Source organism: Colius striatus, chromosome 18, assembly GCF_028858725.1.
Source record: "Colius striatus isolate bColStr4 chromosome 18, bColStr4.1.hap1, whole genome shotgun sequence".
NCBI classification, from domain to species: domain Eukaryota; kingdom Metazoa; phylum Chordata; class Aves; order Coliiformes; family Coliidae; genus Colius; species Colius striatus.
In genome coordinates, this window is record NC_084776.1 from 3098926 (window position 1) to 3387283 (window position 288358).

At 38.5% G+C, this 288358-nt stretch overlaps 4 protein-coding genes across 5 annotated transcripts in view; 2 read left to right on the forward strand and 2 right to left on the reverse strand.

Annotated features, from left to right (window-relative positions):
• Nucleotides 1-15823: 15823 nt before the first annotated feature.
• CEP112 (centrosomal protein 112) lies at nt 15824-172971 on the reverse strand. 2 transcript variants are annotated; one of them, XM_062010710.1, is made up of 27 exons: nt 172841-172971; nt 171785-171905; nt 170729-170919; nt 169828-169994; nt 164102-164198; nt 161599-161673; nt 153397-153444; nt 153180-153257; nt 141041-141127; nt 139057-139156; nt 137780-137898; nt 135641-135784; nt 133006-133160; nt 132541-132670; nt 131526-131618; nt 130668-130727; nt 128440-128519; nt 116031-116166; nt 112741-112848; nt 101102-101284; nt 75497-75727; nt 59647-59709; nt 55671-55820; nt 33655-33744; nt 19730-19831; nt 17491-17555; nt 15824-16184 (listed from the first exon to the last, which is right to left on the reverse strand). In XM_062010710.1, exons 2-27 carry the CDS (start codon nt 171882-171884, stop codon nt 16181-16183), a joined length of 2856 nt encoding a protein of 951 aa, XP_061866694.1. In that variant the 5' UTR covers nt 171885-171905; nt 172841-172971; the 3' UTR covers nt 15824-16180. The 2 variants fall into 2 exon arrangements, with proteins under 2 accessions (XP_061866694.1, XP_061866695.1); XM_062010711.1 differs by lacking the exon at nt 112741-112848.
• On the reverse strand, nt 172837-184190 carry APOH (apolipoprotein H). Its single transcript, XM_062011168.1, has 9 exons — nt 184127-184190; nt 182854-183030; nt 182162-182258; nt 180705-180781; nt 179932-180120; nt 179180-179359; nt 178493-178690; nt 177569-177647; nt 172837-173239 (listed from the first exon to the last, which is right to left on the reverse strand). Exons 1-9 carry the CDS (start codon nt 184188-184190, stop codon nt 172837-172839), a joined length of 1464 nt encoding a protein of 487 aa, XP_061867152.1.
• A 5866-nt stretch (nt 184191-190056) lies between these two features.
• Nucleotides 190057-197558, forward strand: LOC133627216 (uncharacterized). Its single transcript, XM_062011170.1, has 2 exons — nt 190057-190152; nt 197139-197558. Exons 1-2 carry the CDS (start codon nt 190057-190059, stop codon nt 197556-197558), a joined length of 516 nt encoding a protein of 171 aa, XP_061867154.1.
• Nucleotides 197472-288358, forward strand: part of PRKCA (protein kinase C alpha) — a 141982-nt gene continuing 51095 nt past the window's right edge. The window contains exons 1-5 of the mRNA XM_062010577.1: nt 197472-197785; nt 201280-201311; nt 253033-253115; nt 286932-287043; nt 287776-287904. Coding sequence (XP_061866561.1) covers nt 197613-197785; nt 201280-201311; nt 253033-253115; nt 286932-287043; nt 287776-287904 — 529 coding nt within the window. The 5' untranslated portion in view covers nt 197472-197612. The remainder of the gene's footprint in view (nt 197786-201279; nt 201312-253032; nt 253116-286931; nt 287044-287775; nt 287905-288358) is intronic.

Sequence of the window (288358 nt, forward strand, 5' to 3'; positions counted from 1 at the left end):
ATGAAAGAAAGAAAAAAGGAGCCCCAGCAATTTCCAAATCACCACTAAAAATAAAGCAGAAGCACTAATTCAGGGTGGGGCTGGGCGTGGGGAGAGCATGGAGAGGTGAAGCCCTCATCAAAGGCACAGGACGAGTAATGAGGCACTGAGATACGATTAAAGTATTGGCTTAATCACAGCTTTGATGTCAGCCACGGCATCTTACCCTGCCAAGCCTCAGCAGGGATGGGGATGGGTCCCCTGCACCAGGGTCCTGCTCTTCTCCTCGGCCCTCCAGCAATCAACCCCAACCCAAAGCAAGTGGTACCCGCGCCAAGTGTTGGCACCAGATGTCTGGAAGGACACGGGCGATTCCTTCCCAGCAAGGGATCCTTTGCCTGGGAGCAGCAGGATCTCTGCCACCTGCACCTCACTGGTCCCCAGAAGGTCCTCAAGCCACCCCCACCCCAAGTTCCCAAACCCCTCCATAAAACCACCGTGAGACACAGGATGTGTCGTCCTTTCGTGGGGTCTCAGAGCATTAACCTGGATGCTATCTTGGTCTTGCCTGCTCGCTGCCAGCCAGGATGCTGGTGACATCCTTTGTCACAGCCCATGAGGCTGGACTCGACCTTAAAGGTCTTTTCCAGCTGAAATGACTCTGTGACTCTATGACTGCAGCACACAACCCAGCACTTTCCCCGTGGAGAAGTGTCCAGCCTCCACTTTCACTCCATCAAGGGAATACTGGGCTAATAGTCCTGGCCAAGCTTTTATTATTATTATTATTATTTTAATCTGAGGTGCCTAAAGTGAGGTGTTGAAATGCAGGTTGAGCACGCTGAGCTTGGCAGGGGACCAAGTCCTGGGTTTCTGAAGTCCTGAGCACAACCTCCAGCGCCGTGGAGCAAGAGCTGCGTGTGCTCAGCATCTCCGAAGAGAGAAATCGCCCGGCTGCGCTTTGATGCGGTGCCAAGGGCTGGATCTGCGTGTCTAATTTAAGGTGCTTGGGTTGGAAAATGTTGACAATTATTGTTACTCTGAAATTAAATCAGTGCTTAATTATCAAAATTGATGGTAACTTAGAGTGGCACTTTCCAAAAGAGCCTGAGGGAGTCAGAAGGAGGTTTTTCAAAGGAGGTTTAATGTCTCAGGGCCATGTCTGCCTCCTCGTACCTGCACTTTCTTACTGCCTGCTCCTGCTTCTGTACCTTTCTAAAGCCACCTGAGTGGTGCTGAGGACTCTACTGAGAGGGTACAAGGTGGGTCTGCAACGATGACGCCTCCAGCCTTCCAAAGGCACTTAGCTAATTCACAGTGAAGAATCAATTGGCTTTGGGTGCCTAATTCTCCTATAATCCTTCAGATAATCCCAGCTTCAGGCTTTCAGATACTGATAAACAAACAAAAAAACCCCCACAAGAAATCTTTGCAAATAGAATAGAATAGAAAAAAACCCCACCCATATATTTCATATAACTTTCAGATACTCTGAACTAAATATGAAATAGGTTGAGGACAATAGCAATAAAATATTGCTCAAGAGAGAGAGTAAAGGCATGGAGACCGTGAAGCCTGAGGCTGAGAACACTGTTTCGTAATTAAGGTAGCCTCCAGACAACGATTGTCATACAGAGGCATTGCTCAAGGACCCAGCCATTATTGCTTTCATTATAATTTTTTCAGGAGAGGATCTTTTTTCTGGCTTGGCTCCACTTTCATTCAAAGCTCCCACTGGCCCCCGGTTACTAACAAGAAAGCGTTGATTGAGAAACGCTAATGACAGCCTCCGTGGGATGCAAAGGAGCGGGCGGGCTCGTGGCACCACACGTCCAGATCAGGAGGTCTGCTGAGAAAGGGGACACCAGCCAGGGACATCAAATGCCTGGGATGAGGAAAACCCTGAGAGAGGTGGAGAGAGGGGCCTCACAGAGTGAGGGAAGGCTGCCGACACACCCCGGAGTGGGTGGTCATTTGCTGGTTAAATGGGGTCCTGCTGGTCTTTGTGCATTCAACCATTTGAAAAAGAGCTGGCAGGAAGGGTTTTCCAAAGAAAACTGAGCTGACTTCTTAAAAACCATCCTGATAAATCCTACATTGCAACCAAATAGCTTCTTTTTTCCCCCATTTGCATTACAACATGGGAGCTGTAGTTTCTATGTCTCGTGCTCTACACCATCCCATAGACTGCATCTCCCACGGAAGGCTGGGCATCAGGCTTGGGCAAGGAGAGTGTGAGGCAGTAGAGGAGGACACAAGGCAGGGGAATGGCAGACACCCCACACAATGACACCCACTACAGATCCCTGCTGCCTGCCACAATTTACACGTTCTGGGTTGGAGCTGAAACCAGCCCTGGAGTTCCAGCTCTGCAATATTGGGGGGGAAAAGTAGTGAATTAGAAACTCCTGTTTTGATTTCCTATCAAAATCCAAATCAGGCTAAACATTTCAGATGGTCATCATTCCCCTTCTGGTCCTGAGTGAATCCATTGGGATCACAGCATCAACTCCCATCACCTGATGTTACACTGAGCATGACCATGCCTGTCTGCTCTTAACTGCTGACCTATCTTAATCATCCCAGTAATTAATAAGCTGAGGCAAAGTCATGTTCCAACATGGTCTAATTTTCAGCTGAAAACAAGAGCCAAGGAGGATTAGAAACAAATGGGAACACCCTGAAATGGCTTCCTCATACACTGAGCCACTGTGGGTCATTGCTTCCCTACCCCCAGAGCCCTCCATGCATGAACCCAAGAGGACCAGGAGTTCTCCCATCCCACCTAATCCCTGCCTAAGCAGAAATCCTGAATTGTGGTGGTGAGGCCAGGGCTGAGCTGCTCTGATGTTTGGCCAATTATCAGCACCTGGATACTCGGGCAAGAGGGAGGTAATGTAAGAAGAGAGAAACACTTTCAAGTTCTTTTTACTTCTGTAATAATGCTTCTGCTAGACAGTCTGCCTGGGGATGGCTAGGGCACAGCTCAGCTCTGGGGGAGCCTCCTCAGCCCCTGGAAATCCCAGCTGGCTGTGAGGGGAGAGCATGGGCTCATCCCATGGAGGGCAGAGCCCCATCCCATGGAGGGAAAGCTTGGGCCTCATCCTGTAGGACAGGGATGGCTGCAGAAACTCACCCTCTTGCACTAGGATTATGATTAGTCTTGTTCTTTTCCAGCTCATTATATCACAGAGTGAGATACTTTGGAGAAGATGGCTTTGCTCTGAAGCACTCCAGTCACTCTGCAAAGCACTGAAGATGTCTGAGCACACACAGCAGCACTGCTCTGCTCCCTGCAGATAAACACACAGGGGCATTTTCCTCCCAAGGGGCTGACCTGGGCAAAGGCTGCATGGTGCCCACACCCCTGAGAGCTGCTGTTGTGCTCACAGGTGGACAAGTTCCCTCTCAGGTCTTGCCCCAGGAAAACCTTAAAGGGAGAGGAACAGCTTCCTTAGTCTTTGAGAGAGAAGAAAAAGTGTTGCCACCAAAACAACACCCCTTCAGAGGAACGGTACCTGGAGCTGTAGCACATCTCACCATCCCAGCCTCATCACACCTCCACAAAGGGGGAAGCTCAGCATAGCAGCAATTTCCCACAGCCAGACAGGAGTTACAGGCTAATGAAGATCAATCAGCTTCTTTTAAGGCTTCAATTAATTTTCTCCCCCACCCAAGATAAACGGTCCTCTCCTAGGTCTCATCTCCCTCCCACTCCTCCTCCAGCACCTTCTACTACATAAGATCATCCCTTTTTCTTCCTCCATCAGATCTAAGGGAGATGGTAGATAAGAGAGAGCAATTCCCCTCCCCATGTTTTACCCATTTCTCTACTGTTTTGCCCCAAAAGCCCCCTGGGACACTGTGTCCTGTGTGTACTGGGGCAGCCTGGTCCTATTGCACCTTCTCCTTTCTCTGATATGTCACCCACCCACCAGTGCTTACACCTAATCTCCCATCTCAGGTGTCCTTTGCCTTTGAAAGAGCAGGAGGTCATCCCAGGCTGCTGCAAAACATCCTCCTGTCCCAGAGGGGAGCAGGGGCTGGGTGAAACCGCGCTGGGTCCTGCCGAAAGGGCAGGAGAGGGGGGAGGAGAAGAGCAGCCGCCCTTCCCCAGGCCGCAGCGAGCTTTTGTGACTCCAAAGGGTTGGCAAATCCCCGGATAAAAGGGGAAAATATGTTCATAATAAATAACACTGAAGTAACACGTTGCGAAATATCGACTCCCTCGGAAAGGCGGCTGTTTGCTTTCAGTGGAGCTGCTATCTGATCCTCTGCCAAACGGCGCCGGGCGCCTGCGAGAGACACTTCTCTGTGGCTGCTGAGACAAAACCAGAGCGCCCTAAAAATGCAACGGGCAGGGGGTGTGCAGGGGAGATGGGCACAGAGGCTCAGGGCTCTCCAGCAGCCCTGAGCCCCGCTGATGCTTCTGCAGAGCGCAGGCATGGTGCAGTTGGAACTTGAATGCAATTAATCGTGTGTCAGTGTAGAGACTGGGGGAAGGAGAATAGAGGAGGGGGGGAAAAAAGAGAAAGAGGTGTTGATAAAATACTTGTTAGAAAGAAAATTGGATTAGTGGTGCCATTCTGGCCATGAAGTTCTTTGAGCTTGAGAAAAGAAAATAATAATCTTGTTCCTTTTTTCCCCTCTCTCCACAGCCCACAGAAGGCCTCACAGCCAAAACATCAGTCCTTCTAATCTTATTTTCTTTTTTTCTGGCGTGTATTTTATTAACCCCTTTTCTCATTTAACTGCTATGAATAGCTCAGTGGGTAACATCCTTCTTAGAAAGTGAAAACCTCCTTGGAGATGCGGAGCAAGAGGAGAAATGCAGACAAACTTCCAGCTCCCCGCACTCAGAAGAAAAGCCTTCTCTGTAATCCTGTCTGGTGAATCCCAACACTGTACCCCAAGGTAGCTGCGAGCTCCAGGTCCCCTCTTTGGAGCAGGGACAATTGGGGAATTTATCTGCCGACACACCAGGAGGTTGTTCCCGCCTCTATAAGCTCTGTGGACACGGAGCAGAGATTAGGAAAGAAATAAATGCCCATGCTTCTCGTTGGGAAAGTGTATCTATGTACCCAGCACTGTCAGATGGAGTTGGGCACTCTGAATTACCTTTCTTTTACAGTTTCCCTCGCCAGCTATTGGCCATGTAAACTGAAATCCCTGTGCCAGGCTGGGGGGTGCTTAGGGCCAGGCTCTGTGCTGCTGCTGGCACAGGGGCTTTGAGGGGTTTTATCTCTTACCAGCTCAAAGTGACACCCTGGCTTGTCCTCCTACACTCATGGAAAGATTCTGTGCCTCGAGTAAGATGTTGTCAAACTTGGAAAACTCAGGGGCTGCTCTTCCCTCTGTGCAGCAGTGATATATGGCCAAAAGGGAAAAAAAAAATCAACCCACAATTGAAACATCAAATCCAATGGAGACAGTCCTGCCTCACGCTGCTGTAAGTGAGAGCAGAGATTTGGCCTCACCATAAAGAAATCACCAGCTCCAGCGAGCTTGTCTGCCACCTCCTTCTCTGCAAGCAGCAAACCTTCCTGGGAGAGGAGTGGGAGCAGGATCCAGCCCCATGTGAGATTGTGTGTTATTTTCCTTGACAGCTGTGGTGCATAGTGGTAAGTGCATGTTTAATTCATTCACAATTTATGGTGTAATGAGAACAATGAATGTGTCTGAGGGAATAATTGCTTCACGGCAGGGATGCTGGAGAGTTCAAGTTGGTTGGCACCTGGACTTTGAATCGGGGCTGGCGGGGATTGGCTCCGCTGGCCCCACAATAGCCTCCATAACAAAGCTGCTGGGGATGGGGAGGGGGTTCAAAGTCACCCCACGCCGCCTGGGAGAGCTGCAACAGCCTCTGGCTGGGACAGCAGCGGCCGGATCCGAGCCCCATTTACCAGGCACCCGGCGAGGGCTGCAGCTGGTAGCTGGTTTCTCTCAACCTGCATTTACAAGTGAATTTTGCTGTGCTGCAAAGCCATGCCCCTCGAAAACCTACGCTTCCTCCCATCCTCCTCTCCTTCTCAGACCTCTTCACCACTTGGTTCTGGCTGCATCTACCAAGAACCTTCTTTTGTTGGGGGTATGAAGAGGGGGTTGACCCTTTCCAGTGTCCTCAGCAACCACATGGAGTTTTGGAGACCTCAGAGGTCATGAGCATCCATATGGAGGGCCCAGCATCTCTGTGCGTCTCCCAGCTGTCCCCACGGCAGCTGCGCTTGCAGCCCCTGAACAAAGCTCATTAGGGGGCTCCTTAGGACCCTTGGGGGTTGTTCTGCTTTGCCCTGTCCTAGAGAAGCCCTGAATCAAAACACCTCAAGAAGGCTGCAGCCAGAAGAAGGCATCAGGCTTGGCTCCATGTACGAACAGCTAATCATTCATCAGGCTGGGAGCAGGTAGATGCGTTATCTCTCGCAGGCTCTTTCCTGCAGCGTCTGAGCGAGGCCAGATCTAGAGTTGACAACAAAGAGACGCCGACAAGGTGTTGCTCAAGGCTTGGCCCATGTGGTGCAAGATCGGCAGCGGCCCTCTCCACAGCTCCTGCCTCTTGGCACCCAGCAGAAACGCACATCTGAGTTCTCAAACAGACGTGTCAAAGCACGAGCAACAACTCTCCCATGCCACAAAGCAACCCCAAGGAGATACTCTATCAAGAATGGAGCTCTTGGACCCAGCATCACACATCTGAGGGAAACAGGCTTGTCAAGTGCTGTGAAACTCTCAGAGGGAAGGTACCATATAACCACAGAGGCTGTTGTAAATGATTCCACCGTTACACTGGGGAACTGCACCATCAGCGCTTGAGCTTTTCCATACATGGACTGCACGGGATGGAGCTGTGTCCCTGTTCCCCTTCTCCAGATGGGAAAGCCATGTGCTGGGGATGGGCTTGCTTTGGACATCTTTCAGAGATGCTGAGAACCCTGTTCCACATTAACCCTCATGCAGAGCTCTATGAAATGTTTTGAACATGTATGCAACACTTGGTAGTAAACAGAGTCTGTTTTTAGCTGGGACAACATCTGGGTATGAGCAGATGTGGGCCAGGCTGATGAGCAAACCCCTGCAAGGGCTTCCCTTTAGGGACTGATGGCATTTTTTATGAGGGCTTAAATGGTTTGGGTGCATAAATTCAAAGCTGTCACTTGAGCTCAGAACCTAACTCAGATTAAAAAGGTAAAGATTTCAGGCCCCTGTGTCCCCTCGAAAACATCCCACACCTGCCTACACGGTGGAAACAGCCACAGGCAGGAGCAGAAGACGGGAGTTTAGGTGCAGACAGAAACATGGATTTGTAGTCCTGACAGAGAACCGTGTTTTATCCCATCTAGTCTGAGGTTAAACACAATGTTCTGTCAAGCCACATACGGAGGAGAACGTGGTTTGGCAGCGGCGCCGTGCGTAACCACGGCTCAAGGCGGCCTACCTCGGCGGGGCCGCCGTGGCTGCCGCCTGCCCTTTCATCTGAGGCCTGGGAGGATGGAGGGAGCACTGTCCTTGTAAATACATCAGCCCCCACGGCCTCCCTGTGCTGCTCTGTCTTGTCACTGCTTTCTCTGGAGCTGCAGAGGCTCACTGTAAACGCTGATGTCTCTCTGCCTGGGGAGGAAAAATAAGTGCTTAAAGGCAGACTCTGGCAGGATGAGGTCACCTCTCCATGGGCAAGAAAAGGTTAAACCCAAAGGTGACTGCAGTCGTAAAATGTGAATTTGGATGAGGTTTGACACCATCTCCCCCTGCTCCTTCCCTTCCTGAAGCTTGGCTATGGCCTGAGCTCCCCAGAAGTTCCATCCCTGGAGGAAGATCAATAAATGCAGCCCAGATGACAGGTTGTGAGACAAATAAAACCATCCATAATTGCACATGGTTAATTACTGAGGGTGTTTGGGTTTCTTGGAGAATGTTAGGTTGTGAAGAGTCTCAATCAAAGAGCCCCCAGGGCATTCAAATCAAGGCAAGCATCAAAACCCACAGCTGTTTTGAAAACACAGCTTCAAATGCGTGCTGTGGAGAGGAAGGGTTTTAACCCCCTGCCCAGTAAATAATGCACCCTGGAAGGGCTCCTGGCTACAAAGAGGCTGCACATGAGGGCAAAGGCTGTGACCTCGGGGGTACAAACATCTGCAGGAGCCTCCAGTGACTCCCAGGACTTGAGAGGGGGTGATTCCAGCCAGGCTTGAACCACAGCCCTCACCCAAACGCTGCAAGTTGCCATCATGCCACAGGCAAGTGAGGGAGATGTTTCCTCTACTGTATTTTCTCTGTCATTCTCCCAAGCCTGGGATCTTTTGTGCCCATGCAGTGCAGCTCTGAGGCTGCCCTTGTGTGTGATGCATTTTACAGAATTGCTTTTCACCAGCTTGGCAACAATTAGAAGAATCCTAATGCTAAGTTGCAACTTCAGGAGACACTTTTGTCAAAAAAAAATATGCCTGGTATTTGCAACCTCTGAAAACATTTTTAGCTAGACCAAGCTAATGTATGATATGTAATTATAATGATGGAACAGTGTTGCAGACAAGTGAAGTGTGAAAAGAGGGTGTAAAAACGGCGGAAAGTAAAAGAAATAACTAAAAGCAATCACAAGCTAAAATTAGAAGGCAATTAACATACAGGAAATTCAGGGGAGAAATTACAAATGAAGCCAAAGGATGTGGCAAAGTCTTTAACTGGCAGACCTGACAGGGTTTTTCAAGAAAACATTACAATCAAAGATGATTTGCATGATGTTTGTCCACTATTAGATCAAAACAATAGACTAAGGATGGAAAGTCAAGAGTGTTCTGTATTTGGGCAGAAAGAGACAGATAAGCTACCCAGAGTGGAGATGAAACCTTCCTATTGCAAATGATAACCTAAGAATATATTACACATCTTACAGTAGAATGTGACCAAAGACTTTTCCACAAGCTGCTGTGGCAGCTTGGCAGGCCAGTGCCACGCTCTGCCAAATATCCTGCTTGGAGGGGAAGATCTGGAGGGCACAGGAGGCAGCTCTGTTGGGTCAATATTTAAAGACATGTGGGACTTTCCACATTATTATTGACCTAAGCCCCGAGTTTAACTCCAAATGGGATAAAAGACTCATGCTCAATAAAAAAGACTTAAAAGAACACAATGTAATCAACACCAGCCTATTTAATAATGTCCTATTGAATCAACCTGGTGTTATTTTTCATGACTGAAAGTAGGAAATTCCAACCCATTGTAAGACTGAGGGAACTTGCTCTGCTCTGCTTAAAAGGGTTTAATCAGAAGGGATGTGATCATAGTCAGTGAGTGTAGAAGAGGACTTCAGTAATATTTGGGTGGTTATTCTTTGTCTAACAGAGATCTTCTGTTTCAGCCAAACCCACTGGATTTGAAACAGTGAATTAATTTGGGGAAGTTTTAGGAATGATGTCCCTAGGCCATTCCTCAGTCCTTTTGGTCTTTAGATCTCTAAATAGAAGTTTCTAAGCACCCCTGCAGCTATTTCACAGCTTAGCACTCAATGAGGATGTGTAGAGTGACTTGGAAATGACTGTCACGTGAAAAAATAAAGAGGAATAAAGGTCTGTAGATCCAGAGAGAGCTGCAAATCTCAATCAGGAACCTTCTGGGAATTAAAAAATATGATTTCAGTTTAAGCTTGGCATTGCTCACCCTCTTCCTCAGGATGACAACCTGTCTGAAAGCCAGCATCTTCTGCAACAGCAACACTCTGAGGCCAAGGACCTCCAGTCCCTCCTCCACCAAGCGCTTCCCATCCTATAGTGTAACAGAATCACTCTCAAAACCCCACGTGCATATTGCAGAGGCTCAAGCCCAGCAAAGCTCTCCTCTTTCTCTGCAAAGGAACCTCTGTAAAGAGAGAAGAGAGGCGAGGGGATGAGTTGGGGAGAGCTCACTCGCGCTGCCTGCGAGGGCAATCCCACAAAGCCCCCGTCCCCTGGGGCTCACACGCATCTCGGGATGCTCAGGCCCATCTGTCGAGGTGGCATCACGCCAAGGCACGAGCAGGCTGGATCCTGCATGGGGCTCAGCACTGCAGGCCAGTGCAGGACTGCTTGTCACAATGGCTTGGGCTCACTCCTGAGAACAAAGCTCTTACATCTATCCTAAAATACGGTTTAGCATTGGCTGGAGAGAAAGGATCAACCCTCATCAGAAACATGAGAAAGAAAATAGTCTACAGCTCGTATTAGATCCATCAGAAAAGTTAAATAACTTGATTGCACCAACAAATCACAAAGTACCACTGATGCACAAACCAAATGGGAAGCTGCTTCTACCAGTATGAAACCCTGACGGACTGCAGGGTGAGATGCATGATGTTTGCATGAGCCCTTCTACAGTCACACAACAGCAAAGCTGGGGCTGCTGGCACACAGGGCTGTGCATGCAGCTTGCAGGGCACTGAAGGATTTTTTTGGCAGGAATAAAGTAGAGATACATACAGTGCTACTGTTTGGAGAAGGACTGCCTCAGCTTTGAGGAAGACATTTGGGAGCATAAACCAGCTCGAGTATAATCTGCACTAAAGGCAGAAGCCAACCATCAAACCCAGACCTAAATCTGAAGCCCCCAGAAGATCCCTGCTCATCCAAGCATGGGGATAGCCCTGAGCTTAAGTGCAGGCTTAAGATTAAGTGTTTGCACAAGTCCTTTATTGAGTTAGGGCTAAAGGTTCAGGTGGGAAGTGCCCCGCTGGGAACTGGATGGTTTGTCCTGTGACTTTTTGTCCATGATTTGCAAGTGCTCCAGCCCTGCTGCTGTTGGGGTGGCAGCTGGGCCCTGCTGCTGTAACCAGAGCCTGTCTGCAGGTGCCTGGTTATTTTTTTTTTACTATGCCAAGTATTTATATTCCAAACTGCATCACAGCCACAGTTTATGGCACCCATAGAGCTGGCAGGAAGAGCCATGTCAAAGGTCTGAAGAAAGGCACTGAAGCGTCCCAGGGCCACCATCTGCACTGGGAGCAAACCTCGGACTGTGGGGATGGTGCTGGCAGCAGATGCTCCCTCTGGTCAGCTGCTCTGTGTGTGCTGCTGCAGGAGATCCAGGTGTTTGCTGTCCTCTTGTTTAAACTTCTCCTGCCTTTACAGCAAACCTACAGGGCTTGGTCCAGAGCCAGCTGCAGCCTCCTAAAAGTTTCTCTTTGAGTTTACAGGATTTGCATTAGGTCCAGTTTCATGGTTGTAAAACCAGGAAAGGTTTAAACATGAGGACAGCAAATATTGTGACAAATACTGTGACAAAACTGGGTCCATCAATGGTCACTGCCAGTGCTGTGGTGCATCTGCACTTTCCTGGAGGCACAGCTGAGTGGGGAAAGAATAACATGGGCTTTGTGGGCTGGAGGTGTTCTCAGGCTGCTGGTGAGGTCAAATGGAAATGCTAAACAAAACATTCAAGATATCTTTTATGGTCTGTGAGCATCAATTACATATGCAGGTGAGTTACCACATTGAGGTTTCATCCAACTGAGCTTTACAAACATGAGTTCAACACCTCTTCCGAGGCTGTGAGCACCTTCTGTTAGTGGGCTACACAACACACCCTGCCTCAGCGATGGTGTGCAGCACAACCAGGAGCAGCTCCTGTCTCCCAGTGCCAATTCCCCATCCCTTCACTGCCCCGCTGTGCTCTCCTCCAGGGGGAACCAGGGATGAGCAACACTTCATCCAGTACAGCCCAGGGAAGATGAGGGAGAGGGCAGGAAGAGTTGATTAAAATCAGTGTTTTCATTCTGAGCTCTCATTATAGATTCAAATCTATACTGAAATTAGTCAGCCACTGACCTCATCCAACAACAATGAACAAACAAAAAGATGACAAGCAAGTGTCGATAAGTCTCAGAAGATGTAACATCATTCCTGAGCACAATTAAACACAGCCTTACAAACATCCAGGCTCTGGCTGTTCATGAAATCCATATGGAGCCATTAGCCTTCTTTGGTCTGGTTTTCCACCACCCTTAGATGCAGAATGAGACCCTGACCATAAGAAAACTTGCTGAAATTTAGGTGGGCTCTGAATTTAAAGAGAAAGTGCCACTTCTGAGCAATTCCTTTCTAAAAAAGCTTGCCCTGGAAGAAGAGTCATCAACACTGAATCCACAAGCCACCACAGACAAACTAAACTCCCTGGATTGACCAGCCACATCTCCAGCGTCGAGTTAAACATCTCAGACTGTGCCACAACTAACGGTGGGGTTCAGCAGGAAGGAAACCAGCTGGTCACCAACTGCATCAGCATCGCGTGTTACGGGTAGCTGTTACCTCCTGAGTGGTACAGATTGACAACTAAATCTCTGTTTCCACTAAGCTACATGTTTATGGAAAATGTGAAACAAAACAGGCTGTTAGGACCCACTCTGCAGACAGAATTGCTATAGAGAGATGCTCAAAGGAGGTCCCACTCTAAATCCTCCCTGTGTGAAGGGAAGCTGTGTGACCAGCTTCCCAAGGCTTCTCTGAAAATATCAGACATATCTGGGTTAAAAAGAAAACTCAAGTTTCCTGTTGCTAGCGACAGCATTTGGAGAACCCTCAGGAAAGAAAATGTCTCTTGTCCCAAGGAAGCCTTCAAGCAAGCAAAGCATTTAACAGCCAGCAGCCAAAGGCCACGTTGATGGGATAAAAGCTACATCAGCAGGGCGAGGATCTGGGACTGCAAAGCAAGGACACGACACAAGGTCTTCCCTCTTTCTTGTCACCATCTTTGTCAGCGAAGGAGAGATCAAGTTGTGGTAGCAAAAGGTAAATAAATCATATTTTGTCCAGGGGCTTGACTTATTTACATTATCACAGATGTCAGATAACATGAGAGAGCTGCTCAGCTCTGTTACAGCAGGCACAGCACACCCGCTCTCACCACATCTTTTTGCAGGATTGGGTCCTGATTCAGTTCTTTCAATGCTTTTTTCTCACAAAAGATGATTTCTAATTTAGGGAGGAAAAGTTTTATTTAATTATCTTCTCTTTTTTGGTTTGAATTGACCAACTGCACATCTTCCACTGGCTTTATCAAAGTGGCCACCAGTACCAGAGCATATCTAATTTTAAGTGGGCTTTAGTTGGCAGACTTAAAAACTGATCATGCATTTTAGCTTCAGTAACTTGCAATTTCTGCACTCTTTGATAGTGCACTTTAAAGAACAAGTCTTCTTTAATGACAAAGGCTTAAAAGAAATGACCTTTCTGAACAAAATATCAAAGCTTAGAATAGTTCCTTGGAAAAAAAAAGAAGTCTGAATTAAAATGACCTTGTGTTCTGGAACTTTTTCATACCATATCTGACGTCTTACTTTTCCTTTGTACCCTCAGAACGAGACCGAGTATCATTCAGCAGTGTGTGGTGCCTCTGGTACATCTTGTGATTTGGGGAGGACTTGCAGTGCACTAAGATAATTAAAACAAAATGAATGGGATCCCATAGCCACTGTCTATCGAGGCTGCTTGTTAAAATCAAAGCTGTTCGTGCTTTGCAGAAAATTCAGTAGAACTCTGTGAGATATTCTAGGGATTGCAAATATTTTGTTCTAACCACAGTCAATCTGCAGAAAAATCATTTCTCAGTTTGAAACCACAGTGGGTAGAGATTTGGGCAAGTAACAAGAGTATCTGCTGTCACCAGTACAATTAAAGCACTGTTGCAGAAGAAAGCAGAGGACTGGAAGAAGGAGGGAGGTTGTATCCCTTTTCTTCCAAGTGCAGCAGAAATGAACGTATTTGTTACGTGTAACACAAGAACTGAGAGTGGCACTGAAATACAGTGTCACCTTGATAAGGGTCACCTCCTTTGACACTGGTGAAATATGTTATGATGCCTTTTGTCTTGAAGGGTTTTATACAGAGTGAAGCACTCTTCTCTCACAGAGCAACATCAGTAAAATGAATGGAGCATAAATAAAGCTGTGACCACACTCCAGCTGGTTTCACCAGGGCTTGTTTATGGACAATGAAGCCAACTATTGGCAGCTGGCAATTCCTTACCTAGCAGGTGGAAAGAGAGGTAGAGAGCAAGTAATATGGATAAAAACATCTCTAATCCTGCAGTTTGGACTGTGGCTCTAACTTGTTACAAAAATGATCAAAGAAACATTAACAAACAACTACAAAAGCACTCCAGCCAACCTTGAATTTGATTTCTTGTCAGGTTTATAAGCACCTTCAACATGGTCCTCACGGTGTATTTGATGTTAGAGAGAGTTTCCCAGAGTTTCAAAACTCCCTGATTGACCAAGATCTTTTCTCAAGCCACTTTTTGATCATCAATGACCTCACCAACCCAATTCCATAGAAAATAAGGAAATTCAGGTCTGAATTCAACAACCTAGAACAGGGTCCATGTGTTTCTTTAGGGATGTACCCTCCTTAATGCTTTCAAAAGCAATATAACACCCAGATATCATGCAGGCAGAATCAAAAATGCCTTGTTTCCTCCACACATGGGAAGTGAGATCTCACTGTGCCAGGGCAATGTCCAACAGGTGAATCCCAGCCTGCAGCTGTGTCAGCGCTTGGTGCTTCTCCTGGAGAGCCCAGCCATCGCTGCCATGCACCTCTCTCAGGAAATACATTTCATTTTACTACCCACAATTAACTAAATGCATCCTAACAAACTCCTCCTCCTAAAACTCACTGTTGCCCCAGGTAAGGCTTTGTGGCACCTGCCACAAAGGGCTCCTCCTCGCTTATCAGAGCCATGACAACCCTTATCTGTAATTAGAAGAATCACTTGTTGATTCAAGGAAGGTGGAAAACCTGCCCAGGCCCAGACCAGACTGACAATCAGCAAAGCACCCAACAAAGTTGGAGCTTGTGTTTGGCAAGGAGCTCCCTGCCAGTGCTGCCAGGAGGTGGGGGTGGCTGGAGCCCAGGCTGCCAAAGCCTCTCCTCATTGATCTCCATGCCAGGTGGAGATAAGAGTGCAGCTGGTGAGCTGGGACTCGGCAGGACAGCCTTGTCCAGCCCTGGGCACTCAAGCAGTCAAGTCTCTCCAAATTCTGGCTAGATTGTGGCCTGTTGAGTGCTGTTGCCACTGGGGCAAGGGAGGAGAAGTGGCCATCCCTGTCAGCAGTGACACAGAGGGTCTCACTGCTGTTGGTAGTGCCACAGCTGGACTTGCAAGACAGGAGCTCGTGTAGTGCCACAGCTGGACTTGCAAGACAGGAGCTCGTGTCCCTGTCTCAAGCACTCAGACCATTAACTGTGCCTTCATATGAATGCTGCTGGTAGGATGGTGTCTAGGAAAAATAAAAGCTATTCTTGTATTCAGCAGATCTAAATCTACAGATTACAAATGTACCAAGAGATAAGGAAACCTTCCTCTGCCTGGGAGGCACAGTCTGCTACAAGGATGAATCCCTGTCCAGGTCCTTCAGCTTTCCACTGCTGCTCAAACCTCATCCCTGCAAACCCTTGGGAAGCTGCTCAGATTTACCAGGATGATCCAAGAGAGCCTGCACGTGCCTGTGCAGAGCCAAGGCGACATCTCTCACAACTCTTTCAGTAACATCCAAGACTGTGTTATCAGTAAATGACAAAGGACCTTCCCCTGACCAGAATACACAACCCCAACAACAGATACAACTGGCAGCGGTGGCTGCATGTGTCATCACGCTGTTTTCATTCTCATCCCAAGATTTTTCCTTCAAACACAGCATGAAAACATTTCCCCAGTTAACAAAGCCATACAAAACTCTCATGTGCACTTTGGATACTAATGTGAGTGAGATGCCCAAACAGGACAATAATGGCAAAACAAAATAGTCCAAAATAATAGTATTTTAATATTATGTAAACACATGGACACAAAACAATGTCAAAACATGTTAAAATATCTTGCACAATAATAACAGAAAAGGGGATTTTCTTCATGTATAAAAGTGAAAAGAATGGTGGAAGTGATAACAAAAATATTAGTAGAGGAAGCTCTACTGGCTCAGTAAGCAAGCTCAGCATGGAGTCAAACACACAGTGTATTGAAAGCATAAGTCTGAAATGAGATCATGATAAATGATAATGGAAGGAAGGTACAACTAAAAACATGCTGGCACGAGCAATGGATGTGTTTTCCTGAACTTCACACAATTTATGTGCTAATAAAACAGCCACTGATCTCTGCATTTCAATTGACAAGAGCCAAATCTTCAAACCTATTCAAAGCAGTCCATTTGGCAATCGAAGAAATCCCACAGCTCCAGCAGCTACCTGAAAAGGAAGAGATTCTCATGAGTTATAGCTTCTGATTCTCACCCTGAGAACATTAGTGGCTGAAGCCAGGGCTGGGTCTGGTGGGCAGCAGGCCTGGGCTGGGTGATGAGGAGCACGCAGGGGAGTGTGCCAAAGCAGCAAAAAGCAGCATTTCAGTGAGTGAGGATCAGGTAAATGCTGACACAAAATTCAGCATGAATGTAGTCTTGGAAAAAAAGCCCAAGATTTGGGCAGGAAGATGATTTCCCTGAACACAAGTAGCACACAAATTTCTCCAAGTCTATGAGCCAACGCTGTGGTAACCCCGCAGGAGAGGAGCAGCTCCGTGCCACACTGGCTCTGTCCTTGCCCTCCCTCCTCACCAGGACATGGCTGGAGCTCCTTCCACCCCCAGCCTTTTGGTTCTCTGTGGCCTGGCTTGACCTAATGGTAGGTGATTAATCATCTTTTTAAACAGCTGAGAAAAAGCTTGAGACAAAATGCAGCCCTTGGTAACGCTACTGCTGCTGTTGGAGTCTGGAGACTGCATCACAGCTTTGCATTAATCTAACAAAGTTACCTCTGCTGGACCTATTACCAAGAATCTAAACATTTTCAGTTTCCAATTAGCTTTAGCTCATCCTCATTAACAAATAGTTTAGGGTTAATACTTGCAGACAACTTTCACACTGCCACAACTTACAAACGTTTAAACACCTCACAAGTTTTTGACACCATTTTTACAAGCACACACTCTTGTTGGCAGAAACCCTCCTGTGAGATATGAAACCATCACCAAGGTCTACAAACAGAAAACCAAAAAGATGGGGTGGCTTTCCTAGGAAGTTTCCTTTTACTCACCTCTCCACGTGAATCACTTACTCTAAAGGCACAGCAAGGCTTTTTATTGCTGCAGCACTTGCCATAATTTATATTGGAGGGTGTAAACGTCTGAAAAAAAAAGAGCCCAGGCTGATGAAGATCCGGTGCTTTGAAGATGGGATCTGTAATATTACGAGTTGCATCATTGTTTTGTATCTTAAAAGGAGGTGGCATCAGTGCAGAGCTGCAGCTGTGTGCTGAGCCACTGTCTCATCACGAACGTGGAGGCAAAGCCCAGACTTGTAACGCACCTGCGAGTTCTCTAATCTTGCTCTAATAGTACTGACTAAGCACTGGGAAAGTTCTCAGATGCTTGTTTACTGAAAATAAGGATCTTTTAAAACTGCAACCAGATTTGAGTGTTTTAATTAAGCTGTAAAACTTCAATAAGTGGGATCCACAGGTGTGAAATGGTACAAATTGATCAAAGATAGTGGCGTACCTTCTGGCGTGGCTGGCGTTCAGCTCTTCCTGGAGGACACAGACTGTCTTCTGCAGAATATTCACCTGTAAAATATATCCCACATGAGAATGGTGTCCGAAATTCTAATGAATTCATTTGAACCCCTTTTATAAAAGGTGTTTTTCTGCTCTGTCTTGCCCAAATAAAAGGCAGTAACGTTTCGGCTGCATGCTGGAATTAATACCTGATAGAAGATTGCCAGCATGGCCTTCCTGGCCCTGCTCCAGCTGCACACTATCTACTCCTTTAGGAGTAGAGTCAAACCAGTTTTTAAACTCAGCTGGTGGTACCATATGGGTTATGGGAGGGTTTGAGAGCAGCAGCCTTACTCTCAGCTCACATATGACGCCTGTGCTCTCATCCCTGCCCTTTCGCCCTTATGAGGAAGGTACTTGCCTGCTCTTCAAGTGTATGAAAATTGATGTTTATTAATACACTGCAGCCCCTTTCAGATGGCTCACCAAGAACAGACAATGGGGCAGCTTTCTTTACAACAAAACTTTGCCCAAGCCTCAAGTACTTTCTTTGTTGTTGTTGTTGTTTATTTTTATCACCGCTCAGTGCTTTTACCCAGCCTATCCTCTTCATCTTCCTCCAACAATAAATAATCCTGACAGGTGCAGAGATTTCACTGCCCTTCTTGTCTGATGTTTTCAAACAGGAATTTCAACAATTTTCAAAGACCAGGACACCTGTGCTTCAGAGAGAGCCCTCCTTCCCGAGCGGGCTGCGACGACAGCGTACCGCTGCAAACACAGCCAGCAGCTATGTATTTCTGGGATAGCACACAGGTTTTAATGTGTGTAGTTACTTTTACTCTTTTGAAATGCTGCTGCTGCTCACAGAAGCCCTGCAGGTGAATATCAGATTCTACTTGTGTTTTTTTTCCTTAACTCATTAAAAGGTGTGGTGTTCCTGTATTAGCTCCAGAGTAACGCTACCAGACACTGCTGATAGCCAACCACACTTTAAAAATAGCTTTTTACTATCAACTGGAAATAGATTTCCCCAGTAGACCCTTAACTCTTTGTTTCCTACAATTATTTAAATGAGAAAGAGCATCAATTCCATTAGGGATCCCTTGATACATAAGGAAAGTGTTTACACAGTGTTGTTACCACTAGCACACAGGAATATGACGGTTTCCCCTACGAAAATTTCCTACTTTTACTAAAGGTGCCCAGGGAAAACGTCTCATGCAGAGCAAAAAATGCTACAGAATAACCCCTATGCATTTGGGAAAAACCTCAAATAGATTAAATTACCAAGCATCTCCACAGAGAGACATTGCATAAGAAAGAGAAATGGAGAGTTTGTAGATCTATAATTGCTTGGAAAAGGATCCAGAAAATTGGTATAAGGTGTGTGCTGGTATCAAGCCTAAACTTGTATGCCATGTCCTCAGGGCTTTCGCTCTTCCCAGAGCTCATGGGCAGCTCTGAGTCACCAGTACTGCTCCATCTTTCTGTCCTTACTTCCCTTCAGCCCAGAACAGTACCCAGTCCTTCCCAACACGTTTAAATGCACAGTCCTGCGCTGGGTTGTATGTGAGCACTGACAGTGTTTTCTTTCACTATTCCACATCTGTGATCACCTCTCTTTGCAGTTATTTATCCTTCCTCGTGTGAGTTCAGGCAGTGATGACATTTTGTTTTCTTCCATCAACTCATATACTGAGTAGGAAAGCATCAAATGACTTTTGTGGGTACCACGTACAAGAAACACACCCAACTAATTAGTAGCTCCATATTTACAATGCCATTTTGATATTTCTATTAGCCAATTTAATAGCCTATTTAATATAAATAGAGTGGATTCTGCATTCTAGATGAGCTACTGTTTTGCAATATTAAGGACTAAGCCTTACAAAAGTCTATTACAACCTCTTTGTATAGGGAAAGAAATATTTCCTTTGCTTCACTATATAGGCTGGAAAGAAAACAAAGTTCTTTCTAATTCTCTCCTGCACCCTTTACATGCAACCTTTAAATGATTCCTTTAGGAGAAACAGGGTAAGGAAGATAAGAAATAACTGTGTGCTACATCTGAAAGGTTGAAAAAATCCACCTAATACTGAATTTAGCATAATTTCTCCTTTTAACCACTAACTGAAGCAAAATCTGAGATCAAATGATACAATATGGTAGTCATAATTTCTTGTCTAGAAAATGTGGTTTTTATGCAGTCCAAAAAGCTGGAGCTGAATAAAAAGAATTACCTGAGATTTTAAAGATATAATGGTGTCTTCAAGTTCCTGTCTCAGAGATGCTGGCATCAGACCTTTGAGCGTGGTCTCGTATTCTTGTCGTATTTGGGTCATCTGTAACAGAACAAAAAGCAATTTATATATAGATGGCTACTCTTGGAAGCTGGAAGGTAACTTTTTTGCTTCTTTTGCTCAAATTGGAGCCCAAGTAAATGAAGAATTGTGATGTCAAAGAAAAAAGTAAGGAGGGAAGAAAGATCAGTAAAGACCTGCAAAGAGCAAAAGAGGTAAAAAAGAGGAAGAAAGGAAAAAGAAAACATAAGAGTAAAGAATGTATGGAGAAGAGGAAGAGAATAATGAAAAGGAAGCAGTAAGGCATTTGTTGAGACAGTCTGAAGAAGCAATAATCACTCCTACGTCCATCTCAATAGAGCACTCAGACAGACATACACTTTGCAAACTGACAGAGTTTTCTTTTTGCCTTTGGTGGGGTCTGAACCAGGTCAGTAGAGTGATATTTGCCCCTCACTCCCTTAGACAAGGGGGTTTATTGTTGTCTAAGACTTTTTAACAAAAATTCTCAACTTCCAGGTGCTTTTAAGGACTTTTTATTTTATTCACCGTGCAACTATTCCTCACTGTACTTCGTGTCTTCCTCAGCTTCATTAAGGCTACTTCTAAGAAATATGTGTGAGCACCTTAGACATGTTACAAGATCACATGCTCACACCAACATGATGGCACCTAAAGGAGGACATTTTAGTCCATAAACTTATCCAACAGATGCTGAGTAAACAGGACAGTTACAAAGCAGTTATAGGAAAGCAGATTCCTTCAGTGCAGATGTATTTGCCAAACCTTAACCTAGGAAGAGTGTGGGGAGTCTGGTTCAGCTCTGTCCACAGCACTGCTCGCACACTGGGCTGAATCAGGGCCTCACATCTGTACTTAGCTCCCAATAGGATTAACTGCTTAATTCAAATTAAGCAAGTACTTAGGTGTTTGTCTGGATTAGCAGCTGAATATGTAAATAAAGGATAAAAGGGATTGGATATCAGATTAACTTATAAAATATCTTGGAACTTTCAAATTGAATCTCTTTCCCCCCCCCAATGATTTACCCACCAACACCATTTTGTGCTAATTTTTGTTTTGGTTACCAAATTGCTTAAATCTACCATTGCAACCACGAACCAAAACCTCAGCCTTACATCTGAAGAAGCCACAGGTTCCAACTTCCAGCTCGGGAGGAGCGTGCACGCGCTCCTACACGTGAGAACCAAACACAAAGTTCACTGCAAGATGTGCCAGTTACCACCTCACAGGAAAGAAAAACAACCCCACTGTCGTGCCAAAATTTGCATTATGCATCACACAATTATCAATACAAAAGGAATAAAGCAATCTGATGAAACTTGAGGAAAATTCCGCCTATGAGTCACTGCGACACAGGGAGAAATCTCCAGATCTCTATGCAAACAGGCAATTAAAGGCTTTCCTTGGGAACTGCAAGGGGTGCCACCGTGCAAAGCTCAAGGGGAAAAAAATGGTGAGACAGGAAACCTTGTTTGAACTCTGTTTGTACATAAGCCAGTGATCAAAATGTATGTTTCTGAAAGTTAGTTGCTTCGATAAATTCATGCTGCTATTTCTATGAGGGCTTACAAAGCCATGCATAGGTGCCTTGCCAGGATAAATATTTTCTGAGCCAACAGCTCGTTTGGGCGGGGACCTTGATAGAGCAGAAACTTGTATTTCAGTTAATTCAGCCTGTTACGTTTGTTCTTGGTGAGAAGGGAGGAGAAATGGGCAGCTAAAACAGAAAAAGAAAAAGCTTTTATTTCCTACATTTTGAATACTAAGGATATTTTCTGTGATAAGAGGATCTGGATGATCACCTTGCCAATATGTTGGGGTGATCCAAGCAGCACAGAAACTCCATTGCAGGGGCCTGACTCACACTCAAGCTCTGCGTTTACACGCAATGCAGATGTCAGGAGCTGAGCCTGGACTCTGATATGACCCACTACACCGTGATCCAGCCATGCCTACAGAGCAGCCAGGACTCACACCAGCTTCCTCAGATACCAGGCATGCAGCAAGAACTCCTTCTTACAATTTTTCCTAGAGGAAAGTCAAGAAAATTTAAGTAGATGCAATTTTAATAGAGTGAAATAACAACGTTCTAATTGTGCAACAGCCTCCTTTCAGCCAGGTCACTGGTTTGAATAGTTTAATCTGCAAGTGTCCTCTAAACACACGTTTTCACAATGCTCTTAATGTTTGCTATTAAGTCTGCAAAGCTGCAAGGGGATAGGTCCCTTTGGACAAAGGTGTTTCTTGGAAAGCTGAGAAGAAACACATAGTGTGCTTTAAAGTATGAATGTGTATTACTGGGTCAGCTGAAAAAGGAGACAGAAAATGAGAAACAAGCCCTGGTAGATGAAGTATAGCTTGGAGCTGAATTCTTACTCTTATTTCAGAGAGAAGACACACATTTTTTTGGGGTAGTTTTGTTCTTTGCGACACAACTTCAATTTCTTTGTTTGCTAAGACAAAATATGTTACTTTCAACTGAGCTCACTAATAATTGCATCACAGTGAGATGAAAATAAGATCCCAGCTGTTTCCTGTCATATTATGATAAACAACGTGCTGATATTTTTGGCTGAAGTTACTATCAAGGTTTATTGACCCAAGAGATTAAAATAGTGCATGGCATAAATCTAAATCACTTCTTATAACTGAAAAACAACATATAGTGGGCTAATCGAGACTAATTTTAATGGAGGAAGGTTTTTATTTCTTAACACTTATTTTTGACCAATGAAAGCTACGTCTGCAGGGTTGGGGGGTGGTTTTTTTGGTGCCTTAAAGGCTTTTTTGTTCTTTTATAGCCTCAAGCTGCCTCCCTAGGATCCACAAATACTGTGTCTCCTCTTGCACTCTTGAGAGATGTTTAAAATTGCAATTCTTCAGTCCTCAGGAGGGCTTTAGTCTGCTGGATGGGGATAGCTCTATTTCATTCACTGTTGTGTTCATTTTTCTTCAGTCCTGAGAAAGCTGGTTTTTTTGAAAATTCATTTTGGTGAGTTGATTTAATCCACGAACCCCCAGGAAGGTTTTTATAGCTTTTAATATTAAGCTGCCACACTGGTCTTTGTTTATTCAGGTTGGTGGCTAACATATGAGGTTTAAAGTTTTACCATCAATCATCTCTGGTGTCAGTGGAAACAACTGAAAGCTGAAGTTGACACCCATAGCTCATGGCTGCTTAGGCACACGATAAATTAGAGACAAAAAAGAAGAGACAAATATTCACTCAGTTATACGAAGTGATGCCAAAAGCAGGGAAGTTATAATGTCACAGACTACAATGAGATCTTGTCATAGATGGGCATTGACCATCCTCAAAAGGGACAAAAGTTGGTTTTGATGCCAAGAAGAGAAATATCCAAAACTGAGCTTTCTAAACCAAGTGGTTGAGCCTGTCCCAATGCTTTTCAGTATCTTGAGTTTCACTTTTACTACTTCAAGCAGTCTTCAAATGGCACAATTCTGTTTGGCAGCTGCTTGATTTTTCCCAAAAGCTTCAGAGGGATGTTTGTGAGGCTGGGTTAGAAGCAGATGAGAACACAGGACTGACCAGGAACACGTCCCATTGGCACCTAGCTGCACTGCAGTCACTTTCCTTCCTTTCTGAAAGAAGCAACTCAAGTATACCCAGAATTACAGCATCTTCCAGATGCCTAGATGCATTTTAGCCTATGAGCTAAGAACAGCCTGCAAAGCAGAGGATATTCAGACTGTATGCTTTGCTACACAGCCACAACCGTGCCATATCTTATTCAGGTTCCCAATAGCCAGCCCTCCCCTCCGTAATTCCGAGCTGTCTGTGATGCTGAGTTTATCACCCAGAACACACTGGCCCTGGTGCAAAATCATTAGAAAAAAATAAATTAAAAACTCCCAAACAAACACAATCTTCTCCAGATCTCCCAGCTGTAAATTACTTTATTTGAACCAGAGGAGCATAAGAGAAAAGCAAAAGAAACTCTGAAGTAGACTTCATTTGCCAAAGCAAATGAAGGGCCCACAGAAGAGTTGTTCCTTTCAAAAAATAAATCTTGTCTTGAAGGGCATGAAGTTAACATATTGTTTATGTGAGATAAGAATCAAAAGGCAGTTCACTAAGGTGTGGGGTTTTTTTAGCATCTTAATTTCTGCCTGTTGATGGTGTTTGTGAAGGATAACAATTCCACGTGTGCCAGGAAATACCAGGATAGTGACCAAAAGGCATAATTAGGCTCATCTAATTATTAGCAATGTCTCTCCATGTTTCAGGGGGAGTAAGATGAGAAATGTAATTCCCTGTCTCTCTCCAATCCTTTCCTGCATTATTTAAACAATGGTATGTTGTAACACCGTTTCAAAGAGAAAGGTCGTGCATCTTTTCTGCAAACACATCTCTGAAAGAAGATGTGAAAGACCTGCTGTAATAAATCTGAAGACAGGTTAGAGGACTGAAAAGGTAAAAAGAACTCCTTCAGCCTTAAGCAAATTATTTAATCTTAGACTAAGATCTCATCCTTCTAACTGAGATAGTAATAATAACAATAATGCACAGGTCAACTTCGTTCAGATGGTGTGAGGACTGCTGAAGTAATGTTCTGAAAGCACTGTGAAAAGGGCAAATAAAGGACAAATTATTAAGTTGTCATCCCAATTAAAAGAACCCAATTAACAAAAAAACCCCACCCAAAACCCAAAGAACAACCCAAATGATGTCAAAGTAATGATTAATCACTGCTTGTTTGTGTTTTTCCTAATTGCAGTGACTTCCCCTTTGCTTCTCAGCACTCCTAAACTCTAAGTGAGCATAGCTCTACTCCCAGGAAACTGCTCCGAGCCTGGATGGGCCCCTTCCTCCTTCAGATGGCCTGGGGGGTGCTGGGCAATGTCTACAACCAACCCAGTCTACCAACATCTTCCCATTTCAGGTCTCTCAAGTTGCTGTTGTAAGAGAATATTTCATTGGAGCTTGAAATGTTCTGAAGTGTTGTTCCCTAATGAAGAGTCAAACGAAGTATCTGGTTTTTTTCAATGAAGAACAGGGGTTGGAACGTTTGTTTTTTCACAATATGAGCAAATATGAATAGCTGCTGCTTTTCAATCCACATCCACTCTTATTTCAGGCAGTGGGAATTTCTGTACTTACCATGCAACGCACGTTGAAACGTGGTTCTTCCAGATTGAGAGGAACAGAATGCAATGTGATACAAATGTTCTCCAGCAAAGTAACGAATGCTATAAATTGCATGGATTTGGCTCAGTTGAAAACAGTAACCAAGCAAGATCAGCTGAGCAAGTTATTTTGTCAAGTGTACACCGTGTTGTTCTCCACTGAGAAAATACTGCTGGAGAGCTTCCTCTGTTCTGACAGTTTCAATAAAACATAAATTGGTGGCATAGCCGTCCTCCTTGTTTTTCTGTCTTTAGCTAGTAAACCGTCTGAGCATCCAGAACATTTTTGCCTTGTTGTTTTACTAACCCGTGGGGAGCTCCAGTTATGCCGAGCTGCTTGCTGCACGCTGAGCTTTCTGCTCGAACTTGGGCTTTTTCCCAACCTGCATCCAAGAGGCCTTATTACTTCAGTGACTTGTATTTCAATATCTTTCTTTTCTTAACCAAGATCTCCCACCTGGAAAATCCTCTGTTTGTAGTTAAGCAATCTGAGTCTATATAATTCATAGCTGCAAAAGAAGGGAAGGCAGGCAAAGCTTTTCACAAAAAAACACCAGTGGGCTGCATATGGCAAGAGCAGCATTCTTGGGATTACACGAGTTGGAGAGGAATAAAAGCTTTCACTGTCAACACCACAGAACAACCAGGAATGTTGTGGCTAAAAATCTGGCGCTGTTCTCTCAGCCTCCCCCTCTCCAGGGCTCTGCTATTGTTCTATCTGGGATTTGGAGGATCCCCGACTTCTTTCCTCTCTGTCCAAATGACTCATCGCAGATGCCATCTTTGTCCTCAAGCACTATTTCCCTCAGCTCTTGTCAATGCCATCCTTTCATTGTCTGGAGAGGTTGTTCTTGTGCCAGGAGGATCCTCCCCTCTGTGGCCTTGGAGATGCAGCTCACACTCCCTGACCTTGAGGGACAGAACCTAAACGAGCCCAGCCACTAAGCAGCATTGTGGGCCAAAGCTGAAAACACATGGTGTTCATTTCGGGCTCTGTTGATTCCTAATGCACTATCAAGATAATTAAGTCTGAAATAAAGCTTATAAGCATCTTTGACACCAGCACTGGAATGCATTTATGTATTTCAGTTTTACATCCTAGCATGTGTTACCTTCTGTATAATCCTTTCCATCCTGGGGTGGTTCTGCACGTCAAAGTTTCAGTGTGTGACAGGCAGAGGTGCTGAGTGCTCACCAATGACAGGGAGAGCTGATGAGGATCAGCAACGTGCAGGATCAGGCTCAATATTTCCACACTGACTGTGTGAACAAGTCAATCTTTGTAGATAATAATCAGAAACTCCTTTTACTACCACCATTTCACCTCTTAATAGCCTCAAGTTGCACCAGAGGATGTTTAGATTGGAGCTGAGGCAGAACTGTTTCCCTGAGAGGGGTGTCAGCCCCTGTGCGAGGCTGCCCAGGGAGCTGGGGGAGTGCCCAACCCTGGAGGGATCCCAAAGCCGTGGGGCTGAGGTGCTGAGGGCCAGGGGTTAGTGGTTGGACTCAATGATAGTAAAGGTCTTTTCCAACCAAAATGATTCTATGATTTTATGATTATTTCAAGGAAAAAAAAGTCTAACCAGCATCTCAACTGGAAAACAAGCTGCCAGGTTTACAAAGCAACACAGCTGGTATGAGTCTGCCCAGCTCTTGGTGTGGGTGAGGATGGGAAGTGTGGGAGGCAGCAGGGTTGAGCTTCCCGGATGGGCTGCTGATGGATGGCATTTGGTGCTGACTGAATTGCAAACAAAATCATACTTTAGAATTTCAATGGTATTAAGGAAAAGCACAAATCTAACCTTTCTCAGTCCTTTCTAGCTCCATCCAAGCACCTCATGGCCCAGGGAAAATGGATAGGACAATTCACTAACTGAGCCTGCGTTACTGAGAGCCTGCACTGGAGGTGAGGTGCCTCTGCTCCTGTGTCATCCAACTGCCTCCTCTGTGCATTCCCACTTCTTCTGGTTTGGGGTTTTTTTTTTGGTATTAAATACCAGCATCATTGTCCCTTGTAGTCCAGCCTTAAACACTTCAAGAAGAACTGAATTCCCTTAATTGATAATATGCAAGCAAACCAGATGCTCTGAAGTTACCTACTGCTTTCTTAAAGGAAAGATCTCTTTCTCACCAGTATTAAGACAAAGAGCTAGAAAGCTGATGTTTTAAAATACCCCCTAATTCCTGCATGCCAACATATGCTTCTATTCTTTTTTGGTAAAAATTCTCTTTTTCCTTTTAACTATTTGTTCTGTAGATTGTGTTGTACTGTCTTTCTCCAGCTGGCCATTTCATTCCAATAATTCATTCTGTTCTATAAAGTAGGTATATATTTGTGTATTTTCCAGTTGTGTCTGATTACCAAAGCTAACATTTGATCATTGACTTCCACACATCCATCATCATCATCTACCTCTTTTCCCTTTGACAGTTGCACAGTTGGTGAGAGTCTTCTCTCCCGCAGTTCCTGCCATATGGAGCTCCTGGGAACTTTCAACTCCATTGATTTCCAGCTCCTTTCAAATCCCACCTGCAAATCTGTTTCTTTCTGTGCTTGAATCTCTCAGCTCCTATCTCCTGCTAATCTGAAACTTCATGCTATACAGTATAAGTTACTACATTCTGTCTAATTTTGCACTGCTTTTATAGTAAGCTGTTAAAGAAAATGCTATGAAATATGTCAAAAGCAAAGTTATGATTCATTCTAACAGACTCAGCCTTAATTAAAAATTGGGAGGTGCTTTTGTATCAGAGTGATTAATGAATATATCAGTGGAACTGTTTGTATGTCAAAGTGGTAGAATTGGACTACAAATAATGTCAGTAGTCATTTTACGGTACCTTTGTCAACACTGACACACACAAACATCCATGAAAGGTCCCTTATAGAGACATAATCAGAATAAGTGTGATTCTTGCCCAACAATCTCTACTGGGAAGTCTGAAAAGAGAACAACATACTGAGAAATGGGTGTCTGGATCTGTGCACACCAAACTGCCTGAGCAGTGTGCTCTCACATCAGGTTCCTCACTGTTTGCATGTGGCTCACATCATCCTTTCAACAAAAAAGTTTTTAACTTGAGATCAGTTCACCATAAAGTTAGAATAGCTGGAATCTCTTGTGCTGGGTACAGATATCAAACCAGCAGATTTTCAGGTGCTAGCCTGAGGGAGTATGTCCCTCTGTCTGTCTCCTAAATTTTCACAACATATATACATATATGAAATGCTTCATGGGGGGAAAACTGCTGAAGTACACGGTGCTCTCCGTCACCCAGTGCCTGTAGAGCAATGGATGGACAAAAGGATCCTCCTCAGCCATGCAGAACTGCAGAAAAAACAAGCACTCTTCAAATACAGCCTCTCCAGTCTGTGCTGGTTGCATACAGAAACTGCAGGAACTATTTTAATGTGACAATCTTTGGTGTCACTGTTCTCGAAAGTCACAGGGGAAACTTCTCTTGAATTCTCACTCTCTTCCTCATTGTACTGGCCCAGGCTGCCCAGGGAGGGTGTGGAGGCTCCTTCTCGGGAGGTTCCCAAACCCACTTGGACACGTTCCTGTGTCCCCTGATCGAGGGGAACCTGCTTTAGCAGGGGCTGGGGCTGGATGAGCTCTGCAGGGCCCTTCCCACCCCCAGCACTCTGTGATTCTGTCCCAGGGGCTGCTGAAGCCTGGTGCCAGCGCTGCCTGCCCAAGGGGTTAATTGCCAGCTCTGCCAGCAGTGACAGTGCAAGGGCTGCTCCCTGCCAATAACTTTGGTGCTTAACATCATGCAAATGTAGACAAAGCTTCCAGTTTCTGTGGGACCAGAGATGGGTCTCTGGGGGAAGATTTTGGAAGCGTTTCAGTGATGTGGGTTGATGCAACCAGAGCAAATGGCAGAATTTCATCAATACCTCCTGTGCCTGCTGACTGCTTGTTTCTCTGCAAAACAAAGGCTGCCTAAATCCTCCTCACCTGCAGCTGCCCACAAAGCAAGAATCTGAGTTTCAAATACCTATCCTGGAACTTTCTAGCCTGATTTTAGATAACTCTAGCACGTCCAGAGAAAAATAACCCTTTGAGAAAGTCTGGAAATTCAAGGCAGGGGCCTCAGAAGCACTGCCTGCCTTTCACAATTATCCTGGGCACCTGAGCTAAAAACCCTGCAACAGGAGAGAGGCTGAGTTTGGAGCAACTTTCCCACAGTGGTTCACTCTAGTGGAAACTCCACTGCATCCAAGGGATTTTTCCAGAGCATATATAGCAGGGCAGGATAATGGAAGTCAGAGCAAAGGTTTTCTGTGAATTCATCTGATTGCATTTAAAATCTGTGATATCTCTAAAAAAGAGTCTGAAAAGAAATACAGACCAGAAGCCCTAAAACTACAGGGCTACCAGTCATTGCTGTATCAAGAACTATTTGGGACCATGCCCTGGACAAAGGCATATGTTGCTCATCTTTGTCTTAGTGATTCTTTACTCACAGCTCCACAAATCTGCAGGCAGTAGCACTATTCCCATCAAGGCGAAGGTGTGGCAAATGTTTGAAGTTCTCTGTGCTACACAGCAACTAAAATTTCAGAATGATGCATCACAGCCTTCATCTGAGAACAAATATATTTAGTTGGCATGGAAACAGTAAGTTAGGCTGGATGTGGTAAATATCCAGCAGTCATAAAAAATTGAGCAAGTCAGAATAATAAACATTAAAAATGAAAACTCACTGAATGCTTTTGAATTGTAGCTCTTTTACAATTATCACTCCTGTTTTCATTTGAACATGAGTAAAATCCACTTAACAAACTAAGCTGTTCCATTTTACTCCAAATACTTCTACATCATCCTTATTCAGATAACTCCTTTCTCCCTTTCTTATAATCTATTTCAGACAAAAAAAGAAACTCAAAGGTTGGAAATCTACATTCATTCTCCTTCATTTCCTCAGTAATGGTCATGGATTGAGTGTAATTGATTTTCTGTCTTCAGAGAATCTCTCTCCTTTAAGTCTCTATTTGTGACTTGACAGCTTGGGGGAGTATTCCTATGGTTTGAGTATCTACAGTGTTGCTACTTCAGTCGCTTGCAAACATGAGGAAATTTTTTTCCTCTCCATTATCCCCGATTAGAAACTTTATGTCATAATCAAAGCACCCTTGTAGTTAAAAATAACAGACCAAGGAATGAGATAAATCAATAAATAAGTGAAATGGTTTCTTTTCTGAAAAACTATTCTTGCCTGTGGTTCTCAAAAGAGAAGTTCTTGGAGCTCTTTTGTGTACTGAGTCGAGGTGATTACCCTCACAAAAAGGAATCTGAAATAAAATGAGGTGTTCTAAAGAAATCTAGGTAATAAAGAAAAAAGATCACAACCATTAATTTTTATACAGGCCCTAATTCAGCAAAATTTGTTGCACATCTCTGAAGTCTCAGATTCACTGAGGCACATGCTCAAGCTCTCAGTGATGTGTGTCATTTTTAATTACACCTTCACAGGATGTGAAGTCTGCTGTATGAACAGTTCAGGTTTCTGAACTATGACTGACAACTGCACAAAGCCATATGACTCACAAAAGACAAAACATTTTTAGTAGAGTGAAAGATCTATCAGAAACCTTGTCTTACATTAGATCTCGTCACGTACCTGAGACAACCAAGTGATATACAAGAGTACACGACAGAGGAACATAACCTAAATGGGATTAGTTGACAGGAAGAGTTCTCAGAGTTACACACTTCTGGGATTTGAGAAACTTCAGCACTGCTTTGCAAGGAGAAGGTTTGGACACACCCAAATTTTCTAGGATACACTACAGACTGCTTTAACTAGCTTGGGACTATATATCAAACCCCTTAAGTGTAAGAAACAATATATTAAGTGTGAGTTACACTTTGTTCACTTCTAGTTTGCCACCTTTCATGAATATAATTACATGTGCCTCAAGAAAGTGGACAATTAATTATTGAAACGTCTAGCATTTTGACATGAAGAAAGATGCCACAGTTCTGAGACCTGAATCTAGAAGTGTAGCACTACTGAACACATGGACCACTGTCCCAGAAAGCCATGCCATGCAGAGATGGGACAAGCTTTATGGAAAAGGCAGAATTATTTAGGTCAGTCAGACTGGGAGAGGTTCCCAGGCACTTTTGACAAACATATGTTCCTTTGGACTGGAACTCATCACTCAGATCATGTTGCCATACTGCACCAGTGATGAAACACCACAGATAGAGTGTGATTGCATCTACTCACGCTGCAAAGTGGTTTGAAAAAGTAAACAGGAGTAAACACAAGTTCATACAAGAACATGAAGTACTGGAATGAAAAAGCTCCATAAAAACAACAGCTCATCTTCAACTGCAGCACCACGCTTGCTTCTAGACAGCTCAGGGCTTGCCATTAGAATCCTTCTAACATATTCCCCCCCCCCTTTATTTATAGGATAGTTTGTCTCTCTGGATAATGATAATAAAGAAAGGTTAACTCTCTGCAATCACCAGAGGGTTATTGTAGCAAAGAGTCAAGCTTTGTGCATCTGTCAGTCACTTTTAGAGACTGAAGAGTTATAAGGACATTGCACTGAAAGAGAGACAAACATGGAGCACTAAGATACCACCCAACAAGCCATAACGAGAAACAGCTTTTTATTTTTAATTAAAAGCACAACAAAATGTTTTTTCATGTCTCATTCATTTGTTTGTTGTTGTTATAGAATCAAAACACAAGGCTTTTCCTTTTAATGAAAACCAGAAGTTGTTTAACCCTCTCTCCTCCTTATTTATAGACATGTAAAAAAGCTCAGAAATGCGGCCTTTGTAATAGTGCCAGCACAATTTTTGATGTTTTATGCAATTCCAGTTCAGATAATATTTGGTAAAAGCAGAAAACATGTTCTAAGTTACTGCTTTAAATATTTCATCTCCCTGATCGGCTGATGAGTTGTTAGCTACTGTTAATACTGGATGAACGTGTTTACAGGTAGTCTGGCAAAGGCATAATAACTGGAAATGTGTCAGAGCTGTCATTTTTGCATTTTTCTTCTGGAGAGACAAGCATAACTAATAGATTAACCAGTTACACAGAAGACACACTAACAAGTTTCAAACTGTTTTTCAGCAAAACAGACCAAAGCCCCCTAAACAAAAACATGTTCAGTGGCTCCAGTTCCTTCAGAAAGCCCCAGCGGATGGATGGCAGAGACAAGAGGGTTGACAAACTCAGATATGAGTGTCACCAGAAGTCTGCTAACATATTATCTACCACCTTGCAGGGAAAGCTCTAAGTTGGATGCAGCTGTGTCATTTAAAGAGCATCTCTGTTCCATTTATATTGGGGAATGGGACACTATCAGTTGAGCTAGTCCATTAATTCAGTGTGGACAGGATAGTCCTGTGGGTTGGTTGGGATGAGGAACACATGTTAAGAGAAAAACTTGAAGGCAGAAAGGAGGGACCAACCACCTTGTGAATCTGCAAGGTTTAGCCTTCTACCTCTGTATTTCCCAAGTCTGTTTGTTTGTTTGTTTGTTTATTCTTTTGGATCCTCTCTCAAATTAGGTCAGAAAAAAGCAAAATGGCAATAGCAAAGATTAAAGAAAAATGAGATTTGGAAAAGGACTCTCGTAGTGTGCAGACCAGCACTGTTCCCTGGGAGGGACAACCATGCACCAGATAGCTAATTCTCCCTCTTCTTTTCCAGAAGACTCTTTGAAGTCAAAATGCAATGCTTGCAGGCCAGCTCACTCATTACACCAAATTCCTCCGGTGCTGCAAGAATTGCAGCTAAGGGTGAACCTGGCCCCACATCTGGGTTTGGAAGGCAGAGGGGGAAGAGAGCAGAACAACTAATCACCATCTCTCCTGAGAGGAAATAGATGACTGTAAACACCAAGGGCAAATGAGAGTTCCCATGTGCAAATAGGATGACAACAACTGGGGAAAAAAGATTGGAAATGAATGCTGATGACTCTTCTACAACTACCCCAAGTTACTGTTCCTGCAAGAACTTACTTAGAAATGCTTTATAATGGATAGATGTTGCAGATTCTGTTTACTCAGCACCAAATGAAGTTCTCAAATGCTGCAGAAACTGTTTCTTATTGGAAATCTGTGCGTTTGTGTGTGATTCAGATACCCAGCACCTGTGTATTTTCCTGAATACTTCAATTTAATCTGTTTTGAATGCAAATCATTGACTTTCCATTTCAATACCAGCCTGTAAACTACACCCAGCAGTTTGCTTGAAGCACATTAAATCTCTGATTTCACTGAAAATGTCCAGAATAATGTAGCATTATTAATCACATGGAACTGTTTACAGACAACATGCTGAGACAATGAACACACAGGATCAGCAACAAAGATTATTTTTAGCTCAGTTATTGTCCAATTATAATTATCTTCCTACAAGCCATTCAACAACAGGTTAGAATAGTTTCAGAAACCTTTACTAAACCAGTATAGTCAGTTCCAAATAAATGCATCATTTAACAGCCAGAAGAGCTGAAATATCATCTTCAAATAGAAGAGATAAGTGTTTGCCTGTAAGGTTCAGACACTTTAATTCTATTTCACTACCAAAAAAATCCCCAGAAAAGAAAGCTAGCTGAAAATTTTGCAGGAAAATATGTGCTTTTGCTTTGAAGCAAGGTATTATTTTTAAACACTGAACCTCCTTGCCCAAGGGAAGAGGACACCAAGCAGTACCTGCTCATGAGTCTCCAGCTCCCTGCGTTGCAGCTTCTTCTCTGCAGCTCGTGCCTGAATGCGATAACTTTCCACTTCATCTTGTAAGGCCTGAAACAACAGCAATGGATGCAAAACACAGGTGAGAAATGCAGGATGGCATTAAGACTTAAGAAAACAGTGTGGTATCAGTGAAGCTCTTGAGCTACAGTTGCTTACAGCTGCTGAGACGTGAGACCCAGCTTGGCCGTCCTTACTGAACAAAGTTATTCTGCCCAGACAGGACCACTGATTGAACAGGAGTAGTTAAATCTTTGTAGTTCTATGTTATTACAGGCTACAAGTAGTCATAGTACAAATGTAATAAACCTCCTCAAAGACTGAAAGGGAAATGTTGCAATCTCAACAGTCTCAGATGCAAACGTCTCAGAGTTTTGTTATCCTCTTATTTGTACAACCTGTACTTCCTAAGAACAATTTTGCAGTAAACCAAAAACTTTTCCTCTAAGCCAGAAGAATAATCCTCTCTCTGGAAAACCATGTCTGGAATTTGCAGTGAAAATGTATTCCACATCACTGAAACGGGATGCTCGCCGAGATGAGGGGCTCCCTTCCTGTCCCGTAGCAAAGCCTAGCATCTGATCTACAAATGAAGTATAAATGGCAATAAATAAAAGGAACACTATGATCATGTCACTTTACCACAACTATCCAGTCTTCATTCAGTTCAGAAATAATCACTTCTAAGCCAAGCTCATAAAATGCATTGACAAATTCGTTTTGTCATTATTGCTCTTCTTATAGATTTATTTTCACTAGAGCAGTCCCTCAGAGCCTTGATCTTTTTTGTTATATGCTTCACAAAAGAACAGCCATGTCCCAAGGAACTGATAGCCTAGGTTAGAAATAACAGATACACACCAAACAAACAATACAACGTTGCAAAGGTTTTTGTTTAACGTTTCCTAGTCATTGTTGGATGTTTGAATACACACTGAACATTTACTTACACATTTACTAAAAGCTTAGTTATGTTGTCAGCTTGAATAAAGGCATTGTTAACTGCAAGTGCTGACTTGAAGCAAAGTGCACAATGTGGATGTGAGACTGACATCAACACAGAGGCGGCTGCAGCAGGAGAAAGGGAATATTTGGAGTTATCTTTTGTATGCCAGGAAATCAGGGCACTGCCACCCATCAGCTGAAAAGCTTGCTGCAGAGACAGGTCTGGACCTGGGAAGAGACTCACACTGGAGATAGGCTATAAATGACACCAAAGGTGCCTTCAGTGCTGCTTTTTAAAAAGCTGAGCTGCACAGAGGCCATCTGCAGAGTGCCCCGGAGAGACCAACGAGTCCATGGACTGGTATTGCTCTGTGCAGAACACATCACATGGTCAACATTTGCCTCCTCCAAGGAGAACACTTGTACATAAACCAGGATCATTCAAAATACTTGCAGTGCAAAGATTTAACAGAAAAACAACCCTTGCTCTTTTCCACAGAACTGAAATACTGTACTCTCAAATCATTTACAGGATAAAATTGCTATTGAGATAAGATAAGAGGACTACTTATGATAGATTTTGCACGTTGTTTTGAAGTGATGCCAGGCATTAACTTTAAAGTCTTACAGCTATAAGACTATTATGTGGTCGGATGCCAAAAAATTTAACCAGACCCAAGCATGAACTTCAAATCTGCCCAGGGACTTTTAAACTATCACTGCTTCTGAGAAATGTTGCAATTCAGGCCTTGAATACATAACTTCAATACTCAACAAGACTTGCAGTACCAGGAATTCACATTAATATAATGAAACATATGTGTGAGTGGTAGGCTTTTTGTTTTCTCTCTGTACCTCTAATTTTGTGATGTAAAACGCAACCATACTTTGATTTAAAAACTAAAATGATCAGATCATGCAATGCAGAAATGTGACAAGGAGCAGGACCCTTCCATGTATCAGAAAGATCACCAAAACCTCAACTAATTTGATAAAAACCCTGCCATAACTCCAAAGAGTCCAGACATAATCAGCACAAGATGACTCTCAGGAACATTCACACGTTCTGGACAACCTACAGAGTATGATCTGTCTTCCCCTGCTATTTCCACAGGATCATCTTAATACAGTCCACATAGCTTGGCATGGTGAAAAATTAGGAGTGAAGAAATCTCACTACACATCAGTTGTCTCACCCAGATTCCCTCCTTGTGCTCAAGATCAAGTTTCACTCTCTTAAACATCTATCAAGTGATAGTGTGTATATACACAAATGTATTTGTACATATATGTACAGATCTGTCTCAGAGAACAGATTTATGTCACACTCTATCACACAAAATCTGCAAGTGCTAAATATAAAACAGGTCAAATTGTTCCTGGTAAAGACAGCAACCACACGGTGGTAAAGAAGTGGTGCACTGCTGTTTCCACCCTTCTCCATTTTTGCTTTTCTTATTTACAACAGACAAATATACTTTGCAGAGCACAACATGAGAAGTTGCTTTAAACCTGAGGGTTTAAAGTGCATCTTAAACTAATTTAACTTGGGAAATTCAGATGCCACACAGTCTTTGTTAGGTCCACTTGCTCTAGGTGGTGTTTGCCAGCGTGAAGTGCATGCCTTTTGATTCATTATCAGAGCAGACAAAGTCTTAAATAAATACAATTTAGAAATAAGGTCTTTTTTTCCCCTACAGCATATAAGTGTAGCAAACTATCAAGTCTTAAAATTATCCAGTCAGCAACTGTCCAAACCTGAATACACTGTCTGAGTTTACAGGTTTTTCCAATCACATCACGACTGGCTATTGGTACATTTTGTACTGGGGTGACAGAGAAATGGAGTAACTCCTCTGATCAGCCATAAGCACCTCTAACTCAGTCTTTTTTGGTGAATCTGGCCCAACTGGTGTGTTGCAAAGTAGCTCTCCTCCTGGTGACTCTGTAGAATCTAGTTTTGTGGATAAAAGATGTTCCATGAGTAATTAATGTTCATTTGGGTGCATCAGCTTTCCTATCAGCACAAGGACAAAAAAGTAAAACCAAAAGACCAGTAATTGATCAAAGCCACGCCAAAAAAAAAGTAACATCAAAAATCTCCTGGTTGCTGTGGATTCCTGCATATGATTAGCTCTGAAAATAGTAATTAGAAGTAAGCAAGTTTGCTGCCCATGATCTTAATTTCGTAGGAAGAATCATGATGTATGTCATGAATAATGCACCCTTTTGAAGATCACACTGAAAATTCTCTCTATTGTCAAAAAGCTTCCTATGCAGTGGCCAGAGCCTGAATGCTGATGGCTGTCTCTGGAGCTACCAATACTCTCAAATCTTTTTCTAGATCTGACAGAGAAGCTTCTGTCACACAGAATACTCTTAAAACCAGCAGACAACTTACCCCAGGTATACCATAGAACATCTCTTTTGTGAAATGAAACAATGGCTTTTGTTTTGTTTAGAAATGCAGTTTACATTCTACAGCTTCAAAGTGTCAGATTCTGCCCAAAGAGTAATGGAGTTGAGGTTTAATAACTGCCGAGACAAACAAAAAGGATCTAAAAAACAACAAAAACCACCCCAACAGGCCAATTTTTAGGTGTCAGTGGCTTTTTTTTTTTTCCCCTGAAGAGAAAACAAAGCCTAAGTTATGTAGTTAATTTTTTCCAGGTACAGAATTCATCCTCTTCCCTCAGTTTTGTGAAGCTGACTTACATCACTCCATAAAGACAGTATTTCACTTTTTCCCCCCCCAGTTAAACCGCCTTTCAAATGCCATGTAAACATGTTTGCTGTTGAAAGTCTACACCACACCTGACCTTGGAAGTGCTTTGTGTTGGCCTGAGAACAAAGAAATGAAATGTTTTGCTTTCCAGTCCAGATATCCTACACTTTGAAAAGCACTTAAAAATGTAAATGAGATAATAAGCTCTACTGCAACAATGTGGGTGAATTACAGCTGTATAAAAGGAACAGTCATTTGATTTATTCCTAAAAATGGAAAGGATCCTAAAATAAAATCATATTGTAAATGTTTTGGCCACATACAACATAGAGAGATAGGAGAAGGATGGAAGTAATGGCTTTGAGAATCCACCACTGAAACTCTATGGTTGGATTTTGGGACCTGATGTGAAGCTGGTGGATGAATCCATCACTGTTGCTGTGATGCATGCAACTGGCTGACATGAAAGGAGAAAGGATCAACTGAACTTCTTTTCTGGGCAGGCACTTTCTTTTCCCCTATTGTTTTATTGTGGCTTGATTTTCACCAGCAAAACGTTCTGATGAAGTTTATTTCAAACCCAACTCTGCTCACGGTAACCTGGAACACTTTGGAGACGACAGATTAGCACGCGTGGAGTTGCTGCAGCGTTCGGCCTGTGCAGCAAACAGAGATGCTGGGATGATGCACAAGACTGGAAGAATTCAGCCCAACCTCTGGGTGCCAGATAGAGGTTGCAAAAGAGAGTGCTTTTCTGCAAGAACCCAACTTGTAAAGCAGATAGTTTTGACAAGGAGCCATAGAGAGACAAAAAGGTATGATGCCAGCAGTACGAAATCCCTTCTCAAGGCAGGAATAAATTCTTGGCATTAGTTACAGGGCTTAATCTTAATCAACTAAAAACTGGTAAGAGAAAGAGTTCTAAGAGTCAGAAGAACAAGTATGAAATGAGAATATATGAAGGATTTAGTCTTTAATATATGAAAACTGATTTGATTATCCTTTAACCACAGGATCTTTTAAAAAAGAAGTGTTGGGTTCCCTGAAAAAAACCCCAGTTCTGGAAGAATTACATGAACAGAAATCATTATTCCTTTTAATTACTTGGTATTGATTATTACTGTTAAGACATTGTATCTGCAAAGGTGTGATGTTTTGCTTCTTCAATCTGAAATAATTTCCTACTTTTGGTGTGTTCCTGAGAGGAGAGACAGGACGGGATTCCTGCTCCAACCACATCAGTGGCAAGTCTGGGATCACAAAGATTTCTCTCTCTGCTACAAAGAGCTGAATAAATAAGTGACACTTACAAGGAAAGGAAAATCTTCTAAAAAATGTTAAATACCAATGTGCTTTCACTTTGAAACAAGAAGTGTCAGCAGGAAAGTCCCTGCTCATCCCAATCAGATTATGCCAGATAGTGGCAGAGTCTCTATTTTTGATACATCTGTCATCCTTATTGGCTGTGCCAGTGACTCTGCACACATGGATGTGCCTCTGTACCATGAGAAGACCTCGATAGTCATGACCACTGCAGAGTAATGCTACAACTAAAGGTTGTAATGGTTGGCACATTTCATCTTCAAAGAACTTTTCAAACGTTACTGAATTAATATAATTAGTTAATGAAAGATGCAGTAATAAAAGCTACCATAATTGCCTACTGTAGTTTTAATTATCTCCTTACTTTTGCCCACAGAAGAAGGCTTCCACTTTACATCCTCAAAACATGTGCCAACAATAATTCTAAACACAGGCTCCTCTTTAAGTGCCTTCTAAATTCAAATTACATCCATTGATGTGTTTTCTCTCCCCGTTCATGAGAAGCAAACCTAGCTCTGGAACTCTGAAGAGAATCCATGTGAATGTTAACACAAATTAAAGCAAATTTTGTTACAGAAATACAATGCTTTAAAATTTTTTCATGGAAAAGATCTGGAGTAGCTTTATCTCTGCAGGACGTTGCAAGGTGGTCAGATTTGCAACTGTTATTACAGGAAAGCAGGCCAGGCATCCTATCACAATTAATTACAGAATCATAGAATGCAATCACTCTTTTATCCCTAAAGTATATTACAGAGATAAGTGAATTTGTCTGGCTTTATTAGCACTATAGATAAATAGGGAAACTATACCTATGAAGATCACTGATGTAATGCAGAGCAAGTTACTTTTTAAAAGTGGAATACTAATGTTTGAGTCAAGTTGTTGCACCCTCGATGCTTTTTGGGTTTTCACAGAGTTTTTGTCCGCTGACACTACTCCAACCCTCAGATCCCGCTTGTTCTCTGTACTGCATTCCAGCCCACAACTGTTTGAAAACCTCTGTACTTAAGTTTTCTCTTGTTTTTGGTGTAAAGCAAAGGAAATCTTATGGTTTTAACCCAATACATATGTTTTGTCGTTCACATATGGCAAAATTCCTTTCTGGTGGGAACTTTTTCGCTGTTGTTGCAACACACTATATATCCAAGAAGTTCCCTTTGATGTTGAACTATTGCTCCACTACTCATTATGCTACCGATTCAATATGAAAGGCAAAATTTCTGTGGTTTTTGTTAAAACAATAGCTTTGTTTCTGCAAACAAAGTTTTCCACAACCTGTATGCAGGGGCCAACGTTACTGCAACAGAAAAGAAAATCTATTATTTTATACTGAAAGGAGTCACAGTGTTTAATAACACAAGTTGTAGTTCCACCCTATAGGTAACATTACAATTACTATTATGACCATACAGAAAATTTATGCTTTATTGCTCCTCAGGAATAGAAATTAAAACACCTCAAGCAATATTTTACATCTCTCCAACACTTTCCAATGCTGACCTCCTCGTCTTTTATCATCTGTACAAGTTCATTACCTGGGTGACATCGCTAAGAACTGGGTATGGGTGGGGGAAAGGCGAAGCCCTGTGAAGATAAATCTCCATGGTGTCCTATGATGCAACGACAGAACAGCAAATCTGGGAGTCTTCTGAGATTCTTCATGCCTAATATGTAATTTTAACCACTAAACACCCCTTCAGGAAGAGTGAGCATGAATTACAACATGGAATCAAAATGCAGCTGGTAATACCTTTTTAAATGTGTCCCTAAAGGACTTGGTTGCTCATTTTCTGCCATCATTATGGGGAAAAAAAGGTTTCTTTGGTCAGGAATCAGATGAAAGGGGTAATTTCCAAAGGCACAGAATTCATCAGCTCCCACTTGGAGTAATGTGAGCTCCCAAACACTGGGCACATTTGGAAGTCTGTCCCATTTTACTGATATTTCAAAATGGGAGTGGAGAGCTTGCAAAACCACTCAAGCTGTGGGCTGTGCACATTCATACAAGTCCAGCAGCTCCTTTTTGCACCAGTCTATACTGCTTCTGAGATTTGCCAGTAGGAGATGCCGTGGGGAAGTACAATATCTTCCCTTGAGGGACTGTGGGAATAAAGAAAGGGGTTCAGGAAGGAAGTGAATAATTTGACTTTAGGAACAAAATCAGGTCTCTCTAGTAGTAGTGAAAAAAATGTTTAAGTAGGTCACTTAACATAAAAGAAACATACATGCAAACATTTTTCCAGTGTGGTAAGCTCTAAGGCTACACTATTTTCATTTTTCACAATCCATGGGCAAGAGACTGATTGGCAATATATTATACACTCTGCCTCCTGAGTGGATCATCAACATTAGTTCCTGAGCAGCCCCTTAACACTTGGATTTCATCAGGATTGGTGTCATTCATAGATCCCCTGTTAGGATTGGCAGCATGCATATATTTTCGTGCTTTGTTCCTACAAGATATTGGTGTGTTTTAAGCACTTTCTGTAAGTATCTAGTTGAGCTGACCAGAGATTTAGGATCATTTTTCTGCAAAGTCTTTAGCCATATATCCCTAAAATAGTAGCGCCAGCAGAACTCTTTGTAGGCTTCAAATGAGGCAATGCTGGAGCATTTTGCCATGGCACTGTAAACTCCATTCTTTTGAAACGCAAAGGCTGTCATAAGGCAGAGCCAGTCCTGCAAAGATAAAAATTCAAAGAAAACAGCAGTAAAAATTGCAAAGTTAGGCATTTTTGTCAGGGGGAGCCAAGAAAGGAATTGTTATCGCTTTTAGTGGCTCAGGTGATAGAAGAGGGGAAGGGAGGCAAGGTTCAAAGAGCAGTAATAAACTTGCTTTCATCTGCTCTTCTCAAGGAGCCACAAAACCCAACAAGCAGTTGCCATGTGTAAGCATTGCTTTGTCTGTTACCAGGACATGTTAGGCTGCTGTGACTGAGTCACTTGGAGAGCTTGTCAGCTCAGAAGATTTACTGTAATATTTACCTGAAGTATTTTGTTAGGATGCTTTAAAAGTGACTTTTCCTTTTTCACAGCCTCCACAAGTTTCATGGTCAAGAGCAGGGACAGGGGTTGCCAAAAGGAGAAAACTGCTGAACTTTTTCCCTCTTTCACTCTCAGAGGTGTAGACAGAAACACCAACGGTTCACATACACCAGATAAAAGGGATCTTTTAAACCCAAAGATACCATGACATCTTAAGCACACACTTATGAAGGAAAAGTTCAAAACTTCCATTTTAAACCACTTATGAGAGGATTTACCAAGATTCTGCCTAATGTTCAGCTGACGCATTGTCAAAAACACTTATCACGAACCTTTTGAAGTTTCTTAGCTCCCCCTTAGTTATTAAAACTTGAACTGCAGAGTTTGTTATCAGCCTCAGAGCACACACAAAATACATCAGGTATTTTTCAAGTCAACCTTGCAGTCTGATTTTGAGACTATTATACAAAATAAAGCGTTTGCAATCAGGTTAATGTCTGACAGGTAATGCTGAACAGGCGTCACCGCGGGGCCTGATTGAGCCACGAGACTATCTTCATCTCCTAATTTGCTTTTTATTAAACACTTTGCAATCAAAGGGAATGGCAAGGAGTCTGCCATTCTTAGGGTAGGCTTCCTGTGAAAACCTGATGTCGGCTTCAACATTTTCAGACAACTTCTTGAAGTTTTGATGCTATGTCGTCAGAATGTCTAAAACATCGTGTCAGTGGATACACTGTGCTAGGGAAATAACTGCTGTTGTGAACACCAATTAACTAGTAAAACATCTGGTTTTGCTGCTTGCTGTATTTTTACCAACAGCTCTGCAAAAACAAACACCAGGGGTTCAGAATCAGAATTTCCTGCAATGATTTAGAGAATGCCTGACTCATGATAAAGCTTATTTATCAATCATTTGCTGAACGAGGCAATCTTCTCGCTGCCAGAGGTTTCATTCCCAACAAAGTTTATCACCAAACTGTCATTTTAAGTAGGTGTTTGGAAACTTTACACCTGGAGATGGACCAGAGGTTCCAGTAGACCCCTGGTTCTCTACAAGTGTGTCCTTAAAATGCATTCCTCATCGCAGATGCATGAAAAGCTGGAAATACAAACATTTCTAATAGGCTTCTTATTTTGTTCTGCTCTTTTGAAAACTACATATGAAAGGCTTTAGATAGCTCTAATCAAAAGGTTAAAATACTCCCAAAAGCTACACCAAGCCCAGAAACTGTATAGTGGGGAAGGTTTTACCCCAGACTGTCATGAGTGCTAAGGTACAAGGACTCAAAAAGTAACCACACGGAATCCAGAGAACTAAAAACCATCAAAGACTATTAAATACAGACAGTAACTCCCTTCACTGTTTCTTGCTAGAAGATGACTAAGTATATTGAGAAAATGTCCCTAAAACTTCAGCCTGTTCTTCCACTCCTTCCTGGGCATCTGCTATCAGATACCATGTCCCAGAAGATGGAGACAGACAGACTCCAGTTTGACTCGGCACAACCATCTTTCATCTCCTTAAGCCAAAACAATCTTTGCAGTTTATCTTCTACAGGACTTTCAGGCTTTTGAATGACAAGTTTTGAATCTCAGTATCTATGGTACACTTCATCATCCAAAATGCCCTGAACAAAAGAAACAACTCAATTGGTGTCTTCTGTTTTCAGAGATGTTTGATGAAAATGTTTCTGCCCAGGTAGAAAATGCTACCAGAGCTGGACTGGCTGAGGGACGCTTGATCAATGCAAAGCAAACGACTGCCAAACCTGTTTGGCACATCTAAAAGGAAGGCAGCCTCTTTTAATTTTCTCTATTTTTTTAATATGTAAGTAGTTCCAAATATTCTTATATGGATGACATTTTTTAAATGCAAAAGCATTAAAAATAAGAGAAAACAGATCAAGTTCTAAAGCGCCACCGGTTTCTCATTTGTGCAGCTCCAAACTAACGTCTCTCATTAGACCTGCGCAGCACAAAGAGCAGAGCTTTCCAGCTACTTTATGCACTCAAACACTTTTCATTATCACAAATGAGACATAAACTGCAGGAAAAACAATCTGCTGTGCAGTGTGAAAGAAATAAGAATGCCAGTATTGTTAAGGTTGCATAAATCTTGATCTAGTTTCAGGATCGGATCAGGAAGCACAAATAAACTTGTCCTCTGCAGAGGCAGGTTTTGCAAACAACAAGTTAGAGAAGGAGAAGGGACATCAGCCTTCTCACATACACCACGAAGGCTGGATTATTAGAGACAGGTGCTAGCAAATGAGTCCATAGCAATGCCAAACTTGACTTGCAAATGCACATTTCCATACAACACAGGAAGGAGGGGAGACCTGGTAAGGGAAAGTAGAAAGGGAAAAACAGCAAGTAAGCACTTAAGGCAAGTATGAATGTTAACAGTGATGACAAAGACCTCACTGTATTCTTTGCCCATCAATCACTTCACATTTTCCTGTGTCCTCCTTGCTTTTCAAACTCACACAAATATAAGTAGAAGTGATGTGTTATTCTCAGAGGAGGAAGAAAATACATCAGGTACAAGTTGCTCCTTGGAGCTTAGAGCACAGCTGTGGTCAGAGGTGTTTCCAGGTCTGCAGACAATTAAAATCCACTGATATGAAACAAATAGTTGCATAGTCTTCAGTAATTGCTGTTTTACCTTGCCAAATTACAACTGCAAAACTATGAGTGATAGTAACATTAGGAACAAAATATAAGGAACTTAAATATTGCTGTATCAAGGAAAGCAATGGGGTTTTTTTTCTGAAGCCAGAGAGAATCAACACACATCTTACATTTCTCCTCCAAGCTGCCTGCAGAGTTCTGCCTGGGTCCAATTATGCAGGTGTTCCTGCAGGTATCTAATGTCTGGTAACCTGCATTTTGATTTATACAGTTTTATTCTGCCACTCCCAAGCTTCTCAATAAGCAAACAAAGTGACTTTGCATGTTTAGTTTTCTCTTGTTTGTACTTTCACCCTCTGTTACATAACAAATGTGGAAGAGAGCTGCAGGACAGAGAGTGCCTGGGGCTCCTGGCATGGGTGCAACACAACCAACACTCGCCTGTGGGCATCATCCCTCCCTGAATAAGCACATCCTCTTCCCTTGGCTCCTCCAGGTCAGATCCTGGTGGAAGGGTGGGTGCAGGGTGGGAAGGGAGCCATGCTGACAACAAGAACTGAAAGGCTGAGCTGAACCATGGTATCACGCATGGGTACCTACGGCAGCCCCCAAGCAGTCACGTAGAAAATACAAAGGAAGATACTGCAGCATTTCAGGATTAAACATCTTTTCAACAGCTCTAGTGCAGAGATCTAGCACAACCCTCTACTGAAATGAAAATGTTGCACTCCTGGACAGGGACTCTTAGGATTAGCACTGCTTCTCGTTTGGCAAGAACACAAATGCTGTGCTTTCCTAAACCACAGCATATCTGCATGAAGCTTTGATGCTGACATGTCTATACTAATTATTTCCCAGGAAAAGGCACTGTTTTCTATTCTCCTGATCTGGCTCTAGAAGAAGATACACTCACTCACTTTTGCTTCACAAATTATCTGACTTGTTTTCAGGACAGGATTCAATGATGCTCTCCTTCCTCCCCACACCTGAAAGATTATTCCTCTGTGATGGTCTAAACAGTGAGAGAGCAAACCCCAGTGCAAAACTGAGCTGAGCTTTTACAGCAGATCTCAAAAAGGGACGCAAACAGTGCATTGCATGTTTTGTCTTCTGAGGCCAACACAGATTTGAAACACATGATCTCATGCCATGCTGGGCCAGGAAAATGGCATATTCAGGGCACAGGTTTCCAGCATAAAAATACTCGTGAGGTGATTTGAAATGATTCTATTCAACTGCCAACAGCCCTGGCAGAAAAATAAACAAGTTCTGGAGATGAGCTGCTGCTGGAGGCAAAGCAGGAACCATTAAAAGAGCTGCCCTGACCTGTGAGGAACTGGCCTTTTTGCTTTGAACTTGAGCAGATCTTAATGAATTCTTCATAATTGGCAATGTGAGGTTTTCACTGAGGATGTATTTCTCCTGAGATGCCAAATGCAGGAGACATTCAACACTAGAAATACAAACTTTGGATCTCTTGGTTGGCTGGACAAGCTGGTGAAGGCAGCTCCAGCAGGTATCTTCACCAGCACTGCAGATAACTGTTGTATCAGGGACAGAGTCACACATAATTATGAACACACTGACTTAATTGAAGTTTTTTACTTCAGTGGTGTGAAGGCTTCAACTAAAAATAAGCAGAGACAGTTTTAGTAACAGAAGGAGTTAAAAGTGGTTGTGTCAGAGGAACAAGGTTTTTGTTGTGCTTGACTAATCTCTGCTTTACTGCTCTTCCAGTCCTCTGTTCTCTGGCAGTTTTGAAGGAGACGTTGCCAAGAAGCTCATTTAGAGTTCTAAATTTTATCCTGTGTGCAACACTTGTTTCAGTTTCCTGAGAACAGATTTCACAGCAGACCCCTGAACTAAAAAAACAGGTGAACTCTTTCTGGTCCATAAAATAGTCTCCCCACTGGAGGACCTCAGGCTTTCTTGAGGCCAAAGATACAAAACCTATTGATGCCTGCACAGAATAGCTTAAGAAAAATCTTCAGTCTTGAGATTCCCAGTCTTCCCTACAAGCTTCAGCCTCAAGTTCCCAGCCTTCTTCATATCTGTTTTCAAAGGTCAACAAATAAAATATTGTCTATATAAAATCCTGTTCATCAATGAAAAGAATCAACACAGTGTAGATGGTTCATGAATCGGCAACAATAAATCATTCCTAGGGAAGGGATGCCAAACTCCAAGGCAAGATGGAGTATGCACATTAAGTGCAGAATCCACATACAAAAGGCTGGAAAAATAGTGTATCTTCTCAATAAAACTAGCCTATTTTTTTCACCTTCTCATCCCACATGTACTGTATGAACACACACAGCTTCCTTGGACTGGGTGGCAACAAGGTGTGCTGAGCCTTACTGAAAAGGTTTACAATACGACTTTTAATGGGAAAAGGAACAATGTACGACATACAGGAACAGAATCTTTTCTGTTTCTGGACTCTAGTGTTATTTTGGCTGCCAATAGCACACAAAATTTCCACTGAAGGGCAAGTCAAACCAATTTCCCTTAGGATGGAAGCATCCGAAAACTTAGCGAGGTTGTTACATTAGTGCCTACGCATTCTTTAAGCAGATGAACTGCTTCACTTTGAATCTATGTCAAACCACAAGAACTGGATGATAATAACATTCAATTAAAATGATCTCGCTCTCCTAGGAAAAAAAACCTTGGCTAGCAGATACATCTCACATTTTCTAGCTGAGCAACAACAGAGTGATTGATGCGAGAAGGAAACAGGATCGGTTTATATCAAGCATAGGAAGGCTCAGGTTTGGTGACAGTATTTGTAGCTTTAACCTCTTACACAAGTTTGTGAGATGAAAAAGCCACTTCAGCTGAGCAGGAAGCTGCAAGAAAGGCAGAGCTAGAATTCACAAATACACAACTTGTGCTAATTAGACAGATGTTTTGAAAAACCCAAACTTTACACTCGATGCGTTTTTGTATCTTTTGATGTTGTACTTGGTGCTGCTTCACACCACTCAGGGCTTGCTGAGAAAAGCAGAAGCTGCTCCCCTGCTAGGCTGTCTGGGTGAGTTTGCCATCTGATCTACTGAATACACAGATAAAAGTCGCCGCATACTTTTTCCCCTTTTCAAGTACGGTACTGTAACTTGGAAAGTTCCTTTATTCTCAACTTCACTGATGCAAGAAAGTGGCAGAAATATGGCAGCTTTGGCTGCTTTCCTTTAGTATCTCTTTGTAACTAATCTTTTTAATGCTAAGGGAACAATAGGTGTTTTCATTTTGCGTGGAAAAAACCTCTCTAGTTACAGAAAATAAAGGCAATGCCTTCCAAAAACTGCAAGAGTGCTACTGACCACTTGATTCTACACTGCTACCCTGCCTTTAAATACTGGTAAATAGCTACTCTGTACAGGTATCAGATTCACCAGGTTTCTCTTATTACACTTGAGAAAAGCCCAACTCTTATGAAAACGGTAAGTTTAACAAAGATATTTCTATTTCACTGTGATCTGCCATTCAAAAGTGTCAGCCAGTCATCTTTTAAAAAACACTCTGCTATTTGATCTGCTCCAGTTTCAGTTACACGTAAATCTGGAGAGCCAGCAGAAAATTCTAAATGGAATCTGAAGATTTCTAAAGTCAACACTCATTTTGGCAAGAGCATTTTAATGCATAAAGCTGAAATCCTCAGTGACTCTCTCCTGCTGATATCCCTGGAGCAGCCAGCACCGTGACTGGTGTAAAACCAAAAGCAACCTGTATCAGGACATACAGCTTTGTAAAATAAGATGTTTACACAAATGTTTCACAAATAACTGGGAATTGTATAGTGATGCTGGAATCAGCCAGTGCAATCTGGTGCTATTTCAGCTCACTCCTGGGATGAGTCACACCATAACAAAGATATCTAGAGGGAAATAGAGGTTGGTAAGTAGATGATATCCACATCCCCAAATCTCTATCTGCCAAACCCTGCAACTTGTATTACTGTGCCAGGCTTTAAAAATCTTTACTACAGAGTAATAAATGTTTGTGGACTATGGAAGGTTTGCTTTGAAGATGTCATTTTCTCCAGTAATCTTTTGTTGGTTGAATATATAGTTCACACATATTGTGTTTCCACCTACACGGCTGGAGAAGCCCTGCAGTCAAGGCTGTTCCAGGAGCAGGGAAGGAGGCTGCGTTCCAGGAACTCACTGGAACTGGAACAAAGAACAGCCCTTGGAAAGTCTACACAGTTCTATGCAGACTGTTTTACAGCTGCCCTGGGTTTGAAGGACATTAGACACTTGTTTTTATCTTTATCTTTTTTTTCCCCCCCTCAACTCTCCTGTAAAGTCCCAGACTTTTGAGCACAGGCTCTTCCTCCCAGGCAGTCTGCCTCCTAACTTCTGGGTATCTCCCCAGATCTGTCTTTCTAAGCACCAATTTCTCCTCCACATAAAAGTCTCTGTGCTCTTTGGAGAATAAACCCTCTTTGAAATGCAACAGCAATCTGTAACTGTCACAGGAGCCTTAAAAAAGCTAATTTTCATTTTCTTATATTATAAACATTGTCTGCTCCTCTTTATTAGCTGTGTAGGCTCATGTCAGCACTACTTAATGCTTAGTAATAAGAGTGTTTTCTCTGTACCTGTCCAATTGCCTAGGACCCTACTCAGGATTATTACTCAGGTCTTGTCAGTTAAAAGCAGTAAATTTTATGGCTTGTTTTGAATTCCTTTCTGTCATTTTCCAGTGCAAAATGAGTGTAGTCCACTTCATCAAAGGAACTGATAGCTTAGCCATAGAGGACTTCATACTTTGTTCTGCCTTTATAGAATATTTACTTACATAATTTGGAGACTGGTAGAGGTAAGATGGCATCCCTTCTAGGGCTAAAAAAGAATAGAAAGGACTTCATGCAGCAAAGTGCCTTCTGGAGGGAAGGCAAAACACTGGGGACAACAGTGATAATGTAGGAAAAAGTAAAAACACAAACTTCTAAACCTGCTGGATAAGTCTGGAGTGCAGTTCAGAGGACTAGTTCTAGTCTTTTACAAAACTTGTAAGAATGATTTTGCTGTTGGCCATGGTAAGTTCTTCAATGTGTTGAGACATGAAAAGTCAAGAAAAATGCCAGAGTGCAAAGCTTGCTGCAGGAAAAAAAGATGACTCAATTCTTTGTCTCACAAAGCATGTCAAAGATATTCTAAAGTACTTACAGATGCTCAGCCACTTGGATTGCCTGATTGGCCAAACATCTGAAACCCTGTAATTTTGAAGAGGAGGTACTCTGCTTCAGACAATGAAATAATTTCTGTGGCAACAGAAAAAGAGATAAGATTGGGAAAAGGAGAGAGCACTTTTAAAAACTAGAATTTCAGTTGTGATCAATAACCATCTGTAACACAAAAATCAGTCTGGTTTTGTTATCATTTACAACGAATGTATCAACACAGCCTTTCAAAGATAAGAATGTAATGCAATCAAGAGACAGCATGAGCAACAGTTGAAAAGCTTGAGGCTACACCCTCGTTTCTCTAACAGACAGAATTAGAGTGAAACTAATATTCATATAAACAAACACTGGAAAACAGGTGCCTCAGTTTGGAGCTCATGTAAAAGAGAAAGCGAAACCTGCAGATTTCATTTACTTATCCTTTTGGAAGACAGGACTTCCTTTGTTGATCAAACAGAACATAGGAAATTACCAGCAAGATAATGTTTTTTGCCTGGTAAATGTTAATGCTTGCTTTACAGTGCTGAGGTATAAATGTTGGTGCCCTGTAATTCCCCACTAATAAAAAGACACCACAGAGTTATTAGTGTTATTATAGACTACAGTCAGCAACAAAGAAACAGAGATCCATGAAGAATGACTCTGTATATTAACATAAGATGGTCCTTTATAACTCCATGTTTCACCACACCAAATGGTTTATCATGGTCATGTTTAGCCACAAAAGCAATTGGATGGATTAGAGATCCCTCTGGAGAACTTTGGGACATACTTATCTCTGAAGATCTTCAATGACTGACAGAATTTGGCATGTCTGTGGCCATCAAACCACCACAATCAGCAATGCATGTTCTGACCAGATGCCTTATAAGACATGAGCCAGTGACAGCTTCAACACTAACTTCCTTTTAAGAGGCATTGTTAGCCAAAAAACCCTGACACTCAGTCAAGTTAAAATAAAAAACACAATACTTTTCAAAAAGCTTATAAATAATGTGAGTCCCACTGACAAAAGTTTATTACACAGCAATTCAACAGGAGTCTAGATTACAACAGCTAATCTTACTGCATCAGTGGATGCTGGAGAAGAGAGCAAGTCAAGACCCACCTAACAAAAAGTCCTTGAAATACTGTAGGTCTTTCACTACAAGTTTTTAGTTTACACTAAGCTTTCAGGTTGGTTTTTTTCCTGCAATTAATGTCCTCAGTGCTGTCAGTTACACATGGCTGAGCTCTCTCAAAAGGGTCTGACAAGACTACAAGTGTACTGTTGGATGTGGCTGTAACACTGGGTGATCTCCCTGCTAGATCACTCCAACCACATAGTCCTGGATGGTTTTTGTACTGTTTGGATCCTGAATCTGTCCTTGCAGATAGATTTGATGCACCAACTGACACACGAATCCAAAGCTTAGGAGTCTGAAGTTAGTTTCCATCTTTGACACAAACCTTACACAAAATCAAGACTACCAGTCTCTCATTTGTAAGACAAGAACACAAATGCTTCTTCTCTATACTGTAGATCAGGTCAATTTAGGCTGTATGCTCTCTGATGACTTAATAAGCACTAATAAGGATATCTGAAACACTGAGAGCCAGCTTTGCTTGGGACCTTCAAATCAACAAGTCAGAATTATTTATTTCATCCTAAACCCAACATTGGCTATTGCAGAGTTCAGTGGTGTACTCCAGTAAGGCAGGACACTTCTACAGGACCATGGTCACTCAGCTCATGTTCCCATAGCTCTCACATGCTTTGTCTTTTTATCATTTTGTATCGCAAGTGGAATTTGCTAATAAACATGTTTTATAATGAAATGGAACTACAGGCAAAATTAGCTTCATGGAAGTTTTATGAACTACAACAGAGTAAGTATTTTGTTATAGTTACATTAAGCCATTTCACTGTGATGATAAAACCCTCAATTCAATCTTTCCTGAGAGGAACTTATCTTTTTGCTCCAAGACACGACAGCATCTAACAAATATATGATGATGTTGTGCATTTAAAACCAGAAGTTTTCTCCTTTGTTCTGCTACAGTTATAAAACACACTTTTGATTTTTTTCCCCTCTCAACATTTTTAAACATAACAAAGAAAAACAACTGTTTCAAAGTTTTTCAAACAAATGGGAACATTATTATATGACATTCTTTCCTAGAAATCTTTTAAGTCTCATTTATTAACAGAATTAATCTGATCACAAGCTGGCTGACACACAAAGTGTTGAAATATGTCATCTTCAAACCATGTTTTGCTAATGAAATTTTGGTGTTAATTCAGGGGATAGAACAGAATCCTAGAATCTGTAACATGAGCCAAATGACAAATGTGGTTCCTCTGGCAAAAAAGCATCATTTTCTCCCTTTCTGTTGTGGGTTTGTCGCTGCATGCTCTCCATCATCCATCTCTTTCCAGAATCTACTTTTTGATGTGGAGCCTCTACTTGGCCATCAACTTCTACAATAAAGTGCTCTGAACATGTTTTGCAGCTCCAGTCCCAGGAACTGTTTTGTACTTTCAGTCCCAGAACAAAAAAGGATTTCATTAAAAAAAAACTCTTAAGGCTGGGATTTCATAAATAACCTCAAGGTATCTCTACAAGGCAACTGACTTTATGCTAGAGCCAAGTCCAGACAGTAACCACTGCCAAAAGCAGCCCAAAAGTTAGGTAAGGGCTCTGGCCACTTGGCTGTATTGAGCTCCAGGTTCTCCAGGCTAGATTGCTATCAGGATGCAAGAAAGCTAGTTTAAATTTAGTCTTAATAAGCTTATGTTACACTTCAGTGACCAACATAGCTCCTGCATAGACCACCTCAGTAGTTCAGCACCCAAACCCCTACTGGAGGTGCCTTCTGAAACCCAAGTCTAAAGCACCACAAATGGGTTAACAGACTTGGCAATTTAAGCAGCTTTTTCCAAGCATCTGCAGGGCATTAATATAATTGGGCTCTCAACTTATTCTGCAGTCTGAACCAATGGTTCCTGATCACTGAAGTGTAAGCACATCACAGGAGAGGCACAGCACAGAGACCAGGTGAGCTTTGCTGGATTTGCCTCATGACAGGACAATTGCACTGTCCTTGTTCTCTGCTCCAAAGAATTCAAACCCTGGCAAGTTCAAAGCAAAGATATCTCCAACCCACTGAAGGGTGAGCTGTGCTTTTGGGATCGCTCTCTGTGCCAACACTGTCATAATCCCAACAGGTTCAAACTCAACAGCAGCAAAACGGCAGCGACAGGAAACGCTCAGTTGTTCAACACCTTGTCAGGTCACTGCTTCTCAGGTCTTTGCTATTAAACATTGCAACACAATGGCATCTAAATTGGTTGCCTTATAAGCCACAAGAAAGGAATGTGACCAGTCAAAATGTTATCCTGATTTTATGACTCTGACACCACAAAGTCTGACTTTGGGCCAGAAAAAGCACAGTATAACACCGAATGCCAAGGACTTTAAGCTTTTGTCTCAAATTGACCCAAACTGGAGCCACCTGAAGCCAAAAAAAGGGTTGCTCAGATGAGGGTTTTAGGTTGTCAGACGAAGCAAAATGCTCTTAAAAGCTTCATTTATTCTTTTTCACTAAGGTTTAGGACACCATTTTAAAAAATAAATCAAGATTAATGAGACAGATACAATTGTGAAATAATAACAACTCAGAAACCTTTCACTAGCAAAGAGAGTCAGGAATTTGAATTAACATCCAAATCATGTATTATGGCATCCACATCTGGATATCACTTTACTGAATAAATCCAAAATTTCTCTGAGAGCCAGTTGGTTTCTGTAAAAATGTATTTCTCCCTTTGAAAGGAAATAATAATTGGAAGGTCTTACAGGAAGTCACCCAATACCATATAAAGGAAATTACAATCTGTTCCTCAGTGTTGGTTTAAACCAATGTTATATTTAGCCAGTAGCCATTTTTTAATGATAACATTTTTAATAGCTTATACTATATTAAGTCTGCTCAAATGCTTATGCTATATTAAGAATGGCTTTGTTTTTGCAATGTTTCTTTAATCATCTTTCAAGGTCTTCAGCTTGCCCTAGGTTGGATGATGTTCCCCATCTCCAGGACATCTAGGATTCTATTTTCAAGAACATCTTTTGGGTTTTTTTTTTGCTCCAGGCCAATAAAGAGCAAAATAGTTCTGCATATGCTTGTCCAGAAGTATGTGTGGTTCCTAAAAGCACTAAGTGACCGAACATTAAAAACATCCCTTTGTTTCCAGAAACACACACAGCAGTTCACCTTCCTAAGAATTTTCTGTTTGAGTATCTGACTTTCAGTAACTTTACATTAAATCAGTAGTTTCAAAGGAAGACTTTTTAAAAAGTAGAATATTAATAATACTAAACAAAGTTCAAGCACTCCAAGTGTAACAACTTCTGCAATTTCTTCCCTAAGTTGATCAAGTCCTATAAAACATACTCAGAGCATCAGTGATAAAATCTCTGGGACACTGCTGAGGAAACCTGTGCAGTTTTTATGTGTTTCATTACATTGTGAGATAATAACATGAAAATTAAGCTCAGAGTAGCTGAGCACAGATTTACATGGAGAAGGATTTCCTACAACCTATAATCATGAGTGTTCAAAAACTCTTGTTACTGACAGCTGAACTGCTCCCACTGAATGTAACTTAATTCAAGGGAATCTAGAAATTCAACAGCAGCATTTGTCCCAGGTGCTAAGAAAAACAGCTGGTAAATGCTCTAAAACATGATTTTCAAATATATAACTCAAGAAAGTACCATACATGGTAGCTTGACTTACAGCATATTTCTCACTCTATGGAAGACCCTTCCACTGTTACAGGGTTTCTGTATACTCAGATGGCCATTGGAAGGAGAAGTATAAATAGTACATTTCCCAAATGGCATAAACCCACTTGTACCCCAAACTAATGGGATTTAACGATGTACTTACAGAGCTTAGTGATAATAAAAACCACCTCTGGTGATTGAATTTGGATATCAGATTATAGCCAACATTTTTATGGTTTATTCTTTTGACAGAAGAGGCTAAAGAGTGATCACAAAGAAAATTGTGTTCCTCAACAAACATGTAAAATGGCAGACATAGAAAATCATTAAGCAATTTATGAAAGAAAGGAAAAAGAATCCTCTGTAGAAGATGAGAAAGTAACATCAGCCTGATTTCATTACACAAATCATTCAAACATTAGAAGAAAACATTAACTGTACCATAACAGAACAACAGATAGTTGCAACATGTGAAAACACCCAAGGTTTCTTTTCAGAAATGTTAGAAGAACTGTCAGAGTTCAAGTTTTCATTAATTTCTCGATTCAACAATGGGATTCTTTGTTTAGTGAACGTCTTTACAAAGTAAAAAAGGATTTTCCTTCTCCTATGCTACATTTCATGAAGTGTTTTCATTGTCAACCCCAGCAGATTACATAGTTTCAATAAATGTCCATTGCTCTTTAGTACTCTGAAAGGAAAATTAAAAAGAAAATAAAATTCTGCTTGCTTCTCAGGTGGGATCCTCTGCAGCTGCTTTGAATCAAGGTGTCAAAGCAGCAAGGGACACAGTCGGAACAGTCAGAACCTGCAGACTCTTAAAGTCTCTTTGAAAAAAGAGACAGAATGCAACTCTGATGCAAAATAGGGAGAAATGCAATGAAAAACAAAACCCACAAATAACAAACACTTTATTCCATTTGTATTTGGCAGAGACTTGGGTTTTCACTGGAACTTAAGAACGTTCCATCAATGCAGCCTTAAATAAGAAAGGTGGAAACCAAGCTACAACCTGTGCCACACCACTGGCTCTCAGGTGGTGCAGCTCAGCTCTCCTGTTTCTTACCTTTATTTCCAAGTACCAAAAGCATTGTATTAAGGGGTTGAAAGTATGTGAAAATACCTGAATCAACATTAAAAGAAAGAGAAGAGGAAAGTTTCAAGTATTTGATTGAAGTGGATGGATTAAACACGCCAAACCCAAACGTTTTATGCAGGCAGATGATCAGCTAGAGGAAAGAGAGCCTGAGTCATCAACTACATCAAAGTCAAGGTCCAGTGAATGGAATGAGCGAGCGCTGTGTGAACAGGAACGATACCTGCATTCATCTGCCCACTGCAGAACTTTTAATTACACTCCAACAGCCAGTAGCATCAGTGCCTAAAATCCCCAGATTACCTTGATTGCTCTGTCATTATCTGTAATCAGCTGCTGCTTCTTATCTTCAAATTTCTGTACCACTTCCTGGAGCTGCTGCTCTGCGGCAAGCTGCTGCCGGCTGTTCTCCTCTGTCAGAGAGGAAATGGTTGTCTTAAGTTCAGCTATGATCTAAAAAGAAAACAGCATGTTAAATCTCTCCTCAGTAGAAGGCATGTATTTTGCATGTTTTTATGCTGGGTAAAAGCATGGTGTTGGCCAACTCTGCTGTGCAAGCAAAATAGTTTGAATTAACATATTACACACCAGCGAGCATGAAATTCCATGCAGAGGAAAAGAATATAGTAAAGGCTGCAAATGGCAAAAATTGCTGAACACAAAATATTTGGAAGAGTTTTCCACTATGACATTCCAAAATATTTACTCATGAGAACAAAGCACATCTGTGATCTTCACAATAGAGCGTGTTCCAAGTCTTCCACTGCACTGAACCAGTGCTGCAGATTTACAGAGGGATGGTGGTGTTTGTTTTCTAGAAGGATAATTTATAGCTTGATACTGCAGAGAAGAAAAAAAACCCTCAAATTTACATACTGCATTGAAATTTAAACTTGAGAGTAAAATTTCTGAGCTGCTGAAAGGAGCATAGGCTACTTAGCAATACAGTAGGGACTTGATTCAACATCCAGAACCCTTAAACTAGACCTCTGTGATTCATTCATGATTTGTTGAAATGTACTTGTTTCACCTTTTATATCACTGGGGAAAATCATAACTAAACCTGCTCCTTCGGGCATATTTACAGAATTTTATGCTGACATACAAGTCATCACCCAACAAAGCACCTAAACATATGGGAGAGCCACTGCCATTAATGCATATATTCAAGCTCAAGGTTAAGCTGCTGTAGCAGCATATTATAGACTACTTCTAAAAACACTTCAACACACAGGCAGCTTAGGGAGAGACTACCAGAGTGCTCATACTTGTGTGATGGACTTGCAAGTCCTCTTCATTGGTAAAGAAACATTTAACTATCCTAAGGCCACAGTTATTTAAGGAAAAAGAGAAGGAAAGGGAGGTGTTTAGAACTGCTGATAGGACAGGACTAACAGAACAAGGAATAGTCTATAAATGAAGGCATTAGAATCACTGGGGAAAGGGAAAAGGACTGATTAAAACTCTCCTGTAAATTTGTTTTACTCTCCAGTGAGTAACAAGGATTATGAATAGGACCTACATGGATATTTCTGTATTTCTGTTCCAAAAACTAACATGTATTCAAAAATATCCCATCCAAAAAAGAAGCTGATTTGCTCTTAATGAGATCAATGGGTCAAATTTCAGAGGTTATTTGGATAGGTGTAACTCTTTAAGGAGATTTGAGCAGTATCACTGGTTTTGCAACTTAGATCATCATTCCCATGACACAATTTGCACAAATTTGGCTTTGCATATGCTATGAGAAAGCAGGAGAAAGTGAGGGATCATGGAAGTTATTAAGATAACAACTTGAAGCCATGCAAGCCTATACCTTGCGTGTGTTCCATTTTGTCCCTTTTTAAAAAAAGAAAACAAAACAACAAACCCTTTAATATAACACAGAAGTGAGATTTAAAGCTTTTACTGGGTTAAGACCCTGGACTAGCACGGGAGTCCTGAAATGCATACAAGGAAGTTTCAGCATGAATTGATGGAGAAAGATCTGCTTTGTGCAGTACTTTTCAGAGAAAGAAAAAATAAAATCTGTTTACTTTGTATAAACTTCAGAGGAAATTTCTTGAAATATCTTCTCTGTGTGGGTGTTAAAAGTGAATGTTCCAAGAGGCCACAGAGAGTAAGATTAGACAGATGTTGTCAGCAACATGACCACAAGAAAAGTTGCAATTGACCTATTATTAATACTGAGCTACAAAAACTCCTGTGTTCAAGTAACTTCAGGGATTTGATTCAAACCCACAGAAGTAAAGAAATTCAGACATCAGGGTTAAACTCCTTTATTGTGCCAAATGGCCCTGCCATATGATGTATGTGTTGTGTCTGCCACCGAAAGCGCCGAGGAATGCCAGTCCTGGCCATTGGGTCCATCTCTCCCCAATAAAGAGAGCAGTGTATTAGCTACAGCAATGCTGAGCCTGAAAAAAAAACCCCAACACATCTCAGAAATGTTCCATTTTGTGACTATTCTTCAGGCCAAGAAATTTCCATCTGACAAAATTTATGATGACATTTAGGTTAAACAGTTATTACTGTGTACTGCACTACCTAGGTGTTCCCACTGTAACAATTAGAGCAATTTCCCTCACCCCTTGTTTAAAAATTCAGAAATGCTTAAATTATTCCATCTGCCTTTAACAAATGAACCATTATTGTATTGACAGTAAACTATGTCTGGCATAGAGAGGCTGATTTTTGATTACACTCTCTAGGCACGACAATGGCATAAAAATGACAATGAAGAAAGGTAAAATAGAGTTAGCAATGAAAGAGATCTTCTTCCTTAAGGTCTGGCATGCATAAAATGCAACTTTTTGAGTTTTAGCGATTTTCTGCTATTCAGCTTCAGATGGCAAGATACAAAAGCCAGAGGGTTTTTTTGCTGTTGTTTCCTTCTTTCTTTACAAACAAAGCTCTCAACATTGCTCTCAAAAAAAGGCATTGAGGAGAGCATTCTCTTTGTTTTATCATAGAATTGTGGGATTGGTGAGCATTGAAGAGACCAGCTTAAAGCAGAGTCACCCAGAGCTGGTTGCTCAGGATCATGTCAAGTCAGGTTTTGAGTATCTCTAACAATGGAGAACCCTCAACCTCTCTGTGCAAATAAATGTGCACAAAATACATCTGTTTTTGAAATATGGCGTAAAAAACCATTTAACAGTGATTCTGACAAATGAAGTCTCAAAAACATGGTGTGAGAAAATGTGACAGTCCAATGAAATTTCAGTGAAATAGTTAAAGTCAAAATTTTGGACAGGTTTTACAGATATTGAGACTCAAATGTAGCTGAAGTCAGGAGCTTTAAAATACATTGGTGTGCTTGTAATAAAGTCTGCCATTCCTTTTCATTGTTTCACTGATCACCTCTGCCTAGTCTGGAGGCTTCTTAACCATTCTTTATAGAGTCTTTATTGATTTTAAAGGACTATTTAAAAGACTATTATTGCTATAGCTGAAAACACACTTAGGGAAGCAAAAGGCAGACACTCAGCTGTGGTTGGGAGGAATGAGAAGAATGACACCTCCACATAAATCCTCGTGGCTATTTTCTTATTATTAAAAGCTCAACTTCTGGTTGCATCTCCATCATTTTTCACACTTCAGTACTACCTGTCAATCAAATTGAAAGCTGAAATATTTAAAAGTCATCCTGTCTTATCATTTTTAAGCATATATGTAAATTCAACACACGTCTTCATCTTCTGTGTTCAAAAGGCTACTCTGAAGAACAAAAACTCAAGTCAAAGCCAGTTTGCTTTCAGGACACTGACATTCTTCAAAGTGTTGTTTTTGGCAGAAACATTGAACTGGCTAGAAGCAATGACACACATCAAGAGGGCCCAGTTGGGACTGCTGTCCTGCCATCAGCTGTGCAGGCAAACACCACCTCGTGACATGAAATTCAAGTCCTGGTTGTACAACTGCTCCCGATTTTACAAGATGTGCTAGTTGATGGGGCACATCACCTTTCCTTCCCACTGACTGAGGGAGGATTTGGTCTTCTTGGGTCCTCAGGAGGTGAAAAAGTAGATGAAAAAGATGAAATTTAGAACTCACCCCCCCCCCCCCCCCCCAATTCATGTCTTCAAGTCAGCTTAACGTTGGGTTTTTTGCAAGGTTAAAATCTGCAAGACAGACACCAGATGTTTGATTTGGGAAACAGTTATGGGCTTCTCTTGATCATGAAGACCTACACTTCAAGAGCAAAAGCAATTACACTTTTCATCAAGTTTCCAAATCAAACAGATTCATGTGAGGTTCCTGTCTCCTCGTTACCTACCTGTGAGGATTTAGCCAGCTTCTGACTGCACTCCTTCTCAGTCTGCTTCAGCCGGCTGTTTGCCTGAAACACACATACACACACACACACAAAAGGCAGCCAGATTAGCTCAGATGAACGTGTACAGACACTTTGCCACCGACCCCTCTGCTTGGCACCTCATCCACATGCCTATCGCTGAGCGGCCGGGACCTGCGCCAACTCCAACGCCCTTTCGTGGCAGCCAAAAAACTGCAAGGGCTTGCCTTTGATCTCAGGCCAACTATTCATCACTTAAAAGAGGGGAGAAATTGTACCTCTGCTGCCAATTATTAGAAAAACATAAAGACTTCTGTGGAATAAGAAAAAAAAAGTGAGTGAGTATGTGTGGCAGGGGAAGGAGAAAACACACACACATGAGTTTATCAGTGTGACTTCATTTCTGAAGGGAGGGAAAAGGCAAGGAGAAAGTCCCAGGGACAGGCTGCCTGGGTATGACACGACATGGAAGGCACAACTTCATGTCTCAGCATGGTGTCTGCAGTTGCTTTTTGTCCCATTGCATGGTCCTTCTTATTGAAAGGTGGTAATGACACTGAAAATTGACCCAAAAGGCAGTTGAATCAACCAGGAGCTCTTGAACACATGGCTCTGTCCTTCTAGTCTGCTGTTTTCCCAACTCAGAGATGAAGAATAAACTAACTGAAAACACGGCTGCTTTGTCATTTGGAATTCAATAAGCAAATATTTCTATAGTTGCAGGGAGAAATAGCTCTTAAGTTTTTCTTCTTCAAATCATTTCATTTCAGAATTAATTTGATACTAAGATGAATTTACAAATGAATTTCTTTTGCATTTCAGGACACAATTCTGACCTGTGTTTTTCTTGCAAAGTGCCACGGTATCATATTGATACCAGCCTCAAATGGCTGTCCTCAGATGAACTGCTGAGCACTCTCATGTTCTTGGCTCTAAAATTTGAGGACAGGTGTCTAAGAACAATATTTTCTTCGGGGGACAGAATATTACGAAACTGAGTTCTGAAGGAAATTTAAGATGATTAAGTTTTCAAAATCTATCTGACCTCGTGTTCAAATCTTTGATCTGTCGTCCTGAGCTTTACAGCACAGCATCCAGCACACAAACACACGCTCCTTCCGCTGCCTGTGTGCCAGCGCCTGTTTCGGGGGACCACAGAAGCCACGGGGGCCCCAGGAAGCCTCTGAACCTTGCTTTGGATCCAGCTGCTAGACCAAAACTCCATTTCTGCAAACACCAGGGATTTCGTTCAAGCAAATAGTCTTATTGATTTTACTGGACTATAAACTTAGCAGCTTAAAGTTGCAGGGAGTGTTTGAGAATCACCACCAAGCACAGCTGGGCTCAAATCATCCTGTACAATCCAGGCAGTTATGTATGGTGCAGCTTAATATAAGTATATTACAGTCAGTTTAAAATAATCTGAAAGTTTACATGATACTGCAATTTAAGATCTTGAATCCCTTCAAATTCCAAGATTATGAAACATATGGAGGCCTTTATTTCATGTCTGTTGGTACTAAAAAAAATCTACTGAAAAAGTTACTCAAAGCCAATATCAAATTTGTGCCTGATTTTTGACCATATGTTTTGGTCGTTTTTTGTTGCAAACAGAGATAATGGCACTACATATTGGTTTAAGACAGCCTATACAAAAACAATCTGAGGTAACAGAGAAATGAAATTCCATTTCTTCCACATTTATCATTTATAATGTGCCAGGTGTATTGTGGGGCTGCATAAATAAAAAGGGAGCAGTCACACAGAAGCAGTTATGCCAGAAGCTCTGTGCATGCTACCCTTCTCTGTGTACTCATGTTAACACTCTTTCCACTGTACTGTCACCTCATTTCAGCTACTGTTTTGCCAGCACTGCATAAAGTGACTGAAACTGCCAGTTTATCTTTTGGGAGAAAAGGAAAAAATGAATTACAGTAATAGTAGAAATTAGTGCTACTCCCAGAAAGGGAGAGACACTAGGCAGCAAGGCACTGCAAAGATCACATTACAGCTGCTCTCACTCAACTTGCCTGAGGTAAAAATCTTCATCTTTCATAGAAGCAGCTTTATAACCTCCTGAACCCATCGAAGACATCTCAATAAATAATTTAAAAAACACTCATAACTTCCATAAACAAATTAGACCTTGTTTGTTCACACCGAGTAGAACCAGGATGACCTCCAATAGCCATGACAGAAGTGATCCAAAGGAATGATATGCTGAATTTCAGTGTTTTATTCATGACTGAAGGCAAAGAAAGTCTATCCTACCAGTTTATTTACAGGCAATTACCACATGTTATTTTACAACAGCTTTAACAAATTCCAATTAGCAAAATATTTATAAGTTGTGTCTCAGTCATCAACAAACCACAAATTCTTGCGTTTCCTTGCAGCCCCAAACATCCTTATTTGAGGGGTCTGATGTTCAGAAGTACTGAGCTACCAAAACTTCCACCGGAGATGGCAAAAGCACATATAGATGGGCTCTAGCTGTCTAACATTGACTGTCTCAACCCTGTGGCACTAAAAACCTACTGACTTCAGCTCTTCTCTCTAGATCCACAACACCACACAGTCTTGCATCACCAAGGACTGCACAGGTGGCATCAGTGATGCTCTACAGAAGGAAGTTTCCACAAGTTATAGCACAGCACTGAGCTGCAAGGATCTAATGATGGTGATGCACTTGAACACTCTCTTCCATCTTCCTATCCTGCAGAAATGGGAAATTGTTGCTTTTTTAAAACCTATGACTAAACTAATTTAATACCTTTTTGACTATAGGCTGTTGCTCTGCAGACTGGAGAGGTACAAACCTACTCCCCTGGGGCACACAGAGCACTGTTACACACACAAAAAAAGCACCTTTTTACTCTCTTATTTTAAAAGGAATGACTTACAGTAAAGTAAATACACATAGCTGTGTACAGTGAACACCACAGAGGATTTCTATTACATTTCTCTTGACAAACTAGACAGTTAAAAATGGCATAGTGTACACAAGCAGCAGTTTCCTGGGCTCCTTCTTTTGTAACAGGCTCCACAGCTCGTCTATTGTATAAAGCATAGGCTGCCTCTATTTTATTTTAAGGGCATTCCCTTGCTTTCAGGTTACATGCTATTTCAGAAACATAATGAATAAGAATCCAACTGGAAGGTGAACATTTGGAGGGTCAGCCAGTATTCATTAAAGTCTAACTCTTTTTATAGCAATGGGCAGCACTGAAAATATAGCTAATGGTCTTAAACTAGTTTTCTGTGTGTGAGAGGTAGCTGTTGAAATTCACACTCTGTAAAAACTTGTCAGAAATCTCAATTGTAATATCTATTTTCATTATAAAAAGGTTTAAATTGGATAAGCCATAGAGGAATTCCACTGATTCAAAAATTAACTTCTGCTTAGTTTCACATAGTTAATACGTATTTTAGCTGAAATTATCTGATTAGGACAATTTCACATGCAGTTATTTTATATTACAGAGGGAGGACTCCTGCATTAAAAAGATTATGTCCTTGTTACAGCTAATTGGTTTTAAAAAACAACTGTAATTCGACAACAAGCCTTAAAGCATCATATTGTGGTTGCTGAGCAAAACTGCTTCAACCAAGCAAAAACTGCTTCAACGACTCCAACCAAATGTTTCACATAAGAATTAAAAATGACATTAGCACTACGGTATCTGAATTAATGGGTGCTGCTCCAACACCGTCTGACTGTCCTCTTTTCTTTCCATGAAGCAGAACCACAGTACTAAGAATAAGAGAGCAAAGGATCTGTGATGGGATTACACCTAAAAGCAAACCCTGTCCTAGCCTAATTACAAAGTTTTTATGTCATTTGTAAGGTATAAGATGTATCTAGTGGAAACAGTGGTTCAAGCTGTGCTATGAGGTTAGGAGACAGATGGACAACTTCATCCTCCATCAACATCCATGGAAGCATTTAGGACATCTTGAATGTTTACCAAAAATACAGCTGTTAAGAGTTTTCTGGAACAGTACAAATTTGTGCACAGGGACATGGTTTAGTGGGGTTTGGCAGCGTTAATATTCATCGTTGGACTCGATGACCTTAAAGGTCTTTTCTACCCTAAATGATTCTGTGATTCTGTATTTTCCAACTTTGGAATGGTGATTTTGAGATGGATAGTTAGATTTCAATGGTGCTACAAAAATAATACAAAAACTAACGCCTGCAACCCAAATGTGGGGAGATCTGTAGGAGTTAAGGACACACAGTGAAATCCTATTCATCTGTATAAGAGTTACATTGTTCTGACTGATTTAGCAGTGTTTTAATTCAATTTCAGTCTTCCCTGAACATGAAAAAACACCCCCCTCAACATGACTCTCCAATTCTCATATGCACCCACAGAAAAGCAAGTTTAAGGAATCTGGTTATGGTACTAGCTATGGAATAATCACTTTTGAAAATGCTTGCAACTTACTAAATGATGGCCATACATAAGCTGATCCTCCATAATTAGTTAGATAAAAGTGTAAGGGGAAAAAAAAAAAGAGAGAAGGAAAAAAATATCAAAGGGTGGGGGAAGGAGAAGAAAGAAAACTTGCTCCAGGGAAGAAGCAACTGTTCTCTGATGTACAGCAAAGAATTTAACATCAAAGAACCAATGTAAATGGGGCCCATTTACCTTAAAAAACAACACACCACTCCACATTCTGGAATATTTCTATTTAACTTTGACAGCATTATGCTTTGTAGCAAAATTCAAGATTGTGTAATTTGACAGATGTCAAAAGAAAATGACCTGCAGAATGGGTAACTGTAGCAATTTTGGTTATTATGTTAGAACACTCTGTACAGCATCTGTTTAAACTTCAGAGATTAGCAGATCACCTTTTAAGTTCATCTGATTGCACAGAAAAATTTCACTTTGACCTCAAAGCCTGAAACATGTATTTTCCTTATGTGCCTCTGATACTGACAGTGGGTGACTTCCTATGCCAGTGCCCTTGCTCTTGCTACTGCTCTCCTCATCAACCAGAATAAACCAAATGGCAAGTTGAATCTCTGTGTAACTGGAAATAGCATCCCAGCTCAAATACATAATTTGTGCCACATAAAGGGCCATTAAAATTAGTTCCATATCCAAAACAATGTTAACAGAACAATTAATCAAGTGCCAAACGACTTCAAGGGTTTTGACTGATAGAAACCCCAACCTGTCATACTCACAAATCCTATTAATATTCTATTTTACAGTTCAGTTTTGCAGGTCTATACTTTGTTTTTTAAACATAGATCTTTAGGAGGAACAAAAAAGCCCTCTCATTCATGTGCTAAGTAATTTTCATTGGGGAAAAACCACCAAGAATGAATAGAAATGAATTTGGCACTACCTGTTATGGAGAATTGCCTTTCTGTAGTGTATTGCAATCCTGTGCTTAATGGAGGCCTGCTGAGAAGCTGCTTGTGCAATTTGTGCCTCAGGAATTTCCAGTCCTTTCATTTAAACCAACAGTGTATCTCTAATCATTCTGAAATCATGTAGAGGAATTAAATGCAGACATTGAACTCTTCCAAAACTTCTCCTACGAGACTGCAACTGCAAGGTGTCTGACGCTGAAGTGGTACCATCCTTACCCTACTACACAAACACTAGCTTCATCTCAATGGATTTGCTGAACATACAAACATTTCCCAGCACCACTAATACTGATTTCTATTCAATATTGCAGTGAGTCAGGCACTTCATTTAAAACCAACTGCACGGTTTGACTTAAGGTACAAGCCTTGTATACAAGGTTTTCAAAACAGATGAATAGTCTAGGTTTGCCAAGTGAAATTGTTCAATACCTTAATCACTCATTATACAAGACAGTATTGATGCATGCACCAGACATTTAATGCACAGATAGTGAATTATAGTTCAATTTGAAGATGTACTGTGACATTCTGCTGAAACAGTTTGGAGATGGGTGGCTTTTACATTATGGCACAATTCCTTCTTTTGCTCATCACTCACATAAGATGAACTCTGCAAATCTAGTGAAGATGTTGAGACTGCAACACTCTCCACGTTAAAGTACTGAAGCCTGGTTTTCCAGCCATTACATGCCTAAACCTGGTACAGCACAAATACATTCCTGGATTATGACTTTTAATATTTCCTGGTTTTCTTCTGTTCTGTCCAAGTAAATTCTGATGGTGATTTAAAGTGGCGGCAGTTTCTTTTTCAGACCCTTAACAAATAAAACATGCACCCAAAGGGAATTATTTGAGCTTTTACAAGCTGCCTGTATTCATCAGAAATACTGAGCACCTCTGCTACACAGGCACCTCACTTGCTCATGTGCACACTGTCTCTCTCTCCCACTCTAGTATAAAGATGTTTACAGAGTAGGTCATATCACTCAAGCCCAGATGTTTTTGCTACCCAAACAACTGACAGCCAGCAAAACCACCAAGGGCTAGGCTGCTAAACATCTTTGAAGATGCAAGTCAAAGCTAAACCTTCCTCCACAAGTAGAAGGCAGCGGTACTAAGGTGTGACACTGATCCATGACTTCACTCAAAAACTGCTTAATATAAGCTTTATAATACATAACTCTCTCAGAAATTGGAGGTTTCTGAGGCCCACACACTTGATGTGATATATCAGATAAGTTTACAAGCTTGGTTTTGCCAAGGAGAGACCACCATAAGGCTCCTGAAAGAACTGTTAAGGGGTAAGAATGTGATTTTTGTTTGTTAGATTCTCCATCGCTGTTTTAAGTTGAATTTTATGTCAGGAAAAAAGCAGATAATGATTAAAAGAAGATAATGATTAGAAAAAAATATCCTACTTATGTATCATTTTAACATAAAATCTATTTTATTAAATAGAAGGAAATCAGGAAACAAAAGGACAGACTTGGTGTTAGTTAACTCAGTTTCAGAGAGTTACATCATTAGGTGAGAGCCCAAGAAAAGTTAAGCTTCTACAGTTGGAAAGACAAACACTGAACATACAACAAATCCCCTAACAAATCTATAATCTGAAGCAATCAGTGCTCCTTAGCAAGATTGTGTTGGATTACATTTTGTAGTTTTAAAGGTAACAAAGCTTCCCTAAAAGAATGCCAACTTCGTGGAGCCAGGAAGCATTTGTGTACCGATGACTAACTCTGTGCCAGTCCAGCAAAGTCTCAATTAAACAGAGAATGGAATATATTGCTCAATCATGAAAGCAATTAAAACCATAAATAAGACATTGCAAGACTCCTAACATTCCCAATGCTTTAATTATTTATCCCTTCTCCGTCCTGCAGCTGTAGGTCAGAATTAACTCCTCTGAACTAAATACAAGCGAACTCTTTTGGGGATTTGTACCTTATTCATTTTTAAGAAAACACTCAAATTCATTTCCGATTCACACAAGAACTGCAACAGTTTCACCTAAATCAGATTTTCTACAAGTTAAACACCCCTCCTACACTCAGATGTGATTGTGAAACTACTTTGATCTGTGTTCCCAAATTTATTGCTCTGTGTAATCCATGACAAAATGTAATGTGATTTACTGTATCTCTATACCACAGCCCAGCAGCTGACAGAACTTCATAATTTAGCATATGAAAAAAAACCTTCTGGCACCAAAATATACAAATCATAATTGAGGCACTTTAGTATCACATTACAATGAAGCACATGCAGAGTGATCATAAGAACTTCAAAACAATTAGAATTCTTTCTCACCCATTTCATGAAGGTGGGTTTTACTCCATGACATGTTCTGCAGCTGTAAGCAAGTCATTTTGGAACACTTTTGTTTCTTCACATTAAAGACTCTGAAGGACTAACAACATTGTTTTACCCCTTTCTCTATTTCCCAAACATTCCTTCTCCTCCAAAGAGAAGAAATCATTTTAAAAAAGCCACCTGCAGCTTTTCTCTATTATAAAGAAAGAGCAAATAAGTGTAAACAGTGTCTTTAAATTGTGCCAGAATTTAAAGACACAATAGTGATGTTTTGTGTTAGTTTGGCCTTAATAACTGAGCATTTTTTATTCTAAATAAAACTATAGCAACAAATTCAGTTGTCTAAATGCTGAGCTAAGCAGGGATGTGATGGCACATTCCATGGGGCAGCTTTTTGCATTTGCTGACTGTTGGGTTTGCAGGACTTGAGAAAGTCTTTATGTAGGCAATGCACTAACCCAGAAGCTTTCATGAAAAGCAAGAGTGTGGACCTCATGACATGGGATGCAGGAGAAATTTCCTCTTTGCACTTACCAGTTCCAGGTAACAAATACCAGTTATTGTAGTTTGCATAAACAAAACCATGAGCCAGTGAAATCAGCAGTGATAACTGCAGCTACTGGGATCCAGCAACAGGATCTGTCCTCTCATCCCTGGGTAAGCATGAAGTAAGAAGGACTCTAAGAATGAATTGACCAATCTCAGATCACAATCAGCTGCCACACTGGAGAACAGTCAGTGTTCTTCCTAATGTTATCATCTACCCTGGGATGTAAAGATCAGTAAAATTGGTAAATTAGAGAAAACTGTATCTCCATGCAATCAGCCTTCTGCAAGGCACATAGTGCTGTGAAAAAAAAGGAGAGACTGAGGTAATGATTCAATTGTGCCTTAAAAACACTCAAGTTAAAAAAACAAGCAAGTTGTATCACAAGATAAAATTGGTGTGCTGCAGTTTGTTTGGATAGTGAAGAAAGGCTCAGGAAACTATTGAAAAAAATAATTATAACAGTCACTCTGCCACCAGAAAAGCCTCCTGCACTCTGTAAGCAGGAAAGTTGAGATTGAAACATCAGTTGTACTAAAAACATCAGGTATGTCCTCCAGAGTCCAGCTCATGGACCATCCAGGGTGCTGTCCTTTCCAGAGGCTGCTCACAGCAACTGTATAAACCTTTGTATTCCCCCAGCTCCCATCACTGTCATGTCAGGGGAGTTAGAAGTTAAATCTCTGCTTACCCCCATTAGTGACTGCTTACAAACATGCTGCTCATAAACCTGCTTCATCCTTTTTTGAACCTGCTGATATCTGCCTTCTATATCTCCATGGAAGGCAATTGGAGCAGCTCGCTCTCAGATGTTTAGAGAAGAACCTGCTTTCACTAGTTTTAAATCAATCTCCTCTCTGTTTCCAGCAACTACAGCCAAGTTTTTGGAGAGTAAATAACAACTCAGCATTCACCTTATCCACCACCTTCATGATTTTATGAACATATACTAAGGGCTACGAGCTGGAAGTTACAGAATAGAGAAAAAGCAGAGTGTACCCTGGTGCAGAACTAGAAGTAGTGTTTGGGCACAGACTTGAAAAATAAATAGGAAAGAGAGAAGATTAAAAAAGCCACCTGTGAATATGTCTTAGATAGCTTAGAGTAATACTGGTTGGTTAAAAGAAAACAACTCCCCCAAAAAACAAACCAAACTTCTCAGGCAACTAACTGACTATAACTGATGTGACAGGGAATGAACAAAGTGCACTGAAAGACAGGCCATATGAGAGAGCTCTAATTTTAACAGCCCTTGCCCTGTTGAAAGTTAGCTTTCTGTTTCCCCATTCAGCATTTAGTTCAATTTTGCTGATTCTTGTCTTGTTCTCGTTTCATAACGGTATTGCATCAGTCATTTTAATTTTTAACCCTATGGTGTTGTGAATGCAAATAACACAGTGCTCAATCCCCTCTGCAAACATTAACAAAAAGTAAGCCTGATGTTGATAGGTGCTCAGGGTTTTCCCCAGTGACAGTTATATCAACTACTCTTGGTTACCTCTGGAATCAGATTTATAAATCCAGTTGATGGGCACAGATAGAATCACAGAACGGTAGGGATTGGAAGGGACCTTTAGAGATCTTGCCTGTTGCTTTCTGGTTTGTTTTTATGAGTTGTTTTTGGGTTTGTCTTTAAAGAAGGTGGAAGCTGAGTAATTCTGTGAGCAACTGAGACTATTTCTTTGAAATATGTCCAGTAAGGCGAGTGCCATAAATTCCATGTAGTCTCATTTAAGTGAAATATCCCTGAGATTATTGTACCACATTTTTCTTCGTGTTTGGCTGTGTTGATTGAGGTCTCCTCCAAATGGCTCCTCTAAAGGATGATGCAATCCCTTGTGTCCACATTCCTGGTCCACTATCATCTTTTTCTTTAGAGGAATAAGAAGAAGCAGTACAAAAGAGCACAGACTGCAGAGGAAATTGGTCTCTCTCTGCATTTGTTAGAAAAATTGATTGTGAGACTTGCTGTAGTTACTGTAAAGAAATGAAATAGTATGTACTTCTTGTGCTAACATACACTATCTTTCCTATACAAATGTTTTCTCTTTTTTAAACAGATTTATTTTTTCTTGATATTCTAGGCTATTGGCAGATTTTCTCCAACAAAGCCAAAGTACTGTGATCATTTTTATTAATATGAGTTGGTGAATCACTAACAATGTGTCAGAAATGTTCAAGAATCAAATCTAAGATATGTACACAGACTTGATAACACAAAACCAACCAAAATATTACTCCTCTGGAACAGAGAGATAATATCAAAGACAACAGTTCTTGGATTATAATGAAAAAAGTAGGAGACTTGGGAAATATCCAACTCCTCTTGGTAAGAATTGGAGGCTCTTTCGAGTATTCATAGCTAAGGCCTAATGAAAAGAATCTATGTCATAGATTTAAACAAATTCTTAAAGATTTTACTCTGAAAAATGGTACATACACAGCAACTGAATGCATTCAGCAAGGAAAACAACATACAAGGTTCCTTCCAATCCCTAAGATTCTGTGATTAGATAGCAATTCAATGATATCATTATACTCGGGAAGAATACGTGTCCAGATTTTATGGTTGACCTACTTGCCCTCATGTAAATAAGCAGGGTATCCCTGAAGGAGTGTGAAAATAGTTCCCCTGGATGCTCACATAAATGAATCTAGCTATGCTATGGCTATTAGTGTTCAAGTTAATGAAGTGAAAGGTGCCACTCAGATCAAAGACTGTTATCCTATGAAGTTTAAGCTGGAACCTACAGAATTGCTGCAGATGTCATTGCCAGAAGATCTTAGATAGAGAGATGGAACCTTTTTTTGGTGGTTTGGTGAAATATGGAGTTGGCAGAACACAAGCCAGAGAGACAGTATACAACAATGTAAACTAATGGAAAGCATGCAATGCTTCTTTAAGAGCAGAAGTAATTGCTTAGGGGAAACTCAATACTTTTAATAGTTTCTCTTGGAGTATCTCTTTAATCTCTGAAGATGTCACATTCTTCTCTTCATCTTCTATTTCTTTGCCAGTGCTGAACAATATGATATCATCTATATGAGTACTGACAATAGTGCCAGAACAGATATTGTGAATTTAAGACATTCCTACACATGCAGTATGAAGGTATACCCAGTGAGCATGTCCAACTGGGCTGCATCCTAGGGCTGTACTTCCTAGTTAATTAATCCAGCATCACAAAGCATGATGCTAAATGGAGAACAGAAACACTCTCTGAGGCATCTGATCAGTACAGTATCTGCAAAGTAGATATGTATGTAAGAAGACACTCAAAAATTAAGCATCCTATTATAGGACACTGCCTGCAGATTTTTTAAAGAAGGCCTAATTGCAAGAACATTGTATTAAACCACAACTATTATCTAGAATAGTTATTCTTAATTAGAGAAATGGTCACTTCAGACAGTGACATTAACTTTGAATTCCCCAGGCCTTTCATTCCTATGTGGAATTCCCACCAGGCACAGGTGAAGTGATAGTAACTAGTAGAGACTAGAAAACATTGTAAATGTCAAATTGTATTTAAAACAACAGAAACCTCAGAGTACAAGTAACTGCTACATCATTAAAGTCTTCAAGCATGATTTGCACAGCTCTGGTCAGGTTGCATGCCATCTCTCCAGAGTGAATCATTTCACTACTGGACTGAAATCAGAAGAATTGCTGTCCAGAAACTTAAGAGTTTGACTTTTTTTTGACTACAGCTTCATCTTGTAATCAAATATCATGTGTGTTCAGTACAGTCAATATACAAAAATGTAAATTACTTCTCCACAAGAAAAGCAGTACTGAAAGAGAATTAGATGTTCCTGGAACCTGTATAAAGATTTCACAGGATGAGTCAAAATATCTATTTAAATATAGAAGTCAATAAAAAGCTCAATGTTGAAAATTATTTAGAGGGAAAAAACCCCATCACACAGGCTTCTTCTCTCACTCCAGTTTACTCATGTGCACTGCTCAAAGAGAACTTTTTTTATGAGCTATTTTCAGTGTTCCAAGGTTGCTTCCTTTGAGCATTGTTAGCATGTCTACTGATCTGCTTGGGTCATGCTTTCTGAATGCTCATTTTCTGTGCCAAGAAAACACCACAGATGAACGTTACAAACAGTTGTGTTAGCCAAGCTTCACATCTGCACACACTTAGAAATGCAGTTTGTCTCTTGCTTTTAGGAATTTCTGGCAAACTTGAAAATGCTCATAAGCTTTGTACAGTCCGTTACACCTGGCTGATGAGTGTTCATGCCGGAAGGGCTGCTGATGCAACCTATAGCACACCTGTCTCCCTACTGAAATTAGCCTAATTACAGTACTTTCTGTTCTCTAATATGTTTATTTCTTAAGGAGTTTGTTTCACTTAATCATAATGAGGTATGGCTTCAAATAACAAATAATAAAATTACCATTACATCAGAAAATCACTTGATATAATGTAATGGAAGCAAATTAAATCTATGCTTTAAAAGGAAATCAAGATCACTATGATTGAATACAAGTGTTCCTCTGAAATGTTATTTAAGGTTCTTAAACTAAAAGTGAAGAAATAAATCACATCTATTCTGAAGTCATTGTAAAGTTAGAAGCAGATACCAGATACTATGGAAGTAGTGAAGTCCTAAGAACATAGTACTGTTCCAAATTCTCCATGGATTTTTGTTTGATTTATGTCCAGCATGGCTTATCTGACCTTAAGGACATTAAAATTTGTTATCCTTGTCTGATAAGGTGGTTCTGAGTTCCAGCATAGCTACCAGGTTACATCTTAAAAGGTGAGCACCAAGGTGATTATGTGTGAGCAGGCTGTGGCACTTATCTAATAAAAAGCAAGGCTGAAGATGAATGGCTGCACTGCCCCAGCAAAACCAGCTACCTCTGTGTTGCATCAGCCCAGTACGTGCTGAACTGCTGCTGCATCACCTCAGCTCTGTTTCTATGTACCAGGCTGATGATAAGAACCTTGCTTATAGAAGTCTTCTGACTCCCATTCAGGCAAAGCCCTCGTCACCTTCTCCAGCGCTCCTGCAGTTCAGGGTGCAGAACTCAACACAGAGAAGTCTCAGACTTGTCCACAACAGTCCATTCTACTTGTAACATCCATGGCTAGGCCAGCTATAGCTCACTTTCTTACAAAGTGGTGTTTATGTTGTAATCACTAACAAAATGAATCAAAATATTATAATAAGCAATGTGCTATCTTTAATGACTTTTAAGCACTAGAAAAGTAAAGACCTCAGTAAATTGTGTCCCTAAATATTGAAAAACTGTCCACAAATACCAACAAATATTTAAATCTCCAGTGCACTTGGAATGAAAACTGTTTCTTGATCTCTGTCCCTAACTCTCCTTCCCATCCCCTCTGCAGCAGGACAATATCAGATTAATCCTGTATCTCCTTTTACCCATTTTCACTTCAATTTCACTTAGGTGTTAGCCATTGCTTTTGCATTCCATCATGTTCACGTGAACAACCTTCCACACAGAAATCAGTATCACTCACAAAACAGACCACAGAGGAATGAGATCCTTCATTTGGGAATGGACTGACCTTCAGAAAATCTGGACAGTCAGATGTTCCAAGACTAAACAGTGAAATCCATCATTTCTTTGGATTTTTAAGCAACCTTGACAGAATTGGCAGAGAAAAGTAAATTTAGACGACAAATTTACTGCCATATTGTCCTAAATGTCAAGGTAACAAGATCTGCTAGAAAAAATAAAACCCCAAACTTTAAAAAACAAGTTTCAAGACTCATGCTGCAATTAAGATGCTTTTTTTTCCCCTTCTTGGATAAAATCTCTTTCATAAAAATTCTGTGAACTTTAATAGGATCAAGATTTGAACTAAGTTAGCTGAAACTTTTGAGCTTTTGAGCTTTAAATGGAGTTTGCTCTCTAAACTACTTTAACTTTTGGACACTGTGGCCAATTTCCACAGCTCTACATTTGGAAGACAGAAATGAAGCAGAATGGTAAGTGAAGATTTGAAGGTAATGAAAAGTATTTTCACATGTCTGTTAAAGAACTTCCAAAAAAGAGACTTTTTTCCCTCCACTCCTATCTTTTACTCAACGTGTGCTTTTCTGATTAGAGATGAAAAAGGGAAGTAGGTTAAATAAAAAATACCCTATTCAATAGCAGTTAATATAGCTTAAAATTAGCAATTTCTTTTGAAAAATAGAAAAAAAAAATCCAACAAATTAAAAACCCCCAGATTTCTGACAGAGGTGACAATTCAAGACTATTAAAGATACTGCCCTACGAAGGATTATTTGTAACTTTAATTTGAGGATATAAAGAAGTTAACTTTTCTTTTGCTATACTACACATGTAAAAAAAGATCAAAGAAAGAAAAGAATTGAGATTCAAATTCCATTTTTAAGCAAAAATGACAATGTCTTCCTGAGTTAAAATTAATCCTTTAATGATGAATTTCAAAGGTTTAAATACTTTCTGTGACCTTGGCTTTAAATAATTATGTCAAGCGGAGCTTTCCTTACATTCAGAAAAGATTCTGAATTGTTGATCACAGCCATTTTAACGGCTTCAGGCTGGCTGATTTCCAACATAATCCTCCAAATGCTGTTTAAAATTACAGACCAAGAACCTGACGCAGGTAAATGAAATGTCACTTTCACAAAGGCTGTTCAAACAGCATATGCAGATTGTTAATTTGTGCCACTGTACAACACTTGGCAAAGAAATGGATGATTTATTACATTAACACATATAAAAGATGCTTCAACAACTATCTGCTTACATATACACAATGGCTACCATCAATGCTAAGTAGGGTTTTTTTCTAGTTTAGCTTTTGAAATAAAACTCACATGTTTCATCTCATATCGCCCCTAATGCAGTGAAATACCTGAACTCAAGACACCGATACAAGGAGATGCTCAGCGAGCACTGATGCACAGCCAGTGACCCCACTGAACAGAATGGGAAGGGAAGCCTTGATGTATCTGAAACATTAATTTCTATTGTTAAGCCTTTCACAGAGCCCTTGCTCACCCGAGGCACACAGGCAAAAGTAGACCAGCCATTGTTAGCAATGAGACCCAATTTCTTTGCAGTTTTAGCCTGAACTTTTTCCTCCTTCAGAACTTTCCCTCTTTTTAAGGGAGAAAAAGCTTGGTTAGACAGAACCACCCTTTCTACTCTATCCATTCCAGCAAAGGAAAAGTGATTAGCCTAGTCCTTGGCTGGCTTTGCCTTTGAAATCATGTGGATTTTTCAGGTCGTGCCAGCTCACGAGCACCGCACAGTCGTCCCTGTTCCGCACTCACCACAGCTGGAAGGTGCTGCCCCAGCACTGCTCCCAGGGAAGAGAGCTGCAGCAGCGACCACTGCTGCTGTGTGTGCAAACACAAGTCTTTCATTATTGAACCACAAAACTTTCCATCCTTGTGCCGTGATTGTGGCATCCGATGTCAGATCTACAGCACACGTCTGTGTTTTCAACGCAAGCGACCCTTCAACGTTTATCCTCAGTTAAACTTTGCTTATCTGACTTTCAGGGTGATTGCCTCCCTTTTGCCATGCCACAAGAAGCAGGCCTAAATGAACCTCTTACCTTGTCCAATGCCTTCTCTGTTTCTGTCACATGAATCTTTTTCAGGTCTAACACCACTTTTTCTGCCTCCACTTTCAGCTTATTCACTGTTGTCTCATGGTCTCGAGCCGCCCTCTGCTTCTCCTCTTCCCACTGACAGCTCATCTCCAGCAGCTGCTGCTTCCACCGAGCATTCACCTGAAGAAGCTCTTCTCTCAGCCTGTGGATTTGGTTCTCCATCTCACAGATAACCTGAAACAAAGAACAAAGTGAAAAATAAACCACAAAACAAAACCCACTTGGTTTTCGGAGACAGGCTGTTAGCCGAGGTAGGAAGCAGACTCAAAGGATTCTCTATCCCTTTTCTTGGCCTCTGTTACTGCTCTTCCTCCTCACTCATACAGATGAATACGGCTTCCCTCTGCCCAAAACACAGATGGAGAAAGATTTATCTTTTGGACAAGGTGGCCCCATAGGTGAAGGAGATTAGTTTGTGGCAGATAATCTCTATGTATAATGCCCGTGCCTTCTGTTTTTGTTTTTCCTGAATAGTCACCTGCCTTCTAATGAGATACCAATGTATCTATCAGCAATCATTTATCAATCACTCCTACAGATTATAGACTGTATTCCATTATAATGTGCTCAACACTGTATAAAAGAACATTGCCCTAATCTGGATGAGGGAACTAGAGCACACTGAGAGAAGATGACAGAGGACAACACAGGGAACACTTAAGAATCTGCAAATACAGTATAGCTGAGACACATGACCTACAAATACAAGAGACACTTCAGAATCCACAACTCTCTTTTATGTCATCACAGATGATCCTGAAGTCCTCAGGAGCCAAATACATTGTGTGAGGCAGCAGTGGCATCGGCAGCTGGAGCAGAGGAGTAGCAGGGAGCCAGCTCACCACCTGCTTCATGGGGGAACTTGGAAGGATTAAGAATGAAAGTTATATGCAGTGAAGCTTCATTGCTCCTGAAGTACATAGAATACTCAGTGCTACTTTACAGCAGTAATATACATTTATTCCTTTAGATTTACACTTGCATATACCTTTTATTAGTTACTTTCCTAACTGCATTTCTTCTGCAGCTTCTTGCATGAAGTATAGGAGCATCACATCTGGGACATAAACCTGTTGTCCTTACAGCTAATGTTAATGTTTGACCTTGCAAGCACAGTCATGTTCTCATGAGTAAGTGTGATTCTGAAAATGAGCATTTTCATTAAAAAGCTCATCATTTCCCTCTTCCTCCTCCCTCCTTCACAAGGAACTTTGCCATTCCCTGGAATTCTTTGACAGAGGATGTGACAATATTGAGATGAGAAACGGATGTTCTACCAGACAGATGTAGGTGACTCAGCTCAAGCTTATTAAAGGTTTCACAAGAAAATCTGATGAAAATTACTGATCCCATTGCCTGGAAACACCAGTTACTGATTCTGAACTGATCTCTCTTTCCAACTACTGTTTTTCTTCTTTAGGCATTTTTAATATACTGCCTGCATTCAGCTAAACCATCTATTTGCAGTGTCTGAAAACCACATTACTACAAATCTTTGAAAAAGAAACATTCATTTCTGACCAAAGTTGGGAAATTAATGACTATCAGATATATTGCCCTGTACATTAATATCCCAAGACAGATTGTTATAAATACTGTGATCTGAGAAAGAAAAATTGAAGCTTGAAAGCTTGCCTGTCTTTTTCTAACTATTTGAACTATATGGTATATTAAAAGACATGTCACCTCCCCTCAAACCTTCAGTTGTGTCCTTCAACTATCACAGTTGTAACATGTATTAAACAATATTAACCATCTCAGAAAGTTATCACGGGACTGACTTCTGCTTCCATGCTGTTTTAATTACTCATTGGCATTATTCCCCACCATGTCTAAGGTAGAATGCTGTGTGTGTGTGCATAGAGATGGAATGAGCACATCATTTGTATACAGAAGTATAACACAGGCCACATATTTTGGTTATATCAGCATTATCTCAAACATATGTTTCATATAGTGTAATCTGCACTAGATCCTTTCCTTCCTTTCCTGATCTTTTCCTCTACACATGGTTAATTTTTTATTAAATCTGTATACAGACTAAAGATGTCACATGCATTTTAGCATATAAGTGTAATCTACCATATACTTTTATAATCATTTTGGAAAATCATTTCACCTCAAGATCATGAAAAAAATGACAGCCTAACTGGCTTCTATTTAACCAAAGAAATGCTCCATTGATGAAGATAATAGCTACAGTTTCTAGAGGATGATACAGTCGGAGTTCAAAATTGACATAGGTAGCATTTGGGTTCTTCAATAGCTGTACCAATTCAGGCCTTGACTGGAATAGCAACAGTTATCTTTTCATCCCAGAGAGCTCTTTTTGAGAGCTCATTCCACTTCCACTACCATGTTGGGTTTTTTTCCTTCCTTCTCTTTTAAAACAAAAAACTTCCTTTCCCCTCTGGCCCTGTATCAGTGAAACCAAGACACTGCATTGCTCAGAAGTGTCCCAAAAAGGCTGAGAAAATATTTAGGATAAGGAGCCAAGGCTAAGTTCTTATAATACAGGGAAAAAATCATTTATAAATTATATTTGGGGTGAAATAGAGACTGAGTGAATTCCTGACCCAACTGTTGTGTCTGTTTTACTTGGTTTTATATTCAATAATTCTTATTCAAAGCTGCTAGACAATCAAATAGCACAAGACAGTGCTTTCTACTGACAGAGAAAAAGCAACAGCCTTCAGATTCAAAACTGGAGAGCCAAAAGACAGTGGGCTAAATGTTATAGCTAGAGTAACAGTAATTAATATGCAAAGGAGCATTAATGTTAGACCTAATAGATGGCAAAATCAGATTTGGTTCTATTAGGAAAGAAGAAAAGCATCTGAAGACAGGGTGATGGCAGCGAAACTAATATGATTAAAGGAGTCCTTTTGGAGCAACTTCACTGCTAGTAAGATGATGTTAAGAGACATCTAATCTCTGCAAAGTGACTGGAAAAAGCTTATATTGGGGATCACAGACAAAGTTCTTGTCAATTACTTTAAAATCAGTCTAGTTCTCACAGCCAGATTATTTTTTGTCATAAACAAAGTCACCAGCAGAAGCAGCTTACAACCGACCAACTTGCTGCATAAGACAACTTTAGGTGACATGGATATCTTCAAGCTGCTAAAGGGAATGAATCCCAAACTTTCCCTCACTAAGGTTCTGCTATTCCACATGCCAGGTTTAATAAGCTATTATTAGACTTAAATGTAGGCAAATTAGTACTACTGGGAAAAAAAAACAAAGCAGCAAATGACATAATTATCAGTTGTGAAAAGTCCATGAAACATAAAACTTGAGAGCAACTGTCATTTCTTAACGATTCTGTGGAAAAGACAAAAGATGTAATTACAAAATCTCACTTCTCATGCTCAAGATCTGAAGGCAGTTTCTTTGTAAAACTGAATCCTCTCTCTCAGTATTGATTTCCTAATTTTTTGTTTCCTGTCTGCTCAAATTTATGTTTGTGAACCAAATTGTTTGCTAATTGAGTACAAGAGCCCCTGTGAGAAATACACACCTTAGCAAATTATTCTGGTGCTAAACATAAGAAATAAAGATTTTAATGTATATAATAGGTCCAAAATTGTATTGGTACTTGCTGCCTTTATTTTGCTTGCATAGGTATGAGTAAATAAAATAAGAGAGATCTGTATCTCTTTTAGCAAGAATGCGGACGTTCATAGCAATTCCACAGCATGGCTAACCCAGAGCAGCACACCCCAAACAAGTAAGCACTTTGTAGAAGTGACTGCTAATCCCCATACAGGAAAACAAACAGAAGGAAAACACAAGCTTACAGAGAATCCCAAATGGAACCAAAATACAAACACACAAGCTATGTGACAGCATAGGGATCTCATATGAATCCACACGGCATACTTAAATGTATGTGTATGCACGTATGACAATCCCATAGCTGAAGAAACTGCTAGCTATGATGGTGATTGCTATTTCTGTTTCAAAGGAATAACTTAGAATTCTAACTAAGAATATCTGTGCAGAAATAGTGTCATAAAAAGGGTGGGTCATAAGCCCACAGCAATTTGCCTGTGGGGAAAAAAATAGACTTGAAAGAAAAAAACAGAAGGTTGCTCACTCACTTTGGCCTGTTTAAAATGTCAATAAATGTACTGCATGTTATTTGGAAGGAAAACATGTGCTCCTAATTTTCAAAAGTAAATTGCATAAGAAAATATAAAGTTGGCAAAAAGATTAAATTAAAATCTGTTGCTGATGTCTGAAACTGCTGCAGTTTCAAGCAACAGAGATGAGAAATGGACCGAATGACTACAGCCTCATAAAAAAATATTCCCTTCTTTTTCAGGAGCTCTTACTTCAACCTCATGAAGCATTTGCTTGGAACACTTTGTAAGGTAGAGGCTGGAGGATGACTACATCTTTTATACTCACAGAGATGGAATACACGGACTTCACTGTCTCCCTTTGAATGTATTACACACCAAACCACATCCACCCCATCATCATATTCAGCTGCAAACAGTGTTGAGGGCATTTTAAAGTCACAAAAACAAGGCAATGCAGAGTTTAAAATCCACTCTTAATTTATCTTCTGAGGCTCAGATCTAGAGCCATTTAGATGTTGCTTCAGCAGTTTTTACAGTAAGTGACTAACACCTCCCAGAAGTTGCAATAACCCTTCATCGCTCTTCACTGCTGAGTGTGCTCAGGCTGCTGAAATACTGCATCACTTTTTAAGTCTACTGCACTTCAAGTGGATCATGACAACTCTTCAACCCGAGTTTCTAAAGTTTTCTGCATTGAGCTAACTTGGCTTCAGCTGCAGATGACTGTAGAGGTCTCAGTTTGCTGTGTTTCATTTTGCTTGCATTTAACATTTTAAAACTGTCAATAAAATCCCCTCAAAACCTCTGAGATGTTCCATGTACTGAGCTCAGACAGGAACTGTTAGGTAAGATGATCACAACTACTCTTTCTAGGATAATAACCTAAAATTTGATGATGAAGAATTGACAGGAAAATGAGAGACAGTGGAAACACTCAGTGATTCAGTGGTGACAATGACTACCTCATGACCAGTGCAACAACCCAGAAGAGGTGGATGAAATATCTCATCCCATTCACACTGCAATTGGTTACATACTTACTGTGAAATATCTTAGAAGGGATTATCTGTTGAAAGTGGGAATCTGAACTGGTTCAGCTTTCTTATTAACAAACAAAGCTTTATGAAGTGCTGAGAAACAGATAATATAAAGTTTCTTTACCATCACAAAAATAAGTAATGGATCTAACATAAAATAATGCTAAAAAAGTAAACAAATATTGTTTGTTTGCAACTCTGAGAAAAAGGTGCAGCTGTAAGAACTTCAATGCTGTGTACTGTTGATTCATGCTTAAAACAAAAGCAGTTTCTACTAATGAGTCTTACTGCTATGGTTTTGGCACATCCCACAATCAGTCTCACCCTGATCTCATTCTGGATTTAGGGAACTATCTCCATGATTTTTACTCATAAAAGATAAAAGAGCTGGGCAATCAAGTGCAGTACCAAGGGCTCAACACAGTCCTAATGGCTCTCTGATCTGTTTGTCCACAAAACATCCTACTGAGTTGGACTCACTGGTTCCAGTCAATCTGATTTTCTCCATGCCAGATGAATTTCACTTGGCCAGTTCAGCCAGCTGGCAGCTACATTTGTGGCTTCTTTGTAATGTGACAATGACACATAAGGTATATAGCAGTGCTGAAAGAGGAATCCTTTTGTTTAAGGTATAATAATCTAAACCTGAAGAGATGATATATCTAGATAGATACTTTAAAACATCTTTCAATCAGTAAGACTCATTAAAACTTAGTAACTCAAGTTTTTAATGTCACCTTCTAAATAAAGCTTTGTCATTAACCCAACTATGTCCCTTTTAACCAACTATATCGGAAGTATTTTCTACACCATAGCAATTTCCATTAAAATAAGTTAATTTATTATCCATTTTTTCTCATGACTGGTAGAATCAGGAATTTGTCAATATTACAAATCCTTAAGGTCACACTCATTATCACGTGGGTAATGATGTGGCAGAGCACAAATTAGCAGCAAAAGGTAATAAACAGCTATTTAGCTTTCACAGCACAATCTATTACACTGTCAAGTTTAAATGCCTTTTGGGTAAGAACACATAGACCCATAAATATGGTAATTAAGAAAGCAGATAAATGAAATGGTGTGAAATGAAGTGAAAATGGACAATAGTTCAATGACCAACACTTTGGTCTTGCCTCTTAAGAGCACTGATCAAATCTTCCAGAAAACACAGGACTGTGCAAGCTCTTCCAAAGGAGCTCTGTTAGTATCACCCTAATTCTAAGTAGCCCTGATCATCAAGCTGTATAACATCAAGTTTAGCTATTCTTTTGTAGGAAAACTGTAACACAAGCCCAAAGTTGCACTCACTAACCACAAAGAGTGGCAGTTCTCTAGACTCAAACAGATGAATGTTTAGCATCAAAAGAACTTCTGTAGCAGCAGTGCAGGTGGTAAACACAGCACTAACAGCAAAATCTTTTCTGCTCACCAGCGTAAAAATCTCAGTCCCCATTTTATAGGGCAAAGGTATATCAACTTCATCTCAACAAGTTCCCAGCTTTTCTCACCTTTGCAAATGTACCTCTGACATCTCTCTTGAAAATATCCCCTAGACCTTGTAAAGTGAGGCGTTGAGTTGCTAACTTACATATTTATTCTATTAAACAGCATTAAGCTGCTTTTAAATGTCAAACTCCTTGGTAAGATTCTTTACTTGGACTGTTTCAACAATATGCATGCTTTGAAAAATACCTCTAACATCTATGAATCAAATAAAAGTATATTCCTACTAATCTTGCTTATTTTGTGTCTACTAGGATGCTAACTAGGGGTGGGGGATGGTTTAACATCACCCTTCCCTCAGTTAATATAGTCCCAAGATGAGTTCAGCACCTTTTAAGACTCCATTGTATTTCCTAATAATGTATTTTCAGTGTCTTGTCTACTCTTGTTCTTCTGCTTGAGCATTTTCCTGGAACACAATGGAAGTGTTGGCTCATGAAGAACAATAAAGAGAAGTCACCTTCTTCTTAACCCCATTTTCAATAAAGTTAATGAAAAAAAGAGTCCATCCATGTCATTCATTCACTCTTAGGCAACGTTTCCATGGCTCATCTAAATCCCAAACTATTCACTAACTTTGCCATATTATTTCTGAAGGCTGAAAAAAAGAATATACAAGACATAAGTATCAAAATGCCAGTAGGAAAAGATACACTGAAAATACCAGCACCCTTCGAGTTTCCACATCTATGACTACATGGGAGAAAGGAGCAGCAAGTTCTCATGATCTGCTGTGACATGGTGTTAGACAAAACACAAATTTTGGTCTTTCCAAAGAGAATGTACTGATCTAGACTTTTATAAAAGCCAGTTAGGTGCTTAAATCCCAGTTAATGTAAATGGCACTTCAGCTACAAACTACTGGGCTTTAAAAAAAGAAAGGGGGAGGAGGGGGGCAGGAACCTGACAGCCATTTGAACAGCTCCACAAAGACCTTAAAATAAATGGAGCTTATTTTGATTTCTTAATTTACATAAGTCCATTTGATTCCAATTTAGTTAACAGCAGCTAGAAAGCAGAACTTCATATAGGTTGGTTATTGTCACTGACTTCCTAATGAAATGATTTTTAGCCACATGGGAGAACCTCAAGCCAACACTTGTAACTACACATTGCAGTGCACTGGTGAGTGAAAGGATTAGCTCCCAAGTTCAAATTGACATAACTATATATATAATTTTTCCATTTAACAGTTCCCAGAGCTGGATGAGACTTGGTCCTCCTGCCTGGAAGACAGATACAGAACAGTTTTACCTGGTTTACGGTATTTTCTTTGAAATAGATTAGTGAGTCAAAACTTGAAACATCCAGTTTTCTTTCTCCTCTCTTTTACCTGATGAAAGAAATGTTTACATTTATATTTCTCTTTGTACTGTCAAAGTGATTTGAATAAGACTGCTGAAAGATCTACCTGGAAAGGACTAGTTGGAGGACTCACTTCTTTCTACCTTTCCACTATGAAATGTAATGGAGAGGCTCAGTGGGCACTCAGTAATTGTCACAACTGCATTTACATAACTTAAATATTGAGATGCCAAGAAAATAATCAGTCAAATACCTGCCTAGAGCAGTCATCTCTTACACTTGTGACAGAAGAATATCAGTGAAGCACAGAGTAGCCAAAACCCAAATATCTAATTCCGTGTTTGGTGCATCATACAAACCATAACAACCTATCCCTAGATGATGACTGATGGAAATTACATGAAATGTGTGTTTAGTCTTCCCTGTATTCTTTTGACAAAAAGTATAAAGTTTATTTTCTGTATATCAGGATGTAAAAGGAAAATACTCCTTTTGGATGAATGTAAAGACATATTCACTGCTGGAATAACACTGGAGTAAAGTTTGTTCTCAAAGTGAAGAAGTGTTACTGATATTTAAGGAAGGATAAAACTTTGTTGCAATGGAATACAGAAATAGAGTCTGAAGATCTCTGCAGTGGACTGGGAAGTAGTACCTGTCAATCAGAGTATTTCTGTGCTCAGCATCCCTTAAGTCAAAGCTTTTAGAAAACATTTGCATTTAAATTTTCCACATATTAAATTTAAATGCATTAGCATTTCCTGAACAACATGTAATTCTGATTTAAATGCACACATGATGTATTACAGATTTAAGGATTACTACAGACATTCATCTCTATGAGGCAGCAAAATTAAACATATTATAATTCCTGATTTGTGCCCAAATGAGGTGCAGGCTGTATTGTCTATGAGAAATGTCTTTGCACTGTCGAGTAATGACAAGACTTTCTTTTAAAGTAAAAAGGCCAAAACAATCCCATTCCCTCAAAAAACTCTCTTGGATGAACATTTGTTTAAATTACTGCTCAAAACACACACATCTTTTGAGTATTCCAGAAATGTTACCCTGTGCATCTCGTAAGGGGTTTATGGCGAGTGTACCAGAAATGGCATTGGCTACAGAACATGACAGGACAAACATAAGCTGCAGACACAAAGCCTAAGTAATAAGCTTTTCATGCATAAGATGGCTCTCATCTTCAACTTCTCAAGTTAATATTTGTAGAAATACAAACTCTGGACACTTAGCTCCTGCTCAGATCATCTGCCTTAACTATCTCCTCAACAGGCTGTTGAGGAACTTGAGGAAGGCGAGAAGTTTATGCTGCTGTCCAAGTTCTGCCCTGACTCTTCATCAAGGTGAAAAAGATACACTTTTCAAAACTCCACCATAATCACAGGAAGCCAACTGAGGAACCCTAACACCATTATTCTCTGGGTTGATGACTTAAATGCACTAGCCTGTGTGTACTATTCTGCTCTATTAAAGAACCTAATACACCAGGAAACCCTCTCATTACTGATGTCATGCTGCTATATTGAAGATGACAGTCTTTAACCAAGCATGAAGTCCTCATTCTTGGTCTCATGAATGGCAATATGTGTGGGCAGAAATCCTGAAATCCAGTACCTTCAGAAATAAAAAGAAGTCACAGGTTTAGAAGCTGATTATTTCTTTAAAATCTAACTATTAAAAAACCACCCTAGTTTCTGCAAGGCAGTAACAACAGATGCAGTAATTCTGTTAATCAATGAGTTGTTGTAATCTCTTATCTGTATGTTAGCTGCTTACACAAATGAGATGCAGAATTACACACACATGAAGCTTTTGACTTTCTCCTTTGTGAAATCAACTTGAATTGGAAGAAGCATACTCCATCTTCAGTGTCAATTCTTATATCAAACATTCTTGAGTCACCCCCATCTGAGGATGATATTCCTAGAGATGAAAGTCTTTACTCTGACCTAGGTGTTAGGTTGGAGTCAAAGGCATCTGCTGATGGTACCTGGTCTGTACTTTGTGCACATTTCTAGTCTCCCTGGCTGCACCTTCATCCTCAAGTGCTGGTTGCACTATTCCCATCATCTTGACAGTGGCTCCTCCGAGTTCAGAGACCTTTTAGAAGCACCATTCTCAACAGCTACCAGTTCAGAAAGACAAGATCAATCACAGGATGATCTGTACAAAATAAATGAAAACTGTGTGCATAACATTTCTTTTCTTGGAATCGAGAGTATTTTTGGCTCACTATCTTCCTCTGGCACCTTTACATTGATCTCTATCCTTTTCATCCTTCTCAGTTTGTCCTTGAATTCAGTTGATACCACTTTGCTTTCTGAATGACAAATAGGCCACTGCATCCTGGGGCAGGAGTTTCTTCAGGTTTATTTATGCAATCATTTTGAATCTACTGCACTTTGAATAAATATTAATATATAGTTTAAATGTAAAATCTAAATAAATAATAAACATGCAAATTCTATGAAATACCAGTAAAATAACCCATTAAATGTATTCATTTATACATGTCCATGTTTATATTTACTACCCACTCCCCCTCCTCCTTCCTTCTCCTCCCCATTTTACCCCACTAAAAAAACATCAGGTAACCTCCATTTTGCATTAGCAACAATGTGCTACTCCTAAGTGAAATACTTTGGCAGGGAACAACAGTTGTGAGAAGGGCTTGAAGGAGAAACTGTTGACTGGAGGCAGAGCACCAAACAGCAGTGTCCTTTCTATACAACAGTGAAGCACAGTCTTTTAAGAGGACATCATCTGCAGACTTTTGAAATCTACTGCTTTTATCTTTCTGGAAAGCATCACTGTTCGGAAGGGCACAATCTTATTATGTAAAAGTAAGAAATCGTGAGTCTGTGTCACATTTCTACTAACATAAAGCTTAAAAATCAGGGAACTAACAGAAAGGTTTTTTTCTCAAATACCACAAGGTGGTATTTCTGACAAATGGCATCCAATGCATTTGTTGAGACAGAGGTTTCAGTTTTCTCCATGTGCATGCCTAATCACCACATTAATGAAGGCTTTTGCTATAAAGGAATAGCAAGGCTGTCTCTGCTAAATCTCCTTGAAACTCACAGCACAGAAAACCAAACATTGCCTTCCATATCAATGCCTGCATTAGAAGCCATTACTGACTAATGCTGCTGTTTTCTTTCAGCCTATGATGCAAAAAGATGCCAAGGAAATGTTATCACAAGGGTTTGTTTGCACAGCTTTAGAAATGATAGTAATCTACTAAGTATCCGACACAATACTCAGGTAAAGCAGGTAAGAATTAATTGGTACCTTCCCCCCTGCTCCCCCCCGAATTTCAGATGCTGAAACTGTTTTTCCCTTTATTGAACCAGCTCGGCCTAGACTGGCTTGTCCCGCAGTGACATGTATATTGAATACAAATCAGACAGCGTAGCTTTAAATCTGTGTTGCAGCTCTCATTTCCAATTCGAGAACTGTACTATAATCATAAGCTTCTGGTGGATGAAAGGAAATCAGCTCTCTGAATATTAGCTAATGCCACATTTGCAAGTCCTGAAGAGATCTGTGCTGTTTAAAAAAAAAATAGATCATTTCTCGTGAACCTATATATATGAATCGCTTTGTACTGCTCGACTGATAGAAGCGATGCCTGTGCTGGGATTAAACCCTTTTCATCATAAAACCTCATCTGGTTCGGAGTCCAAGTCCATCAAACCTTTTCCCTTTAAAGTCCCGCCTTTGATTCTACATCAATTTATTCAAACCGCAGCTGGGTGGCTGAAAACGAAAGGACAGCATCATTTAAACCAACCATGTTCCTAACTTGAAAGAAGGGCTATAATTAAAAAAATGGGCATAAAAGAATGGAAATGGGATAATATTTTTTAATGGTAGTTCAAAGGCCGACAGATGTCAGAGCCTTTGAAGATGTCAGTACACTGAGCAAGAAGTTGCCATTAAATAGTTTGCCTGAGAGGTGAAGCAGCTTTTTAATGACTGAAAAAGCCCTTGCAGACACATCCTTGTGTTTTTAATTTGTCAGAGTTTCTGCAGTATTTTCTGATTAATGACACATGATTATAACTGCATAGCATACATATTTTTATACTTTGTTAAATGAATACTTTATTCCACATTCCTCCAGCGCCAGATAAGAACAGGAAAGCTTTACTATGGAGTCCAAAACTATTCAGATTGCTCAAATATTTATGGTAATTTGAGGGGATTGGCTAGATACAGAGCTACTATGTGTTGCTACCTTTTGTTCTTTAATGGTGCTATTACTACTACCATCACAATGTGCATGCATTAAGCTAGCATGTGACCCAGTAATGTATTGTACCCTTCTTGTGCCCTAAACAATCGGAGCTTTCATAATTCACTGATGAACAAAGTCATCAAATCAAAATAACATTTAGAAAAAAAAATCCTCAGCTGATCCTAAACAATACAAACAATGGCTGCCAATGTATTGTACATGGAAAATAACTTTTCACAGACAAAAAAACATTGCTAGGAAACATCAAGTTCAGAAGAAAACCAGCAGTATTTATAAATGCAGATAAAGTCCCCATCTTGGGCTGAGAAGATGCTCCTGCAATATCCTTCACGTCTCTGTTAACATATGCAAATTGTTTCTATTTTCACCACAAATGGAAAATGCAGTAGCCTAAATCCCAGGGACTATTTCTTTTGCTCCCAGGAGTAAGCTCTCAGATCACTACAACAGTCTTTTGTAAAAGTATGTCTGCCAAGTTGAGCAGGCAGATCATGGGGAAGCATCCCAGCCCTGGGGAGGGACAGGAAAAGCCAGTACTGCATGCACTGTGTTGTATCACACCTTAGAGAAGTCATTCATATAAAAACACAGTCATTGCAAGGGAATTTGATTAATGTACATTTTGCTCTTTCAACCTACATTCAGCTTGTTACCTGGATCATAAACAGAAATATGATGAACACAGATAAAACTTAATGTACCGAGAGACTGGAGGTACCTCAGCAGAGCTTTCTGAAATCAGTTGCTGGTTCCTCTAGAACATTCACATGATTTCCTAAGTATGAATATTTGCCTTCTTGCAATCTGTATTCATCAGGAACCTCTTTGTAATAACCATGCTGCCTACCACCACCATGAACCTCCTCAAGGGGAAGAAGATAACTGTCGGATACTTGCTGCTGCTCTGAAATCATTTGCATCTCCAACTGGAGGTGAAGGAAGCTGTTAGCAACAGATGTGCTGCTGTGTGTTCAAAACACAGTATAGTTATCCAGCTGCAAAAGCAAGCATTGGAAATCTTGAAGTGTCTACGGCTGCAGTGAGAACAAATGTAATTCTGAAATGTAATTCTGAAATGTAATTCTCCCAAAGGTATTTCTTGAACAAAAACAGTCCTGCTAGGGAAAAAAATATGACTATGGTAGGATTCCACTAAAAAGAACATATAGAAATGGACTACTTTTAGTAAAAACAACTGTAAATCCAATTTACAACTAATCAGCAGCATTCCTCCTCAGGTTATTCTAAAGTTACCTTGAAAGACAGTTTGTTTAAAAAGCAAAACAAAACCTAATCTACCATGCATCACTAGAATACTTGACTTTGTCTTGAATCTCATAATCCTCAATCTATAAGTGTTAAATTAAACACTTTTGCTGCTTTTCCTAGAAAACAAATGATATACACGAGCTGCTGGGAAGCTGCTCAGCAGGATGGGGTGGAAGTGGCCACAGGGAACACCTGCTTCAGCCAGGGTGTCAGCTATAGAAATGAGATGAAGACCTTGCCGTCTCTGCCAGCCACATCTCAGGAGCTTGGCAGATCTTGGGTGATGTGGTGCTCTCAGTAGGAGTGTTGCAACAGCAGCACACTCTGGATGCAATCAACCAAGGGAAATGAGCTCTAGTCATCTGCTGCTCTCCAAACACCATTGCTGTTGTCACTGTGAGGATACAGGGTATTTTCTGTTCATTTTCAGTTATTATTTAGCACTATAGTAATAAACAAGAAAATAAAACTACAAACTTTAAACAGTTATAATTTAGTGGAAATAAAACTTCAGAGAACAAAGAAAAAACACTTCTCTAAGCTGTGGGACTTTGTACTGAATTTCTAATTCATTTCACAAACTGAAGGAACATTACCCACAAAAGATGTATCAGACTTACAAATAAACATTACAAAATTCTTCTAAACATGAGCTCTCAGACACCTGACTACATAATGGTTTGTTACAGCAGTCCCTGTAAGCATGCAAAGCTGAGCCATTCGGATTCTATCCATTAGAGGGCAATAACTCATACACACACAAACTCGTACATATGTACATACAAACACACACTCTCTCACACACCTTCAACTGACTTTAGGTGGAAAACTAGTATTTTGTTTCTAATATTACCAATGGTATATTGACAGCTTGGATCCTGATCCATTCTCTCCCCTTCCACTCTCCCAACAACAGTATCCAACAGATAAAAAGTTATGATAACAAATTATTCCTCAAACTTGTTTTCCTACAAGGAAATCAGTACAATATATAGTTTTGGAAGGCTTGCAGATAGCTGTTATTAAAGTTAGTTTGGATAGAACAACTGGCATTTATGTAAGCATGTAAATCATTATGAGGGTTCCAAAACTTCAAACACATAAGAATTGTTCTTCACGTGCTCATCTCCCACCTACAGTCACTTTTCTATTCAATCACCTCAGAAAGCTTCGATAACAGCAGCAACTGCAGACATAGCAAGTACCCAACACACTGTAGATGTCTCAATAGTACAGGCAAATCTTGGAAAAGAATTTTTACTATGTCATTAGCAGAGCCACTTGAGGGAAGCAGCTCATGCGCTGTGTCTTCTGCTTTCTTGCTCCAGCCATGTCAACCTACTGATAAACCTCATTGCTTACCATGGGTCATAGAATAACAGGTCCTCAACCTTCCACATGCTGAACCCATTTCTAATATCCTACAAGCACACTTACACTATGAGTTTACTGGGACAGGAATTCTCTGTTGTTATACATCTTCGCTAACACAACATAGACTCAGACTCCTGAGAGGATTCCAACAATACAAATAATTACTATCAAGCTCTGAACTACTGCTTGCTACAGGATTGCTGGTGTTTAGTGTAACACACAGGCAGCTGAGCTGTATCAGTCACATAACGACCTATGAGCATCCAGACCACATTGATTTGTGTGTGTTTGGTTTTTTAAAAACATTATATTACTTTGTAATGGTCAATCTGTATTTCATTAGAAACAGTAATTCCAGTAATGATTTTAACTGTTACTTTTTTCCACCAATGGTTGAATAAATAGTTTATTATATTACAGGTTTAACAGAACTCAACTTCCTAGGGTCCAAGATGAAGATGCAGAACACCACACTGGTGTGTGTGCTACCCCAGAAAGCACACACATGCCCTCAACAGGGGCAGGCACCTCAAACTCAGAAATCCCTGATAATAACAAATGCAGCAGAATATGCAGCTACTTTCAAATATTCCAGCACCCTCTGTGTTTGCAGTGGCTGCCTTTCCAGTATCACTTTCCTCACTATTTCTCCTTTCTAAATTCATTTTACAGATGCCAATACAGCAGAAAGCACAGACTACAAAAGAACTCAAGGTGTCAGAGACAACTTTAGAAGAATCGTATCACCTCTGCAAAAGATGAAGTTCACTCTTGGTGGGATTTTCAGATGTTTCAAGTAAAAACACTGTGTCAGGTTTCCTTTCTTTTTTTTTTCCCCCAAACTACATCAATGTTTGTTTTTATGAACTCCAAACAACTACTTTAAAAACTGAAAATGGAATATTCACAATCAGGACAATATTTTATGGGTCAAAAATGAAGTTTTCTTATTTGCAGCATATGTATGAATATAAATTACTATAAGGTATGTAATTGCAGTTTGAAATATATTGCTTTCTCCATTAAACAGAAATACACAGTATCCTTGACATCGATTTCTGTCATTTTGTCATGATAAACACTCAGGTATTAAGTACCTTCCACATCATGCACCCAGGCATGATTCCAATTAGTGCTGAATAGAAGACAAAATGTCAGCCTAATAAGCTTCAATTTGCAAAGTCTTTGAACATTCAGTGATATCATCACTTTGCCAATCATTTCTTGTACTTCGCCTTCTCTTTTTCCACATCACCTTCCCTGTCAAAAGAAAGTCTTTCAAACCTACAGAAATGGAAGACATGAACGTCAGTCATTGGTCTGACTGAGCTGAAAGATCCAGAAGTGACTCCTCAATATATCAACAGAGAACTACGATGTGCACGATATTATCTCAAAGCTAATTTGCTGCCAACATGTGGAGTAACTGGGGAGAAAAAAAGTCTACTTTAAAGTCATACTGTGAAAAATCAACACTAAAGACCTTACATCATTCCCAGAGTCTGTGCCACTCTTCCGAAAAGAAGAAACAGTATTTGTTACAGTAAGGTGACAATCATTTCCTCAAAGGTGACTGGGCCAAAGAACAGCTCTGCTGTGTGACTTCACAGTGAAAACAGTCACTGTATTTTAAAGTAATGTATTTTCTTTCTAATTTGTTTCTTCCACAAATAAATAAATAATAAATAAATAAATAACTGTTTCTAAGAAGGAAAGACAAATTGCAAAAAACACATAAACAGTTCTGTAAGCCTGAACATACAAGACTAGCAGATGCCTAAAGCCTATGGCTGAGGACACATGTTGCTTTCTCTAACTGGAATTTCCCCAAATGCAGAACTGAAAATGCCTGCTCTTACCTGGATGTGAGAGAAAAAGAGAAACACAAAATGGCAGAAAAGCCAAGGAGATAATGAATCACGATGGAATACGTGGAGCAACACTCCATGAGTCCTCCAAGGCTCTGCCAGTACAGCTGGTCCTGCCCAAGGAACAAACACAGAGTCCCAGTTCTGAAAAGGAGAGTCAGGAAACAGTCTCTTCTGAGGTGACTTTTTCCCCCCACCCCCCCAATAGCTCCTGTGTCTTTCTCTGGCAAAACAGAGAATTTACCACTTTTCTTCTTGACTAAAGCAATATAGAGAGCAATAAGCAGAGCAGGGGCAGAGCACCCAGGACAGTGCAGCATGCCATAAGTATCTCAGCTGCAATTTGTTACTGGTTTTCCACTTGAAGGTCTCTCTAGAACACTTTAATGTGGGAGCGTGCAGAGCTTTATGGATGGTCTCATATTTCTCAACTGACATATCTTCAACCAAAGTATGTCAACTACAGGAGAGGGCAAGACTTTTCACTGGCTTACTGATTTCTTCTTCCCCCATCATAAACCACATAAAAGAAAAATACAAATAATCAGCTCTCCAAAATTACTATTTATTACCTCATCATGAAACCGTCTACTGGACCCTGCAGTGGTATTGAGTAATATCATTACTTAAACCATAAAGAGGTTGTACTTATTACTCAAAATCAAGAAAATTAGCATCCATACAGACCTTATTGTTCTAAGACCAGTAAAGCTGCCAAAACAAGTGGTGTTAACATTCCAAACTACAGATTGTCATAATTTCTCGTCTAGTGTTTCATTCTTTCATTTGGTATTTATAATACCTTTGAATTGAGGAACTGAATGGACCATAAAATCTCCCCTAGCAGATAAATCATTTAACAGCTAGACTACTGTTTGAAACTTGATTTATGGTGGCAGTGAGTGAATGGAATTAACAACTGCTGATGGATGGAAGAGAGATTGATTTTGGATAATCTTTCACTAGAAAAAGGATAAGAGGAAACATGCAACCAGCTACAAATGGCATCTCTCAAAGTTCAAATGGGGCTGATACAGCTTAACATCACCCATGACCTGGAGGAGAGGACACAATGAACCCTGTACAACACAGTGGCCAGCATCTCTCGGGAGGAGGTAGTCAGTATGTTAAAAGAGCAGAGTTGCCTTTCACAGGGACCTCAAACTCTGCAAGCCAGAGGAATGGGCTACTAGGACCTTCAGGAAGTTCACTAAAATAGGTTTATTCATCCTGGAGAACAGAAGACTAAAGAGAAATCTAATTGCTGTCTTTAACTGAGTTTAAGGAGTTGTAGAGAAGACAGAGGCAGACAAAAGGACAACAAGCCACAGATGTAAATTGTAAGAACAAATACTCCAAATGGATATAAAGGGAAAGAAATTTCACAAGGGATTAGTAAAGCACTGGAGCAGGTTGCTCAGGGAGGTTGTGAAATCTCCATCATTGCAGATTTTCAAAACTCAGCTGGACTTGACCTTGAGCAACATGATGTAATTTTGAAGTCAGACTTGCTTTGAGCAGGAGGTTGGACACGATGACCTCCAGAGGTCCTTCCAATCCAAATGATTCTGTGATGATGGAAAAAAAACCCTTCAGTATGAATCCTGATCGCCCATTAGAGGATGTCCCTTCAGCCATTCAGTGGAATGTCTGAAGTAGATAACACTGCTGTTTTCCAAATTGCTGTACTCGTTCTATGGACTAAGTCAACTTCTTTCTCTTTAGCAACTCCTTCAAGCAATGGTAAGACTAAAACCCAATTTTTAAAAGATTAAAAAAAAGCAATAATGAATGCTCTGAGTAAGCATCCTCTTCTCTGTACAGCAGACATTTACCAAACAAATTTAGTTGTCATATTTGGAGCAATGTAGTATCATAAAAAATACATACAAAAAGAGAACATTCAGACTCTTACATTTCGTAGCAACATCAATAAGCAACTTTAGAGTCTGGCTTTGCCATACATTGACCTTCACATACAACACTCATGCTTCTTTTATTTCAAAATCAAGAGCTTATACAGTAAGTTGAGCAGTTCTGCAGAATAACACAGTATTTTTGCCTCTCTACTTAGAAATTGTTACACCAACTGAAATGCTGCATACTATCACCAGTTTTGTGTTTACTAATGTATTCCTTTATATGACTTTCCTTTTGAAAATCATTTCACACTATGCATAGCTTATTGTCTATTAGAGTTATTCATTCATCATAATCCTCACATCCGATCCCCATATGCAATGCCACACCTAGTGTATGTGTTATAAACTCCCATAAAGATTCTTTACCCTGCTGATGAGCAAGATTGATCTCATTTTTTTCCCCTCAAAATTATTTTGTATTTCTTAGCATCTATGCAGGAAATAACCTTTTCCTAAACAAGGAGTACTGGCATAAAATAAAATTACTGCTACGTGACAGAAACCCTTTTTCTACACAAGGGAAATACCCCACATCTTTTCAGCTGTCAATATTTTATTTTAATACAAAAAAATAACATAAAATGTTGATTACAATGCAGTAATAACTAGCATATATGTTCAATTTCATATTATACACACAGAAAGTCCATTTTGTTGAACAGAACTCCATCTCAGAATCAGCGTTCACACTATGTGATGAGCTAGTTTCTATAGCAACTGCTTTCTCTTTTACATACACTGTAGACAGCACAAAATGTCAGTTCTTTCCTAAGCTAATTCAACATTTTTAATGGGCAAATGATAATTTATGCACCACTAGGTATGGCTTCCAAAAATGTCCTTAGTAAATATTTCAAATGCTGAATAACTTGCAGTATAAAAGGACACAGTAGCAAGTCATGTCTCATCTCCTGCACTGAATTCCTCCCCATTCAATTTCAGTCATATTATAAAAAGTGAGAGTCAAGTTAAAATGTGGAAGGGATGATCACCCACTACAGCATGAGAACACTTTGATGGTTCCATTAAGTGAGGAAGCAGCAGATGTTTATAGCTTGTTGAGCCTTTTGAAAGGCATCTCAAACAGAAGCAGCAGCTCAGAAGCAGGGACCAGAAGCAGAGTTCTTGATGCAAAATGAACGTGGCAAAGTGGTTTTATCTGAGCAGGGAATAGGAAGGTGCACATGAAGCACAGGAACCCTAAGCCTGAACCCTAAGCTTCAGTTTCAGAGCACAAACTCATTTTTTACTTGAATCTCAAAGATTACAACTTTGCTGCAGCCCAAACTCTTCCCACAGCTCATCTGCACTTACTCAAGTTCAGCTGAAGCTAGCTGTGCTGATACCAGAGCCCAAAATGGGACAATGAGTATTTCCCCAGGAAACTGGTGCATTTGGGCATTTCACTTGAACTCTCAACTTCACAGCTATGCTATTAGTTCAGAGCCCAGTTTGAACACTTCCATAGGACCTATCATCAGATCCTTGATTTTAGCAGATATCCCCCATCCATCCCGACCCTGAGTCAGCAGACTATGAGTAACAACCAAGGGAAAGCACTCAAGTGCTACAACAAATATTTGCTACTTTCCATCAATGGTCATGTCCTGGGTCGACTGGTGGTAAATTAAACATGCTGCAATATAGCCAAAAGCTTTTGTTTAGGAAAGGCTAAAAGGGAACGTCTGTCTCAGCCCAACAGCTACTCTTCAAGTAAAATATAACAAACAAATATTTAGATTGCAAATCCATGATTTAGATTGTCTGCAGAGAAAGCCTGCACAGCAAACAATGCATTTCTTCTCATGCCAAAACATCTTCTATTAAGAAAAGTCAAAGAAGAAATGAGTCATAGAATTTATTTACTCAACATTGTATACAGAAGTGACTTCAGTAGCACCATCAACATCTGAAGGTTTCACAGGCTGCATCTATCTGCACTATCCAGACAGAACCAAGCAAACTCCTTCCACTGATCCTAGAAGAATAATCCTGTGGAAACTGGTGTTTGGAGATATTGGAACAATTATATGAAGTAGAAGAGTTGATCAGTGATTTATCTGTGGTAACAATAGGTTCTTTCAGATCAAAGTCTAAGAAAGTCTCCTATTGTGAAACAAATGCTCCTGCATAAAGTTACTGCTACAGTAATATTTATACATAGACAGAAACTGCATGTTTGGGGTATTTATTGTTAAACAAGTTTATTATGTTTTTATATTCTCTTGTCAATAGATGATAAAGCCATCCAGACAAAAACGAATTGGCAGAGCACCACTTCAGAGTGACTACATATACGAAGGGAAGATAAATCTCTTGTGTTCCCCCAATTTGTTGACACAGTAATTATCAATGGAGAACCATAAACATATCCCAAGGACTTGCAGGAACAAAAATAATGATCACTGTTGGAATGAAAATAACTATCATTACCGGGTTGGGGTTTTTTTATTGTTAACTCAACACGCTCAAACAGCTCAGAATCAAGTCAGGCAAAACCAGGTGCAAAGCAGCAGTTGCAGAAAGATTGCTGTTTGCAAGTGTAAAGATGCACATTTTCAAAGAGGAGAAGCCATAAAAGAAGTGAAAATACATCCTGTACAACGTGCACCACGGAAGAAACTGCTGATTTCTGAGAGGGTAAAGCAAACTAGGATGGTAAAAGCCAGAGGGATTATGGAAAGTGTAAAAAAAACGAGAGAGGAAAAAGGAAATGAAGACTGGCCATGGGAAAATACCTTATTAACTCTTCTCATCACCTCCAGCCTGCTCTTTTTACCTAGCAACCACTGTTCTCGATATCAGTGCTCAAATGACTTCAGAACTACTCAAGGCTTTCCTTTCCCAAACAATAACGGCTTATCCTAAGCCACTCCTAAACACCAGACATGATCTATTAAAGCAGCTTCATTTCTGAGAGCATAAACATTAAATGTTGAAATTAAATATTGTGACATCAGTGCCAAACACTGGCAAAACGTGCCTCAGCGTTTGAGCTACTCCTGACCCAATTACCTATGGATGAAAACGGTGGACTTGCCAATTAATCTCATAACAGATTCTGGAAAGAGAATTCAGTTTCTTTAAGAAAACTTTTCTCCTCTCACTTTAGTGCAAAGTAAAGTATTTGAAGTTACAGGGGTACATTTTTTTTTCTTCTTCTTGCCTGAAGGTCAATGGTCAAAGAACAAACACGCAAATGATCCAACTCTACAGCAGCTGGAACATGAAAATCTTTGAGCTGGTTGAGGGCACGTGTCAGATGCTGGGGAGAGAGTGACATTCACAGGATAAAAGGAAAGGATAAGGGCACAACTGGCACCAGAGCCCATCGGGCATCAGCTATTAAAATTCCTAACCTTGTTATCTTACTTTGCAGAAGCAAACTGGGTGTATTTTTCTCTATAATCAGAAGGCTTGCTTCAGAAAGTCGTCAATTCAGTAGGCAAGGCTGTTTTTCTTAAAACAAAAGGAAGATCTCCATCATCCAAGGAGTTCTCTAGTTTGTGAGCTAATTATTTAAAAGATAATTTAGAGGTGAGGAATGAACAATCAACCCAATTGTCACCTAACAATGCTCCTAAAGAAAATCCTGCTTATATATAAAAAAATATCTAAATCAAATAGAAGTAGTGATTCAAAACTACTCTCTAAAAAATAAAATCCCACATTACTAGCTACTATTTAAATAATAGCAATACTAAGGCAGTTCATAGAAAACATATAGGGTTCAAAAGACTACAAGAACACAGCATGGTATAAAAGCCTTTGTACTGCTCTGACTTTTATTGACCTACGTGTCAATTTACTCCTCCCCAAGCATTATAACCCTAGGTGAAAAAATCAAAGCAAGCTTCCTAGACATGGCTAAAACCAAGAGCTAAAGTAGAATACAATTGTTATCCAGAAATTCATCTGCAATATAAAAGGTGATCCACTTAAATCAAGTTCCTTTCCTGAATAGATATTAAACTTATATTTCCAAGAAGCAGTAACATTATTTAAGCCTGAATTAAAATTTGGCAATGTACTGAAATCTTTGTTTTTACACTTTAGTTCTGACTAAAGCGTTAATAAATGTATTCTTATTTGAATAAAATCCAGCCATTTTGTATACTTTCACGGTAGCTGAAGACCAAGGTGCGAAACTAGAGACCTTGGATAGGCAATAAACAATAAAATAAATTAATCTTTTCAGTAACAACACCCAGTCACAGCTGTCTTCAGTAATAAAGTAAGAACTACGTACTTCAAATCATTTTCCATATCAAAAGAGTAGCGAATGTTTAAAGAGGAGTAATAGTGAATACCTTTAATAACGGTGCTTTCACATCATTCACCAAACACTGCACAGATAGGTCCTTCAAATCAAGCTACTTGTATATGATTAACAGTAATTCTTATTTAAATTTCGTTGAGATACCCAGTGAAGCTGCTTTTCATCTAGCAAAGCAAAATGGCCTCTTCTCCTGTTTCATCGCACCTTCGCTGGGATATAAAGCAGCCGGGAAAAAATGGCTGCTATCAAACACAGCTCCAATTTAACAGGTTTTTAAAAAGCTCTGTCTACATAAACTCATTAAATCACCAGGATATCTTCATTAAGAGACTGTCAATCGTTTCATCGAACCCGTAAGATTGTTTCTGTGTGACTTTGGCTGTTAGTTCCGTTAGATGTCCAAAACACCTTTCAGCAAACACATGCAAAGATGGGAAAACGTCATAAAGATATGTACCGTAATTCTGTAACAAACATCAGCGTTGTCTGTTGAGCTCACTGCCAAGACAGAAGTGAATTCTCATACAAAGACCAAAGGAAGGAATGAAGAGCAATTTGGTTTTTAAAATGGAAAAAAACCAGAGGTCCTGGAAAGCCGATGGATTCTCACCAGAATTTCAATAAACAGCTCTTCTAGTCAAAGGCAACGGCATTTTCTTCCCTGATTTACATGTAATTCTCATGGTAGCAATGTTCAAATGACTGTACAGGGATATTCAAAGCACAAACAAAAGCCCTGTAAAAAGGCCAAAGTTTCTGCTATTCAGACTGTTACTATTCTCCAAATAGTTGTGATAATTTCCTGCTTTCTATCTGTAGTAGTATTATATATCCCATTGCAAACATAAAGCACAACCAAAGTTTGGGCTCCAATCTTTGCCAGAAATAACTTAAAACAGAATGAAGCAGAGACATACTTACAAGACACCTCCTAGATCCTCTGAATTTGCTTAAGACAGTCCCTGTACCTTTGTGTCCAGCTACAGAGCGATACAAAATTGTACTGAACACTGGCGTGTGGATAGAATAATCCTATAGGAATTTAAACCTGTTATTTAACCTGAGTGCTACAGCCCTGCACACAAACACAACATCAGGAATGCAGGTGAGAGGATGACACAACTTTGAAAAGGCACTCACAAATAGCTCTATAGTTAACATGCATCTATCTTGGGCCAAAGGAAAACATACAAAGAGAAAGCCAATCCCTTTAACAAGTTGAGCCTCTGCTCACTCTTACAACAAAGTGGAGAATAAAGGGCAAGGACTGATTTTTCAAAAGGCACCTGGATATCTTCTTCCTGAGCGGTCTCAAAAAAAGTGTCTCTCGTTTTCCTTGGAAAACCATAATGGTGGAAACGGAGAAATGCAATACATCCCTCATCCTCCCTCAACAAGCCGTTTGCTTTCCAACAGACACACTTAAGCCAGGTTTTGATAGAGTCCGAGTCGCCCAAAGGTGAAAAAAAATGAACAAAAATGGTAAAATAAATCTTGCATTTCACTTAGCTACATGACAGTTGCCAGTAAAAGACACAGCCCGCTAGTCTACAGGGAAGTAAAGTAAAAATGCCTCCATGTCAGGGTCTTGCATCTCATAGGGAAGGCGGTGGTGCGCGGAAAACGTACGTCGTTAACGATGCCTTACCAAAATATCCACTTTTGGGCTAAAATAATCCATGCATGATAAGGAATTCTAACGCCAATTAACAAAGATTATTCTCTGAATACTCTTTAAACTACAAAATCACCCTAATTTTTTAAAATATTACCATTACAGGCCTTTTTAATATAGGCTCTTAGGAAAATACACCATGCTGTCCTTACAAAACATATTGAAAAAGTGCAATAAGATGGTTTTTTGAACTGAAAACTCATAAAGATCATTTTCCATGCTGACAGCGTGCATTTCATCCAGAAGTTTGAAGAGTCAAATGCTACCCCAGCTGGGGGTTATTCTGCCAAATGGCTTCCAACAGTGACCACAGAGATGGAGGATGGGAGGGGTGCGTGTGTGTGTAGGAAAATAAACGTGATGGTAAGCAACCCCAAAGCCACATCATCTTATCAAATATCCGACATACATAGCCAAACACACAAAGCAAATCTAGAATACAAAACTGAAACAAAAAGACATGAGGAAAATGAAATAAAGCCATTTGTGAGTTACCTGCAGAGATTTTAAACAAACAAACAAAAAAAGAATACGAATGAAGCAGATATAATTCATATGGATTTGCCCAGGAAGGAGAAAAGGAGGGGTGAGTGTGAGGGCTTGGAGGGGGGAGAAGAACAGATACCTTTTTTTTCTTAAACAAATCCATCATGAAAGAAAATGAGACAAGATTATAAATAGGCCGAGTTATAGCGCACCATGGGATTTTTAATCTGGCTACCTGTGGTTTTTGCAGTTAAAGCCCCTATTCAGCAGTGGGAAGGGAGGGGGGAAAGCGGGAAAAAAACAGAGAAAAAGAAAAAAGAAAAACGAAATCAGGTTTATGTGGCAGTTTCGCAAATGCTCCCACAGCGTGCATCACCAACAATGCTGCCAAACAGGAAACACTCACTATCAGCATTTGCTAATAAGCGTACGCCTTTCAAACGGTATTGATCATTACCTGGCCATCTCGTTTCCTGCATTCTTGAGTTTGACTCTCGTGCTCTGCCATGGCAGCGCGAAGCTGTTTCTCCCGTTTCTCCATTTCCCGTCCATGGTCTCGGACCAGACAGTCCTTCTCTGCGTTGTGCTGCTGGAATAGGTGCGTCTTCTCCTGTTCATGCTCCAGCTTCAGCTCCACTATCTGATTGGACAGTGAGGAGTACAGTTCATCAATAGAACATCCTTGTCGTCATGACAACTCGTCTACAGCTTAATTTCCCCCTTAATTTCATCAAGTTGGCAATTTTATTTTTACGTCACTATTACCTCACCTTTTAAAAAGCCACCGTTAGCGTGACAGAATTCCTCCAGGCAATTCCAACAATGGACACAACCCAGCAAATCCAGCGCATCCTTTGCCCATTTTGTTGGGACAAATGTCGGAGCGTACAATACAAAGGAAAAAAAACAACAAGAAGGCATTGTCGCATTCTGTGTCCGGTCCCCCCCGGACCCTGCTGCTGCTCATCAGCAGGGCTGAGGATCCTAAATGGTTAATAGGCAGCCAGCTCTCCCCTTCGCTTAAATATACACACGCAACCCCCCCACCCCGGCAATTCAATCTTTGTAAAGATTTCTTTATGATTTCCAAAGCGAAAGCTCGTCCTTCACTATTCCTCAACGCTGGTGTATATACAGTTGGTTTGGGGGGTTTTCTTTTCCTTTTTTTTTTTTCTTAAATAAGGAAAAAAAAGAAAGAAAATTATAAAAAACAAAGCCCTATTATCCCGTTGTCAGCTACGCTATCCCAACATAAACAGATGTATGTGTTCCAGAAGGGCACCTGCTGTGCCGCAAGCTTGCACCACGATTTCATAAGAAGCCCTCTATTCTCAGGATCCTTTCCCAGTCCCCACCACACTGGATGCTGTGACCTTGGCCAGTCTTAGCCTCTCCCCGCTAGACTGAATGGCAGCCCGAGACCAAGGGCCTGGTTGCCGCAGCTTTGATACTAATCCTCCCCGCCTGCGCACAATGGCACCCTACCTGGCCTGCACACTGGAGCAGCCCGCCTGCCTTTGAAGCAGGTGATGAATAGGGACGGCAGGAAGCCGCTTCCCCACTGAACTCCGGGCCACACAGCTGCTAAGAACAGTCACTTGGATTTTTCTTCAGTTTTGGTGGATTTCGGAGAGGGGAGGCAGGGGGGAAGAAGAAGAAGAAGAAGAAAAAATAATGGGAAAAAAAATGCTCTTATCATGAATATGGTGGGGTATTTTCAGCGTGAGAAGGAAGGGGAAAAAAAAAGGCAACGGGAGGAGCCAGCTGTGTGTGCGCCGAGAGCGCCCCGGCACCTTATCTTAAAGCTGTAGCATTCAATTCTGGAGGAATATGAGCTGTTTGCGTGGCTTTGGGGTTTAACATTCGAAACAAAGTTGTTTTTTCTTTTTTGAAAAAGTGGACTTTCTTCAGCTATGGAACAGCCTCTTCTGGGATCAAAAGGAAAATGCGTCATCCCTGCTAGGAGCAGGAGCATCCTTCCGAAAATGGAGCAAGTAGAGCAGATGCAATATTCTATGGTTTAATAGATCTACATTATTTAATAACACTAAAGAGTTCATCAACAGATGCCTGAAGTCTCTGACGGAGTTAACCCCCCAGGAGGCATACATTATCTGCACTGGGTCTGGGTCCTTAGTCAAAGTTCTTTAAGTCAGGTTTTTGCCCAAGGTTTGAGTATAAAACTGGCTTCTCTTCAGATGCTAGCAGCATCAATGTCCCTAAATGAAAGAATTGTTGCTCCCTAAAATAACTGTCAAGGTTTTACCTCAGTTATTGGCAAAAACGTTCACCAGTTTCTCATAAATCAGATCCAATTAAAAAGAAATTAAGTCAATAAGAGCAGTCTTCTTAGTCAAACACTTTGCTACTTACTGGATTTTCAGCTGGTTGTGTCATGGAAGAGCTGGACTAAGAGTTTGTTGCAGGGAACTTGAATTATTCAGGCTTTCACTTTTTTAACTGAAGACAAATGGCAGCAGGCAGAGAACACATACCCAAAAAGGGCAAGGGACAGATCCTGCTGCTTCAACCAGCTACACAACACTCATGAATGTCACCAGTTTACCCAATCAAAGTAATTACAATTTTATTTCATAATCTCTTCCCTTACAGCATTTCTATTATAGACAACAATGGCTTTGAATTTAAGAGGTGGAAAGAGCTAAAGTCTTTCTGCATGCAGGAGGGCTATCCATGCAGTCTGCTATGTGGGAAGAGAAAGGTTGGTAGTGTAAGGGAAAGTGTTTTATAAAAGGCATATTTGTTGAAGCAAAAAACCTCACCACTTAAAGCAAAATATTCCACAAAATGGCTTTGGTTTGCGTTTTAGAGATTTCTAGCAGGAAGCAGGGGTGGAGAGAGGAGAGGAGAGAAAGGATGTGGACAAGAGCATTGTCTTCACTCAAGTTCAAAGACCTAGAAAACTCATCATCCCTAATGAATATTAACAAGTACTTCACATTTGTAACCAACAAAACATGCTTTCCTGTACAAATAATGTGAAGTGACTGAGCAGCTTGTTTGACCGCACTGGTGAACACTCAGGAAACCTCCCGTTCTCCTCAGAACTGCTGCCAAGCACTACAGCTTTTCTTCCACTCCTCCCCCTCTTGTTCTTGTATTGTTGTTGGTTTTTTAAAGGGAAAAAAGAAATGTATACCAACAGAAAGGAAAAAAAACCACCATGCTGGTTTTCAGCAACAACGGGATTTCTTCATCACAGGAAAACTATATTAATTCTTCATAAATCAGTATGGATTCTGTCTCTTCTTTGAGGTGGAGAGTGCCTTTATGAATGATATAACAAAACCACCTCCTTTAAAAATTGCATCACGTTGAGATCTTTCCACATCTACTCCCAGATGCTTAGCACTTCATCAGATTACATTAAAATGTCCACTCAAATCTAGACAGGGTCTAGAAAACAGAGGGTTGTAGGTGTTAATTCAGATAGATGGGCAACACGATATTCACAATGAGAATTGGGGGTGACACTGAAAAGATACATTAATTAAATAATAGAGTGTGCCCTATTACCATAATCAGGTCATATTCATTGTGGCTTAGATGTTTCCCCATTTTGTCCTCCCAAAGATGAGATTCTCTTATTCTCTTCTTTGCACATTTGTTCCTATCTCCAGCCACGGCCTGCACACTAAAACAAGCAGGTTGGGCTGATCCCATAGCTGTTCTTACCATGAAACTACTGGCATTAATAAGGAACACAAGTCTTTTAATATTGTGAATTCCTCTTACATTAATTCCTCACATTTTGATTCTTCCCACACCAGTATAAGGCAACAGACAACCTCTGACTTACTAAGCCATCTCCAGAATACCATCCTTCACTTTTAAATCTCTGCTTTGAATTGAAATGTAACAGAATTTACTTGTTCTTGCAGAAAAAAAGAAGGGATGAGAGAAGACAAATTCTTAAGAAAAAGCTGAAGAAGATAAATCCCAGAACTGTGGCTTTCTTTTGCTATTCACTAGCGTAAATGTACACACACACACAGACTGCCAAGCAAACGTGGCCACGTGGTTCATGCCCACTCTATGCAGGACACTGACAGTTACAGCCAGGGATGCATGATGGTCCAACACAGGCAGATGAAGTGCACCCAAATGGAGAGGTGCTTTAGAACAGCCTGCTAAAATGAGAGACAATCTAATAAAGAGCTAAAGCGAAATCACGCTGCTGTTAGCGCTGGTTCTGTTTGTACATCTGAAGAACAATGATCTACAGTCAATAGTTTGCTGATTGCAGGAGATACTTTCAGAAGCCAAATACCTGTAATACAATCAGCAAATATCTTTTAAGTCCCTAATACAGGCAAGAGCTTTTACTATCCAGTTTTTGCTTTACATCACACACTAAGTTTAGGCTTTTCAATTTTAGAACAATTTTGACTTGTTCTCAAGAGCAAGTATGTCTTTGAAATTCTTTTTATAGTCCCCAATGGAGGGAAAGGAAATTAGTTAGCTCACTACCCCTTTGAAAAATGTAACTGCTACAATAAATACTGGACATCAAAGTACAAAAATTCATGTAAATTTATGTCCACAATTCCAGGAATACTGTAAATAACACCTATATAAGATACATTTTTGCATGGCAGGATAATTTTATTAGCACTATTTCAGCATGACTGAGCTTCTGAGGGCTGGAGAAGCCACCAGTAAGTTACACATGCCATGCAAAGAATTGAACTGAACTCACTCGTACAGCATGCACATAAATACATCTATTTTTCAGCAATTCTATCTTATAAACATTTAAGTATGTTTGTAAATCAGGTGTCTTCACCATCAGTGGCTCAAAACCAGCCCCAGTCTCTGCCCAGCACAGCATCCAACTCATGAGCTATTCCCAAATAACAGCTCTGGTAAAATCTAGCGTTTTCTATTTCCTAAGCCTATAAATAAATGTTGTGTGTATCATGAGGATATGGGGATTACCCATCTCCACAAATACACTGCTTCTAAAAGTAATCTGATATAACAGGCTGGAGGATGGAGTATTAATCATGCTGGGCTTAGCATAACTTTGGGCAGGAAAGAAGAATCTCCACTGCAAGGCAAGGGAGCATACCAGAACTACCTTGCAGCAGATAAATGGATTTTAAAAGTACACTCTTTTTTAAGATTTTGCAATAATTTGGAACACAAAGGACTCCCAAGATATAAGGGCTGTAATGAGCCGAGGGCAAATGGGACAGTGAGGAAAATACATCAGTGCAGAACCACATATTACCACTGAAGTAGCAAATACATATAGGATAATGTATATCCATAGCAAATGCATTTTGCTCTCCATTTCATTGCAGGCTGAAATCATTTAATTGGCATGACTGTGTTGCCTGTTATACTTTGCCTTATAATCGACCACTAATAACTGTCTTTCACCTGAAGAAAGACATACTATACTTTCATACTATAAACTGAAAGAAATTCTCTAAAGAGACAAGCTGATCTATTAGCCAAATTGCAGTTTGATTTACCCTCCCTGCTGCAACAACAGACCTGAGTGGTCTGGCTGTGTATAAATTCCACACCTGACCTGGAGATTTTACTTCCAAAGGCCTGCCAGAATTTTATTTTTAAATTATGGGCAGCACAAACTTTGCCTCAATCTTCCCATCTTCCAGATCCTCCTGCTGCCAGGAAACTCTGCTTTTTCACCAACATGTTGGAAATGAAGTTGCAGACCTGTGATTATATCACACTTTGTGTGTGATGAAGGTAAAGGGGTCCCACCTCCCTCTTCAGCGCACCTGTGCCAGTAAAGCCAACAGAAATATGTCTTTCAAACTAGTATACCTTGAGTCACTGCAAATGCCTGTTTGTAGCAGGTTCTGGTACAGAACTTATTGTACATCATCTTTGTTTAGGGATTCAGAGTTTATCCAAGGACTTTCTTTGAACACTGAGAATCAACTTCACAGGCCTCCTCAGTCTGTCTTGCTATTTACTGCAGGCACCAATTTATGTTCCTGGAATCATCTTCCCTCTCTCTCTCCTCCCTCCAAAGTTGATTCTGTTGACTATACAGGGAGCTCAGGCTTTTAACTCTGAATCACACACAAGTTAGATGCCTGAAGGAGACAGTGTAAATACACATCTGCCTGGTTAACAATTCTGTAAACAACAATGGTACAGCGAGAAGGCTTCTACCCACTCCTTACTTGGAGGTTTAATTTGTATCCTTTTCCCATTTCAGATTTTAAGCTATATCATACAGCAAAAAGTTGATGATGATGATTGAAGAAACAATTCCTTAGATATTCTGTACAAATGGCATTCATCTGTGTGTTGGGATGGTTCAAAGGAAACATTTATGCATCCTAGATTAATTTATCAAATGAAATTTATGCAGCTTCTTGCTGATGACATGAAAAATGTAGAGCCTCTGCTAACGTGCTCATTTGGCCTCCATGCAAAAACAGACTGTATTTCAATTATCTTAGACTAGAGACAAAGAGGAGAGGAACAAAGCTTTTTACAAAGACTGTGTCCTTATAACTGAACTAGAATACTAAAAATATATTCAGGGATTCACAATCTAAATGGACTGTTTAAAATACAGCTAAGGAATGCCCACACGTGTGGGTAATGGAGCAGTCAAAATGCAGCTAGAAGAAACAGAAAAGGAAGAATGAGGACAGAAGAAAAGCTAGGACACAGATGTGGTGGCAGGAATTCTTCACTGAGGACAAAACAAGCTGAATGTTAAGCTTCTGCTTAAGCCACTGCTCCAACTGAACCCTTTGGCAGGACTTGCTTCTTCAGTACTCCACATCCACAGGACTAAATGAAACACCTCAGTTTAAATAGTCCTTCATTGCACAGGCTTTTCACAGCCATTCTCAAATGCTTTTCACAGACAGTATTTCTTTTCCCTGAAGAATTTCCTTTCAAAGTCTCATCCCCAAGTCACAGTAGTTTCTTGGTTTAATGCTAAATCCCCACTTTTTACTCTATTCCTTACCTATACTCTATTTCCCCCTCTCTCCCATGAGCCTTTACACCACTCTTTCACACCCAAACTGTTCTGGCTCCATTTCCTAGAGAGGACATAGAAATTCTCAGTTAACATTTAACTGCTGAACTCTTAAATATCTGAATTAAGCCATGTTTATTACCTGAATACACTTGAGTAGATCTTTAAGGGAAAAATAAAAACCACACCTACGTCAAAAATACCCTTCCCTCAGATAAAAACTGATCCAGGCCAAAAATATCCTATACCTCCAACATTTCAAGGAATTATCACTACAGTTTTAAGCAAAAGCAAAACATCACCTCAGCCTTGATAATGCAAACACTGATGCAACTCTTGATACAAAGTTAAATGGTTAAAAAATATCAGGGGAGATGCCCAATCATTAAATATTAATCATATAACACTTCAGAATATTTTCAAGCAACTGAGCGTGAGTTTGTGCTTGGAACTTTAACATTAAACTAGTGCTGAATGTTTGTTTTCAAATATATATACTTAAGTATAATAACAATGGTTGTCATCTTTTACCTAAGACAACCTCACTCTTTAAATTCATCTCCATAAAAAGTTATAAAATACATACAGAAAGATCTAAAGAATATTCTTCCTCTCCTAATATTTTCCTCTGCTCCAGCACACTGCAAAAATAAGAACAATTTCCCAGCTTTACCTCAGATACTTGTCCTTCCTGCTGGCAGGTAAGATTACAGCTATGCTTTTTTCACTTTTAACCAGCTGATTCTGTACTTTCTTTATATAAAAGGCATATTGGAGCTCAACCACACCTTTGCATTTCTCCAGACTTAAAAGCATAGACTATTTCTCTTATCTTTAATATCCTTTCAAAGTGATTTTGTTAAATATCCAGTAAAACATTTCTGAAGGTGTCTTGTTGCTTTCCTGTTTGGCTAAATAGGACAAGACAACAACTCTGATTACTCCTTCGTGAGTTTTACAGAAGTCAGAAGCCAACAATAAATGTCACAAGAAAGGATTTCCTGAGATATGGGGAGATTTTCAGCTATCCCATAACTTTCCATAGCAAAGTGGAAGCAGGAATAATTATTTTTAAAATAAGTAGTGTTAAAGAAAAGATGAATCAGAACAAAAGGCTTATTTATATGTTCCAGTTGACATCTCTCTGAAAGTACATCCATCACTATGTCCATAACCTAGCACGTGACACCATCCTGTGTGACAATAATTCAGCAACTGTTTCATGGTCTGTGTGTTCTCACAAGTAGGAAAATGAAATTTCATCCACTTTGGCTCTCTTACTAGTCTTGAATCTCCACTTCTTCACAGTCACTCAGTCATAGCACTTCAGCAACTATTTATAGCAAAAAATGGATGTAACAGTGATCATAGTGATCTCTGTTTTTTAAAGGATAAGCTAATGTCATTTAAACATTAAGATCTCTAAAAGTTCACTGAAAGTGTTCCACTCATGACAATTCATGAAAATGTGCTTGAAACAAAGGTGAATAAATACTTGACTGCTGCAAAACATCCCTACATGATGCTCTGTCACACTACAAGTGCTCTGCCGTGGTACCACAGCTCTCCCAGAGAGACAGGCTCTCAGACAGTGCCCAACTCGTCTGAATATGGGGGGGAAAAAAGCAAACCCATTGATTTTTCTGTCAATTTTTTATGTCTAAAATCTCTTCTTGAAAAGTTTGGGCACATGCTCTTTCAAACATTTGGACTTGCAGAAAATGATTTCAGCAGAAACACTTCCCAGGTATTCTGAGCTAAAGCGAGGGTGTCATTAGAAAGCAGGGAGTGGGGGGAAAATAGAAAAGGAAAAAAAGGGAGGGGGGTGCAAAAAACCAAACAACCTTTTTTCCTGTGCTGACGGTGCCATAAAGCCCGACTAAAGATACTGCAACCATTTCAAAGGCAGGAAAGGCTGAGGCCTTCGCTGTGGTGTCCACTGGCTTTGAAGTGCCGAGAGCAGCTGCTCCCAGCAGATAGGAACTGTGGTGCTGCTGGAGTTATTTTTTTCTTCAAAATATACTTTCAAATCTAACAGCTGCAAGTAGAACAAAGTTAAGCTAAAGTATATTTAAAGAAAAAAAAAAGCCATCAGATTCTCTCTAAGAGTGTTCTCAGTGGATACTTCAAAAGAAAGTGGCACTGAATCAGATGAAGCTGGCACCAGGAGTGACATGTGACAGCTGAAACCAAATACAGCAAGATCCAGAAGTTCTTTGCTTTATTGGTGGCATTAGAAAAGTTAACAAAACATTAACTGTTATGGTTTTGTATAGTTTTTTCCTAATTTCTTTTCAAGGACAATTACAAAACCCCAACTCACATATCAGTTTATTTATTGATAAACATCAATATATAATATTTCAGTATATCTAATCTACAGGCAGAGCAAACTTTCAGCCCAACAACCAGCACTTCATGTTCACACCAGTAATCTCTTTGAAATCAATATTGAAGGACAGTCCTGTGAAGCACAAGCAAAGCAGAGATGTAAAACCACAGCTCTCAAGCTCCTACACTTCCAAGACATTTTTCAGATTTAACACATCAGTTATTTGGGTTCTTCATTATCGATTTGACTACATTCCCAGGCAGCTGAATTGCCCCAGTAAGCTGTCAGTGCTACCTCTGCCACTCACCATGGCAATCTATGCAAAATACATCTGAAGGTTGATTTTCCTTCCCTTTGTGTATAAATTGCATTTGACAATTAGATTCAGACACTTGAAACAGAACATCTCAAAGCAATTACTACATCAGTCTCTCCCTATCCAAAAATGAAAGAAAGGGGAAAAGAAAAAAGAGATGCAGTAAAACAAGCAGGTAAAGTCTGCTTTAAAGGTGGTTTAGAAGTTCTAAAGCATAAACAGAGACTAATATAGACAAATACAAATTGGAACTACAGAAAGGAAATTTTAAGAGTGGAAGAACTGAGCTCATATTGGGTTCTGTGGCTGGGCTGAAGGAGCTTTGTACTGCAGAAAGGACAATACAATAAGAACATCATTTCCAATGATAACCCATGGCAATCTGCAGGAAGGGTCACATTTTTCATGTTCACAAGCTTTCAAAGAACATTCCAAATGAAGTACAAAGAGAAATAAACTTTTAGAAAGGGCATAAACAGGATTCCTCTGAAAAGTCTTCTGAGCTTGTCACTGTTTTGCTTGTTTAGTGCTGAAACCCTTTCCTGTTTTCCTTTCAGTGACGTTTCATGAAGTCTAGCTGTTCTTTCTTACCATAAAAAGTAGCTATCCTAAATAAGAGTGAAGCAGCAAACATCTCTTATTGGGAAATGCTTTCACTGGTTATTACCATAATATTAACATTGTGACAGAATAGTAATGTAAAAAGATTTGCCAAAGAAGTTTTAATGAACATGTTCATTGCTTGGTTTGGGGTTTTTTTTTTTGATCCAATCAATCTCCAGAAGGTCTGACTATAATTGGCAAGATGATAGAAGAAAACAAATAAAAGCCAAAACATGAAACTATTAGGCATTATCATTTGTCTTTCATGCATTAAATCAGCCAAACACTTGGCAGAAGATTTTATGTATTGCTTGGTAGCTCTTACCATGTATACTGAAAGACAAAGTTACCATTTGTAGGTAGGAACAGGAATGTCATAATATCTGATGAACTGCAGATTAGTATTTATATCTCTACAGATCATGTTCCTAAAGCTAGGAAGAAAATCTTTGAATAAATGCTTACTTTGGACTTTAAAGATGCACTGCAAATTGGAAGAACTGTAAATAAAAAAGTGAACCAACCATCTCACTAAGTTGATGTGAACATAAAAGTCTACTAAAAATTCCATCTTTAAGCAGACACTCAACTAACCACAACGCTTCCATCCATCGCTTCCCACCATCCTTCCTTCAGTGTGCCCTTTAATTGACATCTGACATCCTCACCCTTAATGCAAGCATGAAACAAAACCCCCCAATAGCTATGCAACCCAGACTATTCCTGAATCTTAAACAGTATCCCACAGTTAAAATGTCTGTGTAGATGTATCTCACTATAACACGGGACAGGTTCACACTCTTTGTCAGGTGGCAACCCAGTCAGTAATGCTGCCAATTCTAAGTGGTGATAAGGAAAATACTTTGATCTGAACCAACAAACTCTCCTCTGTTGATATAGCCACAAATAAAATATGCTATTGTTCCTCCCAAGCACAGGCAAAGGTCTCCCTCAACACCTACCAAAGTGATCTTGTTCTTTAATTATTAGAAAAAGCCCCTTCCAGATGGACCACAGAAGGTCTTGTACCACAAGGCAACTGCAGCACTTCAGCCAAGAAGATAAGCAGAAATGAAGCCACACTTCCCTGATAGAAATGTAAACGTATATCCCTGCAAAAACACTGATAAGAGAGAACTCTAAGCTTATGGACTAACCATGTCATTGCTAGAAAGCAATCAATATTTTTCCTCTATCATTTACCAGGTGTTACCAAACAGACAGCACTGAAGTTCCGAGACAAAGTGACCACCTTATGCCTGGGTTTGATAGGCTGATTCAGCTGCGTGGCTCTCAAGCCCATTTCATGCCATAATTTGTCTCCTTCTATTTCTGCTTTTTTCCCCTGTTACACTTCACAACACAACTGAACTCAAACTTCTTGTCTCCACCCAAAAGCTTCCTGAGCATTTCCCAACCCTGAAATTACGTTACAATAAAGAAAATCACTATCAGTGGGCCAAAAAAAGCATTCATGGGAACACTCCCCATGGTAAAAATGCTAAAAAGAATAAAACACTGTTTCTTGACAAGAAAAACAGATAACACATTAAATAATTTCATCTGGTCATTGTGAAAATAGGTGTTGCCACCTGTAAGCCTGGGAAACTATTTGAAAGAGTCAAAGGTACAAAGATTTGCAAAGAGGAAACAAAAATATTTTCTCTGTAGACTCTTCCCTCTCCATCCCCCATCACGTCACCTCTGAATGCTTATAAATTCTATCTCTAAATAAAAAACAGCAATGCACAGTGAGAAAAGGATTAATCCTACCACAGGAACAGACCTACATCTGCATGAAAGAAAGGATGTCTCTCCTTCACTCAAAGGAGCAAACCAACTGACCTGTTGCTCGTATCTTTGTTTGAGCTCCTCCAATTGCCAGGAGAATTCTTTGGATTGTTTTTCTCGGAGCGATTTTGATCTGCTTAGATCTGCTTCAACCTTTTCCATCTACATGGTAAAAGAAAGGGAATATTTCATTCTTTTTTTTCTAAAAAGGCATAGCTTGAAATTTTTTGATGTTTCCACAGTTGTTTACAACCATTGAAGAGGTGAATATAAGTTACTGAGAAGGATAATATCACTATTTATAGGTAGTGAAAATGAACATTCTGTCACTACAGGATTATTAGTTACTTGAGGATATAGTGATCATCTTTACCATGCCACTCCCTCATTACAAAGCATTGGCTCAATTTTTCACTGAAATGGTGAACATGCCATCAAAATTACGTATTTTTTTTCTAGACATACTTCAGACTCATATATTTTACTGAAAAATGTACTGCCTGTGGAAATCCAAGGGAAATCACGTGTGAGTGAGTGCACAAACTGCCCATTTAAAGTAAGTTTACATTAAATCAGTAAAATAACTTAAAAGATAATCATTTGGCTGCAAGTAAAGTTCTCTGAAGATAGTCATCACCTATGAATAATGAGTCTCACAGATTCCAGCTCACAGCATCAAGGAAGCAATTTCATAACTCAATTAACAAAGGCTTTTGTATCAAAAGCACAAGTGTTAGCTGTACATTAGGCATGTTTCCAGAGGAATATATACACACACCCCCTGTACTATGGTGTAGTGTGTACTCATCAATTACTTTTAGGTCTATGTCCCAACACAAGCAGTGAATAAACTCTGTCCCTGAAAAGGGGAGAAAAAGGGAGTAGCTGTCAGGAGGATGAGTGTTGCCCCACGTCCATCTGCCGTTCCAAAAGAAGAAACGTCTGAATTCCTGCACCACAAGCTAAAATCCTGTTTGGCCTAAGGGAGTGCTCCATCTTCAACAGATGTCTTTGCCAATCGGCCTGGACGTCACTTCTAAGCCAGGGAAAGAGGAAAAAAAGGCAGTACTGAGAGTGGGAAAAGCATTTCATTGGAAAATACTGCAGCAAGAGAGGAAGACAGGATTAGGAATAGTTGGACAGATAGAAAGTGGAAAAATAGAATAGAAAGGATCAAGGTATCCTTCCAGTAGCTCTTGAAACTCACTGCTACTATCTGCTATTAAAAAAGGGGACTGCAATATATATTTTATGAATAATTGTCTCAACTCACTCATTGCATGTTCATAGCCATATTTTACTCATTTCAATAAAAAAAGAAAAAGAACAGATCTTGTTATCTTACTGAAGGATTATTTTTTTACTTATTTGTAAGAGAATGTAAATGTACTAAAAAGTGATGCAGAAATATGCAAAGGTGTTTTAACTCTACTGCCTTTTGTGCTTTACTCATTAAGCCACATTAACATATTTCCTACAAGTTCCAATAGGGCTCATGATCATTATTTGCTAAACCCAGGAAACACTAGATGTAAAGACCCTGACATAATCTATGTATTGTTGCTCTTTTTGCTAGGTACTGGTAGAGAAAATGCAGTTCTCACAGTTAAAAATCTACCATCAATAGGCAATTAGGTGACTCAATAATCACAAGCTTGACAAAATAGGAAGCAGATGGGAAAAAAACCACAACAGGGCAAACTAATGAATGAAATATTGATTACAAAAACTGAAAATGCTAGATCATCCTACTTATCTCCATAATTAACTCTACCACACATCAAAAAATGGCTTGAGAAGCCCAGTATTTCTAGTGCAGTTAGAAGTACGGTGTTGCTATAGCTACTACAGTTTTTGTTTTATAAGTAATAGATTCCACCTAACCACAAAAAATAGAATTTTCCAATATGTTACAAGCTAAAGGGTGATTTATCTAAAGGGTATGTGTGTGCAGAAGAATGAGAAAGGACAAAGCTATGAAGACAGCTTCAGTAGTGTTTCTTTGATGTATTTCCTTGAACCTTGATTCCTGTAGAACAGGACTGCTCAATCATACAATATGAATCACTATTCCTATATTTTAGCACGCAAGTAGGGACAGAATAAAGCTGTGGCTTATTCTTGGAGTACAGTAAAATTTGTTTTCAGAATTTCCCAGAACACAGTAATAGCCTAAAAGAAATTTCCAGTCATTTTTAAATGACAATTGACTTCAAGCTTTCCAAATTCTTTTGCACATTTCTTTGTTTTCCACTGGTTTTGTTTGTCAGGGTTTTTTTTAAGTGAATGAAACTATTAATTGTCTTTCTAGAATCTCTACATATCCCTTCTGCAGCAGAAGTTGGAGAAGAGTCTCATGGCACAGAAAACATCGGATTAAAATTGTAGGATTTGTCACATTGCCCCATGGGTCTAGTTTGCAGAACAATATTGCTTCTATAAGTTTGTTCTTGCTTTTCTTATTGCCAAATTCTATTATTTGCTGGCCTTACTTCATAATCTCACTTTTGTTGAGGATTTTCAGAAAAAAAAACACCTTCACAAGAACAAAAAAACAGAGTTCATTGAATTAAAGGCCAGCAGCCTCAGAAATCCATTACAATATCAGATTGCAGTATCCTACTGTCAACAGCAAGGCTTAGTTATGATAGGTGAGGTTAGAAAACTGAGTATATGGTCAGGCAGTATTACAAGCTTGAAATATGTAGAAAGATTTCAACCACATGAGCAATTTCAGGAAATGCTCCCTTCTCTCTCCTTTTTGATCACCTGCCACTTGTTCCTTATTTCAGTCATTGTGTTGCATTTACAAAATCCCAGGGACAAGGGTTTAACTATTGTTTGTGACATAAGGATTTTAAGACACTACAAGCTTTTAACATGAATTCCTGCTACTAATTTACAGAGACAGAAAAATGGATCTCTGCGCACAACTGCCAGCAGCCACAATGGCTCTGCCCCTGTTTAGGTTCACACTGATTATAAGACCTCATTAATGGAAGACAGTCATTCCAAAAAGAGTAGGAAGAGACACACATTTAAGTGGAAAATTACAAACGTTGTTCCATAGGGGTGTATAAACTAACACTTTATACTCTCAGTCCTGAAAAATCCCTAATCAGTATCATAACTGCAGATATCTTTATAACAATGACAATTCAGGCTTTGTTAGAAAGATGAAACAACTGCTAACATCCCTTTTCGACTTGCCAGCAAAGACACTACATTGTGAAAGATTTTGATGTAGCACTCTCAAGTGAAGCATGTTTCTGGCATTATAAGATCAGAATATGCTATCCTACTGAGACAGAGTTTCAGAAAGGCTGGCATTGTGACCTCCTCACCTGCTGTTTCATTTCAGCATAGACTTTTTCCGAGTTCAGCTCCACCTGCCGCTTAAACTCCTCCAGGGCAGCATCTGCCTGCTGGGCCTGCAGCCTCTGTACCTCTGTCACCCGACTCAGCTGCTCCTCCTTCTCCCTAGAAAGGCACAGAAAATTTTCAGAGTTCAAGTATCAAATAAAAGAACAAGTGTGCTAGTGTAAAAGAGAGGCCTTTAACCCTATCAGTTTAAAATAGTATTCAGATTTCAATTTCCTGTCCCAGCTTCTGCCAAACTTCCCTTAGCAATACTTTGAAGAAGGGAGTAGAAGGCTAGAGTCAGTTTTGCTTTCTCTTATTGAATTTTGCACACCTAAACACGGCATTCCTAGCTTATGAAAATACCCCCTTCAAAGTCTGTGATGACTTGAATGCTTTATTACTCACTTCTTGGAATCACAAAGCAGTGGGAAAATTACAAAGCTCAATATCGCTGCTAAACATCACTAAATGCAACACCACTGGAAAACCCTCTTTTTTCATCCCACCTTCATGATCATCTTCTGTCATTAAAAAACAAACAAAAAAGCCTTATCCCAGTGACATCTTTGGTTAGACAAGTGCAGGATTAGTCACTGCTTGACATGTATCAAAATGCAAAGCAGGGTAATGCGTGACATATGGTACCTTCTTAATCTATTAGAAACCCATAATGCCATAATATCTATTCAGCCTTTAAAGTAATGACAGATGTTAAATCTTTATGCAAAGATATTTCATATTAACAGCCTATACTACTTGACATATTAATGTCGATAGATACCTATAGAAATTGGTTTGGGTTTAAGACATCGTAGTATATCAATAGTAATGCATGTATAGCATTTTATGTACATAGATACATACACCATCACCTCCCCGAAAAATGACGCATCCATCATGTTGACACATCACAGATAAAAAGTCTGAATCTCTAGATATTTAAGACATTTTGATGTGAACTCCTCTCACAGAAGACAACGAGGCAGCGTTGTTAATGCTCTGTTACACGTTTCTGGTATGGGAGGTCAGTGGAGTTGCTTGGCTTTGCATTAAAACACAGGCAAACTCAACAAGGGCATCAATGGACAAAGCTGGCTCCACCAGTGGCTTGTAACAGAAGAGACATTCAAACAGACCTGTGGTTGACATTTTCATTTTACAAGCAGAGGAAGTACCTCATGATAAATTTCCCATTTTGACAGAAATGATTTCCATATAAAACAAAGAATCTGACACATAAGAGACGGAAAAGACCGGCTAATTCATCTAGTCTGTCACCTTGCCAGCTGTTATAGCCTTTTAGAAAGGTCAGGAAGCTGCCAAGCCCAAAGTTACAGTATTCACATCCTCTGCTGTGGTTTTCATACCAGACTTTGACAATAGGACAAAGAACAAAATCTTACATATTCAAAAAGTATCTGTTTGCAGTATAGGAGAGCAGAGTAATTCTATTAGCAAAGAGATCAAAGAAACACCACAAGCTCTCAGTAAGGATATTACTGTTCTTAGGGTTTTTTTCATTCTGCATATTTTAAAAAGTAAAATTATTTTGGTACCTTAGAGCTGACAGAACAATTGAGACATAAGGAGACTATTATATTAGAGAAAAAGCAAAATATCTTCCTCACCCAGAAGAAACCTGAACAAAACAGAGCACAATCCTGTACACATTCTTTGTGATAATGGTTTACTGGCTTTGGTTCTGTGTTCAGAGAAGTAGGTGTGCAAATGTTCTTGCTAGAGAGCACCCATCAATATAAAGATATGCTTTATTTTTACTGTCTCAGCAATTCTACTTTCTAAACTCCTTTGAAGGGAAAGCATTTCTGTACAATAACCTAAGTTACCATATTCTCCATTAATTTATGAGACAATACAAATTATTTCATTTCTCACATTTCTCAGAATGGGCACATGGATGTTGCCTCCAGAGCTAAAAATTATATGATTTGCCTGCTGAGTTAATTGTGCATCAGCTCTAGCTGCAAAGACACTTGTCTCAATTATCCCCCTCAAATCCATGTACTAGAGTGCTGCTGAATATAGACATTTCTCAGCTAATAGCTGTTTGATACAGAATTATGGTGAGCATATCATTCCTGTCCCACAACAAGATCTACCAGCAGTTCACAGGAAAGAATATGTAAAAGGCTGGACTATCTTCCAAGCCCTATGTACAGCACAACACCATGAAGGAGAAGATGGCAGTGAGTAGCAGCACGCTTCACCAGCAGAGCACTATCCACAGAGGTTACCTTGGAGGATATCTCAACTTCTCCTCCCAAAGATCCTTAATTCAGTTGTGGGCACTGGGTAACAACTGGAAACAAACCCAAAAAGCGAAGCTTCTTCAAACATATCCACACTAGCAAGTGTCAAGAGACATTAGAATCACACTTTAGTCCAGTCTGATGGAAATGCAATAAGTCCAAATGTACAAGGACCAGATGTCCATCTTTGAGCTGTTAGCAAGCCTCCAAATTTATGCCTCTTCTTCCTGAGGAATATATCTGTATTTCGAAACACAATCATGTAAAATTTAGGAGTGTGGTTTTATGTATCTTCCTTTTTTTTAAGGACTTAATCCCATGAATAGATGCAACATCTCATTATAATCAGGAATAAAACTTCACTTTTCAAGGGTGCAGGAGCTAGGCCTCTCTACTTTTTGTGCAGCTGAGATTTGTACAGAAGCTTAGAAAACACAAACAACAATGGACCACCTTTTGCAAATATAAGAAAAGCTTTACTTTTTTTCCCAAGACACTGAGCAATGTGCCTTGCATGAAGCACTAAACTATTTACTTTGAAGATTATTTTTTCCAGTTGGACTAGTTGTGGGGCTGAATACAATACATCACTTAAATCCCCTAAAGCTGAGCCGGCTTGAATATAAAAATAGGGTGAATTTACTCTTTGGCCCCAATTTATAGAGCAGCAAACTCCTCTTGTTTCAATGTATGAAGGATACAGCAACAGAATTAGTAATCTTACACAGCACAAACTATCTCAGTGAATGTTAACTATGAAATCCAGAATTGCAGTTTCAGAAAGCAGCACTCTGAAGTGTACTGATAAATGGAAAATATCAACATCTTACACATTTCCTCTTCATGCTTAATCATAACTTTCCTTGCTTCGTAAAATGCCTTCCAAGAGGTAACAACTAAACACAGTAAGACATTACAGCACTGCAAGTCAAGTTAATGAAACACAGGGAAACTTGGTGATTTACATGAGAGGTCAAATAAACTCGAGATGGGTCAGGAAACATAGTATGGACCAGCACTGCCACTCACAGGGTTCTCACCGTTCCCTCTATGAAAGCAAGGGCTGAGCAAAAGCAAACAAGAGCAGGAGATGCACCTGGTTTGGTCTCAGCCTCTTCAACAAATTAAAACGTTTTAGATTGCACGTAAGCACACCCATGTACAAAACACGGACAACTTCCTGTCATTGGGCACTACAGAAAAAAGACTGGCCCCATCCTCTAGACACCCACCCTTTAGGTATTTATCAGCATTGGTAAAGTTCCCCTCTCAGTCTTCTCCAGGCTAAACAGTCACAGGTCTTACAGCCTTTCCTCATAAGGGACATGTTCCAGTCCCCTAATAATTCCTTCCTCTCCTTCCCAAATACCAATACTTCCATGGGAAAATGGCTTCATTGCCCATTAAACTGCAAATTATTGACTTTCTGGAAGGTGGCTGAAGAAGGATATTGCTGGGTTTGTTTCAGGAGAGCTTTCCTTTTTATATCTTGACATAAGAAATAAAAAATTACTCACTAATCTCTGTCGCAAGAAAATCAGTTACCACCATTTATGTAGCCCATTTCAATTTCAAAACAACTATATAAACACACGTTCCCACAGGACATGACTTGCTAGACAACGTAATACACAGCATACTGAGTAGCTAAAAGCATAACCTTCATCAAGCATACATAATCAGGAACTTTATCTTACTATCTTTTGTGTATAAGCTACAGACACCTGAGTATCCCTCCACTATACAGACGCATATACAAGATCTTGCCTACAAAAATATAAGTGAACCCATGATCCTGATCCTGTTCATTGATTTTTAGCCAAATAAAAGATCCACAACATCACTTTTTAGCTGGGTGAAGTAACCACTAAAAACTACTCCAAGCAGCCTCTTTAATTTCTAGAATGCAGACTTTTTGAACTACATAAAATATCTATTAAGGCCTAAAGCACCATATATTTATAGAAAGAAGGGGATACTGGTTTAGTTTGTGGTTACAGAAAAGTGCTTTAGTAATAATATTGATTCTCTGAAATCCACAAAAAGAATTTTACATTTCCTGCTCTATTATTTTTTAACAAACTGTGATAGTTAAGTAACCAGCTTTCAGAGTAAATGACATATTGGGCCTAAACATACCCATCTTAGAAGTGGTTAGAGTATCTTACTGTGGAGGGTAGTTACTACCACTAAACAATGAGGTACAAGGGCTCTCCCACCACATGAGCACCCAAACATATGGAATATGTGCAGAACACTTCTTTTTGGTGTGGAGAGGAAGAAAGACAGTGTGAAGTCATTCAAGCGGAATGATAACTAAACCAAAGCCAGATCAAAGGAACGAAGAAGAAAGACTGAAATGTGAAGCTGAAATATTTATTGCCTTCAAAACATCATCCCTATCCTGTCCCTGGGCACTTTAATATTTCGAAGTTGTTAGAAAGCATTCTAACTTGTTTCATCGTTTCAAAGAAATAAAGCAAAAAATATAAAGAAGAGAACAATTTCATCTTTCATTCCCTGATTTTAAGTATAAGATGAGCCTGTCTTTATGAGAAAAAGCATGAATCTGCTCATAAATTGTTTACAGTTTGCATCATTTGAGATGTTAACATCAAAAAGCTCGTCTCCATTCCTTCAAGTAAGCTCTAACAATGAATGATATTTACAACACAGTTGTTATTTTCAACTATATACTTACATTTTAAATAAATAATGAGATAACATTAACAAACTAAACCACTACTTAAAGCTGTTAATGAATTTACTGTAATAGTGCCCATGTATAGTGTGACAGTTCTGTGAAATAAGAATAATGCATTTCATTCATAATTAATGGCTCACAAATTAACTAGGCATTGGTTAAACACACTAATAATTATTACAACTATTTCTCATTATAATAATGACAAGGTAGTGTTGTGCTCGGTGCTTTGCAAACAGAACAAGAACAGCAACTGCAAAATGACGGATGAGATGTGGGCTAAAAGGCTGGGCAAGTGTTTTAAATGTGGCTGGAAAGGAAAATGTTATAATTTTGCTCAACATTGTAGAAACTGTCTCCAAGATTTAGATACACTATGTATATGAAAGGCCACAGAGGCTCAGCTATCAAGAGAGGAGGATTAGAACAGAGATTAATAGTCATGGCTTTTACATGCTGAGATGACAGCTAAACCTCAAACAGGAGAACATGGAGGGGAGAATTAGAGAGACAGGTGCAGATAATGGGTTAGATAAAAGGAGACAAGACTTTTAATTAAAAGGTGGACCAAAAAGTCAGCAGAGCAGATAGTAAATAGATTCATGAGATACCCAGAGAAGAGGTGCAAAGGAGGAAAAGACAGAGATCAGAGAACAGTGCTCCAGCACAGAAAGCTGGAGGGCGAATAAAATAAACTATCTAAGGACAAACTATGGGAGAGATCACCAGGCAGAGGAGGAACGCCAGGCAAGAAGAATCACTTAACACTAACAAAGAACAGCCCAAGATGTGTTACGAGTGACAGAACCAACAGTGGTTGGTAAATCAAAGACTACAGGGATGAAATAACAGTATAAAGACTGTCTCCAATTTTTCCAATACAGAATTCTAAATGAAACATCTAAGTAATTACTTCAGCTGAAAGCATGCCAGTAATATTATTTCAAAGAGGTGCTGACAAAAACATCTGAGGTCAAAAAGCCTTTAATAAAGTAAATTCTTTCCCACCAATCCCGTTTCTTTTCTACCTTTAGACAATGATGGCTACACCACCAAATACTAGTTCAGAATAAACAAGAGAAGAATACAAAAAGCAACCAGATCAGTCACCTACAGAAGGATCTACAAGGACACAGTTTTCATTCTGTCATTCTGCAGATTTAAGGTAACTATTCTTATGGCTAAATAATTGTACTATTATAGTTTAGGATTGAGAATAACAATATCCAAGTTATAATGGACAATATAGTAACTCAATGCTGAGGAATGATAAGTATCTACTCAGCTCATCAGGTTCTTAAGAGAATGGTAGACATGGATTTTCACTTTTTTTTCCCCCATAAAAGTACTGTATGAAATATTAACTGTACTCAATGAAGGTTCATTCTGATGTTGAAGTTGGAGGGATGTTGTACGAAGTACATAAAAAGTAAAAGTAACTCTTTAACGTTTTTTAGGTAAGGATTACCAAGTGTAATTGAAGTCTAGTGATCACAATCATACCAAAAGAACAAAGTCAATGCTTGTACTATATTTTTAGACAGATTTAACTGACTCAAAAAAGGTGACAGCATGAAACATTTGATGCTTCTTGAAAATCAGTAATTAAACTCCATCATCTGTACACTTTCTTTAGCCAGTTGAAGGCTCTTCTCATTTCATTAATGTTTTGGGCAATTTATAGCCTTGAAATATACTGTACTGAATCTAAGATAGGCTGATGTGAAAAGGAAGCCTTTAGGAATACTATGGGAACATTTTTGAGATTTGTGTTAATTACTTCTATATTAAATTAGTGAAGTCAAAACCTACAGACCTTAACTACATTAATTACTAGGAGTTTACAAATAACCCAAGTGCTACAACGTGATACGCTGATGCCACTCACTTTTAATTTCCCACAGCTACATATATTGAAACATTCTCATAGTTGATACCATTAAAAAAGATGTCATATGATATCTCTATAACCATCTTGAGGGACATAACAATCCTACACTCAAGGATTAAAAATCAACCATTACTTCTTTTCGTACAACTAGAATTTTCCTTTAAATACATATTTCATTATTGCCAGTAGGTCTCCAGAGAAACCGGTGAAAGAAAATGAAAGGCTGTAAATAGTTAATAGAACACTTTATTTTTTCTTTTAAGTGAGACTATTAAATAAAGCTACCACATTTTTGTGTCCTCTGTTCGTACTTTACATTGTGCCCCCTAAAGCGAGGGTTATGTCAGCATGTTCATGGGGCTCCAGGAATGTTTACAATATGCTGGAAACTTTGACTGGTTTTGCTCTAAAAGGTTTCAGATGCTTGAACAGAGCACCAAGTGGAGAACAGCTGGCTGGTTTTCCACTGATTCTTAGAGGAGGGGAAAAAAAAAACCCACCAAAACCACACAGCTCTGTTTTAAAGAGTAAAATTATATCCAAACTCCTCAGCCACTTAACATTGCCACTAGTTTTAAATCACAAAGTGTTATTTTTTTTCATCATATTGCAACTGTTGCAACAAGACAACACTGAACATCTTAAGGAAAGACAATGGTGAACACAATGAACGTGAATATAACCTCTTAATCGTGTTCTTTATTGCAACATTTGGAATTAAAGACAATGCCTTCTCATATTTCTTTAATTATTTCCGGCTTTAAATAGTAATAGCTTTTCCATTCCTCCAAGAATTCCTCTACACACAAATGCTTCATTTTCAAGGAAAAATGGAATTAACTACAGGAAAACAGCTACACTTAGGCAACTACCCTAAAATATTAACAACAACAAACAATTATAGAGAATCCAGATTCAACTTGAATAATCAGGAGAGGGGAAAAAAAGTAGTAAATCACCTGGCACCTAAAGCCATCATTCCATTTATTTATCTCTGTATTGGTGATTACATACTACCACAAGAAGTCCATCAAATATGATCTATACAGTAGTATTCTGAAGGAGAAGCTGTTTAAAAATAAAGCTGTCCAAGGTTTTGGTATTATCTAACTCTGTTTATTTTTAAAAGCTGAAGTTTAACTTCTTTTTAAATGCGGGGATCCAACAAACAAAAGGGAATTATAATCACTGCTATTTGTTCTGTTTCCTTCTGCAATCTATCTTCATGTTTTTTATTTATCCTTGCCTTCACCTGTTTCCCTCTTTTATCAGCTCAGAAGCAGTATGTACACTGTTTATTTCTCTCAAATTTATGTACCTTCATTTCTTTTACATCGTCCTTTTTATGATATTACAAAGAAAAGACAAATTCTATAAACACCATGGGAATTTTGAGAGAGATTAGGGATCTCAAAGACTAGAAGACCATAGTGCTAAAATTTTATGCATTTTCATGTATTCTGAACAATGCAAAAAGACCCTTTCAGACCAAACAAATCCAGACCTTCTCTTTGTACATCAACTAAAACTACACAATGAAAAATGAGTCATTACACAAGTAGAACAGAGATTCTGCAAGGGACCATCTCACCCTGTTCCCATTTTTGTCTTCTCTCCGTTTCCCCAATATAGAGGAACTGTAGAAAACACCTGCAGAATATCTGCAGGAGGTGGGCAAGCAGTCTTGGAACAACCACCACAAAATACTCAGAGCAGCATAGTAACAGAATCCACAAACTCAAATCATTCCACTGCACCAGAGTCCAAACCAGACGAACGCCGCATGGAAGTGAAAAAGAGGGGATATGAGAATGTACTGACCCTATCCCTAGCTGCAGTCCAGGCATCCTTTTCATCAAAGATTCAGGCTGAAGTTGCAGTACAAGTATAATTAGATTTCTTCTAGCAGACCTACTGTCAGTAGCTTCAGCTTTTGAGTAAGTGTGAGATCAAAGCCATTCTCCCAAGGCTTTACCAGTATCAGTACTAAGTTTAAAACCAAAGGACAAGCCTGAGAAGAGCTCCAGCCTCATTGCACTGTATGTCTTGTTACAGTGTCAGGTAGGGAACAAATGAGTCAGAAAAACCAAATAACTGGTAAACCATACTAGGAGATAACAAGTGGAAGCCCTTTGAATGACTCAGGTTCCAAGAAGAAAACCTGTTACCAAAAAAAAGGTTATTTCCTTCCCAAAATAACATCATTTTAGCAACTTGTTTTAGTAAATACAAGTACAAATGCATTTTTATCAGGTGCTTTCTATAAGACAAAACCTTGGATCAGTAATAACTATACAATATACAAAAATTGGAGTTTAAAATATACATTAGTATCACTGAATCACACTTGACAAAGTCCCTAGAAGTAGTTGTCTAGCATCAGCACACGGAGAGATGAAGAACTGACACAGATACCGTACTGGGAATAATGAAAAGCAATGAAATGTGTTTAAGTCTACAGTGGGAAAACTCCATAGCATCATCCCCAAAGAGTAATCAACTTCTTGATTCTCATGTCAGGATTCCCAGAGAAAACATGCGCATGTACACAAGTATACATGTGAAATGAAAGGTAAATCATTTTCATTTCTGTATTTTATTGAACATTTACATGGACCCCCTTCACATTATGCCTTTGGTTGAAAAGGCTTTGAAACATTTCTGTCTGCCATCTATAAGTTAGAAATTATTGCAAAAACTGTGTGTGATCTAGAAACTGTTGTAAAAATACAGATCTGCTAATAGATAGGAGTGGCTTTGCTGTTTTCTGGAAAGTTCAGTCCCTCTGTCTTTCCCAGAAGTTTTAAACAAGTTCAGATGAGGGGTAGAGAAGCAATGGAGAAAAGAGGTGTTGCTAGTTTCTTATTTAAACAAACAATTTTATTGAGTGACTTTCAATAAACCAGCTGCTAAACATTTGCTCTGTATCATCATCACTTGCAAAGCACTGAGATTTGGCTCCACAGGCAGGTTTAAAAAAATAAAAAGGCAAAGATTGGGAGGAAGAAGTTTGTGAAGTATGTATGTGCAGACAGTGTGCATGCATTCCTTGACACTGCAACGCTCAATTACAACGTCTGCACCTGTAAAGTCGCTTCATTTCTCCTAACATGACTTCTTAAAAATAGTTTCCTTCAATCAACCTACAGAATAGAAGAATAAGAACTCTGGAAAGCTACTGTTCAGTAGCATAATGAAATATTAATTTCTGTACGAGCCACAAACCAAAAAACATCAAATCAGATTCCCCAATTATTTCCAGTATGTGAAAACCTTCACAACCATTATCCTGAGAAACCTGTAGCACCAAGGTGGTTTACACTTCCATGAGAGTGGCAGATGATAACAGCCTCAACTCATATGAAGAACAGTTACAGCTACAGCACTATGGTAATATTATAATGATTTAGTCCAAAATCACTATCTCAGGATGGACAAGCTTGATACATCAATGCAGTCATAAAGGTGTTATGGACACCAGAATGGAGGTGGCCAAACCAAACCGACTGTGGTGGTCTAAACAAAAAACCTGTAACCAGAACTGTTTACTTTTGCCATCAAATCCTCTGTTCTTCACTGTTTCATCTTTAGTTAATATGTTATTATAAATATAGTTTATGGTTGGATTCGATCTTAAGGGTCTTTTTCAACCTAAATGATTCTATGACTTTAACAACATATAAATGGACTTCAAACTAAATGCTGTAAAACAAATGTTTCCTCCTGTACACCTGATACTCTCCCTGATGTAGGTCAAGCTGGCAGCTACACCTCATACAGCGATGGAGTATATAAACACTAATAATGCACATGGCCATTCTGCTCTTGGAATCATAAAAGAGATTTTTACCTCTGATGTTAAGCAATAATGTTCTTAGTTTCTCTGTTTATCAGCAAATAAATGAGGCCAGCCTAAGAGTATATGCACTCGTGATGGCTGCAAATAATGCCTGGCACAGAACCGGGATACTGCCATGAGAAGCCTTTGGGGTCTTTGCTATGACTATCACACCAACATTAATTTCTGCACATTTAAACTGTGAATGTAATATATACTTATTTCTACTATAAACTTCAGAAGAAGAAAAAACCCTTCCATAAACTATGTAAACCCCTATTCAGTATTAAAACTCTGGCAATACTGTTTTTTTGAAGCGAAAGATACTTCTAGAAACATGGGTTTTACTATTCCACTTGAAGTCTCAAATCACTTTCATTATGCATCTGGTGGATATGTTTGAAAATGCAATAGCACTGTTTGCTGTCACACTGTGGAAAAAAGAATTAACAAAACAACCCCACTAAATGCCTGCCACTCCCATTCTTCTGTGTTTGTGGCTGACTAGCTATCCAAGGTATAATCCTGTGGCCATTTCAGAATCAAAGTGCATTCAGATCAAAGTAGTTCATGAGAAATCACTGGTCCACCTACTGGGTTCTGAGCTGCAATTCCACAAAGCACCGTTTCTATTGATGATGGTGAACTATATATTCACTCATCTCAAGGAAGATAAGGTTGTTTTACTGTGTCTGCCTTAGCTTGTATAAATAATAGTCAATGTAAAGAAATTAAAAGCTAAAGCTTTTATTGATGCTTATAGTGATGTAAAAAAAGGAATACAGACTTCAGCCCTGTGACTTTTATTCAATAAAATGTCTCTTTCAGCCTAAATAAGATGCATTGTAACATTTAACTGAGTGGTTTTAGCAAATAACTTCTGGTTTGTTTCAGAATAATCCATTTTCCCCAGAAATTATTTCTATAAATTTAAATTTAGACTGGATAAAACATATGGAAAGAATATTTTACATAATCAAAAATGTAAGTCATGTAACAAAGGTCCATTTTGTCATATGCACATCTGCTGTATGTAAACCACTCTTCTGCTCAGAAAACACTAAACCAGTGACTTTCTGAACAGTTTTTTAATGTACAAGGTCAGCAGAAAAGCTGTCCCCAAGTCAGTTCATGAAATGTGTCTTCTGTTTGCTGCATACAATTTCTCTGAGCCTTAGATACATCTGAAAAACTAGTATTCACACCAAAAAACAAGTGGTACCACAGAGGAAAAATCCTCATGAGAGTTGTAATTAATGGCTATTTAACAGCCAAAACATCATGTACTAAATTAAGATAAAATACAATTTAAATAAATACATCTTTCCAAATCATCCCTTCCTCTAAAACATTTCAAAGCAACTAGTCTTTAGTTTGGATCATTTGTTTATTATGTATCCATTCTGAATTGAAGCTGGTTTCATTTCTTTGACTGGGCAAGACTAGCTGACATCACTAACAGCAATTTTGGTTTATTCCTTCCACTTGAAAGTCAACACATTTGAGTGGCTTGGTTCCTGCTTTACTGTTTTTCATTTTATGGCTGAAGATGCAACTTTACAATGAGAAGATAATCCAGGCAAATGACAGAAGGCAGTCAGGCAAGACAAAGCACGTTTATCTAATACAACTGACCAAAAAATAAAAATGGGGATGGTTGTTCAACAATATTTCCATATTCACTTACTTCAAAGTCTCTTCCAGTTTGCGAAGTTTCTTTTGAGCATCCCCTCTTTCTTTATCAAGATCATTACGGATACCATGGATCTACCATTAGAAGGAAAAAAATACCATATTTTAGCTGCACCAGTAGTGCATACCAGAAGTGAACTACTTTTTATCAATTCTTACAACAATAAAAATATCAAACACAATGATAGTAAATAACACTACTTTAGAATAACAAATACTCAAACATTAACTAGCTGAGGTTTAATTTTCTCTCAAGAAAATTAAAACCTTTCCTCAACGTGGCTTACTACTAAAAAACTCCTGAGCCAGTGAAATTATTATACATAACTTTTTCCATTTTGCATCCAGATATTAAAAATGCCATTTGAAAACACAGGGGTATGGCATTCTTCTACAAGCATACAATTAACAAACCCATGAGAAGCACAGACACTTCTAAAGGGAAAAAACATCTTAGCTAACAATTATTCCATTGGAAATTGTGACCATGTGCTGTTTATAATGCAATATTGAAAAATGTGTTTTAGTAAAATGTGTTTTGTCAGAGTCATGAGAGTATAGCCCAACAAACCCCCCCAAATTTAGATATTCTCTACTCTAAGCAGTTCCATGTATGTGTTTATTGCATGGAAATCTGAATACTTAATTGGTTTTAAAGAGCATCCAAACCAATGGACTATCAGACAGTAAAGAAGGTATTTCCCAGCGTGGTAAAATTACATATATGTAGCAGCTGGTTGGAGAAGGGCTCTCAGGAATAATCTGTCACTGTTCTTAAGCTCAGCTGAATGTTTGGAAAACAAGCAGTAGATTATTTATAAAAAGCAGGTGTTTCCTTTGCTTGTAAAACCATTTAGCCTAACTGGTTCCTGATTCAGCAGATAAGCACATTTAATCAAACAGTGACATTTAGGGTTACTACATACTATTTGTTTGATGTTTAAATATCCTAGCAGGCAATAACCACTGTAGCCTAATAAAGATTATTAGATAATGGGTAGGTTCTTAGTGAACAGATTGCACCAGAGATCCCATGATTCCTTTACTTGAAGGCAAGCTTGTTTTTAGTATTTTATGGGCCAATCAATACTATTTTATGGATTTATATCTACAGATCGGCCACATTTTTTCCTCCTCCTTTCTCAAAGATCTGACTTCTAAAACAGTTACATGAAAATGTATGAATAGGCAAACCGCAGTGAAGTTACCTATTAAAAATAAAGGGTCTACTTTCTTGCTTACTGATTGAGTTAAAACTTCAGCATCTGGTATAGAGTGATTGCTGACATGCTCTTTGACCATCCTAAGCAGTATCCTCCAAATGATCCTCAAACCTCATTTAAGATTCACATAGGACAGAGACCATGTCAGAAAAATGATATGGATGCATTCTCCTTACTGCCCAGAATTGTTAACTTTAATAGTGTAGATGTGAGCCATTTGATGGCATTTGGACTTGGCGTCTGGAAGCATTACCAGCCTTACTGGTACTTACCTGTACTCTGTACTAATGTGCAGAGGAAGAGATGTAATGCAATAAACCAGCATTCACTATACCTCAGCAGCTAGAAGATAACCAAATTATGCTAATACATTTTTATTTTGACCTGCAATATTATTCTAAGGCATTACTTGAGGTCAATATTCCTAAAAACTAGGACTTGTATAAACAGACAAATGTAGGCTAAGATTAGCCCAAAACATATCTTGAATGAAAAAGTACTTGACTTGGAATCAGCAGGAGGCACTAATTCAAACCAAAAGCTCCCTATAATTCTCAATGAAAATGCTATTAACAAGTGGCAAGTAGCTATGAACACAATTCATTATTTTAGGTCACAAATTTGCCACGTTTGAAAATGACATGTTTAAATAACACATCCTTTCAATTAAATAGGCACCTATCACAGCCTTTTACTAAACAGTGCATGAGTTGAACATGTCTCAAATTCAAGTTTAATTTGAAACCTACTGATGTTTAAAGTCTAAAGAAATATACAATTTGTACAAAGTGCATTAAGATGTGTACCTAGAATCAGAGCCAACATCTCTGTACTTAAATAGCTGTACTTAAAATCTTCCTTGAATTTGTCCAAATATTTTCCAACCCATGTGAAACATTTGGATTCCAAGATTCACTACTTGGGATATTCCAAAATTTAAACCTCTAGCTTCTGTATACAACATAACTGGACATGTGGCATATTTTCCTGAAAACATTACCTGCTTTTCATATACACACTCCAAGTGAAGTTTGTCCTGTTGCAACTTGAATTCTTGATCCTGCAAAGAGATTGGGAGAGAAGTGTTCTAAATAAACAAATCACATTTTTCTTTACATTTCAAAGCAGTCATTAAAACAGGGACACATTTGCTGTTGGAGTCCAGAAAAACTAAACATGCACTTTATATCATCATTCAAGAATTCTTTGACATGTAAAAAATTCAACCTACAGCAAAAATATCCACACAACAAAACTATCTCAGAAGTCATAATTCATGTTTTCTGAAGAGAAACAGCTTGTTCTCCTGAGATACTAAAATGCCATTCTGTACTAGATCAACTGTGGAATGAAAGACAGGAGAAAAAGTAGATGCCAAAACTCAAACAGGATTGATACATGATGCAGATGTGGAACTCATTATCCTGAGATAGGAGGATTAATTTAAATGCCTGTAGGAAGACAGAACATTGAACTAAACTGTTATATAGCTACAAAAATAAAAGCAATTTTGAAAGTTACTTACAATAGTATAAACATCTACCAATGGATTATAGAGAAGCATGTCAAAAAATTACATATCTTTTTTTTCCTCTGCTCTAAAAACTTTTTAACATGTGAATTACAGTAGTCAAAAAGTCCATGTGAAAATTCTACTCTTACTCAAAGTGATCTCTTTTAGTCATACTTTTAAAATCAAACTTTAAGCATAAGGTGATGCTTTGTATTTGTCTATGAATAAAATACATACAAAAATGCATGTTACATAAGTGCATTTTAGCATGGCAACCTGAATATTCAAATCACTGGAAAGAGTAAAAAGGCTTGGTCATTCTTGAGTAAGAAATTCAGGGCTCACCCTCAGCTGTTGCAGTCTTTGATGTTCTGAATCTTGTAACTGTTGTTTTAATAGAGATACACTACGTTGTAATTCTTCAATCATATCAGATGCCTGTAGAGATTTTAACAGAAAAACGATTTTTAGCTCTACAGATATATCTTCCTGGGATTTAAGTTTGTTTCTCAGGTGCCTGGAAATAACTTGGGAAAAAAAACCTGTATGAGTTCACAACTCTGGATACATCACTTCTGACCAACTTAGAAATGTAAACAAAACCACAAGGTAACTGACAATAAAATAACTCTTGACATTAACAACTGAAAAAAAGAAAAAGACTGTGGATTAAATGGAGTAAAATATCAAAGCTCCCAGAATTCCAGTAAATAAATGCAAAAAAATCCATTTGTACTATGGGTCTAAGAATTAGCAGATGGTATTTAAAATATGAGCCTTTTCTACAAGTATTGAACTAGAAAATCATATTAAATAGATACTATATACCTACCTATGCATATTGCTATCAACCTGATAGATGTTTTTACAGAAACAAACCAGAAGGATTACATTTTGGGTGGAATGTCCATTGCAGAACTTTAAAACAATTCCTTAAACACATAACTACTTAACATCATGATCCATATTAAGAGGCCTGTAAGATAGTTTACTTCTGGAAAAATTATTTTCCCTTATTGAAGAGGCCTTATGAAAAAGTCTCTAAATGTGCTGGGGTTTTCTGGTATCCAGAAGCACAAAATCAGTGTATTCATCATAGCTGACCTGAATCAGCTATGGAACTAGCACCTCTATGTACAAATACACACACCATTACCAGTCAACTTCAGATCATTTTTCAGGCAAATTTGGGAAAGAAAAATTAAATCACATTACTCTTTTATTAAAAAAACTTAATCAGATGAATAACTTAGGGAACTGAACAGTTCCTTGATTTTTTTCACAAGCATTACATTTATATTGAGACAATCACTTAGAAAAAGAAACAACATTTTAATGCCTGTTATCCATGGAAGCATACCTTAGCTGCAGAGAGAGCATGTTCCTGGTTTATAACATTTATATCAGCATCATATTTACTTTGTAGTTGCTGAATGTTCTCCTCATATTCCTGTATAATATGGTCCTTGTCTTTCTGAAGTGAGCTGTGCCTACAAGGAGTAAGCAAACAGAATATGGAAATTGCTTTCATGTTTTGGCATCTTACCTGCTTGGGATCAATTCTACAGAGTACGCAAGTCTGCCTGTACGATGTGCTCGTTGTAACAGAATGAAATGCTTATAAATAATGGAAACATTATCCTACTTCTTAGGATAGTCACTTGGGTCAGTTATAAAACTGAGTTTTACATCAATCAACACATTTTTGTGGCAATTTTCTAATGCCAAGTACCATTCACCGAGTTCTTAAGGTAAAATTAATTATGTTTCCTTTCAGAAATTCCATATTCCTCAATGTTAAAAACAATAACCTCTGTTTCATTACCTTGCTTTCACTTCCTGAAGTTCAGAGCATACTGCTTGGTAACGTTTTTCTGCATCAGCCTTTTCCTGAGACAGTTTTTGACGCTGTAAATTGCTGTTTTCAGCTTCAACAGTCAACTGCTGGACACGAGCCTCCAGTTTTTTGACCGTCTGGTTCTAAAAGAATAGGTCATTGTTGAGAAAACATGTGAATAAATTAGGGTATGCCCCTGTTTTTATTCAGTAGCCTAGAGCAATATGGTTCTTTGGTGGTCCAGAGACACAAGAGTTATGATAGCAAAGCTGTTGTCAATCATGACAGTAAATTTTATATTGCATATAAAACCCCCCAATATTTCATAATATGGATGTGTAGCCTCCCCTCCACCACAAGTAACCTGCCTTCACCCCTAAGCAAAACAATATGTGCAACTGATTTCTGAACTACAAATCTGTCACAGACAGATATTTCAAGAAAAGCTGTAATGGAGAAGACATGTAAAGCATTTTTAGACCTATTAAGCAACAAGTGTGTTACCACTAGTGATACTTACAATCTGGATGTGGAATAGATTACTCTGGAGGGGGAAAAGTTACCTTTTACTGATCATTATAGTGAGGAGCCACTATAAAGCTCATCTGGAAAACATATTAATCTGTATATCATCTAGTGAAGGTTTCTCAGGCTAAAAATATTGTTTTGAGTACTTTCACAACCATCAGATGTTTAAAGACATACAAATACTTCTACCAAATTTCCAAACTCAAACAAGGAGCAATGCACTTCAGGTGCTACAGAAAAAAAGGTTTTAAACAGTTGCCTTTTATGTGCACATTTTGGCAAAACAACATCTAAGGATGTAAACAGTAAGACAGAGTAATATCTGCTATGACTTTGGAGGATGTAAGAGGACTGATTATAATTAAATGCTACATAAACAGTGCAAGTGCTACCTAGTTGTGTTTAAAATCACTTAACAAATATTAACTACATAATTTGTCAATCACCTTGTAAGGTAAGTATATCACCTCCATTTTATCATTGGCAAATAGAGGCACAGAGAAGGAAAGGGGCATGCACTAAGTATAGTAAATCCATCTCAGGACTGAGCACGCATTCCACAAGTGTCTGCTGTATACCTTTCCTTCACCCACTTCTCCACATCATTTAATTACAGTGATGTCCTTTCAATAAATTATGAACATCTGTGAAAAGTCATATCTTTTTTTCCCAGAACTTCAGTTTCTAATATAGCTGAATTTTTAAATGAGCAGAATGAGAACAGGCAGGTAGCATGAGACACCATTTCCCATTCCTCCCTACATTTATGTTAATATGCACAGAAATGAGAGTACTCCTCCTCGGGAGGATGGAGGCAAAAAATAAGATGAAGCTGTCCTTCCAGGATGTATCTCAGTTATTTTTATATTAACAAAGGCCTGAAGATGAGGGAACAGTATTTTCACTCACTGTTAAAAACAAAATACAAACTCAAACATCTGCCATCTCAGGTCAGTGCCCCAAATGGCATGGAAATGTTAGATAAGTGTGAACTGTTATATGAGTTGTGCCTCATATCTCATCAAATATCATTCCTCCCTTGCCTCTCACCTCTCAAGGAAGTTCATAATTGTTCAATGTTTATCAGTTCTATAGTATTAGTTAAATTTTTCAGCTAATTCCACATGCCAACAGCAATGGCATTCTTGACAACATGAAACTCTGAACAAGAAAACTCTGGAATATCAACAAAGAAGCCACAAAAACAGGAGAGCAAAAGAGAGAGACAAAAAAGAGAAAACTAATTTCCAGTGACAGTCAAGTCTTTCATCTTAAGCCCTGCCTTGAACTCTACCTTGTTTAATTATTAAATCAGAAGCTGCTCAGCAAGATCTGTCTAGTTTTGATGGTTCTTAAATTCAATCTTGCTGACAGACTGTGTCCATTTTTCTCTGTATTTACTGTTACCTATGACATGATTTGAATGCTAATTTTTAAGTTCTACATTCATTCATTAATAAAGGAATAAATTTTGTTTGACATTGTCTTTTTCACTCATTCAGTTTTCCTTAGACCTGATAAAAAGTACAAGATGCTTTCTTGGTGATACTTGTTAATTTTTTGCTTTTTCCATCATTTATATAGCAGGCACAAAATCCAGATTACACCTGCTCCCACGTTTGTAATTACTCTAGGAAAGGAATGCAGTAAACTAGCATAATACAACTATTATTTTTTAAATCTTTTTAATTTGATCTTTAATTTAACAGGCATTTGATCATTTGAAGAGGAGGTGAGTAATAAGTCACACGTATCCATGTAAACAGACATACTATATAAATCCCTTTTTATAGTACAGACCTAGAGAGATGTAAATTCTGCAAACTTCAATAAAAAACAGTGAGAAATGCTGGAAATAGTCCTTCAATACAAAGATATATCTGTGTAATATTCACTGAAGGGCTGTACTGCCAGGGAAAAATCCTCATTTAGATTTTGCCAAGACAACGTCTTCTCCCAAAACAGAACTGCAGCCTTGCTCTATCAAAACTATTTCTCAGCTCAACATTATTTATGTACATTATTGCACAAATGCATGAAATGTGAACAATACAAAAGACATCTGCTATTGTGACATATTTACAAAAAGACTTACAGTTGACTCTATCTGTTGCAAATAATCTTCATTGATTTTACCAAGACGAGTGTTGGTGTCCTCGAGCAGTTCCTGCATATCTTCTGTGTGCTTCTTGTGAATATTAAACTTGTCTTTTTCCATTTCAGCCACAGCATTGTGAAGCTGCAGCACAAAAATATTATGAAGTAATAAATGCCACATAATATTAGCATTTTTAAGCATTATTATAACATATAAATAAAATAACTGAGAAGCTCAGGTCACATTTCTGTCCTCTATTACAAAAAAAGATCATTGTCTCACTAAGGAGGCCTACTATGACTATATAAAGCAGTCATTTAGAAGTATAAGCAAGTAATTTAAACATGAAATAGAAGGCATACTGTAATCCATACAGACTTGATTGTTGACATACTTAAACTGAACAACAATGATCCTTGTAAAAAAATTAATGATTTTCTCTTACAGAAACACTAATACTCTCCAGATACACTGTCAATTTATCTGCTGCTCTATTTGTAAGAAGCTGGAGAGTCTTGACTCTTTACTTGGCTAATAAAAGGATTATTTGCATCATTTCTAAAACCCTGATTTATAATCCTAAACACCAGTGGCTTCACTTTCCAGTTAAGCAGCTTCAGATCTAAATTTTCCCCCTACACAACAGTAGAGTAACGTCACATCAAATTTAGATACAAAACTCATAAGGTGTGTTGGTTGTATAACAGCTACTAGGTATTTCTCAGGTTTCTAAGAAACTCATTTCCCAGTTGAAGGAAAAAAGCTGCAATGTAAAATATAAAAGCATCTTTCTAAATGCACTTCTAAAATCAGGTTAATGTGCACAAATACGGGGTTTTCTCTCAAGCACATAGAGGAGAAAGTTATTGGTTACTCTGCCTACTGCATGACCAAAACACTTTCATCATGCAAAATCATGGAGATGCCTGTGAATCTGGACCATTATTTAAACAGCCTTCAACAGTGTGTAGCAACTTAACAAAGTTTTTCATACAAAATACAAGAATTGTAATAAATTATTACAAGTATCATTGTTTAAAACATGGGGGGAAAAAAAACAAGTAAATAAATATTTCATGTCCAAGTGCATAAGACATAAATGGACCCCAAAATTCTGGGGACATCTCTACCTCCTGTATGATAGGCTATACTGATATTTGCATTATTGTCAGCAATATCCATTAAACAACCTCCTTCTATTCAAAGGAAAAAATAGAAGGAAGCAGTAAAGTTATAAAAATACTGCACTGTTAACTTTGACTATATCTCCATCATACTTCCCACTATCCACACTATTGCAGAGAAACATGCTGTGATTTCATGTCTTTAATTTCATTAAGTTAAAATTAATATTAGCACTTTAATTAGCACTTGTTTGCACACTGGCATCACTGACAATTACAGCTGTAGGAACAACACTTGCTAGGTACCTGTGAAAAGTGAGATGACTCTGGGCTGGAAATAATGCTTCTCTAAAATAAAAAACCCTAAACTAAAAACCTGACTTTGAAGCCTCGAGGTCTTAAGCACAAAGGACAAGATTTACAATTTATCTCTTACAAGACAAGAATTAAAACCAACATTACTTCCAGATGCAGGGCTGCAAAAAAATTGGACATAATTTCATTTATGAAGGGAGGTGGTTTTGCCTATTTTGTGAGTCTCCCTCTCCTGAGAGGAGTAAACAAGAAAAGTACTGACAATAATCTGGACAAAGGTGCAGCTATCTCTCAATAAACATGTTTTTCCCTCTGATTTGCTGCTGGCTTGAGTCTAACAATAAATAAAAAGATATTGAACAATTCATGACCCAACATAAAAATAACAGTTCAAAGGATTCATCATGGCAGCAGGTTTACTGAGATTAAAATTCCATGTCAGGTCAACCAGAAATAAACACTTCCCTAATAGACACTTGCCAAGAGGGCCAGATGAACCCTAGGAACAGAGTGACTAGATGGGTGAGTGTGGGGGTACAAAGCATCAGCAAAAAGAGTCTTGCAAGAGTAGTCCAGAAAAAAGAAAATTACCCTGAGAAAATATTCCTAAAAGCAACACATTTCTTATATTTTAAGTGGCATAATGCATTATAGATACAGACTGTAGGAGTCTTTCAAAGAAAAGATTATTCATTACCCTTTTCTCCCACTCATTCTTCAAAGAATCACTGCTTTGCTCACACATCTTCTTTAACTCCACAATCTGCTTCTCTTTTGCTTCTTTGACAACTCGTAACTCACGAACAAGGGCATGAACTGTCAGAAATGGGAAAATAAACAACCACCCAAAGGATAGCTTTGGGATTTTTCAATGTTGGCAACGGATGCAATCAGATTACATCAGTTTTCCAATAGACCTGGTTTTCTGATGTATTTTTGGCTCTTAAAAATACTTAACACATGTTTCTTTACTTAGATTTACTGTCACTAACATATTACAAGGTGTTCTATTTACAACATGTTTCAGAGTGAGTTTTCTTTACTGAAACAGTAAATATACATCAACAAAATTTTGAACACTAAAGAAAACAGGCATTTATAATCAGATTTTATGTGCATCCTTAGGAGAAAAAGCTTTCATGGAGGTTGAATGTCCAAGATAAATTAGGTTCCCCAGCTTAAATTGCAAGTGATTGCATTAAAAATTCACTGTCCACCAAATTTTGTGGAAAACAAAGCCAGTACAAACCCACTTTTCAACGTGACTGATGATTTTCACTCTGGCAAGAGTGCAGATGACTCACAACCTGTTACAGCTGAGTGCAACCATCAGTCCACCAGCAGAAACACCAGATCCTCTCATGGACAATTTACTTTACCAAGGAGCAGTTCCACAATACAGGTGGAACTATCCTTTTCTGAAGTGAGTTCCCAAGTTTGTGTGTTATTTTACACTGTGGTTTAGTCCATAGTGTAAATGGGCTCCCAATGAATTTTAAAAGAACATCCAAAAACTGCTGACAAGACACATGCAGGCCAAGTTCTGTAGTTATGATATATTCAAGAATACTAGTCATGTGTGAAAACTCTTACCACAATAGTCCTAAATAAATAATACATTGTGGTTTGATTAAAATGTACTGACTGTAAAAATAAGTTAACAACCTTGAGTCAGAGAGTCTAAAAAGTTTTAAATAAGCACACAAAATACCTTGGTATCAAAGAAATATTTTCTGACTATCATAAAAGCTGTAAGTAGTAAACATAAGATAACATTGACTCTTGGAAAAAAAAATGCAAAAGAGTGAAAACAATTAAACAAGCTTCTAAAAATCTAAAGGAAAATTTAGGTCAAGAGTTGCTAATGAAGAAGAAAAGGATATCTGAACATGGAACACATAAGTCCATTGCCAGAAGACAGATGCAGTACAATATCACTATGCAGAGAACAACTACCATGAAGATAAAAATCACCTTTTTTCTCCAGTTTTCTAATCGTCTCCTCAGCTTCACTTTGTTTGTTTTTGTAGAGGGACTTCATTACCTCTATTTCATCGTTCTTTCTATCCAAAATCTGTAGGGAAAATTCATAGTCCTTTAACAGTCCAAATAACCAGAACTATGAGTGCACAAAATGGTATTCACTGATGTCTGTCAAAGGACCTGCCTTCCAGAAGTGCTTAAGTCATCCAGGACTGATTAAATCTTAGTAATTTTCACAGCTAAGTCTGTGAAGCCATAAACAAAGGATTGATTTAGATAGATGTAGGCAGCAGAGTAGATTAAAAAGGAGTTTCATATTTTTTGAGGAGGTCTTCTAGTTTTCTTTTAAACCTGGGCTGATGTTGTTTTTCTTGAGTTCGGAAGTTTCATGGTGCTACTACTACAAATAGAAAAGATTGTTTCCCTTTTTCATATTTATGTTGCCTAATACTAGGAAAAGCAGCTAAAATTCTCAGCAGGCTTAATGCTTAATCAGTGAACTTCATTCCACTCTGTTATACTTTACCAATCACAATTCTTTGTGTGTATTCCAAGAAACAATGGGTTGGGATAGAGCAAGTCTATGAGGTGTAACTATGTTCACATTCCTGTACATGCTGATTTAGGGGGAAAAAAATGCTCAAATATTTGCACACATTGAGATTAGTGTTTTAATTTAAACTTTCTGTTTAAGATAAACATTAAAGTCACTGAAATCTTATAAGAGTGCCCCAAATCTCTCATCAAAAAGAAGCTTTCATCTTAAAATAATATTACTCCATCTGCATTAAATGTTTTGTGTCTTTAAAGATTAATACGACACTATTTAGCCTTTTCTAAAATATCCAATGCTATTAAACAACTTCAAAAGACAAAATTCTAACATCAGTTAGAAAAGGATGACAACTCAAGGGATGAGAAAGTATTTAAACTATTTCTTATTCTCACAAAGCTGTTTCCTTTAGTCTCTGAGCTTTGCTAGCTGGTTATGCCTGCAGACTTTGAGAACAGATGAGCCAAATATGCACCTGACCAAATATTAACATCCTTTCAGGAGGCTTTGATGTGTCATGGTGTTGTGTCAACTAACTTCCTCCAAGCCTGTGACTCAGTCTTAAGAAACAAAACAGAGGTAGTGGTTAATGCGAAGCTTACAGTAGGATAAGTCACTATGATCCTGATGCTGAGCACTGAGCTCCCATTACTTTCCTGGCATCAGAGTGCTTCAGAAGGCACTTAGCAGAATTTGACCCCACATGTTTTAAACATGGCATTAAAAGTAACAGTATGGTCTTTCATAGTCTTTCTGTAATCTTCCCCAAAGTGGTGTTATCCAACACAATAAAGACAAATCCAACTTAACCCAAAGGAAGTATATCGGGTGTCATTTTATTGCTGAGAAGAATTAAAAGCCACATACAGCTTTAACGATGCAGTAACATAAATAACAAACTGTTTATTGACCAGCCTGTGCTTTAAGATATAGAGTCACAATAGAGACATGAGAACAAGCACTACTGCCTTAGTAGGAACTTGGGTGATACACTTGTAGATTTTCCAACTCCTGGGTTTTTTGTATTTTGTTCATTAAAAATTAAGTATTTTCGTTCCTGTCTTTGTATAATATGAGTGTTTTCTCTCTAAAAGAAAAATCATAGGTTTATGATTTCACGAGCATATGAATCCATAGAAGCCGTTAGGCTGGTAAAATAAGTTGTCTTGTTCAAACAAACAAATCACCTTGTATTTTCATCTGCTTTCTTCAGGCATTTTTTCCCTTCCTAAGTTTATATTATCATAGAATATTCTGCATTCCTATTAGCTTATGTAAACTATTACCTACAATCTTGCTTTAAAGGAACATTAATTGCAATTGTGAAGTTACAGTACAACTGTTAATTATTTATTATAATCAGATTCTCTATTATTTTGTTTAAGATACTGTCTTTGGAAAAAAATTACAAAGACTTCTTACCTTTTGAACATCAGTATCATGCTTCTGCTGTAATTTAAGTTTTTCTTCATGAAATTTACCTTCTGCTATTTTCATTTTCATGTCCAGCTTTAAAAGCAAAAGAGAAAAGATCTATAACTTCATTCAAATAAATTACACTAACGACCTTTGCCTAACTTTCAAATTCTTCATTTGCATCTTTGAGAAGGCCATGCGAAGTCACTAATGAAAAAATGCTATGAAACATATATTCAATTCCTTCATATTTTCCTATTTAGTTGATAAAACCATTACAAAAGATCTCAACCTAAAATATTTATTTAGAAGATGGATTTTTAAGATGTTTTAGCTGGCAATAAAAACAAGTGCTACTGGCCAGAAGAAGCTATCACCCTTTATTTAAATAAACACTGAAGAACAAAACTTTTAATATTTCTGTTAATATAGCAAGTATGGTAATCTTGCTTTTATTCTTTGGGCAGGTGTTACATTTGTAGAAAGAATGTCCTTTGGCACAGATGTAAGTTTATTTTTGTTAGTTTTCTATTACTCATAGAGTTCACATTATAAACACATTTCCTTTTAAAGGTTGCTTATAATGGGATCAAGGATATTACTGCTGAATTTGATTGCTAAAATACATTTCCTGCTTGTGTTTGTTCAAAGTCATGTACTTGAACCCTTCTGGCACAGTAACACATTGCCACTTCTTACTTAAAGTATAAGTTTTCATCTCTAAAGTATTTTTAAATCTCCTGCGTACTTTCAGGACGTCATTGGTTAGAGACTGCTTTCAGGACTCCACCATTGTGACATATCTTTTGTGTTTCTCTGTTTTCTGAAATACTCAAAAAGTGACCCCTCAAGTCCAGATTCAGGCTACTGCACTTTCATTTAAACTTTTCTACTGTTTAGAAAGTCAGCTGGACAGAAAAGTCTCCTCAGAGTGACAGGTCCCAGCAACACCCCCTCATTTAAAAAAAGGACAAGACAAAATTTTTGGGGCAAAGTACCAACATCTGATGAGAAGATGACCTTAAGTAGTCTGTTGCCAACAGAAAAATTTGTATTTACCTTCTAGATGTTTTAAGAGCCCATGGTGCTGTGGTCCATGCGCCTGGGAGATGGACACTGGACTCCCATCATCATCCAGCTACTTTCAGTTCTCAAATTTTTATTTAGCTCAACTAAGAACCCAACTTCTAATATTCTCAACTGACAAAACTCTAAAGGAACCAACAAGCATTATTCATTCAGTCTTTATTTGTATTCCTTTGACTTAAAAAAGTTAGTCATGCAAACATGAATCCTTATCTAACATGTACAAAGAATAAATACAGTACAAATTAATAATTATGATTATTTTCCAAGATATAGTTCTGTTTATTGTGATGTGAAAATTTCACTATGTTATTGTGACTTGAAAACATGAGCTACAAAAATCCAAGTCAATTCAAAAATGCAAAATGCTAAGTAGAAAATACAGAAGACTACTTGAGAACTGAAAGCAGACAACCCAAGAACTGCAAATTCTTTCAACTTCCAGACTCCACATCCACTTATACCAAAGAATACTCCTGTTTATTACACTGTGTATAAAGAGGCTATCTCTCAAGACTAAATAGGTACATAGTATTATGGAAGCTACCAAGGGAGAAAAAAGTTAAATTGACAATTAATCCAGAGAAAATAGACAGTATTCTCAGCTGTCAGCTAACTCTTTTATCATCCAGAAATAAGCATCATGAAAAACAGCACGTCCTATTTGTGAAATATATGCATATGTTTATATGAAAAGAAGTATCTGCAAATAACCCTCCATCAGTGACATTATGGAAGAAAATTCTAGTACCAGGTGATAAGTGTTGATTTTTTTAAGAGAGCATAGTAATCCACTCCCTGATACAGTTTGTGAACATTCCATAAATAAATATGAAGGTCTTGTAAAAATGCAAATACTACAAAATAAACATGAGACTCCAGTCTACTTGAATTACATTAAAAGCTTATGAATTACTGATGTACAGCTATTTCACTCAATCAGCTATTTACATCTATAGCTATTCACAAAAATACACAACATTTAAAAGTCATTAATAAACTGAGAATGTCTTGGTTGATGTAAATTAATCCTTAGGAGTTTGCATCAGCTGAGATCTGGTCTACATTTCAGTACCCTGTAGGCTGAGAGAGCATTAAAATAAATCCAACTCTAAAGTTTGTCTTCTACTAAATATTGACATATATTTTCAAGGGATGGTGATTGTTCTCAGCCACAAGACCGTTGTCCCACAGGTTGACAGCAGAAATCCCTGTGCTTGCAGTTGGCTCCCAGTCCTTGTCATTTATCTTCCACTTAACACCATTCTTGCACTTGCACTAGCTCTCATCCATTTTAGTTCATTAACTCATTGCACTAGTTTCAGTGGAACAGGTATTCCCTAAAATTTCAGATTCTGGGACTACTTCCCACAAAGGACAGGTAGTTGCAATCAAAGAACAAATGTGAAAAATGTGTCCAAGGCAGCTCTTAATGAAGGTAAAGAGTGTGACAAGAACACAGATGACTGTTCCTTCGAATACTAAAAAACCTTCTTTTAAAAAAATCCCGAAGACTCAACTCCTCATCAGTGAGACTTTCAAAAGTACCTTCAAAGTCCTCAACTTCAATAAACTTAATGAGCTTCTGAAGGTTTTGCACCTCATATGTTTTCCTGATTCATCCACAACTTACAAAGTTTTGTCCATTCAGAACTTACTATATAAATAAATGTGAGGAGCTCAATACTAAAGTGTTTGAAATCCAACATTTGAATGCACATTGAGTTTTCAGCTAGTCTTAAGAGGAAAACTGTGTTTGTAACAAGTAACTGATAAAAAAGAAAATAAAATCATCTACATTCTGTAGTGATCCATAGCTCCAAAACACATGTATCTTCATCACAACTTCTGGAAGTTTTAATTTGAGCATTTGCTGTAAAATAAAGATATATTCATTTAAAAATCCTACACTGACAATTTCTTCTGTGAAACACTGATAGAAAGCCAGAAATGGTAAGGATAAGGAAACTGTGTCCTATAGCAAAGTTCGGAGAACTGGTTTCATTTATAAATCTGCTTTCCAAATCATCCTTTGCATACAGCAGACTTCCAATCTCATCCCATATGTAGATAAAAAAATTATGTCATGTGAAAAGTGATCTCATTAAAGCTAAGGTTGAAACAAATGGGCTCACTGCTTCACAACTGGGAGTGAAAATTCTCCCCTTCCATTTCAAAGTTTAAACACATTATTAAATAGTAATTTCAATAAAGGAGTATCTTTCAAATTAAAACCATACCAAAGTGAGCCAACCACATATCTGCAGTTACCAAATGTCAAATCTCATTTGCTAAGTTAGTCTCAATTTCCTGTGGAATAGCACTTTGTAATTTTATGTGCTAGTCTTCCATAAAGTGCTTTTTGCACTTCAGCTTTGTTTTATTTATTAAACACATATTGAGAAACAAAATAACCCACAACAGCATCAAAGCCCTTCATGAGTTTTAGGGAAAATAGATAAAAACAACTTAGAAAAATCATTCACCTTGTCTGAAGCAGTTAACTGTTCAGTTTTAATACCTTTTATTACCAGTTAAGAGTCAGCAGAGAACATGAGATTTATGGCATTACCATTTAGGGGAGAGAAAAAAAAGTGTAGCTATTTAGCTATAGTTGAGAAGCTTGCAACTATGTATGAAATGCAGCCATTGCTGTTGCCTGAACATCATTCCTTTGGATGTCTGTCATTGTTTATTCTCCTTAAAAAGAGTATGAGGCAATTAAACCCTAAGGCCATGTAAACATTACTGATGTCAAACATCTGTGCTGTCCCTGTTATTTAAAGCCATGGAGGGTGGTATCAACAGAACTCCTTTTATGTGCCTAGTCACACTTTCTTCCTAATTTAAAAAAACAAAACATCATCAAAATCAGCAAACAGTTACCTGAAAATGAGGCTTCATTGTATCACTGTCCTGTATTTTCATAGCACAGGTTAGGTACCAGCAAAATTTAAAGAATGACTGTCAAACTGACAGAGTCTGATCTGCAACTGTCATACATCTTTGGCTTCCAAAAAGATGGTTGTATCAGAGTTTTTCATAGCAAAAGACAAACATTCATCTTATCATTTACAAAAGTTGGAGAAACAATTAGATACCAGATTCAAATCAATAAGAAGACTAACAATATTAACCACAGATTTCTTTGAACTACTGATCACTGTTCACTTGTCTTCATTACAGGGACCACCCGTAAGCCAGAGGTGGCACCTTGAAGGTTTAACATCCATCAGATTTTAGGGGGGATATTTTACAAAACAGTATTTGCTGCTTGCCAGAATTTTTTCCAATTCTATGAATATGTGGGGGAGGGAGGAAGTGAGGAAAGGGGAGAAGGATGTAAACAATGAATGAGAACTTCAAAGTAAGAACTAACAATGTAGAACAATGACTTGTATATCTTACAATATACGACAAAACTTGTTTGTCTTGGAGTTATGCAGCTGCTAAAAGAAACCAGTGCACAATACAAAGCTTTGATATTTTCATAGAAGAAAAAAAAAACCCAAATCCCACAAAACCAACAAACAACCAGAACTTTCTACCAAATCATGTTTACTCAATTTTTGCATCCAGGGTTAAAAAAATAAATCCCAGTAATTTATGCAGTGTTTTAAACTCTATAGGCAGGCGACACAGTACTGGGAAAGCAGTCAAGTGTTATTTTACATAAAGACATGCTGACTCCAAGCAAAAGTAATTTAGAATAGTGTATCTCACATCATAATTAACAAGCTACCTTTTCCCATTCTGTTTTTTATCTTATTTGCTACCCCAAGAAATTTTTAGGACTACCTTTGAGGTATATTAATACTTTTAAGATTTAGAGCAATGGAAGTGTTAGAATAACTCACTAAATACCTAAAAGAAAATCGCTGACATGAAGAAAAGGAAACAAATTCATACTTTACAATTGTATATTTAAACAGAATTTTCTGCAGTAAATATAAAATTTAATTATATTGAAGCTAATCTTCCATTTGGAAAAGTGCAAAATTTGCACTTCCTTACATTCAGATGTCTGTAACCCGCACACTTGTCACATAATATGTCACATATTTAATGAGCAGCTTCTACCTACTTGCTTAAATAATTCTGAAGATAAATATCTACTCTCAAAGTGTTTTTAAATGAAGAGAAAAATGCATTATAGTGTGAAATGAAAGTGGGAAGGGTAACATATAAGATGCATACAGAAATATATCTCCTCTTTCACACGTGGATGAATGTGGTGATCATATTCCCTTTTCAGAACAAGCAAGAGCTGGAAAACTTTCACAATTAAAATGGGCAAAGTACATTAGGAGAGAAGATTCACTGATGTTCTGGATCTGTAGTAAAGTGAAATGTGCATATCGTGACCATGGGTCTTACAAGCACAAGCAGATTTGATTTCCTTGCAAGTGCAGATGGAATTGTAGGAGCACACTGTACAGGAGAGCCTAGAGACCTTTACTCAAAGTTTAAAAGTGTGTAGTTTTGCTACCTATCTGATTTTATTTGATGTTTCCAAGACCTAATCAGACTTTAAGAATAAATCCTATAAATTACAGGAAGTCATAAATAAATTTTCCTAATGGAACATCACACACAATAGAAGCAGCTTTTCCATCTGGGATTCACATTAACATTGGACATATTTCTTGATGTTTGTGCTTATCATCTGAGTGTAAAACAGAAATAAAAAGAAAAACTACATTTTGAAACAGCAGATTATTAACCACTCCAAATTCTGCGCTGACTGGCAACAACAATTTCATTCAATTCAATGCTTAAGGTGAAATAAATGTCTTGTAAAGTCTCTGTTGGAAAGGGCTTTCAGTCTGGGCAAACCAGAGACAGATTGAAAGAAAAGCAGCATCAAACAAGTGAGACATGCAAGCCAGAAATTAGGATGTTAAAAGACCCTTTATAAACATGGCACTTTGCCCAGATTCAAAGGTCCCTCCACAAAAGTCTATGTTTATGATCTGGACTATATTATTTGACCTAACAAACATTTATACTTCAGATATCTAACCTTCTTTGTATCTTTACTCTTTAAAAACACTACAACTGCTACTTCCAGTTATAATTTACAGAGTACTCTTTGAAGAGAAACTTAAGTAAAAAATTAATAGCCACTAAAAATGAAAGGCTTTGTTCTAAATCAAACCATACCAGCTTTCCCCTGTCAAAAAATGCCTGACTTTTAAAGTGACACTGAACATTAATAAACACTTGCTGTATACAGAAAAATAATTGAATGGACAATTGTTCCTATTCATATGTAAATGTCATTAGTCCCTTTCAAGAGAGAACAATGTATTTTTTCATAGATTCCTAAGTTGAGAGTGGTGGGAATATGGAGTAAAGCATACAGCTTTGTATCCAAACAACTGTAATAACTTGAAATGGTATTGTTATTCTAAAACAATGTTTTATATAACTAGTAAATATAACATGCCTATTATCACTACAGCACATCATATTATTTAATAGCTTTATTTGGAGAGACAAGTGTTAGACTTCCACACAACAAAAATGTCTAGCAGAGACTCTGACATCAGCAAGTACCAAAAAGGTCAAAATGTGTTTAGAAATTGTGAAAGAGGATCCACAGTAATAATTTATTAGATGTAATTTCATAAAAAAACAACTAAAAATGCAACAAAATGAATTTTCAATTGTCAGCACTGAAAATTGAACCCAGTTGAACCTTATGAACAGACAGAAATCACATGGTTTTAAGGGGAGTTGGTAAAATCTGAGTATAATAAAATATTAGTTACTATTTGAAAGCTTCACCTAATACTGTATAGTGCCAAGTCCATTGAAGCAAGTAACTCTGTCAATACACATGTCAATAGCATTTATTTTTTAAAAAAACAATAATAATAGGAAGCAAAATGAAGTTGTATTTCAGCAGCTACTGAACTTTTTACATCCATTTCAGGATCTCTTAACACAGCCATTAGAACTGTACTCCTACCGTTATTTCACAAGTGCAACATGTAGCTATAACAGTGTATAGTATCTACTTTTTTTAGCCAACATCTTCTCCCTTTAAAACCAGGATCTATACATGTTAAAAAAATAAATCAAACTTACTTTTTTTTTTAAAGAGACACACTTTGAGGTAGAGATTAATCACACAGGAAAAGATTAATTCCCAGCTGCTTGGCAACCATCTGGACATTCTACTGGTTAAAACACTAGTCTGAATTGCTAACCTACCTCTTTGATCTTTCTCAATGTCTCCAGCACATATGTGCAATAATTAAAGACATAGTTCACAAACTATTGCAAAAAAATAAATAAGTAACTGTTCATATACGTATAGAACTCCATGACCAGACCAATTAGTATCAGGAATTATAAATCACAAGTCAGTTTATGAAAACATGTCTCATCCTGACATACAGGGTATGTCTCACACCAGTCTAGCAATAAAATAAGGTTTGGGGTTTATTACGTTACATTCTGAAGAGTTATCAAAGCAAGACAGGATGCGATTTCCTCACACAGAAGACAATGGACAACTTGCACATGTTGTTAGGAACAGGACATTAATCAGTCAGGAATCATGTTAACAGGAGACAAGATTGCTGCATTTTTAAACATGAACTAACAGATTATTATTCAGAATGATTGCTTAGTGGTGAGAATCAGTTTACAATGGAATTCTCAATATAAATCAGCCACTGCATTCAAAATAGACATCAGGTTTGTGGATAAAAAGAGCAAATTCAAACAAATCAGAATATATTCAAAGTCACAGCACACACTGCTTGGAATATTTTTAAGAGGCATTTAAACAGTATTTTCAGAACCAAGTTGTCAGAAGAAAATAGTTATGGAAAAGCAAAAACCAAAACAAAAGCAATAGTTATGTCACATCTGCCTTTTCGCGTTTTCTTGCCTCTTCTTTCGGGCCCCATTTCTGTGAACAGAATTCAGCATGCATTCATACATTTTGACATGAACACTGACCAGAATTTAAAACCTTAACAACTTTCACACCTTGGAAACCAGCAAGACATTTGTTTACAAGCAGAAGCACAACTTGGACAGTCCTGGGTGACCAGGACAACAAAAGAAGGGAAACAGTAAAGGAAGAACAGTGGAAGTAAAGAACACAGGCATCAGAGGGAAGTAATAAATTCAAACATACGAAGCTCCAGTTATTGCAAGATTCAAGTTTTGGTCCCACTTACAGATTCCTTTTCAACTCAAAAGCTTTCAGAAAGTCCATCAAAACCACTCATCTCTTATTAGTAAATATTTCTGAGCTTAAAAAGCATAAAACAGGATCACCAGCCCCATTAGATGTCTAAGTTCCTTTAGCTGTATTTAGCTCTCCCAATTCTGTATACATGTATATCTACCCATCTACTGAGCAGATTTAAACTCTAGGGATGTTCATACACGGTAGCACACAATTTATTTCATTATAATATTCAATAGAACAATATTGATATATTTTGTTACCATTCTTGGAAGATATGACTGAAATCTGTTTTCACTAAGAAATAAAAATCAAACCCATGATCTAGCTAAAAGCAAAATAATGTTAATTTTATATTGATAAAAGCTCAGTTTAATGAGTCCTCCTCTCATGATACTGGCTCCATGTAAGTTTTATTTATTGCCTTTATCTTGACATGATTAAATGTTTAATTAATGCATTTAAATACTTTGCTCTAGAACAGAGAAATTAAGAGGAAGAAACCAAAACCAAAAGCACAATGCTCACTGATCACTAGCTCCTAACTGCAGGGATACATATCTCAATCTTCAAGTTTTTGGAGTTAGCTTTTTCCCCTCCTAAAACCCCACCTCTTTTCTATGATAGCACCAGCAAGTGTTATTCCCTTTCCCTCCCAAGTTCTACAACCTTGTTTCCTCCCTGCATTCCTTCCTCTAGATTCTATGTATGGTGCCTTTTGGGGACAATCTGTAACGCAGCACTCATGCAAGTCTGTCCAATTGAAGTTATAATCTCTTGCCAGATAAGTGAGAAGCACAGTAAATCTCCTGCTTTCAACACCTTAAATTCAGAACACTTTTAGCCAGACCAAGACATAACTATAACATCATCACTGCAGCACGCTGATTTTATCCTAACGCAAATATATCACTAGTTCTCAACACTTGTAGAGCAATAAAACTATATACATGCTTCCATCATCTTTATAAACAAAAGTTATGAAAAGCAATAAATAGGAGTGCTGATTCACCAAAAAAACCCAAAAGGGAAAAACATAACAATTACAAAGATAAAGATTCTAACTAGATTTTTGAAAAACGTTGTATCTTAGAATACCAAACCAAGGCAGCCTTCCCCTTTTTCATCTTGCTCTGGTCCTCAATGCATGAAAGTGCATTTTCAGGGGAAAAAAAGATCTTCTTCCTATTCTCTAAGCTATCTTTGACTACCCAGCTCATCTCTCCCTTTCTCTGGACATATACGTGCTCTTCTTCAGTCCCCATTCCACATGATACCTCCCTCCAGGTGCACTGCACCAACTCCTACTCCAGCTGATTGGATGAAAGACAATTTCTACTGTGACTGCTTTAGTACACAAGAGGTGGGTAAAGCATCTGTGCTCCACGGTCCAAAGAGTTTATTACTGGATTCCAAAAATCAAAACAGAAAAGTGACAGAAGCACAGTGATAAAGTCAACAAAAACACTGAAAATGCTCCATGATCTCAGTTAACCCAGAGAGATGAAGCTTCATAATACCGTTATTGCACAAAGCACTGAACTTGCCAAGTTGACTAAAAAAATAAGTATTTACAGGGTGGTATATAGCTCAGTACAAGTTTAGTCCTGGTGTTAATTTCTAACCTGCAATTTAAAAGAATGAGAAAATTATTTCCAATGTTGTTGCCTCAGATTTGTTCAGGTTTCATTTGCTGAGTCTAGCTAAATAAATATCTTTGCTACAGAAACAAAACAGAAGGAAATTGAGAAAAACACTAAGAAAAAATGAATCCTGACACAATGAAAAACTAAAACAATTTCTTTAAAGAAAGGCAAAAGCTTCTTTAAAGGATACTACCTCTTTGAGAAAGGTTAACAAAACACTGTAATTTATTAACACAGCTAAATTTGGGTGCTTTTTTGTTTTCAGAAGAATTTCAAACCTATATCACAGCAGTGATATTGGTTCTGTTTTCCTGAAAGAAAAAAAGAAGAGGGGTTTCATCCCTCCTCTGCTCTGTGGGGTATTGGGTGGCACGCGGGATGACCAAAGGTGAAGTTCAAAGGGAGGCTTGTTCCTGTTTATCAAGATAAGCCAGCCATACCATTTGTTCCATTTTGCTGTACTGCTGAAAACTGATATATTCCTGTTTTGTTGCATCTTCTCTGTTTGAATCCATGATTTTTCGCCCATGACAGTTTCCCAAATGGCTTAATCCATCTCAGTAGTATTTGGGGAAAATATGACTAAAACCCACTGCCTATGCTATTCATATTTTCATCAATCTCTGATGTGGTTATCATTGAACACGGCCATGTGTTTAGCATTACAGAGTCAAAACAGGTGCAGGAATGGTTTATGAACAAAGGTCTGAAGGTCAAAAGTAAAACACCACAGTTATCCTATTTTATGTTCTCTCATTCCACTACAAAGAGGTTAAAAACAGTTAAAAGTTTACTAATACTCTTTTGTACAGTCCTATTTTTCTGTTTATACATTTACATTCTATAAATGAAAAGGCTTTATTCTCAGTTCAGCTTCACAAACAAAATAAGATGAAAACACACTTTTCTACTTAATATTACACACATGGTGATTGTGAAATACTGTCTATAAGGTTTCCAGTTTAAACCAGCCCACAGTTGAATACCATTAGCAAAAAGCACTGGATTTTTACTGTGTGGTTTAGAGGATTTTTCCACTGAACTAGCAAAGTATCTGATGAGTATTTTACACAGCTACTTGGCATGCATTCCTGTTTATTTAATTTGAAAGTATTACTTAAATGACAACATGGTGCTTTCACTTTATTTATTTTTTACTCTATTTTCACATCTTATGAAACTCTGCCTCATCCTGAGGCAATGGTGATGTAAGTATTGTCAATACAAAAGAACAGTGAATATTAGACTAGAGCAGAGAAAGTGAGGGGCAGTTGTATGGTGTAACCACCATTTCAGGCTGCGTGTTTAAGCATCAAATTAGACTGCCAGCTATCAACATTATTTCATAAAAACCCAGAACTATCTGCAAAGTCAAATTATCCTTTCCTTTAACTCACTTAAAGTTGTCTTCTGAAGTGCCCTGAAAGTAACTTTAGGACAGTTTTAATTCCTAAGTGTCCTTACAACACACCATGTAAAAGGAGGGACAATGCCATGGTTTGCAGATGATGTCCCTTCCTTTCCAAGTTGTACATACTTGGAGCCCTGTGTGAGTCTAAGTACTTGTGAATAATTTGGGAACTCCACACACAAGCTTCGATTTGCCAAGAGAGCTGGGTTGGGTTAGGATGTTTTAAAACTATTTTCCTAATACATGTACTTCCTTGAAGTCTGGACCACTGGATTATTGACTGACCAAAAGTAATGCTTCCATGGACTCAGAGGAATCTGAAATATCTGTGTGCTAAATCTAGCCTATTTGAGTTTTATCTCATAACTGATGTTTTAAATGAACTGAGACAAAACCATCACAGGAACACAACTTTTTTCAACTAGAGCTAGACGAAGCAAATATAGAAACAGAGGTCTTAATAAAGACCAGATCTCCAGATTTTGAAAGGTATATAGAAATAAACAGAAATCCTCACTAAATCAAGGGTTCCATTGCTTCTTTCAAAAGGTAGTTTTGAAAATTTCTAGAATTCAAACTCTTCTACAATAAAAACTCCATCAAAGGAACAGTAAATGTATCAGAAAGTCTCTTCTACTCCCTAAGTAACAGGGAAACACATTAAGTATTTAACAAAAAACTTACCTGAGGTTTTCTGGTGTAACAAACTTCTTTGTGAATACCCAATTTCCAAAGAAAACTACCTAATTTACTAATTTGGGTCTAATTTGCTTTTCCTAAAGAGAATCTTACCTCTTTTTCACGCATTCGAACTAGTGCTTGTTCATCACGAAAAGTGCTGTTTTTTCCTAGGCCAATTTTGGATGTCATCTATTGAATGAGAAAAAGTTCAAAACAACTGAAGTTCAAAGCAGCAACACCAAGTAAAATCAATGCTAATCAGAAATGAAAAAAATACTAAGTGTGTTTGTTCTCCCTTATAAAATATGAAGGGAATATTATTACCTACCAAAGACACTGGCATCGGTTTTTCCCGCAAGTATCTTGGATTTTCTAACTGAAAAACAAGTTAGAGAAAAGGTAATCATGTCAGAAATCTCCTATTATTTATTATCAACAGTAAGAAATATCTCCAAATGGTTAAAAAAAAAGTTTGCAATGCCAACTTCAGGTGTATCATTTGAGAGTTAACCTCTATGAGTGAGGGTTTTCTTCACACAGTAACCATTATCACTCAAAGAGCAATGATAAAACAGATTGAAGCATGCCTTTGGATGTACACACCAGGTTTAAGAAAGCCTTCCAATGCCTTCCAAAAGAATTTGGCAGCTAAATACATAGGTTACACAAAGGATTGCCAACTTTAGTGGATAAACTTTCATTTAAATTGTGTAAATTAGTGTAAAGCTAGAACAAATTTACAGAGTCCAGTGATTTTAATCTGGTGTTCTTGAAAAATTACAGTTGAGAGCATTGAAGCTATATCCACATATGCAAGTCATAGAGACAAAACATAAGGAAATAATTCATTAACAGTACTGTATAATTAAGGCAGCTCTTTCAATCACTATTTTTAAGAACTGAATACAAAACATCGCTCACAACCCACTTCCTCTATCAGACATCTATATCTTTTTAATTTTCTCAGACCATGAGGCACAAACATCACATCACAGAGAAAACATAACACCCAAGAAAAGCTTTCAAGGGTATAATCTTGTAAAATGTGGCAGTGAGATTTGGAATTTGAATGTGATTGCAATACACATCTTACAACACTCTAAAAAAAAAAACCATTAAGTTGATCTATGAGGCATGGCAAATATATCAAATGCTTGCACTTTCTGCAATACCATTAAATGCATTTGTGTGTTGAATTTATCAGTGAAAAAGAGGCTTAATCCCTCTGAAATTTCAATCTGATACAGTATCATTCATTTCCTCTCCTAAAAGGTCATGTGGGATTTCTACATGCTGTTGAAGAGCTGTCATATTTCATCCAGAAGTAGTTGTATGTATCTACATGTTCAACACATACATTCCATTTCAATGGATAGTATTACCCCACATTTTAATACTACAAAGCATAAAAAGTCTATTTGTCAAATTATTTGGTTTCTCAATCTACTTCTTTTTCTTGACAATGAGTTTATTAAAACAGACACAAAAACTTTCTTTCATACAAGGAATCCTGGGTTGACTTTCTTTCAGGATTTTTTTTGGTGTCTTAGTAGATATTAGTGAACAGGGTAGATATCAGTGAACAAAGGAATCCTGGATGCACTTACTGCAAAAGAAATACTCTCTCATTTTACTAGTATTATACTCTTCCTTCTAGCTCATTTCACCTACTTCCAACCCATCCCACATGCCTACTCATCACCTGTGCAGGTAACCAGGAATGAAGGCAGCTTGCCAAAAGTTCAAGGTAGACAGACCCCTGGATCTGACTGTCCAGAAAACTGCACAGCAGGTAACACTGAAAGCCTTCGCTAATACCTGGTGGTATTTTCAGAAGTCTAAGGCTGCAGAAACAAATTTCAAAGCCCTAATTGCTTTCCAAAAGCTCTCTCATGCCAAATGGATACAATCACCTTTCACTTTTGCTTTTTTAAAAGCTAAAAATTATTATAAATATTTATAATTAATTTAAATACTTTCTCTGACCATGAAATTAAGCTGTTTACAGTCTTCATTTCAAAACCGATCTAAAAAGCTAAGGTATATCCTACTTGTTTATGAAAAAGAAGGAAAATGTGTCTCTAATACTTTGTATGGCCTAAGTCTTGCATTTTTTGATTTTGTAACAGCAGCCATATGTGCTTTGAAGTTAAATGTTCCCACTTTGTTACTTGTTGTGGATTATATCCACTTAAACTGATCTGTAAACATTTAATGCCTCAACATTCATTCTTTTCATGCTGGTCTTCTGCAAAACTTCTTGTTCTCAAAAATCATACCACATTAAAGAGGGAATATCACAATAAAGAATGCCCAAAAAAGAAAAAAGCTTGTATTTATGAGAAACATGCAAATTTAAAAATAATAAGCAAAAGGTCATAGAAACCAAAATACATATGTATGAAGCTGAAGGGCTGCCATGAGAAGAACAGTAAATCACATGCTTTTTTAAGAGCATGAACCAAATAATGTCATCATGAAAGACATCTTTATTTTAACAGGAATTGAAGGCCAATTTGTAAATACCACTTCTTAATGAAACAAGCAGTTTTAATTTCTTTGTAGAAAAGATTTTTAGAGTCTCCTGTTCTATGAGGCAGTCAAGCAGACAACAAAACATACTTCAGTTAGTGAGGACTGGCATGATCACCTTCTACTACTACAGTCCTCATAAACCAGAGTTGGGAAGGCTTTGGATATCAGATTCCCATTACTGAACAGAAATCATCTACTTTATGGAAATTCTTTTTTTTTCTTCTAAGTTGAAAAAGATAGGGCAGAAATCTGCATGAAAACACAGATTCCAAAAGTGAGTTTGAAGCATATCAGTCATTTTAAATTCGGTGTTTTCAATTTTAACTCCTAAAGCAGTCAAGAATATCCCATTTTAAAGCTACCAATGCAAGCAATGAGTGAAGCACCAATAACAGCAAACAGCTGAAATTGTGCCAAAGCCATAGACAGGGCAGAAAAAGCACAATTTTTAGCACCAAGTATTTCCACAAGACTCATCCTCAGGACATCAGCTATATTTCATATCTCAGGCTGCAAAGAGTATACAGGCTTTGTGTGTCACACTCCAGAAACTTACACCAAAGCTTCTGCTTTTTTTGACACAGTAAATACCACAATGACAACGTTAACGTTATGCTTCCATTCCACTCCTTCCAAAGTCACATTCCATTCTTTTGAAGATGTTTATCAAGGTACACTTAGCTTCAATAATACACAACTGTAGCTTATTACAGTTCAGTAACAGAATCAGAAGATATGTTGTATATATTAAGGTTCAGGAAAAAAACCCAAACCATTTGGATCAGCAGGCTTGATACACATTCCCCTTTAAGCTTCTTCAAAGACAAAATGTGATTGTTTTCATAACAAAGATGGAAAAAAAACCACACATGAAAGAGTTAAGAACACTTAAGATTTTGAAATGGTAAACAACTAAACTGAACCTTGCCCTAAGTTCTTACTTTAATCTAACAAACCCAGCCAGCCAGCATGTTCCCTACAGAAATAACTGCTGAGTAGCTTCAGGAAATTTGAGTAAGGACATTCTTATCTAACATCATAATTTGTAGAGAAGTTTACTTTAATGCTGCTTCTGCAGTCTTAGTGGAAGGACATTAAAGCACATGAAGATTGTTTGTCAGCATGGAAGTTGAATTTATTTTTTGAAGTCACAACATCACTTGGAGTTCACTGTGGGAAAGTTTTTACAGTGTTGCTGCCCTCCAACACCACAACATATACAGTAGGTATGTTTATAGTAAGCAGACAGTCTAAGAAACCAAACAAAAGATAATCAAATGGTTTGTACAGAAATGGTTGAGCTTAACTAGACTGGAAAGACACTGGCAGATGTGAGCCAAGTACACAAAACAGGCATAACATATACTGCTGCTGTAGCCACCCAAGAATTCTCTATGCTTGCGTCTCCTTTAACCCTGTGTTATCTACAATTTCTGCAAGAAAGGAGAATGTATTGCAAGCCACTGACCATGGAATTTCTTTGGTCTAAGTCCTCTTAAACCTTTATTAGATAATTACATTCCTCATGATAAACTCTTCTGGCCAAGATCCAAGTGTCCAGACGTTTTGTACTGAAGATCCCACATGATTTCTGGTAAAAGCTGAAGAGTTAATTCTTGTCCTGGCTGAATTCCAGTGATGAAAAATTACCTTCTCCCTGATTAAAAAACCCTTTGCTATTTCCCCAGGGTACAATCTCTTTTTATGCTTTATATCTAAAATCAAATGCTGATTTTCCAGGGATGTTTAAAAGTGTTGCTTTATCACACCTAAAATAGGCTACAATTCAGTGACAAATGAAATTATCAGAAGCATCATGAAAAATAGACATATGTATATATAGGCAGGTCAGGTAACAACATACAGGAGTTTAACTCATTGTTGGTCTTTTATATAACTTAAATTTTCTGTCAAAAAATTGTGTTTGTAGTTAGGCCTTTTAGATTGTAGACAAGAGGAAAAAAAGAAAAGGCAACAAGTTTAATTCCATTATCCAGTAAGTTTCTTTTCCTGACACTACTCATATTTCACAATATTTAATTATTTTTTGAGACACAACTAAAGGGAATGTGAGGATGGCCTGTTGATGAAGTGTACTAAGTTTGCAATGTCATGAAGTTTACTGACAGCTGTTAATACAAGAAGATAGCTGAGGGAATTTTATTATATTCTAATATAGCTAAAGAACAACAAAGAAGGGTAAAAGGATTAACATGACCAAATATCACCTGAATTTGTGTATTTCCTGGCTCTGAAACTTTTCCCTTCAAACAAATACGAAAGGATTTCTTCTTTTCTGCATTGCAATTGCAACTTCAAGGCATGAACACTTAATGTGGTCCCCACATCAGCTTAGATAAGAGTCAGTAAGAAAAACTCATCTTTATAGGATATTTAAAATTAGCTTCTATTACTATTCCACGTATGAAAAGCAAATTTATCACAATCAATACTCAATTTCTTTTAATAAAACATTTACCCATGCATGACTAGAATCTAAAGAACACAAACAATAAAGTGTTTGTTAGAGATAATCAGGAATGTTGCAAGGCAGATGGAAAATTCTTTCATTACTCGTGAGAAGCAACAGCATTAGCAAAGTAATAGTCTCACTTCTCATGGTGAAAATGTTACTACTACTAATAACAAATATCTGAAGACTCCATATTACAGTCTGGTAAGCTTTGACTTCTCTGCTTAGCAGAGAAATCAGTTTTTTCCTAAGACTTTTCACAGTATTTTTAATAACTAGAATAAAATCTCAGCCACTGATATAAGGATATGATAAAAAGTGAAAACACGTTCAGCATGTGACCTTAAAAATATAAGACTTTTGACAAAGGGGAAATTTAGAATATATCAGAGAAATAGAAACCCAAAAATAAGGGTAAAAATAAATTATCAGTTTATAACTGGTCATTATAATCCAGAGAAGCCTATACTGGAACTGTGAAGACTTCGCAACAACTGGCAGTTGGAAGGTGCTAAGCTTTTCTGACCTTTATGTACAGCACCTATCTAGATATCTGCAGATTCTGAACAAAAGCATATTCTCCATATGTACTGGCTTGAAATGAGAATGGCTTCCTGAAATTTCAACAATTCTTACTGAGAACTTGTCCAAATTTCCCAGGATCAGCTCTGTCCCCACAAAGCAAGAAAAACAAACCAAAACACACATTCTTTGCCAGAGTAGCAGCCTTGCTTTCCCATTTATTCCTTGATGCACAAGTAAAACCTCCAAAAAAGGGGAAATTTTTAAAAGCTTTTTAAGAAAAAACTGTTCTTTACATTAAAGATTCCAAAGTAAATGCCATTCTGTACTTTCTTTCCTAACTTTTCCCCACTATTGAAGTATACTTTTGGGTAAAGAGTCTTCTCTATCTGAGATGGGATTTCTTGTAAATTAAGTTTCTCAGTCTGTGAATGTGGCTGGCAAAAGACAGATAAATGCCCCTATAGCACTGTAAATGCTTACAAATAATAACAGTCACATCTCATGCTCAAACTTTAAAGGTCCTGAAGTATTGCCATAATTTAGTAAGCATTTCTTTTGAGCAATTACATATTCTTATTTAAGCATAAAACTCCAGTTAAGACTTCCTGATCCTTTAGGAACCCACTGGAGGCTGTGATCCATAGCAGGGAAACATGATTCAACAGTAATCCCTTATAGATCTCTCTTCTACAACCTCAAATCCCCTTTGTCAGGTAACACCCAACAAGTCTTATCAGGCAATCAAAGTCTCTCACTAGCGACTTGTTTAATTACCATCCCTGGAGAGGAGACTTGAAAAACTGATTTATATGTGTCACAGTAGCCAATTTGTTATCCAAGAGAGCTCCCATATCAGTGGAGGATCATCACAGTTTAATAACCATCCATTATCAACACATTATGATTGCAAACTGGAATTTCAATTAGAAAAAGAAATAAAAAGACAAAGAAAACTGAAGAGATAAGCAAGGAGGGAGATCAACACTGACATAAAAAAGCTGGATATAAAGAGATTCTTTGTCAGCATCAATTGGAACAATTTGTAAAATGCCCATGAGCAAGTTTCTCCCCTTAAAGCAGCTTTAAAAGCTCAAGGTATTACAACTATCTGCTCATACACCACCCAAATATCCAAAATCTGCAAGTGACTGTTTGCACATTTGTTTCAGACACCTGCACAGTGCTTTTGTAAATTGGAGTTGACTGCTACTGAAAAGCTTTCCAGAGATCCACTCCCCTCACCCTACAATAGTACAATTCCTGGAAAATATATTCATTTGAGTCTGGAAGTGCTAGAAATTGTTCTTGTATTACTCTACAGGAGCTCCAAGGAGCAATACCATGTACCCAGACTAGTATTTCCACTAATCTCCACCTTCAGTTTGGAGAAAGGTAGCTCCTGGACTATCTCAAAGTCAAGAGTTCCTTCCTTTCAGAAGTAAAGCAAGCAATTTGCATTTACAATGCTAACAAGAACCAAAACAGCAACAGGAACACCAAGGAACTTCAGTTGCCCTCTTTCCCATACATAACTGAGCAAGCTTTCATCCTGTGAGAATAAGTAGAAAATGAGGAAGAAAATAAAACAAATACTTTATTAAAGATCATTTCTATTTAACAAAGTTACAACAATATTATTCCTAATCAAATAGGTTAAAGATTTAGTGGTGCAGTGGGAAGAGTTAAAAGAAGACAAAACAATATAACAAAAAAAATACAGCACAATATAGGTACAGAGAGAAGGAACTTGACTATGACCTTAGAACTGTCATGGGCTATACCACAGAAAATACAATCTAAGGAGTAAAGTCTTATTCAACAGTAGCCTGAAATGAAACTTTAATTTGTCTGACATATTTAGGTCCAAAATATTTGATTAACTGCTCAGGAACAACACACAGATCAAGGCCCACATATTAAGTTTGTGTATGCAAACATCAAAGAAGATGAATAGAGTTTCACAATCTTAGCTAGCACTTGTTTTCATCTCTACTTATAAAAATATATTTACTGCCTCACTGTATTCACCTCTTGCCCTACACCAGCCTGAAAATATTAAGGATGTGTTTAAGTCCTAAGAAAAGTTGAAAGCTTGAAAACTTGATTTTACTGAAGTATTTTCAACAGTGGTTTAAAATCTGAAAAAATTCTAATACAGATTAAAGTCCTTCTGGCTGTAAACATGGAAAGCTCTGGGGAGACAGCTTCTACATTTTTTCTGATATCCAATAAACACTAGTTCTGAAGTTGTCAGGCTGCCCAATGAAGAACTCCTCCTTATTCTATCCCCACAGTAGATTCTCTTTCAGATACTTCAGTTTTGATATATCAAAGTCGGGACAAATCTGAGCGTAGTAGCAAAAGGACTGTATTCACAAACACATTCTAAAGCCAAGGCCACACAAGAACATAGGCCAAAGTACTACAGAAGCTTCCACAAAGGTAGATCCTTTCCTCAGCAAAGCAATTCACACATGCTATTCTTTCCATGAGTAAGAGCTACAGAGCTGGTCTAAAGATTCTAATCATTCAAAGGGGAGGAAAAAGGTTTAACACACTGAAAAGCCTCTTGAACACTTGGAAAAGGAGGCAAACTGTGGCAAAAATAAAACCAGTTGAGTTGTACTGATGGCTTAGGAAGTTGGTATTCATTAAAAAAAGGATACAGAAAGCCACTCATTTAATTTATACAAGCAGAAATTCAAAATAATGTTGTTATCAAGACACAGTTTGAATTTCTACCAGAGCACAAAACTTGGTTTTGACCAGCAGACATTTTTTACTTGATTAATAACTATATTAAATAAAACAAGGCATTTTTAACACTTTCCTCTCAAGATGGTATATTCATAGTTAACCTTTCCAAATTTTACCAATTCATTTCTAAAAGATTGTTTCCTACATAAAGTTTTGTTAACTAAATTCAGAGATGCAGATTACATCGCTAAGGAGTTTTCATTTCAAGTCAATAAATAAGAAATGCACTGTTTAATTTACCCCAAGATTCCAACTATTGAGACGTGCTTCAAGGTCACTGTCATCCAAAGAAATGGCCTTTTTATGATGATGGTCCTGGAACATAAACAAAGTCAAAATATCAGAAGATCTGGCAGATACATAGTCAAAAATAAAGCTTCTCACCGACTTGGCCATGTCTACACTGCACTTCCTAATAATCTCATGATACCTTTGACAGCTTTAATCTAAATAGCTCAATTACCACTAGGATTCTGTGCTACGAAAGGAATTCAGAGAATAAATTCGACTGCCTCCTCACTTTAATGTTGTTCTTTAGTTTACTTATTTCCAAAGCAACGGTCTCCTTTACAAAGGGTGAGTTTACTAAACAAAAATTAGAAGAGTCCATTTTTCACATAACACACTTATTCTAGAAACAATCCATCCCCACAGTACCTTTTGTGAGGCTAACCCAGAATTCAGAGATCATCTGATCAGCCTCCAAATCAGAAAACATAATAAAAGAAACCCCAACAAGGCAGAGATAGTTACAGTGGGCAGAGCTGCAAAAGCTGAGGATAGAGTAGCTGCAGCTCAGCTCAGGATAGAGGTCCTCTCTGCAGAAACATTTCCAACATTCAGTAAGGACTGTGGTTATTGTTGCTCAAGGCTATGCCTTTCAGGAGAAAGTTTTTTCCTGTAGGATAACAGTAACTGATTGTATTTAATGTATCAAATAAGGAAGCTGGTACCAGATTTTTTTTCCTTAGCTGAGATACAACACTATTGAGAAAAAAAATGAACATAGAAGTGCAAAAGACTATCTCAGTAAGTTTGGTTAGCAAGAGGTTTGTGCATTGGCATGCAAGCACCTATGTTTAAAATCTGCTCATTTATTATGAGCAGTCAGTGAATAGTGTTGACTTCAGTTAATCAACACTTGGTTGAGGCAACTCTTAATGTTTCTTAAAAGATTCCCTGTTCCTCTACCTGGGCCTAAATTACACCAGAACATCTGTGCATCACTGACAACAGAACAAGATACTATTTGTTCCAGCCAGCCAAATATTCATCAAACTGTTTGGCAAAGCAAGAGAGGATTATTTCACTTAAAGGGCCTTTTAAAGCTGTAATCACAGGAGAATCCAGTATACGGAGCTGAAGAACAATGAAGTGCAGTGATTTGTCTAACATTGCCCTGGAAGCCTGTGGCAGTGCCAGGAAAAAAAAATAAACAAAACAACAGAAAAACAAACTCCAAATCAAAAAACCCATACCAAGAAACTCTGAAACCCCAAATGCAGGTTTCAACTGAAGGAAATATTTTCTTTTACAGTAACTGTTCCATGAGAAATATTTCTTGAAATCAAGAGAAAAACCAAAACAACACAACAGGAAACCAATGAGGAGAAATTTGGCAAATCCAGCATCTGGTTTTATTTCTTTATTTTTAATGATGACATTTCTTTTTTAAAATTTCATTTGCATAGATACAATGAAGCACACAGAAGTACATCCATGCCAACCAGAGTCTGGAGCACAGACATTCATTTTTTGCCCACAGACCATTTGTAGTCTACTGTGATAAAGCATCCCCTTGCTACTCCTCTATTCCAAACACATAGCAGAGCACAAACCTGCTCAGAAAGACAGACCTCAGAAGCAAGCTTCCATTTACCCCACTTGCACTGCATGTCCTCATAAGTTGTTGACTGTGCACATTAAAGACAGGTAAGAACTGTGTGTGTGAACTGCTCAGGCATCAAAAGTCCCCTGCCAGCTGCAATACTTCTAAACTGTTCTTCTGATACAATCAATTAAGTGTGGGCAAACCTACAACATACATACAGTGGATTCAGTGTTTCATAGAGGAATGAGATATTATAAATGCAGTGGTTTTGGTGAAGGAACCACAGGAGACAGACCTCTCCCACAGTAAGACCACTACAAGGCTACGAGACATAGGAAAGCAGCACTCTTGTTGGTAACATATTTTGCAGGTGTAATTATGAGTTTAAATGCTTGCAATTATACATACAATATCATTAAATATTTTGGACTGAAAGGTTTTTATATGAAGTGTGTTTAGTGTCCTTCCATGAGCCATAACACTAGTTCTGGAAAGTCTGATAAAACAAACTGTCCAACATTCACTCTTTCAGAGGTCAGCCATCATTAAAGAGAGCCAAAGACATCTAGGCAGCTTGCTTTAATCTCCTATTGCAAAATACAAGATGATGTCGATACAGTGAGTTTGCCAAGCCTAGGGAAAACAATGTAGCAGACATTAAACACACTACACTAAACAGAGGTCAACCATTACGATGAATCGAGAGCATCCTACATGAAATTCTTTTCCCTTGCACTCACAGAGGGCAGATTTGATGAGCTTCAGTCCCTCCTGTCACTCTGTCCCAAAAGTCTGCACTTGTACACAGAGATCACAACCCATAAAATTAGAAATAACAGCTTTATGGGGATAGTCAGAAACAATTCATTGAAACTAGAGCAGGTCTTATGGCAAAAAGGAGATGCATCTTACAGACAGTGATGTGGTGAGGATATCTTCATCTTGCTGGTGAGGAGGACTCATGGAATGGGATCTTAATGCTGTCTTCTCATTGTGCTTCAATCTTTCTCTGTTATTAACAGAAAGAGTAGAATCAATTTGCAATAACTCGTAGTACACATAAGGTGTTAACTGTAAAATAAAATCTTTTAAAATAAGAGAAAATAATTGTCAAGATGTAAAAACATCAAAAAATTCTTATTAAAGGCATGTTAAATGCAAACAAAAGCCTTCAGCATTCCATTGAAAAACCATCATCCAAAAAAACAACACACCAACAAAAGCACCAGAAATATCATCTATAGCACAGTACATTAAAAAGTGATCTTTGCATTTCTATTACTAAAGACAAGCACAAGAACCACACATACAGCTCAGCAGGTTGGAAAGCCAAGGTGGAGAGTCAAAGAAACAAGCCATAAAGATCACATTACTCGCATTTCATTTCAGCTCTATTTTATGGACTGAAGTGGTATGTATGGAGGGGCAGTAAAAAACAGGCCTGCAAGGCAGAAATCAAGGACAGCACAATACTCTGTCCTGTAGAGAAAAGAAGTGTATTGGGATCTTCTGGAAAAGCTCTTGTCATAAGTAAAATATTTGAACAAAAGGAAAGGAAGAATAGCAAATAGGCAAAGACAACCTTTGCTGATGGACCTGGTCAACCAACCTTTCTCAACTACAGAACAGGGACAGAAAAGAACAGCCTGGAACAAAATAAAATCAAAATTATAAGAGTTTATTAGATAGTTCGATAGACCAAAAGAACCAAACCAGTAGCAAAACACCCTTCAGCACACGTATTAAAGCGATCAAAAACTCCTGTTAGTCCATTCTCCTTCCTATGACTAGCTATAGTGTATTAAAACCAAATTAGACCATTAAAATACCTTTCATTCTTTCCATCCAGCAGCAAATCAGATAGTAAGTTATGCCAAAAAGACACCGAGACAAATTAAGTATTTATGAACATAAAGACAACTGTGGGCTGTACAATGTAAACTAGTCACTTCTAGGAAGACAAACACAAACTTTCCACGAAGCTTCACTGCTCCAGCTTTCATCAAAACAGCAGGGAACAGTGAAATACAACAACTGGGAGCATACCTTCCCTTCTGGCACCAATAAATACCAACAACTTGTATGGATGCAAAGTAACAAAGCAGTAAATAGTTTAGATAAACAAAGTCTTAGAGGCAAAAAAAAAGATCAAAAGAAATATAATACAATCACTGTCTCTAGCATTCCAAATTGGGTGTTTATTAACAAGATTTAATGAAAGATGATTTTGTGTCAAATGAAAAGGAGACAAATCGGTGCCTGCCTGTAACTCTGCACTTTTATCAGACTTCTTTTCTGGAAAATACTCAGGTTACCTACCAATCTAATAAAGTTCCAATTGTTTAAGGAAAACAGAATTCCTGCCTCTATCATTAAGAGATTACACAACAGCAAGAAATATTCCAACCAACTCAAGTTATCTGTAATATTTTAATTGACAAAATGGAGGGAAAATTCTACATTTATTCTCAGTTTTATATTTGCTATTTTCAAGAGGAACTGACAAGGAAGTTGCTTTACTTGATTCTAAAAACAATTTGAAGAGACCATTAAAGAAGGGCCACAATTTTTCTCATATCAAGCATATACTGCTGGCTCACTCCCTTTTCCAGCCTGTTGCTAACATGAGTCAGGCTCCAGAAATCAGAAGATTTATTTCTTTTTTCCTCCCACGGCAGGTGAGTGGAGAATGGTCAGAGTCTTGAAACCAGCCCTATGACCTCCTGCTTCAGTCAAAACAGTGAGCTAGCATGGGAGAAGGAAGCAATTTGCTGCTAATAAAGGAGATTAGTAAATAATTTCCTACTAGGAACAAAGTAAGGGAAACTCACTGGTTCCTCCTGGTTCAGCACAGCTACACACTAACCTTTAACAATGTCTTTCAGGCATAATCTATAAACATACAGTAGAATTTTCCTGAGGTCAGAAAGACCAGGTTTCTGTTCAAACCAAACTACACATTCCTAAAACTAGTTCTATCATGTTTCAAAATAAAGATGCACCTATCTAGCATCAACTGACTTGGACTTATTCACTTACACTCCAGTTAACAAGTAAGGTTTGTCTATCTACTTCTTATCTAGCCAGACAAACAACTTCTTATAGAAAGGCAAAAATCTTCACACATAGATATATGTGCACTGCAAGATAAAAATAACTACAAAAAGAACTTCTCCACTTGTTTGCTTCTTTTAAAGTAGGGCATATTGAGATTAAAAAAAAAACATCAAAAAATTACTCTACCATTTCTCACCGACATTATTTTGCCCTGAGAAAATGTTGTAGTCTATCTGTAAGAACTGAGTCGCAGTTGGAATGCGAAATTTTTATCCAACATCATATATTGGATGCCTACGGATACAGTTTTCCGTATCCACATTCCAAGTAGAGACACAAGTGTAATGTAACAACATCACCATCTGGTGGTTCTCTCTCCAAACTGCAGCTTCCTCAATTATTTCACACTTTCCATCTAGACCTACACTGATAGCTCATTCAAAACTGTAAATACAAACAAAGATAGGATGTATACAATGAATATAGCTAACATCTTAATATAGACATATGTAAATAAGTATTAAACAAGAAATTTCTACAAAACATAACAGCTGAAGTGTTGACCTTCAGTACTTCTTTCTATGTAACTCACATTTAACAAAAGTTTCTCATTACTCTGAAGATTAATTTATTTGATCCAGAGTTATCAAAATTTCTAATTGCCATCACAAATTCAGATTTCCTTAAGACACAGCTCCATTCTTGGCATGAGTACTCATTAGCAGAGTCATGACTTTACAGCCAAGTTTCACTTTCAGATTTCCTTAAACTAGTAATTTACTCCATCCTATTTAACCACTTTTCCTGGCATGAAATGATATCTAGTAAAGGTTTCCAGAAAACTCACCAGAGCCTTGGGAACCATCATCAGCACAGGTATTGCTACAGCTCAACAAGACAAAAAAAACCACAAGTGAAATAGTTTCACTACCCTGCCCATGACTTTTGGAACTTTGCCAGACCAAGATGAATCTCAGGTTCAGATATTGAATAGGAAAAGGAGTCAGATGTCCAATATTCTACTAGAGTCCAGTTAGGGAAAAGAGAAAAAAAATACAGCAAAAAATCCAAGAAGGAGTAGGAGGAACTCTACCTCAGCCTTTCTCAAATGGGGATAAGCAGCAGCTGGATGCAGAGGAAGGAATATGCTGCCTCAGCGCCCTCAAATAACACCCCAGCTGATAGACAATATGCCAGATTGGGCTTAGTAGGGGAGAATTGTGCTAATACCAGAACCTGGTTAAGCAGGTTCTTTTTATCACCAAGCCTAAAGTAGTAATACAGTAACAGAGAGAGCAATTTCTCTGTTCTCCACCTTCCTTTCTTAAACCACAAGTCTACTGTAAAAATCACAGGTTCAGATCAGACAATTTGAGTGCAACAATCAGGAGGCCCTTTAGTATTTATTAACATCATAGGACTCAAAGAGGAGATGCATCAGTCCCAAGAACAACTTCTTAAGTTACTGTTAGAATTACAGAGTTAACAGATAAACAAGAGGAAAAGTTTTACAGTACTCAATATGAACATGATGTCAATTGCAACACCTGTCATCTCTACAAATCACAGCTGAAATATTTAAATGCAAGACTTAGTACTGTGACATAAACATCACTGTGTCTAAAAAAATAAAAGCTAATCCTAAATTAATATATAAAAAGAATTAGACTTCTGAAACAAAACCTGTGAGCATATTTATAAACCAATGAAACCAAACCAGAAGTCTCATACAGAAGTGAGACTTATCTCCTCTTACATAGAGCCTACTGAGTTTCAAACGGTATTTACCCTCTAACTCTAAAAGTGCTTTTTTCAGAGAGTTTAAAGATCAACTACAAAATTAGCAAACAAGGAGCAATTCCATCCATGACTGAACTGCACCTGCATAGATCTTGATAATCAGCACAAATCCGAAAAACTAGAATTGGAAGTAAATATTTAAGAAGAGAATGTAGATTAAACTAAAATTTACCTAAGATTCTCACAAAACAGGACAGAAAAAAGCCTTGATTTTCAACAGCATCCAACTAACCAGCTTGGCACACCCTTAGTACTGCAGGATTTTTCTAAGTCAACATGAAAACAAGCTTTAATAACATGATATATTTCATCCCTTTACCTGCCCTAAATTCAACTAATCAGCACTACATAAGTGGCTTAAGCTTACTGGCTCCTGCAAGCCTTTGAAAAGAGACTGTCTGATGGATGGCCATGAAGTGCAGCTACAGATATTCAGCTGTACAGCTGCAAATGAGCAATACTGAAAGTTTTGTGATATCCTAATGAGAAACATCCAGGATTCAGGCATAGAGGGTGCTAGTCACCAACAATGCACATGTATTTGTATTAGACAGCATGATACGAATCAAAACATTCTAAATCAAACTCAGAGAGAGATTGTTCAGACAAGGATGGAGTCATTACAAACAATCCTCTCCACACAGGAGAACAAAACAACACAGCAGAGTATCTCAGAGGCAGCTGCTCTGATTTTCAGCCTCTCAAGTTTTAACAAGTACAGCTGATCCAGCCTGACCTTCTGTAATCCAAGATTCATTAGGCCTATAGGAAATATAAAGAAATCTTGCTATTTCATAGAGAAGCCATGATGAAACACAAAACAAATAGGTAAGTGTTTAATAAGAACTAATATGCCTGCAAAAAGATGAATCAAATCTTTCTTTGTACACACTTAACTTTTCTTCTTTTGTCAGTAAAACTTGCTCATCTGCAGGGAGACACTCTTGTTTCCTCTAAAAAAAACCAACTTTAAAGCAACAATGATAGAACATCCTTTAAATCTCTCATCTTTATGCCTGTTTATATGTCTATTTTCTGTAGGAAAAAAGCCCCTGGAAACTATTTGATAGAAGAGCTCCTTTGAGCATTACAACCTTAGACTACAGTATTTTTTAATATTCTATATTTCTTCTTCCCACATTTTTTGTCGATTGCTGTTTCTTTTCTTTTAAACTGTATATAAATAGTGAAGATTAATCCACCTCAGTTTCATTAATTAATACCATTTTCCAGCAGAAAATGGGACAATTAAGTAATTTTGCATACTTAGCTATTAGTGGTTACATGGGCATTCGGTATGCCAGAACAATAGCTACTATCTTCTTTTGAAGTCTCCAGAGTACGTTACAAAGTTTACAGAGAGTATTATCTGGAAGAGATATAATGGTGCAACGAAGTGGACTGGGGTTATTTCTACATTAGTTAGTGGGCTCTTTGTGCAAGCCATGAGTATCCCACAGTAATCACCTGCCCAGGTGATTACAGCCTTCCCTTCAGCTGCTGCTAAACTGCTCAAACTATGAAAGACTTACCAAAGCCAAAAAAGAAGACATAATGGAGGAATGTATTAATATAAGAGTATAAAAGTTACATAAAACTTACATAGTTGAGTCAGAGGCTATTACCAGCATTTCTCTATATAAAGTATACCCAGTATGAGTCCATGATGCAGCATAATAAATTCACAGATACGAACTGAAACATACAGACAGAGCCTATAAAAATCAAACATCTATTCAACATGAATCAAATATGGAATAAAGCGAGTGCAGAAATCTTACCCATATGTAAGTGGTGTTGCTAGAAGTGATTCCTCTTTAGAAAACATCTTCCATGATTCCTCATGCTTAGTTTCACTGTTGCCTAGTTCTCTCACTACCCAGTCAGGTGAGCAGTCTGGGCTACTACTCCGAAGTCTTGTTGAATTTGGTTCATCAAAATAAATTGACTAGAATTAAAATAAATACAAAATCAACACTAGAATGTATTTAACACAATGCTATTATGTCTACTGTTAATGTCATTTCTTGCAGGAACAACTGCAGCATAAAACATCTTTTTCCAACTAAGTCAGTAAAGTTTGCAAGTATCACATTCCCAATCCATGCAAACTGGGATTAGAAATTACAACGGGTGATGGTGTAAATGTTTTCCAGTACTTCTTTCAGTATGGTCAATTTTAGTATAAATTCAGACTGTTATCTAAGCTGATGCCATTCATTGACACAGTATATGCATACATTCAGAAAACAAACTGTAAGCTTAACAGTCTCTATGTGAAATACTGTTATTTTCTTTCAGTCACCTCAGACTACTAAAGTCATTTCATTTGAGCACATTTTTCCTTTCGCGAACTAGAACTATCTGCTGATTAAGACAAAACATAGCCTCAAGGGTCTTTAATTACATCTTTCCAAAGAACTAAGATAAAAATTATCTCTGTTCCTTCAGAACACATATTTTTTATAACCCTTCTTAGAACCCGAACTTTGAAGAAGAAACAGGTTTCAGAAAAGGTTTTGCACATCGAAAGATTCTTCCAACATGAATTACAAACTATGTAACATAAATGCCTGTATTTACCACATGCAATTCCACTCTAACTCAGAACTGCTTTCACATTTATGCCAAATCAGACTTACAAGTATTTTCAGATATTTAAACAAGTGAAGTTATACCCACCATGTATGAAGGTAAAGTCTTCAGCATTCCTGGTTCTGGTTTATGTGTAAAAGGATCTTCCAGTACACCTCGCTTTAACATGTGAAGTAAAAGTCTTGCATAGAAATTCCTATTCTTCCTTCCAGCTATTCCTGTGCCTGCTGCTGAGGGCTCACGTAGTTTCTCAATCCACAGTGCACATCTGTGTATTTCTAAAAATATAGATATGCATAATCACTATAAATTTTGAGGGCAAACCAAACACACAGAAGAGACAGAAATCATTAATGGTCACCAACTTTGTAGATGCTTCCCTTCTAAATGAAAGTTTAAAGCAAAACAAACAACAAACCCAAATGATTGAACAAAGAGAAAAACATCAACGACCTGGATGAGGGGACAGAGTGACCATCAGCAAGTTTGCTGAGGACACAAAACTGGGAGGACTGGCTGATTCCCCAGAAGGCTGTGCTGCCATTCAGTGGGATCTCGACCGGCTTGAGAGTTGGGCAGAGAGGAACCTTATGAGGTTCAACAAGGACAAGTGCAGAGTCTTGTATCTGGGAAGAAAAAACCCCATGCACCAGTACAGGCTGGGGGTTAAGCTGCTGAAGAGCAGCTCTGCAGAGAGAGACCTGGGAGTCCTGACTGATAATAAACTAAACATGAGCCAGTAATGTGCCCTCATAGCCAAGAAGCCAATGGCATCCTGGGATGCATCAAGAAGAGCACGGCCAGTGGGTCAAGTTCCTGTATGACCTGATCTAGGTAAACTTGCTTCAGCAGGGAGGTTGGACTAGATGATCTCTACAGGTCCCTTCCAACCCTACCATTCTATGATCCTATGAAATACGTAAATCCAAAATAAGTCTTTAACAATAGTTCAAATTTACAATATCCAGAAATGTCTTCTACAAATTCACATTTACCAGAGTTTACATGACTTCTAGAAATAACACCTTGTAGAATCAAACATTAAGCATTTGATTAAAGAAAGTGGTACAAGTGCACAGTACTAACAGCAACCTAGAATTTTGTTATTAGTGTTTCTCTATATGCACATTTTACTGTACTTACCTGACCTATGCTGTAGTTTCAGAACATAAGGCTTCATATCTGCAACATAGCCATCAAATTCTGCATCTAATTTTTCCCATATTTCTACGTCACCATTCATTTTGAAAGAACACCAAATCACCTGCAAAAAATACAAAAGATTAAGTAGCATTATCCACTTGTCTCTGCTCAGCTTCAGCCATGCAAAGACATCCTTTGGAACTATGTGGAAAATAAACCTAAATATTTTTATATTTGAACATAAATATTATGTTCAAATAAATACAAAACTAAGAGTGATTCTTTGCAAACAACAGATACCTCATGTAATGTACAAGACTCTGTTTAGTACTTAGAAAGTGAGTAGTCAACCACAAAAAGATCTAGTCAGTTACACCTCATGTTTATAAAACACCTAAAGGCATTTGTTTCATAGACACATTCGTAAGTTCTCCTTCCTTAGAATTAATTTGTTGGGTTTTTTAAAGAAGGAGGGGGAAGAAGGAAAAACAGCAAATAGACCTTTTGAGTTAAAAGGAACAGTAATTGTCAGAATAGTTTGTTAAGGAAGGAGTATTGAAAAGACAGCCTAACAAGAGCTCGTTCCCTGAAGTCACCTGTCAATTTCACAGCTGGAAATATACAAAACAGCATCTTGTTACCGTTCAGCTTGCCAATTGCACATTTCTTTCCGAACTGAAGCGGAACACCCCAGACAGAGTGCTGAAGCCCCTGGAGTGTTTCAGTGCAGACAGATCCCGTTATTCTTCCTCCTACCCGGCCCACCCCCGCCGCACCTCTCCCCGAGCAGCGGGGACCCTCACACCCGCCTCCGAGCTTCAGCAGCCCTCCCCGAGGGGGCAAAGCAAGTGCTTTCCTTCCTTCAAGGTACTTCACCAAACCGCTTGCCAGGAACCCCCCAGGAGCTGCTTTACAGACATTTATCACAGAGAACAAGCCTAATCCCGCTCCTGCCCGCTGCCATAATTTGATGTCACAAACCGCCCCGCATCCCGGCCGGGCTTCCCCCAGCCCCTCTCTCCCCGCACTGCCCCCGGGACACGCCACCCCCTTTACCTCGCCTGGCTCCGGGAGAAAGCGGGGGGCCGAGCCGGGCCGGCGGGTCCCGGCCCCCTCCCAGCGGAGAAGGAGCACCCCGCGCAGAGCCGGCCCGGCCGAGCGGCCAACTGTTCAAACCGATCCCACCCCCGCTCCCGGCGGCCTCCGCCGGCTGCCGGCCCCGCGCGTTTCCGTTTCCGCGGGTTGCTGGGCGACGCGGCCGGTGACGGCGACAGCGCGGCCGGGCCCGGCCCCGGGCGGTGGCAGGAAGCCTGAGGCGAGCGGTTGCTCTGGTGCTGCCCGTGGGGGAAGCCCTGAAGGCTGAGATGGTTGAATTTGAGGAGCTGCTGCTGAAGCCAGTAGTGAAAAAAGCTCCGAAGAGCATCAAACGGTGCATTGAAGGCGGGCTTGTTGTACCTCAGAAACACAACCGCACTCTGTGCTCGTTAATTACTGGCCGAAGTGATTAACGTTACGATTAGCAGCACCTGTCCCAGCCAGGCACGCCACGCCAAGCAGGGCAATCAGCACTACCCCCAGCACTCTGAAATACACATGTGGCTACACAGGTGACTATTTATACACCCAGCAATATGTGCACGTTAGAAACCTCAGGAGGACTCAGCAGAGCCTGAGGGAGCACAAAGGGAGAAATGGGAGGTGCCAGAAATTAGTGAGGATGGTTCAGGTGTAGTGCTTCAGCATCACAGGAGAGCCTGGGCTGGAAAAGTGAGAGTGCCGAAGCAGGGAAAGGTCTCTCTGGGTTGTTTGGGATGTGTTTCTTTGTTTTACTTGCTGCTAGTTGGATAGCAGCTGTATCTATTTTTACATCTTCATCATGATCAACATTTGGGGACAAAAAGTGCTTCGACTCAAAACTCAGTGAGAAATATTTGCCACTCTGAAACAAAAGGTCAGTAAATCAAAAGTAGCTTTTGAGTCTGAGCAATGTTTATGTAGCTCCATCGTGGGTGACAGAAGCACAAACAGATAAACTGAAATCGCAGGTGCTGGCAGAGACAATTTAATCTACAGTTTCTAAGTAAAATCTATCCTTGTAGATAACAGAGTGATTCTGAGTTCATTTAAAAACATTTAATGTGCTTAATATTGCTTGATTCTTGGGTTGTTTGTGTGCTGTCCTAAGGACAGAGAATATAAGGTGGTGGTGTGGAATATAAAAATTCAAAAGCACGTTCCTGACATTTCTACACAGAAGACATATGTTACACTTGGTTTGTAGCCATGTCAAGAAAACCATCAATTAGTCCAAAAGAATTAGAGAAATCTCCTTCTCCTTTCAGCTGTTCAGTCTCTTCCTGCATCAAGGAAATGATTGTGTGTATGTATGATCCCAAATAAAGTGTGAGACCTCTTTGATTCGTTTATTTCTCTTTCTCCAAAACCTGCCATTGGCCTTAGTGTGTAAAGCATCTGAAGTGCTTTCATCTTGAATGAGTAAACTCTTCAGTTCTTCTAAGCTTGATTCATGTGCATATATACATCAAACAAGAATTTCTTAAATGTACAGTGGGAAATTGGCTGTTTTCTTTGATTTCTCAGCTAATCTTCTGCAGAAATGATTCCGTGTTAGGGTTCATTTGGTGATAGCTATGACAGCAACACTGATTCCCTACTCAAGTTTCACATATCTCCTTAAATCAACATTTTCCTAGAAGCAGTGCAAAAATCAGTGATGGAGTATTTAATCCATGGCAGAATCTCATGAGTAGATTACAAAGATTTCTACCTTTACATTCCAAATCTAATTGTCATCTAAGATAAGTCTGAAGACATGACAACTTTTAATCTGTTCTAAAATAATGGTAGATTCTTGCAACACAGTAAGAATACTGAGTGGCTCACTAGCTCAAATAGCTGAACTTGCCAAACATTTCCCCTCTGAATCACCATTTCAGACGCCCAAGTTTTGTCCAAGTCAGTTCAAATCACAGGAGACAGATGAGGGTTTTGTTGGTAGAACATGGAATGCTGAATGCACTTAACAACATGACTCTTTCCAGATAGGTTTTTCAAGGACAGCACAACAGCATATTGGCCAGGTGATGAAAAGTTTGCATTTCTGTCTAGCTTTGCAATACTTTTTGACATGTGAAATGGGTTGGGAGTTCTAAGGCAACTTTTTTGCACATTGTTCATTGATTTCTATTGATTTGAATATATCTCTGTGGTGCTCATCACAACATACTTTGAAAAACCGAATTTGCTGGTATATGGTCAAAAAGAACAGAAAAGGCAGAGCAGAACCAATGAAATTGGAACCAGTACTCCAGGAGAAGTTTCCCAAGGGAATAGATGCAGTCTCTGGGTCTGCTTAGCAGTGCAGAGCAGGGTGGCCAGAGAGGTTGAAGCCTGCTTGCACTGATTTGACTGCACAACTTCTATCCAAAAAAGAAAGAAAAACTAAAGATTCAAGAAATGTCTGAGGTCTTGTCTCCAGCCAAAGCTGCAGGATGGACATGAGGAGTACTGATGTGCACTGACCTTCTGGAGGAAACTACTGTAGAGCCAGTGTTACAGAATACATAGAAATCCCAACCAGAATACAGAACAAATTGCCAATTTGAATTGTAAAAATATGTAAATTTAAGTAAAACACATGCAGTACTTCTTTTTTTCATCTCATTTTACCATGTTCTCTTATCTCTGTAACTGTCTCAGCAGGTTGCCAAAACATGAGCACAGCTTAAGGCATTTTTGCCAACATCTTAACAACAACAACAACAAAAGGCAGATTTCACTCACTCCACCAGCCTTTGGAACACCTCTAGTTGCAATATATTATTTTTCAGACCTTCTAAGGAAACCCTTCATGTCTGAAAAGTTGTGATTCACAAACACCTCACTACTTCAAAGACTTATCAGGTCACAGATATTTTTTTCCCTCCCTCTTCTTGCTTCAGGAGACTGGATAATAAATTCAGCCTACGAACATTGGCTCCTAAGGGTGATTCTTTCAAGTATTCAAATACTGCCTGTCCAGCTAGGAAGCAGAATCAGCTGATGTGATCAGTTGTTGTTCTCCTGTACAGGTAAGTAGAACTAGGAGAATTTGCTTAGAAAAATCTGGCTGTTCCTTGGGGCAATTTGTGTAAAACACAAATCATTTCAGGGAAAAGTAGCAGTTCTGTGGCAGTGAACGCTAACTTTACTTACGCCAACTTCACGGTGTTTTGCTGAGAAGGACAAGTTAATATTAAACTGTGTCTGGTATCTCAGCTACCGTCCTGAACATCCTGATCCCAGAGACGTGTCCACACAACATTTAGACTAGATTTTCAAACAGATATGTTCCTGCCAGCTGATCTTTGGAGGTGTTGAAAGTAGTTATGAATATTTCAGCCCGTTAGTCAAACAGTGCACATTGTACCAGCAAAATACCCTCTTCAGCTGCTAGCCTGAGTTTGTCTGTCGATGTTCACATTAGATAATCAAATTGTTGAGGAGTACAGAATATTAAATACTTAATAACAGCTGCCTCAATCTCTCCTTAAAAGTAGGAAGTATAAGAACAAATTCTATCAGTCATACTATTAAAATATTCATAGGCAGCATTCACAAAAAGAGATAATTAGAGTATGTTCAGAGCTTTTTAATGGTAGCTGTAAGCATCTTACAAGTAGTTTGATCTTAATGTTAAAAGATCCTTTTAAAAAGCTCTAGAGTAGCTTGCTTACTGTGTAGCTTACTTCTGCTTTTAATCAGAGAGAATGCTTTTAAACTTCAGAGGGAACCACATATGACTCATGACAATTTATTAGGAATGTACAACAAATATTTCTCTATCCCTTTCTAGTATGTTGAAATTATAGACATAAGCCCCAAACTTGCCAGACTGGATCATACCAGTGAAGTACTCATATCATTAATCAACTTAAAAGTGTAATTTACTTCAAAGCTATTTAATGTCCAGAAATCACTACTATTGCTCAATTTCATTCTCTTAGGGAATCAGTTGCATTGTGTAATATTGAAACAGTGGTAAAAATTAACAGTCATTTAAAACAACATTTTCAGGTGAAGCTTGAATCTCAAAAACAGAAATAGTTTTACTATCTAGTTTTTTTAAAAAGAGTCAAAGAACCTTTTATCTGATGCTGTTGATGTTTAAACTATGGTTGGATACTTGGCTTCTGAACTCATTTGGAAATCCCAGACTTTCTACTTATGTAAATTCTGGAGAATCTGAAGCTGCTGACTTCCTGCCTGTCTGTAATTAAAGGTCCACTCCCTATCACAGGGGAGTGCTGATGGAATTAGAACCCAGCTAAGTACTACTGATGAAATCCTTTCTGTATAGATCAGTTAAGAGCTAAAGCATTTGACCGATAGATGATCTCTAAAGGTCCCTTCCAACCTCTACCATACTATGATTCTGTGATTAGGTAATTTAAATAAGAGCACACTCATGGCTGAAAATTACTTTATTGTAAAGGGACAGCTATTGAGAAAGCTATTGACAGTTGCAGAAATGTTGGAAATAAGGAAAGACATGTAGTATTGCAGGGTTTCTGAAGAAGGCAGAAAAAAGAGAATGAAAGTTAATGGCTCAGTGCATCATAGCTTGTGAAAGAGGCTGGTAGGGATGGTGGGTGAGAAAACAGCTGATACTGTGTTTGCAGAGTCTGAAATTCACCTGGAAATTTACACTCATGGGACTTACAGTTTTCCTCTCATATATATAATGTTTTGTTTCAGTAAGGCAGAGATTTAGTACTGTATTACTGCTGTGGTTCGTGCTCTTCTTCACATGGTTTCATGTCTGATGGGTCCTTCTTCACAAGAGATGAAAAAAAGCCACGTTCTGTTGAAAACAAGTTAAGAACTTGGGTTAAATTATTGAAACTTGTGATAGCCGAAAACAATACGTGTCATGGACCCTGCTAGGTGAGCAATCAAGCTCTGCATCGTAGTAAAACTGCTGGAAGAAATGCAGTGTTTAATTTCTCTTTTCATGAAAGCTAAGCTACATCCATCAGAAGTTAAGCTAAATGTGAGGAAAGATGTTTTCATCATGCATAGGCTGTGTGGTTTTCCTGCACTTAGAAATGAAAAGAAACCTTACAAGGAATATTGATAAAACAAATGCAAAACATTTCCTCTTGCTAACAGTGTTTAGTATTTAGTCTGTTTATTTACTCTAAAAGTCTATTTGGCTGTGAACCAGGTGCTCCAGCGTCAGTTTCTCACTACAGCTATCAGCTGCTTTTTAACACTCTTGGTCTGAATTCAGACCAGTGTGTCAGTGATCAGCATAACATGGGGATAATTCACCAAAATGGGAGTGAATATGTCAGGTTCTCTAGGCTGCAGCAGTGTTTCAGCTCTTTTACCCTAGAGACAACTTTGGTAAAATCACAGAATATTTTACATATGGCCTTTTGTTTAGGCTTGGCCACCTCTGAATATAACCTTATAAGAGCAGAACAGGGATCAAAGCAGAGCTTTGACATATCCAAAAGAAAAGTCTTGCTGCATATTCTCTTCTTCTCTCAGGCCATCCCATCCAAAATACCCCATAACTTTAGTACAAGCAGGTGAGTTGGCCAGTCAAATGGGGCTGGAAGATGAGTTCTGACACTGTCTCCCACACTAAAGGACTTGCTGTTCCACTAACAGGAGCTGTTTTGTGATTAGCTTAGTTCATACCTTTGAAACAGGCAGGGAGAGTAAGGTTGCCATCCACACATGGAACAGCTACAGTGTAGGCACAGGATTTCTCTTTATTCTTGCAGAAGAAGGATATAGTTTCACCATGCTGAATGCCTTCCTTAAGGTCATTCTGAACTCTTTTCTTCTCACCATTGTATAACACCACAGCTTTCTTAACTGGTATTTTACATGGTCCTGTAAAACAATGGAGTTATGAGCAATACATAAGGAGAGTTAGAATTCTGTTTGAAATGGAGATAGATCCCACCCCATCAGAAAACTGTACAGGTGTCATTTGGGAATGGAAAATATTGTATCCCACACATACATGGTACTTTTGCTGGGTTTACAAAGCTGAGTAAATTCAGACCCTTAAGTAAAGAGTCAAAAGTTTCCAGTGAAAATCCAGACTCAGTAAAATTTCTAATTTTAAGAAATGGAAAGAGGAGAGGATATGTTGAGACAAAGTCAGATTATTGAAGTCAATTCAGTTGCATCATGTCATACAACATTTAGTGCTGGGAGTGGCCTTATCAGGGTCTCAAAATTACTATGTTGGTTTTCTTTTGAGGACAGCACAAAAGTGCTACAGCTCTTCAACAATCAGAGCAGTGGTCTTTTAGGAAAACGCATTTTATGGGTTTTTTATGGATATGTGGTTTCTAACAGATAGTGTGTATATACCTTTACAGGTTGGCTTTGTGGACCAGTTTCCACTCTTTTCACATCGGGAATGTTTAGGTCCATCCAGCACGTAGCTGTCCTGGCAGGCGAAGCTGACACTTTCATTATAGTGATATGTTCTGCGAACTGCAAACTCTATGAATCCATTTTCTATTCCCGTTGGGGTGGGGCACGTGACAACTGCAGTACAAAACCAAAACCAAAGCTTTATCAATGTTGCAGTTCTAGAAGATATACTGTATACTTCAAAAAATACAGCAAAGTTTCATGGTGGTTCATTTTTTCCCCTTGCACAGGAAAATATAGTAAAGAAAATAAATGAACATTACCTATTTTCAACACACATCTATTGCAATCTGTGGTTCTATCCAATAACTACTTAAAAGTGAGATAGTTTCATCAAAAGCAGTAAAGTTGTCTGGATGAGGGATAAGGTTGTTCAATTCTTAGATTAGTCCTAGCACTTAGCAGAATAAATTGTTCACTGCACACTGGAGGCCAGGCTGTTTCCTCACTGTGGACTATGTTTAGCAGGTTTGTTTGTATAACCTTTATACCTGCAGCAAGTATTTTGTCAGTCCCATGTTGCATGCAGTCTTGTTAGTAATCACCTTCCATGCAGGAGTTTGACTTTCAGAATAACTGTGCATTTGCAATAATGATAGTAAAGAAAATATTAAGGTCATTCATATAGTTTTTGACATATAATTCTAGGGAATATTTGTAGGTGTTGATAAAAGTAAGTAACTTACCCTTGCACTCTGGAATGCTGCTCCACTTCCCATTTTCCATGCAGGTAGCTGTCTCATTCCCAATAATTGCAAGAGGAGGTACACATTCAAAAGCAATTGTGTCCAGGAAATAGGAAACATTTCCAGGTTTTAAGCGACGGTAAGAAAGGACTCCAAATTCAGGGAGTGAGGGAGGTGCACAGGTTACAGCTAGAAAAGCACAGAATTCATAGAATATTCAGCTTAAAGATCAAACTCTTGCTAGAATCACAGGAGCAAGATGCTTAGAACCAAATTAACATGCACCACCCTTTACAGAACGTAGCTGACACAACAAAAAGTTCAAGTTAAAGGTCTCAGGAGCTTTAGACTATGTAATTCATGATGTTTCCTCTATTTTTGGACAATATTATGCAGTAAATTACTTTTCCAGTGAAGGGCTTATGCAGGACAGGTAATAGCAAAAATACATATAACAGTTGCAAAAGCATGACAATATCCTGTTTCATACACAGAGCGAATGAATTTGAGTGGCTAAGCACCTTACCTTGAGCTGTAAATAGCATCCCTGATCCTGGCCTTTTGTGCAGACCTTTAAACTGTGTTCCTCTAAAGGTAGAATCTGCATATCTAAAATTAAACATACAGGGTTCTTCTTGATTTTTCCTAACCATTTTTTACACAGAGCTATAGGAGGCCTCTGAATAAGAGTGTATGTAATTCTGAGCAAAGCAAAGGAATCTTTCTGGAATAACAACAAGGAATTAGTAGTTCTTTAGTATATAGACACATACGTTGACACTGTGGGAGAGTTCCACTCCATTTTCCATCTGCCATGCATTGGCTTGTTCTTGTCCCAACAAGGTTGTAACTAAAAACAAAAAGACCTGGTTACCAGAAGGCTTAATGAACGTGGAGAAGAATCAAGTTGTTATTTGACAGGAAGACTGCCATTTCTCATAACCAAATATGAGCCCAGCTCTGAGATCCTCTACTTCTAGCACTTACTGACCTGAAAGGAAATTTAGATACAACTACAAAAAATTGTAACTATTTGAATAGTGTATGTATCCAGACAAAAGATTCAAAATAATGAGATGTTTTGCCATTTTAACTATATAATCTATCTGATATATTAATTTCTACAACAGATTAGTACTGTGGGTATAAGTAAGCAGTGAATGTGGATCTGTGATTACTAATGTAAATATTATCAATTCTTGGGAAGAGTTCCCAGCTAATCATGGCAATTATGATCAAACTGTTGCAAAGAACTCAGCACTCTTAGGAACCAAAATCACCCAGGTGCATGATTTTATTTTAATGCCAGATAGCTCAATTTAATTTCCTTATGCACTCTAATTGCATTCTCTGTACTTACATTATTAGCACTTACTCTGAGTTTTAAAGAAATGTTCATAATCTATCTGTCATTATGATATCACACAGATGAAAACCAGTAAATTATAATTAGCAACATTAAATCAGGTCCTATTGCTGCATTTGGTGTCATAGTTGGATGCATTTATTACTTACCTTCCTCCCATTTTGTACAAGAAAACGGTAGTTGGGGCTGTTGATATTTTTCAGTGAACTCTAGGCTATGTCTCACCTCTCACCTTCCAGTGTCTGAGACCTTAAGCACTGTTTACTCATTAATTGCCCAAGTAAAATGAGCTATGTGCTACTGTCAAACATGTCCCTGCATTTACCATAACTATATTTCTGAAATGCATCCTCATTTCTAAAGCTAGCAAGTAGCCCTGAGTAAAACTGCATTTGCTCTAGGGACCAAATTAGGATTAACTTCATGTTTCCATTTATTGAGCTTGGAAAGGCACAAACCAAAATTTTCAGTCTCCAGAGCCCAACAGTAGAACAACTTAGATGGAGATTATCTTCTCTCTGCAGCGGGATTTCATCTCATGATGTAATAAGAGGATTTAAAAAGCAGGGGAAAGCAGTCCAGAATAAATCTTTGCATAAAATCTCTGCTATTTTGTTGGTTTCCATATCTGTCATACTTTGCTTTGGAGTAGCAAAGCTGCAGGGTGTTACAGCCAAGACTGAGCAAAGGAGCATCACCAGATATGCACTTTTTTCCCCCTTTTTTTGAGTTTCTGGAGTGGAAGTGAGTGTTTATGAGCAGTTTCCTAAGTTCCTTGGCTTGCAATACTGCAGTAGGTGATGGTAGAATGTAATATTGCAGCTTAAGTTATTTATTTAAGGGCATGAGGACGGGAACACTTACCCTGGTTCACATGAAAAACTTAGAGAACTCTGATAGTGGTGGTCTATAAAATCAATTTTTCCATGCTGCAGGGATCCAGGAGTGGGACATCTCTTTGCTATTAATTAAAGATTAAAAAAAGCATAATGTTATTTTATGAGACATAAGGATAATAGAAACAAGCTGATCATAAAAGGGTCTTGGTGTCTTTCAGATTTCTTCATTCCCATGTACTACATTTTGTAAGTCTAGCTGTTCTACCTTTCTTTTGTAATGTATTCGTTTCAAACCTCTTGTGAGTAAATAGTTTTTAACTTTTGATTGTCTGAGAAAAAGAACTATGCAATAAAATGATAAAAATGAACAATGAGGGATAAAATAATTGCAGGTGTTACCAAGCAATATACATTGTTAGAGTATAAGCTCTGCTGGGATGAGTCAGATTAAGGTTTACCTTGTCTGGGCCCAGTCTCCATCACTATCCAGGAGCAAGGGCTTAAGGGACAGCTTGGGACCCATATGGGAAGATCCTTCCCCTCTTACTTGCCTCTCTTTTCCCCCACACTTAGTTGTCTTTCAAGAAGTAATGGAAGAACAATTGGAGAAGTGTACCAGTTTAAATACATCAGTTCCTCACATGGACTATTAAATATCCTTTTCACATCAATTCATGGCATAAAATCCAGGAGTAGGGTTTGCTTTGTTTTACTTACGTAGGCACAGCAGCGTATTGAGAGGCCACTTGCCAGTCGGGAGGCAGGTGTACTTCCTTTGGCCATTATTGGGCACAAACCCAGGCCTACAGGTATATTCTATTTCCTCACCCACATCATACACGCTTTTGTCTACATTAATTGTGGCAAATAGCACCTCTGGTGGCCTGGAACAGACTGGAGGAAGAAGACAATTTACAAGAAACCGGGCAGAAAATTGAGGTTGTTTTTCTTTCTCAGCTGGCAGCACAGGTTTCTGTATTATCATCAGCTATAGTATGTTTCTCTAGTGAGCTAATCAGCCCTTCTGTAATGTATAGGTACATAAGTTATGTATACATAACTTCCTGAGGCAGCTGATGGTTGCTATTGGCATTAGCCAGAATAAAAGTACCTTTTTTCTCTTCTCCTCGGCAATGGCTTAAAGTAGATTTTAGGTATTCTGAAAAGTGAGTCAATTATGGTAAATTCTCTTGAAACAAAGGCTGTTGAGGGAGTCTTAGAAGCAAATATGCATTTCATTTTTTTAATCTAAATGAGTTTGATGGGGTCAGCCTGAAATGAGATTTAGGTTTTTAAATTCAATTTCTTTTTCTCTGCTTTCCCCAAATTTTCTTTTCAATAGGGCAAACACTCTGTTACATTAGACAGATCTGATTCCGAAACAGTTTTAACACGTCGACAGCATGAACTACTCATCACCCAGAGGGTGAGAAGAGGAGGGGAGCAGTGAGGGAAGAACAGAGGGTGCAGACTGTGCTCCTGCAAAGGACACGGAGAGAGGTTCCTGCTGAGCTTGTGGGGAGAGGACAGAGTGATGCAAAGCTCATACTGTAGAAATGAATGGCAAACAGAGGGAGAGAGTACATGAAACAGTACCCAGAGCCCTTGGTGTGGGAGAAAGGGGGAGGAAAGCAAGGCAAAAACCGTGCTGAGCAGCTCATGCAGTGGAGGAGAAAGCAAGGAGAGCAGGGAGCTGGGCAGAGGCATGGAGTGAGGTTAATTCTTGGCACATACAATGCCCCCTGGCACGCAGGCAACCTGGTTTCTACAACTTCTATCTATATTTCTTCTGTTTCCCTCAATTTTATGCTTTTATATACAGCAATTCACCTCACCATAGGAAGAGACAGGGGAAGGAACACGGGTGTGAGGAAAATAGCTTTCAGAGAAATTCCCCTTCAAAACACTTGTCTAAAATCCTGCTGCTTTCTCCAGCTGCCATCATTCATGCTTAAGGTAGTAGTGCCCTTAGAAAGTGGAAGATGCTTACCTTTCCCTGCAAGAGCACAGTGGCTCAGAGCAGCTACACACGTGGCCAGTGCCAGGAGGTACATTGCTGCCAGTCCACAAGCTCCCCGACTGACCCTGGGTCCAGTGTTTCTTCACTTAAAAATAAAGGCACGGCAAAAGAATGGTTACATATTAACTCTTTGTATTTATGCCCACCCTTGTAAACAGAAGATAAAAGGTTCCTTGTGTTGTTTGCAATGAGGGATGAAACAACCATCACATGTTGCAGTTGAGCATAATGCAGGAATTCAAGTAACAATCTCTGCTGGAAATGTCCCCAGTTGTTTCTGCAGAGCATCTCCTGTTGGGACCAGTGTTTTGGAAAAACAATATTAGCATCTTTAGAAGATGAGCATATTTGGAATATGAAATTGGGTCAAATAATGGAACTGTCACTAAGAAGCTTTTGTTTATCATTCAGCCTGTACATTTCTATGTACCAGAGTCCTGGGAGTTATAACAAAATCTTTTCAAGGTGAAATAATTAGTATTGGAGTGACATTGGTATTGTCACAAGTCTCTTAGGGATGATGCCAGCTTCATGCCAGTTTAGGTGATGATCTGGCTTCAGGGGCCAGTTTGATCAGATTCATGTTGTCAATAAATATCTTGCAATTAACCAATAATGAAAAGCATCAGACAGGACTCATCATGCAGTGCTGCAGGAAAAGTGAAATAATAATTCTGGACTGTGCTTGTTTGTGACAAGAGGGTCAAACTTAAATTGTACCTATGGACACTGTAAAAATTTGTTTTGGTGCTGAACTTTGGAGTCATCAAGTCAAGACTCTACAGACTTCAGCCGAGGTTCTGATCGCTGCACCTCTCCTAATTTAGTGGATTTTAACTGCAAGAGCATCTGAAGTGCAACCAAAATAACATTTGTGTAATCATTGTTCCACAGTTTGGTGTTTCTAATCTAAGTATCCTCCTCCCTTGCTGACTCACAGCCTGCGAGGGGGAGTGAGGGACATTGGAAGCTCTAACAAGAAGCTGGGTTATGTCAAACTCTTACTGCTGTGATCTTCAATAGTTTATTTTTGTTTTATAAAGTTTCTGTGTTTGCATTTGAAACACAAATTTTAGCCACTACATTAAACAGCGAGGAACATGCTATTCTTCTCAGACTGAAAATGCTGTGAATGTCCTGCTCAAAATATCTACCAAATACACAGTGCCAAAGGGCAAAGTATCATTGCTAAATCAACAGAAAAATATTGGCTTCATTTTCTGTATTTACATCAGATTGGTTTTTGCATTTGTCACAGCTTGCTTCTTCCTCTTCTCTTTCTCTACTCTTTCCCTTCCCAACACACCGCAGTGCTGTCAAGAACTCGTTTGCTTCTCGTTTAAATCCTTCCCTAGAGCTGCCTGCTTTTTTGGTTGCATTCTTTTCTATGTTTAAAATAGCACAGGAATAGATGGACACGATTTTATTCATTTCGCCTTTGACCGTATGAGCGTTTCTCTCTGTGCTCAGCAGATGGCAGAATGTACCATAGAGAGCTGGAAAGTTTTCTATACTGCTTTAAGGAAAGGGGGGAACAAATGAAAAAGGGGTTAAATTATATGCACATTCTTTTTTTTTCCATCGATTTTGTGTGTGATAACTTTACTGCTCTTAACCTTGAAAGTAAAACTCAATAATTGCATGCAAAACTGAGGGAGGAATAGATATTTAAATAAGCATTTCACACAACTGTGTGATAACTGCCAATATTGTGATTCTTTTTGAAAAGTTATTTCTCTGCAATAAGAAACATTAGCACATAGGTGACAAATAACCATATCTTTTCCAGTAAATGGAGAAGATGTGATTATTACTGTATGCATTCACCTTGGCAGAACATGAGCAAACCAGCCTAGTTCTTTCTGTATTTGGTGATAGTATGCAATTCTATATATTTAATCTGATCTTTCCATCCAATCCAACCCACTCCCCTAGCACATGAGCTATTTATTAATAGAGCTCCTCTAAACAAAATCGTGAGGCAGAATTTTGTTTTGTTAGTGACCATATAAATACAGAGCAGATGGATGGTCTCTACCACAAATAGTAGTATTTTCTAAGGGAAGAAACGGTAGCTGCAAGCAGAGAAAGTAGTGCAAGAACACCCTGAGGTGACAGCAGCTAGCATGATGTGCAGAGTATCAGTTTCACAACAATCTGTTACCTGGGTTTGTGCTAGGACAACCAAAAAGGCAAATGTGCAGGAGGGACGTGAAGGAACTGGTTTTGCAGAAGCAGTGTTGCCCAAATAAAAGTGTGAAGGCAGCACAGCAGAGATCAAGAGTGCATGCTTGAAAATATAGCAATTAAGTGGTGGAGACTGGCATCACCAACTGATCAGAGTGGTTCCAGTAAGGAATAAGACAGAGGGAGAAGATAAGCAGGCAAAAGTCTTAAAAGAAAAGGTAAAAATGTCATATGGAGAGAAAGAGGGGGAAAAAATACTTGAAGGATGCTAAAGAAAAAACGATGATGAAAACCAGTCTATGCAGCTGCATTCTTTTGACACCAGGGTTCAATTGGGGCTTTCATGACAATAGGAAAAGCCACTGTAATAATTGAGATACAAGATAATAAGAAGGCAGACAAAGACCTTCAGACAGGAATTGGTCTCTCCTAGAGATATTATGCAGAAAGTTTGCAAGAAGTAGACAGACTGAAGGTCACTGCAAGGTTCCACAGCTAATAAGCTAATGTCCTTCTTCTAATCTGAGGACAATTGAGGACAATAAGTGTTGGTTCTGCATTACCCACCATTCCCAAGTCGCTGAGTTTTCATGTGTACACCCATTCCTCCCTCTGGAGTGTGAAGAGGTTGTGGTCAGATGGCTGGCTAACGGACGTGGCTGTGTTCCTCTGCAGGAGCAGGTGAGAAGTCACAGATCCAATCATTGCCCTTCATGTTACCAAGATAGTTCTATTAATATTTGTTCAAAGTTCATTTATAGAGTACACAAACATTTTTATCACCTCTACTCAATACATCCAATATTAAAGTGAGTGCTCCATTGCACTGGAGAGATAAGAAATAAAAAGTAAGATGGTAAACTGAGTCGTTTTTAGCCTTACAGGAAAATAATTGCTTTCAGGTGTAGACAATTTGAAACCAGTCTCATTTCTTACATATCACATGCATTTAATATTTAAAGTGTAAATTATTGGGAGATGTACATTCATTATTAGCAAAATATTCAGCCAGCCAGAAGCCAAAATCCATTTGCAGTGTCTCATTTTCCAGTGAAAGCTTCTATTTTATGTATTTGGAGATGTTGGAAGTTAACACACAGTGACAGATACTGATCTGAGAGAATCTCTCTGACGTAAGAAATAAACAGTGTATACATAATTTGTAACAATATTCTTTTCGCTAAGCAGTATATTTTAGGGATAAACTGCAGCCTTGGTTACCACTGGTGTTTCAGAATGGGCTTTTTCTGAATTTAACAAAATAATGATCCTTTTACTCCTAGCCCATAAATTGCTTTAAGCACTCACCACTTTATTGGAAGTGTCGTATTAAAATACCCCATCTTGCATTAATCCAACATATTAGAGGGCTGGCACAAACCTATTTTCCAGGTGACAGCAGGCCTATATTCTCTTGCAGCGGCCTGAAGTTGTTCTAGTTTTCACATACATTAAACTCACAGTGTACAAAACCAGAGAGCATTTTAAAACTACTTCCTCCTCTCCGCCTTCTCATCTCCTGCACAGATAATCCAGAGAATCTCTTTCACAGTTCTGCTGTGACCCAAATATTGTGAAACAGTCTGTTCTTCTGATAAATTCATCAACATGCTGCCTAAAAAAATCCTGTGTTAAATTTTTGTCATCAGGAATTACGAAGCCTTGGGGGCAAATTATTCTCTATGAGAGTTTGAATCTACAGTGATCTCCAAGGGACAACCTTTGAGAAGTCAACATAAAAGCACAGTATGGAGCCACAGCCTTTCTCACCCTTTTTTGCCTTGTCCCACTTTTTTCCCCTTTACTTTCAGTGCAGCCAAATTTTTTCTCTTCTCCCATAAAGCTTGAAACAAAGCTTTCAAGATTCTCTATATCATTATTCTCTGCTTTCAATTAAAGCAGCACAGATTTTGGTGACAGCAGCATCTGGCTGCTTCTTGACTTATTTATTTATTTATTTAATGTATGTATACAAAGATGCATCACCTCAAGTTGCCATCTTGTTTACAAGCTGGGGAGAGTTCAGACCTGGTCAGGATCTGATGCAAGTTCTCCCAGGAAAGCACCCTGCTGCAAGAATGTGTTTTGCACTTTTAGTACATCAAAATTGCTGTTAGCATTTTACCACTTTCTGATCCAGCAGAGCAATCCTTTCCACCCTCGGATGGTTTCACTCCTCTCAATAAAGTATTTCTCTGGGTAAATGAGAATGATTTTAAAGTGCCTGTGCCTCTCTTGGTGCATTGCCATAATCCTATCAGAAAGCCCAGCTACCACCAGAGTTATTTACTGCCATTCTTCAGTTTGCCCAAGTGACAGATAAGAGGATCAACAATCTAGAAGCTGTTTGGTATATTCATTCACATTAAAAACTCCATTGAAAAGTGCGTGTGTGTACCATCAGCCTAGAATCGATGCTCTCTGGCTGTGTTGGAAGTGTCCATGGGTATCACCTAATAAATCAACAGCTTCAGTCTAGATATATCCTATGATCTCTATTAACCCATGGATACTATCTATTAAATTCTTTCTGGGCATAAGTCCAGCGTGTTCCAGATGAATAAATTCACTGTCTTTGTGATTCAGTTCCTGTACAGTGTAATCAAAAAGTAGATACTGATCTCCCTTATGGTCTAAACCAAAACCTTCACAAGCCAGTCCAAGTCTTGTCGTTGGCTTCATTTGAGACTTTTTAAAGAGGATTTCATCACTGTTTTTAGATGTGATTTGAATCAATTTACGTTCAATTAAGAAACTCACAAGATTAGGAAATTATTCCCAAGTCTTTCTTAATCAACACAAATAGCTGCCTATAATTTTTCCTCTTTTTTTCTTAATCTGGTACTAGCAAGTTTACTCCAAAAGGGAGAGTTCCTCACTTCACTGTTGACAAATCTGAAAAAGCTAAAAATGTAATATCAGCACTGAAAATTTCATGAAAAGTTGGATCCAGATGGAAAGCCATTGGCTTTCACAAGCTGATTTTTAAGGGTGTTGTTGACTATTCAAGCAGAAGGGGATGCTTAAGGGCTAATGTCATAGGAAAGGTTAGTTTGTCTGCAGCTAGACATTTCTCTAGAAAAATCAAGCTGCTGTTGAAGCTTCCTCATACATCTCTGTCGAATGTGGCCTATGTCTAATGCCCATGACATCACATTATTCTGCATCTGGATCCTGTTAACAAACTCATATTGTACCACAAAGTATGATACTTTTATAGTGTGGACCATTAGAGAGTAGGAAGATACCAATAAACTAATTTCACTTTCTGACAGCCTCTCATCTCCAGCAATAAATCCAGGGCGAAGCCTTTCAAAGAGGAAGCAGATTGGAAGGGGTCAGTATCAATAACTGGAATCAGATTTTCAGAAGGGCTCAAATTCTATTTAGACAACTAAATGAAGGCCATGCTTTTAGAAGTGCTCACTTTATTAAAGTAAATTTTGGGTGTATTAGGTTCTTTGGAAAATAGAGCTATCTCTCTTGGTTTCCAGGAGGTCACTCAGCTGTTTTGATGATCTCCACATGTGTGCCTATCTCTGAAACCTTTTATTCTAGTGTTGTAATCTGCATCATTATCTAGCCAGGTTTATTTTGGGGTCTTGCATTTATTTTGTAATTTGATGTAAAAAAACTCAAAAATAAATATCAGAGGTCGGTTTTCCTTTATTCATTGCACACAGAGAATTTTCATTGCACAGAGAGACACAAAGATGCTGCCAGCAACAGACAGCAACAGCTTTGGCAACAGACTGAAAGAAAATTGCAGTCGTTCCAGCATTGCCAGAACTGATATCAGTGACATTCTCGTAAATTTCAGTTTTGAAAAGAGAAGATGTCCAGATGTTTTGGAAAGAACAGATCATGAATGTTCTACAAAGTGCAAAATATTTATGATACAAGTGGAAGATGTGCAGAAGGCAAATGTAATATGCTCACTACACATTTTGTTTCTTTTTGTTTGCTTGTTTCTAGAAAAAAATAAAAACCCTAATTCTTCTCTCTCATGTCACCTAATCATATGGTCCTTAATGGAGGGTCATTATTTTCCATGGACATTAGAGTATAGTCAAGTTAAATCATAGTTTGCTATACAATTTGGCTTAACCACTTTTCCAGATTTTTTAAAACCAGCTGCCTACCTTGTACCTCACAGAGGTGACATAAAACACCTGGAACAAAATCCACTGGCACTTGCCTATGGTATGTCCTGAGATTTTATTTATTAACAGCATTGTGGGTGAGGTGTCTGACTTTTAAAGTTCTATTTTCTGGAACAAAAGTACTTTATTTACATACAAATAACAACTTGGGGTTATTAAGGTCACCATACCTTGTGAAAATGAATTGTAGCTTGAGACTTACGTAGCAGAACCTAAGGAGATATTCCCTTGTTCTGATATGTATTAGTCTGCTAATCTTTTCAGTCTTTAATCCACAATACTGGATTAAAATAACCAAAATAGTCTCTGTTGTTGTTAAAGGACATTTTCTGGGATTTTTTTTGAAAATGAAAGTTCCAGTGGGGAGTTGAATGAATGTTCTATGCCAGAATCCTTCCTTCTGTTACATCTCTGTGGCAGAGAGGATTTCCACACCTCATTTTTCAGTTAACTGTCACTTTGAGTCTTTGAAACGTTGTTTGGAAGTGAATGTCAGCTTGCTTTGTGCGTCAGTGTTTTCTCTTCTCAGTTCTTCTAAATTAAACAAATATTTTAAAGCTCTGTTTGTCCAGCCAAACTCTTGTCATTTCAATTATTAGTGTTTCCATAAGTGTAAACACTTTTGTAGAGCACAGACAGACACAGTGTAATTGGAAATCATGCCATTGAAAACAGCGTTCTGCTTTCTCTACATCGACACTTCCTAATATAATGATGGCACAGAAAATGAAGTCAATATCTTGTATATTCCAGCTTACAGGACTTTGTTGTCCTCTCACATTTATTCTCTAAAAGAAACCAAGTGCAACGTGAAAGTTGATAGTTTTTGTATATGTAAGAAATTATATTCATCCATCAAAACCAAAGGTTAGAAGTATGATATATATATATATAAAATAGCTATTTACACTTCATCTTCACATGGCAAAATTCTACTCAGCTTACTCTTGCAAAATTATCATCATTTTCAATAAAAGATTTGTGGGAATATGGTGAAGAAATTATACCACACCTTTCTGTTCACAGTGAAATGGGAAGAAATTTCACTTTGACTTCAATATCAGCAAGATGACATCACATGACCAATAACTTGCATAAAGAAGCTGAAAGTATTGTCCTGCTCTCTTAGGAGCTGCCTGATGCTAGGCAGCCTGATATGCCAAAATGAATGTTTTCCAGCAATCAAGCAGCATAAATTAATTTACCCTTTGTACCAGTTTAGGGTCATAAAAGCACACTGGAGATTCTGACAGACTATTAGAAAAAGGCTTTAGGAAAGTGCAGTGACTCTACTTTTCGAACCCATTTTTGATGGACACATTTTACTCTTCAAGGGATTGCATATAGACATACCTAGAGAGTTCCATTTACCTGTAAACTTGAGCCCTACCTGCAGAGCTTATACTTTCAATGTCAAAAGGCTAGAAAAAAAGAAGTTTCTGGGGGGTAACATTATGTCAGCTGGCAATGATAGATATGTTTTCTTCAATTAAAGCAAAAAACAAAGGCTATAGAAGTGGTGGTTCTGGCTGAGGCAGGGCCCATCTAACCCAGCTTCCTCCTAAGAGTCTCACTTTCTGAGCATTTTCCCTTCAGGGAATATTCTGAGTCAGTCTGAGTCTGTGTTCAGTAGCATCCAACGTTTGTCTCTCCCAGGCTTTCTCACTCCTCTGAGCATGCAACCTGCACCGGCACTGGCTCTTGTGTTTGGTTCTTCCAGGCAAGGAATTCCAGGGGTCAACTGTCCCTTGCAGAAACCACCTACTTTGTTTGTTACAAACTTGTGTGCCATGTTTCTGTAACTAAATAACGGCTTTCTTGTTTAGTTGGTACAAGAGGGGTTTGTTCTTTTTTCCACATGGTTTGAGTGCTTTGTTTGTGCTTCAAAGTCTGAGTCTTTCTGCATTTTTTGTGTGTTCAGTTGAAAACTGAAAATGTGCCTACACAAGAGAATTGTTCAGATTCAGTCAAAAGAATGTGAATTACTTTTTGGAAGAGATATTCAAAATTTCCCAGAGTGATTGCTGGTGGGAAGGACAAAATCTGCAAAACAACAATGATAACAAATACCAGCTGAGGCAGACATTTGTATTTATACAATCTAGAAAGAGATAAAACCCATGAACCATCCCAAAGGACTCCCATCACATTGCAGTACATAACAGCATCAAGCTCTGATTCAGCTCTTTAACTGGGAGATATTTTATCATACCCCTAATATGCCTGGAAAGAGAAAGCAATCAGTTGTCACTCAGTATTCTGATGAGAACACTGATATTAAAAGAAGCATTTTACACTCAGTGCTCTGTATATCATCAGCCATTTCTTTCCAGTTCTATGCAGAGCTGCTGTGAGGATAGACATGAGGAAGGGGTTTTGCACCACTTTTGAGGAATCACAAAATCACTTGAAATAATGGCATCGCTTACACATCACAAAGAGAAGCAGGAATTTGCTGATTAGGACATATCATCCCTGGCAAATGATTAATTATTATGATATGTCTTTCCCAGAATTTTCACATTTCTTTCTTTGACACTTAATCTCTCATAGGATTTTTTTTCTGTACTTAGTCCTCTTTTTGACTGTTGTAATATGTACATTCAAACTTCCACATTAGTAGCTGCATATGTAAATAAACTGTCACATGGAATAAATTAATAATAAAATCTGATGATCCAATGTTCCCCAACCTGCAATCTGGGCAACTTTGAGGAGAAAAGTGCAGAGAAGAGAATTGATGCAAATGCAGAAAGACACAGGTAGAGTCGTGCAGAGTGCAAACACACAGATGCAGAAAGACATGGAGAGATGCAGAAACCAGTGTTGATGCAGAGAGATGCAAAATATTTCTGCCTCCTTCTCACCACTCCTGACAGACATACAAACACACAAATGTATTTGTTTACATTACCGTGCCCTAACTTCCTCTACTGTTTTGAAACTTTTAGGTTACATTGTTGCCAAAGTGTTTGGGTAAGAACAATAAACAATGTTGTTGATGAATGGGTGGTAGGATCTAGTAAAAAACATAGTAAAAAAACCCTATTAATAGCTACTGATCAAAACATGACAGACAAACTGATGAAAGGGAGCTTCAAAACTGAATTCTGGAGGTGATTTCAAACAAAGAGAGAAACAAATAATGTGTTGGATGGAAAAAGGAAAACCTTGGTTCTGAAATGTGCCTCTGAAGTCCACGTGTTAGTGGAAAGTGATAACTGGTTTTGACTTAATCATGGCAAGTCATTATTCTACAATAGATGCTGGTAGAAATGTCTTATAAGCTGCTTAAGCTGATTGTGTGGAAGATCCTTTGGAAAATGAGAGTGGTGATTTATTTTTTTAGACACCAGATTTGCAATGATCAAGTCATCCTTCCTAAAAAGGATTTGGAAGACAGCTACTTGTTCTCATAACTCTCTAGAAAAGGAAGTGGCTGTAATTTGCTTTGAAATGTGAAGAGAAATTAGGCTGTGAACTTCCTCACATGCCTGAAGCAGGAAGTGATTCCTCTTTGTTGAATATTTCCTACAGGCAGGAAATAATAAAACAGGGAGCCACACTTGCCAAAGACTCTGATGAAGGTGTTCTCCCTGGCATTGCCTTTGAGTTGATCTGATGCAATGCAGCACATGTAAATAAAGACAAAATAATCCAGGCCCTTTTCCTTTAGGAAGGTGCCACTTTTTTAATTGGTTTTTGATCAAAAAATGATGCAGGCAGTTGCATACTGGTTTGATCCAAAAATGATGCAGGCAGTTGTGTGCTGATCCAGCAGATGAGTAAAAAGAGAAGGCATTTCACAAGCAGCAGAATGACTCTAAGAAATCTCTCAGAATGAACACAAATATAGAAAGGACTTGAGAAGTGTGCTTATTACAGCAATAATCAAGTTATTCAAAGAAAAACTCACAAGTCATCCAATGTGAATTTCTATCATGGTCAAATTCTCTAGAATATTATCCAGATGTTCCTTCTGGAGGAAATTTGTTATCAGAACATCCTGTAAATGGCACTTTGGAGTCAGGAATTCTGGAGCTGCTTGCCAGGAGATTGGAAAAGCTGGTACTCTGATTCAATACCCATGTATATTTCCTGAACACAACTGATAATGCTGACTCCTTGTCCAGATGGCCTGAATCAGAAACAAACTGCAGACCTTACCCTGAGCAGAAAAGCAAGTCATAGGCTGCAGGTGGGAATGTGTGCACTCAGGAAAAGGTGGCAGATATCTTTCCTCCAGCAATTCACAAAGGAAGGAGGAGTTTCTGTATCATCCACAGGGCCTGAGTGCAGAGTAGGAAAAACAGGTGTCCAAGCAGCTAAAAGCCTCCCAGCAAGAGGATGCTTATATTACAATAGCATCTACCTAAAGTGTCTGGTGAATGGAAAGTAGTATCACCTCACAGCATCACTGTGAGAGTATCCCAGACATGGTGACAAATCCTGACATTTGAAGGTGAATATATACACCTACACAAAAAAAACCCATTGTGGAAGTGATACGTATCCAAAATACAATGGTAAGAGGAGTTATATGTTACGTGCAACATATGACAGTTGTGTTAAAATGGTTTTAGTTGTCTGAGGATTGCTATGCACACACAATAGATTTTTTCCTGTTGCCTGATGTACATAATCACAATGTACAAATAATTGTTTAGGTTTGAGATAAAATGGTTGCTTTACAGACACAAAGTAAAGCAATCCTGACATGGGCATGTAGTGTCACAACTGGTATCATTTGGGTCTTCCCTGGGGCCTAACAAGGAACTTGGCAGATGCTGCAACTAAAAGCCTGGGGCTAGTATTTCCGTGAATGAATTCTGACCAGAGTCACTCTCAGGGAAGAAACTGGAACCCAAAATGATTCAGCAGCTTTGTGAGGTTTTAAGGAACAGCCAACCATACAGATTGCCCCAAATCTAACATAATGTGAGTTGCATTAGCTTCAGAATCTCCCATTTTGGTAGCTTTGTTTGTAATAGAGCACTAAAGGAATAGAAATAAATACGTTCCATATTTCTTGATAGAACACTTAATGAGAGTACAGAATGTTTCTCAGTGCTCCCCATGCTTTGGCATAAGTTAATTAAGGCAAGAAAAATCTATTTCCTCAGAAGAGGAATAAGGGCTTTGCAACATGTGTAGAATAGGTAGAAAGCAAATTAAAAATCTTTATATTTTGTCGAATTTCAGATCAAATTTGAAAGTAATTGCTTGCAAAATGAAAGTCCATGAAGCGAGGCCATATGGAAACAGTTTCTAGGGCATCTGGCTTGATTCTTGAAGTTTAGAAAACCAACAGGGCTATCTTTGTCATCAGTTGTTTGATGAAACAAATGGACACACTATTTCAGACAGGCTGCACCCACAAACCTAGGTTTTAAACTTATGAATAAGACATAGTGTGTCACAAGGTATTTCTGTTCTATGGTAAATGGCTGTATGCCTTTTCCCCACCAGCAGCTAAGACTTCTTTTGAGTTAATTTCACTTGCTTTCAGTCTTGTGAAATACAACATATTATTCACGTTTACACAGACTTATGAGTACGTAGATATATTAGAGGAACTTTTGATAAGCATCCATCCAAGTGAAAATTCATAGACATCACCTTTATTTTTTAGAGTATTATTAGAACTTGGGGCTTTTTGTTTAGTACATATATTGTGTTTTTACACACATGCAGTCATGCTTTATGTGGTGTTTTTCTGAATGTAAAAATTGCAATATGAGAGTATGTTTGTATGCCATAGGCAGATGATGTTTCTATGGCCAGGGACTTGTGAACACTTTGTGTGCAATGTGAACAAATGAAGATAAGCAGTTCCATCATTTTACAGGATGCTTTATTACACAGTCAGTGTGCTGCAGTAGAAGTCTTTTGTGTATGTCTTGGATGCATTAATTAGTGAAAAAGACCTGTTGTGTGTTTCCTACACTTTTTGTTGAGGATATTTGTCATGTATGGTAAATTCAAGACACACTGCAGTGAGGTAAGGCAGTGACACCACTCTTTTATGTGCAGTGGGTGTTGTATGTTGCACAGTTGTTCAGTATGGCTTCAGACAGCATCTGCATTGTGCTCTTGGGTTTCTGGGTTGCAGGAAGGGGAAAGATTTGTGAAGGAAAGCATCTGAGCTACACCTTTTTTTGTTGTGGTGGTGGAAGAAGGTGTCTCGCAGAAGGCACAGGAAGCACGTGCTGCAAAGGTGGCAAAGAGCTGCTGGGTACGGGTTAGCTGTGCTCTGTGCCATGGTTGTGCTGTGTGGCGTAGTGTAGTGAGTGATGGTAAAAAGGAGGCAGTGCTGAGGGTGACCCAGACTTGCTGCTGCCAGGTCCCTGCCCTGGTAGGACAGAAACACTGCTTGGTGCCAGGGCCCGATTTAGAGGGAATGTGTCAGCTGCCACGGCCGACACTGAGGAAACTCTTGTCTGTGGGTGAGCTGCCCTCTGTGTGTGCGGGATGGGGGGCAGCTGCCGCGTGTGAGGGACAGCCAGAAGGGAGCCGGCTGCCCTCTGCGTGCGTACGAAGGGAGCCGAGGGGGATGCGTGTGTGTGAGGAAACGTTCTGCGTGAGAGGAGCCGGGGAATGAGGGTGTATGTTAGGGAAGCCTGTGTGGGTAGAGATGTGTGAGAGAGAAACCAGCGCATGTGGGGAGAGCCGAGGGGCGAGATGTGTGTGTGCGGGAAGCCGACGCGTGTGCGAGCAGCCGGTGTGCGCTGCGTGTGTGCGAGAAGAGCCGTGTGTGCGGGGCGGGGGCCGCTGACGAGAGGCGGCAGGTGCTGACGCCCTCCGAGCCCCGCAGCCCGAGCCCTCCCCGCGGGGGGCGGCCCCGCGCCGGGCCTTCCCCGCCTGGCCCCGCCCGCGGCCGGGGGCTCGCTCACCCCGCGGGCGGAGCAGCCGGCGCGGGCCCGGACCGGGGATCCTCCTCCCGCTCCCTACGCGCCGCTCCGACGTCAGGCTCGGGAGCGGGAGGCAGCGCCCAGCGCTGCCGTTGTCACAGACTCGGCGGCTGCCGGACGGGGCGGACGTCGGGGCGGTGACTCCCGGCGCAGCCCGGCCCCGGCTCCCGGCAGTGGGGTGGAGAGGAGGGCGCTATGGCCGACGTGTTCCCGGGCTCCGAGCCCGGCGCGGCCCCGGACGCGGCGCGGCGCTTCGCTCGGAAGGGAGCCCTAAGGCAGAAGAACGTGCACGAGGTGAAGGAACACAAATTCATCGCGCGCTTCTTCAAGCAGCCCACCTTCTGCAGCCACTGCACCGACTTCATCTGGTGAGACACCCCGGCAGTGCCCTTCTCCCCTCCCTCACCTCCGCCCGGGCCCGCTCAGCTGTTGGGGATCCCCCCCCCCCTTCGAGGGCAGCCCCGAGGGCTCCGCCGAGCGCCTGTCTCTCTCTCCTTACCCTCCCACCCGCCGGTTCCCGCGGCGGGCTGCCCCTGGCCTCTTTCCCCAGGGTCGCGCAGGTGAGCCCCGGCGGGGTAGAGCCCCGTCGCCTCGCTGACCACGGCTCCGTCCTCCCGGAGGGCTGCTTGCGGCCGCCGGTGCTCCGATGGGCCCCTGCCCGAGTCTGAGCGCAGCCCGGTCTCGGAGCGGGGAAGCCGCTGAACTTGCCGGCGCTCGGAGAGCAGCGCTGGCCGGTGCCGCAGAGATCAGCAGGGTCTGGAGACCCGTGCTGGGGAAGGAGCTTCGCACGTTATCCAGATCTGTGTTTCTTCACATCTTGTCGGGGGGACCCGGGTTCTGCTTGGCTCGGCTCGCTTCACCCGCGGAGCCCTTTCTGTGTGCCCGCCTCCCCGTCGCGGAGGGGAGCTCGGGGAGCTCCAGCTGCTGCAGCAGAAACCCAGGGGTTTCTGTTTCAGACCGTGGGTGTTGCCGTGTGGCACAACTAGTGTAGCTGCCTTTAACTTTGTGCTCAGTGCCTGCTTTATTTCCTCCTGCTGCAGCTGGAGGGCAGGGAGATGAGGAAGGCAGAGGGACAGTGCTGCTACATTACACCTTGAGGGAAATGGAGGGTGTTTTTTAAAAGAAGGGTTCCTCCTAGAGAGAGAGGAGGAAGGGAGGAAAAGTTCCTACCAACACCCTCATTACTAAGCTGCCAGGGAAAAAAAATACACCTACCAGTTCCTGCCATGCCCTCTCCTGGGCAGGACCGCGGCTCCGCGCAGGCCCCGTCGCCCCCCGCTCTCCGCTGCCGAGCCCCGCGAGTGGGCGTGGGAGCCGCGGTGCCTGCCCGGGGCGAGCGGGGGCCGGGGGAGCGGTGCCTGCCCTTGCGTTCCGGTGAGCGTGTGTGTTGTACGTTCAGAGAGACTGCAACATAAACAGCTCGTGTTTCCTTCACCTGGACTGTGCCTTAGCTCAGCCTCGCTCTGCTGCTGGAGTTTTCACCTGTAGTTTTCGTGGCTGAAAAGGAGAGCTGTGATTTATTTTAGACGAAGTTGTAAAATATCTAGAGGGGTCTGCACCCGGCTGGCTCCGTGTCTGTGGCAGCTTTCTCTTTTTCATATATCTGGGCACAGACCTTTGCTGTCTGTCTTGAGTTTTCCTCCATTTGCATGCTGAAGGAAAGACTGATTGCTCCAGAACGATTGAAATCTGTTTGCAGAGTAAGGAAGGAGAGGGAAGGAAGGAAAACTGAGATGGTAGACTGCATAAGAAAGAAGGAGAAACAAACTTTTTGAGTGATTTGTCCTTTTCTTTTTAACTGTTCCTCTTTGAATTAAGAAAAAGGGGGGGGGAAAAAGAGAAAAAAAGCAAAGTTTGGTACTGCAGAAGTGAGAGACCTTCAGAAACTGCTTCAGAGTTAATCTAAACCAGAATGAGTTGGCAGGTGTGAAAAAATGCTGCAGGGTTATTGTTGGGCTGTGTTTGTGCACACAAGTAGCGCAATTAGAAACCAAATTAGAATATTACTGTGAGGTGACAGGATGGACTTGAATGTGAAAGGGGTGCCCTGTAGCTGGCAGGTTTTAAGAGTAGTTGTGCCTTTCTGTCTTGCTGGCGAGTCTAAGGAAGCCCTTCACATTCATCAGATGAGCATCTGGCAACTCAAACTTCTGTTTTATTTGCTCGTTTGAAGATGGGCAGCTCTTGAATAAGCATCCTACACCATAAAAAGCGCTTCACCTGTTTCCAAACTGAGGTGGCAATTAAGCTGTGTTTTAAGGTATAAAGAATAGTAAATACAACCTTTCAGTAAACTGTGCAAATCGATTTTTTTTCTTAGATTACATTTGACCTGGTGCTATTTACCAAGATAGTTTAGTGCCTCCTGCTTTTCTTAAACAACTTTCACCTTTCTGCTTTGTTTTTGAAGTGTTGATCTTTCGTTAAAGACCTTTTACTTCAAACACACTGAAACTGATCAGAGAGTGGAGCAAACTGCAGCTGGTCAGCGCATGCATCCAGCTCAGACGCTGAAGAATGGCTCTGCTTTTAGAGAAGATAACACAGGAGCGTTCTTTACAAATAAGTTTATCTGAAATTCAGGATGAAAAATTCTCTGAAGTCTGTTTCATGTTCTTGGTCCTGCTGTCACTTTTCCTGCAGTTGCGTTTGCACACTTCCAGTAGGTGCTTTTTACTTTTTGTGAAGACAAGAGATAACAGCAGCAGAATGACTGTGTAGTACAGTCATGAATGCTGCCAAGTAAACAAACAGTTTGATATTCCTTCTGGATTTCTTAGTTTAGGGCTACTTAGAGCAATAACAGGTAGAGACTTTTGCATAGAAGTTAATGGGAGTGCTCGAAGCTGCGTGTTTTCAGTTTCCACGTGGAATAACAGTGTAGTGAAGGTTTTGTCTCTTCTCTGCACAAATAAATAAAAACGTGGGAAAATTGTTGATATATATATTAAAAAAACTTCCACAAAGCTGATAATTAAACTGCATGTTGTTAATTGCATACAGCCTTCTGGCTGGCTTCTGCAGTTCGTAGCTTTTGTTCATTTGTCTTTGAGCGTAAGCTCCAGCTCTCCAGATGAAAAACGTTCTGCAAAGAGGAGAAATGCAGAGAAATATTTATGGGGACGATACTCAAAACATTTGTTTTTGTGGCAAGGGAATGTTGAGTGTTTGAAGATAAACAAATAAATGAAACCAACAAGGGTGCAATTTACCAGAGGTATAATACATGTTGGAACTCTGGATACCCCATACAATGCCTGTGTGATCATTGGTAAAGCCTTGTACACACATTTGTATTTTGTTATGGAAATGAAGCACGGAAGCTGGAAGAATCATTAGTATGAAATCACTGGGCCTGTCTTCTCACTTGTGTTGAAACAAGCAAAACCTTTAACCTACCTCCTTTCCATAGAACAAATGCCTGGGATCTAGCTGGGGGCATGTAACAGCATTGTCACCAATCCTAAAATTGGGATGAAAAATCAAGTCTGGTTCGGTTTATATGCCTTTGCTAGAGCTTGTTAATATCTTACGTTGATGTTAAGCATACATGTAGCATTAAATGAGTTTGAAATATCAGACAGTAATCACAGATGATGATAATTGTAGATCCAAAATAGCTTGTAAAATAATAATAAAAAAAATGTTGCCAGAAGCTGAAATTACATAGCTGGTGACAGCTATTGTTCTCTGCTTTGAAATGGGTGGGTTGTTCTGTGTTGTGTATTTTAAAATCTGTTGCTGTCCTAGCAAAATATGAAGTAATTTAATATGAAGCTATTTTTTGTGTCGTTATAGATCATTGAGAAGAAATTCTAACTAAACATACTAAGGACAGTTTTGTTTTGTTTTTTTTATGCAGGGGATTTGGGAAACAAGGATTTCAGTGCCAAGGTAAGCCACAAAAGCTTTATTGGCTAGCACACATTGTTGCACCTTGTTTTTAAAGGTAGACAAAACTTGCCTGCAGCAAGAAGGAAACAGGCTTGGACAAACTGTGCAAGGATCTCTGCCTGGCAAATTGTAAAGGAGGACAATTAATCAATTATATAACTGTTAGTATTTATATACATTGAGCAATCAAGTGATTGATCATACTCTAGTAACACACAGAGAGGTTTTTCTTTGTGTTAAATTTTGTCATAGTAAATGTCCTGTCATGTGCAGCTTCTAACTTTCCATGAAAATAATCAGTGCAATTTAGCTTTTGCAGAGACCATTTTTCACATCAGAAGCTCTTGTCTGTGTGGGCGTTTTGGAAGATGGATTCACTTTTTAGTCATATGGCTTCTTTTCATAACCCAAACTCTCTGTTTTTAATTTTCATGCTCTGTATGTTTAGGAGGACCTTTGGCTTGAACTACATTTTTGGGACAAGCAGCATCTTTCTTTCTTATGTAACACTGAATTACAAAAAAAATCTACCCCTACGAAATCATTTGGTTTCATCAATTCTACTAGCCTTGAGAAATTGAAAGCTGCTGTAGTGGAAAATAACTATACATGAAAGCCAGATCACAATATGCTATATTCTGTATTTTTGCTAAATTCTCGTTGTTATTTAGCATTTAATCATCAAATGACCACACCCAACTATTGTTCTTTTTTTTTCTGGCATGTGTTTACCTAATTAGCATGAGACTTTTTGTTGCCTCTTTCTCTTCCCTCACCTTCTTCCCTATCATTTCACCTGTACATTATGTACTTATTAGCTAGCCTTTTGGTTGCTTCTTTCATTATATTTTTTAATGGTCATTTGCTAATTCTTTAGAGCAAAATTAACTACCCTGAATGTTGCTTTTACTTAATAGTTGGCGAAATTGTGGATTCTGTGGTATTTTTATGAAAATTGATACTTCTTGGAATTAAATCTCTGAGAAACTGAATGTAAAAGATGTTTTAAAGATGTTGCAATACACGTTTTTCCTTCTGCAAGTAGAAACTTGCAGACACACATGTAGTGAAAACGTCACGTGCCTTAAAGTGAGTGTGCAACCATGATTTTACCATGAATCCTGTCTACAGTTTCCTCTGTGTCCTCAGATGTTCATATTAACTTTTATAGATATCTTCTGGGGTTTTTTTTTGCTACTCATCACATCCCCAGCAGTGCTGTAGAGCAGCCTGTAGTCCTTAGTCAGTGATGGAATGGCGTTTCCTGAATCCCACTGAGGATAGCTCAGTGGTTCTGACTTAAGTAATTATTTAGATGTTCATTACCACTGTTTTACAGAAACGATTGGGGCTGCATTTAAACTATACAGTTACCTAAAGTTTTGCAGTTTGCACAATGTTGACTTTGTTCTGTCTTCCAGCCAGGCAGGTAGTGGCTCAAATTGGACATGATCCACTGATCTGAGCTACAGATCCAGTTTATTATGGCAGTTCATTTCCAGGCTTTTGGATTATGTGGTCAATATTACTTCTACCATCATAATTCTTCTTATCTAGGAATAGTTTTGTCTGTAGTAGATCTAATCTCTATAAAGCTAGCTAAAAATTTGAATTATCTCATCTTGACTCCAAACACCATGCTTGAACACAACCAAGAGTAAAAGCAGAACAGCTTGATTTATTTTTCAGTACTTCGGAAATGTTACTTTCTAGGAATCTAAATGTGTTCAGACCTGACTTTTGTCTGCAACAGAGCAAGATTCTGCAGTTTCTCTTGCAGACTAGTGTATTCAGTATTGTCTATATTCTTACACAGTCAAAGTTTTAGGTGGTTGGTGGCAAGTTACTGTCAATGCACTAATAAGTTTAGGTGGTGGGGTCTGTTTCTCATCATTCATTAAATTTGATTGTGATTGAAATCAAATTGTTTGCACTCTTGGGATAACTTTGTACAACTTTCTGAAGTTTCCATCTGAACAAACCACTAGCTAAAGCTGAAAAGACAAATGTAATGAGAACATGAAGAATTAATTGTTTTAAGTATGAAACTAGAAGGTAGTTTGCAATCCTCCCCTAGTTTCTTTAATTAAGCGTCTGTCTTTACAGATAACTGTGACAAACGAAGAATAAAATGGAAATTTCAATATGACATGAGGGAAAGACTTAGTGACAGCTCCTAGTATAACTATAGTTCTTGGTCTGTCAGAGTTTCCTTTGTGAGAAATTTTTTTACCTCTGTTTTTAACTGTTGTAAAATCTCCTACTAGACAGAAACTCGATGTTAGGTTTCAGAGTTGAGGGGTTTTATTATCTCTAAAGTTGTTTTAAATTCCTCTGGCCTTTGCTACCAAAGGGAAGAGAAGAAGTCTATACTAGTGATGCTTCTACTCTAAGAAAATGACTATATTCATATTTTTGTTAGTAACTCTTAAGAAAAGTCCTCACTTCATGTTTATGCAATATTAAACATTGCAGCTTAATGGCACATAACGAATATACCTTTATTTATTTCTCAAACTTCATTAAAAACAATGTCACACAAAATGTGGTTCTAGTTTTATTTATAAGATATGGCCTGAAAAGGAAGGGAGTTTGTTTAAATTTTATTTAAATAAAAACTTAATGTCATATATATACTGATTTTTTTTTTGGGGGGGACCCTTAATACCTTTTTCCCTGGGGCTTGCTTTGAGCCTTGGAGCATGTTTCCGATTGCATGTAATCAATTTCCTTTTCTGATTTTGCTGCTTGTTTCGGCTTCAGTGTTAAATAAAAACATCTGAATGAGTTCTTTAAAACTGAAGAAAAATATGTTCATGTATTTTTAAAAAAGCTTTACAAAGTTCTTTTTTGTTTCCTCCCCCTCATTTGTATAGGATCCCTATGAATTTGTAAAGGCAATAAATTCAGTTTTGGTAGGGCTTTTTATGCCCTCCATGTGACAAAGGTTCAAGGTGCTATCTCATTATTACCTGTAAAACACTTTGCAAGAAGCAATCTATATCCTAAGTACTTTGTCTTGTTTAATGCATGTATTCTAATGTGGCTACCTACTGTATATCCTAGCAAACAGATACTCAGAGTGGCTGCTTCAGTTTACACCTAGGAGTTGTGATACCTTATTTCATGGAGAAGCTGCAGAATTCTGTTGCATTCTGTTCAAAGATGTTTTTCAGACAGAGGGCTCAGGGTCAAAAAGTAGCAGTGGAAAAAGTCTGGACCTGTCTTTGGTAATGTGTGAACTGGAAAATGAGCTTGAAAGAGTTCAGCTGGATTAACCTTCTGCTAAGGAATATGTTTTTACCACCTCCTGTTTTACTGTTCAATATTTGTGTTTTATTGTTGATTTATACAAACATGAGCTATTCTAAAATATTGTGCTTTTGAAACAGTTCTTTTTCAGCTATTTTGTTTTTGCTGCTTTTTTGTCTCTGAGGTAAGATTATTTAAGGGAGTTATGGCTTTATTTTGTTTTTCTTGCACTGCCAAGCAGGACAGCGAGCAGTCTGTAATGCTGAAGGCTTTTCTCTGACATGCACCTGGAAATACTGCTGCAGTGAAATACTTCTACTGTGAAAAATTGAATAATTTAAAATGCTTTTCAGTCTACCATAGGATGAAAATTCCTCTTTTAAGAAAGCAGACTTTAAATTAAGCAAGCATTTAAGTTGCATTTTGGCATCATCATTCTTTTTATACTTGCTATTATAATCCGAGTATAACCTGTTAGCTGTTTCTTTGGGTTTGGTTTGTAAGAAAAGTGTTTTCTGGTGAACAGAGCACCAGAAATATTGATTCACTGAGTTCTGAAGAATTAATTGACTTTGGATGTGTTTATGTATGTTTAGAAGTTGGTTTAAATTCAGTGCTGAAAGCTCAACAAGTTCCTTGAGGTGAAAATATTTTGAGTGACAGTAATATGAATGCAATCAACTGTTCCTGGTTAAGGGCCTATTGTAAATTTTCCCCCTCAATGGTCAAAACTTGTGGGTATTGACTACACATTTTCCCTCTTCTTTGTGATTACTGCAGTGTCTACTGAAGTGCAATGTTCTGCTGTAGTTCAGCTTCAAAATACATTTGACGTAAGGATATTAATTAGTTAAGACAATTTCACACTTGTTTTCAATTTACATAAAGAAAAAGTTGATCAATTAAAGCAGATTATTGTGTTGAGCTAATCTGTGCAGCTGCTGCTCTTTCAACTTCTTTTCCTGTATTCCCTCCATTTATTTGTAGACTTTTTCTTAATTTTATCTTAAGTCAACAGAGTAAACTTTTGGCAATATCTCATGTCATGCTGTGTACACTTCCTAACACTGCAGATCCTGGGCTAGACAGACACCTATGCTAACTCCTTCACTAACAATGCAAATGGTTGGATTTCATTCTTTCTTATTGTCCTTGCAAATATCATAACATTGGCACATGAAACCAGCATTTCATTTCCTTTGCTTTGTTTATGTTTTATCTGCTAGTTCTTGACCTCTCTTCTGCAATGAAAAGACCAGAGAACCCACTGATGTCTCCTTTTAAAATAATCTGTTTTCATTAAAAATGCTGTATTAAAGGCCTGTGTAGAGACATAGTGAAGAAACTAATTCTTAATGCTGTGTCTGATCTGAAGATTCAAACCAATGAAACCTCTGAACATCTGTGACCTGGTTGACGTGCAGTTTGTATTAATCCTCAGCTCTGCTATAACATGTTTGTAGAGGAAGCAACACAATTAATTCTTTCTTGTATATGGATCAAGGCTTAGTTCTTGGGTTTACATCCTGATAGTTGTATTTCCCCTACCAACAGTTTCTTGTTTATTTTACCATCTTAATTTTCCTTTGTAACTGAAAAAAAAAACCCTAATAAAGAAAAATCTATTACATCTGTGTTACTTCTCATCAAAATATTTTGTCTTCCTTACCTGGAAATGTTGTTGCCAAAGGGTGAATAAGATACCAAGTCAGTACCTCTCTCTATGCCAGAACTGCTTCTCTTCTATCATTACCATTTTTATGGTAAAATTGGATATTACAGACCACAGTTTGAACAATGTGTGTATCTCCCTCTGCCCTCTTTATATTACTTATTAGTCATGTGCTGCAGTTTACATAACTAATGTTTCCATAGGCCCGAGGTTGAGAAATTAATTCCACAGAAGTCGCTGAGTCTGTGACTGTTGATGCTTTCTATGTAACTTAATGGTAGGCATGAAATCTTCTGAAATGGAAACTTAGTGTGTGCACTTAAAGCAGCTGACTCATTAGTGTATTTTCATGCATATAACTTGGAGATGCCTGTTAAAAAATGGAACCTCCAGAGTAAAAACCTAACACATAAGCACACTCGAAGCAAAACAAAACAACAAACCACCTGAGTGCATAAATTATATCTGTGCAGACAGCTTCCTTCATGCCTCTTGCCAGCTTCATCCCTTCCATTGGCCTTTTGCCCTTATCCTAATCTCTGGACTCTGTTTCTATGAACTCCTTGAAGGACAGTAATGATGGGCAGATAATCTGACATACAGATTATAAGCATGCAGAAAAGATGCTTGTTGTGCAGTTGTCTTGTCAGCTTTTATTTATTCTTCCCCTCCTTCATCTGTCTCTTTCTTTCCCTGCTCAACGTATGTCCCCTATTATGAGGAAATATGGGCCCATTCATTGCCCAATACCAGCATCACTTGAAATTCTGTGCCTGTCCCCACAGTTGACCTCTGAGAGTTCTTTGAAAAATTACCCATGTTCCAAGTTTTTACTGAGAACAGCATTAGCAGGCAGATGAAACTCCTGACTCTTCAGGAGGGCAAATACTTTGTGTTGCTTCAGATCACCAAAGCCCTTTGGAAATGCATGTCCCAGTCATCCCTGCTTTCACAGGGCTTTGCTTTGCATTGTTTAGTGGTCTTGGAGCACACAGAGTAGATTTTCTTTGGGTAATACCAAAAAGAGAGTTGCCTTTCAGCAGCACATTTGATGGTGTTTGGTGCTAAAGGGTGTTTGGATCATGGGTGACACAGCATCTTACCTGGCATAAATCCCCTGAAATGTGGCCTGCTTGGGTGTCTAGTTCTTAGCACAATTTTCCTCTACAAATCTGTTCCTGTTGGAGCATTACTTGATAACATAGACATGCAGGTGATGCTTTCAGCAATTGCCTTCCATGTGGGGAAGGGAATGTGTAGTCTGAGCACCATTGCTCTGTAGACAAGACAATAGGACGTCTTTGTCAGAAGAGGGAAGTTCCACATATTCATGTTGGTGAGGACTCCTCATAACTTTGCATCACAAAAAAGATGATGTATAAAGTCGATAACGATGAGTCACTACCTCTGGAAGTATTTAAAAGGCATGTGGGTGTGGTTCTTGGGGACATGGTGTAATAGTGGACGTGGCAGTGCTGGGTTAAGGGTTGGACTTGATCTTAAAGGTCTTTTCCAACCCAAATCATTCTAAATGACTTTAGAAGCAGAATGCACGATTCACAAAGTATACAGCTCATTCAGTACAGAACATGACTGTGAAAGAGAGAAGTATGCAACGGCAGTTCTTCTAGAGAATTTCCTCTGTGATCTTGTGCTCATCAAAACTGGAGCAGAATTAAATTTCATCTTGCACCAAAAGATTTTTGTTGTTGTTGTGTTGCATTTCAAGGGCAAAACCATCTTCACCCTTCCCACACTTCTAACATGTGAAGTTTTGTTTACTTGGATCAGTTGGATATCCCAGCAGTGTGTTCCAGTTAAAAGAAACTGACTGTTCCAGTGCCCTGGATGTAATTCTGTGAAGCTCTTCAGCTTCTAATTAAACATGTGGGAGTGATAGCTCATTCTGAGTTGACAGATAAACCAGTTTGAGTCCTGGGCAAGATAAAGTTTGGCACATTTGTTATTTCCCCCTCTGCTTTGGTGTAATGCTGCACATCAACTGCTGATATGCAGCCACATATGGTGTTAATTTTATACAAGATACTTGAGGATGCCACTGACTTATGCCATGAGTAGAATTTAATGAACTGTTGGAAAGAAAGTTGCAGAAAGATGAAGAAAGCAGATTTCCCAGTTGCAATGCATTGATAATGATTTCTTTTATGTTTATTTTGTGGCTTGTTTCTCTTTCTGCTAAAAGGTAAAAATAATATTATTTAATAAAAACTTCAGGCTGAGTTGCTCAGCTTTTACATTTGCAGTAGAAAGCATGAAAGTCTGAGAGCAAAGGACTCTCTTGTGTATCATTAATAACAGGAACTACCCTTTAAGTGTTTTTAAATTCTTGTAGATGCTGAACATTATAATTCCAACTGATTTCAGCTGTGCTTGCTGAAGGCTTGCAGAGGCTGGGAGTGCTTGGGAGCTGGTTATCAGCTGTTAATTTTTCAGTTGCAGCTATTTATTCATACTGCCTTCCATAATGTGATTCATAACAGTTACCTTGTAAGTCAGGCAGTCGAACATGTGCGTACGTATCTTGCTGTGGATTTCATTGTCATTTACTCTTCATTATGTGAAGTTTTTTAGTTCCTTTCTGCAATTATATAACTTCAGACTGTAAGATATTGCAGACACATATGTCTTCTTTTTGTTCAGAATATCTTCTAGTGACTTCACGTAGACTTTGAAGTCACATTAGTGTCTTTATTAGCTGAAATCTTTTCATCAAACAGAGCATTACTAAAAGTCTGAAATATGTCCGTATAAATGTAGAAGCTGACTGGAATGATTATTTTTGTTTCTCCTCTATTGTTTACAAAATATCTTTTTAAAAATAATTTCTTTGTAGTGACATAAAAGCACTTTTTTTTTTTAACAAAAATTCAAGGTTTTCCAGAAACACCAAAAAAAAGGTCGTTGCTACTCTCTTAATTTGCTAATTTTTAGTCTTTTTAAATGAAGCTGTAGAATTCCAGTTAAAACCTGTCTTTATATGGTGGCCAGTCAATTAGGAAAAAAACATTTGCTTTTCATGTATCACCTGTATAGGGTTTGACACTGTCAGAAGTATCTATGAAGGGACAAAGATGAACACAAAGAGCTTGTAGGGCACAATTCGAGGCTTTATTTACCTCGTGTATTAAGTGTCAAGTTGTTTTCTTTTTGCTGAGAAAATATGCCATTTTCAGAAAAGCAAATGAGATTTTTTAACTAAAGTTGGAGTCATTGCCTTTTGTTTCTCTTTGGCTTCAATCAACAGAATTGTATAAAGCTATTAATATTATATGCATTGCAAGCATTTGCATATAGATAAATTAAGCTTAAAATTGCTTCTGGAAGTTGCAGCTTTTATACTGGAGCCAAGATTTATGATGTTTCTGAAATTTAGATATTTTTTCCCCTCTAAATGATCCTTGAAATGATAGTGTGATCAATACTTGTACCAACTTAATTAACCATTTAAAACCATTAAATTTATAAGAATCGGATGTTTGGAAACTGGGGTTCCCTATGCTTGGGTTTCAAATCCACTAATAATGGGCATGAGTGAGTCTCCTTAATGCATGTTAAAAAGAGATAAGTGACTCAAAAAAAGCAGATCAGATACTATCCTTCCTTATTTTACTATGGGAAAAGTACATACTATAAGGTACAGACTGAAGATAGAAATTCTTATTCCAAAGGCTGTTGAACTTGATTCCCAATGCAACTCTCTTTCCAAAACACAGATATTTCACTCTTAAGCTTCATTGAGAATGAATAGTGTTTCTAACTTCCCTGGAATGTGTGCTAAATGTGTTATTTTAAGTCCTCAGTAAACAAAACATTATTCATCTGCAAGGATGAGTTGGAATAGTTTATCTTCTTTCAACTTCTAGCCTGTGCTGGGTTATTATCTTGTTGTTTACTCAACAGGACATCAGCCAGAATCCATTTCAAAGTATTCTTGTCATCAAGAAATTGGTCATATTAATATGAAAAAAAGGTGAAGCTTTGTGGGCTGGCAGAGTGCAGGAAGAAGCCTGATCTTATGGAAAGCTGGTGGTACATTAGTGTCATAGTGTGTTGATTTTATAATTTCCTTTGTTTCCTAAGGCATTATTAGTAATCATGATCTGCTTTTTTTCCTGCAGATCAGCTGAAACAAACATTTGGAGGATGCAAACTGAGCCCCCTCCTAATTGCTTAAGTCTCTCTGCAGTGTCATTCTGCTTCTGTATCACACCATGTGTGCATTGTGGCTGCTGCTGGTTCTTAGGACCAAGAAGCATTGCCTAGTGCCTCTTCTTTAGTACCTGTTACTTGAACTAGTTCTCCACTTTTTGCATGTGAGCTTTGATGCACAGGGAATTTTGTGTGTCTGAAGATGACATCCTGCTAGGTGCTGACAGATTCTGGGCATCTTGATTTTCTCCTATTCCAGAATTTTATAAGATGAAGAGGTTTCAACCTGACAAGACCCTGGACTTGGCTCAGTGGAAAAGTTAAACAATAACCATGTTGCAATAAATATAGGAATAGACTAATGCAACAGAATTGATTATAAGAGTATGTGTTTTATTCAAGTTTTTCCATCTTGACAAGTTAGCTGATTGAATTTGTGATGTGTCAGATTTTGGATTGCTCTTACCTTGTTTGCTAACTTTTACTTGAGATGAATTAAATTTGAGAGCATTCCAAGTATGTCAGTTTTGTATCTTCCTTTCTTGTCACCAGCTTTTACAAATTACATCTGTTGGATATATTTTTATAAAATGGAACTTCTCTGTTAATGCACCAGATGCAGACACAGCAGAAAGCAACAGGCACACTCCTGTGCATGGGTGATGCAGACATAGCAGAAAGCAACAGGCACACTCCTGTGCATGGGTGATGCAGACACAGCAGAAAGCAACAGACACACTCCCGTGCATGGGTGATGCAGACACAGCAGAAAGCAACAGGCACACTCCCGTGCATGGGTGATGCAGACACAGCAGAAAGCAACAGGCACACTCCTGTGCATGGGTATTTTCCAGTTCTTCTGTTTGTGTGTGGGCCCACTGAGACACATGTGGCAAGATTAGAGAGAGAGGAAGAGAACATAGTTTTGTTTCTATTCTGTTTCAAATATTTTGATGCCTAGATATTGCTCAGAAATCCTTTTGATCTTATTGTGAGATCCTCAGGTGTGAGCCTTTAAAATGCAGTAAAGGCTCAATAAATCTAGCTGAGCAGCTTAGTTGAGCTTTTTCTTGGGGTGTCTTTGTTGCATCATATGTCCATGACAAATGAGCACAACTGGTGCAATGGTCTGAAGACCTTGGGGAATAAAAGTGTGTTTTGTTAAATATGAAAACTTATTAAAACTCCATTATTATCCCAGTGTATCACTGGGCAAAAAGGTGGTGCTTTTTGTGTCACTTTATTTCTTCGTGTTGCTATTTGCTTGTCTAAATCTGACCTAATTGTTGGTACAAGTAGTGTAGGTTCTTTAGTGTTACTTTCTGAATTACCCATGCAGTAATACCCCTGATTTACCTCTAAAAGAAGCAACATAGTTGCTGAAGAGGGTTTTAAATCCTGAGGGCTGGATATGTTTTATAGTTTTTCTTAGCAGCAGTATAACTGTATAGTCGTTATGCCAACTGCACAGCATGCTGTTGCATTAGATGATTTCCCACACTGGTGTTCTGAGTGCTATTGCCAGTTGTTTCACTAAGTAGTACTTATAAGTGTTTTGTTCTGCCTTAGATATCCAGGTGTGCCTGATAAATCTTGTAGGCTGTAAAACTGATGCCTGCCCTTGTTGACACATGCGTAGAAGTCAGCAAAGCTTAGAAATAAGATTTCTGCAAAGCTGAAGTCTCATATCAGCTTCCTGATGCTGTATAATGAGGAACAGTTCAGTTGTCAAGTTTGTATAAAGCTCTGTTCGTTTGATTAAACTCGAACTGGGGTTTCTTTGAACACTTGGCAAAGACAGAATCATGTTGTGTGTTATTAAGCCTGGTACAAGGCCAGGTTTCACTTTCGTTTCGGAATAGAAATACATTAAATTAGAGATTTTCAAGACTTGTATTTTATTCATAATTTGGTATATGCTGCATCATCATTATGTGGAGGCAAATGTCTTATATAGTTTCTATAGACTTGGATACGTGGCAACAAGTGTCCTGAAGACAAAGGCCGTTAGTTTCAGGCATAGTCCTGAAAGTCCCTTGAACAGGCTATCCTTGGGAGCCTGGCACTGCTTTAGTATCTGGGACAGATGTAATGGAGCAGATATACCCAGCTTTGACTTTTTCTCAGTGTGCCTTGTCCTAGTCCAGGTTTCTTTATAAATAGAATAGAAAATGTAATAAGAACACTGTAAAATATTCAATAATGGAGCTGATTCTATCCTGGGAAGAGGGAGAACAAAACTTTGTCACCATGCATCTCTTTCCTGACTTCTGTTCATCTTTGACTTCAGATGCTTTTGTTTCCTGCCTGTGCCTGAAACTTCTCTTTGGGTCTGTTTTTAAACAGAGCAATTTTTAAACAACCTAGTTGCCATAAAGGGTATATAAACTCCCAAGGCTTTTTACTGCTACAGTTGTCTTAAGTGCTTTTGAATCCTGATAACAATAAAATATGGGTGAGTAGGTTAATGTGACTGACAGTGACTGAGACTTCCCATTTGGACCTATTGAGTGAATGAATTTATTGATGCAAGGCCATGGACACATGATTTTGGAGTATAGATTATTAAAGTAAACATGTAGCTGAAGATTGATGAAGGGAATATAAGACCTCATCATGTATCATTAATGTATTAGGGAGATTTAATTTGGTTTAGGGAGATTTTTATAACAAGCCTTCTGTAAAAAAACATTGATGAATATGCTGGGTAAATCTCAAGTCCTAAACACTATCCACATGACTTGTTTTGTGTCATCTAAATTGATACATTAGAGAAAGTACTAGTTGTAGAGCTTACTGTAGGATTAAGTTTGTAATAAATCTTACTCTTTCTTGGCTTTTATTCAGCTTATGACAATACTGGCCTTTAAATTCTTGCAATTATCTGTGTTTTATTGCACCTTGCTTTGAAGGGGCAGGGGATGGGTGTGGCAGTGTCAGGCATTTGGATCATTTGATGCTTAACATGGTAAAATGAAAAAGAAATTGGTGATAAAATCAGTAGGATTCATTTTAGAACCCTCAAATGTGAAGTGCAGAGAACAGAAACTAGGCTGGCCAGCAGGTAGCATAACTGATGTATTTCCAGACCTTCCGTAACGCTGTTCAGATCAGTTCTGCAGTCAGGGGTGCTCTTCATCAGTGTGTATCCAAGTTGAGCTAATAAAAGTTCTTAACATTTTAAAGCCTGGATCTTGCAAGCTGCTTTGTATGAATGGATCAGTATCGCTTGCAATGAACATTGTTCTCTATGGAACCACTCTTATATCTGACCTTAATCTGTAGTTAATGGTATAGGCTTTAATACTTATTTTTGCAGTGGAGAGATCCCCTGAATAACTGAATCATAGAATCATTCAGAATTCTGCATTAATATTTAGCAAAGTGAGATGCCCTTGATACAGAAGGCTTAGTAACCTAGAGAGACTCTAGCTGTGCTGATATGTGCACATACTGTCCTATCACTTTCGAAAATTGTTTTCCTGAGCTCAGTATTTCAATTTAATTAAATTTCAATTTAATAGCATGATAATATCTCTGAAAAATTATACATAAAAACATTGTTCATGTAAATAGCTGATGTAATTTAAATTATATCCACTCATTATGACTGTAGGTAAGGACAAAGCTATAAGTGCCACCTCAAATATTCATTGGATATAATATGTACCTCATCAACAGACAGTGGCCAAGCTACAGACCATGCAAAATTTTCTCATTATACACACATCTCATAAGAGTAATTAAGAAGCAGTAGTGAGAAGATGCAACCCTAACTTCCTAGGTAACTTGGAATGGCTTCATCCCCTGTGCATGTATAATGGATAAATACACTATGTGAAGTAATTTGGATGATTTTGCCATGCTACACAGTGTTCATCCTGTTAGGAAAAGCCTACAGCACTCGATTTTTCTTAGCAACCTGAGTTCTGCCAGGCCCTAATGATCTAGAGATGTTTCTTTGTTTTCATTCCCCCTGCTTCTTATTTTAGAATATAGATATCAATGGAGCAGAATATGATGTACCGAAAATTTGTTCTCAGATAAGTCCTCATCACTTAGTATGAGAAACTTGCTTCCTGAACCAAGTTCTCTCTGTAGTTACTGTTGAGTTTCAGTGAGAATGAGTTTTTGCATTCAGGCTATTTTGCAATATGCTGTTGATTAAATTAAGAGGATAACAGAAATTGAATGGATGATGGGAAAGAGATCTTGCTTGAGAAAATAATCAAGATGTATTTTCTTTTGTGCCCAGAAATATTCATATTAAAATGTCCAATTTTGAGGGCTTTTTTCTTCCTGTTCCAGACTATTTTAAAAAAATAGAACCCTTAATTCTAGCTCTTGTTGCATGGGCAAATTATTTTTCCCTAGGTTGAGGCTTGAAAACAAAGTAATTTATTCTTCTTTCTTACATCTTTCTGCAGTTAGAAATTCATTCTGACCTGATGGTGAGATGCAGGGTAGCAGATGCAATCTTTGGATCAACCAGCTACAGCTTTTGTGTTAACCAGTCATCAGGAAATATCACTAAATTACTGGAGTACAAAACACATCTGTTGGAAATGTGTTTAAGTCTTTTGTGAAATAGGATGGGAAAAACATTACTAGAATGGGGAGTGGCTTTAGAAACAGCTGTGCCAAACAACAAAGTGTGGCCCATGTGAACGAGCTCTTTTCAGAAATCCGAGCCGACCTACTTGGAGTTGGGTTCGTGTGGCTTCTCTCCAACTGTTTTGTTTCTCTGACTATTGCATAAGAGGATTCTGTAGTTTGTTTGGGATTCCTGTCAGTTTGAAGTCTGCCTTTGTGCAAGTTGATGGGCAGTAGCCTAGATATATATGTGGTTTTCCATGGGTTAAAACTTGCAGTTTTTAGTTGCTTATAATTCCAGGCTTATTCTCAAGAGCACTAGGTGTGTTGCCTCCTTGTTTTTGCAGGAATGCTGTCTTAATTTCTGCATTCAAAAGGAAGGCATCAGGACTATGAATCAACCCTTTAACATTTGCTTAGCCCTCAACTTTGATATTTTATTAATTTGTTTTAATGGCATAATCCAGGTTGCCATGAGGATGCTTTTCAAGGCCACATGTCTGCTCTTAGAAATTGGTGTCCTACTGTGTTTTATAACAGCATGTCCTAATTCTAGAGTTGCCTATCACGTAGCCCTGATGCAAGTACTCCCAGCCTTTTCCCTTCCTCACCACCTCATGCTTTCTCTGCAAAAGTGCCACAAGCCTCACTTACCTGTTCTTAAAAGTGTAGTGGCAATTACAGCACCAGGACTTTGCAAAGCATCGATGTGGCACTTGAAGTGGGAGCCCTGAAGGAAGATAATGAGTCTGTATTACTTCTTAAGGCAGGATAAAGCATCAGTTTCTGTCAGCACTCTTGGTAATGAATCCTTCAGAAATCTCAGACTGAAAATAGAAACAAATCTTTTTGCTAATGCATATTTTGGACTTTGGTTTGAGGAGGGGTAGAACACTGGTGGTTATTTAACATGTGTAGTATCTGCATAATAGTTCTAAAATTAGTGCTGGTTATAAAATGTGAATTGCTTTCAAGTCAAGTTGGAATGTGGAAACCTCCCTCTGTAGATCTTACTTGTGAAGTTCTCTCTTGAGACCACTTTACACAAAGATTCTACTGAACGATTTCAAATGTCAAAGCTTGCTCGGCTTCAGAACAGCTGTGTCCAAATGGCTGTTGTGTTGATGGGAACCACCAAGCCTCCAGAAGAATGCACTGAAACAATGTGTTCTTTAAAATTCCATCTGTATCTCCAGATTAGTTTTCTGAAAAGAGCCCTTTGTGATGATGGTGTTTTATGCTAGGGTTGAAAAAGCTTGCATGCTGTCTCCTGAGGAAAATACCAAGATCTCCAATAACACAACTTTTTACTTGCAGATAAGTTTCTGCCTTTTATATCAGTAATCAGAGATCCAAATGTTGTGGTTTCACTTACTAACCTGTGTCTGTGCCCTTAGGCTTCTCTTCACTCATGGACTGGCAGATCATAACATGCTTTTGGTACTCTGATCTAAAAATGTCACTTTTTTTCTAAATGTTTTTAAGGCAGTAGAACTCTGTGTTTGTCATTGATTTAAGGCCCTCCAAACCAAAAAAGTCTTTGCATCGAGTCTTATCTGTATGTTAGACTATCTCCACCTGTGACACAGTGATATTTAGCAGTCCTTAGGTTACACAGATTGTCAGAATCGAGGACATGAGAAAAATGTGCAAGGACGGGTATTTTTGACAGCTTTGCAACACTGTTGTGTGGAGTCTTGTGCAAAGATGAATTTATGCTTTAAAAGCATCCTTCTCCTAAGGGATTTGAATATTAAAAGGATGTCAGCATAAGGACACAGCAGTGGTCCAGTAGCCTGTAAAGTGTTGCTTGATCAGAGCTTCCTCCTGTGTTTGCTCTTGCTCTTTCTTCTGCAGAATAAGGTTTGGGGGCTTTGGCTGGTGGAAAATTGTGTTTTTTCAGGCAGAATATTATAGAGGAGGTCATTGTCTAGGAGCAGATTCAGTTAACTTTGGCTGTCACTGAGGAATTATTTGTATAAGATGTTATACCTGAAGAATGAGTTGATGTATCTTACTCTTCCATTTAGTTTTCTGATGGGGAAGTGTATTCTGTTCTAAACCTTTTGCCTTCTGTAAGAAACTACACGACTCAAGGGTTGTTTAAATGAGAACAAGGGGATAATGGATACCTTTCTCAATGCCTGCCTGCTCCTGAGTAATCTGTTCCTAAGTTCATCCATTTAGCTGACATTAGCTCAGTTCTGTGATGAATTTCTGTAAACTGCACCAACCCTTCCCGTGCCAGGCCCAGACTTGTCACTGCTCCAGTATTGTCATTTTATCACTTGCTTGACAGGTGTGAATTTCAGTTCTGATATAGTTAAAAGATTGTATGTATTTAGGTTGACAAGTTGATGCTCTGCTTCCTCTGAGTCCATTATCAGATTTAACTTAGGAAATTCATGCAAGTCAGATTTTTTATTATGGGTATTTATGGAGTGTGCTCTCCTGGCTTTGTTAAATCACTCTGTGCAGCTGAAAGGTTATGTGAAAAGACTGAAGAGGCAAACAAATGTTAGGATTAGAGTGTGATTTTTATTTCACTTCTGAAATTTAGAATCCTCCTTCTAGACCATGGAACTGCCTTTGGGTCACGATTAACACACGACAATTTGATCCAGTCATACTAACAGAATGTCCTCCTTATTGCTGGATGCTATTTCTATAGAAGAAATGTTTTAAAAGCTTGTTGAGAACGATGTTCCATCTTTAAAGATAATATTAAAATGTGTGACAAGGGTGTCTTCAGAAAAAAATGCAGTGGTGGAGGGATACTGCCACAACCTTTGTGGAACAGGCAATGATACAGTAAATCAGCGTTTTGATTCTGGTGGAAACTTTGTACAGCTGTGTCTTAGCCTGAAAAAACTATTTATAGTAACTAATTTCTGCAGATAGCACCAATTTCAGTGTGCTCTCATATTCTTGGGGATGTTTCCTTATTTGAAGCTGATGGAATGAAACAGATGTATTAAAAATACAGCACATAACATAGGTATAAACCCTCTCAGTTCTAGAAGTATTTGCACTTATTGACATCACCCCTTTCATCCTGCCAACACCTTTTCCATCTTCAGCTCGCTTGACCTCGATTTGAGTCAGATTCTTTCTAGTTTGGCAGCTCTCAAGCTGGAGGGAGAGTACATAACTTATCTTGGAGATGGAAAACGCTTACATGCCAACCTGCTTCCTCACAGGGCTGTGCTGGAGCCCGGAGCAGCAGGCAGGAGAGCTCAGCCTGAACTGCCGTGGCTTGCCTCTGAAGCCCAGATAGTTGCAGCTTCTGGGGTGAAACTTGTGTGGGCTAATTCTATTTTCTCCCACCCTGGAAGGGATTTGTGCCTGGCAAGAGTTTACCTGCCCCAAATTTATACCATCATGATGGTTATTCATGTGAAAACATAGGAGAAGGAAATGAGAAACAGGAAGCAGAGGAGAGAGAACAGGAGGAGCGTTGGCAGAGGGCAGTTTGTTGAGGGTAATTAAAGCTAATGAATCTGATATTAAAGATGGAGGTCACATGAACCACTGCCTGCTATGCAGAGAGATGATGCCCAGGCAGGTTCCTAGCTCTCCTAGGGTGTACAGACTGCTGGGTTTACACTTTGGCTCAAGTCTTCAGTACTTTTAGACACCTTTGAATGTCAAACTTCGAGAAGGGATGGATTCCAAGAAACTGAAACTTCCACAGGATGTTGTTGTGCATGTATTTGAAAAATTTCAGGTTTTTATTTCACTGCTCTTTTGCTATTCAGATTTAATGTGAAATGAAGTATTTCCTTCTCATTCCCATGTCTTTAGGAAGACTGGGTTTTTTTAGTTACTCATATTTTATCAGTAGCAATGAGTGAAATGTAGCTTGCACTGTTTAATTTCATTAAAGCCTTGTGTGACAGTACTTGCATCAAAAATGCAATTAGTAAATGGCAGGATTTTTGGCTTCTATTATTTTCCCTGGCCAAAACAAAGCATAACAAAAAAATGTTATAAAAACATTCTGAAACTATATTTTTATTCTTTAAATGTTAAGTGTGATCATTTAATGTTAGAATTGGAAATTAATTTGTAATGAAATTCCATGTGACCTCCCTCTTTTCCTTACTTTTACATCAGATTCATTTGCTTTTATTGCTCTCAACAAATCACACTCTGAACTACAACAGTCAGCTGGTCTGGGCTAAAAATAACCCTAGAACCCCTGCCCTGTATATTGTGACCCTGTAGTCTTTTATTTGCAGATATCTTATAGGGAAGAGTAATATTAGGATGTGCAATGTAGGAAAAGTCCGGCACTGTAGGAGGGCATTTAGCATCCTGGGACATGATTTCAGTTTAATGTGCTTGAACAGCACTGTGAGTTATGTTGTTTATCAGAGTAAGGGCTCTGCTAGCAATCTGATGCTGTGTAATAAGGGCAATTTAGCTGCTGTATGTGCTAGATATATCTGAAATAATTTATAGTAGTGGAAGGTTAACGTGATATGAAAGAATGCCCCAATATATGAATTTATGATGAAAAGCTGTTCTATTATTTCCTGTTTTGCAGAGGAGAGCTGAGGCTGGGAGAGGCATGGTGTGTAAGCACTGTGTTTCCTGTGGGGATTGCAGCTTGTGTAGACACAGTTTGACCTTATCAGGTAGTACAGGTATCGGTATCAGTGTAGCTTTGGCAGCACAGCACTTGACACAAGCTGTAGAACCTGCCTGTGAAGCTGAAAAGCTCTCCAGCAGCCAGTCTATGCTGGACCTTGCTCTCTGGGTTCCTCTGCCAGGAGTACCTGCATGTGCTTGGGGTTGATCAGACCTGGACCAGAAAGATTCTAGAAAGCAGTTCTAGAGCTGCTTATGACAGTTTGAGCTGAATTGCCCCCAGCCCTCAGCTGCCTTGCTTTTCTCTTTATGAATGGATACAAATCTGAATCTTTTATTTCTCATATTTAAATCAAATACTTAACCATGTGTGAATTCAGAGCCGTGACGTTTTTACCTGGTAAGAAGAATCACTTTTCCTCATGGAGCACTTCTTCCAAGGAAAACATACTTCACATTTTAAGTGGGGTAAGACTTCAGATATCTTGCGTAGGGAGATCTGGAGCAAACCACTAAACCTCTCCCAGACATATAATTATTGCTCTTTAGAAATAATTAACTAAGGACTGTTAATACTGCCAGGCTCATCTTGGTACCAGATAAGCTTTCCTTGGGACTTGAATGTTTGTTCCTGTGCAGATAGTTCTGAATGAGCATTAACTGTGTGTGTCATCTCCCACTTCCTCCTCACTAAAAATTCCAGTGGATAATTTTACACATTCCATTTGTGAAATGATGAAAGGAATTTAAAAGGTGATTTAAATAACTGTTTCATTCTTGTTAACACTCCAAGGTGCTGGTTGTTGGAAATGATTAAATATGTGACTGGAGTATATGAGGTATTGTTTGGATAGTGCCACTTGATTTTTTTTCTCACATAAATATTTTCCTTTCTTTCCTTTTCATTATCCTCCATGTTCTATGAGTAGGTTACTTCCAAGAATATTATGACAATTAAATATTTCCTTCTCTGAGTTTAATAGCAATGGTAACAAAAGCTGTGCATTGAAGCTTTGTGTTGACCATATGTATAATGTCTGGGAGAAAAAAAAACATTGCCAAAGAGTCATTTTAAGAAACTGAAAGAAATGTAGAGCTTGCACACTGATAGGAATGAAACAAAGTGGGGTTTATTTCTGTATCGTTATCACTGCTGGTGGAAAAGTCCCCAAGGTCTGTTCCTGTTGTGATTTATTTTTCTCTTGTCATAGTCATTTCCATAAGCTTAGGTGCAAGGTGGTTGAATTCATAACTAAGGATTGTCGAAGCTCACTTTGTCTTCAGAATGTCAGAAATTGCCTGTTCACAGCTGACTTTTTTTATCGTGTGCTCAGTGTAGGAAATAAACTCTCTTTAAACTCTCTTTAAAGTTAAATTGATAAAACTAAGATGCTGTCATCTCTCACCTTTCAAAAAATCTTTCAGAGCTTACTTACATTCCAGTTATTGTATAATTATAGCATTTAAGACTGAAACAATATTAATGTGAACTCATGATGCAATCAAACTTGCAGCACATTAGAAGGACCTCCTACATTTTTCTCAAAATACTGTGTTTTTTAACATCCTGAAAGGGATGAATTTATGTATTGATTCTTTATCTTAATTTCAATGAACATCAAAGCCTTGGAAGTGTTTAAAGGTTAATATTTCCTCTGTATTTGATGTTTTTTAGTGATCTTAGCCCTCTGGAACATTGACACATTATATAACTAAGGTAACAATATAGATTCATTTAAGTTTCTCTATAAACTCATTTTTAATTGTAACTGTAATTTCTCCTCCTCTTTGATGCTCTTACTGGGTGGCCCAGAAGTGTTGTATATCACTATTTAAATGTAGCAAATTTTGAGGTGAGTGATGCCAAAAATAGTGTTCTCCTGTGAGAATGCCATGTGCCAGGGAGGAGAGGTAAATACGTAACATGGTTGATGTACTTTGTTTTCAACCTTTTCATTTTCCCACAAAATTAATTAGTCCTTTAACTTCTATTTAAAAGAAAATGTTATTCTTACTAAAAATAGGTGTGATGCTCATCCCCTTGACTGCATTTTGTTGAGTATTAGGTATCTCTCCTGGCTGTTCTGTATGATGCTTATTTTTAGGGTCTCTATTAATATCTTTAAATATATGATGTAAGAAGACTAAGACAGTGTTAAATTGGAAAACTTAATTACTGTCTTTGCAGTTTTCACTGTTAAACACAAACACTGGTATGGGTTTCCATTTAATACAGGAAGTTTTAACCAGGAGGAGATGGAGTATGTGAAACTGAAGTATGTGACGACATTTTTGGTATTGAAAAAAGCATGAATTTAAATGAGAGGAAGATGTCTATGTTTTGACCTTTCCATTATGTGTTGTATTCTCTAGTAATTAGTTACTTGGGCAGGAGCCTACATGGTCAAAGTAGTAGTTACTTCAGCCAACAAATATTGATTAACTAAACACACTCAATGGAGAGGTTTTCTACCAAATCCTCTATATAGTGCTCTCTGCATATGCAGTATGAATGCTCTTGTAACTATGGTTATTCTGAGCTGTGTGTCTCCTTGACAGTGTTACAAAACCTTAAGTCTCTTAGATGGTATGCTCTAGATTTTTCACTAGGTCCTACTATCCAACAGTAAAGGGGGGGAAAATGAGGAAAAAACCCACTTTGTCAGTGGAAAGCTTATTAGCCTCTAATTAGTTTAAATGAGAGATATAAAAGTTTTGTTCTTTCTCTTCAGCAACAATTTTAGAACCATAAATTGCCTTTTGATGGTGGTTTCACTTCCTTCTATCCTGAACTACATGTTTACTCCTTTTGTTATTGCACTCCATAACTGGAGATGCTTCTTCGTTGCATACTTGAAAACCTAAATACAGTCTGATATTTCAGCACTGATATGCTTTTTGTTTCTATCATGTACTTATTTCTTTTCAATTAAAATGCTGATAGTGCCTTTTTTATCTTGGAAGTACTGTTATCTGTGATAGTGATCATCATAGTTAATCCAAGGACAAATAACTATCTGTTTGTTGTTAATAAGTTTGGGATGAAAATTGCAGGTCTTCTACCTCTTGGAAGATAGTTTTCCTGGAATAGCTTTCCAAAGGGATCAGCAGAGCAATAAACCAAGTGATTTTAATATGACCTTGTGAAAATAATTGTGTCATGGTTGCCAGTAGGAGCAAGGAGCTGGATTCATTTACCCTTTTTGAGGTTCTTTTCGGTCCTCTGTTCATAATTAAGTAGGATTTTGCTATATTCAGCTAATAAGCCTTTTATTGAACTAGTAGGTGCTACGAATATGAGAGAAAGAAATTAATTGAAATGAAAATCCTATTATTACAATTTATAGAACCTTTTACATTAGTGAAAGTAGAAAAAATTGATGATATGAAGAGTCATGTCTGAGTAAAAAGGCTCTAAGGTTTTCACCAGATTGTGTATGGTTTTTGTTCGTACAGGCTGTCACTGTGTCAAAATCTGGTTTGGAGGATTGCTCGTGGGTTTGATGGTTTATTTTGTTTTAAATGATGCATTTCACTAATCTTCTTGTAATCCTTTGATAAACTGCTTAGTTTGATGGAGAATGGTAGGCATTATTGGTAAAATAGTTGGCCCTGTGAAGTCATTTCCATTTTATAACATGCTTTCAGAAGATGTACTCTTTAACAGCTGTGTAGCTAGCCTTGCATTAACCTAATCAACCTCTTTTTGAGAAAGGAGGTATGTCCTGGATTAAATCCTTAAAATCAGGCTGTTAGGAACAACACCAGACAGTCTGCATTATTTTAGAATGTTTTTATGTATGTTCTGCTAACTTTTCTTATTTATGCCACTTTACCTTGCCTTTCATTGTTTTCTTGCCGTGTAAACTTTTTCTGGAACGACTGCACTAGTTATTATTAGAATTTGACACTCTTGTAGGCAGGTGGAAGCTGCAGATATTTGTTTCCTTACTGATTTCTTTCAGATCTCCTAAGCAAAACAAGTACCTTCCTTAATTTGTAGAAGGACAATTTTGGGCACAAATGTGTGTCATGAGCTTGTAAAAACCATGTACAGAAGGTGTTGAAAGTCAATATTTGAAGTTATTTTGTCTTCATTAGAATACAGCACACTCCTTAATTTGGCTTTGATGTTTTCTTGATTAATTTTTTTTCAGACTTTTCATTTTCTTATATCAAATAGCCCTAAAATGAGTTATGTCCCATAGGTATAATGGAGTGCTCTCATTCCTAAATGATAGATGTGGAGGGAGGGAGGAGAGTGGTTGTATAAGGATTCTCTTACTTGTGCAGAAAAGCACAGATAGATTTTAAACAGGTTTTTTTTCCCCTCCCAATCTTATTTCCTCTGTAACTTGTTTCAAGGAATTTTTTGGATAGCTCTGCATTTAGAGAGATGCAGACACTCCCATCCATTAGCTACATTAGAAACGCAATAACAACACTCTGCACTGATTTGAAAATGCTCAGGTTACGTGGCATTTGAAAAAGAATTGCCCTGTATCATCTGCTGCACTGAAAAAGGTGTCAGGAAGTGGCAACTGAACTACCTTAATATACAGCCTGCTTTCCTAGACTAAGTTTATAAATTGTATGCCTCGTATAGTTAGCTTCAGAGGAGTGGTTGTGTTTTACTTACCTGTACTAAGGGTACTCCAATATTTGGCAGTAATTTTTAGTAGAACTGCAACATCACTTGTGTTGAGATAAAGATGCTTGAGTTCCACATTTTACAAGTGGGCTTGAATGCCCACTGTGTACTGCCAGTGTTTTAGAGAAACTCAACCTATATGAGGATTTAACCCTAATTACAGTGTTAAGCCATAGCTTTCAGTAGCTGAGATAGTTTCATTCCAAGGTTGACCTAATTTTAGGTTTATAAGCCTGTTGAGTGAAGTCCTAACATGTCTCAAACTTTCAGTAACCCCGATGTTTGGTTCTGTTTGTGGCACTCTTGGGAATATGCTTGGTGCTTTTTATAAGCAGCTTGCCTCTGTGTAATGGATAGCTGAGATAAATCTTGTTCCTAGAGCGAGGCTGGTATTGATGATGACACGAACGTATGAACAGGAGCTCAACTAAAAATCCATTTTAATTTCAGGCTCCATTAGTGATACAGAGAGAAATCATTATTTGTTAAACAGAAAATAAGAACTGATACAATTTGAATATACCTCAAAGTCAGTGCAATAGAATATAAACACGTTGATTGATTGGTTTGGGTTTTTTTCCCCATTATTTCTTTAGCTGTTTGACAAATGAGCTGAGACAAAATGAGTAGCTTTACTTGAAAATAAGAAAATGTACTGTGGATAAACACTGCAACATGAGATAGGGGAGGTTGGGAGTGTAGATTCAGTTCATTGTTCAGACTATGCACATAGTGGCATAGTCCAAATTGCTTTTGGATCTTGAAATAATTACTAATTATCATCTAGTAAAAAAAAGCTTAAGTGATCAAAAACAGTTCTTAAAAGTTTGTAGTGTTCTGCAGTCATTTATTCCTTGACTGATTGAAGTGAAATCTCTAATTATTCAAGATGATGTTGCCTGTTTAACATCAGTATTATGTGCAACCTTGGTGTAGGTTTCTCTTGTGATGTTTGGCTTTTCTGAGAAACATTCACAGATCTTCAGACTCAGCAGGTTTTTTATTGCTGCCATACTTATTTAATTTGAAAAGTATAACATTGGCTTTTCAAGCTATTGAGATAAACCAAAAGCATTTTCTCTCAAATAACTGTTTTTTCCTTGTTCAGAACAGATCTTAGGTAACAGAATCCAAAATATTTGAGTCCAAACTCTTTTGGCATAGCAAAAGTACTTAAAATGGGAACAGTCTTAATGGCAGAAGTACATTACAGTAAGGCAAGTTACCATCAAGGTGCATGGGACCGTGTCACTGATACCCAGCTTTCCATTACATATCACTTCTTTTTTTCCTTGAGAGAAATCTTTCAGGGGATGCTGTGTCCTCTCTCTTTAAATGATCTCTCTTTTTATTCACTTCTAAAACATCTGGGCTTTGCTATTCGAATCACATGGCTTTTCATGAGCTGCTAAATTCCATGTACTGAACTCAGATTTACAAGATACTGGTCACTCTGCCTATGATCTGCAAAACTGATCTGGAATGTGCCTGAGAGCAGATTTACAGAAAGTCCCACTCTTACATGACGTGTTTCTTGTATGCTGAGCATTAGAAGCATGTGGAAGTAATTGTAGTTAGTCTTCACCGAGCTTTGGGAAATGTGTTGCAGTGACTCCAAACAGTAAAAGTACCCAAAGTTTAAACTACCACTACCAATGAAATCAGGGTGACATAGGCAAGTATTTATTCAGCCCTTCAAGTAGGCTTTGCAACTTAAACTGAGTTATCCTCTACTGAAGAAACAAACTACTGCCTGCCCATGCTAGTTTAAAGGTGGATGTGGTATTGTTAAGTGAGCTGCAATCATTTAAATATGTCCTGTGGTGTATTTTGCTGAGGTTCCTTTGTAGCAGAGTTATCACAATCAATTATGGTAGCATTAACACTCTTCATACATATTAATTTTCTCTGATACAGTTTTTATAGCACAATTAAGACCTTTCATTGAGGACACAGGCATGGCAAACTGGAAACAGGAGGAAGCTGTCATGTGTAATTTGCTTTTTTAATTGCAAGCAGTTTTTACATTTGTTTTAAAAGAAAATAATTACTGTCTTTTTTATAGAGTTCCATTGTCAAGTATGTGATGTATCCTCTTATGGATACATCAGGCAGTCTTACTGTCTCACAAACCCTACCCTGGCCAAAACCAGAACATTGTACTTGAATTAAAACTGTATATATTAGCATCTCATAATATCTCTGAAATGTAAACGTTGTGGCAAAGGTAATGGGAAGCATGGATAAAAGCAAATAAAGCAATTAGGTTGCTTGCAGCCTTTGAAAACTGTGTCAAGCCATAGCATACCTGTCTGAAATGTCAGTAGTAGAGGAAGCAACATGTAATGACCCTTCTTATGTATGGAAGTTGTAATGTATAGCAATCTAGGTGGAACAAGAATAAATCCCTCAGTTGGCCGTTGCCATACAGTTGATGTTGCTGTATCATTGTGTTGTCCTTTTATAGTAAAGTTTTTGCCAGTGTTCACAAATAAATCACCTTCTTGAGTTGATTGAAACAGAGAGATCGTGCTATGAGGATATTTTCACCTTCAAGTTTTGGCAGTTCTTGTAAGTGCTGAGTATGTGACTGTTTATAGCAGCTTAAGCCTGTGGCTTATGGATGACATGCTACCCTGTTTTTCATTAACAGAAACAGAAAGGTAAAACTGAGTCCAATAATAAGAACAGAATACAACATTCTCATCTTAGTTGAGATATATTACTGCCCAAAGGTCAGACAGGCTCCCTGCTAGTGGTCTCAGACCTTGCTGCTCAGAGGTCTATCAACTTCTTGCTTAGTCCAGGTATCCACAAAGATAATACACCACAACATTTCTGTGATAATCTATGAAAATCAGCTGTAGCAATATGAACTTTTCACCATATCCAGTCACTACTTTTTTCTGACACTTCTAGACGTTTTGTGACATGCTCGTTGGCAGTACTAACACACACTGGCAATACTATAAAAAAGGGAGATCCTGAATGATTTAAGATTACAACTGAAATGTATTATTGTGTTATTACCATCTTCTCTAATTAATAGATAAGCAAGTAGTACAGGCAACAGTGTCAGACAAAGCTCAAGTCTTCATACTCTTCATATTCTTTGTGACTGTCAGTCAACTGTAAAGTTACAGTGGGCGGTAATGAAAGTAGAACGTGACATTTCTTTCCTTTCCCCAACTAATAATCTGACCTTTTACATCACTCTACTTCAAAGCTGCAGAGTATTTTGAGAGTAAACTGTTTCTCCCCACCCCCATGTTTCACTTTTCCATAAAACTGTGATACGGGACAGAAACACAGAATAGATGGAGGTGGAAGGGACCTCTGGAAGTCATTTGCTCTGGGCTTCTTCTCAATCAGGGCCAACCTCAAACTGAGATCCAGATTCCAAGCTTTATTGGTTTGCTCAAGGTCATATCTGTTTGGAGTTGGAATATCCTCAAGGACAGGTATTTCTCAGTCTCTCTGGGCAGCAGAGCATTGCTGTTCCGCTGTTTGACCACCATCGTCATGAAAATGTTTTTCCTAATATCTGTTGGCATTTCCCTTGTTGCAACATATATATGCCTTGGGCTGTCTTTCTTGCTTGGCTGCCAGACGCTGGCTGGATCTAAGCCTGCTACTTCTCATTCAGTCAAACCAGATTGCTGGTGTGGGTTGCAGGTGGTACCGTGACGCTGTAGATGTTAGTTCTGGAAATGATGCGGTGTGTTTGCTTTGTTACTTGGAAAGACTTCATCTGTTTCAATGGTGTGTGTTGCCTGTGTCCTTGGGTGGTATGCAAAGATACAGTGCCTAGTTTTGGGGAAATTATTTGCATGAGGAGGTGTCCAGAATGCATGATTTGGATCTTTATTGCCTTTACAGACCCAGATATATACAGTCAAGCAAGTAACCAATATGATTTCCTGGATGATGTACCTGGAAAAAAGAGCAGATGATAAATAAATCTTAGTCCTAGTTGTGTTTATCTACAGAAATAAATGTAAAAGTATGTTTGAATTCCTCATGTCCTTTCTGTTTTCTGTACCCTGTTGTTTTCACTTTTTTTCTTATAAAAGCATTATTTTTATCATATTACTCTTTCTTGTTGCTCTAAATAATGACTTTTTCTTCTGTAGACCTCCAACTTTCTAGTTGCAAAAATCAGGAAAGCTCTTGCTTATTAGAACTAGTTAGCTTGTGAACTCTTTTTCTGACAGTTTAAATAGGGATATGACATGATATTCTTGGGTCCATGTTCCATGTATTCCCCTCCACCGCCACCCTCACTTATGTTGCATTCTTCGGAAAGTTTAGAGTTGCTGGGAGTTTTGATATTGACCTTGTGGTTGAATTTTACTGGGTTGTTGACAAGAACATCACATCCTTTGGCCACTTGGTTGCAATAAAAATTAAACAGTGTAGTTTAACTAGAAATTTGTTTTTTATAGGAAGGAAGAAATTTCCTAGGAGATGGTGTAAGCAAAGTGTTAAAACTCATCAGAACTTGTATAAAGCTGTCAGGCTCCTGGTTTCTCTTGGGAGTTTAATTATCTGAAAATTTTAAGCAACAGATTTCATAAATCTATGGTCTTTCTGTATAGTAACCCTGAAGAAGTGTGTTGGTAGTGTTTCTTTTTATGTTAGCTATTGTTTCCTATGAAACTGAACAAAGAATATAACAGGTATAGTGAGTTAGGCCAGAGATTTAGGTTGCTGTTCAATTAAAAATACTGCCTAAGCTCTGTAAGCTGCTTTTGCAGCCGCACCCTTACTTCTTGAAACTGCTTTTATATGCAGCATTTCTCAGAGGATGTTGTGAAAACATTCCCTTACAGCTGTTTACTTGTACACTAAATTTCAAAGTGCAAAAGTCCTTGCATTCAGCATCATAATTTCTCTCTTACAATGCACGAGTTATAGAAGACAAAGGAGCTACCTACTTGTAAGTAAGGTGACTCATGGTGCAGTGTTTGGGTTCAAAATACTAGGTAGAGACGCTGTCTTTGGTGGATCCATTAAAAACATAAGTTCATAATTAAAACTGTATTCAGTCATGCTTCAAGAAATGGCAGAATTTGCAAATGAAACTTAGCACAAGATCAGGGTTTTTGTGTTTGTTTGTTGGAAATGTATCAAGATTTCAATAAGTTCCTTTGTTCTCCTTTCTTTCCTGCTTTTTATTTTAAATTGCTTCATTGCTACCACTCATCTCAGTCTTTCATATTGCACAATGTCAGTTGAGATTTTTGATGCCCTAAGTAATGAATACACTTTGCATTTGCAAAATTTACGTCTTTAATGAAATTAGACACACTTTCTTCCATCTCTTGAGCACGTACTTGAAGCGATACATTGGAGCTGAAATTGGTAGAAATTGTAAGTCATGAAATTGATATTCACATTTTCCAGGTAGGAGGTACTTAAGATAATTTATGTTGTCTTTTGTCTTGATGGTTAAAAATCTATGATTAAAAGTTTTTGGCTAAAAATACCATGGATTATTATTTCCAAAATATCTCTTCCTTAAGAGAAAAAAAGCCTGAAATGTTGAGCTGACTTAAAATCAAGGCAGCATAAAATCCTTATTGCCCATTGGCCACCCTTATTGCCTTATGGTATGTTGTGCTTACGTGTTGGAATGTGCTGCTGAAGTACTAGTGTTATTTCCAGTGCAGAGACATGCTCTTTTTTATTCACAGCTGTTTTTTCTTCTTTTTCAATTTATTGTAGGTGAGCACCAGTGCTTGTCCCTCCCTGTGCTGGGCAGGGATAATTCCATTTTGTGTCCTGTAGGAGTTTGTATATTACAGTTCAGGAAAAATTTACTTATTAATTCACATACATATTAAATATTTACAAGGATGTAATTATAGCTATTCATTAATTTATTAATATTAAAATTTAGTGTCATAATAATTAAACTAGCAACAATGTATTAGCTGAACTGTGATTAATCTGCCAACACTTAGATTAAGAAGGAGAAAGTTTTTGTTTTAGTACATTCCAACTAAACTTTGTAGGATTAATTGGTAGTGAAGAAATGCTTATCCTGTTGCTTAGCAGATGACTTTGCACTTGTATGCATGTCTCTTTCTGGTTCCATCCTTTCCATTTAATTACATTGAAGCGACTCCAGATACCAAGTCTGGGGGGCTTTTTAAAGAACACATGGTGCTGCGGCTTCTGCCTTTTTCTGCAATGATAACCTCACTATCATCTTGATAGCTCAGCCTACTTCTTTTTGTTTCATTTTTGAAAATACAAAGCAGAGAAAAACAACGTTCTTAAGAAGCAAAGTAGGTACAGCAATGATCCACATTACAGAAGTAACGACTATGGGAAATGTAGTTGAAGTTAGTGTTGGCATTAGGCATATTAAAGGATAATGTTCTTTGGCACCAAACATGTCAGTAGAATTTTGGCAAAGTAAGCTGTCTGCATGTTTGTCAGCACATTTTTGCTGTGTATTGGTTGTGACCAAGATGCAGTGTATAAATCACAAGAAAGGTTATTTATCATGGAGTACAAATACTTCTCCATATTAAAAACCCAAATATGCTGAAGCTGTATCCTCGTGGTTCTTGTTCTGTTGAGCTAAAAGCCTTGGCAGAACTATTTCTAGAAAATTCACATTACTGATTTTCACATACAGACATGCTTGCTGTTCACTTACAGCTCTCTTTAATGACAAACACTATTTGGAAATGGCTTAATTGGATTGTCTGCTTTAATAGCATTAGGATTGTTGTGCTAGTTTAGCTGAGCTCTAATGGTCCTTTGCTGGTTAAGAGATCAGTAAAGCAGCAAAATGGAAAGAGAAACTTCAGATTTTAGAGAGGAGTTTTTGTTCCTCCAAATCCTGTTACTCTTAAAAGAAAAGGAGAGGGGGCTGTTGAAGAAAATGCTTAATACATTACCTGTATTGTTTGACTAAATTTAGTCAGAATGTTTTATTATTCCTTTCGAACTGGTCCAACAACTGCCCACCTTTCAGTTTCTCATCAGCCCTGGGACTTGGCATAGAGAATAATGCCAGCAAAGAAAAAGGCTTTGTGGTTCTGTTTGCTGTCTTGGTCCTACATCTTACAGAAGGAGACCTCTTGGATAGTTACAAACCCCTGGGAAGTGAGAAAATTAACTCCTTATTGCTCTTTGACACAAGTAATTTCTGGAGATACAAATTTTGCATGATTTGATGTTCCAAGTGCTTCAAGTCCTCATGTTTGGAGAGAGGAATCCAAAGTAATTAAATAAGTTTCATAGTGAAGTGAAGGATTAATGAAAGCATTAAGCCATGATATATGGACATTTTGTGTTGAGTAGAAACTATGGGGTTGGGCTTGTGTGGGTGGTTGTTTTGTTTAATATTTCTTCCTGCCTTGCAAGAAGTTCTTGCAAATTATTTGAGACGTCTGGTTTCCCATTAGCTCTGTGTACAGAGAAAACTTTATTGGTCATGTGCTTTAATAGTATTAGAGAAGACTGCATGGGTTTATAAAATCATCTATTGTTAGAAGAGTATAATGCATATTGAACAAAATTTCAAGAAGCAGATGGCTAATTAGGTAGTTTGGTGATCCTAAGCTGATCATATGTTCTAGCTCTAAATAAAAATGTAACAAAACTTCATTTGAATGTTTTAAACAGTCTTACATAATATTTTTTTCAGTTAGTTTTAAATAAAGTGAGTGCTGTTGGGATTGTCCATAATAAAGTGAAAAGTCAAAATCAATATTCAGCTTCCTGTTGAACTGGCTTTATCTGCCATTGGCCATGATTCTGTTTCTTGAGGCAACACAGACTGAATGGGATGTTGTGGCTGTGGCTTCAGTCTGTACAATTTTCAAAACCACATTCAGAATGCAATTAAGTAAATACTAAACATACATGGAAAAATGAGTTCTTTTTAGTAACATTTCTATCTGATGAAATTCTAAGGTATTACATCATTAGAATGACATTTTTGTATGGTGCCTTTCTAGCTGTATGGCAAGTTGTTTATACAATTAAATAAAGGGAAAGAGAATACTACCAGAAGGCTGAATAAAAATACTTCATTTCAAATTTAATTAGGGAGGGTATAGAGGTAATTACAAAAAAGTTTTCAATTCTATTTTGAAAGCAAAGTGAATATGAGAGAGTTCACTATGGAAATCCAGCAAAGACAGTGATTTCCCAGTAGTGACAGTGTTGTGGGAAAGATGAAATGGTCATATAGCAGATGTATGTGAAAGGGAAGAAAGAAAATCCAGTTAGATAAATAAGGAAAAGGAGTTATAAAAGTAAGGGATGGCAGAATATTAACTGGATCTGGGAATGGAGATGATGTTCAACTGCTCATAATCTTATTCCTCTGAGGAACTTTGCTTCCAGAAACTGATCATGGGTTACATGCTGCTGTATTTGTTAGACAAATGAAACCGAGAACGCTTCCTACACAGTATCATGTACATGTGTGTTTCTTTATGCAGGCCAGAATTTGGAGATAGATGAGAAAACTATGTAGTGTGCAAAATAGGCAATTTTTTTTCTCCTCCCTTTCCCTTCTCAATTGTGCCTTTTCTTTTAGTCTCAGATTTGGTAAGCTAAATGAAAGTGATGATTTGCATTGTTTCCAGTCTGCACAGAGACAAAGATATAAAATACTTGGTGCTCTCACTGTGTTCTTTGGCTTGATGCAGAATTTTTAAAGGCTTTTTAGAAGATGAGTTAAAATTGAAACTTCTAAAGCGACCTCAGAGCAAACCCAAGTTTCTGTAGGCTTGCAATCCACTTGTCTGCTTTTCTACAGACTTTTTTTTCCCTAAATTCCAGTCTTGAAAGAACTGAGCACTGTTGGCAGACAAATTAGTGCTGTATTAACATTTTGTTTTTATTTAAAGTAGACTATCTAGGCAGGGTCAGGAGTGTTATTTGCAATAACCTTTCAGCTTTGCTTTTTGGTGCCAGATGACTAAACATGGCTGTTGCTGTAACGTACAGTGTGGCATGGCTCTTCTGAATGATAGAAGAGGAGGACAAGATATTTGCCTATCTCTTTTAATTGATTTCCTCTATGCTCCAACAAGCTGTCAAATTTGAATGTTTGCCCCAGTTTTCTTTGTCATATGTAGAGATAGTGGGTTGGTTGTTCAAAGCTGGCAAGAATCAGCAGATATTCTGCCAGTAAGGAGAATTTAGATGCGATAGATGCCTTAGAACATTGAGGGAAGCAGTGGGATTGATGAAATGAGTTGCAGTTATAGGGCTGTCACCACCAAAGTACCTGACCACCAAAGAACGTGGTTTCCCATATGGAACTTTTTGCAGCATTGTTCTTTGTAAATTTGGAACCATTGGTTCTGTAGCTCATTCTATTTCAGTTTTAGTTCACTCTCTCATTGACTTTGATTTTAGCTATCACCTGGGAACGATTGAAATAAATTCCCTTACCATTTAAAGAGACTCTTGTATCCTAAGTCTATATGAACTCAACACTAGTATTTTTACACAAAAGAACAGATTGGAGTTAGAGGAATAAGGAGAGTCCATACAAAACACAAGGTTGGCTCAGCACTCCTTCCTGTTTGCTCCCGCTACCTTGGAAACAAAGGATGGCATGACAACAAAAGCAATTCAGGAAGAAAGGTTAAACCTCCCAAACATTTGAAATGTGTTCTGCAGGGAAACTCTTTCTTATTATTTCAGAATGGAGTTTCAAGTTTTACCATACATGAGAATTGTGTTTCTTTGAACCTCATATTTGGTTGACATCAAATCTGGTAGCTGAAAGATATAAAAATGTCATTTTAATATAACAACACTATAAATGTTACATTTTTAAGAATAAAAGAAAACTTGTCTTAAGTCTATCTGCAACTAAAAAGAGTTTTTAGTCTGAGCCATTCAAGTTTTTTAGAGAAGTTCAAAATTGTTGTTAAAACCATGCCAGGAGTGTTTCTTGTATGTATGGAATTCAAGGTAAGGACCATAAAAGTTAGATTTGAATGTACAGCAACCCTCTTAGCTAAGTTACTACAATTTTTTTAGCCCTGCAGTGCTCTGTAGATTGACATAGTAGAGCAGTGAATGTATCTCGTGGTTTGTGCATCATCTCATAAAACATTGTGGAAACTGTCATGATCCTTCCAGTCCTTCTTCTTTGTGCTGATGGATCTTCGAACTGAAGTTGGGGACAGCAACCCTCACCATGAGCAACACCATTAATGGTCTTCTAAGTGCAATTATTTAAAAAAATGGTTTTGTTGTTGCTTATACTATTCCTTATATTGTTTTTTACCTGTCTACTCAGCAATTTTCTCTGTCCTGGTTTCCCTAATAACCCAGTTGAGCCAGGATGAGGATATTAAAGGCAAATGTCAACACATGTCAAAAGTAGTATACTTGAGCTCCCATTAACGAGTTCTCTGTAGAAGGGTGACCAGCAACGTAATCCCATTTCAGAGCAATGTGTTTTGAAATATTTCTTTTCATAAGAAGCTAACTTACATAGGTGTAAGATCTCAAATTTATCAGTACTATGTTTTACTTTGAGTAAGTTGTTCAAAAGCTCTGCTAAAAAAAGAAGATATTTATTTTTTGGGTAAACATGTCTGGTGTAGTTTGAAGGTCTCTTTATTCATGCTGAGGCAGCAGTGAGGTGAACAAATAGTGTTTGCTTCTCTTTTCAGTTCATTTTCAAGAAGGGCTTTTCTTATTTGGTTAGACTCTTCAGTTCAGTCACCTAGCAACTTCTGAGGGCTTTTGATTCAAACGTTAATCTGTAAATGCAAAGCCAGTAAGAAAACAAGGAACCTCAGAAAAGCTAAACTGAACAACTATGGGTCTTGAATTTAGCTGCCACAACTCAGTAGCAAGCCATCAGAGATATACTGTAGTTCTTAAGTACACTTTTCCAATAAAGACAATGTATTTTAGGATTTTTAAGGCTATTTGCAAGTTGCCATGCTGGCAAGTGTAGTTTGGGAAACACGAGGATGTTATATTCTTATGTCTATCCTTGTGTTCATCCTTTCCCTGAATCAGGATAATCTGGTACCAAAATACATGTTTAAACTTAAGTCCAAGCTAGGAAAACTTTCCAGCAAGTATTTAAATATTTGTACTGTCTTGTACATATTCAGAAATACTTGCATTAGTTGGATTCAGATTTTACCAACTGCATCTTCATATTCAAACAAACTTTTATACAATTCTAAGAACGAATTTTTCCTCTTTCTTGCTATACAACAGTGAAGTACTGTAATTAAGCAGATAACATAATGTATGGCAAATTAGTTTTAACAGACCTCAACCTATATTTAGAAAAACATAGGAAGAGAAAAGATAGGACACAATGTTGAAAGTTGAAGAGAAAAATAAAAGAACTAGTATGGTATTTTGAAATTCTCACATTATGCATTCCACCAGTGATAGTTCATTTTAAGAATTAGACATGAGCATCACTTGGACAGTATTGTCAATTATTTAAATAACCACAGTAATTGTGCCTATGCTGTCCATTTGTCTATATTTCAGAACACTTGAATGTTATACTAATAAGTGCTATAACACATGTAATAAAAAAGGGGTTTCATTATCATCTCAGTGTAAATTTGAAACTACAAATTGCTAAAGAAAATGAGACAAAATTTTATTTAAGTCGTCCAATTTGTGTCAAGGGATTTCTCATATAGACTTCCAGTCTAAGAAGCTTTTCTTTGTCTTTCATGGTTGTACTTGTCACAGCAACTCGGCATGTTGTTCTGAACTAATGATGAAAATGGCATACCGCTGGAATCTGTCTGCTCAACTCAGCAGAAACGTCCATTGCTTCAAGTTCATTGCTTCAAGTGCTCCTCTGTTTTTTAAAAATTAAACCCACACACATAGTCTTCTGCAGTGGAGTAAGTGATAAACTGTGGGGTTTTTTTCTCCTGCTGTCAATGCTAGAAAACGTCACAATTTGGAGAGATGACAGCGGTTTCATCCCCTTACCCAACAAAATTCACTTTATTAACATCCTCTGTGAAGTGATGGCTTTGCAGCCAGAAATAAGAAAATGCTTAAAATGTTCCTTAGTAAAACTTCTTACAATTGTCTGTGTTCCCTACAAATCACTGAAGGGTTTTATGTATTAGCAAAAGGGGAGGGAACGTGACTTCTTTCAGCCTGTTCTTCCCAATGACATCACACCATTTCTTATTTTTGTCTCTCTGTAGGCCCTTCTTATTGAGCTATTGAAACATTCCAACATCTCCTATTTCTGATGCAGCAGCTTTAGATGATGTTTAGAACAAATTTATTACTGGAAAAAAAAAACAGTACTGTGCTTATGATAGTATGAAGTATTCATTTATAATTTAAACTGGAGACTAGTTGAAAGGATACAAAATGAGTGATTCATATAACTATATTTTACCCAAGAAATTCTTACCATTTTAATAGCTCTGTTAAAATACCTTAAAATGAATATCTTAGAATATAGTTTCCTTAAACTTAAATCAAGGCTCCCTTGAAAACTTCTTTACTATGTAACTCCTAGAACCTGGCTTATGTACTTGTTACTTAGAAACTTCCTGCCACCTGACATTGAACTGAAGTGGATGAATATTCTGCATCTAGATAGATCCGTGCAGGATAGAGCTGTCAGCAGAAGTCATTCTTGAATTGTATTGGGTGACAAGATTCAGACTGGCACATTAAAGTGGTACAGGTCAACTCTGTTGGAAACCACAGGGAAGTCTTCTTGAGCTCCAATTACAGACTTTCAGTTGTTTATGTTTTCCCTGGATCAGTTTAGGAAGCCAGATATTGTTCAGCAGATAAACAAATTACCTGAACAGTATAGATATAAGCTGAGATATAGAACCTGCTTTGGTATAATCCTTTTGTAGATAAACCAATATGAAAGGAGCTGTGATCGGCCACACCAAGAAAGGATTTGCTGCCTTGGTATTGAAAACATTTTTCAGGACATGGTAAGGGAAAAAAAGAAAACCCAAACATGAAGAGCCAAAGGATTGTAGTCATCATATTTTTCCAGGAAATTATTTAAACTAGTGTAAAAGAGTATTATTCATTATGGGACTCGGGTGAAGGAAAATATGCGACTGTTTTCTGCTGTAAAATTCTTTTTCAGGCTATCAAAGGCCATGAATGAAACATTCATACTTTCAATGAACACAGTGTCCCTGAAGACAGTCATGTTTGGAGCAGAATAAAAATAGTTGAAAGAATGGAAAAGAGTAAGTGTATTAAGTAAAGGAACAAGAATTTCATTTTACAAAACACGGTTTATTTCAAGCTTTTATTATAACACAGCTTTGGGATATTGCTTTGTTGCATTGTCTGTGTGCGTGTATGTGCTAGAATGGACCAATAAAGTCCCGAAATGTCATCTCTGGATTGAAGGTCTGAAGAATATTTTGGCAGCAAAGTCATCCTGCTCCCACAAATCAGACAGTGAATAATTCCTCCTGTGAGCTGCACCTTAAATTGGGGTGATCTGTATCCATCCATCCTGGATGCCTTCCTCCCAGACATTGCAACGGTCAAGTCCTCGTGCTTTATTTTAGTTTCTAAACCTGGGAACCTTTAGGAAAGCAGTTTTCAATTACTGTTTCTCTTGGGTATTACACAGCGATGGGATTGGAATAAAAGAGGTTAAAGTTACAAACTGATGACCTGTTTTGAATAAAAACCTATTATTCAGACTGGAATTTCCACAGAGATAAACTCATCCTGTAAGTAACCCATAATATACAGTGTACACTAGGTCTCGTTATTACATTCTTCATATAAATGATACATTAGTAGTTTAAATTATTTAATCAAAATTTCCTTAGCAGGAAGTAATCAGTGAAATGCAACCTTGCTTAAATCTGCTAAACCTTCTAATACTTTCTGGCTTTTAGTACTCAGTGACGCAGCAGTGTAAATTTGATGCAGCATTCAGTCCAAAAGCTTCTTAGAGTCTTTTAATCTTAAAATCATGAAGCGATGCATCTACCCAATGTATTGCTTCATTTGCTACAGATGAAGACTTGTCATGTGAACACAGATTTCTTTTACCTTGAGATTCAAATTTTTTATCAGTTAATCTAAAAATTGCATTGCTAATCCTGTGTGGTGACTGGCTGCACCTGGGTGTTTGCAAGCCACACAAGGAGAAAATAATACTCTGTTTGAAAATAATCCTAGCAAAAGATATACCACAACCTCTGATTCAATTTTATTTTCATCCTGTCATTTCTATGCAGTGTCCTGGGAGGGTACAGATTGGTTTGTAAACTTGTAAATTCAGGGGCAATTTGTACAGTTAGACACATCTGAAAAATTGTTGAACTTTTCCATACCACGATGTTAAATGCTGATAAAAACATATCTATAAATTGAAGTTCTTACTCATTCTAACCTATTATATTGTAAAAGGTAGTAAGATTCATAGGTGGTGACCACTAACTTGCCTAGTAGCCAAGAGTCCTGAAAAAACCCAATATTGAAATGGACAGAGGTTTCCTGTGGCTCATATAAAGCTTGTGATAAGTGCTCCACATAACTCACTCTCAGAGAACATGGACTATAACTGCTTTTCATTAAATTCAGCAATTTCAGTTAGAAAACTTAATGACAAAGGTTGCAGCTAGGAAAAGTTAGAGTGTATTTTCCCCATCAGATAGAAAAGAGGCAATTAAGAAATCATCTAGGTCAATGAATGAGTCTAGACACACTAATAGCCACTGGGGAATTTACATCTATTCTTCCAGCTTGCATAATATATACAGAAATTAGTCCAAAAATGGAAGGAGTGAACTGAAAGTGATGAAAGGCAATGTGTTCTATTTATAGGGGACTTTGGTTCAATTGTCCTTACACACATGCTGCTTGGTCCCAAATGAGCCTTCTGCTGCGTTTTCCGTATCTGGAGCGAGACATAAAAGTTGACATGATCAAATGCTGAAGCACTCAGTATGTGGAAGGAGGGCAGCACTTAGACACCAGAATAAAGATAAAACAATTTTTAACCTGAAATCCCTAGGAAAGAAATCTTCAGTAAGTGTCCTACTAATGGAAACCAGAAGGCATGGGGCAGTGCATTAGTTCTTGTTTGGTCACACCAGCGCAGGGAATTCTCATCATTTGATGCAGTGTGCTCAAAGAAGTGAGTCAGGGCATTAGCTGCAGCCAAGCTGCAATAGCTGGCTCTAAACACAATGCATACACAGATTATCCTATTAATTTAAACCTCATTTTACTTTAGATGACATATAGGATGAGATTAATCCGTTCACATTTTGAAAGCCAACATTGTAAATTTTAAACTGAGATGTCCTGAATCCCTTTGCAGACTATGGAGGGAAATGGACTCTCCTCAGCTGTGATTAATCTCATCCTAAAGCATTTTTTTAGAAGGGTAGTATCTGTCTTCTATGGGAACCTTTCCATGTGGTGCAGGCAATTTAGATCAGGATGTGATAAAGCACTTCTTTTTAACAGAAGTGCCTGCTTCCTTCCATTGATTATAAAGCAATGGGCTCAAACAGATTTGATCTCTGTAAATGTCTAAACATGCAGATGAGAGAAATCCCACCGGTGTTCATTTATAAATCTGTAATTATCAGGAAACCCAAGACAATCTCTACCTCCTACCTTAACTTGATGAATCATAATGCTTCAGCCGGGAAAATGGATAACATTTTTATTTACAAAGAAAAGTCCACTGTAAACCAGGAGAGAAACTAAGTCAGGTGTCTCAGCAAAAGTGAAGACCTGGATTTCTTTTTTAGCAACAGTGTCCCTTAGCTTAACAGGTAGAAGAGCTCTGCTGACTTCATGTTTGGAGGATGCCAGGAGGGCAATGACATGAAGGTAATAACACGTGTAAGCGCTGTGCAAAGGAAGTTGTCACATGAATGTAAATGCTTTTTCCCCTTAAAGCAAGTCAGACTTTATTGTAAATTCCTCACTAACAGAATGATAAATGTGTACAGCATTACTGGAAGCAGAATTTAAGTGGAGAAAGTATGCCTGAGAGGAGAGTTGTTCACTGAAAGCCTTTTGAGTATGCTGAGGTTTTAATAATTCTTACATCAAATTGAATACCCTGAAGTAGGAATAATTTTCCACATTAAAGAGATGACATGGGTTTTTTTGGGGTTTTTTTTTCTTCTTTTACCATAGGCCACTTTTAAAACCATTTAACAAAGCCTCACATGTAAGATCCTAAAATGAAGAGGCCAACATAAAGCATGGCAGGCCAATTTGTATTGTACAAAAGCTCCTGAAAACAAGCTAAAATATGCATCACTGTAAAACAGAACAGCATGTGCCAGCTACTGTCAAAACACCGTAAGTATGATGGAAGTTCATCAGGTTTTGGTTGCATCTTAGTCCAAAGAGATGGAGATAGTTAGTGCAAAACATAGACTTATGGAGTTTTGTTACATTATTACAAATGTATTAGTTCTGTCATTTAAAAAGAATCTGGTTAGTTTACACTGAGTGACTAATTTCTAAATGCTATTGCTGTCAGGGGCAGTATTTTGATCCACAGAAGGTTTTTGGAAGGTGGAGGTCTGAGCCTTTTTATGAAAAGCATTATTTTCCTTTAGTAACCACACCAGTGAATCCACATTACCTGATTTGTTGCTAATCAATAGATATCAGCCTCCTTTTTTGCCTCTGTAAGATTCAGTGATTCACTGTCTCCTTTCAAGGAAGCAAAACCACAGTAGGCAATGTCTTATTTCGGAAAACCATTAGTCTAGTCAATATTCTTCCATGTTCCTTATGTTCAACATGTTTTGCATTTATAAAAACTGTTAATAGCATCACCAAATGAATTTCATGATGCTGCCACGTTAAACAGTCCAGCTGAATGATGGTCCATCTTCCCTGTTAGGATTTGGTGAATGCTAACTTTTCAATGCAACATTTTGGCATAGAGGGCAACAGTTGAGTCCATGCAGTGATGATTTTTCAGTCAGTAGCTATGTTCTCTTCTGCATTGAAGTAAGCAGTGGAGTATGTGCCATAGAATCATAGAATGGTAGGGGATGGAAGGGACTGAGAGAGCTGTGGAAAGGCTTTCCTTCCTCTGCTAAACTTGATGAGTGTGCATTGAGATGAAGGTTTGTTTTCTGCAGCCCAAGTAAGAACTTGAAGGTGTTATAAACATCCTGCCAGTAAAATAGCTTTTTTTTGTTTGCTTATTCATGACAGCAAAAGTAAAATTTATGAAAGAACTGAAGAAGAGCTGAATAAGAGATTCAGAAATAAGAATTTCTTACTGATGTGAGATCTTCTTATTAAAGAATAATAAAAAAAGAAATGCTGAGAGATTTGCATATTCTTTTAATGGATTATTTTGAGCTTCCATTGAAGCAGATACACTTTTAGCAGATTGACTTCAATGCCAATTGGGTAATAGAGCAAGAAGAAAAGCCATAATGTCTTTCTTTAGAGCAGAGTCATTTAAAGCCAAAATATGACTAATTATCACAATTGAATTTGTGAAACCCCTTGCATTTGTTAATAGACTTACTGTGTTAATGTCTCTGTGAATGGATGGAAAATCCAAACTAAGAAAAACCCAAAACCTTTGTGTACTTTTAAGAAACAAATATGTTCTTTTATTTTCTCACACAAACAAAGGAAAAATCAGGAAATACCAGTTTCTACTATGTAGCAGTAGTTTAAAAGGATATTTAAAGATTTTTATGGCTTTTCTACAAAAGCTTAAACCAATTTTACAGAAATATGAAAGTTGTGTGAGAAGAATGAGATCCATTATGCAGCAGGGAAATTACTGTGAATTCCTGATTACAGTAATATCTGGTATTACTAGTAGTAGTAGTGGAGTTTAGCTGTTGCTTAGCAGAAGTCTGTCCAAGAAGGAAATATGGGGTTTTTTTTACTCAATTAGTGAAGGATTTGTGTACCCTACAGTGTGCAGCGTCAAAAGGCATAAAATGATTGAAAATACAAACTATTTTGGCTGAAATAATGGAATATTCACAATGAGAAATATGAAACAGCATTTAAGAAGTGTGGGTCAGATGGAATGAATGAGCTGTTCTATATAAAAGGGTGTTATTGAGACAATTGATTATAAGGACTTAAATCCAAATCTCACAAGGGGAAAATTGGCATTTTTTTACCTATGGAGTAATCTTTGCTAGTGAACTGAAACCTAAGTACCAACATTGATCCATTAGAACTTAGACATTCAGCCAGTATCATTGACAATCTTAGTTACACTACTTGGGAAGCCAGAGATGCATAAATAAGAGACTGTGGTAAGCTGTTGAAGTGAGGTGACTTGTTACAGACTTTCTGGGTTGGATACTTTGTGCAGTAAACCTTGAGGTTTTGTCATCTGTTCTCAGCTTTTACTGTATGAGCTTCATAGCACAACAAAGAAACCTTGTCCTGTTGAAGTGCTTTCATTTGATATCCATGTCGTATCTCTGTATGGACCCATGGAAACTACTCAGCAGCACTGTATACCATGATTATGTCTGGATTGTTTTGCATTCATTGTGCACTTGCATCTGTGAACACATGCAGTTTCATTATTGTACCAGTGTGGTTTGGAAATCTGGGACCTGATTGCAACCAACTACTGGGCTATGCTGCCTGGTAGAATGCAGATCTGTATTTCATGCATTATGTATCTAGTGACTAACTCTCCACAGATGTCATTTTGGCCCTGGATGCCAGACTGTTTTTTCTTGGTTGGGTTTTTTTCTTTTCTCCCTCCTGACTCACTGGAAGAGTGCTGCAGTTAAGCAGTGAGTCTAATGATACTTACATTTCTGACCTATACTTAATTCTTCCTGGGGAAAAATAAAATAGGTCCATTACAGTCCAGATCTCTCACGAGGTGATTTATACTATGTCTCTTGCAATAACTTCCCTTTTAGAATGGATAGATCCACTAGTAGTTTTATTAGCTTTGGAATAATTCAGCACCTGCATTGGGGAGACTTTGTAAAAGGATCATTTCTAACGGTGTTAACTGCATATCGTAAAAGGCTGAATTGCTTTGTTGCCCTGTGTGTAAGAAGGAAGATAGTTAAGTTAGTGAGGGAAAATAGTTATTATTTATGTTAGAAAAACTTTAAAGCTCAAAAGAAATATTCATTTAAAAATATTTTATAAAATAGATGAAAAATAGAGAGATTTCTTATTTTACCTGTCAGTAATCTGTGCTTTTAAAGTCTGTCACCTGAAAGCTCAGCTGTTGCTTATTGTCCTTGTGACCAAGTTATAGATTTGCTCTGCAATTACAGAATACTTTGTTTTTTTCCAGTGGTCTGTATGATCTCTTCTAAAGTGCTAATATGTCATATAGTAAAACCTTGGATAAAAATAGTCTGAAAAGACAGTGATGACAGCAAATAATTTGCTTCCCTTTTGGACTGTAGACCCTTTATGCATGTTCTGTGGTGAGTAGGAACTAGTTGCAATCTCTTCTCTTTTTTTGAAGGGATTGAGTCATGGCTTAGTGAATTCCAGTTCTTTTTTGCTGCTTGAAAATTCTTGGCCTATTGTAATCAATATTCTCAGACAAACATCAGCTAACATATCACTGACATTCATGGCTTGTATTTTAATGATATGTTGCTTTTAGTAAACATATGTTATAGGAAATAGCATTTACCTTTCCATATCGTCAGAATGCTACTCACTCTGTCTGAATTAATCTAAGAAATACTGTTTATATTGCTGCTTCAGTGAGCCAGGAAAAACTGCACAAATGTGTCCTGACCATCCAGTGAAATATGCTTGTATACTGTTTTCACAGTCAAGGTTCTATTTGAGTTGCTAACAAGAAGAGCCATTATTCTTTCTAAGAACTAAGAGCTCAGACATAGGCTAAATTTTGAGATAAAGATCAAATTCTAGGAATGATGTCTGTACTTGGAAAATGTTTTGAATGTTTGTCAACCATCTAGACAAATTGAAGAAATCCAGTCAATTATTTAACTTAATGATGCAGGATGGATGTTAATGCATGGTTGCTTTATCTAGTATAAATGTAGCATAAATCCAGGCTACTACGGTGGTCTTGTAGTTCTATTTTTGTGCTACGTGAACTTTCTTGTCTGTGTGTTGAGCTAGCTCGGGGAACTGGTCCAGCTAAAACATAACCTTGCCAAAAAAAATTGACTGCATAAATATTAAGACATAGGAGCAAGGAGACAGGGCCACTGGTTTTGACAGCAATGTTCCATATGTCAAATTAAAGTGGTCACTTAACCATGACTTAAGAAATCATCACTATGTCAACTCTGCGTGCTGATGCAGTGTTTCTCTGAGAGATGTGTAAACTAAGAAGGGCTTTACCTGAAAGACTAGTACTGAATTAGTAGACTGATGGGTACAATTAGTTCAGTTTTCCTGAATTAATGCTCAAAATGTACCTTTAAAAGTTACAGTGACTGTGTGGTGACAGATTCCACTTTTGCCTCGATGGTTTTCTTTTCCCATCTCAGTTACTTTCTTTTGATTTTTTTTTTCTTTAAATGTTTTACAGCAAATGTAAATGATTCATTTGTAATTAAATGCTGTGTTTCCATGGTTTCATATTTTATTATATATGTACTACCTCCATCTGAACCCACAGGTATTTCCTATCAATACCACTTTTGCTATTTGGAATGAATTACTGTAACTTACGTCATTCACTGAACCGTGTAATTTTGATAATTACCAAACCTAAGAAATTAATCCACTTGGTATGAGTAAATAACATACCCTTCATACTAAGGGAAAAAGAAAATCTTCCACTTGTTGAGGGTGAACTCTGTAGTTGGTTTCTCAATATGTTTGTATGTCTATGTATTGTCTTCCATTGGCAATGGATTTCTAACTGAAATGGGTCTAACGCAGAGGGTGGGTTATTTTGTGTGTGTTATTTTATTTCCTGAGGATTTTCAGTTACTTTGGGATGAAACAATGTTTTCAGTGACTGATGAGAACAGAAAAGGGATACTGAAGTTTCTAGCAGACGATTCTTTAATGATATGTGTAATTGGATAAGACTTGCCACAAATATTGGGTATCCTGAAGCAAAGTAAACAACGTCTTTTGGCAATAGTGGAATTTGAGTGTGGACTGTGTTTACTGGCAAGTAAGGTTCATGAATTTTCTTAGTGTGTTATAAGGTTTCTCAAAGACAAATGAAAGCCTAAACTTAAATTCAAAATATACTGAAATACTGAGTGTTCAGCTCTTGGAATTCCAATCCAGCGTTTCACTTGTTATATTTGTGTCCATTAAAGTCATACTGAAAGAAGGAAATGTTTTAGTTTACAGCCATCAATAGCTCGATATAATTGAATTCTGACCTTATATAGATTATAACATTAAAATATTCGAAAGTATTTCTGAAACCCTCATGGTAAAACCTTACAGCTGTACTTGCATGCTTTTCCTGTTTCATCAGTTTTCCATTCTTCGAGCTGTGAACGGATTCAGACATGACCGTGAAGCGTGGCATAGACCCTGCTAAATTGACCGTGTGGGTGATTTAACGTGAGATGAAAGATTAAGAAATCACATAAGTCTTTCAGACACTTGTCTTCAGTGCATTAGGCATCTCATGACTGAACAATAAAGTTTTCAGCTTGGTTGGCAGTGAGGAGCAGCTCTGCCCACGGCAGCTTCCAGAGCTGGGGCTCTGTTGAGCTAGTCCTGGGTTCAATGGTCAAAGGCAGAACTGGAAGAACATGACATGTGATGGTGGCTGGGCTTGTAAGAGCAAAGCCATTGTGATTGCTCTTAGTTTTAGAGAGAGTTTATTTATTGAGGATGTCCTTTTATTTTTATGCTAGATGATGTGACTGGGATTCAGTGAGACATTGTCTTGTAGCACTGGTAGAAGCAGTTACTGTGATTTTCCAAAAGCTCTTTGATTTCTTTTGGTGTCCAGGATTCCATCTGTATTACAAAACAAAATAATATCCAACAGCTGCATTCTGGAGATCGGTTTCATCTTGTATCCTGTCATTTCATACAGTCTTTAAATATGTCCAGCCTGTACTGCTTGGGACTGCTGTGGTTCTGAGACTTTTCTTTTTGCTTTAGGTAATACATCAAACTGGAGGCAGCTGCTTCGTTTAAGTCATCCCATATCTGCAGTTAAGGTCACTGCTGAATTAGTTGAAAAACCTGAAGAACTTGTGACCAGTGTTCATTTGTGGACTTTCATATCATGTCAGTTCTTTAGTTGAAGAGCTGTGCTGTTCTTTGCTGATGTGCTTGTACACAGGTACAAAGCAGGTTATAGCAGATGCCCAGAGTGTCTTTGTTGCTGGCATACAATGTGTTAAGATCAGCAGAATTTAAAACCAAGTGAATTCAGACTACAGGAGTGGTAAAAATTGTCTGAGATTGTGGGTCATCTTTTTTGCTGTTACAAGTTCTTGAAATAGCTTTTCCAGCACCATTTTTGATAGATGATTTCTGGGTTATTATTCATTTATAAAATGGGACACCTTAAAGGAGAGAGATTAATAGCTCTGTGAAATTTTAGCAAGGACTTTACATAGAAACAGTGCTCTCTGTCTCTTAAAAAGTACATCATTAACAAGTAGATTGAAACAGTGTTGAATATTTCATGTTCTGTTAAATACTTTGATATTTTGAAATTCTTGCTCAGTTTTGCAAACATTGTGTTACAGTTCTAGGGGAAAAAACCAGTATCACTTGCCTTCTTGCCCCTGTAATGGAAGACAGAAATGATAACTCTGGTGTAGTGTGTGTCTGAATATAGTATTCCTGCAAATCTAAATATATTAAAATGTGAGGTGTGTAACTGGTTTCAAAATATGTTACATATATAGTTGCAAGTATATACTTTTAATTTTTTTCCCACAGTACTACCAGGTCAGCTGAAGTTGTTTGAGTAAATGAAGATGTAAATGTGTTCTCTGCCTGGCATACAGACTGTATTTGTAGATCCTGCAAAGCCAGCTTACCAGTGACATCCATCTGTTTTATACTTAGTGTAAAGGAGTTAATGACCTGAGTAGTTAAGACTGTCCAGACAATCTGTATAATCCTTTCACACAAATGAGATACTGTTGCAGTTCACCATTAGTTTCTCTTAAATTTTTAAAACTATATTGTAGAGATCTTATTTCTGTCCTTCCTTCCCCAACTTCTTTAGTTTAATTGAACTTGACAAAGTTGAAAATCAGTGCAGCAAGGTCAGATGTATGAACTTGAGGATATAAAAATCATTATTGACTAGTAAACTTGGAGCTTAGAAATAGGAGTCAGCCCTAATTTATCAATATTGATTTCATGTAGCCTCTATACTTTGACTTCAGGGTAGACTTTTGATGCTGCTTTGAGAAGGTAGTTTGAATTTTGCACAAACTGCAATGAAAATTAAGATAATCTGTGAGGCAAGCTATGTGTATCACTCCACAGAACAGTGCTGCAAAGGTGCTGTGTGACCTCGTGGTGTTATAAAAGAGCTTTAAGAAGCTTAGTAACAGGTTAAGGTGATGGGGAGAGACAGTCGGTTTTCTTATTAATGGTGTTATCCTGGAACAGACTGCATCTCGCTGGGCTGTAGGCCCTTTCAGTGAGAAAAGTGTTATAACTGCCAAGTGGAAAGATTTCATGCAGCAGTTGTGTTGGCCTTGGTACTCTCTTGAGGTAGCACTCTCTTCTAGATGGGGTGAAACATTGGCAGAAAAAACTAGCTGCTGTGTTATAAATTACAGATGCTTGTCTGACTTGTGTTTGTTTTATAATGTACAGTCTTGTTTATAATTATAATATGAAAGGGCCTCTTTTTTTTTTACAAGTTATAATATATCCAGAAGAGGAGAAAGACAACTATTGCTAGATGTTATTTCTTAATTGTTACTCCTCTTACCCTGGAAATATTCCCTGTTCCCAAGTTTAATCTATTCCTTCTAAATTTATTTAAACAGTACTGCTTACATAAATAACAAATGTAGTTGGTATTTAAATGATCTGTCTATTTTGAAGTAGTACTCTATTTCTGTTTAATGTAACTGCTGTGTTTAATCTTAGAATGAACTAATGCATGCCGTGTGACAAATTCATTCATTGCTTGGTGTTGTGCAGACAACACAAGTCAGCCACTAATATGGGCCCCTTGGGGAAATTCTGTGGCCTCACTGGAAATGCAAAGCATGTGAAACAGCAACAGAAAAACGATGCTGTGCTCCAAGCTACTGTAGAGGCTCTTGAAGTTCTCTAGTATACTCTGAGAGTAATGCAGAGGGTGATTTCATGCTTGTTATACTGCTGTTGTAACTCCTCAGTCCACTTCAGAATCAATTCTTGTTCAAAACCCAAGAGCAGAAAACCAACAACAAATATTGAGTGTATAATAGCAGATTTATTTCCCTGTTGCTACCAATCAGACCTCTTCTACCACTTCCTTTGGAAGAATCAATATTTGAAACCCAGACACATGTAGGCAGGAATATGAGTCCTTGTTGTGAGGCAACTGATGATGTCATAACAGCAGAGCCACAGTTATAAAGTTTGTTTAGATGGGAAGATAATGCACAACTTGTATGGTGGTTAGGATTTTATAAATGTATCCTTTCAGTTGGGGGAATGGTCCTGACCATTAGAAAAATGAGTCAAAGATGAAAAGACCTCACTGATTTCTCTAGAGATGGTACTTGGCAGTTTACTTACACTCCCTTAGAAATGCATTCTCCCTGCCCTTTGGATTTGCATCTTAATTAGTTTTACTGAAAAAATTAACTGTGGCATAGTGGAGATGCTCATGTCTATTAGAAAGGTTCATCTAACCTGATGTTTTTCATCCAAACATGAGAGTATAAAAGTGATTAATACATTTATTTATTTGAAATAACTTAGACTTTTCTGATAATTCCACACTGTGACTTTTACCTTGATATTTGTGGCCCTAGTTCTTTGGAATGCTTTTGGTTGTAGAACTCTCCAGACACATGACTGAATGATGTGTGAGTGACTGGGACTCTACAGTGACTTACTTTCCTTCTTTATAGATCACCTAATGGAGGAGATTGCTTCTGTTCCTTATTATTGTGATATTTCATTTCTGTCACATCAGTCTGTGTCACATATGAAAGCTACTAGTAACAGTATTTTTAGCAGATATCTCTCACCCAACAATACATCACGATAACCTTTGCACATCATGTAGTTTAAAAATCTACAGCAGTGCTGTGTGTCTTTAAGTGACTGATGTCTATATATATTATTAACAACAGCATGTTTTTCCCAGTATTGTGCACTGACAGCCAAGTGTTGGATAGAATGAATTGCCCTCCATTATGTATCATAAATCCCACAAATCATGTAGTGCATCTTCTTGTTTGCTTTGAGAATGCACTGAGTGCTCCTTACCACATTCTTCCTTGTTGTCTTGATACTCATTTAGCGTTTTCTGCTCTCTGCAGCATTGCTGGGAGGGTGGAGGGCAAGGAATCAGCCTGGTAGCTGTAGCTGGTGGAGAACTAGCAGTTAGTCTGGTTTTGCAGCACAAGGCCTATTTTGTTCTCTCCTTTCCTCTGTGTGCCCTCCTCACACCTCCTCCCTGGGCTGCTAAGAGAGTATTTGTCTCCAGCAAGCCTAGAGCTGGAAAGGATGGAAGCACACAACTATGTTATACATACCACAGATCAAAATCACACTGTCAAAACATGAAAATACCTCAATAATTTTCTTTTTAATTTTAAGTGCCAGCCACAAGAAATCAGTTGCTCTGAAGCTACTACACATAATGTGTGCCAGCTCGCTTCTAGTTATGCTCTTGTTAAAATGTAAAGCAACAAATTTCCTACCAGTCTCTGCAAATCAGTGTACTGTAACTTTCATTATAAGAAGGTGGTGAACACAATGCAACTTCTTAACAGCTGCAGAAAGTGATGTGAAGCTATTAAAATCTTTTCAAAACAAGTAACAAGAGGTTATTTTTTATCTCTATTCCTAAAAACATAGCATGTTATTTTAAGCAGATAATACTATGTTTGCTCTTATCTGAACTGAGTACATTTTCACATGAGTTCTCTACCTTTGCATTGCTTTGAAATTAAGATCATGTGAAAAACTAATTCTGAATTGCACTGTAATGGCTGGATTTGAAAATGAGGATTTGGATGTTACATTTTATGTATGCAAATGACATCTGCTAACAAGGGATTTGAGTTCACTGTTACCCTTTCCTTTTAGATTTATGATTCCATGAGAGTTGCCTATTCTATTGTTTCTTTTTATGCCAAACTATTTGGTTCTCCTTTGGGTATTCTCAAGAGGTGAGAGAAGTCTGAATTGCTTACAAAGGAACCAAGTTGTTTGGAAATAGGTAACCCATTACAAATACAAATTGGAAATAAAGGCAAAACAATTGAGACTGTCCATGCTGAGGTGCACACAACAGTCAATCTATTAATAGACTGAACAGAAAGGTTTTTAGAAGTTCAATAATCATGATCAATAACCGAAGCCTTAATAAGTGACCTTTTTTGAGGTGTGATTTCAGATCCAAAAGGAAAAATGCTATCTGGCTTACTTCTTTTGGCAGCTAAGTCGAAGTTTCACTTGTAGTGTGATTAGCATCATTTCCATGGAAGTTAGTAGCTAAAGTTCATAGCCATAGAACAAAGCTGTAGCAAAGAGGGACACTGTCTTTCCTACATGTTTATCTTGACACTTGACATGTCATTAAAACTGAGGTCAGCACCATCTCCAGTAGAATGAATTCTTTCACACACTATGAGTGGCTGTCAACTCAGAAATAGGATGTGACTATGATATTTCATATATATTGCTCAAAATAGATTCCCAAATATGGAGTTCTCCAAATATACACTCTTGCTGAATAAAGGCAGACTTGGAGTAGCCAGGCTAAAGATCCTAATTTAAAAGGCAGCCATTGGTAAAGCAGCTCAGTTTGACAGCCTTTCAAGAGGTATTCCTCAAGTTCTTTTGCACAGATTATTATGTTATATTTTGCAACTGTATGATCACTGCATACAAAAGTAATTAGTTAGCTTTTTTGTTTTCTGAAGGATTTTTTTGCTTGTGATTTACTCCAGCAAACATAAATCAGGCTATTGTCTTCAAGAGTGGAAGGTTTGGAACTAAGAATGCAATTTGGAAGTGAAACGGTTTTCAGCTGCAAGTAATATCAATGGTAATTGCCACTTAGTGATCTTTCATTTGGTAGGAACAAACCTTCGAAATTATAATTGCAGGATTCATTGGGATTTAGATCGATTAACAAACTAGACAACCAAGTGGGCAGCATGCATTGAGCCAGAATTCTGGCTCGTGTGAAGTCGCCAGAGCTTATCTGGAATCAGTGGAGCAAAGCCCGTTTCATTCCATTTGCCCAAAGAATAAACATATGCCATGTCAGAAATAGAACAGTTGGAAACAATTGCTGCATGGGATGAGTATGAAAAATAACTGGGGAAGATATAAGGGCGATTAGACTTCTGTAAAGCCAGACAGCTGACTTAAGGATGTAAATGAGGCCAGCCTGGAATTATGGTGCATCATTGTTGTATGCTGCAGGGACAGAAAGGTGCACTTCTTAACATCTTTCTCAGCTCTCTTCATTAGGTAAAAGAGATTTATATGTGTTTTAAATGGGAAAGAGAACTATTAAAGCTTCCTGGAATGAGCTAATTAGGAAAATTGAGAAAATTTAATCTGGTTTCCACTGAACTTGAGAAAATTCAGTGTTCACAATTGCCAGTCAGTTGAAATCTCTTTTATTCAAGTGTCCCTTGAACTAGTGGGATTTTGATGTGTTGGAAATACGAAAGTTCAAGCATTCAGTCAATGTATTGTCTGTAAAAGGACTGTGAATTACTTTTGAATCGTTTCATTACAACCTTCCAACTCACTGCTTGATGGTATAGTGTGTATTTCAAGACTTTTACAATCTAACATCTAGATTGTTCTCTTTTGAAATGTGGAACGATTTTGAAATACCTGAACTAAGCTTAACATTAAGAAAGAACCTGTAGTGAGGGTGAAGAGCTAAAATGCCTTCTTCTTAAAGCAAGCACACTCAAATAAGTTGTTCTGTTTGTGTGGTTTGGGGGGAAATGTGTGGCCTGTGCTGTGTGACAACCTGTGACCTCTTCACATGACATAATGAGATTAAAGCAAGCTTTCCCAATCTCAAAAAGAAAAAGTTCTGTCAGGTCATTCATAATTTTTACATGTGAGTCGTATTGTAATCGAGAACTAATTTTCTTTTGCCATTATCTCTCCTCTGATATGAGAACACTTCATTCCCTACAACAGTCCTCAGTCAGAGCTTTGATTTGTCACAGAAATAATTAGTAAAGACATTGGGTTTTCGTAGACAGGTTCACCAAGGCATGCAGGTGAATAAGTCCCATACCCAAGGATGAGTTTCATTCCAGTTTAACATTCCTCGTTCATGCCTCCAGCTCTTACCTGAATGCACATTGACCATTCCTGTTGCAGATGCAGGTTTAGATTCAGGAAATGTGGCTTCGTGGAGTTGTTCATCTCACACTATATTTAACACTATGGGTTGTCTTAAACATTAAAAATGTATCATTGTGCAGAATCCTTTGATTTTTAAATATGCATCCTTCTGTGTAATTATATTGTGTTTGCTTGATGTCTGCCTTTGTGTCTTTATTTAACATTAGGCTCTGCTTTCTTTCCTTGACTTACAGGTGAAATATTTGACTATAAGACTGTAATTATGTTTGTTAAAACAGAAAGAAGACACCAAACTAAGCCATTCTAACAGTTGGTTTCCCTTTTCTTACTAGTTTGCTGTTTTGTGGTTCATAAGAGATGCCATGAGTTTGTTACCTTCTCTTGTCCTGGGGCTGACAAGGGACCTGACACTGATGTAAGTACATTGACATTTAATATCTTGCTTTTACACATAGTTTTATGTTGTTACACTGAACAACACTGAACTATGAGAAAGAATTACCAGTATCAATAGGCTCATTTTGGTAATTGCAGTCCAAGTGAGTTTTAACAGCTCTGAAGTGAATGAAAGATTTATTTTTTATAAGAAAAGTAACAATGAACATTTGACCACAAACAATCTCCCTCAAAACACAACACAAGTTTGCTTTATGTTGGATGTATTTGATAGTAACAATGGCCAGGAAAGGCTCGAGGCTTTTCCAGAGCTTTCTTTATGTCCTTCTTATCTTAAGATACATGTTCAGAGTTGACTCTGTTCCTTGTCCTCTCTGCACACAAGGATCTGTAGCTCCAATTAGATGATAATGTAGCGTTGTGTCAGCTGGCTTATGTGAGATAGGTTTTTAAAACACTTCTATTCATGCTTGAGCTAGCATACCAGTCAGGATACACCCACTCTACCTTCTTCTGTCAATACTTCTATATACATGAAGCATTTTTGGTCAACAACCGGGTTTTGCTTTCAACACATCTGGTTATATGGTGAGACACGTGTACAGGAATTTTGTGTCAGCCTGCTCAAATAAACAACCAATCTTGTTTTTTCACATAAAAATAACGTCTCTTTGAGTTTTATAAATTCCACTTTACAGTGAAGTAATTGAACATCTGCTTATGGGAACAATACATTCCAAGTGTTCTTTGTCTGAACAGCTCTGTTTTGTTTCTTACAACATATTCATGCTCTAGATTGTAGGCTATTATCTCCTCTGATGAAATGCACCAGAAGACTTTTCTTGCTAGGTTTTAATAAGCTTCTCGTGAATTGTTCTAATATGCTAGCCATTAGATCAATGAACAATATAAGGGCAGAAGCTGCATGGGGTTGTGGAAAATGTGAGATGTTAGAAAGTTTTCTAATATTTAAATACAGAGAAATGTCAAAGAGCTGAGGAGAATTTGAAAAGGAGTTTAGTTTTTAATCCTTTCACATGATCTGTATTTAGATACATAAGAAAAATGTTTCAGTTATAACTGTAGTTACCTGGTTCAGTTTAGCTGATACAATTGCTTACAGAGACTAAAGCAGGTCTTACATGACCTCAGTCATACCTGGACTTGGTCTTTTTCCTCTGATCACAGAGAGAATTGAGTGACAGTGAGATCTCAGTGTTGTCTGGCAGCACACTGAAGTTGGTGGCAGAACCACTCACTGCAGACCTCAACATCCATCTTGTTTCTTCCCCTTGCCCCCTCTTGACTTATGGAGACATGATCCTCTCCTGAGTCTGCTCCTGAATAAGACCTTTTCCCAGAGATCACCTAGCTTCAATTACCACTACTTTGTCAACTGCTTGTGATGGAAGAAGCTTCACAGTACTTGAAATATCATTGCTACGATCAACTGAATCCTACTAAAAATACAACTGTAACTGAAACTTCACTTTTTCATCTTTTTCCAAGTTGAGTTCTGCTAACTCATGAAATGCTCTGTTATTTCATTTATATCTGTATCTCCAGCCATCTTCTTCTTCCTATCCATTTTTTTCATCTAGCTCTTCACCTCAGGTTTTCATCTTTCATCAGCTGCTCCTGTGCAATGCTGGTTACTTGTTGCCACCTCTTAGCCAGGACACTCCAAGAGAGTGTTGCTCCAACAATGAGATTCTGAGTATCTAAGCTAAGGGCCAGTCACCAGAAGTTAAGGACATCCATAGATAAAGTCAGGGAGTAAGATTCAAGAAGTCAGGATTCAAGCACAGAGCTGTTACTTTGATAACCTGTGCAAAGAACAGAGACACTGCCAAAGCTTCATTAAGCACGTTGGATGGGAGCAGGGCATAGGAAATACCAGTGCAGCCCTGATGCGTTCCTCAGGAGTTGTGACAGTTATTCAGGGCTGTACATAAAGCATCTCTTTCCACTTAGCAGACAGCACAGCTTTCTTGAAGGAAGTTGCTTAACTAAGCTAAGGTCATTTTCTATGACAGAAGTCAAAGGAAGAGAGTTTTGACAATAACCAAGTCAGAGCAGAGCACTCGGAAGCACTCAGAGCACTCAGAAGGCAATGCAGAGGCTTACAGGCATTCACAGAGCCTCTCTGTGTAATGCAGGAAGGAAGCCAGCCCTCAGTCTAGCTTTGCTTATAGTGTTCTTTAGTGCATTTTGTCAAAGGAGGCTCTACTATTAAAACAATCATGAAAGCTCCAATCTTGAGTGGTTTTGACTTTGAAACATCATTTCTTCAGGGTCTCTCTCCTGAAGTTCATACATGAGAACATGCCTTTGTGTGTGAGACCATTTAATTTTACTGAGAATCTCAGCATGGTTGTAGAATCTGTTCTGTAGCAGGTTGTTAATAGTCTTTAATATTGCTGACTGCATTTTGTGATTTGATTTTTTGACCTTGGTGATTACATAAATCAGCCTAATGCCTCATTTTAGTATTTGGGTTACCAAATGATCATTTTCAATATTTACCCAGGAGTGATATCTCAAAAACACTTTGAAGATTAAAAGCAAACAGAAAATAAATATGTTTTATTAAAATTGTGCTACATTAGTGGGTCCTATTACTGAGGATTGTAGAATGTCATACTTTAATTTACTAAAATGTTTGCCCATACCCTTTTACAGTGTACAATTCAGTAACATTCCTGAGTTAGCACAAGCTTCCTTCTGAAATGTAGTGTGCTGTAAAGCTTATCATAATATTTAGCTGAGTTTTAAATACTAAAAAGTCCTTTTCTAAATTATTTTGTGCAGGTGCACAATTAGTTTGCATACTCAATGCTCTAGTGGCTTTGAATGATGTGACCTTTCCATTAATTGGAGGAGTAATATTGCCATTAATAAAAAGAAACTTTCCAGAGTAATAATTACAAATGGTAATAATTATATATTATCATATTTACTATGTATTGTAATGATTTTAAATTACCATGCCCTGTACTTTTAGCATAAATGAGGCAATCCTTACGAGTACATCATTAGAATAATTATCAGTTCAGTTTGTTTTCTTTAATAAGGAGAATCCAAGGTCTAACAGTCAGCTGCCCCAAAATGGGTGATGGTCAAGGTTGGAAGGCAAAACATTTCAAAACACCAAATATTTCCCACTCAGAACTGGCTTTCACAGCCAAGGGAGGCATTTCTTGCAGGCAGCTCTTGCAGGTAAGTGTTCATAAACGTCCCTGCTGAGGCCTGAGGTTTCTAGGACACGATGGCAAGGGCTTATTTATAGATTTGCCTTGAGGCGAGGGAGTGCAGCATTCCCGCTGTGTGCCTCCAGCAATACACCGTTTCTGAGCTGTGGGGTTTATTAGTCGGTCAGGAAGACTCCAAAGGCGAGAAACCACAGCATTTACAGAAACTTCATTCTGACTTCCATGAAAGCCAAATGTGTACACATGGCTGAAGGGTGAGGTCGAAGTATATCTGAAACATAACGCTCTTTTGAAAGCAAGACTTGAATTGCTTTAAAGAAATCAGTGGTATACAGAGAGATTTCTGTCACATAGGTATGTTCAAAACACTTGGTGACACATTATGGCTGCAGCAATCCCCTGCACAAACAGGGAGCTCCACTGACACTTTCAGTAATTTCTCCAAATATATTTAACAGCTGCCACAAAAGTTATTTTTACATTTCAGGATATTTAAATACAGTCACTCAGGAAACAAAAGGGATTTCAGACTGTGCTGTCCACAGACCTTTTCTTATTTCCTTACATGCCAAGTGTTTAATAAACCGACTCCTCGGCTGGATGAAAGTCCTGTGGTCTGCATCGTGCTAAAAATAGTGGTGTACAAATATTGTCTTCTCATGTAACATTTTTATTTGCTACAGTATTCTATTGCTGAAAAAGGAGGAATGAATTATTTTTATGCCTTTAATATTATAATGCCTTAGTAAAGGTGGGTGCAAAAGAGACAACAGCTTAAAATCAACCTCTTTTTGCTCAAACTAGGTGAAATGTGAGGCTGAAAGCTCTGTGTTTGTGCCAAAATGAAAATAATGCCTATGAATAAAGTGGTTGTCCTTGAGTAGTACTGAAACGCTGGTGGCAGGGGAACAGTGTCCTGTTCCAGATGAAACAGGAATTAACACAATCAAAAATTTTTACATTTCTTTAATACTTGGCAAAGAGTGTGCTCTGGTGTCTTCTCAAAATCCCAACTGAGGAAGTTATTTTACTTCTAATGACTCTCTGTAGTTTGAGTAGAAATTATTCATCTTCTCTTCATGGCCAACTCTTTTATGGTGATGCTGTTGAGTACAATTTAACATCTCCTACTGCTTTTATATTCTAAAGTGACATGAAGCATCATTTCCAGTTCAGATACTTGTTTTTGGAAGATGGCTTGGTATTCATAAAAACTGTTTAAAGTTGTTGATGAAATGCTTTAAAACTTGAGTAAATTACTGTAAAACTATAACAACTTCAGCTGTAACTTCTGTTGTAACTACTTTTATTAAGGTATATTTAAGAAATATTTAGTCAAGTTTCTTTCAAAAAAGATACCTTAAAATTAAGAGTTAAATCCCTTTTCCCTGAACATAGTGACTGGAGAGTGGTTTTAAACAGCATGTGGTTTATTAAAATGTTCCAATTCCATGCCACATAGAACAAAAAACCCCAAAATCACCAGTAATTTAAAATAGTGTTTAATTATTTTCAGTACTAGTTTACAAAACTTCAGTATAGAGTACACCAGAACTCAGACACATCCATCTGTGGATCAGCCCTATTTTCCTTTCAGTTGATAGTAAAGTAGGATCCAAAGGACATTTGTGAGCAAAATGAATAGATGGAAATTAAGAAAAATGAAAAAAAACCTAAATGAGAGCAAGTGCCTGTACAGTCAAGGGACATTAACTCTGACTTTGCTCCTCAGAATTGCAGTGAGTTCTTATTTAAGCACCTAGAAGAGAATGAATTGGTAAAATACAGGAAATGAAACAGCAAAGCCATCTCATCCCCTTTGGCAGGGTGATGGACTTCATGAGTATTGAAGGTGACAAATCGGGAAAAGAGTTTAAAGTCAGTAAGCCTCTTGACATTGAAGTTATTTGGGAGCTTTGTTATCTTAAACACATTGGAAAAATCAGCCTAAATCTGAACAACTGTGAGGTTCTGTGGGGATGCTGCAGGAGCTGGTGCAGATACTGGAATACCAGCTAGCTACACAATCAGCAGTTGACAGTAGGGAGAGTTTAGCAGAGCTCTGAAGTTCAGATGTTTTCTTTTTTCATTAATTAAGATACAATTTAACAAAACAAATTAAACAAAATCCCACAATAGAGGAAGAAAAGTAATAAATCAATGTGAACTGATTAGGAGGGGACCAGTGCAGAAGAAAATGAAGCAAGGTTTTTAATGGGTCATAAACTCAATACTGGCCAGCAGTGCACCTCTGATAATAAGGTGATGAATTTCCTGCAGGGATATGTTAGAAATTATTCTTCTGCTTTTTACTGAGATGTTTTGTGTAGAATTTTAAAGCTCTTCTGGAGACAAGTTTATAAAAGAACCAAAATGTTAAAGGTCTTTAAAGCATGACCTTTATGTCTGTTAAGTTTTAACCAGGTGTCACACAGGCAGCTTGTGGCAAGGAAGGATTATCTATGTAATAGGGAAAGTTTTTAGGTGTAATGATAGGTAACTGCTGCAATAGGTTACCAAAGGAAAAAACTAAGGTTTTTTGTGTGGGATTTGCTTCTTGAAACAGTGCTGTAGGTATTATCTGTGCCCTCATTGCACGTAGGGGAGAGGTGAGAGAGGTCCTCTAAGGTTCTGTCATGCTTTTCATTTTATGATTTCTATGCCTTTAGAGTTTGGAGGAGAAAAATTGATCCTCAAAAAATTCATATGCTGGGCAACCAGTGGGGAATTAGAATTTGTAAATGATAATTTACAGGATGACAGCAGTGAGCCTGGGTTGGTATCTTATGTCCATATTTACTGTGGTATTACATTATTCCATTTGACAGCTGTGGTTGTGATAGAAATGATATGAAAGATCCCCTTCCTTATGGCACACCTCTATACTAAGCAAGAGTAAATCAATATATTTGGGCTATCCTGGAGGGTTTAGTTGTCTTGACCAGATTTCCTTTTCTGTTCAGTTCTAAGTAATGCTGAAATGCATTAATTTTCCTTTTTCATATTCTTTTCTTTTTCCCCAAGTGACCTTTAATTGTGCTTCCAGATTGTTTACATGTAGGAGGCTCGTTTCAGAGCAAAAGAACAGAGTTGCTTTGCTGGTCTTGGCAATTAAAAACAAAACACTCATGAAAAGAAAAGTCAGTAAGTAGAAGCATAGCATTAAGGCTTATTGCAGAACTAGTTAGGAAGGGATTTTAATCAGAAAGCTTCGCAGTGTTTTTCCAAGGATAATGAAATGCAGCAGCAGGGGATGTCTGATTTGCTTTTAACCATTTAGTTGTTTTTGCAATGAAAAGCAACTATTGATCTTTAAACATCATGAGTGATCTGAGCAACAAACAAGCAGCACTGATAAATATCATAGAATCCTAGAACTGTTTTGATTGGAAAGGACCTTTAACATTGAATCCAGCCATAAGCCACCGAGATTCTGGATGGCTTCTTTGCTATTCTGAATTTTGGATAATAGGCAATCTTGTCCTAGAAATATTTTCTTTTTAATTAAGATAAAAAGCCTTCTCACTTCATTATGAAAAGATGCACAAAGGCAGGAAGATCTGGCAAGATAAGAGTTCATGCTTGCCAGATTAACAAAAATGCTATCTCCTAGAGCAGCCTCTGTGAATTTTTCCAAGTGATTCTTAAACAGCTCTGATGCAATAATTGTATACATTTTTCATTGTATACTCCAAACAAAGAAAATACAAAGCCTCCTCTATTTAAAAATTGAGATATCAACTCAATGCATCTGTATGTCTCTCTTCTAATTATGAATATCATTAATCACAATGACTATGTTTACAAGGGCATTATTAGATGTGGAAGGTAAGTAGTATCTTATAAAACAATTACACTGCAAGCATATTTTGATCAATATATATATTCCTTGCTATGTTACTGCTGCTCTTTCCCAAAAAGCTAGTTCTAGATTACCAAAGCAAACAAGACCACAGTCAATGCAGTCAGTACTTTAAAATGAATTTTACAGGGCAGCAAGGATGTTTTTATTACAAAAAAATAAATATTTCATTCCTTGTGATTACCCTGAGCTCTGAACCTCTGCAGAGTATCCAAAGTAGTTTCTGGAGAAATAAAGGTTTAATGCTTACAGTTTTGACCTCAAAGCCCTAAAAATGAACTGTAGGTAAAACTTGCTTGTGTAACTTTTCTGGTTTTTAAAAATGGATGATGAATGGTACTGTGGCCAGCTATAGGGGCTCATTATGAAGTGTGGGCATTCAAGTATAATGGCAATGAAATTTCAATTTGAACTGAATCATTCCTGAGGTAACACTCCTTTTAACGAGGGAGAGAGAAATTAAAGAAGGAAATCTACCCAAAAGGGCTCTGTATATTTTAAGTGTGTATTTTGCTCATATTCAGATGGCATCTGCAGGAGGTTCATGTCTGTGGTAGGGAGGATGTGCCTCAGTTTTCTCCATTGTGCGTCCCTTGATGTTCCTCTTCCTTTACCAGATACTTCAGCATCCAAGTACTATTTTCCCACCCATCTACAATAAATAAAATCCAGCCATATGTCACCCTCTCCACCTTCTGTTCATCACCACTTGCCAGGCTTTGCCTCCGTTCAGAAATTTGCTCCTCACCTGCCTGCGTGTGCTTCACCTGCTCCCTGTCCGTGCTCAGCTTATTTACTGATCAACAACAGCTCAGTGCTCCTCCTGAGACAGCCTTTCAGTGTTCTTAGCTGAATGTACAGGGGTGTTCATAGCACCACTCACCCAAATGCCTTCATTTAATAGTTGGAAGCAACTCCACAGGTTACTTGAGAGCAATTCATGGACTGGAAGATGTTTGCATTTCTCTTCTACTGAGAAAGCTTTTGTACATTGCATTCCAAAATTTAAGTGCAGACTCCTTTTATTGCAACTAAAATGGCTTTTTAGTTATAGTGAATGATCCTCAAGAAGGAGAATTAGATTGCAAAGGAACAGGTTCATGAACTTTTAGAACTGCTTGGAATTCTCAGCCCTTCCCTCTGCCCTACAGTGCAATTCCAGAATTAACCATCCTCGTTTTTCCATCTGCAGAAGATGCATGAATACTGCAGCATTCACAAGAGCTTTATGAATCCTCTCTTTGTACCAACCCCTCCAACAGGAAATCTGTGCTGGGTGACTGCCTACACGAACTATGTGACTCCAAAGGCACGTTTGCTTGAGTCCTCCATTGCAGCTCTTTCAGTTTATGGAGCTTGCACCTGAGGCACTGGGCAGGTAGTTTAACCAGGGTTTTTTATAGTCTTTGAGCTTTGATAGTTCATACCTTTTGAAAGCTATAAAATCTTTTTCATTTTCCCAACCCAGAGCATTTCAGATGCTGAATTACTGTCATAAAAAATTAGGAGTTGTATTTTGATTTCCTAGGTTTTTGCTGTGCAGTATACAGTATAAGACAGATGATCCATGTAAGAGTTAATAGTTAAACAGAGACTACAGCTGAGAGAGGAAATGTAGATAAATGATGAATCTAAAAATATCAGTGATTTTCACAAGCGAGCGTTCGAGAACAATTAGGCAGTGATATTATAAAAGGAGAACTCTCAGCAAAGTTATTCCCAATAGTAAAAAGAAATCTTGTTGATAGAGTTGCAGTTTTAGTGGCAGTAACTACAACTGATTAAGCAATCTGCTGGGTGCTAATTTCACAATCAAAACTTTCCAATTTGCCGTTATTAGGGGTATATTTGTCGATGTTCCAATTGTTGAGCATATTGAATTGTGTGATATAAGTTGAATTCAGTTATGTCCTGTCATCTCATACTTGCCCTTTGCAAAAGTTTGTTGTGTCAGTCTTTAAACTGTACATAAATATGACCTGATATTGGGATTTAGAGGAGAGGAACGCATAACACTTACTAATAACCTCTTTTCTTACATGAGTTATTAATGTGTAAAATGTACCATAGATGTTTCTATCAGGTTCCACCTCCACAATCATACATTTTTAAAAAGAAATCTGATTATGGCCCACTGAACTTATTAACTAGGAGGAATGAATACAGTCACAGACCACTGAGGAAGCCTTGCAGAATGCCAAATGTTTTTAGCACTGTCAGTTTTTTGAGGTGGCAGTTCTTACACTAAAATTAGATGAAAGCTTAATTTGGAATAAAATGAGTGGGTTAATTTTGAAAAGCACTGTAGATCCCATATGCTACAAATAATTCTAGAGTGTGTCACCAGAGAGCATACCTATCTTTGTAAATTATTGGTAGCTATTTCCTTGGGATGCTGGGAAAAATTTGCTAATTGCTACTGAGTTAAACTGATACAGCTTCAGTCTCTTAGTATAAACCACACAACTTCAGAGAACCACTTACAGGGTTGGGGATTAAAAAAAGAACAACTTGTACTTTGTCAGAGAGAGCAAGTTTCTTTTATCAAGGTGTTTTGACCCTGGAATAGAGAGAAAAAGCAAGGAGGGAAGAGAGGGAGAGAGACACATCCTGGCTGGTTGTCACCTGCCATCCTTTGCCATTTGGGTTCTGTTTTTCGGACTGATCCCAGTAAAGCATTCAGGTCTCTTTGCATAAGCAAGAACAGTTTAGATTCATTCATGGGCATGCTTTTGTTATTTTTCTTCCCCTGAATTTTTACTGTCCCTTATGGTGGTGATACCCTTAAGAGATCCAAATAGTTCACAGATATTTCTTCAGCCTTTGGAAAAGATTTGATTTGTCTTGAAATGGACAATGATCTCAGGGAACATCTATTAGTTTATATCATTGCCACAAAATATTTTCTCATTTTTTAAATAGGTTGGATTTTTATACCAGACTAATGAAAGTGGGTACAAACAGATTTTAAACCAACTGCATATTACCTGTGCTGACAAACAGAATCCTGATGGACTGTTGAAGCAACGTTATTGTCATGATTCCTTTCATAATTTAATCTCCACTATTCTCTCACAAATAAATAAACTGTACCATGGCCCGTGTAATTAATGAAACTTAATCCTTAAAGTACCATTGATCATAGGCAAGGCTCATAAACTAAAAGCTAAAGCATATAATAAATTCTAGTAATGAGAGCTTAATAGATATAAAAGTCAGAGACTGATTTATTCTTTTTCCTTTTTGTCCCCATGAGAAGGGTACCTGCTGAACTAAGGCATGAAAGAAATTTCTGTGTTGGGAAAACTGTTGTAATCTCTAACAAAGCTACCTTCAGGCCTGTTTCTATGGCAACAGGAGCATCAGACCAGCAGAGAATGGACTAGAAAGGAGATAAAAGCCTCTATAAAAATAGTTATAAAAAGCATATGCAGAGCTTTGGCTACTTTTGTGACCTTTTGAAAAAAAGTAAAAGTAAGACAAGAAAAAATCCCCAAATTTAGGGGGTTTTGAAACCTGGTTGTTACAGTAGCTGTTTGGGTTAGCCCCTGTTGACTATGGAGCACTAGTAGAATAATAGCAAATTAACTTTGTGGTCGGTAATTAAGAAGAGTTTATTAAAAACGAAATCTCAAACCTAAACTTGAAATCTGGGATCATCCCAAATGATTGTTTTCTTCCTGAGAAAATTCTTTGTATTTAATTAAAGATCATTTGAGCCCTCCAATCCTAGAATGCAACAGGAAGAAAACCTGGAGAACTCTTCTTTATAAAATCTTTTCTTAGGTAAAATCCACTTTTATTTTTCAAGGTCTGTATTAATACCTACAGCTTGACCTACTTATGAGTAAATGAGTCATGTTGTATTGTTAAATCTAAAGCCTAAAATTCCCTTCCTCAACAGACATTAATAACATTCCTTTATTACCATATTAAAAAGCTTTTTAATTAATTAAAGCAAAATAGAACTCGAATAACCAGAGACATTTTCAAAGTTTATTCATTTAGTCATGTTGATCTTGTTCTACCAAGTGAAATTCTGTTCCCAATCTTGAGATTTAACAAAGTACTTGGGTTTAGTATTGGCAACTAGGTGAACATACTCTGCTGCATACTGCTGGTATCTGCTGCTGACATGCCAATAGCTTCCAAATGGGTCTGGCCTCTAAAGGGTGCAAGAGGAAAGAAAACAATAGAAGGACAGTGGGGAAAAGTAGAAACTAAAACAGTAGAAAAGCAAGTGGTCCTGTAACTTTTAGAAGAAATGTATAATCCCTCGGAGTTTTGTTTAACATCTGTTACTTGTATCTTCATGTGCCAAGAGCATGATTGGACCATTCATGAAAATAAAAAGAACTATGCAATCAACAGACTTTGTTAATATTCCTACATAAAGGGGAGTTGCAACAAGGAATGTGAAAGACTTCAAACACAAATGGGTTTATATTTAACGTGCTTAATTTAGAAACGTGCCACACAGAGGTGAAATTAAGAGAAACACAAAAACACATCCTTTTTGGGTTTTTTTGATTTGCTGGAAGAGCATTATAGAGTGAGAAGAGCAGAAAATGTTCTATTCCACCATTCCAGACTAATCCTTTGCTCTTCTGTGAGAAGTTACAGCTGTTTACTGATCTTACAAGCTCAAATCAAATCTAAGTGTTTCCCAGTGCTTTGTATTTGACAATGATAAAGCCCTTGGGTCAAATGGGGAGGCAGCTTCTGTGCCAGAACGTATACCTGAACTACTCCAGGCACCCAATCAAGGAGAGACGTTGTAGACTGAAATTGAGTCGCTTTAGTGACATAATAGTCTAGAAATGGCTACTATAATAGAAGTTTCTTTTCAAGTAGCTCTAAAATGAATGAGGAAAAAAGTGCTGGTTTAATTTTTTTCACATTAGCTGTAATTGCATGGCATTTTATTTTTTTAATGTGGCTGCTCCTGTCACAGTAGTCCATTCCCTCAGGTTCATTACTGCTTGTTTTGCCAATACTGTTGGGATTCACTCCAAGAATTTGGGTTATTAGTCAGTGCAAGAAAAGACCAATGCATCTTGATCAATACAGGCTTCCAAAAATTAAACATTTCCTGAGGTTGTGGTTCAAAATGATCACATTTAAAAATCAAGTTCCTCTTTAATATGTAGAAGATTTTTTTGTCTTCTGAGAATGTCACACATGAAGATATCTTTAAAATGAGATTACTTCATTTTTTGTCTACTTTAGGCCTTTTGGCAGAACTTGCCCTGCTCTCAAGAGATGCAAAACTCCTCATCCATGCACACAAATCTGATATATACACACAGATATTGTTCATTTTAAGTGCTCATTAGTGCTTGTGTTCACCAGCAGAGTCAACGGGAATTGCAGGCAGGCACTCAGTGCTTTAGAAAATTAGGCTAATAAATCATAAATACCTGATCTGGGAGTGTGTGAGTGTGTTGTGTGCTGTTTAAAATAGTATGTCTGCTGTTTGTGCTGGCTTTTTCTTCTGCAGTTTCATCCCTGTTTATGCATAAACATTGTCTCTTTACATCATCAAGGATTTATGGTACCTATATCTTTTAAAAGCATTACAGTTACAGTAATATCTGGAAAAAATAACTCAGTATTGCAAGTAATACAGTTCAGGGTACCAACTTTAAGATAGGACTTATTTTTTAAAGGAAAACTATATAACTGAATTGAAGGGGATAACAGTTGAATTTTGTGAAAAGTACTGAAGTTCCAAAGCAAAATACTGCTTTGGAAATCTTGATGGTAAAGGCAGATTCAGGAAAAGGTCTCAAACAGTGGGTTTCTAGGCATTTCTAACATTAGCACCAAATTTGCATGTAAGTCAGTGGGAGTCTTCTCAGTGCTTAATGAACTGTGCTTGACTTACAAACTTAGGATTTAAACTGTTTCTCTAACGTGAAAATAAAGAGTTTGCAAGATTACAACTGTAATAAAACCTAAAACCACCCAAAATAGACTGTGATGCATCCATTCACTTCACAGTGCTTAGGAAAACATTGATTCTGTATAATGTTTAGTGCATCTTCTATAAACCCCCACCCCCCAGCAGGAATACCTTTGGCTTTGATGATGCTGGAGGGAACACACTCTGCTGCTGTAGTAATGATGTTGAACAGTGCCTATAAAATCAGATAAAAAGTGCATCGTTCATTTAGTAGGAAGTGGAATGTGAAATGATGCCATGGGTATATGATGTACTGCTGCTATCCTTCTGGATTAGGAGCCTCAAATAGTCACAGTAAGGAGAAATTTCTTCTGCAGTTGGATGTCTCTGGCAGAACTACTTGTCACCACTGTGATCTCTGTGGGTGACTCTGAACAGGGTCACAGTGATGAGCTGCATTGGCTGCAATGTTTGCTGAGGTAAATGTGCCCATGAGCATCATGTGTTTTGCCTAAAATACGGTGCTACACGGTCACCCCCAGCTTTTGTGTACATTTTATTCATTGCAGTTAAAAAAAAAGTGGAGGTGTAAATAAGGCCAGTGGCAGGAAACTGTTGGTTTGTTGCTGGAACAATAATATGAAAAAGTAGACAAGGGAAAAATGTTTTAACTGTATTTCTCCCATATCTCCAGCCTTGTGCTAAATCATCTATGTATAGCTGGCTTGTGAAAGTCTGTTAATGCTGTTCTCATTTAAAAGATAACAATGTGAAAGTGAAGTCTGTCAATGAAAGCAGAAAACTAATAGGTAGCAATCAAAAAACAAAGGAAAAATTGAATTAAGTCCTTTCTAATGATATTCCATAATCAGATCTTCCTAACGGATGGGTAGAGTGATCTATTTAATTGTAACTATAGTTGTGGTAGAGTACTATGCCTGATTGTATTATGTCTCTATAATGAAAGAACTAGCAATACTTTTGTAATAAGTACATTTTTTCTCAAAACACTCTATTTTATCTATTTACTACACACTTATATATTGCCTTGTGAAGTTTTTCTTACTCTTTCTACTGGGACCGATCTTTTGATCCTTTGGCAGAAAGGGATATTGCACTAATGTTCTCAGTTCTGCAGCAAGTTTTATGGCCTTATTTATCTTCAAGTATATGCTGATATTTAATGATTTATCCTTGACTGGCATGCCTTATGTTGAGATGTTCTTTATCTACAGCCTAATTAAATTAAATCATATACCATCTGTGTCTAGTTCAATTAAAACAAATTGGACAGATTGACCTCCTTAATAGTCTTCAAAGCACATTATTAGACAGTACAGTCCCTTCAAGATAACTTGTCATCTCTTGAGATAATACTTACTGTCTGCTTGCAAAAGTTGGAAGAAAAAGTCCATCTGCATAACTAAACTGAAGTTAAAACGTGCATCATGCCACTTATAACAGAAACTTTGAAACATCAGGTGCAGGTAATGCAAACACCTTACACTATGTGTGCAGCTCCTGCTGATGATGACGTAGAGCTGGGATCCTAATGTGTGGCAAGGGAGAGCTCAGTAAGTGTGGGAGCCAGGGCAATATCCTCGTGCATGGCAGAGTGCAAGTAGCTGGTAAGAAGCAAAGGACTACAGAGATGCTTCTCTGATCTCTGTCTTGCTCAGCCAGTGAGATCACCACAGCTACCAGTAGCCAATCTGGCAAGTCTGAAGCTGCTGGCTGGAAAGTGTAGTCACTTCTCCCTCCATTGGATTGGTCTCCTCAATTTATCATCTTCCACGTGTCTAGTTCAAAGGTACTTCCAGGCTGGGATTCCACTTGTTCATCTCTCTCAAAATCTAATAAAAGTTTCTAATGAGGTCTGTGGTTTTAGGATTTGTCATCTTTGACTACTCAGCAGTCTTTGACACACTAATTTGTGTTCTTCCTCAGCTTTTATCCTTTTACTGTTGGAGCTCGTATTCTGACATGGTTTGCACTATGTTAATCATGGTGGCATCATCATCTTCTCTGCTGCTAATGTTTCTGTGATACTCAGAAGTTTGTCTCAGAGATCTTTGGGGCAGTGAGGGTCTCGTACTGGATGTGAAAGGACCAATAGTCTACCAACAATAAGCAAGACTGATCTTAGTACAGATAGAATAAGTTGCTTAGCTAACAGACACAACGCTTCATGTATCATGATTTGACAAATGTTCCTACTTTAATGCACAAGATTAGGAGACACAAAAACTCTTTAATTAGTTTTGCATTTCCTATGCAAGTTTTCAAATCAGTATTAATAGTGTACAAACAGTATTTCATTTCTTGATGGAAGTAGCCTCTGCAGAAGAGGCTGCCAAAGTATCTTCATTAACTGTTTTAAAAGACAGTTAATCTGCAGAAAAGAAAAGTGTATGTTTGTTTGTGTTACAGAGCAACAGAGAAGATGAGCAGTAATGTTTGCTGGCTGTTTGGGTGATACACACTGATGGAGTATCTGTTAAGTACTTGGAACTGAAGTTTGAGAATTAGCTGCAAAATTCATCACTCTGCAGTAAAGATGAAAACTTACTGCAGCTAGATGTTACTGTAAATTAGGTTTGAATTTATTAAGAACATAGAAACAATCATCAAGTCAGTAGTGAAACAGTAGCAAATACAAAAGCAGATTTTAAATATTAGCACAGGTTTTGCTGAGCTTGTTGTGTGCTTGGTACTGCTGCCTGCTTATTTGCCAGTTTTTAGGCTAATTTTCTAAGGAAACTGCTTGCCAGACCACTTAGTCCATCCTTCAGCTCAGTCTTTGTGACTTAAACTGTGCTAAACCAATTAATTCATCTGATGGCTTCTATCCCTTGACTGTTTCCCCATCAGTTAGAAATTGCTTAGCCTCATGCCTGCTCTGTGCTGCTGCAGCACAGCAAGGCACAGGCATGAGCATGACACTCAGCATTCTTACAGCACCTCTCACAAGCCTTCAAGGCACTCCACCATCATCAGATCTCTCCACAGTCCCTGCAAGATAAGGACCTCTTAACACAGGTATTTTACAAATTGGTAATTATACACAGAGAAATGAGTCCTGCCTGGATCATACAGAACAGGACAGAATTCTCATCCTGCTGACTTCAGATTTGTTCTAGACCCCCTGTGATGCAGAGCATGTGTGTCTGTAGCTCTCTGCCTTCACAAAGCACTGTGAAAACAAATGGTACTCGCCTTCTCATCCTCAGGAAATGATGATGAGCTTTTCCTTTTAGAGGAGATGAAGTTGGAGAGTGAGAGAATAACTTTTCTAATCAAGAAGAAACCAAATCCTCCCCTTAGCAAGGGCTCCCTTTGGGTTCTTGTACTGTGATATTTCTGACGTTTTTGAAGGCCATTTGAGAAGATTGTATCTTTGAAGGATATTGAATATTTAAAACAAGTGTTCTAAGATGTTCTGAATTCTCAAGGGACAGGTTAATAACTTCAAGCTAAAATATTTCAAAATAAGAAGGTTCTATTCCAGTGGAGTTTTTTTTCCTACTTAAAATAACCCAGCTGTGAAAGTGGAAGTGTGTAGTACTAAGTGTTCTTTGTTCAGAGTTTAAAAATAATTCAAAACCCCAGAGATTTGGAAGCAGATGTCTCTGCTTCAGGATTCATAAGGCCCCAACAATGGCACTATCTCATTGTCACATGTCGATTTTGTACTCGTGCAGCACCCAGAAAAGATCCTTTTTCTACTAGTTCAAGTGTACTTTTTGGAGAGAAGGGGTTTAGTGGTGTGTTTTCTTAACTTGTTCCTTTTGCTTGGGCTAATCACTGTTCCATTCAGCCTCCTCAGATATATAATAATCATAGAATCATAGAATGGTGGGGTTGGAAGGGACCTTTAGAGATCATCCAGTCCAACCTCCCTGCAGAAACAGGTCCCACAGAAACATGTCCAGGTGGGTCTTGAAGGCCTCCAAGGAAGGAGACTCCACACCCTCCCTGGGCAGCCTGTTCCAGTGTCAAACTTTGTACAATAAGGTTACTTCCAAACATTAAGACACCAATGGAACTCACTTTGAGATGCATCTTCCCACAGCCCACCCAGCACAATTCCACAGTAGAGTTTAGGAAACAGCTCTTCCCCTGCTGCTTCCCATCTCCAATTATTGCACTTGAATTTTACTCTCTCTTTTTTCTGTTCCTTATTCCTTTGTCACACTTTAACAATTCTAATGCATTCAATGACTCCTTACAGCTATGCCCCTCATTGAACTGCAGAATTACATTCATAAATAGATGCCACCATTTTAACCTGCAGTTACAGAAATCAATTACCACTTTATTGGATTGACTACATCTTCTGAACTCTTCTGTTCATGATGCTGTAGGCATGATAACCAAACTGGGAACATTTGAATACAAATACACGTTTAATCAACGAGCATCATGAAAAGCTGTAGGGTAAAGATTTAACATGAAATGTTTCTCTTTTTGTTAATGCTGGAATAATTAATACTTTCCTGGAGTGTTTTTCATCTATGGCTTTTGTCACTGTTCATTTTTTAACCTGCAGTTTATGTAAAGACAGTCATAATGGTGTACATTATTCTCTGGAGAGGAGGTTTTTAAACACATAATCTGAGTTAAGAAACATTCAGTATTCAAATTTCAGGCATTATTTCAGTCTATTTATTCAACATTTCTTTATTTAACAGAGAAAGCTTTGATTTAAAAAGTACCTGCCTGATTCACAGTGTCTTTGATTAGACAGATGTGAGAATGCTGCCCAATTGCTTTTAGTATAGTTACTGAGTAAAGTAAAGCTGAAAATAAACTGTTAGTTAATTGTATTAAAATAACAATATGGAGGGTTTTTTTAGGGAAAATCTCGAGGGAATCTCAAACAAAAGCAAGTAGTTAGGCATAAAGCAGTCCTCCCTGATCTTCTGGTTCAGTTTTCTTCATGAGTCATACAAAGCTGTTCTGCATGTTGGATGAGGAGGCTGATGAAGGCCCCCGGGCAAAGCTGGGCTGTCCCCTTCCCTGAGGTTTTGTGGTTGGTGCAGGGATAGTGTCATAGATGGGTGGGTTAGCGGCATAGACTTCGGACTCCTGCTGTCATCTGCAGAGGTGGGAGTTGCAACTTCATCCTGAGCACAGCTCAGATGGTTTTTAATCCAAAGGGGACCTGAGGATATGCCATTTTTACCTAGTGTTTATTTTTGGGAAAGAAGCTTTTTCTAGGGAATCAACAGCATGTGTCCTAGAGGATGTAGGCGCAGCACAAGTATGTCTCACTAAACACAGAGTGTGTTGGCTTTATTTGACTCTATGCTTTTGAGAGCTAATAGTTTTACAGAAAGTGGATTGCTTATCCTCTGTACTGTAAAATCAAAGCTTTATGTATCTCACTGTCTCAGTAGATAACCTGCTTTCTAAACTCTTCCCAACTTAGGTCATCAAATATCTTATACAGGGTTCTGATGTGGGGTTGTTTTTAAATGCCCCACAATGTTACACATTTTAGGAGACACTAGAAAATATCTGTACTGACAGTGGGCATTGGATCTGAAACCTGCAATTCATTGGCAGACTAAAAAGAAAGCATAAATGTTCAAATCATTAAGAAGGCTGAACTGCCTTTAGAGCAGAAGCCATACATAAGGGATATATATATTGACAGAGCAGCTGGTACTAAAAGGATAAATGATAGGCTAAATGATTGGATAAAGTCACTCATACAATCTTAAATCTATACTTTATTAGCCTCTGTCACCATCCATGGATGATGAGCACAGATGAATGTAATCTATCTGAAACTGTGGCCAGAAGATGGAGTGAAGTAATGTCATCACATATAATATGAAAAAACAAGTGCACAGCTCCTGGCCTTTAAGTGAATCTCTCTCTTATGAATATTTCAGCTCATGCACTCTGCTTGAATTTTACTTTTGGAGCATTTGAGAGTTGCTGCTCTTGCAGTGCTTTGTTGGGTGAGACTTGGTAGTTTTTCTTTGTTATATAAAATGCAGTGTTAACACAAAAAGTACTAATGAGAAGAGAAAATCTGACTGATACCTGTATTTAGTCTGTGAAATAAGTGGCTCGGTGGTCTTAGTTGCACAGATAAATGTCATAATCAAACCTGTTGTGATTCTTTCTCTTCTCTTCCTCTTAGTTGGAAGTATTTAGGAATTTGTTGATAGAACTGACAGTTGCATAATGTAAAATCTCTGTATGCTTTCCAAATGAAATGGATTTGTTATTGGTTACAAAAAGAAGATGAGAAACCTTTATTTTGCAATTTTTTAACTTGTATTTTTGGGATCCTAGAACAACAGTTACTTGAGAAATCTTTTAAAACACTCAATCTATGCCAGTGCAGCTTTTGCTAAGAGCCTCTGACACAGCATGTCAAAAACCAGGTCTGCTTGTGACCTTTGAAACTGCCCAGATGAGTCTGTAAGAAAGTCTGGCATTAGCTAACAAGTTAATTGTGCTGAACTAAGCTGTGCTGTTTTCTCTAGGACAATATATTTTGGAGTAACAGGTGATGGATAGGCTCAAAAATCACTTTTTATAACAAAAGAACTGCTTTATTAAGGTGTTATTATTGTGATAATAAAACACCTTTAAATGCTTTCATATAGCTTCACATTTAGGTCATATAATACAGGGGTGAGAACGAGCTTGCCTCTGTACATGGAAAATGATCTTTTTGGTGTTTTGGGTGCTGCAACACAATAAAAATATAAATACCTAAAAATACATTGCTTTAAATGCAGCATCGAGCTGTGTGTTTACTTTATGTGCTTAAACTTTTATTAAACCGTGATAAAAGCTTTTCTCTCAATGTCCTCTTGCTGCTGCAGAGCAGCCTCATTTGTTGTGCCTGACATGAAATATGTAAAAAATACAAATAATAAACCAAGACCTTGCTCTGTCATGCTTCAAGTAGCTGTGGGAGTTGAATGGAATGAGGCTTGATAAATTAATGATGCTAAGTGCTGAAAGAAAATGGGAAAGTGATGAATGCAAGGAGAGAGGTGCCAATCTTTGATACCATGACTGACATGCCAGGCACACAGATAACAAACTGTGGGCAAGGATATAAAGCAGTGAATGAATGGGGGAACTTGGGACTAAGAGTAACAATGGTTTAGTAGAGACATTTGTTTCAATTATTTTTATCAAGTGATCCTTAATGATAGTCCTGGATCAGAGGGACTACAGGGCATTTTGCACCATCATTGTAGCCATGTTGTGCAAAGCACACAGTCCATGTGCAGCAATTGAATAATATAGGAATAATAATACAGAAAAATACTTTCTACTTGTGAAACTCATCAATTAAATTGTCTTTATCAAATATCAAAGGCCCAAGGATGAGCAATGTATGAAACATTTTTTCCCCTGTTATGAAGTTATCAATGTAAATGTAAGAAAAATCATTTACATTAGTAGTATGCAATTTCAAGCTAATTGCATTATATTGCCATGCAATAACTGAGATTATGCACATTGTAAAAGTATTCTCTGAAACCATTTGCTTGCTTTTAAATGTGAAAGTTCATCTGGAGGACATCTATTATAATCTCCTTGGTTTTGCTTCGTTTAATGGTGAGGAGAGGTTTTCTGTGATGAAGTGAGTTTTCTTAAGGACTCTTAGAGACATACCATTAATTGCTGGCTGCTAATTTATAATGATTTGCTTTGTATTTAAGTTTTCCCACGTTATGCAGTGGGGGTAGTGTATTTTGGAAGGATTTTTCTCCCCAGTTTTTATATTTTGGTTTACATCCAACTAAGAAAACCATCTTGAGTTTCCTCCAGCTTCTTCTTGATAGGCTATGAATGTCTAAATTGTTGCAAAGGAGGCCACTGTAGAAGGAAAGATGTCCATCTTACTGACAACATTAATTGTCATGTGATTCTGCAGGCCCATCTCCTGACCTGTGCTTGCAAAACTGGTTTTCAAAGATACTTTTTTTTCCTTTCTTTACTTCTCATATCAGTCTCCCACATGTTTATCATGCCAGATTTTTCTTTCAGCAGGATTAATATTGTGCAATTCCATTTGTACCTGGGATTAATTTTGATGCAGCCTTATAAAGGCTTAGCTAGCAACTCTAGAAAAAGCCCATGTTAATCTGCATCCTGGGATTATAGAGGAAGACCTGTTTCTTTTCTACTTCTTTTTTAAAATTACATTACTTGCAGATGATGAAAAACGCACTCATTCTGCTGCCATACATGCAAGCAATTTCCAGAGATGCCTGCTCTGTAATCCCTGACTAGATATTGCACTGTAATAACTTTTATTTATTTCTTCCATAGTAGTGTCCATCTGCAGAGCTCCTAAAGACTGTATCTAAGTGATACACGCTGCAGTGAGCAGACAAGTGTCCAGCCTGACTCGCTTCATGTTGGCAAATTAATTACAATTGTAATCATTGCAGGGACTCCCAGGACGTGGGTTTTGACTGAATTTTGTGAAACTAGGATAGAGAGAAAATGGCACAACTTTTTCTCCTTTGTTAAGAAAATGAGAAAAAGAAAGCTGTTTCTTTTTCATGCCTCACTTTTTTCTCTGTTGCTGTGGATATACATTTTCTGTATAGAATGGAACTAGTTGTACTCAAGAGGATGAACTTTAACAATGATGGATGAGATGCAGAACAACTTTTAGGACACCATTAATTTTCAGTGGCAGGCAGCTTTCGTGACAAAGAGAAGGAGGAAAGAGAAATGTATGTAGAACACTCTTACTTGACTTGTGAACTCCAGAACTGTTACAGTCAGTATTGGAGACCAGGATTGTTTGATATTTTGGCCTTGGTTTGGTAGTATTATCAATTACAAGGAGGACATAATATTTATAGAGGTTCACAGTGACTAGTGTAGGGATACACTGCAATGCTTTCTACAGCTACAAAGTCTTCATAGTCAGAGGCTTCACTGGGGAATGTTCTTACCCACGGATGGTTCTGAGAAATAAAAAGTCGGAGTCTAAACGCATCTTCCCTTTGTTGGAAGTACTCTGCCAGCAAAATGGTTCTGTGCAGGCTTTCTTCCAAATGAAAAGCCTTCAATGTAACCTAGGAAGCTCCTTTGCCATCAACAGCCTTGAGGAAAACATTCTTACTAAAGGAAAATGCTGTAGCACTGAAACTTGTGTCCATGCTGTGGTCTCAGGATGGACATGCTCAGAATTCCTAGCTAGAGGTGATGTTGCTGAATGGTTTGGTGAGACCTTTCTGTATTTCCTTTGTTTGGTTGGGTTTTTTTTCTTTCTTTCTTTTTTATGCTGTAAGGAATTTTTCCTGATGCTGTAAAACAGTTGAGACTCATTCAGCCCGAGGAGCAGAGCAGAGGTGGCAGCCATGAGGAAATCCGCCTCTATGGGCTTCAAGCGCTGGAGCTCGCTCCCTCTAATGTGATTACAACAGTCCTTATTGCATTCAGATTTGTGATTAGCAAACCTCAAAAGGGGCAAATTCTGCCCAAGGGACAGAAGATTCATGTGAGTTCTTATTTTTAATCTTTGTGTGCTCTCAACTGTGGTCACAATGAAGCACTTTTCTCCTCAAATAGTAGCAGCGAGTTTTGGTTTTAAATCACAAATAGCGCTGCCAAATGTTGGAGAACAGGCTGTGCTAAAAGCCTGTCGTTCTTTAGGGGTTTATTGTGCACCAGTAACTTTTTCTTCAAGTTTCAGTATTGTTTCCTGAATTTTTAATCAGCCAATAAATAGCAACTGCTGTGGAAAGATGTTATGGATCAGACAGCTTGGCTGTGATCTCTGCCATTTTAAGGTCAGGATTTGAGTATAAAGCTTTTGCACATTCAGTCTTAGCTGCCTATTTATAGGGGGTTTTTGGAGGAGTGGGATTAGTGAGTTTTTCAAAAGAGAAGATACTGACTTCACTATAGCAAAGATACCAAATGCTCTATAAATACTAACGAGTCTAATGTCTCTCTGTTCTTTGGTCTGCAAAATCAAACGTGCTTGAATTACTTTTCTGAAGAAGGGTTATTTAGACATATAGAAAAACATCTGTTCCAGGCATAAATAAATAATTTTTCAGTGTTTAGACATCATAAAAGACTATTTGAGTATTCTGTGCCTTAGTATCTACCATGATATGATTCTGGCTGTGATTTCTTGAAAGCAGTGTTTTGCACATTGAAGTGTCGATGTTGGAATCAAATCCTTCAATTGTTAATGGAATTTGTATGTACAATCCATCCCTGGGACTTTGGTCTCTGGAGAATATAATTCTGCCTGCATTGTGAAATATCTGCTTAGTTTAAAGGCACTAACTTCCATAATTGTGAAAAGGCAGGGCTGAGATGAAGGACAGAAATCAGACTATGTGTTTAAATAATGCATTTTATCCCCTCCTTCCTGACTTGTTGTTGTTGTTGTTAACCAATGTATAAAATCAGTCAAAAATGAATTATTCAGTGGGTACCTTTGAAGACAATTTACTCAGTGTTTCAAATTCATGTTTGTCTCTAATAAAAATTGTCAGATGAGGAGCAGTGGGACACAGGTTCTTGTACAAGGAAGCTGTTGAGTCGTCAAATTCTGAGTGTTTTTCAGCCAAAAATTTCTCAGACTTTTCAGAAATCACTCTTTCTGATTTTGTGCACAATCAGCACAGTTTTGTCATTATACCAAAATAAACTGCCAGCCTTGAATTTAAATGAACTGTTGAGCTGTGACATAAGGAACTGGATATCAAAGATAAAGTTCTTGCACTGTGGCATTTGTCATGGCTGCAAGGCTTACTCTGATTTTACTCTTATATGTGTATTTCCAAAGCTGTTGAGCTTCATCCTCCCATCTTCTGTGGAGTAGTATTCCATAGGTTAGATCAAGATTGCAATATTTTATATGTGGTTTTGCTATTTGTGATTTGGGGGTCTGTGATGAGAGAGACACGTAGAAGTTTGCATTTAAGTTAAATACCTTGTAAAGTCAGGAGAGAATTCATGAAGCTCTGCCAAAAGATGACTGAGAGCACTCAAGAGAGGAATCTTTTACTTTAAAGATGCCTAAAGGTAATTATGCAAATTATCCTCCCTGATGATCAAAACAGCTCTCTTAAACTCTTTAGTATTAAAACTAAGGACAATGTATTTAGAGGAGGAACCTTTTAAAATGACACATGCCAATTAGAACCTTAGGTAAATGTAATTTCTCCCTGTCTAGATCTTAAGGAAGATCAATGTACAGTTTTGACAAACTCTGCTATTGAAACATCAATGCAAGACTCCTCTGAAGTTTGTCAACAAAAAGAGAAAGTATGTGCCAGTACTTGGAAGGTGAAAGAGAGATGCAGAGCTCCTGGGTGTGCAATACACTGGGACAGACTGTTCAGGAAACACCCTCCTGCAGTACTCAGTTTCCACCAATAAATCTGTACAGAAGCTCGTGGAGTTGGCTGTAGATTTTGAACCATATGTTGATGTATATGGATATTGCCTCTTCCTGTTTGGGAGCAATGCATCCAGACATCTTTTCTTGGAAGCGTACTGAAGTATGCAGATGCTGCTGTGGGAGGTGGGGAGACAAGGTGCTATGTAAATAAGTGGGTAAGGGTTTAGTGAGAACATATAAGGTGTGTGTTTATAAATTGGTGGGTTCTTCTGATAGCACTCAGTGTTTTAGAGGAGAAAATGGAGTTCTGCAATGAGAGGAGGAGTGGGAAATGTAAACCAGTTATTATGCAGGGCCTTACATATAGAAGTAGCTGAGAGGCAGGAACAGCAGCCCAGCAAGCTGCATTCATTAGCTGTGCTCACAGTGCTGCTGCTCCTTTCCTCTGAGATTTTTTGGCAAATCAGCTCATCTTTATGTGCTCAAGTCTATCACTTAATAGTTATAAAGACTATAAAGATTCAAAGAAGATTCATCAGAACAAAGGGCAGGTTTGGCTTTAGAAATAACATCTTTGTTTTGTTTTGGCTGTTGTCAGCAGTCAAGAAGTTTGGGAGGTCACAAAGATGCTTTTCTTAAGTCTTAACCTGCTAAACAATGAACCTGACCCCTGGCTGCAGTAGCTTCTGAGAGGGTGTTTGGAGTCATTCCCATTTCTCCTTGTACTCTTGGATAAATGTTTACCACTTTCCTGGATGAATAGCACTCAGGCTATGACAGATGTCAAATCGTTTGACCTGATACCTCTGCACTCAGGGTCACTGCTTTTACAGAGGAACCAGGGCATTTCAGGTGAGGTTAGCTTTCAGCCTCTCAAAAAGACAGTGTGAGCTTCAGCTGAAAATAATGGAGAGAAAAAATTAAGTCAAATCATCTCTAGCATGAGGCATTTGGTCAATAATGACATTTTAAAACTGATGAGAAGTGATTGTACACAACTACAATGATGTATAAAGTAATTGTTGTGCAACGTGATGTCTCACAGTGCAATGACAGTGCCAACATGACCTGCTGGTGGTTTCTGTCACGTTAGTGATGCACTGCACCTAGCCACACTGCAGAAAATACATTGTCACTTGTAATATTAAACAAGTCAGCATATTGCATCTGTTAAAAGGTAGCAATAAACTTTTATACAACAGGAGTTTGTTTAAATGGCTTCTTCCATCTGAGCAATATCAAGCTACATGTTGTAAAATGTATCCAAGGTGTAAAGGACACTGAGTTGAGAAATGTTTGACAAATAATAAGTGAGTAATAATAAAACTAATGAGTTAGTTTTGTTAAGCAAGGCTTATGCAGCTGTGCCTCTGTCTCTCTAGTACTCCCTTTGAATGCAGATCCCTGGATTCCATCTTTATTGAAGCAATTTATACACTCTAACATTATGTATGAAACAACTTGCTCTGTTTCTTCCTCGTCATGAGTCCATTTCCGACAGGATCTTTTGTTTATGCACTTTCTGTAATTATATTGCAGTTTCTTCATTAAAAAAGAATGAAGAAAAAATAGACAGTAGACACCAAGTCCTTTCCAAATTTGCCTGTCTTCATGGTAATTAGGAAATTACAAATTCCTGTGAGTACAGTCATGCAGATCTTTCTCCATTTGCCAATTCAATCAGTACTATTCTATACAAGAAGGACATGAACAAAAGGCAGCAATGAAAATCAGTTAATTCAATGACCACCTGTTCCTTATAATTAAAAATGATAATTTGCTGTGAGTTCCAGGAGGAGACTGACAACTCTGAATCGTTTTTTAAACTGTTGTCAAGTTGTCCTCTCCTATGCAAGTGTAGAGAAGGAAATAGTTGCTTGATAATTGTTGATATTAATGAAATACAATTTTTTCCTGTTTGTGTACTTTCTTAACTCTCTTCAGAGTAACAAAGAATAAAAGTGGTTGTAACAGTGATGGGCAAAGGGATTATTTTTGACTGAGGTGTCATTTATTATCATGAAATACTTCTACAGAACTTGAGAATCAGTCATCATTTCTGAGTATAACTGCAACCCTTGAACCCATGGATGAATGGGCTGTACTTTGAACTTGCTACGCTGCAGCTACTTTCAAACGTGCTTGTGTGGGTCTGCAAGCAGCACAGCAGTGTTTGCACAGCCCACTGCTGAGTGTATGCCATAAGCTCAGGGCTCTCCTGCCTCTGTTGTCTCTGAAATCTGTCTCACAATGAGCCTGCCTCTTCTCCAGTGTCCTTTCTGTACAGGCATAGAGACTAATTTACATAGGTTTGACTACCTGCATTTTTGCTTAGGCTTTGTTCTCATAACCCATTACTACTTCTGTTACTGTAGAGTGAATGGAACGGTGTTTATGCTCTTAACACCTGCTAGTAAGTGTGCAAGGGGTTTCCCACCCTGCAGGTGACAATGGAATGAATCCTTTCTCTGAGTTATTCCTTTGAGTCACTCCAAACTGTGAAACTCCAAATTCTGCCTGGAGGTCAGATTCTTCCAGGAAGAGTCAGGGTGCAGTTTCTTAGTGAGAAAGCATGGTTATGTCATTTCTCTCCTTCTCTATTGCAGGAAGATGCTCTTAGTAACTATAAGTCAACCTGTGGAAGATTTTTTTTGAGTGCTTGGCATGTAGATTTGGAGCCCTACAGAGTCTTGCAGCTGAGATGGAGAAACCCTGTGAACTACTAAACTCAGCTGGTCTGTAGTGTCCTTCCTTTGAGCCAGGAGTTGGGCTCAGTGGTCTTCAGAGGTCCCAGCCAGCCTCAGCCCTTCGGTGGTATTTTTGGTTCCTTGGTAGGAGTCTTCTGTTGTATTGCACTTTACTGAAAGCAAGAAGACTTTTCTACGCTGTACCTCTGAGAGATGAAATATCAAACTTTACAAATTTGTACATTTTGCAGTAAAAAATGATACAATCTTAATCATTCCCAAGAGTCTCAGACTCTCTTTGCTTTCCCTTTCCCATGTGCCACATCCTCATTTGGTCAGGGAAGAGCAAAGCTGGTGACAAGTTCAACAATGACTGTTTTTTTGATTGAGGGCTTTGATCATAGGAGCCATATTTTAACCCCTGGATGTTATTTCCAGTAGAAGCTCCTTGTCTCTTGTAGCTCCTCAAGGTTGACACTGCATTCTCAAATTAAGTTGTCCTGAAAATCACCAATTGATATTTGGCTATCTCAACAGGAAAATAAACAGCAAACAGAAACAGGTCACTCAGACATGATATGTGGCTATTGTACAATATCTGGATATTTGATCTTAGATACTGTAATTGCTGCTTGGAAGGTGTTTAGAAAAGCTGGGATCTGAAGACTTTCATTAAGGGAAGTTTGCCTGAGGACAGCGTGGGATGAATGTGGGATTTGGCTCCATACAGAGAAAAACATGATAGATTCTTCTTAAATATGTTTTATTAACTTGGTGATCGCTTGGGGAAGTTAAAGCTGATTTAAGTAAAATATATTCAGTACAAATAGCAGTGATTTCATTGATCTGTTAGAGCAGCATTGCTCACAATCCAGACTTCAAAAACATCTGGAGATGAACAAGGGAAGATGTAGGATTCTGTGTTTCTGTCACAGTAAGATATGTTTAAAGGTTGTATATTAACGTGAGGAAAAGAGACTTGCCAGTCTTGTGGGGCTTTTCTATTGCAAAACAGGAACAATGATCTCTTGTCTCTTATGATAATCTGTATATGTTTTTGTATATATTTAATATATTGTCTCCCCTCTATTTTCAGTAGAAATTCAAACAATATCACAATTAATGCCACTGAGACTCAGAAATTATGTTTTGCCTAAGTGAAATCATTTAAGCTTACTTTTCCTTTACACCTTTTAGACCAGTAAATAAATACAGTTGTGTTCAATTGGGGATGAAGAACAGTGCTGTGGTTCTGTCGTGGATGTAGGAAATGGAAAACTGAGTACATTTGCATTTATTTACTTCACATTGTTCTTTGTTGTGGGCTCTGATACAACCTTAGGACCTGACGGGTCATCTGCTGCAGAATTCATTTAAGTTATTTTTGTAATGGAAAACACAATCTTCCATTTCTCCCACAGTATTTTTACACTCACATTTTTGCATTTTCTGCTTAATGATCACAAAAATAATTCAGTTCACCAGCCATAGGCAGTTTTAAACCAATAATTAATCTTATATCCAGCCTAACGCCTTGTTAACATATGTGGGTTGGTATTAATGACTGAAAACATTCTTCCCTACACCTCCATCACTAGTCCAAGCTCTGGCACTGACAGATCTGCTCGTGGGATTGATTTAAAGTCCTTCCAGAATCTCACCAGTTACAGCTATGTCACCTAGAAGATGCTGAATTAAAACAGTGTAGGTATAGTGTCGTGGTTTTGCCTAGCCAGCAATGACAGGCTCTCGCTCAGTGCCTCCCATCCACCCCCATCCCCATTAGGATGGCTGAGGCTCCAGGGAGGAAAAAGATAAGCAAGGTTGTTGTGGATTGAGACAAGGGGCAGGGAGGGCTCACTGCCAATTACAGTTCTGGGCTAAACAGACTCCACTACTTGACTTGGGAAAGTAAGGAAAGTATATTCTACTATCTGCAAGAAACACAACAGAACAAAAAGCAAAAACAGGGCAGGATAATGAGAAAAATACTCTGGAGGTGTTTCAGAGACAGTTGGATGTTGTAGTTAGGTAAATGGGCTAGTGGTTGATAGGGCTGGGACAAAGGCTGGACTCAATGGCTCTAGTGACCCAGTTATTGATACTATGAAAAGTATGTGCTATGAAAGGACTTTAGTAATAACATGATACTGCTTTGTATGTAAAACCTCCACTGATGCAACCTCACATAAAGTGACTTTTTGTATATTTTATACTTAAAAAGAAACGTGATGATTTGGTGCCTGCAAAATTATAGTCGGTTCAGTGTTGCTATCAAGGGGAATAAAATCCTAATCAAAAGGGAGCTTTTAGGAAGGAATTGGAGATATGAAGCTCATAAACTCTTTTGTAATGTGGTAAAGCACAGTTTGACACGTGCAGCTGGTTAACCATGCGCTTTCAATTATTGCACACCCCCGTCTTTGATCCATAAAAATCATGGAATGATTTCTCACAGGGGGGTGCTTTCCGTTGCTGTTCAATAAAGGAAATAGATTCATTTTGTGCTAAACAAAGAAGAAAGGCAGGGATGGTGGCATTACTGCTGCAGGGGGGCAAAATGTAGTTCAGTGGCAGTGGATGGATTGAAAATTGTGTGGTTTTGGTGCGATGCCTCCGTGTCCTTCTGCTTCCCTCTGCCGGAGTGTGGCAGGATCCCTGCTCAGCCCCTGGCCAGGCTTCAGAGCAAAACCAGTCAGAGCTGGCTGTCTGGACAAGTCACTTCTGCAAAGTCATTTCTTTATTTTTGTAAAAGTCTCTGCTCCAGGTTCAGGTTTTTTGTCAATGGATCCACATAGTGCAAGTGTGTGTACAGCACAGACCTGTTGGTCAGTGCAGTTCTGTGGCTGCCTGGCTCTGTATAAACCATTTCTCAGCATTGAGATTAATGAATAACACCTGGATTTCTTTCAGAGCTGTATGAGGTGTAGTTTCCCAGCTATTCTTCACCTTTCCAGGGCTGCTTCATCCCTATGTGGCTTTACAGGCTCTGAAACTCCAGCCTATTGTACTGCAGTCGAATTGCAGAGCTCTGGTGAGGTTTCTGCCAATTTAAAGGCTTTTCAAAGACAAATATTTAAATGTCTGTGATATCGATTGCCCAGAGTTTCCTTTCCCATTTAATTATACTACATTGCATTCAGTTGTACTTGCAAAAATGGGGAATTGTCTTAATAATAGCAGATAATTCACTTTTGAGCATGAAAATAACATGAATTTTAATAGAGCATATCATTCATCACCGCTTAACAAGTGCTTTCCCATCGCCACTTTCCCCCTTCATAATTTTGATGGATTTTGGAAACAGAAGTGGGCTTTCCCTTTAGAGTTTCACAATTAAACTATGCCAAGTTTAGTGCAAAGTTCAATTCTCTTGCAAATAGCAGCCATTATTTGGCAGTTCATCTGTCATATCCTGGCTTGGCTCCCCGTGTTTACTGTGAAGTATGACTGCCAGCTATGTTTCAGGAATTATTGAAAGTTTACATTGATTAAAAGGGATATTTGAAGAAAAATGACAATACCTTACCTCTAACTCAGTAGTTTAGCAGAAAAATGCTAGAGACAATGCTATTTCCTCAATAATGTGTATATTAATGCATATTTAACATTGGGAAGTATTAAACTGTGTTAACAACTACTAAGATAATTACTGTTAATACTATAAGTAATTAGCACTGGCAATGTAGCAATTATCACTAATATAGTTACTTAGAAGTGTAAACTGCAGATTCCTGAGTAGTTTTAAGTGTGTGAGAAGCCCACACTGATACAGAGAATAAGATGAAATGGTTTTAGCATCAGTGATGGGCACAGGGAGATCTCTTGGCTTTCTCTGTCTGTTCTCAGAATGTTTTGCAAAGTAACAATGTTTTGTATACTTTAATTTACCAAAAATAAAAATGCTTAGGATTGAAACAGAAAATGGGATTAAATGCTGATGAAGAGTGCAGGCTCTTCTTAGTTTCTTTTAAATATTTGTTAGGTTCTTTTTGTTTAGTTCTGTTAAAGGGATTTTAAGACAGAGGTTTCCTACCTGCAAAGTTTCTGTTTCAAGAGTAGTTTGGGAACTGTTTTCCTTTGTCCTCTTTTTTAATGCTCTGCCTGGAATAAGTGACTTCATGCATGCTTACAAAAGAATAACTAATAATAGTCACAACATACTTGTTGCTCTTCAAATAACCCCCAATTCATATTGAATTGTTTGGTTTACACATCATACAGTAAGTATCTTCACACAATGATGGAAACCCAACGTTTATTCTAGAAGGCAAATGATGATTCACGTTATATACCTTGAGTCATGCAGGGCCAACTTCACAGCTTGATCCAGCTTGATTTACTTATTCAGTGACTGGCTTTATTTTATTGTTTTCTAAGAATGCTTTTGCTGGTGGTTTGTAGTTGGTGTTTAGGCTCAGGAGTACACGTGCCTTTGTGCATGTAGTGCTGCTCTGGAGTGAGGGCAGGCTAGTTGTCCTTATATGTCACAACATTTTGAAGCCACACACACATACCCTTGCTGAACTTAATTGCCATGTATATTCCCTGAATTGGAATGGAATTATTTGGTGATGTTCATGATATGGCTTTGTTATAATATATGAGTTCACTATATTTAGTAGATACTCACTGTAATAATTTCTCATAGCTCTTTCCTCTCCATATCATTACTTTATACCCATAAATACCACTATGTCAAATGTTAAACACAACTTTAAAAATCTGTTTATTCAATGCCATTCTTAGATCTGTGGGTTTCATCCTTCTCAGCAACAGATGTGCTCACCAAAGTAATGTTTAAGTGTACGTATTTCTAAGGCAACAAATCCCCTTACGTCTTCTAAACAAAACAATTTAAGGAAGAATTTGCTTTCAAAATGTGTTTCAAATTGCTTGGAAGGCATATAGTCAGAATTAATCCATCAGATAACCCTTTAGTGAAGCAATGTTCCCATGACCCAGCACTACAGGTCCCATTGGCTATATCTTTAATAAATCATGAACCATGTTCTCTGGAGCATTAAATGTCATTCCCTTTAGGTTAACTGTGTTTACAAAATAAATATGGTTGTTAGCAAATAAATATGGTTGTTTCTCTCAGGCTGTATAACAAACAGGACTATTGAAGTAGTCTGAATTGGAATTCTTAATGTAAAGTCTTTACTTGTTATCCTGTACCCTGTGTCATTTCTGTCTGTGCAGTGAAGATTAGTGGTTGGAGGCTCAGCATAAAACTTAGCATCAGCACCAAAAAAAATTCACACAAATAATGCTTCCCCCCAAAAAAAACCCTTCTGAAGTGTAGAATGGGAGAGTATTGAATTGTGAAGGCATGATTTTGCCTTCTAATAGTTCTATTTTTATGGTAATTGCTCTTGGAAGTTACCACATTGCTTTAATTTCTTTGGAAAGCACTTGAGGAACTTTTCACTTTTGAAGAAAGAGCATGTTTTCTGTTTTGTGTAAGATGCTATGCCTTGCTTTTGATTTTTTTTTATGAAAGCATTAGCAGATGCAAGTTGAGAAGTTGGTTCATTTTTTAAGACAACTTAATAATGCTTATCTCATATACAGATATATTCATATTCAATGTAAACATAAGAAAAATGTTTTGATGTCTTATTGTGCAGTTAAGCTTTTGTTAAAGATATTTTAATACATAAAAACCTGGCATTTCATAACTTCCATGGTCTTTCTGTGAAGAATGTTAGCAAGAATTTCTTTCAAATCCCAATATATTTTCTTTTAATGAAGAATTACTGCTTCTCCCAACTTCTAATCAAGAGTCTACAGGGAGATTTTTTACTAAAATACAGTTGGGACTGGAAGAGGGGATAAAAGATATCAAAGTACAGATGATGTGCACAAAAGGATAGAACTGGGCACTGTTTATTTTGGCAATGTACATCTGCAAGTGTTGGGAGCAGGCTTCATGTACGTGAGGTGCTGTGGTGATGTCTATGTGGAAAAAGCCTGACATGGGTGAACATACTGAAGATGTGCTTTATTCCTTTTATATAAACAGTCATGTTTTTTAAAGGGAGCCTCAACTCCTAGACAAACAGCAAATGTGTTTGGATGTGTCATATGTTTAAGTGATTTGAGTGTATTCCCTTTCACTGGTCCTAAATTAGAAACCATTTCCAAGCTGATGGTGGCCTTAAAATGTCCTCACTCTGCATTTTCTCTGATCAAAAATCAGATGGGAATAGCAGTCTCTCTAACATGTTGACTCCTTGCCAACTTAGAATTTGCTCACTTTCATTTACCATAGCACAGATTATAGATTTGTATCATTTTGAGATGATCCCATCTTTAAGATCCTGATTTTGCAGTCATTTGACTGTATTTCAGATTAGCCTCTTACCAGTTACTTCCCTCTTCTCCTGCTGTATTTTGTGTCCTCATTTCAGAGCAGTGATGATAACCCACGGTAAGCAAGCACACAGTAAGTGACACTTTAGCCACAGGCTGAATGCTGTCATTTTACTTGCTGTGTATGTACAGTCAGTCGAAGGAAGTTCTGGTGCAGATGAATCACAGGAACAAGCCTGTATTCTCTGAGCTGACATACTCTTTCTTGCAACACCAAAGCAAAAGAAAAAAGAAGAGCTGAGGCCAATGTACCTGCACTAATGTAGGTACCACAAAAAGTGCTGTGAAAAAGCTCCATGCTGGGATATATTTTTCTGAAGCAAAAGTTGCAGAGCTGGAAAGTTTTCTGTGTTTGAAGTAATATATTAAAGGTGTGTCAATCTTATTTTTAATGACCTGAGAATCTCTTTCTCGTTTTTTTTCCTGCAGGATCCCAGAAGCAAGCACAAGTTTAAGATCCACACATATGGAAGCCCAACGTTTTGTGACCACTGTGGGTCACTGCTTTATGGGCTTCTGCACCAAGGGATGAAATGTGACAGTAAGTGAAGTTTTTCTAGGTTACCAAAAGGATATATTGTATAAAGTAAGTGGAAACACTGGGTAACAGCTTCTTATTTCTTTTCTGTGGAAAATACCATTTCAAATGGCAGCTATTTATAGTACTGTTACACTTCAAGTGGATATTTCAGTACCATAATAATATACTAATGAAAATCACCTCTTGTTGCTGAGAATACGGTGTATGCAGTTTGATGTAGCTGAAGAGCCTCTACAATGACAGTTTTGAGAAAGCCTCTTTTATGACTGCTTAGATGACTACACCATTGAAGACTGAAATTTCAGTTCAGCTGGTAGCCAGGATCCAGTATGTTCATTGTATTTCATTTGTCTTGTAAGTCTCCAGCTAGAAAAATCTAATAATCAATTTATTCCTACCTCTCTTCATTGCTAATGCTGTCATGAATGCTCTGTTTTCTTAGTCATATTCCCAGCAGGTCTTTATTCCATTTTCACTTCCCCCCCCAGCCCTCACTTCATTAATGATATCTGTAGGTTTCTGAGGTGGATTAGTTGCTTCTCTGTTTCCCTCACTGTCTACAAAATGTATTGCAAGATGGAAACCAGCCACAGTGTTCTGTTGAAAGACTGTAATCTGAAAGTGTTGCCAGCAGTTAAGCATTGTAATCTTAACTTGCACTGTGCTCGATCCTTGCAGTGGAATCGTATCATTAGCTTCTCTTAACTGTCTGAACCATTTCTACATCCACAGCCTGTGACATGAATGTTCATAAGCAATGCGTCATAAACGTCCCAAGCCTCTGTGGCATGGATCACACGGAGAAAAGAGGAAGGATTTATCTGAAAGCTGAAGTCAACGGTGACAAACTGGAAGTAACAGGTACACAACTCGTTTTGGAATGCTGCAGGGTTCGTAAATGTGTAACACACTGTGGGTTTAGGTACCTGAAAGCTGGTGGTGGAGTATTTCCCTTCAGAAGTGTGAGGATTTCATCCAACACGTCCTTGAATCCAGAAGCAATGGACTGATATTCATAAAAATAAATGGAAAAAAAGAGAAAGCTGTAGTAATGGCTTAAAAAACTCAGGAGTGTTCATAAGAAAATCACCATAATGTCTATTTTTTGTGTGGTAAGCAGCCCAGGGGGTAACTAGCTGTTCAGGAAGGTACTGTCACCTTCAGAATCAACAAATACTCCCAACTTTCATCAGTTGGGCTGTTTCCTGCATTTCAGAGTATTTCATAAACAAAGGCAACTTGGATTTAATCCCAAACATTACTCCCAGTGAGTAATAAAAGAAAGAAATCTTAGCACATTCTGTAAGGTTAAGGT

Coding starts and splice junctions, on each gene's coding strand:
- CEP112 (XM_062010710.1), bottom strand. CDS start 171,884: ATGAATGGTGACGTAGAAATATGGGAAAAATTAGATGCAGAATTTGAT. Junction 161,674..164,101: donor TCCTCACCACATCACTGTCT/GTAAGATGCATC, acceptor TTTATGTTCCAG/GACCATCATCATAAAAAGGC. Junction 59,710..75,496: donor CAGAGAAGGCATTGGACAAG/GTAAGAGGTTCA, acceptor TGTGTGTTTCAG/GCAAACAGCCGGCTGAAGCA.
- APOH (XM_062011168.1), bottom strand. CDS start 184,190: ATGTACCTCCTGGCACTGGCCACGTGTGTAGCTGCTCTGAGCCACTGT. Junction 177,648..178,492: donor TCTCCCTGCCTGTTTCAAAG/GTATGAACTAAG, acceptor TGTTTTCAACAG/AACGTGGCTTTTTTTCATCT. Junction 173,240..177,568: donor GAAGAGCACGAACCACAGCA/GTAATACAGTAC, acceptor TGTGTTTCTGAG/GTACAACAAGCCCGCCTTCA.
- LOC133627216 (XM_062011170.1), top strand. CDS start 190,057: ATGCTGCCAGCAACAGACAGCAACAGCTTTGGCAACAGACTGAAAGAA. Junction 190,153..197,138: donor CTGATATCAGTGACATTCTC/GTAAATTTCAGT, acceptor CTGTGTGGGTAG/AGATGTGTGAGAGAGAAACC.